This window comes from Plectropomus leopardus, chromosome 14 (assembly GCF_008729295.1).
Source record: "Plectropomus leopardus isolate mb chromosome 14, YSFRI_Pleo_2.0, whole genome shotgun sequence".
Classification (NCBI taxonomy): Eukaryota; Metazoa; Chordata; class Actinopteri; order Perciformes; family Serranidae; genus Plectropomus; species Plectropomus leopardus.
Genome location: NC_056476.1, coordinates 29,745,459 through 30,033,816, shown reverse-complemented (window position 1 = coordinate 30,033,816; position 288,358 = coordinate 29,745,459). Strand labels below are relative to the sequence as shown.

At 39.3% G+C, this 288,358-nt stretch overlaps 4 protein-coding genes across 4 annotated transcripts in view; all 4 read right to left on the bottom strand.

The window, feature by feature from the left end:
* The window catches only part of dicer1 (dicer 1, ribonuclease type III), a 48,533-nt gene extending 30,439 nt beyond the window's left edge, over window positions 1-18,094 (bottom strand). Inside the window, exons 1-11 of the mRNA XM_042500226.1 lie at window positions 17,968-18,094; window positions 10,927-10,974; window positions 9,971-10,081; window positions 9,242-9,442; window positions 7,413-7,575; window positions 7,120-7,250; window positions 5,296-5,430; window positions 2,658-2,818; window positions 2,295-2,463; window positions 525-997; window positions 81-213 (exon numbers count right to left, since the gene is read on the bottom strand). Of these exons, the coding sequence (XP_042356160.1) occupies window positions 81-213; window positions 525-997; window positions 2,295-2,463; window positions 2,658-2,818; window positions 5,296-5,430; window positions 7,120-7,250; window positions 7,413-7,575; window positions 9,242-9,355 (1,479 nt within the window). The 5' untranslated portion in view covers window positions 9,356-9,442; window positions 9,971-10,081; window positions 10,927-10,974; window positions 17,968-18,094. The remainder of the gene's footprint in view (window positions 1-80; window positions 214-524; window positions 998-2,294; window positions 2,464-2,657; window positions 2,819-5,295; window positions 5,431-7,119; window positions 7,251-7,412; window positions 7,576-9,241; window positions 9,443-9,970; window positions 10,082-10,926; window positions 10,975-17,967) is intronic.
* Window positions 18,095-24,325: 6,231 nt separating this feature from the next.
* clmna (calmin a) lies at window positions 24,326-87,363 on the bottom strand. Its single transcript, XM_042500842.1, has 15 exons — window positions 86,940-87,363; window positions 86,209-86,517; window positions 79,526-79,627; window positions 42,832-42,893; window positions 37,301-37,396; window positions 36,459-36,542; window positions 35,556-35,648; window positions 33,819-34,015; window positions 33,374-33,567; window positions 33,021-33,103; window positions 30,713-32,908; window positions 28,318-28,496; window positions 26,416-26,506; window positions 26,242-26,303; window positions 24,326-25,127 (listed from the first exon to the last, which is right to left on the bottom strand). The coding sequence occupies exons 1-15, from the start codon at window positions 87,361-87,363 to the stop codon at window positions 25,004-25,006; spliced, it is 4,296 nt and encodes a 1,431-aa protein (XP_042356776.1). The 3' UTR covers window positions 24,326-25,003.
* A 24,692-nt stretch (window positions 87,364-112,055) lies between these two features.
* Window positions 112,056-186,446, bottom strand: syne3 (spectrin repeat containing, nuclear envelope family member 3). The gene is made up of 18 exons (XM_042500605.1): window positions 186,293-186,446; window positions 181,346-181,503; window positions 179,812-179,984; window positions 178,266-178,575; window positions 176,968-177,123; window positions 174,346-174,705; window positions 168,074-168,210; window positions 163,941-164,115; window positions 159,750-159,932; window positions 157,597-157,740; window positions 155,693-155,827; window positions 151,451-151,612; window positions 131,681-131,853; window positions 129,340-129,964; window positions 124,986-125,129; window positions 120,942-121,127; window positions 119,718-119,768; window positions 112,056-113,032 (listed from the first exon to the last, which is right to left on the bottom strand). The coding sequence occupies exons 2-18, from the start codon at window positions 181,487-181,489 to the stop codon at window positions 112,850-112,852; spliced, it is 3,441 nt and encodes a 1,146-aa protein (XP_042356539.1). The 5' UTR covers window positions 181,490-181,503; window positions 186,293-186,446; the 3' UTR covers window positions 112,056-112,849.
* Window positions 186,447-194,508: 8,062 nt separating this feature from the next.
* On the bottom strand, window positions 194,509-262,872 carry gabrr2a (gamma-aminobutyric acid type A receptor subunit rho2a). Its single transcript, XM_042500606.1, has 9 exons — window positions 262,751-262,872; window positions 259,038-259,144; window positions 231,089-231,156; window positions 222,623-222,846; window positions 215,648-215,730; window positions 210,361-210,501; window positions 206,599-206,751; window positions 203,184-203,392; window positions 194,509-194,844 (listed from the first exon to the last, which is right to left on the bottom strand). The coding sequence occupies exons 1-9, from the start codon at window positions 262,870-262,872 to the stop codon at window positions 194,509-194,511; spliced, it is 1,443 nt and encodes a 480-aa protein (XP_042356540.1).
* Between the last annotated feature and the right edge of the window lie 25,486 nt (window positions 262,873-288,358).

The following is a 288,358-nucleotide window of genomic DNA, read 5'->3' as shown; positions in this document are numbered from 1 at the left end:
GCGATACAACTGAACTGAACTAAACTAAACTAAACCTGTGTCTCCGTCGGTTCACTGTCCAACACGATGTGTGCGTATACCTCCTCTTGTTTCCTGAACTCCACCTCCATCTGCTTGTTGCGCGGCTGGTTCTTGCCGATGCTGTGGCCCGTGATGAAGTTGCTGCTGATGTAAGCGAGCTCTGGGTCCTGCTTCCCTGCCTCTTTGATCAGACTGAGGAAGAAACACACAAAGTGTGATGTAATAACACATCAGTAACATTTGAGAGGTTCTTTAGCTGCAGTAGCACAAAGCCAGAAAGACCTTCATCATTCTCTTAACAATAAGCAAATAATTGTATAAAGCTTCACAAGGAACCTTTGAGTTCTGTTATTTACGTTTTAGGCAAAAAGGGACAATGGTTTCTTCACATTCATGGTCACCAACAATTAAGTAAAACAAAAACTGATGTAAAGTACAGCTAATGTTTCTGCGTAGAGTCAGTAGAGCCCTCAGAGCACAGTGCAAACAGACAACAGGCCTACCGATTGAGGACGACAGCTGTGTAGCGCCTCTCCACAAAGATGATCCCACACAGGATGTTGGTAAACGGTGAGGGGAAGTTGGCTTCAGGCCTCTCTTTGGCCTCAACCTCCTCGTCCTCATCTTCGTCCTCAGAGTCACTCCAGGACACGTAGTTGTCTTGGTTGCGGTTGTTGTACCACTCCACACTTTCAAACTGCTGCCGCTCGAAGGGCTTATATTCGTGCAGGATCTCGAGTAGCCGTAAGACCTTGGGGGTGACGAACTTGAGGTCCAGCGAGGCGGGAGAGAAGTGCTCCTCACACAGGGCATGCACTTTGCGCAGGATGGTGTCGGTGAAGAGCAGAAACTTGCGGCTGAGCTCCTCCTGCTCATGTTTGATGTACTTCTGGAGCTCCCGCACCATGATACCTGCTGCTTTATCTGCACACCAGGGCCCCAGCACTTGCAGCACAGCCAGGCAGTCACTCAGGACCTGCAGAGGACACACACACTGTCAGCAGCAGTTTCATTTGATCTCTCCTCACTTACAGTCACAGGTCGCTTTCCAGCAACATCAACTACACATTAACGAAAGGAAAACAGGTCTTAATTTAGCCCCTGTCCCAAATTTCCTCTAAACAGTCTATGCTCCAGGGGCAGTAGTTTCTGATAGCCCAGGAACCATCATAGCATCACTGACAGGTCAAACACAAGCATTGTGGCTGCTAAAACTTCAAAAACGTCAAAAAAAGTAAGATAAAGTGAAGAAGTCTGCAAACAAAAGCTTTTGAGCAAACTCTGACAATTATATCATGTTTCACCACATGCATACACCCAGCAAAACACCCATTTTCACAATCTACTCAATGACTTGTTGCCAGTTTATGCTTAAATCCCCTCCACATATCAGTCGTTCAGTGCTGTGTAGAGAGGAGGAGAGCGGGCATGCACAGTGAGAATGGGCCAGAGCAACACGCTCGTGTGGTAGAAACAGTAGGGTCATTTAATTCCTTTCTAACCATTTTACTCTTGCACCACAACAGCCGTCCTCCCAGACATTCTACTGGATCAATAGTTATCTTCCTGTACTGCTTTACTAAACACCATTTGGCAATCTTCCTTATTATCTCTGTTTCCAAAATTATTGAAAACATCACCGTCACAAAATACAGTCATTCCCAAAACTGTGATCACTCTGTGTTGTTGTATCATCATGCTGTTGATGATGCATGCATAAAGAGAGCATTCAGATCCTGATTCTGTGTGCAGACTGGTGCTTTCACACAGACAGCTGAGTCTGAACTCCAAAGAGGAACACCTGTTCAATTGGTGTGCTGTAAAATTTACACCCATAATGCCTTCTTTCTTTTCCAGCTGCATACACGCAAACACCTTAACACATATACATGAATGACCTTCATAACCACCCAAAGCAAAATATCCGGTTTGCATATTAATGACAATGATTAATGATCACGTCTTAGTATGTTTGCTGTTGTTTTTGTTTGTTCTTCCTGTTTTTTCTTGTCTTGTCTGGCCTTGTCTAAATTTCTGTCTCAACCTACCCCCATGTATGTGTTGCCTATCAATACCCTGTTTTTGTTATTGTTTTTTTTAGTACTGCCCTTTTGCACTCACTAATAAAAAAAAGAACACCCACAGGAAGGAAATTTGTGTTTGTACGTCATTATACACACACATATGGATACACATCTGATTTTGAAATATTATAATAATTATAATGAAAGAAAACCAAAAATTAAAACACATTGACTGCTTGCATCTCAGACCTGTTTGGAGATGAACGTGGGATCGCGGTCCTCTCTGGCAACAGATATGTTGCAGTCATTCAGGAAGTGGAGCGCTTCATCCAGCTCCACCTGCAGACAGGAAGAGAGGCCGCTCTTATCCACGTAGGGGCCGCAGTCCAGCACCACCTCTCTGGGCTGAGAGGCGTATCTGAAATATAAGAGATAGATATACATTAATCAGGTGGTTTACAAAGCTGATTTTCCTTCTCTGTTTGAACAGTCTGGATTCAGTGAAATCACTTGTTGCTATGTTAAGCTGTAACAATCAAAACTGGACACATTCAGCCACAGATGCAGATGTTGAGTCCTGGTATAGATCATACATATATTTGCCCGTAGTACCTGTCCAGGACCACAAGGTCGGTGGCAGTTTCAGCGTTGCTCTTCAGGATTCTCTCCAGATTCTGGATCTTCTGCTCCAGTTCTGACGGGTCACACTTCCCATTCAGGATAGAGGCTGTGAGGCCCAGAATACGAGGACTGCAGGAGCAGCCCTCAAACAGCTGCACAGAGAGAGAGAGAGCAGAGAGACAGAGACAGAGACAGAGACAGAGACAGAGACAGAGAGACAGAGAGAGAGAGAGTGGAGACTTTGAAAATCTGTATAGTACTATAACACTGGATTCGGCCCACAGTAATCTCCTATCCTATCCTATTGGACATTTCCCTGACATCTAGAGCAAAGGAATTATAACAGCGATCTTTAAAAATGGAAACAAGTTTGACCCAAACAATTACCGAGGCATATGTGTGAGCAGCAACCTGGGGAAGTTATTCTGCTGCATCTTCAACAGCCAACTGCAAGACTTCTTCAGAGATCATAATGTCCTGAGCAAGACTCTGATTGGATTTACACCACAACAAAGAACTACAGACCATATCTATACCCTTCACACCCTTGTTAGTAAACATGTCCACCAAAACAAGAAGAAAATCTTCTGTTGTTTTGTTGATTTCAAAAAAGCATTTGATTCAGTTTGGCATAATGGTCTCTTCCTGGAATTAAATGAAAAAGGTGTAGGGGGGAAATCTATGATATAATCAAAACAATGTATACAAATAATAAATGTGCTGTGCAAATCAGTAATATGGAAATAGATTTCTTTCCCCAAAGTAGAAGGGTGAAACAGGGCTGCAGTCTCAGCCTGACCCTGTTTAATAATTATATTGATGATCTGGCAAAATCACCAGAACAATCAGATATCCCCGGCCTCACCCTTTCTGACTCACAGATTAAATGCCTGCTCTTTGCAGATGATCTCATATTGCTGGCTCCATCTAAAGAGGCCTTACACAGCAACTGGATCATCTGTAAACTTCTGTCAGACCTGAGCCCTGATAGTTCATCTGGAGAAGACTAGGGTTATGGTCTTCCAGAAACGACCCAGATGTCAGGGAAACCAAAACAGGTTTTTGCCTAGCTCAACTGACATCGAACACACACACAACTACACATATTTAGACATTACCTCTACAGGACATTTCAATCTGGCCCTGAATGATCTCAGAGACAAGGGGAGAAGGGCCTTCTATGCTATAAAAAAGTCCTCAAACATGAATATACCCATCAGAATTTGGCTCAAAATATTACAATCCATAATCCAACCAATAATACTGTATGATAGTGAGGTATGGGGTCCTCTTGTAAATCAAGACTTTGAAAAATGGGACAAACACCAAATCTAAACCCTACACACTGAGCATCCTCAAAGTCCACTGGAACACGCCCAAAAATGGCTGCAGGGCTGAATTAGGACAATTTCCCCTTTTAATTAAGATTCACAAAAGAGCCATCAAATTCTACGAACACATAAAAGCAAGCAACCCCAACTCCTATCACTACAAAACTCTTCACTGCCAAGAGGAAAACATAGAGAAGAGTCACTGCATTGTGCAGTGCTCGACTGTCAACTTAACGCTTCCCTTTGCTCCTGTCCTGAAGGCTTGTGGCTCAGCCACACAACAACAGAACCAAAAACACTCTTAGTCATTAATCTTGTGACATTAAACAGAAGATTTCTACCATGACAAATAAGACTGGGAGGTATGTTAAGAGTTGATGATCTGGCCCAACAAAATTATTGCTGAAGAAAAAGATTACATTAACTACTGGACATCCATCACAAATACTCAAAACAAACTTTATTGCTGTTTGGCTCTAAACAGACAATACACGGTGGCCGGCTGTCTGAGCAGCGTGCCTGATCAGAAACTGAGAAAGACATTGACTGTGTACAGACTCAGTGGTCCCAGCTTGGCTATAGAGAGTCACAGACACAGACAGACATGGCTGCCTCGTGAAGACAGGCTGTGTCAGCTCTGTCCACAGAGAGAGGTGGAGACAGAGACACATTTCCTGCTACACTGTAGCACATATGATGATATTAGAACAAAGTTCTTCACACAAATGAAATGTAAATGCCAAGATTTTGATGCTCTCACTGAGCAGACAAAAATACAGTATCTACTGATGGAGAACAGTGTCTGTGTCATAGAAGCAGCGAGGTATGTGGGTACATGTCACAGCCTACAGGACAACCTGAACAACAACCTGACATGACGTTTAGACGTCATTTCTCCTGCATGTCTCACTTTTTGTTTTTTTTGTGCGTTTCATCTATATACAGTAGACATACGACACACACACACACACACACACACGCGCGCACACACACGCACACACGAAACAAAATGTTCTAGCTCTTTTTATTTATGCATCTATTTTTTTATCCAATGGACTGCTGTTGATTTGAATATCATTATTGATTTTTTTGTATTAATTTATATCATCATTTAATTGTATCTGAGGCTTTGGTAATATTGTTTTACAAACATTCATGCCAATAAAGCAGACTGAATTCAAAAAAAAAATTGAGAGAGAGAGAGAGAGAAAAAAGTCATACACTATTCTCTTAGAGAACTGTCAGTCAAACTAAGAAACGTAAATTCACTACACAAAAAATTGCAACCAAGATCTCACCTTCATTATCTCACAGTAAGGGTGGTCTGTGATGGCCAGGTGACAATCATCAAAAACCACCAAGTTGATTTTAGACAACGGTAAGATTTTATTCCTCAGGACGTGCAGGAATATGTGGCAAGTCATGACCAGCACCTGTCGAGAAGAGAGCAGAGAATGACAGGAGGGAGGAGGATATCACTGTCAACAGTGACCACAGCACGAGACAGTCAATGAGATGGCATTGATGATGAAGGTGCAAATAACTGCTAAGTTTGAGTCAACCATGTGACTCATGAGTCCGCAGTGATACATTGTCAGCTGGCGCACGTCGGAATTCATTTGATGAGTCAATATCTAAAGGACGACACAGGATAATAATGCAATGCTTTATAAATCTAGTGTTGTCTCCAATTTACATACAACATAATTGTAATGTAGATAAGCACATGGGTAGCGGAAAATGTGTTTGCGGTCTAACCCAAACACACTGCATTGTGCAGTTCTTGACTGTCAACTTAACACTTCCCTTTGCTCCTGTCCTGAAGGCTTGTGGCTCAGCCACACAACAAACCAGAACCAAAAACACTCTTAGTCATTAATCTTGTGACATTAAACAGAAGATTTCTACCATGACAAATAAGACTGGGAGGTATGTTAAGAGTTTAGCAGGCCACTTGGATGAAACACTCAGTGGAGGCTGCTTGAGTATGGTGCTCTCTACTGTGCTGTAACTGGGTGGAGGCCATTAGTATCTTATTGCTCCTTATAACTATGCTGCTTGTATTAAATAACCACCTGGGGCTACTATTAAACCTGACCTACCTAACTCTTAGAGACAGTCACAACATTTAAGCATAAAACTACAACCCGATTCCCAAAAAGCTGGGATGCCGGGTGAAACATAAATAAAAACAGAATGCAATGATCTGAAAATCCTCTTTGATTCAATTAAATACTGTATGGAGACAAGATAATAGGATGGCTGTGGCTCAGAGGTAGAGCGGGTAGTCTTGTTAACGCAAGATTGGTGGTTCGATCCTGATGGCTGTTCCAGTTTGTGAATGTGTATGAATGGGTAAAACTGAGCAGCAGGTGACACCTTGTACAGTAGCCTTGGCCACCAGTGTGTGTATGTGTGTGTGAATGAGTAAATGTGACTCATGATGTGAAAGCACTTTGAGTGGTCATATATAACAAGAAAAGCATTATACATGTGCAGGTCCATTTACCATTACCATATTTGATGTTCAATCTGATAACTTTTGTTAGTTTTGTACAAATACATACATTCTGAATTTGGTACCTGCAACATATTCCAAAGTAGTTGGGGCAGGGACAAGATATGACTGGAAAAACCATGGAATGCTCAAAAAACACCAGTTTGGAACATTCCACAAGTAAGCACATTCATTGGTAACAGGTAATAGTTTCATGACTAGGTGTAAAAAGGGGCATCCTAGAGTGACCTGCCTGCCATTAAAAATGTGTGTAACATCATAAAGGGCAAATTACAACGACAAAGACCCAGGACTGTTGGGCAACTGAAGTCATACATAAAAAAAAAATGGGAAAGAATTTTACTTCCTGAGTGTTGTTAAAAGAAAAGGTGATATCAAACAGGGGTTAACATGCTGCTGTCTCAACTTTTCTGAAATGTGTTTCAGGCATCAAATTTCTCTGAACTGTACTTGTAGTCTACTGTATTAAATTCAATGCATGTCTAAAAGGATTTGCCAATCATTGCTTTCTTTTTTATTTAATTTTTTTGGAACTGGGGTTGTAGTAATAAGTTAATGTTAACTTATTGAGAACCAATATTGTTGATGAGAATGATGCTCTCACCTGATTCTCGATTATCTCTTGACTCCACTGTTGGTCAGTCCATGCTGAGGTCTCCTCCAAATCTGTGTACTCTCCCACTTGGAGGTCAGAGTGAGTCCTGACTGCAGCTGCTTGCTGAACCACAGACAAAGCTAGAGAACGTACACCAGACCAACAGTAAAACATTTGGACAAAGTCAATACAAATAAAAATCACAGTTTCAATGAACAATGACTGGGGTGAATGAACATGTTTTCAATGTATTTTAGAGGACACAAAAGTGACACACGAAAGCCCACAGAAACAACACGTACCTGTGTTCACCAGAAAAACAGTCCTCTTCGCATTTTCTTGGTAACTTCCACGGATTTGGTGGGAGAGCTCTTTTGTTAGAAGTACTGCAATAAAGGTCTTCCCTGAGCCAGTATTCAAGCAGACAATAGTATTATGTTCAAGAGCTGCTTCAAGAAGTTCTACCTGTGGAGGGGAGCACAGGTTCACAGTCAGCTGATGAAGGAAAGGGTCAAGTGAAATACATAACTGATCCATGAAAACAAAACAACAGCAATGAATAGCCCTGAATTTGTTGCTTTTCTCTGTAATACTGACACTTTAGCTTGAGCATGCAGGGTTTTCCCTGCTTATCAAACTCCAAGGCAGGCCGCCTGTGTATTATTACAATTCCAGATGTCAAAAGGACCAGACATCCAAACTCTACCTTTTAAAATACTTGACATTTCATTTCAGAAAGCAAACATATTTAGACTATGACGGTTATGCAGTATGGTAAGTTTAATACTGTCAATGTCTCTCAAAGTGTAACACATTCTTAATAAACCAGCCAGTCAGATGAGACACTTCAGGAGGAAAGTGAGGGTCAGTGTAAGACCAGGGTACCCCCAGGGTTGTCAAGGTTAAATTTAAGACTTTTAATACCACCTTAAACTAAATTTAATGCCAACTTAAGATTAGTAGCCCTAGAAATAATTCTTTACCAAATGACTGAATTTAATAAAACATGTTATCAATACTCACATGCACATGTGATTTATGTAGCTTTGTGAGGCATGTGTCTGCACTCTAATAACATTAAATGAAAAAGATATTAATTTGTTGCATTAAGAGTCCCAAAACTTCTAAACAAACTCACATAAATGGCTTTTGGTTGTTCATTCTTACTTGAACGGAAGCACAGTGAGTAGGTAAAAACTCTGGAAAACTGAATGAAAAAGCTGAGTATTTTTAAGATGTAAAAATCACAACTATTCTCAGTGGCTTCACAAAGCGTCTTTGTTTAAAACATACAAATGTCACAGCCGGTGTTGAGCATCCACATATCAAGTGGGCCTAAAAAGAAAATTGAGATTGAGTGTGAAATCCATTTCTGAGAAGAGCTTTAATGATTTCCTTTAACTTACTGAAACTATCGACAAATTTGGATTTAGTCTTCTTGCACGATATACATGATATTTATGATAGGAAAATGGCGACTAGCATTAATAAACTTTTCACAACACACAGCGCATCCCCTGGACAATAAAACACCAGCTAGTCATCATCGAGATGAATGAACACATTATTGATCCATGGCACAATCATTATCAAAGTGAAGTATTATCAGAAACATGGTGCGTTCCCTGGACATTAAAACACCGTGATCACTGACATGACTGAAAACAGCATCTGCTGTCACAGTGGACACTGCAGAGGACAACAGGGATGTCTGTAGTAATGTCCTACATATACATGAATACAGGTACATTTTATGGATCTAAAGATAAAAGGTTATTGTCTTGTACTGTCGGGAACTCTGTGCTCAGCCACCAATGCCGTCGCCTCAGCCTACAGATGAGAGAGCCAGGGTGACGGCTGGCGGACAGGTGTCAGATGTGTGCGGAGCATCAAAGTGAAAACACTGACCATCACGGACTGTCTGTTGTAACATCCAAAACACAGCAGGAAGCCTTACGACCAACATTAATGTGAGAGGACAAGCTTAAAAAAAATGAAATTAAAAATGATGTTGACCATTTTAAGACTTTTTAAGGCCTTAAATTTGGGAATTCTGCATTCAAGGCTTTTGAGACTTTTAAGACCTCACAGAAACCCTGAAGATTCAAACCGGATATGGCAGCCACTTTACCTGATATTTCCTAGGTGTGTAGATGTTATCATGGATAGCCTCCTGCTGCCACGGCAGACCAAAGAAAGGCCCCATGGGTGAAGTGGCAGGGGTGACAAGCTGTAGGCCTGCCATGCTTCAAAGAGGTGGAGGTGAGGGGGCTGGGCTCCTCCAGTCGTCCTCTTTATCTCATATCATCATCCTCTTCTTTTTACAAGTTTACTGGCAGGGGGACATGGGACAACGTACACTGGGTCAATGTAATGTAGACTGCAGATACAACACTGGACACTTTGTCTCAAACTTTATTAAAGAAGCTTAAAACCACATCAGTAAAGCCGGGGTGGAGAAGATAAACCACAGCCACATGAATCACATCAACCCCTGACAAGAAGTTTCAGGCACAGATAGCTAGAGACAGTGACTGGAACAATGTTTTTTAACCAGTGAACTAGTCTGGTGCTGACTATCTTAAACAGGTTTAAGGGCTAGCTACTTTGATCTTTGAACTTTCTTCATCCACTTCCCAAGCTCATAAACTGCTTTTATTTTCTAACTGGGAAAAATGTGATTTTTTTCTGTTCACACTACTCTACAAAAACCAGATCTGTGTCACATAAAGCAAACAAAAAAAATATATATATATATATTTTTTTTTAATCAGTTTTGGACCATATTTTCTTGTACTGTGAATACAGAACACACTGAAATAATGCTGACAAAAACAAAAGCCTTAAATAATATACTTACAGGTAATAAGTGAGACTTTCTGAATATGCAGACAACACTTAATCTGGGCTTCATGATAAAATATCTCTGAATCAACTCCTGATGCTCCCCCACATGCACTTGGAAACAGACCTGAGGAAACATAAAACAGAGAATACAGCACATAAACATACATTTCAAACATGGCACAGGGGTATGCAAGTCTTTATAATAGTATATGTAATGACCCAGAGGTTAGCAAGAAATCTGTGAAAAGAACACAAAAAATTACCTCAATATTTGAAGACCACTCACCCCCCCATGCCCACCCCCACACCCACACACACACACACACACACACCAAAAAAGCAAGAAATGACCTGGGAAAAAAGCTTAAAACTTGTAATAATTCTGTAAGAATTTTCAATATATAATTATGAATGTAGTTCACTGGACATTTTCCCTATCTTTTTTTAAGAATAGTCTCCTACATCCACTAATCTCTTTTTTGCATCTTTCTTGTTAACTGTCGATAATACTGTCTTCTTTGGTGCTCGTGGTTTCAGTAAAATTTACCGAATGACTGAATTGTAGAGAATCTTACTAAGCTAATGATGTGTGTAGCATGTCCGCATTGACAAAAGTTAAAACATACATATTTGTGTGTGTGATCTAAGCAGCTAACTAATATTATCTCCGGCAGGTAGCCAACAACCTGGTTTAAAACATCCAAAGAACTTCTATAAAAATGAACTACATGGTAACCAGACCGGGTCTCTAACTGAGACAGGTCTTTATTTGTCAAAAAGTTTTGCCACAGGCCTTTAATTGGGGCTAGTCTTTTATTCTACGTTTTGCAGTACTCCAGAATCTCTTCCACAATGAATATAAAATGTAGAGGAAGCATGAAAGTAATCTTGGCTTCCAAAGACACTGCCTCAGTTACTCAAGTGCTGATACCGTGATAGTATGACACACACACAGGTTAAGCATCTCACCTCTGTACAGACAGGAAGTGGCAGGGATTGTGAGCGGGTCCTCCAGCTCTGCAAAACAAAGCAGAGAGCAGAATAAGAAAGGTATGGTGCTGCTGGGTGCCACATGCTGATGAAGGGAACGCTGAGCAGAGGGAACAAGGATCCATCACCAGACTAATGACAAGCTTTTTAACACTTTTTTGACACAGTCCAAATTCGCCCCCACAGCACACGCCTCGACTGTGAGTAGTGCAAAGCCCCACAGCTGGAACCAATCCCAGCAGTCAGCTCGGTGCAGAAAAACACAACAGTCTTTAAAATAATGCAGCAGCTCAAATTTACTGCTAATTAAAAACATCCTGCTCATCTGAGGAGCTTCAGTCAAGCAGCTAATCTAAACTGGTGATTTGTTGGTCTGAGCCAAGAACCAAGAAAAACAGCTGTGAAGTCAGTTCTCTGACACAGACATGCATGGAACCAGAAGCACAACTGAATCAGTACACCAGAACAATCCGTATGTTTCCATGCAGTTTAGTCGAGCTACGGTTAGCGCTCGATAAGGCCTTTAATTGGAGTACTGTCCTTGTCCCAGTATACAAGTACCATGGGAGAATCCATTTATTGATGAAGTATGTCCAACTTCACCACAGCAGGTAGAGATATGCCCCCTTTCAGCTAGTTGCTATAAACCTATATTATTTATAGTCTGTGCCATAGACCAAATCCCAATCAAAACGGTCAATTAACAATAACTTTGAGGTAGAAAACTACCATGTCACATACATATAATCAAACGGCGCTGAGCAAACTCTGCCATAATTGATTATTGTAAGCCACATAAAAATGTTTTTAAAAAAACAATATTAGTTTAAGTGTATCCTACACTATATTTAAAATATTTTCATTAGGGCTGGGGCAACGCGTTGACCTAATCGATTACGTGAATATGTCGATTTACGTCGTGTCGCACCGTTTCACACAGCGCGAGTAATGAGAGCGTGAGCAGCGTTGAGTGTGTTGTTTTTTGTTTCGGCGCTCATGTTATCAAGTCAGAGCGTGCACACTGCTCGCCCGAGTATTTTGATGCAGAAAGAAACCTAGTTATAATTATTTCTGTTAGAGAACATTATAGTGTTATTCAATTTGCACTAATTTTACTATAAGAAAAATAATAGTTACATCAATAAAGAAAATAATCCATAGATTAAACAATTAATAGAAAAAATAATTGTTAGATTAATCAATAAAAAATAATCGTTAGGTGTAGCCCTAATTTTCACTGCTTTACCTTGCTGTAAGACAGCCTTTACAAACAGGGATTTGGAGCTGTTACATCAAAAAACCCCAGTCTCCACTGAGAAATGTGGTCATTTTACTCCACTGAACAGCGGAGCTGGTGCTCTACCACTGCCTCCATCGGCTGTTGTGGAAGGTTATGAGACACAGACCGGGTCCCACATCCCACATGATGTGCGACTGTGATTTATATATCAGAGGAAGAGGGGGGCTGGAATGTGACTTTTTTTTTATTTAAAATAAATATAAGACTACCTTTTCAAGTTGTATGCCCCTCACCTGAGCCAAAATTAAAAACAAAAGTCCCTCACCTGTGCTTACATTTTTTAACCCTTTTGCAGCACCCCTTACCCCATCATAAGTAACAAACAGTCCCTATCCCTAACCACAGAGGGAGGCCGGCGTAGCAACTAGGAGCATGCACAGAACGCCGAGTCCAGTTAAAGTCAGACTGAGGTGATGGAATACTTTTACTTCCAATCGCATTATCTGGGCGTGTTGGTCCCATTTTGAGAAATTCAAAAAGGATTAAGACCTACAGGTAAGACTTATTATGCCGCCATCGACTGTCAACAACTTTTACATTACTGTCACAATGAAAACATACCTGTATCACCAGTACTATTATCATGATTAGTCACTAAAGAGCACCGATAAACAAACGTCAGTCAGTTGTGTTTCAGTTGTCAAAAATAACAGAAGTGATAAAACTAATATCTACTTTTTTGTTTGTTTATTTGTTTTTTAAAGGCCAAAGCAAGAAAGCAGAAAATAGCAGACAGTCTGAAAAAATGGACCTTCAGCTGCTTGAACAGCAACTACAATTCAGTCAGTGAACTCCAAGGTTGGAAATTAGCACCAGCCACCCGCCAAATGCTGGTAAAATATGGAATTGGCTGCTAAATTTGCTTTACCCACAAGACACAAAGACAACAGCAATCTATAAAGTAGCTACTGAAATAGAATAAAGTTACATACACAACTGTTCAAATAACATTTAATAAAGCATGGTTAAAGGAAGTTAAACAAGGTATTGCTATAATTAAATAAAGCAATGGTGCTTTTATTTTGAAAGACCTGGTTCGTCTTTGCCAGAAGTGTCGATGTTTTTGCTGTGGGCTTGAAGTTTCAGGTCAACAGATGGATGTTAGCATTTGCAGACAGTTAAACAGATACCACAGCAGCTTTAATCATTACAATTCATTCACAGCAAGCTGGAAACAAACTGAAAGCTCTACAGTTCATATATAACTAATATTTGCAAGACGCACTGGTGCTCTTTGGTCACAAAATGTGACTGAATAGTCATAATCGGAACTCTGCAAAAACAAACACACACTCATCTGCTCACACAACCACCACTACCACTCATTAAGTCAGACTGTTACCACAAGGCTGTTAGACATGATGGTTTATTCTTTGTAAGCTGGAAACAAACTAACAGCTCTTCAGTCCATATATTAATAGTATTTGCAAATTGCAGAACTGCTCCATGATCGCAAAATGTGACTACATAATCACGGTCTGCAAAAGCTCTGCAAAAGCTCTGCAAAAGCTCTGCAAAAGCCCTGCTTCATGTGTGTTTGTCTTCTGTGAGAGAGAGAGCGAGCGACAGAGAGAGAGAAAGAGAGGGAGAAAGAGAGAAACAGACAGATAGAGAGAAAAGCCTTAGCAGAACCAGGGAACCAACACCAGTGACTTATAAAAACGATGTGCCAAAAGCACAGTAGCAGACTGATGATGTCAGAGGGCTGTGATTGGTTGACTGCAATGTTGGTACAGAATCACAATGTGGGAAGTTGGTCCAGGAACATGTCCTCATTGGCTAAACTAAATTATGCCTTTTGCCTACTCTCCTACCAGCAAATAGCCTCCTAGATGCAGTGTAAGCAGAGGGACTGCACGATGCTTAATCTACCTAATTGGTCTGATTTGTAAATAGAGAGAGCTGAGCACGGAGGTGAGCAAGGAGGTGGGCAAATTATGAGCAAATCAAATATGGAAAACACTGCAGGGACAGCTAAATGTGGCACTTTAAATGTACTTCAAAAATTACTTTTTATTTTTTCTATTGTACATGTACAGTTTTTAGTAAGAAAGCAGACTTTATTTTATATGAGCCCCTTTCACACAGAGTGCTTCACAGGAATAAAACTGTCAAGAAAAGTCAGGTAATTTCATAAAAAATATTAGTTAAGTGAACAATTGTCATTGCATATATGATACCACTGAAATAAAAGTCAGACAGACTGACATGAGATGTGCGTTGTTTTTGAAACTATGCCTCCTGGACTCCAGTCTCTACAAGTGTATACTTCAACTTTGTTCTGTGGTCTAGTATTAAAAAAAACACAACAAACTGTGATATCATAACACTATACTTGTAAAATCCCAATACCTAAATATGCCAGTACATTTAATGCACCCAAGAACCATTACAATATCAAATTGGGATATAAGCATTTTGTGTTAGCACTACTCAGGCCACATTAAGATGAGAACAGCCCTACTAAAAACAGAAAAGTCTTTCCTTTGTGTTTAAAAAACAAACTGTGTGATAACATTGTGAAAACGATCAGCAAAAACAGCAAAAACTGCTGCAGTATGCGTGCCAGTCCAGTGGTTAGCGGTGTAACTTTGTAAGGACACACCAAAGAAGAACGCCGCGCACATGTCTGAAGCGTGGCCACAACGTCACTGTTCCCAAAGGATCCGCACATTGCCAGTTTACATGGCGACTGAAGGGATTGTGTTTTCAAAAGATTTTTAAAAGATTACACTAACACTAACCCTGACCCAGCTTCAAACGTTTGCATTTTCAGGCACCCAAAACACAGTTGTCGTGTAAACAAAAGGCCTAATCGCAACAAAAGTTTAACATTTCATGCAAGAACTGTTGCCATGTAAACAGCCCCTAAGTATATTACCAATAGCACTTTATATAATTCTGTGGAACCTGACTGAATTTATTGTTGCCTTGAACTAACTGGTGAGTTTTAAATGAATATGCTGCCACCAGAATTTTGGGTCACCTGATTTTTTTTTAAATTGCTGCCACCAAAAGTGTTCCAGAAAAAATAAATCCAGTGAAAAAAAGATACCATCAACTCTGTCTGGACCAATCATGCAACAGCAAGAACTGATATATAATCAGTGGAGACAGTGTCCCCCTGCACAGACAGCAGGCAGCATGGACAGGTGTCATCACAGTTTGATGTGCAGGATCACATCGAGATACAACGGTGTCCCACTTCCAAGTGCTAATGTTCGAGAAAAGCCACCATTTTAACCCACTCGCCCTACTTAGCCACATCCAGACTACTGTACTGTGATTAATGCTACTGTTAAAGAATCCTGCTGCCTATCTTTATTTCAATAAAACAACTAGAGGAAGACATGGAAAGTGGACAGGATGTCATTTCTGAGGTTTGGCTCTTACATTCTGTTTTCCATACATGCTACATATTTTTGTAGGCGAAGCATTTTGCTGGAATTTTATCTTGAAACAAAAAAATAAAATAAAATTGAAAACTACCCTCCCCATACCATAAAAAATGATCTGAGTTGGATGCCAATTATATCACTGTTCTTATTATTGGTATGTTGCTGCTGTTCTACTGACATACGACACACAAATACAGTATAAGTGTCTGACGTTCTGCTGCTTCATCTGTGCCCACGGTTAGGTCTATGCTCCAGGAGGTGTGATGCATAAACAAATGGTATATATATTTCAATAATGCTCATAATGAACTGTCCAGCTCCAAAAACAAAAAATCTATTTAAGACAGCAGAGCTTTTAATTGTGTTGGGGCTGCCTAAAATAAATAAATGTGTGGGAAACCCTGCATGCTGTTGCAAACTGGCAATGCACGGATCCTGTGAGAACGGTGAAGTCACAACTGCACTTTGGGCATGCGCAATACAATTCAGACAAATAGCCATGCACAAGTATAGGGACAACAATAACAACAATGGCAAACAACAGAGTTGTGTTTGTGTTGTTGACTCTCCTGTTGGTTCTTGTTTGTGCGTTCGCCTTCGTCTAATTGTTTGTTTATACTCAACTCTCTGTAGAAGAACGCCTTTATGCGCAGGCCCTCTCTTTTATGATGTGTCATTACATTACGTTACGAAGTTACACCGCCAACTACTGGCCTGGCATTCATACTACAGCGTTTTTGTTTTTGCGGATCCATGTACACAAGGATCATTCTCACAATGTTATCATATGAACATGGATTTTTTTTTTAAACGCAAAGGAAAGACTTTTACATTTTTAGTAGGGCTGTTGTTGTCTAAACATGGCCTTAAAAAATGCACAATCACCACATTTTGCTCCTAAAATGACTATGAAACAGAATTGCATCAGAACTGATCAGTTAGCCTATGTGTAAAATGCATTCACGTCTTCATGTGTTAAGATATTTACCCTGACATCATGCATAGTCTGTGTACATGTTATGCTAGGTCCCAATTAGTATGCCAGTGCAAAAAAATAAAAAGACTTAAGTCTGTTTTAAAATCTGACATTGACATATCAAATTGCAAGAACATTTATAACAAAATGTTGATCTGAAAGGGGTTGATCCTCATGTCACTTTTGAGTAACTGAAACTTGTAAACCTGTGAGCTCATATTGACATGACAACACACCTGCCATCGTCCCACAGCTTTGAACCAGGCTGGCTGCAGTTGCCAGACAGAGGACAGGGTCTCTGACAACGAGCAAGACATACATGCAGGACACAATGTCCACAGCATTAGCCAGAATAATTCACTTGTATAGCCCCATACCCAGTGGCTGTCATTAACGCAACTGACAGGGGCCAGTGTGACCATTTCTACAGTCCTCTGAACTCAACACACAGTATCACACATTCGTGTTTCCACCACATAAACAGCTTCCTCTCTTAAACTGTAGGCATGAACAAATCTGTGTCAAAAAATACATTTAGCTGAACACTTAGATATTAAGCTAAAGTTAATATTAGAGAGCAATGTGAGTAACATTAGTTAGTTAGCAAGTAAACAGCTGAATTTATGTCGAGCAATTGGCGTTAAACATAACTAGCTGAGTCAATACACATGACCATAATGTTAAACGAATTTAATAAATATTTGGTGACTGCTTGTTTTTATCTGCACATTTAAGAGCAACAAAGCCTCAGGAGGTCCTTGGCCTCATTACTGGTGGTCAAATATGAACCGCTAGCTTCCATTAACAAACAACTGGGCGCTAACGTTACCGTACGACACATTAGCTTGTTTATGTTAGATTATACTAGATTATAAAAAGACTATGCACAGATAAAAAAAACAAAGAATGTCTCAGACAGCCTATTAGCCGAGTAAAACGCGTTGCCGACTGGGCAAAGACCCACATAACCGCAATGGAAACCTTATGGCAGCGTTCAACAGGGTAACCGAACCTAGCATGGCTAGCTAATGTTAAATCAAACGGCTCGCGCCTGTCTAGAACCACTTATTAACTGCACTATTTTAATGGCCGAAGACATGCAGTTATGTCTGGATGTGTTTGCATGGTGTGACTTACAGATCTAACGTGAAACATGACTTCATCCAAAATGTGCAGCGTGTAAACGCAACACAGCGTCTGTACAGTGACTGCAGCCACCATGCACCATCACCATGTCAGCCAGCCTGCCTGCTAGCTAGGTAGCTAACGGCTAGCGAGGCCAACACATGCAGCAGAGTAACGTTATTACGCAAAGATGAATCATATAATTCAGTACATAATCTCACCTGATGTATGTTTTTCAATTGATAGTCTTGGCTAAAACCCCTTGAAACAATTCGTAGGATATCCTCACTGCCATTCACTCTTGCTGTCCCGATTTGGTGGCTACTTGTTCACGGTGGGACCACTTCCTTTCACCCGGGCCTCTGCTGTGCGTAAACATCAACGTAAACTGCGTAACCGCCCGACGCAATCTGGCACGCCGTGGAACTAAAGTGAACGTGAATCCCTGCCCTTCGTAATGTGTTGAGAGTCTGGACTGTCGCTGGCCTCATATCAGGGGCTATACAATAAACCGTTGACTTACTTCTGAAGGCTGTAATGTTATTTTATATTATTTGAAAGCAGCAAAAGCACAATTTAGCAGCTCTTCTAAATGATAATGCAAATCTCTTTTTTCATTGCACAAAAGCATCAGTTACAGAAGATTAATGAGCAACCTGATTTTAGGTAAATAACAAACACTGAAATTAAATATATCAGTAACAGATAAAAAAAGAGAATAAAAATTAAACACGTCACTCGATTATTATTATTATTACTGAATTACAAACATCAAAGCATATTACCTGAAAATAAATAAATAAAACTTTATAAAAAAATTACCCTTCCAAAAAAAGGCATATATGTGTGTGTGTGTGTGTGTGTGTGTGTGTGTGTATAAATATACAACATTTATGCATTCATATTTTTGCCTTTTTTCTGCTGGAGGGGTTATTTTCTTTGTTTTTTCTAAACTTTTCTTTATCTATATGCTTTGATATTAGTGATGCAGTAATAATAATAATTGAGTAATGTGTTTATATGTATGACAGTATGTGTGTGTGTGTGTGTATGTGTGTGTGTGTGTGTGTGCGTGTTTGTGTGTGTGTAGGGTTGTTAAAGTTATTCCTCACCTCCATCCCCAGAATTTTTAATTCTACATTTTAAGGAATTTTATTTGAATCAGATATTGAGGAAGATCTTTTGTGATTGTCAACAAGTTACAACTTTGAACATATCTTTCATTTACACTTACAGATAAAAAGAGAACAGAGGGTTTCCCCCCAACCTAACAGGGTCAGGACATACCTACAGCGAAGCAGCACACGCTCGGCCCTCTTGAAGTTGTTGACTGTGTTCCATGATGTCCTCTAGGTGGCGGCATTACTACAAAAAGGCATTTCTGTTGAGTTACTGGGCCTAACAAGTTCCTTACAAATGAAAAATGTATTTCATCCTTTCCACAGCCTGCAGAAGAGACAGAACTAAAACACGACCATAAACTTGATTTAAGGCCATATTTAAGATAAAACTATGACAGATATCATATTGTATTTTCCTAACTAATGGCATTGAAGTGCTTATAGCCTATACACAGATCAAATCTGGAATTTTTTTTTTGAGCTATAAATTACATATCTTTTTATTAAAACAAATATAAGAACAAAATAATACACACATACTTGTGCAAACTACTAGGACCATTTAAAGGTCCAGTGTGTAAGATTTAGTGGCAGCTAGAGGTTAAGGAACAGAACTGCAACTTCTATCATGTGCCAAGCATGTGGAAGTATGGTGGCCAACACAAAATGCAAAAATGTGAAGATTTATAATAAATCCATGGCTCAGTGGGGCATGAAGCAGAGAAAACTCTTTTTCAATGGTGTAAGATAGCTGTCAAAAAGATGTAGCCATAATTAATCATTCTTATTTGTAATTTTAACAATTTCTATCTCAAAAAAGTTGTTTTACACAAAATTCTGCTGTAATGTACATGAATCTGTGAAATTGGGTTTGAGTTTGGATTGTTTTTATGAGTAGGAGTGTAAAATCTGAGTGCAAAGTCTTATGAATACAACTCACATTTCTACTACTACGAAGTCTTCACTGTGAGCACGAATCCAAGTTTATGGGTATGAATCCAAAAGTGCTGAAACTGAGGTCACAGTCAGGTCTCAGGGAGAGTAATCGATCTGCGATTCCTCCAACTGAGCATGCGCATTCCCCAGAGGCAAACATAGAGGGCAACAGCGTACCAAGTCCTGAGAAACATCACAAGTAATGTCAGTCATAATGTGCATTGCATAGCCATTATTTATTTCATAAAATCAAACCATTATGTATAATATACATTTCTTGGAGTCACAAACTTATTGCTTTAACTTGCAAGCTATTGCAAGACATTTACATGCCGACGATGCTATCTTAGTGCTATTGTTACTGGGATTAGAAGTTGGCCAGTGCTTAATTATTTTAGTTAGTTAGCACTGAACTGCATGATAGGAAACATATAACATTACCCAAAACATAATGCACTGTCCCTATATGTTCATCACCACAGAATTAACAATCATGCCACGTTTGGGATGATTTGGAGTGACTTTTTTGTGCTCTTTCAGACGCCTTTCACAACTGTTTAAACCTATAAACCTTTGAGTAAATTTGTGCGATTTCATTCAAAAACATGGAGGAAAAGTCAACGAGCAACAAGAAATGTTCAACAAATTGCAAGAAATGAGTGTATATAGAAAATTATTTTCAAAAAGCTAGGGAAAACTATATTATGAGATTTTTATTATATATTGAAAATTATGTTACAGAATTCTTATAATTTTTTAAGCACCTTTGGGACATTTCTTTGTTTTGTTTTTACTCCCCATTGACTTTTCCTCCATGTTTTTGAATGAAATCGCACAAATTTACTCAAAGGTTTATAGGTTTAAACAGTTGTGAAAGGCATCTGAAAGAGCACAAAAAAGTCACTCCAAATCATCCCAAACGTGGCATGATTGTTAATTCTGAATTTTTTGTACTTTTTTCTTGCAAATTGTTTGGATCACTTCTCCTTGTGTTGCTCGTTGCTTTCTTCCCATGGAAAGACATCAATTTCAAAGGGTTAAAAAGCGTTTGTTAGCTTGCTTGTTTGTTTTTTGTGAAGTGGAAAAGGTGCTACAGTCATTTGTGCCATAGCTTATGTAAAATATTGATTAAACTTTAAATAAAAAACAAACTTTTACAACATGGTCAATATGTAGGCTCGCATTTTATGTATTTCATTACTTTTCAATCTTATTTTTAACTCTAACTTTACATCTTGGAAGTCAAAACAAAACACAAACAACAAGAGACAAAGGGTTTTATTGCACTTGACTGGTGCTGCTGAAACAATTACAACAAATGAGGTTCCAATACAAAAGCTAATATTCTTTTACTAGGTCAGGCCTTTCAGTGTCTTGGTGGTTGGGGGTGGCTGGGATGGTACTGTGGCCATGGTTACTGGACACGCACACACACACACACACACACACACACACACACACACACACACACACACACACAAAGTCTACTGTATCCTTGTAACGACCTTAAACTGTCTTTCCTTAAGTCCTATCCCAGGGCCTTCCATGTGTTTTAGGACTGTGGCCGAAGGGTGACGTCACCCAGCAGCACCAGACTCAGGCTGTCTGAAGAGCAGGGGTTAATAAAATATATTAAGGGTGTCAGTATGAAATAGATCCAAACCTTTGAGGGACCTCTGAGGGCCTTCCATGTGTTTTAGGACTGTGGCCAACGGGTGATGTCACCCAGCAGCACCAGACTCAGGCTGTCTGAAGAGCAGGGGTTAATAAAATATATTAAGGGTGTCAGTGTGAAATAGATCCAAACCTTTATGTTTTCTTGCACACTGAGTCACTTAAACCTAACTCTTATTGTTATTTGAATTTGAAAGGAGGTTCAATTCCAAACATAAAGTTACATATTGCTCTAATCCAGACCTAATTCTTATCTAAATAATATTATACATTATATGTAATAGTTACCTAATGAATGTTAATGCTAATCTTAACTCTAAATTAGGTCATAAAATAAATGGTTGTCTTCATTCTTTCTCTGGGATCACAAGATGATTGTCATCATCATGAAACAATTATGCTTTGATCTCGAGGGTGAACAGGGTGTAACATATTTCATTATCTCCAGCTTGGTTTGGTCACCATCCAAACAATATATGAATCTGCTTTAATTTCAGCATTAATTTAGCTTAGATTCTAATTCACCATTCACCACTATCAAACACTGCAGGTAACAACCTAAACCTGAATGAGCCCTTGTGTAAGTAATGACAGGCTGTAAAACTAAGCTGTGTTTCCATACTGAATACTAACTGTGTAGACTTTTCAGATCAGTCAATATGCAGACTAAAAAAGTATGTTTCCACATGGACCTGAGTCACATGACTTGGACTCTAGCCAGACTTTTTGATGACTTTAGACTTTTTTAACAAAAAATAAAACAAAAAAAGACTTGCAACTTGGTCTTTTTCACGAACAACTCGTGACTTTACTTGGACTTAAGTGTTTTTACTTGAAAATACTTGATCCGGTTGCATCATGTTCATGTTCAAAATATCAACTCTGTCAGTTAATTACACCAGTTCTTCCTCCTAAATACATCTCATCAAGTACTGTGCTTACACACACAATTTTAAGGTAGTGGTATTTCAAAGACTGATGGACATCTGGCGCTGCACAGATTGCATAATTTCCAGATGGTACAAAAGTAGGTGGACTTTTTTTCATAGTGCTGGTAAAACAGAGTACCAGGACCATTAGCATACAGACTACACTGCATGCAGTTAGTAAACAGTATGAAATTAGGACTCAGCTCTAGTTCTCACAAGGATAAAAGTACAAAAACACATCCACACACACACACACACACACACACACACACACACACACACACACACACACACAGACATGACTCTGATGCAGTGTGCCATAGATAGGGCTGACCCACTTTGTACTGAGCTGGAGTGAATGGGTTTTTTGCTGCCCTTCAGTGAGGGGACGGAGGAGCTGTATTAATATCCAGAGTAAACAGAGACTTGGTCGGCTGGTGAGGAAGAATGATCTAACGAAGGATGCTGACTTTGTCATAGTGCTTCATTACAGACATTGTTCCAAAATAACATTTAGAAAGATATTTCATTGTAAAGCATTCTCTTTCCATGGACAAGCTCAAGCAGTCACATAAAACATATCTTTGTCATAAAACCTTTTAAAAATCCATTATGAGCCATAAAATATTACAAATACATAATCTGCCTCAACTATTATACAATATAGAGCTGGGGTGAGTACAAGAGTTAGACTGGACTCTCTGCGGGTTAAAAACATTTCCATACTGGTGAGTTGTGTCCTTTCTGTATGAGCACTTCCACCACTATCTTTGGCAGTTTGTAGTACCTTCCCAAAGTGCAACAGATCAGAATTCTACTTCATAAAATAGTACAGGTACATATGCTCAAAAAGCACATCTGTATCATATATATTCTCATATTCACTTGTCCTGCTTCAGATCAGCTATCTCCAGTTTTATGATCAGCCTAAAGTACCTTTACTTTATCATCTTCATCTGGGTTAAATGGCTATTCAGATAAATCCATAATATATATCTCTATCTACAAATCAGAATGCTGTACAGTCTTATTGTCCTACAGTGTCACTCAGCTCGGTCGGCTTTGCACAGCAATAAACCACTAGCTTCTATATTGTCGTGTCTTTAAACAGGAGCAAAACTCCAACACAATGTTAGGACCACAGGTAGTAGATTTTCAGAATAAAATTGCAATATTTTGAAAAACAATGTTGTGTCACACAAATAAAGCCATTCCTTTATGATTAAATGGTCAATAATTGTTAAAAAAAAAAAAAAAAAAGTCACAACTTTACAAGAAAAAAATGTCTTAATATTAAGAGCTAAAGTATTATTTTAATAAGAAAAAATCAAATTATTAGAAAAGGTCTCGATTTAACAAGGAGTAATGAGTTATTTCTTATACAGGGCTCCTGCAGCTTAAGGCAAATAATTTAAGACTTTTTTATGCCAATTGGAATGAACTTTAAGACCAATTTTACTATAAAAAAAACAAAACAAAAATACCAAAAAAAAACCCATGATCCATCATCATTGATTTAGGGACATTTTTGCGCAAATGTGTATTGTGACATAAAAAATAGTGAATAGCCCATGTTTTCTTTTCTTCTATTGGCTGTCCTGATTTGTGTGATAATAATGCGATGGGCATTTGGTAGATTATTTTAAAAAAAAAAAGTCACTATTTATTTTGAGATTTTATAATGAAATGTTAGAAAAACTATTAATAAAATTCTATTTATCATGCCTTGAGCACTTAAAAGACTTCAAGGTCACACTTTTAGAATAAGGAATTCAATGTGTTAATTATGAACTTTCTGTAGAAATGCCAATTTCTCTTCATAGCACTGACTTGACACTGTCTCTTGAAATAGAATGACTTATTCGCAAAATAATTTTTTCTTCATAAAACCAAACGTAATTTGTAATATTTTTTCCCCCTTTAACGTGACTTTTTTTTCTTTGAATTTATAATTTAACTTATTAAATATGATTACTTCATTCTTGTACTATTTTATTCTTGATACATTATGACTTGTAAAATTACATCTTTGTGTTGTAATACATTGCCCTTGTTCATTATTTTTCTAAGAATGAATACTTCATTGTCCCAACACATTTTTCCTCTCAAAATATTCACTTTTTCACTTTATATTTTTAGGCTACTGTAATATTATCATTTTTCTATTTGTAAAATAACAATTTGACTCTCTCAGTGTTGTTTAACTCAAAACATTGCAGTGTTTTTCCTTAAAATCTCAGACATGATTTTCCCCAGCGGAGGCCCTAACACATTGTCATACAGATTACTTCAAGCCACATCAAAAGCTAAAAAGCAGAAACCTAAAAAGCTGTAATAGTTTGAAACACAACATGTTTTAAATGCCTTCACTGGTTTGGGAGTACAGTCAGTGTGATGAGAGGAGGAGGAGGAGAAGGAGAAGAGGGAGGAGGAGGAGGTGGAGTGGCAGTTGAGCTGTACGTGTGTGTTTGTGTGCATGTTTTTTTTGGTGATGGTGCAATAAAGTTTACATATTTGATAAAATTCTGTAACTATGTGCGTGTGTGTGTATGTGTGTGTGTGTGTGTGTGTGTGTGTGTGCTTGTGTGTGTGTGTGTTCAGTGGTTGATGTTGAGCAGCAGGCTGGGCAGTGTCTTCAGGTCCATCTGTGGCAGCAGCCAGAAACAGTAGAGCAGCAGCCACAGCAGCAACAGCAGATAGAGCTCTGAGTTCTCATTCCACCTATGAACACACACACACACACACACACACACACACAGAAAGAAAGGGGAGAGGTCCGAAAAAGGTCATGAAAGGAAAAAAAAAGTAAATATAATGTTTGCAAGTGTAGCAACCTGTTTTTACAATCCCTCCAGGTTGTTACGATCACAGCAATTAACGTATATTCAACCACTCGCTGTGAGTTCTACATAACCTTGCAATTTCGTCCAATCACCACAGCTTTTCCATGAATTTGATGATCATGGTTTCCCATGAATTTCACCAATCATAGCAGTCCCTCCACATCACCAAATTTCCTTCCTTGTTTCTGGTTAAAGATGCAGACAAGTGCAACACAAACATCTCACATTCACCAAAATGACTGCTAAAGACCATGCAAGATCATTTCCTGATGTTCTGCACAAAAGCAGGGATAAACTGTTTTGTACTGCTGTGCGTTGGTAGCACTTTATAAACATTAACAGTGGCAAAACATTGCATTAACAGTCATTTACAGTCCCTGTTATATGGCGGCTGATCTCATCCTCTGCTCAGAGGGTGAGGAGCTCCTAAATCTTTGTGTCGTTTGTGGACATTATCTGTCGCTGTTCTTCCTATTTGGTTTTAAATCTCCCAGCACACATAAAGGCCCTGGCACACCAACCCAAAGCTCAGCTGACGGTCATTTTATCAACTGTTATAGAGATAAATTATTCTGTAGAGCTGCTGTTTATATTAGACAGTATTTGAATTTGGGTTGATTGCTGTGTGTTGTAATGTTTTTAGTCAAACTGTGAGTATGAACGTAACTTTATGTTACATTACCTTACGTTACGTTACCTTACATTATGTTACGTTACCTTACCTTACATTACATTACCTTGCGTTACGTGTATTTATGTAATGTATATAATGAATTATTATAAATGACTATAATGGAGACCCCAGGAAGAGAAGCTACTGTTTAAAACAGAAGCTAATGGGGATCTTGGAAAAAAAAAAAAAAAAATGACTTGAGTTTGATATGAGTCATAAATTTCATACTTCATTGACTAACACTAATAAATGACTCTTCACTTAAAAGTCGTGAAAGCCTGGTTTAGTACACGTAGCTAAAGAGGAGCAGAGATCTTACCAGAAATCAGAGTCTGTGTTGTCAGCCTGTCTGGTGGCTGCAGTCCCAGCTGTCTGATTGTCCTGTGAGTGGTACAGAAACACAAGCTTCAGCGTCAGTGTGGAGCATCAGAGAGAACATGCAGCCAAGCAAAGCAATCAGTCCACAGAGGAGGAAATGGAGCATCAAACCAACCGTGGACTGAGTGAAGCGAGCTCCCTTTCTGTGGCGGAGAACTGGAGGGATCTGGCTTTCATCGTGTCCGCCGGAACTTTTACTGTCACACCTGAAAACACACAGTCTATTAGTTGAGGTCTTGACAGGAGAGAGCAGGAACAGGAAATGAACGGTGAAAGCCATTCTCAATACTCTGACTGTGGACCTTTAACAAATAATAAGAATATAAAATCGACACTGAAAAGCTACTTTGCCATTTTTGTGGCCACAGAACTTTACAACAAGCTGAAATTCACAACAAGCTGAAATTCACAACAAGCTGAAATTCTCAAGTGTCTGACATATTGTGGCTTTATAAAGTTCATATGGCGAACATGTTAGCAAGCTAATGTCTGTTAAACCCTTTGAAACCTGGAGTGACATCCTTGTGCTGCTTTTAGTTGCCTTTCACAAGTATTTAAACCTTTAAACCAAGAGCATTTTGATTCGATTTCTTTCAAAAACATGGGAAAAAAGGCAATGAGCAACTGGTAGAAAATGTTCCACAAATTGCAAGAATTTAGTAGATTTAGAAAATTATTTTTTTTAAAATGCTAGGGAAAAACTATATTTAAAATTATCATAATTACATATTTTATATTATGTTACATATTTACTATATTTTTAAAGCATTTATTACAGTTAATTTACTTGTTGTTTTTTTAAACTCAAATGAATTTTCCAGTAATTTTCTAGTACTTTTTAATTATTTTCTGTTAATTTTAGGGTTCCAACATTCACTCATTTGGCAGGAAATTTTCCATGAATTGCAAGGCGTAAGCAAATTTATTTATTTATTTTTTTAAACTTTAAAAAAAGAAAATATCTAGGAAAAAAAGACAAAAATTTATAATTACATTTATATTTGCCATAATTACATATTTAAAATGATGTTATACTATAAGCTACTTATACTTTTGAGCATTTTCCATGTTATTTCTTTGTTGTTGTTGTTTTTTTTAATTATCTTTCTTTACTTTTTTTCCTAATTCTCAAATAACTTATGTACTTTTTCCTTATTTCTTACTGATTTGGGGTAGTTTCTTCTTTCATTGTTCATTTCCTTCTTTCAATGTTTTTCAAGATATTTTTTTCCATTTTCAAAGGGTTAAGCATCCAGGAGACAGACCAGCATTAGCTTTTATTTGTGGTTGTGTGTCTGGATCGAACATCCACCCTTATGGTAGGAAATGTTCCACGAATTGCAAGAATTTAGCAAATTTAGAAAAAAATAATCTAGGAAAAATATCTTGGGGAAAAAAGAAAAAAGCTAGGGAAAAACTATAATGAATAATAATATAATACATTTTTAAGGCAATTTCATTGTTTTTGTTTTTTCAATACTAATTCTCAAGTAGTTTTTTTGTACTTTTTACTTATTTCTTCTTCTGGCTTTTGAAAAATATCAAGATATTTTTTCTCTGGTTTCAAAAGGTTAAAGCAAACTGACCAACATTCACATTTGTTTGTAGTAGTGTATCTGGCACCAACATTCACTCACTTTTAGCTCTGTTTTGGTCTCCTCCGACTCCTGAGAAAACTAGGGTTTGATTTATGACAGTCTGAAGGATTATAATTTTAATTAAACTGCTAAACATCAACAGAATCAGGTTCTCTTGTACGAATTAACTGGACCACATTAATGTGTGTGACCCTGATCCCCTCTCTTCATACTGCAGTCTCTCCACCCTCATAAGGCCTGTCTCCATTCCCATCAGCAGCCTCCATACATAACTGTGCTGAGTACATTTAAGGAGATATCTGAGCAAAGTGAGGGAGCGCAGGTCAGAGCAGTCCCATCCATTGCCATAACACTGCTTTCCCCCAGGGTCCACTGTGTTTCTCATGTACCCGGGAGCTGCCTAAGAATAGAAAGCCTACCTCACAGGCTCTGTGTTTTCCCTGGCAGAGCCTGAACTCTGCTGCTCAGCCTGATTGAGATCTCTGCCGTCTGCAGGAGCATCAGCACCCCTGAGTCCTCCTGTCTTCTCTCCGGGCAGCAAACAGTGTTCCTGGGATTCAGAGGCTTTGTCAGCCTCCACGTTGGTCATGGGGATCACCTTATAAGAGTGAGAAAGACATTTCAACAACTGCTGTCCGAACAGCCTCAACAGTCAGTTTGTTTACATGATGTTAGAAAAAAAAGTCAAAGTATTGGGTTAGTCTGATTAAAATTGGACTTTTAAAATACATCTAAACATGTTAATCAAACTGATATTGGACTAAATTGAATTTCTTCAAATTAGACTAACACACACAAATAATACCAGAAAGAAAGAAAAAAATCCTTATTTAGGATAATTTTTGCAATTCAAATGTCATAAATCATTCATTCATGTATTATCTGTAACCATAACCCAGAATTCTCTTGCTGTGTGCACATCTGAGCCACCCACATGTCATAGCACCAGTTGAAATGTATACAAGTCTATCACAGTGTGACATTTTTATTGACTGAACATTTATTTGTTGAAACGTATGGACTTTTAATCTAAAAAAAAAATGTGCACACAAAAAACACCAGACACAAACGGCCCAAACAGGAGTTAAGATCATTTTCCTGTTTCTGTGAATTGTCATGTTAACTTGCTGCTACTTATAACTGCTAATTGCAGTTTTCAAGCAGCATTCACTGTTGGTTTAACTTTGTATGTTCGGTTTTTACTATAAATCATTAATAAATACAGAGAACATGAGCATGAGTATGTATCACAGTGACAGCCTAAAGCAGCATCAGAGGAACAGAATGATGTGATTGCTGCTGATAAATGTCAGCTCATCTGGTCATTAGGTGAAATATTGTGCAAGTGTGAAATGTCACATCGCTTCATGTTCCTGTTAGGGCAGTTGGAACATTACACACACACACACACACACACACACACAGGTCACTTACTTTACACTGACAGAAAAAAACACAGCAAAGCTACCCAGAAAACTAAGACTTGTCTTGATTTAACTTTGATGTACTCAATGAACTTATTTATCAAGTACGAGTAAAACTACAAAACATTCACCTGTTTTAGATTTTAAAATGTGAAAATTTACAGCTTTTATCTTTTTTATGTTAATGTTCACTGAATCTTTTTAGGCCACCAACTGAAAATAGATAATCATAATAAGTACAGTTTTTTTCCAAAGGAGTTACCACTAAACCTAAAGATGTTTACGTGCAAATGGTGCCAGCGTATAGTTTACCATATTTATCTACTAAGTTTAGTGCATTCTTGAGCAAACATGCTAAACATAAATAAAGCTGAGTATGGACCCCTAACAGTTAAGATTTAAAAAAATTAGGGTGAGATGGAATTTAATTGTTTTTCCACGTATCTGGTCATAAACCAAAGTATTAGACCAATGGATTTTTCAACCTGATAAACTGGTGAAAATTCTCAGTCATCCAGTTTATGGTAATTCTAAGTGCTAAATTGTAGGCAGCTGGACTTGCCTGCGTTTCTTGAAGATGTTTCACCTCTCATCCAAGAGGTTTCTTCAGTTCCAACAGACTGGTTAGGATTGTTTGTTCATCAGTGTCTGTTCATTTTCAAGAAACTCAGGCAAGTCCAGCTGCCTACGATATAGCACTTAGAATTATGACCTGATGATGGCGCTAGATGAAAAGTCAGGGGATCACTAAAGTTAGAAGAATTCCTCTTGTGGGTAACATAAATATATGGACCAAATCTTATGGCAATCAGTCCAAAAGTTGTCGAGAGATTCACTCACAACCAATATTTTAAAATAACTAACTAAGACAGCCGCACTTTGTGCATGTGCATTACGTTTCAGACAAGTGTGCAAGTAGGAGGACAAAAATAACAACAATGGTGGACTATAGAGCTGTGTTTGTGCTGCTGACTCTACTGAAATTATTAACACTGTCGGCTCTCATGCGTGCATTCGCCATCGTCTTTTTGTTTGTTCATACTCACTCCTCTCTAGAAGAACGCCTTTATGCGCATGTGTGTCATTACAAAGTCACACCACCAACTACTAGCCTGGCATGCATACTATAGCGTTTTGGTGATTTTTGCGGAGCTGTGTACACGAGGATTGTTTTCACAATGAACGCAGGTTTAAAAAATAAAATTTTAAAAAACACAAAGAAAAAAATCTCTGTCTTTAGTGGGGCTGTTCTCATCTAAATGGGGCCTAAGACTCACCTATAAATGGCCCAAAACGACACTGAAATTAAACTGAAAAACCAAGAATTGTTAAAAAGCCCAATTATATTTGAAACTGAAATGGTCTGATTGTCGTGAGGTACTGGACTCACATTCACCTTGTCACTGGAATCCACTCCGTTCCTGCAGTCTTCATCCAGCAGGATGAGTGATTGGTCAGACTGAATCTCTGAAACTGGTGCCGGCTGGAGAGCAGATACACTCAAAACTGAAGGCCAACTCTGCATTTCAGTGTCAGGTGGCTCTGTGAACATGGGCTCCTCTTTGTCAGGGTAGAACAGATCCATGGGTTCGATAGGGTCACCAACTAGATCCTCTGTGGCAGGATTTTGATCAAAGTCTGTATAAAACAAGTCCATGTCTCTTGACAGGCTACATGAAATTCCTGTTGTACCATTTAGTTTCGAGTTGACTGGATCTGATGTTTTATCCTGTGTGGTCGCTGTTTCATTGTCAGAAAAGATGTCAACCAGTTTGTCCTGGTGTCCATCTGGTTGACCAGTTGAATCTGGACCCTGTTCAGTATTCACAGGCTGAGATTTAGCATCTGTAGAAGAAGTCTGAGAAATCAAGTCTTCAGTGCTACCTGTTTGAAAGTCATGATCAGGGGACTGACATTCCTGTTTGGCTTCGCTTATTTCCATGTTATCTCTTGTGCCTGCATTGGATGATGCACTGATGTCATCCAAATGTCCACTTTCTGTGTCCCTTTTTTGTTTGGAAGCTTTTAGTTCAACATGTTCTGATACCAGGGAGGAAGGAATCTCAACAGAGGCTTTGTCAGCGTTGTCACTGGAGTCACAACTCAAGTCATGTAAGTTTTGCGGGCTGTTGACATCTGAGTCAGTTCTCTCTGCCTGATGTACCTCATCATCCTCAGCATGGTCTTGTCTTTCTGGGTCACACATCTCCTCCTCGTCCTGCTTCTCTGGCTCACCGGAAATAGAGATCAAAGGAATATTTATACTCGTGTTTTGGTCCAGACTTGTTTTTGGAGCTCCATCTTGGTTTGTTGGATGTGTGTGTGCTAAAGTATCTGAGCTAAAGCTTTCTTGAGGATCTAGGCCGACTCTTCGCGCTCCCTCACTTGCTCCATCTTTTTTTTCTACAATTCCTGTGTCCTTTTTCTTTGAGATCTCTGAATCCTCTCTTGACTCTGCTTTGGTCTCCTCTGACAAAGAATCTTTTTTCTGACATTCAGTTTCCATTTTTAACTCCTCAGATTTATTTCTCCCTTTCTGACTTTCAGTTTGGCCATTTATTTTTCCTTCGTGATCTGCTGCACCCCCTGCAAAGTCCACAGCTTTCTTTGAACTTTCCGGTTCTCCAGTTTGCTTGAGTTGGGACTGGTTAGATTTATTGCTTTCAAGGTGGTTTTCAACACCTGAGTTGGTCTGTATTTCTGCCTCATGCAGTTCAAAAGAAGGCTCTTTGCTCTGAATCATATCCATCTGTTTAGAGTTTACTTCTTTTGTATTCTCCGCTTTGCTATTATCAGGGACCTTTCCTTGATCTATGTCCTGGTTGAACATCTCAAGGTTTGCCTCTTTCTCCCTCTCTACTTCTGCTTGCTTTTTCTCAGCATGCCCTTGGACTCTCTCCTGGGTGCTCTCCAGTGAGCTCAGTGAGTAAATCCCTTCATCAATATACGACTCCGAAAGGGACTGCTCATCGATGGCTTTATCCTCTGTGGATGGGACAAATCCTTCATCAAGAGGAGTGACCTCCACAGGGGTGGCACGATACACATCCCAAGCCGTTCCGCTGTCACATAAAGAACTGTCACTTCGGCTTTCACAAAACTTCTCTGGCGTCATCCCAAATTCACTGTCCACCCAGGAGTCCGGTGAGCTGATTGCAGAGTCACCAATTATGGACTCAGTGTTTACGGACTCTGGCGCAGATGAGCCTGTGGGCAAGTGAGAGTAGGACAGTACTGGGGAGTTGGAGGTTGAGCTGGTTAACACCTCACTGGCAGAGTCCTTAGGCTCTTCAGCCACACTGCTGGAGATGTCTTCCATGTCGGGGGAATCTGCTAAGACGTCTTCACTGGACCACGAGCGTTTTGCTGCTGGCCTGACTCGGTGTGTCACTGTGCTCCTGTCCTCTGAAATGGAGGAAATTAAGATTTTGGGTGGGGGATGAGCACAGGCCCTCTGGTACATGTAGGACCTCTCCTTCACCCTGCTTCGATGAGCGCCATTTCTTATGTGGTTGGAGTCACTGTCATGGAAGTTCAGTCGGCCCATGGAGACACTCCTTTCAATCAGCTGGCTGGGCTCCTCAGGCTGAGACAGAGAGACAAAGAAGTTGGCAGAAGTTTATCTGTGATCACGTTCAGAACGTATTGTTTTGCCAAAAGTTTACGTCAAACATGTCATCTGAAGAAATCATTCTCACCTCCTCTATGCCGGGGAAGTGCTCCAGGAACTGTGCCACATACGTCATGATGGATTGCTCATCTGGTGCATTGATGGTCACATCTGGGCATGGGGCAGAAAAAGAACACGTACCTCAGTGGCATTTTTTCTTTCAGTGTTGGCAATTTTACATGTCTAAATAAAACCATGTGTCATTTTTCTGTAAAATGCACATCTGGTTTTGCCTTTTTATAGTTTTGAGCAGATGTAGCCAACGTGCAAGTGCCAAAAACTGCAATTCCTTGAATTACCACTTTACATTTTTACAGCAGAAATAAACCTGTTTACAACCTGGTACAAAAAAATATGTAAAAATAGATATTTTCTTGTTACCTTCAGGTTCCAATAGGCGTGGGATACCCAGGCTGTAGTGGGCTATCCTAAAACCATCCTCCAAATTCTCCTTGGCCGTCCTCAGTAGTGCCTTCCTCATGTCCACCAGGCTGGGGTCAATGGACTTGATGACAGCCAGGAAGGCCAGACCACTTGTCCAGCTCTTCCCAAAGTCCTGCACTGCCACGCCATACCTATGACAAGACAAATTCAGTGATCATGGCCGGTCCATAAAACCACCAAACAAACTCTAAGACGCAGACACGCTAGTGGAGAAGGAAGCATGAAAGTTATGCTTGTCCCCTCTTACTGTTTTGGTGAAGCTGAGCTTGCAGTCCATCGTTATGTACCATACATTCACCGGAAAACACTGTAATACTATGAAATTGTTATATTTTTTCAAATTTTGAAGATCTAAACATTTTTATTGAAAGACCAAACTCACTTGCGTGTTCGCTTCTGTACCCACTGCAGCAGTTTCTTTATGGCCTTGCTGTGTTCTCGCATGGCCGTCGATGCCGACTTTCTCTCGTCTAAGGGTGGGTTGCTGTAGGACGTGTCAGAGTCAGAGCTGGTGGGGATGGACGAAAGGCTGGATGTGGATGGGAACTGGCTCCTGATGTTCCCAGTGAGCTCCTTAATCTAAAAGGAGACAAAGAGTTGGATTCTTTTTCCCTTTAGTCAACTGCTTTTTCCATCAGTTCAACTCCTGGGTATCAAATGCATCAATGTCTCTCCTGCAGATTATTTATCCAAGTGTATAATGCTGACTATGTCTTATACACAATACCCACAAAAAGACTGACTTTGAACAGAAACTATTGCAGGTATGAAGTCGAATCTGTTCTGGCTTAAGATTCTGTGAAAAGACGTCAAACAGGTAAAAGGCTCAGTCAATAAAAGGATTTACTACAGCGTGGTTATGGCCATGACACACAATGTTATCAGTTCAACAGATGACTAACATTAATGCAGAATCAAAGCCCTTTAAGCACTCAGAGGATCTTTTCAGTGCTGAACAAGTTTTTTGACCCTAGAACAGGATCAGTTTACTTGTCATGGTTATCCTACTCAGCCTATGAAAACAGTCATGTAACGTCTTGTGTGGCTTTGAAAGAGCTTTATAAAGTCTGAGAAAGTAACTCTTAATGCAGACTTGAAGACTGAAGACTACAATCCCTGGTGACAAAGGTGTATCTCAAACTGGTTGACCAAAATGGGTTTTTTGTGCATGCCATCATGCAAGATCTTCATATTTTTATACATCAACTGGTTGAGACAGGCATTTCCACACTTACTGGAAGCAAACAGTTATTCCATGATTGAGGGGCACAAGACCATAATTTGTTTCCCTACTGGGATGTTTAACATTAGCACTTTTTTTTGGTATTTTTTTGGCATTTTAGCCTTTATTAGATAGTACAGATCAACAGTGTGAGGGAGGGAGAGAGAGTGGAGATGACATGCAGCAAAGGGCCTTGAGTGGGAGTTGAACCTGAGGCTGCTGTGGCAAGGACACTGCCTTTATTCATGGGGCGCCTGCTTTATCCACTCAGCCACTGACGCCCCAACATTAGTACTTTTTAACGAACTTCCAATCAATGAACAATGCAATCAATTTGAAGCCAACAGAGTAAAGTTAGACTCAGAGAACTGGTGAATGGTTGGGGGTAAGGCATAGGTTATGAGCTATTAGTTCTGATTCATTTCAACTGGGATGATTTCATTTTATAAGGACACTCTGGTTCCTCTGAGCTGTTAAATGACTGAACCTCTTTGAGGCCATTAAAGAAGATCAGAGTATCTTACACATTAATACCATTCATCCCAGCTCAGACCTGGCAGTGCAGACGGCTTAATACAGTCGAATGCCTCCACAATGAGAGGACAGTCTGTGTGAACTGCATAGATAATTGTTTCCTCATGGTGTCTGTCCAACGCATTGAACCGCAGTGAGTATTACATAAACTACCCAGTGAGCTGCACTTTGATGGGCTTTTGTGAATGGAAAGTCCAAATGCTGTAAAGTAGACACTTTATTCTAACTCTTGACCTAATTTTGAGTGAAAGTAGAGGCAAAGGAAAGGTGGGGAAATGGAAACTTAAAGTACAGATGAGAGAGGATAAAGACATTAAATGAGAGGATATATTTTTTTAAAAATGGCAGAGAAAATGAGATTACCTGGAAGAAGAGGATTATGTTCCAAATGAGTCCCAAAATGATGGAGGAGTTTCCATCGGCCACATCAGCTGCATCGATACTGACCAGCTTTACCTGGGAACACATGGATGTATGAGCTAACAGTAAGCTTGGGCGGTATCACGGTATTACAGTATACTAGGGTATTTAAAAATTTCAAAGGTATTTTTTTCAATATCGTCTGAAGTATAGGTGCTTCTCTTTTCATAAACACATTGTATTTAGTCCACAGCATGCACCACCAGAGCCCAGTCTCTGGCCTCTACTGGTGGAACAGGCTAAAGGAGCTGAAAGACACAGTTGTATCTAGAGGTGGAGGCAGAAGTTACAGGACTGTGAACAGTCGGCACCCAACAACAGCAGAGACTGTGTATTTTACATCTAACTTGGTAAATTAAGGATTTATTTCGACCAAACCGAATCTGGTGTCTGTTGGAAAAGTGGACTTATCAACTGGATAACTAGCAAGAGTAACCAAGATGGTTTGAGGTTTATTTTGTTTTTGTTATTTGAAGAAAATATGTTTTATGATGAATTAACAAAGCAACTAAGCCTCGTCAGTCTTCTGTGACCGAGAGAAGTTGAAGTCAAAAGGTGCACAGTCGTATTTCTCAATTTAATAAAGAAAATAGCGTGAGAATATTACTTTTCTTAACATTTTGTGTTGTGCATTGATGAGTCCAAAGGCTGAAAGTCAGTAGCGCACCCACCGTCAGGGGTGGAGTGGGGGTTGTTAGCGCCACACACTTATACTGGCACATACCATTTACCCTGGTGAAATTTTATGAAGGCATCAAGGTATGAAACACGATATACTGCCCCAGCCTAGCTAAAAATACAGCCCATCAAGCTGCAGTCATTCATGCTACCTGCTGTGGCACTCACATTTCTCTCCTCCAGGAAAGACAGGACCTTGGCAATGTTGTTGAGTCTGAAAATTCGATGGGAGGACTTCTTGAACCCATGAAGCTGGAGGATCATTCAGAACAATAAAAGTATTATATTTTCCAATCAACACAACCCCTCTTAATACCAGTAATGCTGAATGAAGAAGCTGGTAATATGAGTAGGCCAACGATCAGCCAAACCATTATAACCAATGGTGAGTTTAATAACGATGAGCATCTTGTTACAATACAGTGTTCTGCTGGGAAAACTTTGGTTGTGGCATTCATGTTAATGCCATTTGATACTTCCCCGCCAAAACACTGTTGATCCCAATACAAAAGAGAATTCTTTGGATGCACTGATACCTCACCTCGCAATCCACAGGACTCAAATAAGCCCTGTGGAGCCCTGGTGCGAGACACCACAGGACACCCCACAGACATCCTGTGCTCATGCAATGACAGTTCAGAGCCGAGTCCGATCCAAGGAGGCCTCACCATCATCACAGCATGTCCCACATATACTCAATCATATTGGGATCTGGAGAATTTGAGGCCAGGTCGACACCTTGAGCTATTTATCACATTCCTTGCTCACAGTCCAGTCCTGAGCAGTTTTTGTGGTGTGACATAGTGCATTGTCCTTCTGTACTTGGATTGTAATGATGTTTGGGCGGGTGGTACGTCTCATGTGTCCTCCACATGAATACCATGACCAAAGGTGTCCCAGCCTAACATTGCATCTTAATAAGATGACCAATGTAATTCACTTTATCTCTCAGTGGTTTTGATGTTTTGGCTGATTGGTGGACAAATGATCTGGCACTAAAAAAGTTTCACCAGTTTGCAGCCGGAGAGCTCCTCCAGCAGGGCCATGAGGATGTGTCCATCCTGTATGTCCCGGAAAAGGTCATGGACCTCGATGGGTGGGTCGCACTGAAAATGGAGGGAAAGAAAGATGGAAGAGAGAGAAGGGAGAGAAGAGAGGTGAGAATTAGAGCTGCAACACTTGGTAAATTTACAAGTGCAAATGTATCTGTCTAAGAACACAGTGGGCACAATTAGTTCTAAATTCCAACATTGTGCAGCCGTTCCTTTTAAACACGTTCTTCAGCTCACCACAAACACCACTTGTCTGTTTCAAATCACTGCCACTGAAAAATCACTGTGGCACACTTTTAGTAACAATAAGAGCATACACAGAGATGTTTATACTGGGAAATTTGTAGAGCTGTACCGATTAGATGGTTATAAAGCTTCACTCATGATGCTGACATTGGGATTCTGAATCAACATTTAAATGCTACAACGTTGTTCTTTTTTAAATGTCTGTTCATTCTGTATTTCTGTGCAGTTGCAGATGAAGATTGAAAGATAAAAACAAAAAAATAAACTGCACAAGTATTGTTAGTATTATACTCTTTGAAGAATTAGATTGCAATGGTGGCTCTGTAGGATTGTCACTAGGGTTGCTTGATAATATCAACAGCATCAGCAGATATTGTCTTTAAAATTAAATATTGGAATCAGCCAACAAACTAATTTTTTTATTGACAAATTGAACATGTACAAAACATCAACCCTAAGTTATAGTATTTTTCTTATTTTGCAAAATGACTGAATATTACATACATTGAAAAGCATCATACTTAATGTCTCCATCTGCTGGTCGGCCATCATGATAAAGGTATGAATAATATGATGTTAATTACACTGCAAAAGAGACTTGATGATCACTACAATTAGCTTGGGAAAAAAAATGACATATTAATATCTGTATTGTTATCAGCCAAATGAGTGTTTACATATCGGCGTATCGGATATCTGCAATAATAAAAAAAACAATGCCGTGTAGCCCTTATTGTTATTACTTTTGTGATCTAAATGTTTCCAAGAACTGCAGTGTGTTCTAAAGTCAAACATTTTGAGAAAATATTCTGCTGAAAAGCTTTCTGCGAAAAACCTCAGCAAGAAACTATTAAAGAAAATATTTAAAGACATTCGGTGCAGCCCTAGAAATTTCAGCATAGTCAGATACACTACCAGCTGACACAAGAGAAAACTATGCAGATTTATCTTCAATCTAAAATCCGTCAGTAACCCACAGCATGCACAGCCCGAGCCAACATTTAGCCCTGTTATCACAACAAGCGATTACTAACTCAGGCATTTGTCAACTTGTCTATATACGGTGGATGGGTGAACGGTGGCGGGGGGGTGAAGTGACTGGAACTTTCCAATATGACAGAAGACAAATGTATGATTGTTTATTATTGGGTCAGAGATTTGATGTGGGGCCAAACAGTGAGTAAGAGAAGAGAGGCTCATTGTGTGAGAGAAAACAAAAGATATGATCAGACGCTCAGACTCTGCTCACCCGGACTCACCCCTGCTCAGCGACTGAAAACAGAGACAGGCATCAAACTACAGCGTCTGCAGTGTAAACACAGTGATGTAAAGACCATGTGCAAATGGACAGGTGAACTGGCAGGCAGTGACACCATTACTGTGATTTCATAATGACTTTGCAGTCAGTTGATAGTTATGGTTTGTCTGACATTAATCCTACTGACTGATACTACACTTTTCTGTAAACTTGACATATATTGCACATCTGCTGGTGCAGGATCAAGGACGACATAGAAGAAACTGCAGTCAGAGCCTGGATCAACATCACTTTTGCTGTGCTGCATTCAGAAGCCTTTCACAATCAGTGAAACCTGTTGGGTGGTCAGGGTATGAAAGTATAATTCGTTTAAAGACGGGATTGAACTGCATGAAAAACGAGAAAACTGAAGTTCAGAGCCATTTTTCCATGAGCCAGTGTTTGGTCAGAAACTAAAATAGAGAAAACTAATTTCAAAATAATGGTCGAATTTTGTTTATGTCCATTTCTTTTTGTGATTTGGACAATAGTGAAGAAATGAATCAGGGCGCTCACGTGACGAGGAAGTAAAAGTAACCATGTCACAATAAAAGCCCAGGGAAATAAACTAGATAGATAGATAGATAGATAGATAGATACGCTGGGGCCTAATGAATTAATTACATTTTAATTTTTATAACCATGCAATACCTGGTAACTCGGGCTGGAAAGCACTTTGAGAGCTGATTTTTTTCAGAGTAACTCACGCTTGTCAGTGAGAAGACTCACTGCAGTGAGCGCTACTCGTGTTGACGGCAGCATTTTGGTCATTATTCCCCATTATTCACTGTAAGGGTTTCTATCAAAGTACATTGTAAAACTATGTTATTAAAGGTTCTATGTAATAATAATAATAATAACAATAATAATAATAATAATAAATAATAATAATAATAATAATAATAATAATAATAATAATAATAATAATAATAATAATAATAACAACAATTCAATTTTGTATTAGGTTGATGAAGTTACAATTTTTTTACCATTTCATTTCCTTGTTTTGTTTTTCTCTCTTTCTTTTCTTTTCCTTATTTTAAAAAAAAATCTCTGTGATTTTCAGGTTTTTTTTTTTTATGAAAAAATGAAATATATTTTTTGTTGTTTTATTTCTATATTTAAAATTATGTTAAAGAAAAATAATCATAGGTCATTTTCTTGTCTCTTTTTGTTTTATACATTTCTTTCTTTCTTTCCTTCTTTATACATATCTTTGTTTGTTTGTTTGTTTCTTGCTTTTACTTATTTTCAGGTTTTTTATTTTTACCTTTTTACTGATTTCTTGGTTAATTTTGGGGCAATTTTGTTGAGTTGCAGCTTTCTTAAATGACTTTTTAAAAATCTTTTCTGATCTCATTTTAAATATTAATTATTTTAATTTATTTCAATTGTGTAGTTGTGCACTTTTTGTTTTTGTGTAATGCATTTTCCTCATCATGATTTAAAATGTGAGCTTGCTCTCAATGATCCATCGAGACTAAATTAAGATTGACTGACTGAAAGATTACAGTTGCTCATTGCCTTCTTCTGATATTTTTAAAAGAAATCAAAACAATTTGCTCAGGTTTTAAAGGGTTAAAGGCATTTTTGGGGAGTTTTTCCTGATCTGAATCGTGGGTGAAAGTACAGAAGGTGTCATATGCTGAGTGGATTGTGAAACCCCTTGAGGTGAACAGGCTTTATAAATGAAATTGACCTGACTCGAGGGAGTATGATTTATGACGCAAATAGCAGCAAGCCAGCACCGAGGTTTTTATAGCATCATAACTGCCGCCATGAGTCGTGTGTCGCAGCCATGGCTGCTGCAGCTGATAACTGCACTGATAAGAGGATCAAATCGGCAGCTGAACTACAACAACTGATTTTCCATCATTTTCACCTCACACTGTATCTTCGCCTTACGTCCCCTGTTTGAAACCCAGATTTAGAATTTAGGTTTGGAATGTTTTGGTGACTTTGCAGACAGCTGCTTTTTACATCATATGAATCTAATGTTATGTCATTTTAAAATGAAAACTATAGCACTGAATGCAACATGTCCCGTAGCATCTATCATGATAAAGCAACAACAATAAAAACAAAACAACAGTAGGTCACATCTGCTACACGACAGCAGGTTACATCAGCGCACTGCTCTGTAGAGGAAAGCACAGGCTTTATCAACATGTTTAATGTCACTGAGCCTTTTTACAATATTCCTCCATCAGACCATGTCAGCCAGACTGTAACTCATGCTTTCAACAAACATTTAAAAATGATGAAACCAAGGTAACTTCTCTGCCATTTCAGCTTTTGTTTGTATTTATTTATTACTAGATTACAAGAGCTTTTTTTGTTTTATACATTTCTAAGAAGATGGGCCACTCAGGTATAGCCACGACATTGTTCAAAGGCATATTATGATATTAGTTTTGATTAATCAAACCATGTTATGTTATACCCTGACCAATATTGAAATTTTGAGCAGATAATATTGATATTTAAGAGTTTAAATAACTCATTTCATTGTCCGTAACCGCTTGTCCTCACAAGGGTCGCCGGGGGGCTGGAGCCAATCTCAGCTGTAATTGTGCAGAAGGCGGGGTACACCCTGGACAGGTCGCCAGACTATCGCAGACAGACAACCGTTCACGCTCACAGTCACACCTAAGGGCAATTTAGAGTCACCAATCAACCTGACCTGTATGTCAAATAACTTCAAAATAGTATCTTGGCAAACATTAATTTGTTTATATAAACACATACCACAAACTAAGATTTTGAGGACTCCTCCTTCTCTGTCTTCTTAAAGAATTGTGACCAAGACATGTACTTAGCAAAACCTTTTTTTTTGTGTAAAAATCTATTTGTTGGTACTGTAATAAATAAAATAAAATGAAAAATAGAATTTTAAAAGGGACAGAACAGTCTTAGCGTAAATAAAGTATTATTTCATCAAAAGGCTGTCTTCATCTATCTCTGAATTTATCTGTCACAGTGGTATATTTATGCATTTAGCTTACTGTCCCCTTTGGGCCTCCACAGAAGCCTAGTTTTTAGTCCCTTTATCGAATTTATAAAATAATATTTAGCTACATTTTAAAATTAAAAATGTAGTTTTTTAGTTTTGACAAAACTATATCTTATATATACATAACATCAGCCTGGACTCACTGACCATTCAACCCCCTTCAAAATTTTTTTATTGGATTTAAATATTTATTTTTTTTATTTTTATTTTTTTTAAATCTATGTATTGTGTTGCGTAAACTGCTCTAGTAGTTAAATTTTACACCTGGATTAATAAAGTACTGTCTTCATCTATCTCTGAATTTATCTGTCACAGTGGTATATTTATGCATTTAGCTTACTGTCCCCTTTGGGCCTCCACAGAAGCCTAGTTTTTAGTCCCTTTCATTGACGGGCCTGTCACTGGTTACCTTGGGGGATTTCTTCTGTATTTGGCCCAAAGCTGTGACCAGCAGCGCAGAGGAGGGGCCCCTCATCCACCCAGCTATTGTTCACATGCAGCAGCTCACTGTGTGGCAGTTTGAGGAGGAAAGCGACCACCTTGGGCTAGCTAGACCTGTAACATTGCCACTGTTCTCTCAGATTAACACTTAACAGCCTGATGATAGTTTAATGCTGCACACAGGCAGCTCCACACATACACATGTATAATTCATAGAGTGAGCTGGAGAGACTGCAGCAGTTGTTTATGTATAGCATGTGGCTGCGCCGCAGTGTAAAACACTTACAGAAAGCGTGGCGGGACAATCTTTACTTTATGATGTAGTCTGTGGTAAAGATGGAGCTACCATGGGAATTTGGTCAGAGTTGCCATAAAAGAGACTGTCTTGTTCCACCCAGGTGTTAAAAAAGGTGTAATAACAGAGCATGGAGACCATGATTACAGTCTCCCCTCTTTGTGTATTCTCTGCATTTCATAAAGCTTTCAACAAACCTTTTCTAAATGCAGGTTCATCCATCGGGTGAAGGTCCTCTTCTGAACCAGTTCTCTCTCAACTGCAACACAAGAAGAGAAAAAGATTTCAGTCATCAGGAAACTCAAGCCGGCGTGGCCACAGAGCTCATCAGAGATGCAAGCAAGCATGAATCACCCCTCGCCAAAGGCGTATCACCATGGCAAAGACACAACATGGGACACACACACAAACACACACACACAGAATTGTAACACTGTTATCTTTCCATCTCTGACACTCACACATTAAACACTGTGACACAAAACTCCAGTTTCAGACTACTGTCAGTAGGCGGGTTTGCATTAACCCTCAAACTGCACAAATTGAAATTGCGAATATAAAATACACCCAATGGAAATGCATTTCCAGAAAACTCCTATTTATTGCGTAAGTACATTGCATGAGGAGGTATTTCAGGTGATTCATGAAAGCCATATTTTGCAAAACTGCAATGGAAACACGTTTCTTGGCTTTTCTAGGTCATATGATGCTATGGCTATGCGCTTGTCAGTAGGAACTGGCTCCCTCAGGATGCAGCAGGAGCTACAAGAGCTGTTATTGCATCACATAAATCTTCAAAAGTCGAGCGGATCATCTGGAAGTTTTGAATCCACAATTCCTCTGTGAAATTGTGGACTATCACCTCCCAGAAATCCCTCATACGTGGCCACTCCCATATGTATAAGGGGCTCGCCTTTCCATTATGGCTCCATAACACACCTAAGTGGCCTTGGATTGGAAAAAATTACGGCTAATGTGGTGGCTGCAATAGAAATAAAGCTGCTAATGATACTCAACTTAAGGCATGGGGGCCAAAATTCGGTGCCGGGTGCCCCCCAAATCATTTTCTGATTCACAATAAAAATAAAGTGATTCACACTGTAAATATGATTTACTACATCTATCCACTCCTGAATTGTGGGGGGTTCAGGAAGGAACCAACGCCTTATGAGGGCTTTTTTGCAGGCAGAGGTTAGGATACCAAACATATATTTATCAGAGCGCTTTGCCTGAAAATCACCATGTCCTAAGAAAAGTATGGAAAACTGCAAGCACAAGTTAATTTTGAGTATGTTTTTTAATGCTTTGTGAAATTCTATCCAGAAAGCTCTAATCACTGGACACTCCCAGAAAACATGCCAATGATTGGCTTTCTGAAACCCACACTGTCTCCAACATCTAGTGTCCCCTCCAGTAAAATGTGCCTTCTGCTTCGGAGTGACAAAAAACGTACAGAACAATTCCACCCAAACTCACGCCACACATGTGAGTAACTGCATGGAATTTACACACATACAGCCAGTCCTCATTTGATATTGAAAAGTTACCTTCTTTTTCCCACTTTTCTTTTATGCATTGTGTAGAGTGAGGTTTCATTATCATAAGGCCTTTATAAAGTTTAGAGATAGCATCTTTATTTGTGACATTTTTATAAGCATCACAAAATACTCTCAATATTGGATCATCAAAGTCTGTCTTATTTTTAATGTTTTCTATCGTTCTATCTATCTATCTTTTTCTGTTAGGGACTATAATGTTTTTATTCCCTTCGGGATCCAAGCCGTAAATCTATGATCCATTTTATTAGGCATGAACCCAGGATCGTAAGCACACCATTGAAGTATTTGTAATTTTTGATCAAGTTTATATTCTCCTTTTATCATATTACAGATTTGTAATTGGGCTTTCATCCACAGGTTTTTCAAATTATCAATATATCTTCCCAGACTTTGGTGAGCCAATACAGCATGGACAAGAGGATCATTCATTATAGATAGTTCAATGTCTTTCTGGGCCGTTCCTCCTTCCTCCTTTGAGAGTTCTACAGTTTTAAGTTTCACCCGGGTTTGTTTTACCCTGCAAGCTAAATCTAGAAATTATTTTATTCAATTCATTAAATTCTTTTGACGGAACATCTACACAAAGTGCTTGAAATAGAAAGAGATATTGTGGAAGGACTTTCATTTTTAAAGAGTGAATTCTATGGCTAAGACCGAGGAAGGAAATGGAGTTCCATCTTTATATGTCATCTTTCATTTTTTTAAGAGAGGGGCATAATTTATCTTTTTTTTTGGTAACTGTATTCCCAAATATTTCTAGAGGTCTTATCCCAATTAAGACCGATTTCTCTCTAAGGTGTTTTGAGGGTGTATAATTAAAAGCCAAGATTTGTGTTTTTTGTACATTTAGTTTGTATCCTGTACATCTACTAAATTTTTCTGAAAGGTTTATTAATTCAGGGAATGACTTAACAGGGTTTTTTAAGAAGATCAAAATATCATCGGCGTATAGGGCCACCTTGTGGTCATCTCCATTTATGCCGATACCTTCGATGCTCCCTGTCTGCCTTATCCATTGTGCGAGGGGCTCTATATAGAGAGCAAACAGCAATGGTGAAATCGGACATCCCTGTTTCGTCCTGCGCTCTAAAATGACAGTATCTGAGAGGTATCCATTTATTTTTATCAGTTGGTTTGCTATATATCGTAATAATGCCTCTTACAAAGTTTTTGCGCATGCCAAATCTTTCAAGAACTTTATATTAAAAAAGGCCAGCTCACTGAATCAAAAGCTTTCTCAGCGTCTAGGCTGACTAAGGTGGCTTTGAAATCATTCCACTAAATGTGGTTTAGTATATGTAATGATAGTCTGATGTTATCATGTGTTTATCTTTTTGGGACAAACCCCGTCTGATCATTATGTATAAGCTGGGGGAGAATCTTTTCCAATCTTTTAGCTAGGATAGCAGTGTATAATTTGTAGTCAACATTCAGCACTGAAATTGGCCTGTGCGATCTGCATTCTAATTTGTCTTTTCCCTCTTTAGGGATAACTGAGATCACTGCCTCACTCCATGATGGGAGCATTTTAGCATCCTTTAAGGTTGTATTGCAAGCCTGAAGTAGGGTTGGTATTAACTCAAATTGAAAAACCTTATACCACTCAGTAGAAAAGCCGTCTGGGCCAGGTGATTTATTCACTTTCAATCTGGAGATGGCACTTTTTAGCTCTGCCTCAGTTATCGCTGCTCATTAATTTGTTGCTCACCCTCTAAGTGGAGTTGCGTATACAAAAGCTTGTAGTACTTTTTAAATATTCTTTGTATTTCATCTTTTTTTACACTTTGTAGTTTTAGATTCTGGGTCACTTATTTTGTATATTGTGTTTTCCTCCTTTTGTTTTGGTAGCTTTCTGGCTAAAAGTCTTATAGATTTTGAGCCTAATTCGTAGTATTTCTGCTTTGTAAATATCATCTTTTTTTCAGTTTCCTGCGAGTAAAACATATTTATTTTATTCCTAATTTTCTTTATTTTTGTCAGTAGATCTGGTTTTTGTTCCCTTTTATACAGTGACTCAAGATCGTTTAATTCTTTATTAAGGTCTGTTAGTCTTGATTGTTTTTCTTTCTTTTGATGGGTGCAGTACGATATAATTTTCCCCCTGACAACCGCTTTCAAGGTATCCCATAATATGGCTGTATCAACCTCCTTCTTATCATTCTCTTCTAAATATGTTTTAATTTCCCTTCTCAGTTGAGTCAAATTCTGGGTTGCTGAGAATACTTGTATTTAGTCTCCACAATGTTTTACCCAGGTTGTCATTAATATATACAGTGCAAGAGAGAGGCGCATGGTCAGATAAATCAATATTTCCAATATCATAGCTCTGAATTTAAAAGCGATCCCTCTTTAACACAAAAAAATAATCTATTCTTGAATAAGTGTCATGGGGACATGAGTAAAAAGTATAATCCCAACCTGATGGGTAAGAGTCTCTCCAGAGATCTAATATGCCCAGTTCTGTAATTACAACATTAATTTTTCTATGCAGTGATGTAGCAGTTAAATTTTTTGATGAGTCTAGTTTTGGGTTAAGACGAACGTTCCACTCTCCCTCACATATGACAGTTCCTGTGGCCGCTATCATGAAATGAAACATTTTTCTATAAAAAACAAAATCACTTCCAGGAGGGGCATAAATGTTGCATAATGTTATCACAATACCGTCCATGTTTTCTTTATATATCTCCCGTCCTTGTCCGTTATCTCTGACAATTGTTCAAAAGATACCTTTTGTGATATTAATATTGCTACGCCTCTCCTACAGCCTGGTTTATAGGATGAGTAATATACCCTTGAAAATCCCGTTCTGTGTTCTGATGGGAGTGAGGTGTGTCTCTTGTAGGAATACAATCTGAGCATTTTCCCTTTTCATCTTTGACAGTATTTGACTTTGCTTAACTGGGTTTGAAATTCTTTTCACATTGAATGAAATGACTTTAAGTACCTGCCTATTGATTGACACAAATCAAATCTCCTATATATCTGTAGTGGCATCAAACTTGTACATTAAGAATATCTCTACTAGAGAACAAACATAGAACAAAGTCAGACAAAGAAAAGTTAACTTGTACAGCAAGTTATTATTTTTTTTTTTTACAAATTGAAAATTTAAATTAAAAATGATTAGACAAAAATAGCTCGCTGAGGTTTACAAAGTAAAAATTTCTACCATGCTGACACTTTCTTTGCACCTTTTAATCAAATAATTTTATGGGCGTTCATTAAAATAAAACGTCGAAACAGATAATCAGCAAAATGCCATATATCGGCTCCAATAATCGACCAGATTGATAATCTACTGACCGCTATTATGAATAGCTAATGTTAGAGGGAAGGCTATGTGGCATTACCTCAGGTAGTCTTAAGACAACTGTCTGTTTTAAGAATCTTACTCTTCATCTATGTGCATACTCACATGGTTATAGGTTTAGTTCTTGTTCTTGGTGTGGACAGCTGTTTTGTGTCTGTGCACGACAGCATAAAATAACTAAATGATGCCCTCACCAGTGAGTGTGACAGGGTAAAGGGAAGTTAGCATGGCAGTTTTTTACCAACTCACTTTAGTTAATATACTATACAAGTAGTACATATTTTTCTTGAGTAATTATTGTTACACGTTGAAATAAGATGCTATTTCTTTCTGGATAGGGCGGAGGATTGCAGCATGTTTACTGTTGACTTCCTTGGAGAACTCCATTCATTTCTGTTGAGTCCTGAAGGAGCTTTACTCCGCTCAGTCCACAGTGACTCTGCAGCACAAGAGAACAGAAAGCAGACGTATATGGGGGGAATGGCAACTAGAAAGGGCGGGAGGAACTGTGAAGAGGTTACCATGGTAGCAACGTCAGCTGTTATTCATCTTTATGTCCAGTGTGGCTCACTGGAGGCACTGGGGCCAACTCTGCATTATCTACACACCATGGGTGAGGAGAGCTTTGGCTGCTCTGATGGTATTGATTGTTTGTTTGGAATCATGTTTGCTTCACTGAGGCCTGATGGGTAAAACAGGACACACAGATACAGGAGAGGAAGATATTTCTCCTAACCATGGGGGGGGGGGGGGGGGGGTCAAGGTTGCAGAGTATATTGTCCTCTTGCTTGTGGAGCGGTGGCATGTGGAAGGCGCAGCCTCTGATTTGTTACTGTGTCCCGTTAATGGCGCAGCAGTGTGTCTCGTGCAGTGCTTCCTCACAGGGGAACACCCTGAGTACAGAGAATTTCCCCCACTGTTGTCAGACAATGCTGGAGTTGGGTTGGTATTCAAGAGGCGTAGCTGAGTCTTTAACGCATGAATGTTTGTCGAAGCAGACACAGGGAGGAGGAGGAGGAGGAGAGAGAGGACAGAGGAGAGAGAGGATGACAGAAACAGGAGAGATGAGGGAGACAGAATGAGAGACACAGCCTGGAGGAAGATGAGCAAGATGAGAGATGAAATGGACAGCACGTTCATGGACATTACTGAAATAATCATCGCTACAAACTAAAACACTATAAACTAAAGGGAAAAAAATTACCAGTTGTTGACGTTAGGTATTCACTAGGTGTGGACCGATATCAGTTATGAGCACTCAATGAGACCGATAACTGATGTTTGGAGTCAATATGCATTTACAATTAAAAAGAAAATCTTTCTGTCAATATTTAGAATTTGGAATATAACACTTCAACAAAAAACATTTTTATTGCCTTTAGCATTGTGGAAACAAAACTGAAACTTTCAACAAATACAGCAAGTTCCCTGAAACTTCTTTATAAAGTCAAGTGAAAATTCAAATAAATAAAAATGGCTTCCTGTAGTTTTACAAAGTAAGAGTTCCTCCCATGCTGACACATTCTTTGCACATTTACATTAATTCATTTTATTGGTGATAATTAAAATAAAATGCAGATACAGACAATGGGTAAAATGCCAAATATCGCCTCCAATAATCGGCCAGGTCAATAATCTGTCAACCCCTAGTATTCACTAATGCAGGCTTCAACAGATCACAGAATGATAAAACCACATAATTACACTGAATTATTTCAATTATAAACACTTATCGTGTAAACCATGCCAAATGAACAAGCTTTCAAGAAACATATTGACTCAACTTTGACTAATAGCAACAAGTTCTCTGCAACTCAAAGCACCACTGTTGCCAGTTTTTTATTAGGCTGAGGAGTGTGATCCCCCTATAATTGGAACACACCCTCCGGTCCCCCTTCTTAAAAAGAGGGACCAACACCCTGGTCTGCCAGTCCAGAGGCACTGCCCCCGATGTCCACGCAATGCTGCAGAGATGTGTCAACCAGAACAGCCCCACAACATCCAAGGCCTTAAGGAACCCTGGCTGGATCTCGTCCACCCCCAGGGCCCTGCCACCGAGGAGTTTTTTGACCACCTCGGCAACCTCAGCCCCAGAGATGGGAGAGTCCACACCCGAGTCCCCAGGCCCTGCTTCCTCACTGGAAGGCATGTCAGTGGGATTGAGTCTTGGGTCTTTGAAGCATTCCTTCTACCGATCCACAACGGCCTGAGTCAAGGTCAGCAACATCCCCACCATACACAAGTGTTGACAGAGCACTGCTTCCCCCTCCTGAGATGCTGGATGGTGGTCCAGAACCTCTTCGAAGCCGTCCATCCGAAGTCGTTCTCCATGGCCTCACTGAACTCCTCCTCCTCCTATGCCCAGGTTTTTGCCTCAGCAATCACTGTAGCTGCACTCTGCTTGGCCTGCTGGTACCTGTCTGCTGCCTCTGGAGTCCCACAGGCCAAGAAGGCCCAGAAGGACTCCTTCTTCAGCTTGACGGCACCCCTCACCACCAGTGTCCACCAACAGGTTCGGATGTTGCCGCCATGACAGGCAGTGACCACCTTACGGCCACAGCACCAATCGGCCGCTTCAACAACGGAGGCACAGAACATGGCCCATTTGGACTCAATGTCCCCAGCCTCCCTCGGGACATGGTTGAAGCTCTCCAGGAGGTGGGAGTTGAAGCTCCCTCTGACGGGAGACTCTGACAGATGTCTGTCTGCCCAGCAGATCCTCACAATGTATTTGGGTCTGCCGGGTCTGACCGGCATCCTCCCCACCATCGGAGCCAACTCAACACCAGGTGGTTACTCAAGTGCGCATATGGACACCCTTATGCTTGAACATGGTGTTTGTTATGGACAATCTGTGGCGAGCACAGAAGTCCAATAACAAAACACCACTCGGGTTCAGATCGGGGGGTTATTGGTTATGAATAAAATCTCACAAAAAGATGCATGGGAACCTGGGATGTTCTTGTACTTTTTACTAATTTTTTGATATTTTTTAAATCATTTCTCCTTTTGTTGCTTATTGCCTTCTTCCCATGTTTTTGAAAGAAATCAAGCCAATTCGCTCAAGTTTCAAAGACTAATGAACAGTTAGTGAAAGAGTCTCTATCCTCTTTAGGGATAGGTATCATGGGAAAGGTTTCAATGCTAGTGCTGATAGGATCCTACTGCGGGCTGCATTCTGGGATGGGGAGTGGTCATGTTCTTTTCTAAGTGAAAAAATGCCAGAGCCAGTAACAAAGTGTGGTAGAAACTGAGGTACAACTGGCTTGAACAGGAAACCCTGTATGAGACCAGATCCAACAGTGCAGTGACTCGTAAAATGACTACTTTCTTGGCCACTTGCATGAAATAAATCAGCAGATCTTACAATATGGCAACTCATAAGGACACACTGTGAGTGAGTCCGGATACGGTGACCTAATCTTTCACAAAAGCCTCAAACACATACACCACTGACGACGGAGTGCACTCAGTGGTCCCTCCTCAACAGAAACCAGAACTCCGCTTTGGATCCTAAACCTGGAAAAATGACATCAGCTGACGACATCGCTTTAACTGCACATACTAGGCCACTCTTAAAGTTATTGACAGTTTTACCTCTGAGTCTGACTACGTTTCCCCACAGTCAATAATTACATAATATCTCACAAAATGTTTTTTGTTCATGTTATATGGAAAATGGCAGCGTTGCAATACAGTGCCTATATGTGCTGCAGTGAATCTGTGATCACCACTTCTTAAGCTGGACATACAGTGGAAGAACAAAACTAACTCTGTATTATGTAGGCAAAGTGAAAGTCAAACATTCATTTTCTTCATTTTCCTTCCTCCTACTTTTGCTTGATTTTACAGTTTTATACATTTGCCAACTCTAATGAATGTCCAACAAAAGAATAAAAATCAGAGTGTGATTGCACAAAAAACTTAAGATTTCATTAAAGTCTGAATTAGGGTTTCCTTAAAATAAAATCAATTGCCCGATATCCGATATGCTGATATAAAACAACTCATTTGGCTACCATAATCACAATAATCGATAATCAATATATCGTGATAATGTTGAAATGTGCTGGAATGCTGGAAATGTGAGCCACAGAATGAGTAGCGCTTAAGTAAGCCCCCAGGAAGTGCGCCACGCTTTGATGTAAAATTTACATAGTGGCCGAAAGTGGAATTACACCGTCATGTGATGCACACTAGCCCAGAAAGACTTCTCCCCATTTGCTTAACATTGGGAAAGAGATGTCGTAAAATCACTGGATAATTTTTTTTTTGAGACATATTGACTTTTCAGAAAACATTTTTAAATAACCATTATTTAAAACATTAAGTCCTAAAGATGTAAAAATGCGCCATGGGACTCCACCGCGTGCACAAGTCCATGACACAACACAGGCCTGGTGCTGGCCCTAGTAATGGATATTTTAGAATCATAATTCATCATGTTTACCATCTTACAACACATCCATACACTGTTGGCTGTAAAAGATCTGTGCCAGAGGTGAGGGCAAGAGATATCCTGCTTGTGGGAGACAGTGCTATCAGTGCTGTAAACAATGACAGGATCATCACATGCAGCTATCCAAGTGCTGAGGTCAGTGACATAACTGGACTTCTCTCCCAGAAGCTGTCAAACCACCCTGGAATCAAACAGGTCATCGTGCATGTGGGAGCCGCTGACACCAGGAGAGGATAATCTGTTTTAAAAAAAGATTTCTTAGAACTTTTTAACAGACTTGACAAGCTGAAAGTTCAGTCATTCATCAGTGGGCCTCTCCAAACGACTGACAGAGGGATCACAATTTTCTTTTCTTATATATATATAGACATATTGACTTTTCAGAAAACCTTTTTAAATCACCATTATTTAAAACATTAAGTCCTAAAGATGTAAAAATGCGCATATGTATGCACTTATAATTTCTATGCATATATATAACATATATATAAGTATATTTACTCAAAGTTGAGCTGTGTAGTAATACACAGGGCAATGTTACAAGGCACCACCATTTATTATATTTTTGTGGGCACAACACATTATGATTCTGTAAATTTCATTTTTCCAGTCGTGATTACAATATGATTCCCTGATAAGTTGTATGTATATTTGTGTGTGTGTGTGTGTGTGTGTGTGTGTGCGTGTGTGTGTATACCATACCAGATACCATGCCATTATATGATTATCACGTGAATATTAAAACCAACAGCACAGCTGTCCTTATACCGCTGATTAGCTCCTGTTGCTAATAAGCTAAGCTACTATGAGAAGAATCCTCGTGGACGAGCACTGTTCGCTTAGAGCAGTCGGGTCATCTGTGTGAGCGAGCCAGTGAGTCAGAGTCAGTGCTCGGGTACAGTCGGTCGCACTCGGCCACGCTCGGCTGTTGTTAATCATGCATGCTCTACGGGCCAGTAGATCCGGGTATTTTACACTTTTCTAAACCCGGAAAAAGAGCTTTCTCTGCTTCATGCCAAGCCCCCAGAAAGTGCAGCATGCGTTGATGCAAAATTTACATAGTGGCCGAAAGTGGAATAACAGCATTTGAGTCGGTCATGTGATGCACACTGGCCCAGAAAGACTTTCCCCCATTTGCTAACATGAGGAAAGAGACGTCTGTAAATCAGTAAATAATTCTCTCATCAAAAACCTTATGGGATTTTTGAGTGGGATTTTCGAATATTGCCAAAAAGAAGCTCTGGGACGAATACAAGTTTATGATACTTACACGTTAGTTCAGCATGATATCCCTATCCCTGTCTGGATGTAAATTTGTACATTACTTACCTGTACATTAAATTTTTTAGGCCGCCATTCAAACTAGCGAGGCACAAATCCGGAGGTCGGTCGCTCCGCCGGCAGGAGTTAACCACTTGGCCGTACTCAGCCGTGCTCGGCAGCACTCGGCTGCACTCAGCCGCCCTCGGCTGCGTTTGGCCGCGCTCAGCTGCCGTTAATCTCTAAAATGCTGCTCACACTACCACTTTTCAAGGCACTATACGTGAATGTATCGCATTAACAACCTAATAATATACAATCATTTATGACAAAATGACTTTTAATACTTAAAGTACATTTTGCTTTTACATCTTGTACTGAAGTAGTTTGAATACAAATAACCTACATGTAATGACATATTTTTAGATTGTTGTACTTGTTCTTTTACTCTCAAGAGTACTCCCTTCAGCACAGAGGATCAACAGCGTTCTCCTGAAAAACATTGATGTTTGATGACCATGGTGGAGAGAGATAACATCAAACAGTGTGTCTACACAGGAGGCCTCACACTACCCGAGGCATATTTCTGTGCTGTTTTACACTGTTCTCAGCATAATTACAGTGATTATGTGTTAGGCTCTGAGAGCTGCCAAAACCAGGGTGACCTACACTCAACACTGTGCCTGTAGGCATCCTTTGTAGACCTAGATGAAGCACTAGCTGCTCTGATAACTTGCTGCTCACGCGACACCTCCTGTGCTGCCACAGTTTAATATCCGAAATCTTCCATATATGTTTAAACAGATGTACTAAAAATAATAATGTATAAAAAACAGTGTTGCTGCTAATCACTGGTATATCCCAGGCTGTAATAAAAAAATAAATAGTCTACTTAGCATGTAGTATATTGAAAAAAAAGTCTTTTTTGTTTTGTTTGGGTTTTTTTTTCATCCAAAAACATGAATCAAGAAACAATCAAGAATAAAAAAAAAACGATTGTCTATCACATAGTGACAGAAAATCATCTTTGGTTCCAACATAGTGGCATCCTGACAAAACCTGGGATTTAAAGGGTTAAAGTTCTGAAAATCTATGAAAATTTGATATTTATGATTAAAATTGATGGTTAAAAAAAAAACAAAAAAACCTCAACGATTGAAAACAAAAAAAAAGTGTAATATTTTTTAAAGCCTGATTTTGAAAAGCGCATTTTATGCACAGAGTGGTACGAGTGTGTGTAATATTAAAGCAGATCCTAAGGGTTACATTTATCTGGGTTATGTTGCCCATTATGATGGTTGTAATAAGCTCTACAGTGTGGTTTGGCTCTCAGCCAATGACTGGATGTTCAAACACAACAGATTAACTCCACTAATGATATTGTGAGTGAGAGGTGAGCCTGCTAGAAGTCAGTGTTTCCCTGCTGTGCACCATTTGTTTAAAAAAAAACAACAAATGGTTATGAGGCTCTAACAAAAGTTCAGTCAGGAGGACTATACATTTGCATGTTTAGGTCTGTCATTTATTTCTCATGCCACCTGCCAGATGATCACAGGCAACCAATGACACAGCAACACACCTTCTGTGTTAGCCTGTCTAACTGCCTCTGGTTGTCAAAATTGTTCTCTTTCTGCCTGTTGTTCTTCAATGCTGCAGTTAATTACTGCCTAGTCATCACATTCTTAAATTCCTCTGTGAAATCGTGGACTATCACCACCCAGAAATCTCTCATATGTGACCACTCCCAAGTATACAGGGCTCGCCTTTCCATTGTGGCTCCATAACACACCTACGTGGCCTTGGATTGTAAATAACAGCTAGTGTGGTGGCTGCAATAGAAATAAAGCTGCTAATGTTTTGAACATCCATCACCATGCTTCTTGGAATGTTATAACCAGAGGAGAAGTCGCAGAACATCAGTGGAAAAGTAGTCACCTCGCAATTGTGTTTTATTGACATTTACAAAACATTGTTGAATTTTTGCACAAATCTGTAACAGAAACCTTCTTTAATTTGGCATTCAGACATATTGGGTTTGATGTGGGAAGTTGACTGAAGCGTCTGAATCAATTTATTATTTGATTACAGGTTACAAACATTAAAAAGCTGATGGATTCCTCCCAACTCTAGGCTCTAACTGGTCTTTTCTCTTGCCATGCAAATACAGGCTCAGCTGAGTATACTGAATTCACCAGTACAAGTTTAGCATGACAACTCTTTTATTACATTTCTGGGTGGAGGGGAGGACACAAAGGCACCGAGCAAATATAATTAAGTGGCAATTAGCTCTGGAGGCAATAAATGAACACACATCTGTAAAAGGGAAAAACTAGACGGGCAATGAGTGAGTCTTTTGTGTGGTTTTGTGGCGTCAGAGTCAGTGTCTGCCTAATGAATCCAGACCAAAGTGCACGAGTTAATTTGTCTTGTTTGACCTCAGAGGATTAATGGATATCAAAGACTCACTGTATGCATTTTATTCTCCAGTATACTTCTGTAGCTCAGGGTTGACTGAGGCTATATAGTATATATGGGTTAGGCTTGATTTAACTCTTTGAAACTGGGATCAATATCAGTTTTGTTGTGCTGTTGCCTTTTACAAGCTAACTGACCCTTTAAAATCAGAACAAATTGGTTTGATTTCTTTCAAAAACGTGGAAGAAAGTGATGACCAACTGCAAAAGAAATGTCCCACAAATTGCAAGAAACTACAAAAAGGTGATACCAAAATTAACTAAAACTTGGTTTTAAAAAGAGGGGAGGATTATTAAATCATTAAGAATGTGATTAAATAATATAATAAAATATATAAAATAAAAATGTTTATTTAAAATTATTCAATAATATAATAAAATATATAAAATAAAAAATGTTTTCAGCACTTTTTCTAGTGCATCTTAATTTTTTACCTCTTTTTTTCTACTTACTTTCAGGTGATTCCCTTGGAACTTTTTTAGTAATTTTTTTAATTTGTTACTTTATTTGTTTTGGGGGGGTATGCCTAGTTAAGTTGCCCCTTGCCTTCTCCCCATGTTTTTGAAATAACTTAATACTTAGGACAAGATCACGTCCACCGTGACAGCCTGAAATCCACAAAATTCTTTTAAGATTCTTTTCCCCTGCTTTCAGTCCAGTGTCTGAATGAAATTACATAAGGAAGCGGAGGACAGTTTTCTTGTGCCACAGTGTCTCACTGAGAGTGACCTAGCTCAGGGCTCTGTCTACCCGGGTGCCAATTAGAGCCACAGAGGCGACTTCTTCCACTCAGAGAAGGGAAAAAAAACACTAAAAAGGAACGCCTGCAGATGTTCTGGAACCACCTACGCAAAACCCCAGCTCACTTTGAACACAGACTGCAGAGATGAAAGACAGCGAGTGATAGATGTCCCCTGATTGTTTGGTATGGGAGGCCCTTTGTGCCACTGCCACATCGTCATCAGACGGGGAGCACGACTGTGAGTGTGTGTCTGGATGTAGCCAGAGGTAACAGTTAGAGTATGAAAAATACAGGAAAGTTCTTTTATTGAAATATTCATGGAGCTGTGACAGGGGCATCCCTTCACTGCGCTGCCTCATCATCCAGAGGTATTACATAACGGCAGAGTTCACTGACAGGCTCTTTCTCCTCTCGTCTTTGGAGAGAAATCATCAGCTTACTCGTTTGTCATCACTGTTCACAATGCAAACAATGCACAGGCTGTGCTGAGGCTTTTTGAGTCTTTTTGAAATCATTAGAACTGTCAATTTCTTTTTTGTTGGTTTTTTTTTTTGGCTTTTGCCTTTTTATTTAGACAGAGAGAGAGAGAGAGGGGATAACATGCAGAAAAGAGCCACAGGTCAAACCAGTGGCTTCTGCTGCCAGGACATAACCTCTCCACATGCCTAAGACAAGCCATCAGGAAGTGCGCCAGGTGTTGATGCAAAATTTACATAGTGGCCGAAAGTGGATTACACCATTCAGGTGAGTCACGTGATAACCTCTGGCCCAGAAGGACTTTTACCCATGGACATACATCGGGAAAGAGACATCTGTAAATCAGTTAATAATTTTTTGTGAGCATCAAAACCCCCGTGAAACATCTTCTATCCATGTCTAGATGTAAACCATCCAGTTCGATATCATTTGGAAAGTCTAAAAGAGCCGGAACATTGAATTTTTTAGACCGCCATTCAAGCTAGCCAAGGCGCTGGAAGTCGGTCGCTCCGCCGGCAGAAGTTACCAGCTTGGGCACACTTGCCAGCTCGGCCGCATTCGGCTGCCATTAATCTCTACATGCTCTTATGGGCCAGTAGATCCGGGTATTTTATACATTTCTAAACCCGGAAAAAAAGCTTTTTCTGATTCATGCACAACTGAGCAGCTCTCATAGGAATGAACGAGGCACCGCCCCCACGGCTGTATCCAGATTTCACTATAATACATCCATGGTCTAACAGGGGAGCTATTGGGCGCCCCAGAAATTCAATAGTTGATCAGATTGATCAATTTTAATCCCATATTTTCAATTCCATTGTTTTGTATTATAAAATAGTTATGAAGTCCATATTGACAAATTGAAGCAAATATCACCAGATTGTCTTGATTAGAATACAAATGACAAAAACTACATGGAAGAGCAATAGGTTGGCTTTTCTGTAAAGGGGAGACTCATGAGAACCCGCAGAACTCATTTTCATTCAGATATCTTGACGTCAGAGGTCGAGAGACCCCTGTGAAATGGCCATGCCATGTTTCCATCGCCAAAATTTAGCCTAATGTGGAACACTAGCATAACATGAACCCCTGGATTTCTTAGGTATTTTAGTTTTAAATGATACCTGCATCATCACTCAAGCTTTCAAGTCCGGGTAAAGTGAATTCAGAGATTTGTTTCAAAATACATCATAAATGTTGGAAACTGATTGTTGAAAACACGTTACAAAGACCCTTTACTAGGTAGTGCTGAATTGTGGAGTGAGACAGTTGACTGTTTAAAGATTTTTTGACAATGTAGCAGTATAAAAATGAGAAACATAACTGGCATAGTCCCGCGATTGGGCGTGCCCGCCCTAGTGGACACACCCCTAGCGTTTCAGATCAGAGAATACTGTGCATTTTTTCATGATTCTGAGACCTTCTTTTACATACTTGGCAATTTTTTCATTCAAATTTGGTCAGGTGTTCAACAATACATATTTCTGTGATGTGACAAACGCAGAACACATTTTAATTACCACTTCACCCTGATTTTAAAACTCAGCCTGGTGCAGCCTCTTTAAAACAGGAACGTCAGCTGACATTTAATGCAATAATAATAATTTTAAAAAAAAACAGTTAAGAACTTAATTGCATCATGCTTTACAGAATAACTGAGCACTGAGGAGACAAAAAGACTCTGGATGGTTAATCAATCATCAAAACTTCCAAACAAAACCAACTTGGGCAAAGGTGTGTGGTCACTGATGCTGGCACATGACTAAAATCACATTCACCTGTTAAAGAGGTTAATAGAACCATAAAGAAACAATTTTACTGGAAAATGTCTACAACTGATTGGATGGAATGGAAACTGAAAGATAAGCTCTACCTATCACCATCTGTGCAGCTGAGGCTACTCACCACGCTTATCTGTAGGAAAGGGTTAATAAGTCATGGGGTGAGAGGAGAAAACCAAATAAAAAGTTAAGGTTAAAACGCAGAATGGGGAAGAATTGGAAATTTCACAGAACATTTACTTCACATACACAAGGCGTGTGAGTTGTCCTGATTCGAGTATTCCAAAGAGTCTCAGTAATGGTGTGTGCTCGCCACACAAAATCCAACAGGTTCTAAATGAACCAGCAGTTTATCCAGGTTATCTAAACTACCTCACTGCTTCAGATAACATAACACAACTAACATACATTTCTGCACCTGTCTTCCTGAGCAATGTTACCACTTTTCCAGATTTCAGCTTTTAACTTGGTGGGTAGTGTTTTTTTCTTAATAAATGGAAATTAGGGTTGTTACATCTAAACGTTTAAACGCTAACATTAAGAAAATCCTTAAACTTTAAGAAAAATTGCCAAGCATTTAAACGTTAATTTTTTTTTAAAAAAAAAGTTTTTTACATCATAATGTGCAAAAAACGAACAAACTTACACAAGCTGACCACAGCAGTGACGCAGCTTCTGTGGACAAAAAAAATAAAGCAGAAGACAGGGGAGCAAGAAGATGTTCTGCAAGTGCTCCTAGTCGCTGCACCAGCCTCTTCGGTGGTTTGGGATAGGGACTGTTTGTCATTTATGAGGGGGAAGGGGTGCTGCAAAAGTGGCTCAGGCATTTGTTTTAAAAACATTGAGCATTGAGGAGGGACTTGTGTTTTTAATTTTGGCTTAGGGTGAGGGACATACAGCATCAAAATGTAGCATTTTATATTTATTTTAAATAAAAAGTCACACCAATGCCACCTCCTCCTCCTTCATTCCCACAACACTAAGCTAAGTGATGTCCTGCTTTGGACGGGGTCGCAGCAAAACATATTTAAGCCACTTAAAAAATTTTTTAAAAATCACTATCAGTTAAAGTGCTGTATATATTTGAATATTGTCTCCTCTTTAGCTTCAACAGCAGGTGATGGAGGCAGCGGCTGAGCAGCAGCTGCACTCTTCAGTGGACTAAAATGTAAAAATGTTTTTCTCACATTTAGTGATAGGCTAGTGTTTTTGATAAAACATCTTCAAATCACTAAGACATACAGTATATGGCATTACAAGTGAGCAGTACAATCTATACAGACATTTCTTGCTCAACAGCTCCCTTGCTTCATAAAGAAAAGTGATAGATTTTATATTTATTCATTTTCAATCAGATTTACGTGGATGCATAATGAGACTAGGGGTCAACAGATTATCAGCCCCGCCAACTTTGCTAAAGGCATTTAAACAAAGTTTTGTGTTGGAGTTTGTTATATTCCAAATTCTAAATTTGGCAAAAAAAGGATGATTAGTAACTTGGTAAGAAATGCATATTGGTTCCAAATATGAATTATAGGTCTCATTAAGCACTATTATTGGCATTAGTATCGGCCCTGAAAAACCAATATCAGATGACCTCTAAATGAGACACTCACCTTTTGATATCAGATGTTTTTTTTTCTATTTCAAGTGAAGTTTCCAGTGGATTTAAAAAAAATTACAAATATGTTTGTGCATGATGTCAACTACAGGTCTTCAAAAACTCATGGATGTCTCACTAAAACTGGACTTCCTGGATCTTATATGTCATCATCTACATGTATTGTGCCTTAAATGACTTGCGAACATCAACGCCGCCCCTTGTGTTTCATGACTTGGGGTTAAATTGAGTCAGAATGTGTCTTGGAAGAAGTGTGTGGAGGGTTGATGGAGCTGGAAACGGCCCAGATATGAGGTAAAGAGAGAATTTTGCACAGAAAAGAACATACATATAGTCATCAAAGTCCTCCTGAATCTTTATAACTGCAAAACAGAAATGTGGTATTTCTTTGTAATCTAGTCAGCATGTTTGTTTAACCACTAGTCAATGACCTGAGCCAAGTGCCTGTCCTCATGTCATTGCCCCTGGACCACACACTGTCTGCACTGAAACTCAGTCAGCCTTGTTTTTCTCCAAAGCACCGACGCTCTATTATCAGTACACGCTGCTCAGGCCTTGAAAAGGACAATAAATACCTAAATTTAACTCTTACAAAGTAATTGCTTTTCTGCACGCAGAAACACTGCCGCTTTATTGTTTAGGAGAGCAGCAGCTACAAGAAGCAGACTAAATATCAGATAAAAGCTTCTGTTAGGACAGAGTATGCTCTCAGAGTGGCTTTGATAATTACTTCAGAATAATGTAATGCTTTATGGTGTTCCATTAGTGTGGGTGGACTGAAACCATCACCACATGCAATTTAACACTTTAGTTTAACCTTACATAACATTTATGGACGTCTCCATTGACACATCAGAGACTAGTTTACATATTAGATAATACTGCTTCAGGGAGACCACTTATATCACTGTTTCTCAAATGGGGGTACGCGTACCCCTGGGGGTACCGGGAGGTACTCCAGTGGAAACGTGAGATTTTCAAAAAATAGCAGTTATACATAACTCCTAAAAAATAATATTACAAAAAGTTCAGTAAAATATATATCTAAGTTCATAAACTGAATTTTACACTCAATACTCAATTTCAAAATCCTTAAACAAACATCCTGCCCAAATCAGGATAGTGTGACCCAACCTGTCAAATACCTGTCAATCAATTACTTGCCGCCATCAAGGCACAAACAATGGAGTCAGGGTTAAAGTGTAGCAGCAATGCTGCTGAAAACACGGAGACAAGTGACAAAGAAGTCGATATCAGAACCAACGCAATACCATAAATGTGCAGAAGATTATGTTTTAATGAGAATTATGTCCACAAGTTGCAACCCCAAATTTGAAAGTGTTTTTCAGTTACAATGTTGTTTAATAAATCAGACACTGATGACACAGCGCACCTATTTTTTTTTCTACTAAAAATGTTTTGCGCTTGTCAGGGGGTACTTGAAAAATTATTTTAAAGGGGGTACACACCAGAAAAAAGTTTGAGAACCACTGACTTATATGTTAACAGTCAGAGTGCATTTACATAAAATATTGTGCAGAGATGAGTGACACACAGACACCTGAAAATGTGGATGTCTGTTTCCAAATTGTGGCTCATGAGAGGTAAAAACAACAGCATACGACCCCGAAAAAGACGATTTAAGGGTTAATGCAAAAATGTATACAAATCATGAGATTGTGCAACAAAGTAACTGTTTCCACACTGGTTTTTATTAGGGGTGATAACAATTTATCATTGATTGATTAGTCGGTCATTAAAAATTTAATCGAACATGTCAAAACAAAAATATATGAAATATGTTGCTGTGAGCTTTGATTGGGGATAAAATGCGCTTGGTATTGTCTAAACTAGGCAACGTTTTTATGTTGTTTTTTCAAATAACAATATGTTAATCAATCATTAATTTTACTGAGTAATCAATTAAGGAAAGTGCTGACAATTTGCATCCCTAGTTTCTACCAGGCAACAACAGCCATAGCTGAAAGCTAAAGCCTGCAGTTTCATGGCCGACTAATGGCTTCAAATAACCCAGACTGACTCCTCTCAACTTCTTTCTCAAAACAATATGAAACTATATGACTATATTAACTATATGAAAAACATGCACCCACATTCACATGACAACAGCGTTTTTGGGAGGGCACTAGGAAGTAGTTCAGGCTCTGATGCAAATTTTACATAGTGGCCACAAGTGGAATTACACCGTCAGGGTCGATCATGTGATGCACAATGGCCCAGAAAACTTTTCCCCAATGACATACATCAGGAAAGAGATGTCTGTAAATAAGTAAAAAGAAATTTTATGAGGATCATAAAACTGCTCATTACACTATCTAGATTTAAGTCATCCAGTTCGATAACATTTGGAAAAGTCTGACAGAGCCGCAAGATAACATTTTTTAGGCCGCCATACAAGCCAGCAAAGTGCTAAATGGGAAGTCAGGTGCTCTGCCGGCAGAAGTTATCCGCTCAGACACACCCAGCTCCCGGAAGTCTCTAGTGCGTATGCCTCATGAGCCACTTGATCTGAGTATTTTATACCCCAAAAAAAGCTTTTTCTGCTTCATGCGCCAATGAGCAGCTCTCATGGGGGTGAACAAGGCCCCGCCTCCATCGCTGTATCCAGACTTTCTTTAATACATCCATGGTTTTGGGGGGCCTTAAAATGCAAACTTCTGAAACCGAGTTCCAGAGTTTAATCTTTTGAAAATGCAATGGTGACGTCACAGCTTCACACTTGCAGGTGTTGTTCTTCTATGGTGTGTCATTACGAAGTTACACCACCAACTACTGGCCTGGCATGCATACTACAGAGTTTTGGGGGATCCATGTACACGAGGATCATTCTAACAATGTTATCATGTGAGAGCTGATTTTTTAAAACACAAAGGAAAGATTTTTCTGTTTTTAGTAGGGCTGTTCTCGTCTAAACGTGGCCTAAGGTGAAGGCTGCTCATTTGTTTCTCTTCAGCTGCACCCAGGCTCACCCTCCTTCCCAAAATATGGATTTCTGGTACCCACGGATGATGTAACTGACTCTACATTCCCACAGCCTCTGATTAGGCAAAGAAAATAAAGTGTGGTCGTATCCTCAGATGATGGATATGATGGTGTGTGTTTACAGTGGAATACAAAGATCTTCTGAGCTCCTTCTACTTGACTGCAGACACGGCACACTTAACAGACAACACAAAGCCATAATAGCTGTTTGATCCCTCACATTAAATCACAGAGACCGCCTCTGAGAAACCTCCTGTCTCAACTGTTTTCCTGACTGAACCAAGAGCTCAGCACAACACACGCCGGCTGATGTCATTGTGCATCAAACAGCCATCCACATTCCAGCAGATTACACAGAGCAGCAGCTCATCAAAGGAAGTTTATAGGTACGATTGAACTGATAAGCTCACAGAACACCTGAGGGTGGGCAGCAACAGTTTGAGGGCCAGAAACGAAAAGCAACCGGTCCAAAAACCATGGGTGGGGCTGTTGATTTGCGTGGAAAAATAAATGTGTTTTCAGCCAGTGCTCAAAGGTAAACTGAGCATTATCTGTGCACTTTTAACTTCCTTTGAATGACAGAAAAACATAAGCAATGATAGCATAAAAGCCTTTCTGACCGCAAGGGAAAACAAACATGAGGGAAGAGAGAGAGAGTTACAGCAGCTCAGGTTGAATCGCCGGAAAATTGAAAAGCAATCCCTGGTGGGTGGGTGTTTTTCTGCACTGCTGATACCTGCTCAGTCAACGCCCCCAAGGGCCGCGGGTCAACCAAGAGCATGGCCTCTTAGAAACAGTGCGTGGTAAAGCACATGGCTCCCTGTCATCACTGCTGTTAACCCTGTGGAGGCAGCTCCAGTGTAGAGTTACTGTGCCACCTCTTTGACCAAGCAGTGGAACCACCTGCAGCTCATAAAAACCAGCCTTCCAGACCAATCATAGACTGGAGACAAAGAGCGAGCTAACCCCGGCTTACATCACCACCGCTTGAGGTTTATCTCACAATATAACCACTGACCTTTTAAAAAAGAGAGTGGGTATTTTTAGAGGGGGGGGGGGGGGGGCGCTGTATAAAAGGAGCACTAATGAGTGTGTGTGTGTGTTGTGGGGGGGGGGGGGGGGGGTGGGGGGGCGCTTTATAAAAGGAGCACTTCTTTGACTTGTTTCAGAGCACTTCTAAAGGATTTACAGGTAACTGCTTGGTGAGGATAGTGGGAGTAAGTCCGCAGGAATTTACGACACAATGCACTCGAACAGAAAAAAGATACTCTATTAAAATAGCTGAAATATTTGCTCCCATTAAATCCTAATGGTAAAGGTGTGTATACTTGAAAGGATGTTCAGAGATGTCACAACTTGTTTGTATTAAGACTTAAGATTTCATTTCTAGAGCTGAGCGATATGGTTTTAAAATAATATCATGAATATCTTAAGGCTATATATTGCGATACTTATTCACTGTGAGCAAACAACAAACTAACAGCTCACCAGTTCATATATTACTAATATTTGCAAGTCGCACCGGTGCTCCGTGGTTGCAAAATGTGACTATATATTCGCGATTGGACCCAATGTTCAAGATAAAGTCCTCTTATATATTGCAAGTGAAACAAGCCACAAAACCTCAAGTTTATTCAATATACCACCCACCCCTTGCAACCTCTAAACCTATTATTTTTTATAATCATCTGTAATAATCAATATATCATTTAGTTTTTGAAATTTTTAGAAGCATTTTAAAAACTACAATCAATGCCTTGCAATTGTGTGCCTCCCCAGACCAGTCAGGTTGCAGTTACAGTTGACATCAATGTCTGTCCAGACTCGTTTGTAGTCATGGCAGCAGACAATGCTACAGTTTCTGTAAAGTAGCTACATATTCTAAAATGTGGAAACAAATTTTCAGTTGCCAAAAACATTATTTGTGAGGTCTTAGTGACCTTGATGTTAGACCACCAAATTCTAATCAGTTCATCATTGAGTCCAGGTGGATGTTTGTGCCAAATCTGAGGAAATTGACTCTAGGCGTTCTCAAGAGATTTATGAAAATAAGACAGACACAAGGTCACAGTGGTGTTGACTTTTGACCACCAAAATCAAATACATTTATTGTTTTGTCAAAGTGGACATTTGTGCCAAATTTGAAGAACTTCTCGCAATGCTTTCTTAAGAATACCATGTTCACAACAACTGGATGGACGGCTATGGCTCCTGCCAATGCAGATGCATAAAAAAGGCATTCAAAATTGCTAACAGTCTATGATTAGTCATGACAGTCAAAATCCCTGGGAAACAGGACTAGATTTTGGTATTGGAAGCTTTCTGGTTTCTGTTTGTAGTCTAATGTTGACCATTTATGTTTGAGCAGGCTTTGATTGCATGCAGGTGGAACATTTTGGCTGAAATGTAATATCAGAATCAATCAGCGATTGTCTAAAGATGACATACTTTATATTCACATTTTTTTGTTTGTTTTTTTAAAACATATCTTCACTCATATGCAGATAAGTACATATACTGTCTTTGAGTCATGACAAATGATCAATATGAATATGGCATTTCCCTTAGTATTGGCAGACAAAATCTGAGGGACTCAGATTGGGACTGGGGCCAAAAACATATCTATCAACGATGTAGACATTATCTGTGAAATGTGTAAAGGTCGATATTTTTCAATAAGAACCGCAATAATAACCTTTTACCTCATCTAGTGTTCCCCTTTAATTGCTTTAAGGGTTGTTAAAATAATCTTATTCCAGTCTGTCTGACCTTTTAATAGCAGTCTGTGAGTTTAGTACCTACTTACATCAGGTAACAGTAAGATTAACATCATGAGGGTTTCTGTCAGCTGTAGTCTGTGATTTTGAGAGAGAGAGAACTTTATTTATCCCAAAAGGGCAATTCTGTTTTGGATCTTCTCCAGCTCCATTCAGCCCTTACTGATGTTGAGAGATCATTTAAGGTGGATGCGTGTATCTGATATACAGCGTCCTACTTAGCTGCCCTCTAAATTCAGTGACTTACAGTGACAAATACACTGCGTAACCGAGATGAAAGCACATAAAAGCTCGCAGATGTTTGTCATAGTTATGAAAATGGACGGATCATTGCTTTACTTTATTTCAGAGGCAGCATACCTGTTCAATACTGAACTCAGAGAGTTCAGAGCATTTATTGTCCCTCAGAGGAAATTTGATCTGCAGTTGGTGGTACAAACAATTTAAAAATACAATAAAAAGGCACATAGAACATTACAGACAACAAACTTGATGAAAAGCGGTCCCAATCAACTGTAAAATTCTAAGTAAAAGTGTCAATAAAAGTCATCTAAAAGTGTCAATAAAAGGAGTAAGCTTGGTCAACCAATGAAAATTGTAATTAAAATTTAGAAATGTCAATAAAAGGAGTGATCTAAGGAGGACTCCTGACAACACAGAGACGATTAAACAGGACAGAGTATGCCACCACTGCTAGTCTCCACATGTGCAGCACCATATACCTCTAACTCTGTCTGCCTTTTGTCTACACAATTCTTTTCACTTATTCATAAAAGATTCTGCTCAGAAATGTGTCAGTGACATCAAAATAAAGCGTTCAGCCACTGTGGGAAAGAGGCAAACCAGGAAGTGAAGACCTGTTGTAAGATCACATTGTTTGGAAGTCAAGAAAATACCTTAGAAAAGTATACCTTCAACGGAATCTGTGTAGCACCATCAGTGTCTTATTGTTAGGTGACACTGATCTCTTATCACCTCCTCCTCAGAAACCAGGTGCTTATTCATCATCTGCCTGTTCACCATGTGACCTGTCAGCCCACACATCAACACACCTACGCAGAGCACTGAGACAGACTTTATACCTCACTCTCCAGTTTCACTTCATCACTCGCAGTGAGAGAATGCATGTTATGTAATCTGAACATGTTGTCTCAACTTTTAACACAATATACAACACAATAATACAATAAAACACAATTGCAGATTGTTGAATGTGGTTTTGCTGCTGTTGCAGCTATCACTTTCTGTTCATTTAACCCTTAAAATCCCTTGATATTAATATATTAGTACAGCTGTGCTCTGATTAGCTTCACAGGTATAGTCAGAAGCCTGTATAGTATTGAAAAGACTGAAGTTTTGGCCTGATGATGGCACTAGATGCAAAGTTGGATCACTGAAGTAATTACTTATCCTCCCGAGATAATGAATGTTTGTAGCAAATGCTATGGCCACCCAGTAGTTGCCGAGACACTCAACCAGAAAGATCCTCCTCAAAGTGGAGTTAAGAGGAAAAGTCAGGGGATCACCAACGTATTTAAGCTGGATTTGTTGGCAAACCATTCAATAGTTGTTAAGATATTTCACTCTGCACCAAAGTGATGGACCAACAGGGTGACGGGGGGAAAATGGAACATGACAAAAAGCTTAAGGCATAACATTGACCTCCAAATTGCCCAGATTCCAATCTGACTGAGAATTGAGATGCACAGTGGGGTCTCTTTGGATCGGACTTTGCTCTGACCTGTCGAGACAATGACACAGGACCTCTGGGAATGTCCTTTGGTGTCTGGCACCAGGGTGATCCATGAGCCCCCTGGGTTGCGATATGGTGTACCAGAACATCTCACAGATGCTTCATCATCGGATTGGGATCTTGGGAATTTGGAAGCCAGCTTGATGACTTGAGCTCTTTTTCATGTTCCTCAGGTTATTCCACGATATGGTATATTGTCCTGATAGTGGCACTACTGCAATCAGGGAGAACGCTTGGCATGAGGGGGTGTACTTGGTCTGCAACAATATTTCTGTGGCTGGTACATGTCATTAAGCATCCACATGAATGCCAGAACGCAAGGTTCTCCAGCTGAACATTGCATTGTAAAAAGATAATCAATGTCAATCACTTCACCTGTCAGTGGTTTCAATGTTGTGGCTAATAGGTGTATTTTGATTATTGGGAGTAGAGGCTGAAAGAGATTCTGACAGACTTCCATCTCTGTACTATAAAACATCACCACAGAGGAGCTGGAGCTACTTTGTCTAAGCAAATGAATATTACATGCAAAGTCTGGAACAAAAAAAAAGCCTGCTGCAGTACTTTGCATAAAGTCCTTTGGATTCTACTGTGGGGATAACATGCTAGTACAGCTCTGTAGCAACAGATCCTTTAATAACACCTGTTAACAACTGAACTCACACTGAACATACTTTCTCTTTAACTGGTGGTTAGTCTGTTGCACCATCCAGAAACACTATTCAAGGTATTTGACATCCGAGTTTTATTGTAATTTTTCTTCTGTTATGACTTATGGTCGACTAACAGGATTTCCAAATGACTTCTTTCTGAGTCAGGTGCACATGAAGTGAAACAAGTACCTTGTACCTTGTACATCTGAATTGATTTCTATTAAATCATCTGCATGTTGATACTGCGATTTGACTAAACCTTTATCTTCTGACAGGGTAATCCTACATGTGCCTTTTAAATGAGCATGAATGACCATGGTGCATTATGCAGTTAGGGATTATTTTATGTACATTTAGTTAACTTTGTTGGTTTGATGCAAGTCATCCAAAAGGCAGGTTTCCATTACAGATTTGTGCAAAACTTGAGCAATATTTTTGAAATGTCTATAAAATACAATAAGATGACTGCATTGACTGATATTATGCAACTTTGGACTGACACCCCCATTACTGTGCCAGTTAGGATCTTCATTAATCATTAGGGCTATTTTGTGAATACGGACTAGCGTTGCAGAATGCGCATCAGCATCTTACACAGTGCTGTCTTTAAAAGCTATCTAGGAACATGGAAATTGCTATTTCATTTGCAGCACTCTGCAGTTTTCAGTCACGGAATGTGTGGAACATGTGCTGCCTCATCACAAATTCTGCTGTTTCTCAGTGAATCAGCCTGAGGGTTTGTGCAGAGGAAGCCCATTTCAGTCCCTCTGGGGGAATTCTCAGGAATTGGTTGAATTTGTGTTAATTGTTGCCATTGCATCATCCCAACAATTCAAACAGTCCCAGTGAATTCTGCCACCTTGTAAGTTTGTCTAATCGCAGAAACCTTTCTACAAATTTGACCAATCATCAGAATTTCCACTGAGTTTAACCAATCATAACAGCTGCCTGCATAATACCATCAAAATCACATCCTTGTTTCTGGTTGTGAAGATGCAGACATGTGCAAGTTAAACCTCTCACATTTATCAACAAGACATTTCCCTGATGTTCTGCACAAAAGCAGGGGTAAAGTGTTTTGCACCATGTGCAAAACGGGGGGGGGGGGGGGGGGACAAAATCACTTTTCTGTTGCAAGATGCACCCAGAGAATATCTGAATCTTTTGGACTACAGACCAGATAGCTGACCATGACAGTCACTGTTGCATCCTCGCTACTGCACATGCTGCAAGAATCAAGGCAAGTTAGATTAAATATGCAGGTTAGTGGTAATGTTACTATAGCATAAATCCAGCCCCATCTCATTCCAAAATTGTAAAACACCACTGCTTTGACAGTGCTTTTGTCTATAAAAGCTTAGCCACGGGAAGGCCTGAAAGAGGACATCCAAAAAGAATAAGGGGAGGAACTAAAAAATGGGGACCTTTGTTATCACCACCTTCACAAACCTCCAGGAAACTCAAAGCACAGTTTGTGAAGGCTGAGGCTCTGTGCCATGCAGCCTGCTGGATGTAGGGGGACTGGGCGCATGTTCAGGAACGCCACATTGAGTTCAATGTGAGCAGAGGAGGCTGTGTGTCACTGCTGTTTGCAGACAACCTCGCTCAGACAGTGGAGAGTCAACAGAGCTCAGTGGGAGAAGCCTGTATGTTGGCTTGTCTGAACTCTGCTTGACACCCAGCAGTTTGCTGTTCAGCATGCTGCTTTATAGGGAATCCTTCACACAGAATAGATACAGATATGAGGTGTATATTGCACATGGCTGGACATGTACACACTGACAGATGGTGGCTGCACAGACCTTCACACGGTCTCAACAAGTACGCACACACACACACACACACACACACACACACACACACACACACACACACACACACACACACAGAAAAGAGGGCATCAGTTTTGCAAGTTATAGAGAGATATGCAGGTATATTTGTGTCCAGCACTTATGTAACTAATAGAAAACACAAAAAGATATTAATTGAGTACAAGATGGAATTTTTTTCAAAAACAAAAACATTTCTTTGGGATAAAAATATCTTTATTAAAAATAACATGCTAAGAACTGAGACACAGATAGAACAACAGATACAAAACTTACTGTTATAAGTAAGCCTTTTTAAAAAAATATTATTTGATGGTTTTACATTTTTAACTTGTTATTGCTGCATATTATAGTGGTCCAGTTTTAGTTTTGCCATGTACTTTGCACTTTTACCAGTTTTAAATTCGAGTTTCTTTTATTGGCTTTCTTTTTATATGACATTATTTCTTTTATTAGCATCTTATATGCCTATACATGTGATTCTTGTTTTATCTTACTTTTTATCTGCTTAAATGGGGTTAATTATCTTCTCCACATTCGGAAAAAAGGCCTAATTTGGAATATTCCAACAGAATATGCTGTTTCCATGATGTCACATTAAGAATATTGTCATATTTGGAGTAAAAGCGGAATATTAGTGTCAATGAGCGAGACAGCACGCAGAGATGGTGTCCAGAAAAAACCCTGAATATGGATTTTCAATGATGCACATTATGTTCACTGGAAGCCTTTGAAACTACAGGTCAAGTACAGGACAGTACATCCTGAGCCACGCTGTTATCAAAAACAAACATTCTGGCAACGTCTTTATCAACCTTTTCCGACCTATCAAGTCCTGTTAACTTTCATTTTTGTTCTGTTCTACTTTGGTCAGTTCCTCTTTTATCAAATGTACCTTTATCAGGATACTTGATTTATTTGACATCTCTTCTGATGTAGTTTAATATTTCCAATAAATTTACAGTGGCACACAAGCGAGTAGGTGCTTCCATCAAGGTTTTAAATTTTGAAGTTTGCAAGCCAAAATAACTACATATTCTCATCCAAACTTGTCACATGGTGCCACTCTATCAGTGACCTTCTGCTTCTACATATGATGTTTAAGGTATCCTTCAGCATCAGCTGTTTACGCTGCAGGATGCCATTACCATGATGTCAACAAATGCACATGGTGTGATGACACTGGATGGTCCTTATGTTTACACAACAGTACAGGGTAACAAACACAGATTGTCAGGATGGTTAGGATTAGGCAAAACAAGCACATGGTAAGGCGTAGGAAAAAAACAAAGTCACACCCACATGGAAAGTGAGCTCTGGAGTCCTGCACAAAAGTCAGGTGTTAGTGGGACTCATCCACCTCCCCATCTGCTTGCCCTGTAAGTGCACGCGTCCTTATATCGCGTCATTACCTACAGCATTATGACTCTGCCCTTCAGCATTTCATGCGCATTTAATCAGTCCCATCCAGCCGTGGTCTCAAGTGACACCACCTGTGCTTGTTGTATGTGGATGCACCCGGTGCCGTCCAGCTGTCAGCTGTCCTAATAGCAACACCACTGGTTCTCTCAAAGTGCGCTCTCATCTGATGCCATATAGCCGCACTCCGGTTGGACATGGAAGTGAGCTTTTGGCGTCATCCTCGTATGCCGAAAGCGCTGACAGAGTGGACGTTTTTAGACGAGTTCAGAGTGAGAGCGGGCTGGATAACCTTGATGACATTGTCATACAGTCATCTTAAAAAAAATGCACATTTTCTGACCGATTAATCACACTCCAGTTTTATACCATGATATAACTGCTGTAGAAACTGGCAGAACACAGCAGTACCACCTCACAGCAGTTACGGTAACTGTTCTCAGAGCGAGAAACCCGGATCCCGATCAGGTGGGAGGCTGTGTGTGTGTGTGTGTGTGTGTGTGTGTGTGTGTGTGTGTGTGTGTGTGTGTGTGTGAGCGTGTGCGTGTGCATGTGTGGGAAGTGTGATGTGGGAATGTTGAGCTCAGGGGCTCAGGCACTGTAACTGCAGAGGGAACTGCTCTCCCCCTCTCCTCATCTCATGGTGTTATGTAACAGCCTCCAGGCCATTGTTTTAAAGCACTCCCCGCTATTCCACTTTTCATGCAGAGGATCACAGCCACTCATCAGATGGCTCGGACTAGTCTGTGAGCGCTTGCAGAGAATACGGACAAAAGCAATATGCATTCTTCTCGAGTGGTTGGAAAACGTCCAGGTTCACAGGAAAAGCTCAAATTAGTGGCAATACGGAATGCGCAGCACTGAAGCTCATGCAAGTACACACAGTCCTGCAGAGACAGCACAGGCTGTGGAGATGCTGTAGGAAGTTTATCACATTCTTTTGGACAAACACTAGCTCCTGCTGCCTCTGTCCAATCTTAAGACCTTTCCACACCAAGAGTGACGCGAATTAACAGCACAACATTGTAAAAAGAATCAAAATGGACTCTACATCCAGTGATTATGACCTGGTATCAATTTTACTTGATAAAATAAGAGGAAAAAAAAAGAAAGAAATGGGAACATCACATTCTGGAAAAGAGAGGAGAATTTGGTAAGTTCAGGCCCACCAGACGCTTTTTTTCATGCAATTAAATCGCAGGTCATAACATTTTTTTAACCTATAGCAGGTCAAAGCAAGCTTTCACACCAGCAACATATTTTCTACAAGCAAAATTGCGGCTTTTATTTTTCCATACCAAGATCGATTTTCCAAAAGTTTCGTTTCTGATGAGTACACATCCAACCAATCAAAATGCTTCCACTGATGTAACATTGAACAGTCTTATGTTAAAACTTCCAACTATGCTGATGATAGGGCTGCTTGATTACGGCAAAAATAATAATCATGATTATTTTGATTGATATTGAAATCACGATTATTCAACAATTATTTCAACATGATTACTCATTGGCCTCTGACAAACAGCCTCAACTGTTGACGCATTACACAGCCACGTTTCACGTCATACCCTCTGCTCCTGCCGCTAGCCTCACTGTCACTTTCACCCATGGATGTACCGGCACACACGCTTGCTCTCCCCGCTTGTGCTTATTGTCGCCCGCACTCTCTCTCTTGCTGTGCACACTGTCTAAAACCAAAGTGAGACAGAAATTTCAAAACAACCAGAGAGGCTATGGCAACCAAAGCTGAAACTTCTGTTTGGACCCATGAAAAAGGGTGCACTTGATTTACAAAATAAAAGACAAAACAGGAGCAGCATTTTTAGTCATCATGCTGCACAAAACCGTTTCATCTCAGTTATCTTGTTTTGAAAATAGAGGGAAGTCTAAATCGTAATCGAAATTTAAATTCTATTAATTGCACAGCCCTAGTAAACAATATAGCATAATATGAAATGAAAGACTTTTTGTATATTTTGTCATATCACACAGCCCTGTTAGGAAGTTTATCACATTTTTAGGGAATATACTTGCTCGTACTGCCTCTTAATCCAATGTAAAAATAAGACACTTACATTTCCACTGACTGCAAAGTGCCACACAACTCCCAAAATATTCAATTCTGTCCTGTTGTACAGATATGGCAGCGGTTATATCTGACCTATCAAACTCATTATTGAATCACTGCAAGAGCACAATGCACAAATGACTTTAGGGCCTAAATCCCTCTACATTCCACCTTACTGCAACCTAAATCTACCTACGGGTACGAATAAAGGAACCTCACCTGACCTGACCACCTAATCTGGATTTGAAGAGAAAAACAACCAACCAACCTCTGACATTTTTACTTAATTCTTCCACAAACATATGACATGAAATATAATAATATCATTTGTTATTAGTAACACACTCTGGTGCATTTTTTCTCTGTTGTCTCAGACTTCAAAACCTAGATTGTGTTGCGGAGTTGTGTGTTTCCAGGGCAACAGTTGCTCACCAGGTGCATTAAGATCCACAGCTGACTGTAACACACTTCTGTGTGTTGCTGATGGCACACTGGGGCAGACCACTTTATCCATCTTCTATCATGTTTCACACCCATTAGGGGGGAGAGAACTTTTATCACCTGCCTGTACAGCCAGTCACAGTGCTAAGAGGCATCACACTGATCCTCCTTTGTAAGATTTGGATATTTAGAGTGAGATTATGTGACTTTTGAAGAAGAAAAAGCACTTTTACTTATTATACCAATACATTCTTGCTCAGTTCAGGACACTCAGGGGGTTTGCTGTTACAGCCTTGCAGGAGCTTATGTAGTCTGATTTTATGTTGGCAAACTTTAGATAGAGATTAACACACATTGCTTAGTTACTTTTCTGATTGTATGATTCTTCTTGTGCCTCTCTGACACTATGTCTTAGCCTTTAATATTATTCTGTTGTGACCATACCCAGCTAGCATGGTGATGATGAGAGGTGATAAATCATAGAATGTTCTTTTTGTAAAACATTCCCACAATGTTACATAAGAACAAAAGAAGAACGTTTTCAAAGCATTATTCAGAACACGTTATCGCGGCCTGAGTTTATAGAACCTTTTTTAAAAGAAAATGTAAAACATTTTTTACTTTTTTTAAATGTTTAGTGAGAATGTTATTCTAACTTTAGTGAGAACATTCTGAGAACCAAAAGAAAACTTGCCTCTAAAAACATTACTGTAACACTGCATTGTACCATTCTCAGAACTTTTTTTTAGAACCAAACATTGCTAGCTGGATAATGGCTGAAGTTAGGGTTGGGACTGACCATTAAGCAAACCTGAAAAATACCAGACGGGGTGCAAGGCAACTACTAGCAACGTTGTAAAAATAATGAAGCAAAAAAAAGAAACCACCTGCTGGCTGCAGCCCACTTGATGTTTGAACAGCCCACATGATAAGGGGTTACACAGTCCCAAAAATGTCATCAGCCTACATATAGTGGCAGGTGCAGTGGTACCAGCCAATGTCATGTCTCCACACCACTTCAAGAAGATGCATCCATGTAATGTCAGAGGTCAAGTAGAAATATGCAAATGATAAAGAGAGAAAGAGCATTGTCTGAATGTAAAATCCAAATTCAACGGATAATAAAGGATCAAAAAATGAAAAGTTGGAGTGGAAAAGGTCTGAGAGAAAACTAACCATGAGGCTGAGATGCACGATAATATAGGCATATCATCCGTATCGGCTGATATCGCCTTTAAAATGAACTATTGAAATCAGCCAACATTCTGACAATATCAGCACATCGTTGGTATCGCCCAATATTGGCTTAAATTGCATCACCCACATGCTTTTTTCTATTTTTGCACAATAAAGAAACATCACACAAAGTACATTGTAATTGATTGTATTTTAATGTCTCCATCTGCTGGTGGGCCATCACAATAAGTGCAGAATATGATGTTAATTCCACTACAGGAGACACTTGATGATCAAGATTAGGTGAGAAAAAAAATGAATACATCAATATTGGTACCTGTAACTGCCAATTACGTTGTTATATATCAGCATATTAGATATTGACAAAAATGTCCAAAATCTTGCAGCCCTATTAAATAACAACATTACAGATGCCAGTGCCATGCAAAATTCTGCTGGCTTCATGCTAACATCAATAGTCCACCAGCACCAACTGAAGAAAAGACGTGGAGTAATGTTATAGTGGATGGTGGAGCAATGGGCTCTGTCCAGAGAGCTGAATTTTGTTCCCAGAATGAACCCTGGCTGCAGATCAGATTTTTTTTTTCAGTCTCTGGAATTTTTTTTCTCAATTTTGATAAACTTTAGCTCTGAAACTAAAGAACACCTCCATCGTGCAAAATTATTTACCATTATAAATGCAAAAAATACATCCACAGAACAAAGTCTGACATGCTAAATACAGGGCGCAAACTCTTAATTTCAATAGATGATTTATGCCTTGAAAAATGATAAGCCATATCACCTTAGTAAGGCTGATATGTGTGTCTTATCTATGCTTGTCTTATCAGGCTCAATGAGTAGCAGCTTGTTTTTAATACTCCACCTCTGCATGCTGTTACACTATTCCTATTGGCATTCTGTGCCAACAATATGAAATCGTGTTTTGACCATTTGGGAGCTATATTGTTGTTGCTTGTTTCAGGCTTTGTGGTAAAGTGGGTTACAGCTGAACAAAGCCTCCTTTCTCACCAGTCTCATTAAATCAATTACTTCCACTTTAAAGAGCAGTTGCTGTTGCTCCTCTAATCTCTGAAACGCCCTGTTCTGCAAACTTACAGTACACTCCAGTTCAAACAGCAGTGCCAGGCGCAGATCTCACACTTGTTGCTCATTGTTTAAATGTCTGCCTGTAATTTGTATTTCAGTGTGGTCTGCAAATTGCACAACAATACTTCAACAAGTTTTTCTTATTTGGCCACAGTCTTTGGACGTTACCTAAGGTGCATCTACAGCAATGTATTCCTAAATAAACCAATGAATCATTAAACTTTCAAATACTGTGATGTAACTTGCTTTTCTGGTAACATTTTGTTTTGGATATTGTTTTGTTTTTTGCTCTTACTTGTATGAATAACTGGCTAAAGACAATGTGACATCATGCCAGAATAGGGGTCAACAGATTATCAGCCTGGCCAATTTTTGGGGCCAATATTTGGCTTTTTGCCGAGTATCTGTTGCGGTATTTTATTAAAAATGCAGAATTCAAATTTATTTAAAATATATAATATAATTTTAAAGTTTAATTGAAATTTAATTTTTAAATCTTTAAATTAAATTTTAAAAAATTTAAGATTTATATTTATTTAAAATTAATTTTATTACCAATAAAATTAATCAATTAAAAAGTGCAAAGAGAGTGTCAGCATGGGAGGAACTTTTACTTTGTAAACCTCAGGGAGCTATTTATATTTATTTATAACTTTATTTAAATTGCCACTTGACTTAATTCAAAAAAAGTAACAAAAAACAAAGTTTTGTGTTGGAGTTTGTTATATTCTAAATTCTAAATACTGACAGAAAGATTTTCGATTTTATTATGAATGCACGTCGGTTCAAAATATCGGTTATCGGTCCCATTAACGACTAATGATCTGTATCTGTATCGGTCCTGAAAAACCAATATCAGTCAACTCCTATTCCAGAATATCGAGCATCTACAGTGGAATTTCATGTCTGAAAATGTTTCACTGATGTCATCAGCAGCCAACATCAGGTTCTGGTGTTAGTCCATCAAAATCAAGCAGCAACTTTTTCTTCTTCTTTTAACTTGCACCTACAGTCATCCAGGAATAAATCCAACAGAGAAGAAGAGGCAGAGAGAACGATCTCTGCACCCACCAAAGCAGAAAATAAACCACAATATGATGCAGCTACAGAGCAGGGAGGGATGCTGCTGAGGAGGCCATCACAAATCACCACCAACTAGCTGGTCGGCTCACAGTTTCATGTTCACACTAGAAAGCAAACGCACAAGTCAGCCAGCGGACTCAACTGGGACAACTGGGAGAACATCCTAACTCTACACAGAAGGGAGTTTGCCCAAGGTCCGAACCTTGCCCCAACCCTGGTTCGAACCCTTGCTGTGAGATGACAGTGCTAACCACTACACCACTGTGCCGCCCTCTCGTGTAATATTGCTTAAATGAAACTGAAATTGTCGGCTTCGTGCAGCTCTCTCAGTTCTGATGTTGGAAAGCTGTTGGGTGATATGGTTTCTGGAGCTATTACAGCATCCAATAAACAGCTCTAATCAATACGTTACATTTATTTGCTTTTTTCTTTTTTGGTCAAAGAGATTTAAGGCAACAGTACTTAAGTCGCTGATTGACCAAAATGGTTTGCCAAACAAATGTAATGTGAGGATATTAATGCTTTCATTGTGCTGCTGATTTGACAGTTGTCTTCATGCACATAAAACCCATAAAAACAAACAATAACGACAAATTCCATCTGTCAAATGTAAGACTAAAACCAATAAATGTGACATGCCTCTTAAAGCCCACACAGACACACCACTGATGTGCAATGCATGTAATCTATCTGACTGTCCACAGTGTCAGGAACCATCCCTGTGCAATAACCCTGCAACACACAGCAGCCTGCCCATCTTACCAGTGGATTACATATTCTTACACTTTAAATACACAGTGCAAAACATATAGGCTAGACATCTGTCCCACATAATCCATCAAACTGTATACAGTCATATCCATCTATCGCACAAAGTAAGCAACCTGTTTGAATTATCATTATACATTGATTCCAGCAGCCTTTGCACTCTGCAGCTACACAGCAGTCAGTGTTTATGGCAGTCATATGTTTATGTTCACTTTGTTCAGCTTTGTTTTCCTTGTTTTCAGATGTATGTGTGTTCTGTGCATGCACACGGAGAGCAATAAAGTCCTATGCTTTGTATGTGAAAGCATACTTGGCCAGTAATGCTGATTCTGGATGTTTGGATGCAACAGATTTTTTCATATATATATATATATATATATATATATATATATATATATATATATATATATATAGAGAGAGAGAGAGAGAGAGAGAGAGAGAGAGAGAGAGAGAGAGAGATTATTATTATTATTATTATAATTAGAAATTTTCAGTTGTGTCATAAATAAATTTGCATATACTTGTTTGTTTGTTTGTTTTGAATTTTGCTGTTGTTTGTTTTGTTTTTAGTTTGTTCTGTTTTTAATACCAATTCAGGTTATTTTCCTGTGATTTTCCTTTTTTTTTTTATTAATTTCTTACACATTTTGGATGAATTCATGTTAAGCAGCTCTTTTGGGGAATTATTCCTGTCAAGCTGAAGGAGAAATCAAACCAATTTGTCCAGCTTCCAAAGGGTTAAACAGCACAGGGACAGAGTGTCTAACAGACACCAAAAACACAGTGTCCATGTGCACCTGATGAATGAAACAGCTCCACACAGCCCTGGGGCCAGTTACACTGTAGTGTGTGAGCTGCTGTGCAGCCGCTGCAGTTACAGACGGCTCTCTGAGTACACAGCGTCACCTCTCACAGCCCCCAACACAAGTTTGGGACCCTGCGGACCGCAGCGCGTGCTGAAAAAGCACCCAAACACTAACCAAAGTTCCCCAAAGCGGAAAGCAAACGGTCCCCAGCAGCAGACCGCTCCACGCAGAGTGCACTGACTGAGGTTGTGCATGCGTGGCCAGGCCACGGAGCAGCAAACAGCAGCAGGATCTACAGCAGCAGGATGCTCCTACCTTGCAGGTTCTGCACTCGGATGTCGCTGATTTGTCCGATAAATTCCTCCCGCTCGAACCAGTCTTCCCACTCGTGTCCTGCATTTGTTGAAGCGGAGAGAGCTGCAGGGATCCGGGCAGGAACACTCAGAGCTCCCCCGGCAAGAGGAGGAGGAGGAGAGGAGGAGGAGGAGGAGGAGGAGGAGGAGAAGCTGCTCCTGCTGCTGCAGCGGGCAGGCGGCGGGCTATTGTCCGACCGGCCGACACACAGCCATATGAGCCGGGGACACGGCGGAGGGCTTGAGGGGGCACACCGGAGGGATCACTGTGTCTGGCTGCTGTTTCTGCGGCTTTCTGTCCGTCACATCGCAGCGGCGGAGCGGAGCGATGGAGCCGCGCGAGAAAAGCCCGAGCGTGTGTGCGCAGAGCAGGGCAGGAAGGAGCCGCAGCACCTGGTTGGTATTTCCGAGGTGGGATGGAGCTGATCCAGGACCCCCCCCACCCCTCTCTCTCTCTCTCTCTCTCTCTCTCTCTCTCTCTCTCTCTCTCTCTCTCTCTCTCTCACACACACACACACACACACACACACACACACACACATACGCTTGTGATCAACAGCGCAGGAAGAAGTAGGACTCCTACATGTATTTAAACCCAGTTTTTATTGCATTTGCTTTATATTTAACCCATTATAGAGACATCCTTCAAATACTGTCATCATCATGCCCTCATGTAGAGAATTTTATTTGAACTCACCAGCATTAGTACTGACTGTTTCAGCACGAAAACACCCCACACAACTTTTTTTGGAAGCCTAATTTAAAGGAAAAATAAATGTTGAGATTGGATGCACGATATCGACACATCATCAGTATCAGTATCAGTATCAGTAGCTAATTTTGACTTAAATTAATAAAAAATATATAGACGCCATTTACGATAATAAAAATATTGCAAATAAAAATATCAAAATCTACTAACATGATGATTTCTGCTGACATTACAAACCAATAAATATGTATTTTTTTTATTGACAAAGTGTACATGGACAAAACATCAACCCTTATTTGATACATTTTTTTTTTTTGCACAGTGAATGAATGTTACATAGAGTAAATGCATTGTATTTCATGTCTCCATCTGCTGGTGGGACATCAGGATAAGAGTATGCATAATATGATGTTAATGTCACTGTAGAAGAGACTCTATGATCACTAAAATAAGTTGATAAGTGGATATATCGATATCACTATTGGTTATTGACCAAATCAATTGTTATACTGTATCGGATATTGGCAAAAAATCCGATATTGTGCATCCCTATTTGAAATAAATACCAGCATCAATGTTTATTGATATTATTAATCATTTAATGATGATTTAGTAAAACTTTATAATACATTTTTTAAAGTGCTTCATGCTTAGAAGATGACAGCCGCATTTGAATTTTTTAAATAATAAATCCATGTCAAAGAATAAAGTGATGTTTCAACACACATTACATTGTTCCATTACAATTTCTGAAGAACAGTATGTTGAGAACCTCCTGAAATGAATATTCTGTGAACATAATAAATACGATTCACAATAAGCCATTTGTATTATTAGAAAATTATATCAAAGCAGCTTTTTCCTTTTTGAAACGTATTTCCCAGTTTCATTTTCCTGTTATATTTTGGATTTAGAACCATTCCAAAGGAAAGATGTTTTTGAAAAAAATCTGAGAAACTTTTAAAAGATTCATGATTTTTTGACATGTATAAGTAATATGACTTCTTGTGTTTTCTTTAAAGACTGTTCAAACACAAAGCATGTATTTTATCAATGTGACTTAGAGACTGAAACATGCTTCCTCCTTTTCTCACAGTCCTCCATGCTTGTAATAACAAAGGGGCGTGGCTCTATATAACATTGTGAAATCGAACCTCCTGTATGTGGATCCGCGAAAACAACCAAAAATACTGTAGCATGCATGCCAGGCCAGTAGTTGGTGGTGTAACTTTGGATCTGCATATTGCCAGTTAACACCGCAACAGATGCTGTGGTGGTTTCAAATGATTACACTTGGAGCCCGGTTTCAAAGTTTTCAGGCCCCCAAAACGCTGATGTACACGACAACTAAAGTTTAATGTTTCATGTAAAAACCGTTGCTGTGTAAACAGCGACTTCACTACACACCTGTAGAGTTTTGTTGTGAAGTTATCGCGTTGAAAAAATCTGTCCACAGACAAACAGACGTATAAATACCTGGCAAAATACTCCAAACTGCCTGTAGGGTAGTATCCACTACAATATGTGTCATCAAGATAGTGTTTTGCAATGATGAAAACACACGCACGCACACACACACACACACACACACACACACACATGCACGCACACATGAATGCATACACACACAAATTAAGTGATGCTGGCAATGACAGTTAGTCTTCACAGTGTGTGAGAGACTGACATTAAATCACTGTAACTGCTTTGTGTGATGTTAATAAGAGTTAGAATGATCAGCGCGTGTCTTGATCAACTAATGAGAATCTACAGCTTCATTCACTCCAGCAAAAACTGAACTCTCCTGAATGCAGTCAGAACTATATTTGACTTCAGAGTGTCAGAAACTGTGCTGAGGTGTGACATATGGACAGAATTTCTTCATCTGTACATGAAATAGGCTCCAAATCTACAGATAATGCCAGTGTTTTCTTGCTGGAGAGACACAGACATGTGTTAGAAACATGACTGAAACATGTTAAATGTCCTGGGGTGTGAGGCAATATGTCATCAGGCACACTGGACCAACTGACTCCTGTTTCAACAATAGATGGAAAAAGACACTTGATCCTTATCATCATCATTACAAATCACTAAAAGACAACAAATGAACTTGTGAACATGTAAACTGCCATTATAAATATACCAGATAATAAGCGGAGATAAATGTGACTAAAATAATTCTAATTACTAAATGTGAACATGTAACTTTAGTATGTGGGGGACCCTGCTGATAAACAGGTGGTTTCACTGTATACATGGAGAGGTTATATACAGCCTGATTAACCCATTCAGAACCCAATTCTGTTGTAAAACACAAAAAAATATTATAATGATGGATCTGTTCCCTAAATGCACTAATAAATCATTAGCTGTATATATATATATATATATATATATATATATATATATATATATATATATATATATATATATATATATATATGGGTGCTTCATTATGTCTAAGCCTTTTCAATTAAAACATACCATGACGAAACATTCTGTAAAACAGGAGATCCACTTTAATTTTCCTGTAAGAGTTTAAAACATAAGAAATTTAATCTTGGTTGGTTTCATAATGTCTCACTGAACACTTGAAGAGAATGACTTTTATTAAAACTGTGGGGGGAATTCCATTCTTCCATTCTTTTTTTCACTCTGAAATATTCTCTTTCTCAAAACACACACACACACACACACACACACACACACACACACACACACACACACACACACACACAGAGTATCCACATGCATGCAGCAGGAGAGCTGTTAGAGTGAGGGAGCTGGTCATGGTCAGCTGGCCCCGAGCAGTTCTGAACTTGGTCAAGGGACCTGTAGGCACAGAATATAAACTGATGGGCTTTTTCGGGGTCAAAAAATATACATGTATATTGGACATTTAAAAAAAATAAAAAATAAAAACCTTTGACAGTAAATCCTAATGTTTTTTGTGTGTGTTATATAAGACATAGCATAATTATGTTCTGTGTTTTACTGGCATAACAAGTCCTCCTAAACACATGTAAGTTGGATAATGTAAAAACAAGTCATTATATTGTGCAGAGCAGAGGTTTGGTGTATCTCCTCCTTTAATTTGTGCATAAACAGCAGCTAAACGAGGCTTCAAAGTGAAGAACTGCGATGCGTCTTTTCCTGTGCTGCGGTCATCTGAAGCTGTGTCTGCTCTCTGTACACTGTCACTACACGGGAAATGAGGATCATATTAGTGAAGCCTGTTTATACACTTCCAGACACACAGACATGTTCCATGTTTACAGTGAAGCTACAAGGCAAAGAGGTGCCGACAGACAGACAGACAGTGGATTAATGAAGTCTTCATTGGTGTCTTTTTTTGCTTTCAGCAGGATTTGTGGAATAATCTGGTATGGAAATTCAAAGCCAAACTACCATGGTGTTTCTCAGAGGTAGACTATCTCAGTTGTGTTGTATTTCCATTATATGCTCATTTGAAGACATTTATTAAAAAGTTGAAATAACTTGTCCTCTCAGGCAAATTGTTATTTGTGATAATGGGCTGTATAAATAAGACTGACTTGACTAAGCAGATCACATTTTGGTATTCAGCATTTGGTCAAATACATCACCTTGGAATGTGAGAAATTAGAACAGGCGTTTTTATTGTTTTCTGACATTTTTGTAGACTAACTGAGTAATAGATTTTCTTTTAAAGTGGTAGATTAAGTGATTGTTGCAGACCTAATTGGATGGTAAATGGACCTGCACTTGTAAAGCATATTTCTAGTCATTTTTGATCACTCAAAGTGCGTGCACACTACGAGTCAAGTCAAATTCACCCATTCACACACACATTCACACACTGGTGACCACAAGGTGCCACCTGCTTTTCAGTTTATTAACCATTCACACACACTCACACAGCAATGGAACAGCCACCAGGAGCAATTTTGGGGTTCAGTATCTTGCCCAAGGATACTTTGACATGTTGACTGGAGGATTCAGGGATCAAACCACCAAACTTCTGATTAGAGGACTACCTATATACCACAGCTGCATCTTCAGAGATGATGCTATAGGCAGATTTTTCTACTTTGAACAGAGCCAGGCTAGCTGTTTCCTTCTGCTTCTAGTCTTTATGCTAAGCTAAGCTGACCATGTCCTGACTCCAGTTGTGTTTTTAACACACAGACATGAGATTGATATCCTTCTCATCGCACTCAGAGAGGAAGTGGATAAACATATTTCCCAACACCCCTGTAATATTCAAATGGAAATGACCTAAACCATGTCTGGGACTATTTAAAAAAGGCTCTAGAAAGTGAGTTGGAACCCATAATAATAGGAGACCTTAAGAACTGTATGTTAGATATTCAAATTAAAAATCATTTATTTGTGCGGAACTTTTTATGGACTAGCCCACACTCTGTTTAACCCACATGTAGATCATACACAAACTGGGATTTCTATTAATAAATAGAGATGAGAGAGATGGTGATTTTCAGAGAAGAGCACATTTGCATGCTGGCCCACATTAGTGTTACAGTTAGATGTTATTTTTTCCTCCTCTCCGATGCTGTCTTTTAAACAGCAGAGTCAGTACACTCCTGCCCACACTATGTAAAGCACTGGCTGATTTCATGGAACTATTTAAAGAGCAAAGTGATCATCTTCCTACTGACAAAAAAAATGTTTTTGAGGCAAAAGCAACTGAAGTGAATCAACCTTACAGTTTATCCTAATCTTTGGTGAGCTAAAATCAGTAACGGGCCAGCCTATCATCAGGAGTAATCTGTTTAAAAGCCATCTGGCACACTTTACCGCACCCAGCTGTTCAACAAATAATCAAATCACAGTGCAATACTTCCCCCACAACAATGTATTTGTTACAATTTATCATCTTACAATCAGCAGCACACAGCATGACTCATCCAGTCCCAGCGCTAAAAATAGCTCTGCATGATGTTCCACTGCCGTCGTCTCTGATGCGGATTTATGAGACTCAATCTCATGTGTAATCACATACTTGTGTTGGGTTCGTTGACCCTGTTGGTGTGTGCAGCTTCTATCTGTAAGTGCATCAGCCTTGTAATTGCTAATGAAGAATGCAGAGAATGCCTCAGATGAGAGGGGCCTTCAGTGTTATTACATGTGTCAGAAGGCTCAGGAAGCCATTATGTACAATAACATGAAGAATGATAGCTGCAAGTTGCTAAAAAAAGAGCAGAAGCCAGGAAGTTTGCAACCAGGAGGTTTTCATGTAGGTTGTCCTGTTTCTTACAATGAAAAAAATAGCCATTAAAGCAGTGTTCTCATTATTTTAGTGTGCAAACCTCTGTAGTTTTAGAACAACAATCCTACACTAGAAACTCTGTGATGTTGTACTTATGCTAAAATGCAACCACCAGCATGAGAACATGCTATAATTTGACAACATTAACATGCTAATGTTTCAGCCTGTTCTCACTCCGAACTCGTCAAATTTGACGGCTCTGTCAGTGCATTTGGTGTACGAGCGCGATGCCAAAAGTCACCTTCCGTGTCCAACACGAATGCAGCTGGACAGGGTCAAATGAGAACGCGCTTGGACAGAACGAGTGGCGTTGTAATTATACACCAGCGGATGGCACTGTGTGCGTCCACATGCAACCTGTATCACAGCATCACTTGAAAACGCATTTGGACAGAACTGTCAATGTCTGGTAATTACGCTGCTGGTAACCATGTAATCTAAGGAGCGCGAGTACGCTTATAGGGCGGGTGGGTGTGGAGATGGCTGGTTCCCACAAACAACTGACTTTAGTATGGGAGTCTGGAGTTCGCTTTCTGTGTAGATGTTAGTTTCTTTTTTCTACACTTGTAACGGGTGGTTGTAGGACCCAGATGCAGTACACCAACACGCTCGTTCAGTTGGTAATAACTTTTATTTAAACCAACACAGTCAATGCTCAGCTCACAGGCAAAGAGTTCGTTCTTCGGGCAGGAAGCCCTAGCAAAGTCTCTGGGTATCACACGAAGCGAAGAAACGAAGCTTGTACCCACAGTGGCTGGCGAGGAGGAAACCCCGTAGCTCCACAAGCCGTCTCCACGTGCTGGAACGCCGACTGGAATCGAGCAGAGGGATGGTCTGGGACAGGCAGGGGTTCGGTAACCAGGAAGTCCGTCCGCGGATGTAACAGCACCGACAGGGATCAGGCAGAAGGAGCGTCTTAGCCGAGCGAAGGAGTCTTTACCAGGAGAGCCGTCAGATTTCCGGAACGCCGAAACTGAACACGTGGTCGAGGACAAAGAGCAGGTAGGTTCACGGGGAGTCAGGCGAGGAGAGCAGGTCAGGAACAGGCAGAGTCAGCAACGGGAGATCTGATAGAGAAACGCTGGAAAGACATGCATAGTGCAGAGGAACAATCTGGCAATGAGTGAGTGAACTGGAGTGTCTTAAATACTGCACTGATTGGAGATGAGCTGCAGCTGAGGGGAGAGCAGGCTGCAGCAGTGGGGGTGGTTAACAGGTAGAGCAGAGCAGAAGGAGGGTGAGTGGAAAAGTACTGGCAGCAGGTAAGGAGGAGAAACAGCAGGTCCATGACAGAACCCCCCCCTCAAGGGGCGGCCCATGACGTCCCAACACAGGGCCACCGAAACCGGGTGGGCGGAGGGGGCCAGGAGGAGGGTCAGAATTCCTCCGACATGCCGGAACCCGCGTCGTCATCACCAGAGGGAGGACCATCCACCAGCCGCGACGTCGAAGCCCCCAAGCAGGAACCCAGCCCGGACGTCCCAGGAACAGGAGAAGGAGGGGCCGGGACAGAGGCGGAGGAACACCGTCTCCGGACCGCACAGGAGGGCTGATCGGGATTCAGGCGGTGGAACTCCTTCACCAACTGGTCATCCAAGATCTGCCGCGCAGGAACCCAGGACCGCTCCTCTGGGCCGTAACCCTCCCAGTCCACCAGATACTGCAGACCCCTACCCCGTCGACGGGAGCGAAGCAAGCGACGCACCGTGTAAGCCGGAGCCCCATCGATGAGACGGGGCGGTGGTCGAGAGGCGGGCTGCAGAGGACACTCCCTGGCCGGCTTGACCTTGGAGACGTGGAACGTGGGATGGATGCGCATGGAGCGGGGCAATTTGAGGCGGACCGCCACGGGTTGACGACCTGTTCCACCGGAAACGGACCAACAAACTTAGGAGCCAGCTTGCGGGATTCCACCCTCAGGGGAAGGTCCTTGGTGGACAGCCAAACCTTTTGTCCGACCGGTACGGAGGAGCCTGGGAGCGGCGACGGTTGGCCGAGGAGGCGTAGCGAGCAGTGGTCCGCAGGAGTGCAGACCGAGCTCGGGACCAGGTGCGCTTACAGCGGCGGATGATATTCTCCACTGACGGGTAAGCAGTCTCTTTTTCTTGGTCAGGAAACAGGGGAGGCTGGAAGCTGTACGCACACTGGAATGGCGAGAGCCCGGTGGCAGAACTGACCAGGGTGTTGTGGGCGTATTCCACCCACAAAAGCTGTGATGACCAGGAGGCGGGCTGATTGGAAGCCATACATCGCAGCGCCGTCTCCATCTCCTGGTTTAGCCACTCCGACTGACCGTTCGACTGTGGGTGGTATCCAGAAGACAGACTGGTGGATGCCCCCAAGAGCCGACAGAATTCCTTCCAGAACGCCGAGTAAACTGAGGGCCCCGGTCAGAAACCACATCTGTAGGGAAGCCGTGTAGTCGGAAGACATGCAGGAGCATTAATTCAGCAGTTTCTTTGGCAGAGGGAAGCTTTGGTAATGGCACAAAGTGCGCCATCTTGCTGAACCGGTCTACCACTGTCAGGATGGCAGTGTTTCCTTCTGACAGTGGCAGACCGGTAACAAAGTCCAGAGAGATGTGAGACCAGGGACGATGAGGTACAGGGAGTGGGTGCAGGAATCCGGCAGGGGCTTGGCGGGAGGTCTTGCTCTGACTACAGACTGGGCAGGCATTGACAAAGTTCCTTGTGTCTTCATCTAGGGTGGCCCACCAAAACCGCCTTTGCAGGACCTCCTTGGTGCGGGAAACCCCAGGATGACAGGTCAGACGGGAAGCATGGGCCCACTGCAGGACCTCGGACCTGAAGTCTTGGGGGACGAACAGACGACCCTGAGGGCATGAACTGGGGCCCGGCTGGTCCTCCAACGCCGATTTAATCCTCTCCTCAATCTCCCAGGTAAGAGCTGCTAGGAGTGAGAGGAGGGAAGAATGTTGTCAGGCTGAGATGAGTCCCCCTCCTCCTCCAGGAACTGTCTGGACAGCGCGTCGGGCTTAACGTTACGGGAGCCAGGGCGGTAGGAGAGGGTAAACAAGAAACGGGTGAAGAACAGAACCCAACGAGCCGGCGAGAATTCAGTCTTTTAGCCGTTCTGATATACTCCAGGTTCTTATGATCTGTCCATACCAGAAAGGGAACAGTGGTGCCCTCCAGCCAATGACGCCACTCCTCCAATGCCAACTTGACCGCTAATAGCTCGCGGTTGCCGATGTCATAGTTCCTCTCAGCAGGGGAAAGGCGCCGGGAGAAAAAGGCGCAGGGATGCAGCTTGTCGTCTTCTGCCGAGCGCTGAGAGAGGACGGCCCCTACCCCCACATCCGAAGCGTCCACCTCCACCACAAACTGCCTCTCGGGGTCGGGAATGAGGAGAATGGGCGCCGAAGTGAAGCGTCTCTTTAAGTCTAGGAAGGCGTCATTAGCAGCTGGGGACCACCGGAATGGCACCTTGGATGAGGTGAGGGCAGAGAGGGGAGCCGCCACCGTGCTGTAGCCACGAATGAACCTGCGGTAGAAATTGGCGAACCCCAGGAATCGCTGCAGCTGCTTGCGGGAGTCGGGAATGGGCCAGGAGGAAACCGCGGAGACCTGGCAGGGTCCATCTCCATGCGGTTGTGTCCGATGATGTAGCCAAGGAAGGAAACAGAACTGGCGTGGAATTCACACTTCTCAGCCTTTACGAACAGGGAATTCCTTAGTAGAAGCTGCAGGACCGTCTGGACATGGTGGATGTGCTCCTCTTTGGAACGAGAGAAGATCAGGATGTCATCTAGGTAGACAAAGACGTATTTATTCAACAGGTCCCTGAGAACGTCATTGACCAGAGCCTGGAAAACAGCTGGGGCGTTAGTGAGTCCGAACGGCATCACCAAATATTCGTAGTGACCCGTGGGAGTATTGAAAGCCGTCTTCCATTCGTCTCCCTCTCGGATTCGTACCAGATGGTAGGCGTTGCGTAGATCCAGCTTGGTGAAGATTGTGGCATCTTGCAACAGTTCAAAAGCCGAGGAGATGAGAGGAAGAGGGTAGCGATTTTTAACGGTGATCTCGTTCAGGCCCCGATAGTCGATGCAGGGTCGGAGAGAACCATCTTTCTTCCCCACGAAGAAGAAGCCAGCCCCTGCAGGAGACGAAGAGGGCCGGATAATTCCAGCGGCCAACGAGTCTTTAATATAGGTCACCATGGCCTCTCTTTCTGGTGCGGACAGGGAGTAGAGACGGCCCTTGGGAGGAACCGAGCCAGGCAAGAGGTCGATGGCGCAGTCATAAGCTCGGTGCGGAGGGAGAGAAGTGGCCCTGGCTTTGTTGAACACCTCGCTGTAGTCAACATACTCAGCAGGCACCATGGACAGGTCTGGAACAGAGCCGGAATTGGTGGATGGCGTGGGAGAAGCTGGTCGTTGTAGACAGACCTGTTGACAAGATGGCGCCCAAGACTGGATCGAACCCGTGGACCAGTCAATATGCGGGTTGTGACGACGAAGCCAAGGGTACCCGAGGATCAGCGGCAATCTTGGAGAGTTCAGAACGTGAAACTGGATGGTCTCACGATGACTCCCTGCCAGTAGCATGGGAACCGGAGCCGTCTGATGAGTCACCGTTCCCAGGAGATGACCGTCTAAGGCGCTGGCCGGCAGGGAACGAGGAAGAGGGACCAGCTTCATTCCCAGCTGACGAGCTAGCTCTTTGTCGATCAGGTTGACATCGGCCCCAGAATCGATGAACGTGGCGAGAGTGTGTGAACCTTCCTTGAGCTGTAGCTGGACATGGAATAGTGGGCGGGGGCTGGAAACAGAGTTCTGAAATCGGCTCAGCAGTATGCCCCCCCTCTACTGTTGAGCCCGCCCTTTTACTGGACACTGGGAAACAAAGTGGCCGGCCTGTCCACAGTAGAGGCACAGGTTTCCCCCGTCGTCGTCTCTCCCGTTCTTCGGTGGTTAGCCGAGTGTGTCCCACCTGCATGGGTTCTGCTCCTCCCATCACAGGATCAGAAGGAGGACTGACAAGTACAGGAGAACCATGCAGGACGTTCTGGCCCCGACGAGCACCTCCCTCCCGGATCTGCTCTCTTCTCCTTGCCTGGATGCGTCGGTCTAATCGTGTGTGGTGAGTTCGATTAAACCGTCTAGAGATGGAGGGAGATCGAATGAGATCAGTTCATCTTTGATATATGGGGCTAAACCACTGAGGAAGGCGTCACACTGGGCTGCCGAGTTCCAGTCGCTTTGTCGAGCCTTCGTCCTGAATTCAATGGCAAAATCAGCCACCGTCCGGTTGCCCTGTCGCTGGCTCAAAAGTCCTCCGGTGGCGTCAGGACCCACAGGAACCGGCCCAAAAACCTTGCGGAGCTCCTCAGCGAAGGCAGAAAAAGACACACAAGCCGGCGTGCCTTTCTCCCACTCCGCAGTTCCCCATAGGCGTGCTCGACCAGTGAGATGGTTGATGGTGAAGGCGACCTTAGCTGCCTCTGTGGAGAATGTGAGTGGTTGCAGTGCGAACAGGATTGAACAGTTAGTCAGGAAGGGATTGCAACCCTCTGGATCTCCGGCGTATCGCTCCGGCGTCCCAACCCGGGGCTCGTGAGCGATGCTTGGGGGTGGTGCAGGAGCGGGAGCAGACTGGACCGGACTTGGAGCAGGAGCGGTGTGCTGAGTCAGCGAGGAAGCCATTTGCTGCACTTGGTTAGCCAGTAGCATTAGCGCCTGTTCCAACGCCGAAGCGGACTGACGAGCCTCCGCTGCGTTGGAGGTTAGTTGAGCCTCATGTTGCTGCAACATTCCCTCAACACGGGCTAAGCGGGACTGGAGAGCGCTGGGATCTGCTGGGTCCATATTTGGCCAGATTGTATTGTAACGGGTGGTTGTAGGACCCAGATGCAGTACACCAACACGCTCGTTCAGTTGGTAATAACTTTTATTTAAACCAACACAGTCAATGCTCAGCTTACAGGCAAAGAGTTCGTTCTTCGGGCAGGAAGCCCTAGCAAAGTCTCTGGGTATCACACGAAGCGAAGAAACGAAGCTTGTACCCACAGTGGCTGGCGAGGAGGAAACCCCGTAGCTCCACGAGCCGTCTCCACGTGCTGGAATGCCGATTGGAATCGAGCAGAGGGATGGTCTGGGACAGGCAGGGGGTTCGGTAACCAGGAAGTCCGTCCGCGGATGTAACAGCACCGACAGGGATCAGGCAGAAGGAGCGTCTTAGCCGAGCGAAGGAGTCTTTACCAGGAGAGCCGTCAGATTTCCGGAACGCCGAAACTGAACACGTGGTCGAGGACAAAGAGCAGGTAGGTTCACGGGGAGTCAGGCGAGGAGAGCAGGTCAGGAACAGGCAGAGTCGGCAACGGGAGATCTGATAGAGAAACGCTGGAAAGACATGCATAGTGCAGAGAAACAATCTGGCAATGAGTGAGTGAACTGGAGTGTCTTAAATACTGCACTGATTGGAGATGAGCTGCAGCTGAGGGGAGAGCAGGCTGCAGCAGTGGGGGTGGTTAACAGGTAGAGCAGAGCAGAGGGAGGGTGAGCGGAAAAGTACTGTAAATTGCTTTTCTGCTCTTTGCAAATAACGTAGTTCAGTTGACTTCATCAGAGCAATACCCTCAAGCATTGCTGCAGTTTTTCTATGTGAAGTACTCGGGATAAGAGTCAGCACTTTAAAGTCTGAGTCCATGGTTCTCTGCTGGAAACTCTAGGTTGAGAGTTAGCTGCTTAACCAAGTGAAGGAGTTCAAGTATCTCAAGGTCTTATCCAAAGGTTAGGAGCACAAGACGGACTGGTGGATTAGTGCGCCATCAGCAGTAGTGCAGCCATTGTTCCGAACCTTTGGGGTGAAGAGGGAGCTAAACCAAAAGGCTAAGCTTTTGATTTACCAGTCAGTGTATGTTCCAACCCTTATCTATGGTCATTAACTCTTGGTAAAGAATGGAGAAATCATATAGGGGATATAACTGGCTGAAATGAGCTTCCTCCATCTGGTGGCTGGGCTCACCTTTAGTGATAGGGTGAAGGGTTCAGACATCCAGAGGCAGCTCTGAGTAGAGGCGCTGCTGCTTCACATCAAAAGAAGCTGGTTCTGATCAGAACGCCTCCTGAGCACCTTCCTTTAGAGGTTATCTGGTCATGTCCAACTGGTAGGAGACCCCAGAGCAGACCCACAACATGCTGGAGTGATTACATCAATTATCTGTTCTGGGAAGTACTCAGAATCCCAAGAGGAACTGAAAATGTTGCTAGGTAGCATATGTACACCAGCAGATGGCCGAATGGCACTGTGCACATCCACATGCAATGCGTATAGGCGACATCATTTGACTCAACTCATCAAATGCGTCAGCTCTATCGATGCATTCAGTGTAAAAGCCTGACGCCAAAAGCCACCTTCTGTGTCCAACCTGGATGTGGCTAGACAGGGTCAAATGTTGCTAGTGAGCAATATGTTGCTTTAGCTGCAAGCTGCAAAACAGCAGGAGCCAGGAAATTTGCAGCGGGAAGTTTTTAGCATAGATTGTTATGTTTCGTACAATGAAAACCTTTGTGAGCTGTTGAGGCTGTGTTCTCATTATTTTAGCGTGTAAATCTCTGTAGTTTTACAACAGCACGATGCTATGGGTATGGCCAAGGACAGGAAGGCTCTACATGTAACGGGTGTATGGAGGACCCAGATGCAGTACAGTACACTTCACTGGCAGTGGTAATAACTTTTATTAAAACCAACACGAATGGAAAACAGGATACAGACTGAGAGTTCGTTCTTCAAGCTGTGAGCCCTAGTAATGTCTCTGGGAATCACACGAAGCGAAGACACGAAGCTTGTACCCACTGTGGCTGGTGACGAGGAAACCCCGTAGCTCCGTGAGACGACAACACGTGTGTGAGCGTTGTCGGGGATCGAGCGGAGAGGTGGTCGAGGGCAGGCAGGGGTTCGGTTACCGGGAAGTCCGTCCACGGAAACAACAGTACCAGCAGGGATCAGGCAGGAGAATCGTCGAAGCAGAGCAGAGAGGTCTTTACCAGGGAATCCGTCAGATTTCCGGAATGCCGAAACTGAGCACGTGGTCGGGGACAGAAGGCAGGTAGGTTCACGAGGAGTCAGGCGAGGGAGAGCAGGTCGGGGACAGGCAGAGTCAGCAACGGATGATCTGTTTGGAGAGTGCTGGAAAGACATGCATGCTGCAGAGGACGATCTGGCAATGTGTGTGTGGGCTGGAGTGTCTTAAATACCGGGTTGATTGCTGATGAGCTGCAGCTGTGGGGAGAGCAGGCTGCAGCAGTGGGCGGGGCTTGCAGGTAGAGCAGGTCAGAGGAAGGTGAGTGGAATTTTACTGGCAGTGAGGGGGAGGAGATGCAGGAACCATGACACTACAGGGGCCTCATGTACAAAGACTTGCGTGGATTTCCTACTGAAACAAGGCGTACGCTCAAATCCAGAAAACGTCGTACGCACAAAAAAATCCTGATGCATGAATCTGGGCGCACGCATGAATCCAAGCACATTCCCTTTGTACATCTCAATCAGCGTGGAATTGAGCGTACATGTTGGAGTACCCGACCACTCCCTGTCCACGCCCCCATTTAAATACGCAAATCATATTTAAATAAGCCCTGCACCTGAGATTCCCCTCTCTGCACGATCAGAAAATAAGAAAAAAGATGAGTAAGACGGGATTTTAAGCTTCCATTCATTAAGTTTATACACTTACACGGATCACACACTATTGTTGCAAATTAGTACAGAAGTGCGCCGGGGAGAAGGTGAGGCTGATAAGTCTTTACGCACACTTTACGCACGGGGTTATTAACATGAGTACGTTGCGCACAGTGACAAACAGGGGCTTGTTAGAAAGATCTGAAACTGTAGTTTAACCAGCAAAACACAGCAAGTCACTAACGCTAACCGCTGACTAGTAATGATGCGGTGAAGACGGGATATGATTTGGGGGCGCACATGCTCAATGCGCATCACAGGGACTAATATTAGGACAATTACACGACAAATTTATTTACCAAGAAGCCACCCATCGCGCACAGTGCCAGCTTGTAGTCTGTTCCCAACCATGCTGTTACTCAGAATGCGTGAATCGTGCATTGAACCAGGCCACCTCGCCACAATGTTGGTTAAGTGCATTTGCGCATCACATATGATCTGTACATTGATGGAATGAATGTGTTTCCTGTTCACGTATACAAATTCATCATGTGACGGCGCTTTTATAGCAATGTGTGTGCAGTCGATAGCTCCGATTACATTAGGAAAACCGGCTCTCGCTGCAAATTGCGCTTTAATGTTGACCTGTTCAGCTGCATGGTATGGGAATTTGATATATCTGGCTGACATGCGGATAATTCCGTCCCATACGGCTGGCATGGCTCGGCTGAGGGTCGACTGGCACAGTCCCGATCGGTCGGCCAGCTCCCTCTGGAATGCCCCGGTTGCCAGGAACCCAGTGTGGTCAGCACCTGTATGGGCACAGGCAGCGCATGGCTCCTGGCTGTGTTGCGCTCCAAGGCCGGCCGCAGCTCTGCGCACAGTTCCACGAGGATTGCCCTCGGGAACCTAAAGCGGCTGATGAGCCAGTCGTCATCGTGTGCCAGTACATCGCCTCTGTCTCGAAACACACGCTCTCTTCTAATTGCACCATTTGCAATGTCCTCTAATGCTGCTAAAGCTGCCATTGTTTTCAGCGGTACTTTTTGCACCACTTTGCGCACGCTTTTATATCCACTCATGTAATTGGAGACACGTATGTTTGTGTGTGTGTGTGTTAATTGTTCACTGGTGTTAATTGTTCATGTGTCTCTGATGTGCACATCATTAAGTCATCATTCAGAGGACGGATTGGTTACACGTGTTTATTTTATGTTTCCCAGGATCACCTCTGAGTGTCGCCAAAGTATCAACGGCTGTAGAAACGTGTGTACGCCAGCTATGAAGTTGGCGTGAGGCACCGCACATTTCCAAGGTCATTTCACTCTTGATACATCTGAACTTTGCCGTGAGAAAGAGCGTACGCCACGTTTTTGTGCGTACGCACCCTTTGTACATGAGGCCCCTGGTGATTAAAACTGCCCAGAACATCACTGGTTCCCATCTACAGAGCATCAGTGACCTCCGTGAAGTGAGGTGTCTGCACAGAGCCCAAAGGACACTGAAGGAAAGCAGCCACTCCAGCCACAGTCTGTTCACCCTGCTGTCATCTGGAAAAAGATACAAAAGTATCCACTGCAGAACCACCAGACTACGGAGCAGCTTCTTTCCTCAGGCTGTGAGACTCCTCAACTACTCCTTCGACACCAATAGATGTAGATGTAGATGTAGATAAAAGATTTGATTTAATAATAATACTACCTTGTACCCTGGATGTCTGGACTACCTTGCTTAGCTTGCTGCCACCATGACCTGGACCAGAGAATGGATGCCAGGAGAGATGATTTACTATTTCATCTTTAAAACTGATGATATCCTGAAATGAAACATTGTTGGGAAGGCTTTACAGCATAGCAACAGAATTTGAATTCTCCGCCATCCTCTTTCCGTTTGGCTGTGACATGCAAATAAACATTTTGAAGTTGTAAACGTAGGAAGCAATCCTGCCACCTAATAGTCCACTTGCCCGCAAAGTCAGCCCAGAAATGTAGAGTACCCCAACGTTTTCTGTCATAAATGTATAGTATGGGTCCCCAACATTAAAAAGAATTGCCAGATGCTAACTTGCATATGATGGGCAATTTGCATAATTTGTCTAATTTGCATTGATGTACACAAATATATTGTCAGCTCGACAGTGACTGTCTAAAAAAAATAATGTTTCTGTTCATGTTTGTAAATATTCTATGATTTCTACCTCATGTGAAGCTATTTCAATTATTTCATAAACATAAAGTAGAGTAACTTACCTGTTTAATCCAGTTAACTCAGTGTCCTCTAAAATGTCTACATTTTTTAAAACATACAGACTCCTGGTTAAAAAAAATCAATTTATTTCAGATATTTCAGTCTGGATCAATAGTGTAATAGTGATTAATAGTGTTAAGGTTATGGGCCTAATTTACATTTGCATCAGTGCCTTATGCCATTGTATCAAGCACATGCAGTATTTGAATTCACACCATTGAGTGATATGTAGACCATAATACTAATTCCAGAATCAAAGTTTTAAAGCCACAGCATTATGAAAAACCTTAAATAATGAGCATGTATTATTTACAGTAACTGACTCACTTATGAGTCACAATTCTGAATGAACTTATCAACTCATCACATTCTTCCAGACACAGTGAATGGTTTAACATTTCTGCAGCTTTGTTGGGAACATCATGTCATTTACTGCAGAACATTTGGCTGTGACAGAGCTGGCAGTGAAGACATAAACAGGAAGTGAGCCATGACTCAAGAAATATTACTAACATTCCATCTATCTATCTATCCATCTATCTATCTATCTATCTATGTATTTATCTATCCATGTATCTATCTATCTATGAACAGGCAAACTAGAGAGAGTTGCTGTTTCCTCCTCAGCTGTCTGTGAGTCATGTAACAGTTTGTAGGCGTTGCAGCCTTTCTACGGGTGTCAGTCATCACAGTGTCCTGAGGGGACGTCTCCATCAGACCCTGAGACGAGAATAGACTTCAAAGTTGAGAAAAAGGCTAACAGGACAGAGCCAGTACCTCAAGGGCATGGAGCCAATCAGGAGCAAGATGGCACACGGTAAAGTCTGCTATTTATAATATTTCTGGATCTAAGTCTAGGCATACAGTACATGTGGAATTGTGGGTATTGTCACAACATATTCTGGTTTAGAAGCACCTGGAACTCAGTATTTCACCTATCTTTGATACACTTAAGGCTGCACTCATTAACAGTCTTCATAATAACAATTAAGGACATCCCGATCCAATCTCAAACATCAGTATAAAGCGATACTATTGTTGGTTTTATGTCAACTGTCATATGTTCATGCAGATCAACTCTCCTCCCCTCAGCTGTCTCTGTCTGATAAGCTCCATGTGAGTGAAAGAGCAAAATACCACACACCATAAACAAAAACACAGAATAAGAATGCTCATTTACATTATGCATTAAAGTTACGAAGACTCATTTCATTTCAGGTCAGTCCAAGCCTCATGTTTTACCTTTGATCATAGCGCACACTGTTTCTCTGCCCCGCTCAAAGGAGAGAGGAAGAGAAGAGAACGGTGCAGACTTTACTACAACCACACTCTTCTACAGTCATTGTAGAAGACGATGACAACCCCCTGTCAGAAACATGAGGCTGCATTACATTTCAGAAACATTTAGTCAAAACATGTACACACAACTAATTGTTCCCAAATTAATTCATTACAAATATTTTAGAGACAAAACAAAGGGATTACTGTAAAACAGATATTGTTGATGCTAACTGCAAAATATGTATTAACTGCATGTGGGCTGATGTCTTAGAGCCAATAAGACAAAATCATAAACCAACACCTAAAGCCAAAAAAAAAACAAAAACAAGTTAATCCAGTCACAAACACTTCCTCATCCACCTCTCTCTCTCTCTCTCTCTTACACACACACACACACACACACACACACACACACATATTGACACCTTGTCAGAACCACAAATTTCTCCCCTTGATATCACAAGCACAGTGCCCAACTTCCTGTCCATCTGTTGTGTGGCTGCCTGGATACAGAAGGCTGATGGCAGCCACACACACACACACACACACACACACACACACACACACACACACACACATTACAGTCACCCCTAGTTTCTCCCATGCACTGACACTACGTGCAGTTAGAGGAAGGGCAAGTCAACACTTGACTGCACAAACACACAGCTGATTCAGTGTGTGTCATCATGCAGCTAACCACAGTGAAATCTCTGTCAGCATTACAATCTGCTCAGTGTGTGTGTCCACATCTGAATCTGAAACATGACCACTGTTGAAGATCAGCCTTGAAATGAACTTTAACAATCATATAAAAATAATAAAGTGTGTTTTTATTTATTAACAGCTAGCAGGACCAGTAAAAGATAAGATATGATGATTCTTGTTGTCCTCTTTTCATATAGCCTCTGTTTAATTTTGCATGCTGTAGATGACAGGCACAGGCTGCTCATTTTACTGTCAAATCAGCATTAGGTTGCTGCTGCTGTCCTCACACTGTGTCCTGCATTCACCTTTGACATACAGTCTTACATCATGTGTTGCACGGGCTACGTTATAAAGTGATGCTGCAAGGCAGCGTATCACACTGCTGCAAAAGGTGCCTCTTTGTGTAGGTGTCTAATGCCAAAATCACTGACCAAAGGGTGGTACTTCATCATCTAATTTGACTAAAGTTAACGCTTTGAAACCTGAAATGACAGCAATTTTCTTGTGCTGTTTTTTAGATGCCTTTCACATGCATTTAGACCTTTTAAAACTTGAGCAAACTGGTTCGATTTCTTTTGAGAACATGGCTAAAAAGGCAATGAGCAACTCTGCGAAAAATGTCACGCAAATTTAAAGAAATTAGGGAAAAAAGAGAGAGAGAGAAAGAGTGAGAGATAGAGAGAGAGAGGGAGAGACCGAGGGAGAGAGAGAGAGAGATATTAGAATAATAAAAAAAAAAAAAAAATAGGTAACAATGTCCAGAAAACTATATTAATATAATCCAATCTGATACTAAGGAGTCACTAGAGCAGCAGCATAAAATAATCCCTCACTGGTCTCCCACTGATACATATGTTTGCTGGAACACTTGACCAGGACACTGGAACCAGCACTGAGAGTTAAACCACACACCTAACTTTTTGTTAAAAAGTGTGAATAGTAAAGATGTGAGTCACTGTTGCATTATACAAAGACTGGTGGAGCATGCTGGGATGTGGGATGCTGTGGAGTGTGTGGGTGATGATTGATGGGCAATGTGTGTGTCTGAGTGAAGACACACACACACACACGTACAAAATGGCTAAGAGAATATTATCAGATGATGCATCATAAATGACAGACCTGCACTAAAAAAGATACAACTCTGTAATTGAAGAGAGATTACTTCAGGCTGAATGATAAATCACACGCAGCCGCTGAATCTGACAAGCAGGGATGGGAGGGTTACTTTTAAACATATTCAACTACATACTACTCAATACATGCCCTAAAATCTATTTTTTATGTATTTTGTCAGAATACGTAAACTAAGTAATGTATTCAAGATACTTTTGGAATACTTAAAAACCATCTTGCTGTGCCCATTTGTCTGGGCCTCATATTTCCATGTGAAAAACACTCAGGAGTGTCCTGTCTGTGCATTGGTTCTGACAATGTCGTGTTGCACCTGCACTGCAAGCACTTTTTGTAAACCTGAGCAGCAGGCAGGTAAGTCACTGGCATCTGCAGGACCAACACGCTCTCATCCCAACCTGTCACATGGTGCTGCTCTTTTAGTGATCTTCTGCATCTACTTATAAGGTTTCAGGTATCCTTCTGCGTCAGCTGTTTACGGTCCAGCATGTCGTGATGTCAACAAATGCACATGGTGGGATGATGCTGTATGGTCGTTATGTTTACACAACTTGATCACATGGCAACTAACGCAGACTGTCATGATGGTTACAATGAGGCACCAAGAGGCACATGGTGAGATGTGGAAAAACCTCACATCCACACTAGAATTGAACACTGTACTCCTGCATGAAAGTCAGTTGTTTCTGAGACTTGTCCACCTCCTAACGCAACTGCTCTACAAGCACACTTGCACTCCTGTTATTACATCATCACCTGCAGCGTTTCAAACTGATGCCATCCTTTTGCATTTTATGCGCACAGGAACAGTTCTGTCCAAAATTGTCCTCAAGTGATGCTGCTCAGTCCAGCAGCGTAAAATAATAATGCACCTGCTTCTCTATAGCCCCGTTCTCAGCTGACGCCATCTAGCCATGTTCCACGTGAACATGGAAGGTGGCTTCATGTGTTACACTCGATGCTGGAAGCACCGACAAAGTATTTGACAATTTTGCAGTGTGAATGGGTCGGCAGAACGCACACACTCCAGACAGTGCAGTTTTGAGCTGTGGTACCATGAAGAAGCAGGCAGGAGATGGCCGGCAGAGGAACCAACACCATGTAAGCAGACCAGAGGGGCAAAATACCCAGTGTGGAGCAAGCAGAAGTAAGGTTGGGCCATGCTAGAAGCCAAGGAGCCACCAGTGATGGTGAGTAATCTCCATGATGCACACTCAAAAACAGTGTATTCTGCCACTTGGCAAATCACTCCACAGCACAGGTTAGCACAGGCAGATGAACAGGCAAACACATAGTGTCAAGTCATCTGGGAAAAACTTGAAGCAAAGTGAGTCAGAGACAGGCAGGGTTGGCATCGAGGAATCAGTCTGAGAGTAAATGCCGAAAAGTCTTGCATGGAAATGGTAAACAACAATCTGGCAAACAGTGACTGTGAGGCTGGGGTATATGATATATACTGGCTGAGTCTAATCAGGAACAGGTGAACTGAGTTGCCTTGCTGAGGTGGGCGTGACTAATGCTGAGGAGCTGGAAACCAGGGTGAAATTACTGGAATGGGTGCTGGGTGGCTGGGCAGGCAGCAGTGAGCATGTGACCACTAATGTAGAACTGTGACAACCGGTTAATTTATCATATTGAGATACAGCCATATTTGTTGTAATTATAGTATAAATTAGTAATTTGATCTATTTTGAAAAGGTTTTCTCTTTTTACTGACATAAGCCGTAAACAACAAAAACAACTGGTTCCAGTGAGGAACTAATCTGGCCATTTGTAGTGCATAAACTTTAAAGGCTTTGATGATAAGCCCATAAACTGAGCATCTCAGTGGTCTGGTTATAGCTTTCAGAGTTAAATTAAAAATATTTATATAAATTATTTTTTCTCTAAATTCTTCTAAAAGTCTGCAGGTTGAGGAGGTCTGGAACGTTCTGTGGGAGAGAGGCTGCTCTGGTATTTTTGCTCAGTGGATTTGGCAGAGTGTGAGCTCCAGATTGCAGCACAGCTCGGTGTGCCCGGCCGGGAGGGAGAGGTGAGAGCAGCGTGGGAGGCAGGCGACACACACTCAGTTAGAACACACACAGGCATGGAGATCTGATGATGACAACCTAATAATGTCTCTGGAGAAAGTGAAGTGTGGTGACGGGAGATAGTAACATGGTACATAAAAGAACACGGGAAGTGTCTATGTACCTCTGTGTCCACCTTTACAGTATTTTTGGATGTTAATTACGAGGCTAATATTAGTCCACATTTTTCTCATTTTTAGCTAATACCATAAAAAGACCAAAACTGAAAATGTGTCAGTCCATCTTTCAGTATTTTCTACACCACATGCATTGTTTTCCTCTCTTTCCTGTTGAAGCCAGGGTCATATAAGATATTCATGGGCGAATTCACAAAAGGATTACACAGCTCTAAACCTGCACAAATAAGATGAAAACAATCAGTGTAATTCTCAAAGCACCCATAAAGGGTGAAATGCACCCCCAAAGCCTCTTTTCCACTGCATAAAGAATTTGCTAAAGAGCTAACATCTGGCTTTTAAATGCAATTAGAAAGTGTACAATCACCATTTGCGCCAAAAAAAGTCAAATGACTCTGCGGTGGTCATGGGTATTTATCGCCTCCGGCTCTGATCAGCATTGATGGAAACACAACACCTGGGTGAATGTGTTGATTTCAGCTCCTTAACTGGCAAGATGCAATGATGCACTGATGCTAATTACCCTCCATCTCCACCTAAGCAGTGCTAAAATTTTGTCCACATTAGTCTGCACCAAGTTTGAAAGGAAGATTAAATTAGTAAGAAATATATAAAGAGAAGAAACCACCACAAGGTTAACAGTCCTCTGCCCATGCAGATATATTCTCTGGTCCATCTGTGAGGTTTGCCAGACACACCAAAACAATCAAAGAAAGGTGTACTCATCTGCTACAGAGCCGTGCACACAGCTCTGCTCTACTGGCAATCGGAAAGTAGTCTATAGCCTATTTTTAGCCGTGTTTATAAAATCTGCATACAAACACTTATTTTGGTAGGAAAAGAGTATAACTGTGCTGCCAAGCCAATAGTGGCTTGATGCTAAGTGCAGGTCATGGTCACAGAAAAACGGCCATATTGGTCAGCTGTGCACGTGGCTTATCATGAACCATACTTTTGTTTATTGTAAGTGCTTCTAGTGTTAATTACGGGAACAGAGGAGGAAGTGAGCTGATGTAGTATAAAAAGCAACAAAGCCTGTTTTAAGTTGTATAAAGATGGCATGTGGGAGGGATGGTGGATGCGTCAAACAAGCACAGGACTTTTCCCAGGACACAAGTGATTGTGGCCCAAAGTCAACACTGACTTCTTCTAATAACCTAGCATAGTATGTTAGAATGTGTAGCATATTATGCAAGTGACATATATGTCATCTGTCACATGACATAAGTTATGTTAATAACAAATTAAATATTTAGACTTACTAAATCTTTTTTGCCACACTTTATAGTATGGTAGTTTGGGTATTGGAACACACAACTAGTGTCATATTTTCTGAAACTGTCACTATATTCTGATAAGGACAGATGGTTGTAAAAAAAACAAAACATGTCCCTCCTCCTCTTTCTTCCGCCTCCAAAGGCATTTGCTAAGATTTCGAATGCAGTTGTCAGTCATGTCAATCGCTCAGTTAACTGCAGTAAAACCGTCAGACTAGGCAGAGCTGATCAAATATGAGTCAAAATTCTGTTGATGTTATGTTTCGCTTGGAATGAGGACCCAAATGCGGAGGAGCAGGCAGGTGGTAAGAACAAAGAGTAAGCTTTAATGTTGGGAAAAATCTTCAAAAAATGAAAATAGGCAGGCAACAAACTCAAAGTACAAAAGAAACAAGAATCATTACTAAACTGAAAACCAGGAACAAATCCAAAACAGAACACGAGAGACTGAGCAGGAACATGATGAACACTGGACGAAACACAGATAAACTGAGGGAGGGAAACAGGGATTGGCTGATCCGAAGGTGTGGCAGGTTGGGAGGAGCAACAAGACGAAAACAGAGCAGGTGTGCAGGGAAGACTCTGGGATCAGGGAAGGACTAATGAGACTGATAGAAGACAGGTGTGATAGAAGACAGGTGTGACAGAAAACAGGCAGGCAGGATGGTCCAGGAAGCCGAGAAGTACAAGGCTGAGGACGACGTCCAGCATTTGACAAGGTGTCTGCTAAGAACGGTCTGGAGTCATGTGCTTTCAACATAAAGTCGACTGTGGAGGATGAAAAGCTCGCTGGCAAGATCAATCAGTGAGGACAAGCACAAGGAAACTACCACAGAGGATTAGGGCCACGTCTAAGAAAAAAAAAAAGTTTTCAAGAGTAGTAATATGAAATTGACGTTGTAATTTCAACAAAAAAAGTGGTAATATGAGATGAAACTTGTAAATTTATGAGAAAAAAAAGTAAAAAAGTAATAATACAAGATTAAGCTCATACATTTACGAAAGAAAAAATATTGTAATATAATGAGATTAAACTCATAAAATTACAAGAAAAAAGTCAGATTATTATGAAATTAAACTCGTAAAATGAGGAGGAAAAAAATCCTAAGATTATTTAACTTGTAAATTTACCAGCAAAAAAAAATTAAGATTATTAAACGTAGAAATTTATGATAAAAAAGATGAGATTGAACTCAGAATTTTATGAGAAATAAAGTCACATATTAAGCCTGGAGAGTTGAGTAATATGGCATAAAAGCGATTAAGTATAAATAATTGACCAAAAGTGATGAATAATTGGTTAGTGTATGGGACTTTTAAGCTGAAGGTTAGAATTCAGGTCTGCCTGCATGTTGTGATGTTCTGAGTACTCTATTTTTAGACTTTGTTGAATTATTATTTTAGTAGTTGGGGTAAATACAGCTGCTGAATAGACACTGTGTACATAAACTTTTGCAGAACAGATAAACAGGCATTTCATTTTTACTTTTTGCCAGGACACCCGGGTTGGACCTTTATACATCCGTGAGAGGACGTCCAGCTGATGGCCACGAGGCCGAACAGCTAGGACCCAACATGTGGTCACTGAATGTGACTCACACTGTACAGCCGTCAACACTGTTCATCAGACAGTCATTTGATCTCGCTGCAACAGACCACACACAACAAACATGAGGGTCAACCATAGTAATAGTCTACTTTATAATTCATGATACAATATCAGTCAATTTTAGCTTTGGTGAAATGTTTCGGTCGTCTCTGTAATCACAGACACCCTGTGTTTCTTTGATTTGAACCAAACTCTTATTTACGTTTCTATAATTTGTTGCTTTTCAAACCGATTTACATGACTCTTAACTTGTGACTTTATTTTAAATTTTTTAATGAAAATACAAGTTTAATCTCATAATTTTACAACTTTTTTCTCAGAAATTTACAAGTTTAATCTCGTAATATTGTGATTTTTTTCTAGTAAATTTATTCTCATTATATTATGACTTTATTGTCATAAATTTCATAATGAGCCTTTCTCATAATATTTTGACTCTTTTCCCGAAATTATTATTCTTGTAATATTATGACTTTATTCTAAACCTCTACGATTTTTATTCTTTAACATGGACCTCATCCACCGTCGCCGGAAACAGAAAAAGATGGATGGAACGATGGATGGATGGATGGATGGATGGATGGACGGTTTAGCCTAGCACGACAAAGACAGGAAGTAGATGGAAACTGTTAGCCCTCTATACAATATGAGAAATGAGTCCAAAGGTGTCTCATCCTCTGATTTTGTATGAAAGTGATTGAAAACAGGAGCCCCACTTGCTCAGTTGTCAAATGATCATATTCTTCAGTCCCTCTAAGATTTCACCGCCTTTTTTTTTAATGATCTTTGTGGCCTAAAATGCCAGATTTTGTGGCAGCTTTTCTAAAAATTAGGTTGCAAGCTGCAATATTTACGTTTTTTTAAAAAAAATTTTAATCATCACAAGACTTTGTATTTTTTTTGTTACAATTACGTAAGATGCACATTATGATGTGATTCATTTTCAGAGCCAATACTGATGTAAAATAAAACAAATATTTCAAAAAAGTCTTAGCTGGTCCAAAGTTTTCTTTGTCAGTCAGGAAGATTTAGAAACAGCGAGGTGACGAGGATGAAATGGGCCAAACTGACTGTAAAGACGGCGATGACTGAGAGAACAGGCTATATTACAGATGAGGCAGACACAGATAGGAGAGAGACCACCATGTGCTTCACAGAGTCCGGGATCCAAACCACTCAAAACAAACACAGATTCCAGCACAGAATACTCAAATTGCGTTTCTTTATTTCGGAAGAATAAAAAAAAAAGGTTAAATACAAGCTCTGTTTATAATATGACACTTTCCTTCTGTTTCAAAACATTAATAAAATAGAATTTTACAAAAAAAAGCTCTCAGCTGTCACTCATTACCTGTATATTTTCATCATGAATAGCTTGATCTGAGCGCAGACGCCTGGACATTTTTGCATAACTCAAACTATTCTTCTTCTGTATGTAAAGGACCAGTTGTGCTCAGGAGATTCAAGTCATTTCATATGTTGCATAAGGTACAATGGACACTAAGTGAGCCACACGTTGCATAGGCGTCTAAGCAATACATGCATAATAAGAGACAGAGACGAGCAGTGCAATAAGCAGCAGTACCATGGAGGCGAGTTATTGATCCAGCATACAATGCAGCATTAACACATGACAGGACTACACCTTACACTGAACCTGGTTATATAAGCCTTATACAGTACATTGGCTGAGTCTTTATAAAGCTACACTGTGAATAAATAGAGGTGGTTATGGCACTGAGTACAGCTCATCAACTGGATATCATACGGACAGCTTTAAGGCCATGATAACTATATGTCTTCAATGATATGTCACGCTGCATTTAGCATATATACACGAGTCATCAGCAAAATAAGTCATGTTCTCATACACACCAGTAAGGTTGTTAAAGTGTGTGTGATATTAACTCAATATTTCCCATAAATGTGATCTGTTTTTTAATCTCATGTAAAATGATTTGATTAGAATCCTAAAACCCCAACCTGTGAGAAACCTAATGTCATTTTGTTTTCTATTCACCTCCACCATAACTAGGGAATCCTAAGACACCAGTGTGAACAGTGTGAGCCAGAACTTTCAGTGTTCCCCAACCATTCATTTATTTATGGTTCCCACCAACTAAAATATCTGCTTGCACAAACTGATTTCAGATTTTTTGGAGCTCGACCGTACTCTGGGCACAGATGGAGCAGCAGAACTTAAGTTGCAGTGAAAGTGAAACTTAACCATTCAATCTGGTGAGTCTAAAGCCCAGTTCAGACCAATGAGGAGACAAAACCGTTTAAGACCATTGCAGAGAAAAGTTGCAGCGGTGTAATTAGCTGTTGGCAGCTCAACTCAGGCCAGCTGATGGTTTTAGAACTTAAGGCACATCACCTGTTTCAACAGCCAACCAGCTCATAACAAAGTCTGCGCACACACATACAAAGTGAGTGATTAATTGGCATTGGTTATTAAAATTATTGTGGTGTCTTAACTATGATTACAATCCGTCCGAAGCTCAGGTCGCTTTGTAGATTTTTTTACCGTTTCATCAAAAGCCTACAGCAAATGCAGCTGTAGCAGGCATCTCACTAGGTGGGTTTCCATTCACCCTCAAATAGCAAATTGAAATTGCGAATATAAAATACGTCTAATGGAAACACATCAATTTAGGAAAAAACTCCCATTTATCCCAACATTTTTCTATGCTATAGTTTTGGTTTTTTTTTTGTTGCTATAGACATGACACATTGTCTCATCTAGTTGCATTGATGTGAACTGGCAGGTTTTTAGAATGTTGCAGCATTGCAAGTAGCAGTGATTTTTTACTTGTCTCATTGCTTCGGTCTGAACTGGGCTTAAAAGTTTGCTTTTACTCGTAGTAGCTGCTCCCCTTATCCATTGATCTGATCAGCTCAGATCAGATCGATATATATCAATTTTCCATCTTGTGAATAAAATTCACAAACTGCTGCTGAGGAAAAAAAGACCTCATGGAGAGCTCTGCCTATGCTTAATTCATGGACCCACAAAATCCTCAGAATTTAGAGAGGGTACACAGAATGATGTAAAAGGACACAAATGCATTTAAAATAAAGAAAAAAGGAGATTGTGAAGGAAACACTTACTTAGCTTGAGAGTTTTTAACAGACAATCACGTAGTATTATTTTTGACCATGGTGTAAATAAAGTGACATGACTTCGTGGCTGTTTGAAGGTTTCCATTTCTTTTTGGGAGCTTTGATTTTATGTCTAAACTGGGACGGTTATGAGTTAGTGATCTTAAAATTAAATGTTTATATCATAATACCTGCTTTTTCATTCCCAAACAACAGCTGACTTAAACATCATAACACAAACATGTTGGAGCACTTGTCAAGTTGTGGCAAACAAAGACATGAGCTGTATGAGATGAAAAGACAACTTGATTTGGTCACTGTTGCCATGGCAACACAAGTCAATAACACACACAAACCCATCCAAAAAAGGGAAAGTAGCTGTGTGTGAGGGTGTGTGGAGGTGTGTGGGTGTATTTTTAGGAGTGTGTGGTGTGAGGAGAGAGAGAATGCAGGATAAGAAAAAAAAGGTTGCAAGTTATTTTAGGTTTGCACAAAAAAGGTGGACTGCCAGATTCGTAGCACTGGCACCGAGAGTATGCTGTGGGCCAACAGACTGTCAGGGGCCACGGCAGACGGCCTTCTAATTGTTTTCACTGTGAAAAAAACTGATCACTGTGTTCAAGCCAAAATAGCACCTTCAGAAAAGAAAAGTAGAGAAAGAGCTCTCATGAGACGCCCTTACAGTTAAAAAATAAAAGAAAAATGAACAAATTAAAACTTCTTTAAACCTGCTGACACATGAAGAGAACCACAGCAGGCCTTCTTCCTCCTGCATCAGCTGTAGCAGATAAGCTGTCACATCATCAGTGCTAACAGAATAAAAATAAAAGCATAAAAATAAAAAACTTCAAGAACACAAAAGAACTCTGAGTATGTACAGTCAAATACTCTACAGACAGAATCAAACTAAAAGAAGCATTTTTGGTTCTTCGAAGTACATTATGAAAATATGACAAATATTAAAACCGTCCTCCTCAAATATATATCAGAGCACTGCAGTGTTAAGGAAATGTATCAGGTTATATGAGTTAGGAAGAGAGTGTGAGGGAAGAGAGCTACATGAGCAGAATGCTCTAACCCTAACCCTACAACCCTGAATACAGGCAGACAGCCCTTCACTCAAAAACCGTCGCTACATTTCATCAGTCATCATCTTTTCACCATCCATTCTTCATGTGCACCTCTTTGACTTATTTCTTACTGAAACATAAAGCACATCTGTGTGCCCAAACTGTGAGCAATACAACCAACCACTCTTCAACAACTCTGCAGCAACCAACAGCTTCCAACTAGGTGTCCTGTCTGGGATCAGGACATTTTGTTGCATTTTAATTATTTTAAAATCAAAGCTATGAAAAATGTCTTTCTGTCTGACTGTGCATTTGTCTGTGTACATTTATTTGGAATATATGCTGCCTTCCTACAGCCTGAATCCACAACCGAGTGCCGAGGTGAAACCAACCAACAATTTCCAGGTTCTGTTCCTGAAGTAAGACAAAATATATGTGTATATACACTATATATATTGACAAAGTACTTTTACATGATGTTAGAAAAAGTCAAATTATTGTGTAAGTCTGGCTAAAACGGGACTTTTGAAATACATGTAAACATGACAGTGCGACTGAAATCAGACTAAGTTGACTTTCTCAAAGTCGGACTAACACACCTAGATAATGCTGTCGGCAGTCGATTTAATCTTTCATGTACACGCCTCAACAGACAACAAACTGGCCGAGGTGTTCTGCACATGCTTTGTAGTCCCAGTGGTGGGTTTTGATCTGGAAGTCGACCAGCATACAATTGTAGAGGAAAGACGGGAAAACAAAAAAGAAGAAGGGAAGAAAACAAAACAGACATAGAGCATGTAAGTAATGTACAACGCCTAAAATTATCCATGTTTTCACCATTCAACATGTGTTTCCCACTTGCTAATTTGTCTGGTTTATTTTGTAATAGATCAACCAGAAGAAGGTCCAATAGCAACTAGCTGAAAGGGGGCATATCTCCACCTGCTGTCGAGGAGTCGCACATACTTCCATCAATAAATGGATTCTCCCTCAGTGCTTATATACTAGAACAAGGACAGAAGTCTAATTAACTGGCCTAATGGAGCTATAACCATCGCTCCACCAAACTGCATGGAAACGTACTTACTGTTACTCCTATAACTACATTTCCAGCTTCATGAACATAACCATGCTCAAAAGCATATCCTATAGTTCATTCAATAATATATATATATATATATATTATATATATATATATATATATATATATAGACAGAGACAATAATCATCTAATATTTCAGCTTGTAGCTGCATTTTAAAGAACGCTAAGCCCATGTCACAGTCAAATGGAGATATATGACAATGGGAAAACTTCATAGTTTTAAAGACAGCATTAGAGAGCTCACTTTTAAAGAATCAGGCAGATTTTGAAGGTATGAAACATGTGGTGCCAAGCTGGAAAAACTGATACTGATATTTCAAAAACTCTAAAACATGTAAATCCTGCTACATGTTTCACTGTTGAGATGTTACTAGAAGAACAAAACAGCAGCTGTCCTGGAGGCGGAGTCAGAACTTGGTCTTAGGCCCTACAAAAAATCAGTTCATATGATAACATTTTGAGAACCATCCTCATGTGTGTGAATCCACAAAAACGTCCAAAAATGCTGTTGTATGCATGTCAGGCCAGTAGTTGGCGGTGTAACTTTCTAATGACACATAGTAGATCACCACGCGCCTGCATGAAGTGCTGTTGTGATGCCACCGTTCTCACAGGATTCGCACATTGCCAGGTTACATGGTGACAGAAGGGGTGCCGTTTTCAAAAAGTTTCACTCTTGAACCAGATTTCAAAAGTTTGCCTTTTTAGGCCCCCAAAACGCTGTTGTTCTGTGAACGAAAGGTCAAACAAAAATTTCAACTTCAAGAACTGTTGCCGTGTAAATGACCCCTTGGTGTAAAGCACTGTATCCAACACTGGAGCCCACAGTCCATATTCAGAATGGGGTCCTTGTAGCACAGGCAGCACTTTACAACACCAGGGCTGATAACTGGTTATTAGCTATGTTGAATAAAAAGTCTTGCCAGGTCACTACTGAGTCAGAACAGGAGGATTATTGTTAGCCGAGTTGCTCTCAGTATGAAGATACAGTTACAGTCCTGCTTGATTTTAATATACTAGGAACACACAATATTTTAACCTCAAAATATTTAAAAGATAAAAGATAAACCATTTAAAATACAAAGATGCACTTTGCAGTTCTCTGCAAGCTAATTATTTGACATTGCTACATATTATTTGCACATGAAGCATTGCTTTACCTCAGCGAGTCTATGGTGGGTTTCTGAGCTGAGCCGCGGGAGGTGTCAGATACAACTTGTTGCTTTGAGGAGAGCTCCGCAGTGTCAGTTTCATTTCTGCTGCTCTTCTTTGGTTTGGTTTTGTTACATGGTTTGTATGGACCAGCTGACTTTGGCTTCTGTACAGTATGTTTTAATTTATATGAAAAATAGACAACTAATAAGTGCTAAAATAGGCCAGTTGATATTAAGCAGGTTTCATTTTGTGTCTTGTCTAGTTTTATTTGTATGAAAATTCTGATTATGTTTCTTCCCTATTAAGGTAAGCTGTTGTATCGCAGAAGCATTTTATGTTTTTAGTGTGATTTGTTGGAGTGTTTTACACTGTAAAATCTGACATGTTGACATTACTTAAAAAATCTAGGAAACTGACTGCCTTTTAAATTGTGAGTAAATATAACTAATAATCTTTATTTATGTTTACTTTATATCTAATTGTTAAGTTTACTAAAATTTAGTTATATATACTTAATATTGTGAAGTTGTTGCAAGTCAACATGTTTAATTAAATCACTCTTTCTAAGTTTTAGTAACTTCAGTAAACCAAGTTTACTGTGCTATATATCTGTATTCTGCTGGGTGCAAACTAGTCAATCATATTTGTATTTTCTTAAATATGTATACAAAACAGAACTCATTCATCTCCTAACTTCACCATTGGCAAAATCCTCTTCATCATCATCACGTTAAGTCAGACTAACTTGTTTTACTAAAGCTTCTAACACCTAAAAAGACCAAGCTCATGTCACTTGTCATAACAGCTTCATGAAATTAAGTAAATGCAGCTAAATTTTAACTAAACGTCACACTAAGATATAAAGTAAACATAAATTAATAGTTATATTTACTTAGATTTTGCAAGTAAATTGATTTCAAAGTTTATTTTACAAAAGATCAACTTGTCAGATTTTACAGTGTAATGAGGACGTTTCAATTATATTATGGTGTCAAAATAGTTTCTTGTTAAAACTGAATAGTTAGGTATGTAGTAATTACAAGAAAAAATAAGAGAATATTAGAATATTTTCTGTTATAATGATACACTGCAATGTTTTTTTTTTCTTTTTTGGCATGGTTATTAGTAATCTAAATTACTCATAGTGAGTTATATTGGTAAGTATTAAAGCAAATATAAAGTTCAGATGAACATACATTCATCATCTATTCTACAGGATAAAAGCTGACTACCATATGTAAGCTGTAAGGCATGATGCCGAAAGATGACAAAATATGACTTTGGTAAACAGATGTTAAAGCTTCTACAGTCTTCTTATTGTGCTCTGAAATTCTTAAAATGATTATTGGACTTGTAGAACTATTGGACTTATGCTATTCCTCATGATAGTAGTTAGCAGGTCATCATTTTTAAACTGTAAAGAATCATGGGATGTGAGGTTGAGAATGTGTCGAAGCATCGGGGTAATGTGGGATTGGTTGTTTACAGGTGTGTGTGCGTGCTACTTTCGCTGTTGGTTCCTTCACAGACTGTGGTCCATAGTGGAGATGAGAGAAATGTGACATGATTCACTGGTGTTAGGAAGCCATAAGAGAGATGAGTCATTTTAAAATGAGGAGAAGATTTGTTGCTCTAAAGGAAACTTGTGGTCCTGTATGTGGTCTGATACAGTCCTGATGGTCTACATTTCCTACATAAGCCATGGCCTGTTATATCATTAGAAGTTGCTGTATATAGTGAGGTCAGACATTACTCTGTCCCAGGAGGTTTTCCTATGTGGGTGGGGGTCCGTCGTATCGGAGCATGATGTTGAAGGAGCGGGCAAAGTTGTTGGACAGCGAGCAGCTGTTTCCTTCGTCCATGAGGGGCAGCAGGAAGGCCAGGAGCAGCAGAGCGAGGAGTAGGAGCCACAGAGGGAGAGCCAGCCGGCACACACGCTGACACAGGCTGGGCTTCTGCAACAGCAGCAGCAACACAGAGACACATTAACACATGTGATATCGGGCTTTATAAATAAAACTGACTTGACTATTGTTGAATTTTACAACAAGCCCTGGTGTTTGCTATGATCAGAGCAGGAAGAGTTTTCTTGAGAGAGGAGACCAGTGTCCCCTTCTTGCTTAAAAAATGTCTAAATGAAATGGTTTCTTGTCTATACCTTGAAGAAATTCAGTATACTTCGTCCAATGCCCACGCTGAGTTTCTTTAGACCAGGGGACCAATAATTTAACATATAAGCAAGGAGAGAAGTCAACCTGTGTACTAACTGTGATGGACTGTATTGTACTGTACTGGATTATATTGCACAGGACTTAGATAAGCCACAATAAGAGTTTTCTAGAGTTCATCTTGGGTCTTTCCAGACTTCTCTTAGTCTTGGTTTCACAGATTGTGTTTCTGACCCAGCCAATGTACAGGTCGACATGTGTATGTGCTTTTTTCTGTGAGCTGGCAGTTTGTGTTATTTTATGCTACTCTGTTTTATTTGTTGTTTTTAATATTGTAGAAAAGGTAATTTTTCATGAACAAATGTAAATCTAAAATGTCTGTACTCTTCACACTGTTAGACAGACTGTGATGGATTTGTTTAATTATGAAGCAACTTTGTATTTATGTAATCACAACATTACTTCCAGGCAGGCTCCTATAGTCCACTAATAAAAGAGATGGATGCTAAATGATGGAACAGAGAGTGTGCTTGGATGACAGGAATTCTAAATCAGAGCATCTGATGCAAAAACACGAGCATGAACATGAGAGGAAATGACACCAGATGCTCAACACTGTCTCTGGCAGCATCAAGTCCTTTCTGATTGACTTTGTCATTTACTAACTCAATCAAACTTCATTTAGTTTAATTACTGTTGTAATTTGATGCATTAGATTTAGCTTCTGGCACATTCCACTCATCACTTTCTTCATGCACAGATTGCACTGAGTTATCTTTAGTGAGGGAAATTTAAAGACTTTTAAGGATGTATTTTTATCAAATGGCGCATATTAGTTTAGAATTTGAAATGCAACCCCAATTCAAACAAAAGTTATGACACTGGGTAGAACATAAAACAAACAAAAAAATCCTGAATGCAGTGATTTGCAAATCCCCCCCCCCCCCCCTTTTCTTAACCTATATTCAGTTGAATACAGTCTAAACACAATTCACAATTTAATGTTCAATCTGCTAAACTTGTTTTTTTTGTAAATGTACACTTATTCTGAATGAAGCTGTATATCAAACAAGAATGGGGAAGGATTTCACTTTCAAACCTTCAATAATTAGTGTTCCCAAATGCATACTCAGTGTTATTTAAAGAACAAGTGACCTAACACAGTAGAAATTCAAATTCAGAATGTGTGTATATATTATAAAAATAAAATAAAACAACACAATTTTTTTTTTTTTTCTGGTTTGAACATTATGTATCTTGTCTCTGTACTGTATTCAACTGAATATAGGTCAAAAAGGACTAAGATTCAAAAAGGATATTTCTCTTTCTCTGAATCTTATAAATTAAACTACAAAATACTACATACATACTACAAAACGCTAGAAACTATAATTTCTTGCCTTCTTTTATGATCTTAAGACTGCACTTTTTCTTTGATGCTTGCCTTAAAGACCACACAGTCATATATGCCATACGTTTTTTTTTTTTTTAGATTTCTGCTGTAAAGTCTTCACAATGTTTGCAGTGCTTTTCTTTGTCAAAATATATGAAATTTAGGATGAATGAAATCAATAATGTGATTTGTGATTGCTCATTAGGCCTGAAACACTGGAGAAACATCTAAAAACTGTAAGTATAGGAAATGTTAGGAATGCTGAGCTGAAAGCAGGAGCCGTTCACCCACACAGTCAGAAACATGCTGTACCACAGCAAAGTGATTCAGCTCAGGCTTCTGCGTTCTCTCTTTCTCCCAGACTTGTTATTCTGTGAATCATGTTTGCCGCCTACGTTTATCTTTCACCTCCTGAACACTGCGTCACACAGCCTCACTGAAACAGCTTCATGCTAAACTAAAGTGTTGCCTGCAAAGACACAATTCACTGAGGCCGAGCGTCAAACACTGATACACGGAGAAATCTTTAAGGAGTTTTGGTTCAAGATTATTATGTGAATATTATTTGTTAAAACTCATGTAGTACTAATAAAAGAGTAACTACTGCCATCATATACCAGTGAGGGAAAATTAGGATTCTGCATTATGATTGTACCACGTTAGACGTAAACTGTGCATTATGACTTCTTGCTATTGTTAAGTATGGATAATTTAAGGACTTATGTTTTGCTAAATTTACTAAATTCTCTGGACTGCATCTGTATTTAACATTTTCCATATTTATTTTACATTTTTTTTAGACATTAGGGTGAATATTCGATCCTGATTGGCTGAAGGGGGACCATTAGTTCCTGGTGATGGACACCTCCTCTGTAGTTCTGGTGAAACTGTTTATTCACTTTTCTAAATTAATGTGCTGTCTAGTATCTGCCTGTATCTGAAATGAGTCACCATAGCAACAGGGAGACAGTCAAAGCTTCTGTTTACAATTCATTTCAAACACTGAGTGTAGTCCTTCAGTGCCTCGTCCTCTGAACACAGAATGGAGAGTGTAACCATTGATGTATGAAGATAACTGGATAAAGCGTTAGAGCTGGGGCCAAGTGGCGCAAGGAGACAAAAAAGTTCAACCTCTGTGTGTATATTTTAGGGCTGTCCCAAATACCATTTTCTGGGCTTCGGAGTTTGGCATTGATCAACAGTGAATAATCAGAGCTTTGTGTGCCTCAGAGAGAGACACCGTGCGCCATGGAGCATCAGTCTCAGATTAGGGAGAAACACTGTGCGCTTAAAGGCTTCACCGTCAGGTAAGGGAGAGGCTGGAATCACAACCATAGTTTGTAAAGTCAAAAATTCCAACAGTTACTCATTACAATAAACTTTGTCCGGTGTTATCAAGTAGTTATATTTCATTGTGTGTCTGAAATGATAAGTGTCCTCACTATGGAAGATGTTAAAATCCACCTGCTCTGTGCTGCAGGACAGGATCCACTTGGGCTGAACTGTGGGAGCCGCACATATTTGTGTTATGGTACTGCTCACACTGACACTGAAATGGTAAAAAAACATATTCATAACTGTTGAGAGGGGCCGAGCGGACCAACTTAAACTCCCAAGGTGTTGGGTTCAATGACCTTTCTATGCATGCAAACATATTGACTGTTTCCGTAAAAAATAAACAGGAGTTTTACTTCCAAAAATAGCTCCTCCCACTTCACCAGTGCATTTATGAGTACCTTAAAAGATCTCTTTCCAACAAACTGACCAGTATCACCAGTAAAAGTAACACCCCGATAAAGCTTTATAAAGCGCATTTTTCCCTGACAGTTTAATAAAGCTGTGCACGTGTCTGTAATATTACTGTAAAATGTCTTTCATTAAGCTTACTGGAGCTTGGAGACAACTAGTCACTACTATGTCAAACAGTTTTTAGTGATTACATGAATCAGTTGATGGAACTCTTTAAAATCAGACTATTTGGAGCCTTGGAGACTTTTATAGAGCTTGTGCCCCACAGCTGGAGGACAATGGTAGCTACAGAAAACAAGATTGAACTCAAATGAAATCCAAAGTTAACAATGTGGTCAAACACACAGATGGACATGCAGATGTGTTGGAGTGTGTGGGTAAATATTAATGATTGATGGAAGAGGAAGTGAAACTAGCTTCATATGACAAACACTCACAGAACAAAGGTCTGTTTGTGTGTCTCTGAGAATCAGCACTACCTCAACTCACTGTGAATGAGTGAACACACATGGCAGAGGGGTGTCTAACCCGAATTTCAGACTGTGATCATTAACAATGCAGAATATAAGGTTTCATCTAGGGGTATACCTATGGATTCTTTTTTTCTCAACTAATCTCAAAATTATCATTTTTTCCATTAGTGGAATTTTTATAATACATTTATAGCTTATTTTAAGATTTTTCTTAAATTACTTGTTTAATATACCTATTAATGTACCCAAAAATAAATATCAAAAATTTGTTTCATTATTATCTAGATAATTTTATTAAATTATTTCCTCATAAAAACAATGATAATAATGGTATATTTTAAAATGTATCTAATTTCCACATCTGCTCTGTTATGTTATTAATAATATTAATATAATTGAATTAAAAGAGACCCTCTTTTGAGATGCCTGTTCAGAAAAATATTGGACCTCAAACTCAAAAGCATTGCTGTGACACATGCATTAATTGAGACGGTGTATATCAGAGCAGCCCAGGTTTGCTGCTGGTTATTTGGGCGCCTTATGCCTGATGGCTTTGTTGTTAGACTCACACAAAGCAGCAGAAAAGTCACAAAACTCGGCATATATGTACCACTACACGTGAACTACTGTATACTGTCCTATACTTTATACAACAGTTAGTTCCAACCAAGCAATTTGATTGGTTGAAGGCACTCCATGAGTTCTGATATACAGTACAACATCACTGGGACTTTTAACTCTTCATGTATCACTCTGCTTTACTATAAACCGTTAATTAGGCTCACAGTCAGAAGTTATCTAAGGGTACCGTAGATTGAATCAATGTTTGAAGAGCAAGGAAATCCCGTCTGACCGCTATCATACCTCAGCAAAATCCTGCCTGATGCAAAAGCCCTCGACCTGCAGCCCAGGAGGCGGGCAGCTGTGATGGATGGGTTCTGATAAGTCGCCGTTTACTGGGAGTAAACCAGTAAACCAGCTGTTACAGATGTTACATAGATGTGCAGTGAGACAGAGATACACTCGTCTGACACCAGCCACAGCCTGAGACACACACACACACACACACACACACACACACACACACACATACACACACACACAAACTGTCTGATACTGGACTGAAGGTGATAGAGATCAGGGCAGTGAGTGGACACACGCTGGAGCGACGTACAGTCTGATCAAACTCATCTGAATCACTGGAGGTTGTGCGGTTGGACTGTATTTCATCACAGCTGTGATTAAATAAGTCATTAGCAGAGATCAGTGTTCTGATCTGAGAGTAACTCAGAATGAGAATGCTGACAAACATATTCAAGGAAAAGACAAGTAAACACTTGTGAAAACAGGAAATGGGGCTGGCGACTTCGCCCTCTTAGAGACATGAAGCCAGCAGAAGCAGAGCAGACAGAATTCAGAATGCTGAGCTGACATGCACACAAAGACGAATGTCATTCTAAAATGAGGCAACATTTAAAAGACTCTGAATTATAAAGACCTTAAACTCTGAGTTTTTTCAGCATATCAACTCATTTGGTTAAGTTAGAAGTAGCTGCTGAATTGTGGGTGTGTTTGCTTCATGGCACTAAGAAAAGAAAAAAAAGATGCCGTGACTCAACAAAGCATTGAGTCAATAAAGCAGTCAGCCCTCCTCTGCTGAAGATAAAGGCTGATGAAGGCGAGCAGCAGCTGAGCGCTCAGTCTGAGGAGAGCGTGTGAAAACACACAGGAATGTTTGAGCTGAGGGTCTAAGGGGTCAACAGGGGGCTGCTTTAAGCTGCTCAGCAGTTAATGAATGCAGGGTCGGGGGTTGGTTTGATATGCTTGACTTGACGTCAGTCCTGGGTGCTCAGGTGTTTGGCTCTCTACAGCCCAAACCTCTTAGAAATTGAAATACGTAAAATGAATGTTGGAGAAAACTTGTAGAAGACAGAGCCAAAAGTTTGATTTTTTCCCCTTATTAATCTCTATGACACAGATGGAAGACATGTTAAGTATGGAGATGCTGTGAGCTAAAGAAGTGGGAGTCTGGGGTGAACAGTGAAAGCAGCACAGCTTAAAGACGAAGGAAGGAGCGCCATCTGCAGACTGTCATACTCAGGTACTCCTCAAATGTGTTAAATTTCTTATTGTCCAACAAAACAATCAGTTTCTATAGAATATTCATTGTTCACCTGATCAAACAAGCAACAGGGCGACTCTGCTCTCTGGCTGATGAAACAGTTTATCAGTTTATTAATTTGAAAAGCAGCTGACAGACACTTAAGATTATCATGAAATGATTTCATTATTAAGCCTGAGCCCTTGCACTGTGCGTTGGGGTGTAGCCTGTCTTAGATTCCAGGAGTTTAACAATGTTCAGTAGAGAACACCTTGTTCATACAGGTGTATCTGTGCCTTGTGCACAGCGAGCCAGAGAATAATAAACTCAGACTTTTTTAAGGGAAACTGCACACAAATATGGGTTAAAGCAGAAATTTTGACTAAATAAAAATATCTTGGCGAAGTTTGGAAACTATTTCATCTTTATCTTTTCAATAAACTTTGAGTTTTGACTGGGACATGTTGAGATCACAGCCAAACTGTTAAGCTGTGATGTTAAATACCTTTGCATCCTATATCAGCTGGGCATGTGGCTTCTCATTCATTTTAAGTTTATCTAACTACTTAATAGTCCTACCTGTGAAGTTTGCAGATATGCAACACCTAAATTTGTCTGTGAAAAACTATTTTATTCCTAAATTACTGTTAATAGAACAACAAAGGATATAATTTGGGTGGTGGAGCATCATACCACAATTGTGCGTTCCAGTTATGCTGAGTCATCTTTTCAAAGTCCTAAATAATTTGGAGTTACCTTTTGCACCTTTGCTGCGATGGCTGGCTCCTCTTGTTTGGTTTGGACTCTCTGCAGACATAAAACACAGCTGAATCAATTCACAGTGTTCAGCAACAGTTACACACGCGACACCTTGTGCATTTAATCACAATACTACATTCAAACCACACTGGAGCTCTGTCTTAATGACTACTGACTCCTGCAGGAGCACAGTGCTGAACTGACAGCTGACATGCTGCACAGGCCAGTGTGCTCACAAAACAAAACAAAACAAAACAAACAAACAAACAAACAAACAAACAAACAAACAAAAATTAACATGAGATTGTGATTACAATTGATTTCATTTAACACCACATCTGAGTCAGAATCAGAAATCAGTTCAATCAGCATCCAAGTTGCATTAAGTCTGCTGAGCAGCACAGCAGGACTCGAAATAAAGTTACACTGCCACCATGTGTTGAGAGGACACCAGTGCACTTAAAGGAGTGAAGGCACATGAGGTCATGCAGGAGCTTGCTATACAACAGCAAACACTGACAGCTTCCAAAATTAAGAACCAAAAAATCTGTTTTCCAGATTTTTTTTTTTTTTTCCTGTTTCAGTGTTCCTGCACACGGAGACCTGTTTATTATCACCCACAGCAGAGCTCTTTTAACCCTTACGGATTCTTTGGCGCATTTTCACCCTTTTCATTCCTCACTTTTTTAAATTATTTTGACTGCGTTCATGACTATGGCATAAACGCAAAAATGGTCAAATGCACACATTTATAGAAATCCAGTAAATCACACTTTTTTAAATGACAATAACAGATTCAACACATTAGCACAGTGGTGGCCCCATTAGTTTGTAACCAGCAGAGCCTGAAACAGGGAACAAACTGTGAGACCACCACGCAGAGTCACTGATCCAGGTGCTGAGCAGTCATGCAGCTTTGGTATCAGATCATAGCTTTACTGCTGGACTAAAGAAGTTGATGCATATTTTTCTCTTTTTAATAACTTTGCCTTACTGTGCATGTTTTTTGGATGAAGACAGACAATGTGAGTTTTTGACTAAGTCTTAGGAAAGTGTTGTGAACTTCATGAGTTTTGTGGTAACTACAATATAATGGTAAGCCTGAGATTATTCTACCCATTAAGGTTTGTTGCATTCATACATAAAAGCCTTGAAGTAAAAGTTTTGTGAATTGAAATGCAGGCAGTTTTTTCTCCTCTGTGATCAATGCTCTCCTCTCACCTTGGCACTGGCTCTGGCTCTGATGTCTCCCACATCCTTCAATTTGGACTTGTAAAGCATCCAGCGGTAGCGAAGTTCTTCCAGACCCACATCTTCTGTTGGTCCAGAACCAGCCTCACCGCTCTGACTCTCCTGCAGCAACAGCTGGAACTGCTCCTGACCCCAGGTCAGCCCTGCCCTCAGAGCCTGCAGCAGCACAGAGGAGTGAGCAGACTGTCTCAGTACAATAAGACAGAGACTTTCAGCTGGATGGAAAGTCACCCACAGGTCAGAATAATGATGTTTAATATAAAATTACACAGTGCATATGTGGAACATTGCAGAACATACCAGGATAACTCTTTTCTTCAACATAAAATAATAGAAACATGCAGCTGTGATTCTAGATAGCTAGCAATTTTACATTCTGAGAATTGTACAATGCAACCAATGTATTGTACAATTCTCAGAATGTAAAATTGCTAAGAACAATGTAATGTTTAAGTAACACTTTCAGCTGCAAGTTTTTTTTAATCCTAGAAAATAAAATTAAAAATGTTTTTGTTGTTAATATATCACATTACATTATATTTTCATTAAAAAATGTTGTCCTCAACATGTTCTGAATGTTGCTTTAAAAATGTTATACCTTTGTTCTTCTGAAACATTGTGGGAATGTTTTATAAAAGAACATTCTATGATCTGCCACCTCTAAACATCCCCACAATATTCTCAGAAAGTTGCAGTTAAAACGTTATGTCATTAGAAGGTGGAAGAAGGTAGATTTAGATTTGAAAAAAACAAACATCCTTAAAATATTCTTTGAACTTTAGATTGAAATGTTTTCTTTAAAACATTATTGCAACTTGCAGGTAATGTTAGCCAATTTGTGGGAATGCTCCCTGCTGGCTGACAACATACAGGCTGCTTTAGCTCCAAATCATCAGGCCATCTGTCCTTTGGAATGAACAGCGCAGACCTTGTGTGACAGTCACAACAGTGCTGTTGTGTTCTGCTCAGCTGCACCACGGGGGGAATATCACTGCTATACATGCTTCCAAGGCCACTACAGAACCAGGCGGCCATCTCCTATAATGAAGCAGTCTGTACTACACAACACAGTCTGACGCATATTCCAGGATGCAATTTGTTTTTCTATTCTGGGGGAAGGCATAACATACCTCACTCTCCCCAGGGCTCTCCTAAACCACCTCCTGCACCCTCCCTCTCCCCTCTTCCTCTGTGTTTCCACTATCATTTGCAGTGTCCGCCACATGAAAGCTACGTTTGCACTGCAGGGCCCAAGTGGCCCAAGCCTCTCCCAGATGGGATTGTTTGATGACAGTGTGAACAGTTCAAATCACATGGAATCAGAGCTTTTCAAATCAGATTTGGGCCACTGCCGCATGTGGTTCTAAATCAGATCCATATCTGATTTTTTTAAAATGCAAACTCAGTCTGAACAACAATGCGACCCATATCAGAATTCAATGCAACTTTAATGTCACTCTAGATCGACGTCCGTCTATAAGATGAGGAAAACTCCGTCCGTCCTCATCACTTTTCTCCTCGATGTATTGCCGAATCAACGTGGAACTGCACATGGCCATTAAGAATCGCCATCAGTGGAGACTGACGAAGCCCTTTGTCTCATTCACGCACTGCCTGGGCATGTTTTGTAAAAAAATACTTCATAGAAAACACTGACTTGCTTCTTCTTCTCACCATGAAGTCACAGCATAATAACTTAAAAATGAAACTGTAAAAGGTCACCATGGCCATGCAGCGTGGAGACGATAGCCACTCTCTGCCGCATGTTACACACATCTCTCCCACTGCTAGGAGGCAGAAAAAAAACTGCCAACCAAGATGTCTTGCAGCTCTTCTTTCTCTTTCTCTCATTTTCCATTCCTCTCTCGCGTGCTCTCTCTCTCCGCTCCGGTTCTCCACATGCTTCCTTATTCCATCACTCTTCTCTTTCTCTCTCTTTCCCCTTTTCTTGTTCCAGTCCATTAAAACTCCTGCCAAAGAGCCATTTAAGCACCAGACCGTTCACAACACTTTTTCTCAACTCCACTTCACCCAAAATAACTTCAATCAGTTGGAAAAAGTTTTCTTTCTGTGTCTCTTTTGTTGTTTGGGACCTGTTGGCAGTTGGACTGGATGTGTCTATCCATGGCAACTAACACCTCCTTATATGGTGCTCACTGGCTGTTCACAGGCGGGGATGTTTTCTAAGTGCTGACTAGCGGGAGCACGATGTCAGTTTGCAACTGACTGACATTCAGGAATGCCCAAATCCAAATTTCCTGCAGCGTTCATGAATCCAGTGCAGGTTTTCACACCAATGTGCTTTATGTGCACATCTTCTCTCAGATGTACAAACATTCCATGAATGAGACCCAGTGTGCTGAGTGCTAAACTGGCAACAACACGCAAAAACTGCACTAGAATGCTTTTCACAATTGTTCACAAACAAAGCCAAAAAAAGTAACCACTCTTCTTCCATAGTAACAGCAACCTGTGATCCATCTGACGGTGTATGACGGTTACAAACACAAGCATTTTATTTTTCATTTTAAAACTTAGTGCATTCTTAAAGGGACAGTTCACACCTGAATCAGAAAAACAGATTTTTCCTCTGACCTGTGAAGTCGTGCTATTTTTCACCGCGCAAAAGGAAACGTGCATGTACTCATGGATGAGAGGCTTGTCCTCGTGACAGAGATTTAAACATTTTTGAAATCCTCCTCATCTAAGTTGTAACATAAGCTGTAAGCTTCTCTCTTTCTCTGTCATTTATGTCATTAATGTAATTGAATTGTTTTTTACGACATCTATTGCTCGTCTGTCCGTCCTGGAAGAGGGATCCCTCCTCAGTCGCTCTTCCTGGGGTTTCTACGATTTTTTCCACCGTTTCAGGTTTTTTTGGGGGGCGTTTTTCCTTAGGCGATGTGAGGGTCTAAGGACAGAGGGATGTCGCCTGCTGTAAAGCCCTCTGAGGCAAACTGTGATAAGTCATTAAGGGTATTATAAATAAAATTGACTTGACTATTGACTTGATACAGTTGGTGGGTGTAGTTTGGCAGAGACAAAATAGTTTCTACATGAAACTGCTCACAACAAGGTCTTTGGATTATCTTGACTAACCAGGTCATGATTTCTGGAACATTGCTGTTGAGTTTTTCAAATGTATTTTTTGGTGCTTTGAACAGCACAAGCTGAGTGGCATCTAGTTCCATTATACTGGAGAGAAGACAAACATCTCTACAGCCGATATCTCCAATACTTGGCACTCGGCAACAGTTCACCCGAAACTGTGTTAAAGGGACAGTTTCGGGTGAACTGTCCCTTTAACTTCATCTTCCATCATCTGTTTTGGGCCTGTCCAAAAGTAAATCGTTTTTGGCTTAAGATTTATATATTATTAGTGACTATATTTGGGACAGCAGTCACATTTAAGAGGGATCAGCTTCTTTTTGGCCTTTTACTCTCAACATCTACAAATACAACAAAATACTTATTAGGAATATTGAGTTAAGCTGCTAGAAAAGTAGTTACAAAGTAATGGCTTCAGCCAGATGCTCCATGTGTAGAGCTGGTATGATATCATTTATGAAATCTTTGTGATGACAAGAATGACCTTTTCAAAGAGGCTGCAGGTGACTAAATTTGAAGAAATTTGGATGAAGTGTAAAATGTTTATTTTCCTAAAATGTCCTTCTTTTGTTAAAATATGTTTATTCAACTCTGTATTCCTATTTCTATTCATTTACCTTAAATGCTGAACACCCCACGTTCTATGTCTGATATTTGTGTTCTTTGTTGTTTCTTCAGTGTAAAAAAAAAACAAACAAAAATGGTAAAATGGTTCACTCTGTAAAATAATGAATTAACGCCGATTACATAACTGTTGCTGAAAACTGAAATCAAATTAAAAAAAGTCAAACAAAACAAACTTCTTCCTCAAAGAATGAGAGTTAGTCTGTGTCTGTGTCTGTTACAGCTACAGACTGAGATGTTTAAAAAGAAAAAGTGAATGTTTTCAGGTGAACTGGACCTCACCTTGAGTGTGTCCTGTCGGATCTTGAGTTGTTTGGTGCTGAATGTTGCTCCGTTGGTGCTGAGGATCCCTGAGAGGAGTTCATTCTCTTTGGACAGCCAGGCCTCAAACTCCTTCCTCCTGGATCTGGACTGTCCTGAGCCTCCCTGTAACATAATGAACAACTCTCAAAAAGTCCTGTACACGCTGACACTATCAACAGGAAAGCAGTCATTTTGTGTCCTTTTTTGAGTTTGGGCTGGGGATGCTTGGCTGATCTCTGGACTGTTATAAAATCCATCAGTGAGAGAGGTCGGCCGCTGCAGTCACCCGTCACTACATTTCTTCTTTTTCCTTTGATATGATTTCATTTCAAGAACAATTCTCCTGGCAGACGAGTGCAACACTAGAGCAGAGGTGATTACAGTTATTCAGAGCTTTCCGATAGTGTCGAACTAAAACTGCAAAGATGACGAACAAACATCTAAAAACTGAACAGCTCCATCCATCGCTGCCCCGCACTAACTTTATTCTGTTTCTTTCCGACTCATTCTGCCCTCATTAGTGCTGATGAAACAGCAAGCTGTGGGTCACTACTGATCTTTTTTCACTTTCACTTTTTTCAACGACTGAGTAATATGTTGCCTCGTAAGACCCATTGAATACACCCAGCAGCCTACAAAACACAAATTTGGTATTGCCTGTTTATTATTTGCCTAAAGCCCCAGAAATCAAGCACCTTTTAAAACCTGAGCAAATTGGTTTGATTTCTTTAAAAAAAAAAAACATGAAAAAGAAGAAATGAGCAACAAAAGACAGTAATGACCCAAAAATAGTAAAACATCAGTAAAAAGTGCAAGTGTTTCTAAATCTACTAATTTCATGCAGTTCGTAATTTCTTACCAAATTGTTTGTTGCTTTTCATATCATGTTTTGGAAAGAAATTGCACTTGCTGTCTGAGTGTATAAGGTGTTTTGAGTTGGACAGGCACTGACCCAGTGAGGACTCATTTTAAGCCTGATTTGGTGGCTGCTGATTAATTTTAGAAGTGAACCACTGAACTGACTGTCATTTGATAATCTGGCCAGGTTGTGATGCCTCGTTGCCTTAATGATCACTTATTTCACACGCTGAAATAGTCTGTAGTCCTAAGCCAGACAGGGTCCTCACGAGTACCAGAAATGAAAAGTTAATGCTACTTAAGACTTTCAAAAGATCATTTTCAACCCTGTTTTTGATTTTTGGACAAACCACCTTTTTTCGTTGATTTAATCCTTGCAGGTGGATCTAAAGTTACGTGAGTACTACAGTATATATGTGTCCCTGTGCATTGGTAGGTTTTTATGTAAGAATATCATTATTGGAGTGAGCCAGGTTAACTCTTTAAAACCAGAGCAAATTGGTTCAATTTCTTTCAAAAACAAAAATTATCAAAAAAAACCCTGTGAAAAAGTTACAACAAAATTACCTGAAAATAAGCTAGAAAAAAAGAAGTCTAAAACAAAAACAACAAGACAATGACCCTTTAAAGGTGTGGAAAATACAAAAATATAAAGGTGTTTATTTTATATATGCTTCTTTTTCTGTGACATAATTAAATATAGTTTTCTGTACAATTTCCACAATTTTGGGATTTCCTAATAATCCTCCCCTCCTTTTAAAGCTAATTTTTAAGCAATGTCCTTATAATGTTTAAACTTTCTTTTATCTCCCCATGTTTTTGAAAGAAATCAGACAATTTGCTCTGGTTTTAAAGGGTCAAATAGCTTGTGAAAGGAGTCTGAACGCAGCACAAGAAAACTGAAATCGATCCAGTTTTCAAAGGGTTGATGCACATTTTGCCAACAGGTTAGTGCAAGTACAAAGGAAAAAAGTCAGTTTTAGGTTCAGAAATAACTTCGACATGCAAACAGAAGAGCTTCACTCATTTTGACAAAAAGTACTTAAAAGATGAGCAAATGAAATAAAATCAAATGTTTAAGACCTTATAAATTCAATGTATATGTAAAACTATTTAATGACTGTAAATCCTAATAATTACCAGGTTGAATCTGAGACATTTTAACCCTTTGAAACATGAGCTTATTGGCTTGATTTATTTATTTATTTTTTCAAAAACAGAAAGAAATCAATGAGCAATTTGACAAGAAATTACCCCAAATTTAGCAAGAAACTAGTAAGGAGTTACAAGAGAAATACCAGAAATTCGCAAAAAAAGTAAAAGAAAGCCAAAAAGGAATAAAATAAAACTAATAATAATAATAATAAAATTATATATATTTTTCCCGTAACCTAATTTTAAATATATAATCATAGTAGTTATTTTTATTGATATATTACTTTAGTTATTTGATAGTTTTCTAATAATTACCTTTCTCTCCTTTTTTCATATCTAGTTTTTCTTGTCTCCTTTAACTATTTTTTTCCCAGTTGACGGGACAGTTCATGCCAAGTTGGTGACTGCCTCTTTTCCCTTCAAACTATGGTTTAAATGCTTGTGAAAAGTGACTGAACGCAGCACAAGAATAGTGATGCTGGCCCAAGTTTCAAAGGGTTAATACATTAAGGACCTGTAGACAGCCTGTAGCAGTGCGCCGTGATGAAAATCAAAGTCAACTTAGCTGCACTGCAGACAGACCTTATTGTCTATTCCCAGCCATCTTTCTTCACCTCTATTCACCTATTTTTTTTTCTTCTGGTAGAAGTGCACCGAGTAAAGATACCTTTCTATTTTTCTGCAGAGAGCCGATCTGTGATTCAGCTTTTACAGGCAGCCTGGATCTTTTATACATTATTTACTTTTTTACCCTGATAGTCAATTTTACGTGACTGGATGTTGTAGATTTCCACCATCTGACGGGAGAAAAATATTACCTGATAAATTATCAGTACAAACAATGAAGCCCTTTACTGAAAAACTCTGACTTGAAAAGAGAAGTTGATCAGACCCAGAGAGGATTGCTTTGACGTCTCATTAAATACTTTCAGCAGCTGGAATCAGTTCACTGGATCACTTTGGGATGAATTCAGTTATTCAGTTTTGGATAAATTCAGTAATTCAGTTATGGTAAAGGGTTTTGCAGCAGCCTGTAGCAGTCGTGGTGATATAAATATCCCCCTCTTTATTAAAGCCACAGTTGAGATTTTCAGAATTGGGGATGTACGAGGTATTTGTCCATAGTCATTATATTATATACAGTAGATGTCAACATGCCCTCAATTTGGAGAGGCAGGCGGGAGTCCAACACTAAAGCAACAAAACCTATTTTAACCATATAAAAAATACCGCCTCAAGTGTACACTATATTAATAACACTGTACTGCTTTACTTTAAAGTCAGAGAGAGATTTCAGATGGAAAACCTAACACCATTATGTCGCTATATCTCTTATAAAAGCCAGACTCCAGTGACAAAAACAGCCTTGCTAAGCACAGCAGCTGCTGGTCTACCACTGCCTCCATGAATTATTTTGTCTGTGTTATTGTGCAACTTAATTGACTTAAAGGGTTAGTGTGGATAAAGTCACACGATAACACAAACTACCTAACCGATGGAGGCAGTGGTAGACCAGCAGCTCCTGTGTTCAGCGAGCCAAAATGATGTTTTAGTTCATGGAGTCTGGCGGCTTTGATGAGAGCACAGATCAGGGATAATCAACTTGCTAAGCTTGGGGGCCACTTTTGCAGAGTGTCAGGAGGCCAAGGTCCAGTCACAGCAGCCCCATACATGTTGTTAGGATTTTAGGGAATTTTTGAGATTTTAGGACGTGTCTAGGATTGTAGGATATTAGGGGACCTCTGTTGCAGGGTGTGGGGGATCCTCCACTGATACTTTTTTTGATAAATAACCGCTATGTTGATGCTGTTTTAAGCACTCTGACACCTTATGTATACTAAAAGTACAAAAACAATTCCCAGTGTGAAAGCACCCCCAAAAATTGTGTATTTCCAAAGTTTCTAGCTCTATGAATTAAAGGCCTTTAATAATTTTCAAACCATCCTGATTGCCTGCACCTAGATCTTTTATACCACTGTTTTTAGGTTATAAGTTCCTTCTTTTTTCTGAAGTATTCCCTTCCATGAGCACCGATGGTTTGCCTGTCTTTTTTTTATAACTACATATTTATAATTATGTCAAAAAAAACATTTCTTAGCACTTTAAGGTCTTTTTTTTTGGTTTCTGTTTTTCAGTTTTCTTTTTTGGTGTGCCTGTTTGCAGGTCATTTTCTTGCAACTTTTTACTTATTTCTTGACAGTTTTTTGGGGCCTTTTCTTGCTAAACTGTCATTGCATTCTTCCCAAGAAGAATTTGCCATTTTGCTGGGGTTTCCAAAGGTTAACCAAGGGGTAGAAATATAAACAATGCTCATCCATACCGTTGTGTGTTGCATTGGTGTCGTAGATGGCTGCTTGGCTGCGTCTCTTCTGACCAGCATGAACGCTCCTCCTCCTCTCGGACTCAGGCCCTCTCCTGCCTCCACGCCACCTTCAGCAGAGCTCATGCAGACATTTGTGGTTACAGCTGCCCCCCCTCTGTCTCCCCCTGCTGACGTCTCACTGTCAGGGCTCCCATCAGCCGCAAAGTCTTTGGAGCCTTTCTGTCTTGCTCTGCTCCAGATGCTCCAAGCAGAGGAATCTACTGTGTCTCCTTTAAAGGAGCGTCCACTGTCCTCGCTTGTCCTCGGATGTTTATTGTCATCTTCAGCGAAGCTGAGGTGACCTTCTGCGTGGCCCTGGATCCACCCACCCTGCCTCTTCATCAGCTCCTCTGCTGCATCTCCCTCCAGGCTTCCTGCTCCTCCAGGCCTGGAGCTGGCTGCGGCTCCAAACAGCTCAGCTGCTTTGTCTTGTTGTCGTCCCTTCTGGCTCCTGGAGCCTGCCCTGACCCGAACTTCTCCCTCCCCCACACTCAGCTCTGCTGTTAGTGATGTGCTGTCTGCAGATGGGCCTCCAACAATCCATAAATCAGACTGTGTCTGCTGCGTGGAGCTGTTCAGCAGCCTAAGAGACAAACAAACAGAGAGATGAAGAGATTCCACAACTCACCAGCTCATCAGCTGAGCGTCTAATGCATCACAACCACAGAGGAGACTGTGGAACAACAGAAAAGCAATGCAGTTCTTTTCTGAAATAAAACTCTGAGCTGCAAGAAACTTGAGTCCAGAGAAGCTCACATTGTTTGTTTATATGCTTGCATTTACATTCTGAACTACAAGCAAGCACAACACCGGCGCTCACATTATCAGTGTGATGGCTTTGTAGCTCAGACACATCCATTTCTATTTATTTTGCCCAAATTAATTAGGAGAAATTTTCTGTGACTGCTCGGGTTCTGCCTGCTTGTGGATTCTTGCCACAACTTTGCACCTAAATTGTTTCAGATTTTTGAGTTGTGCACTCTGCTGTTTTTAATCATGTTCTGTACCACAGTCAGCTCTTCAGTCACTGAGCTTAAGGCCATGTTTGGAGAACGGCCCTGCTATAAACAGAAAAGTCTCTCCTTTGTGTATTTAAAAAAATCTGTGTTCACATGATAACATTGTGAGAATGATCCTTGTGAGCACGGAACCGCAAAAAAACCCAAAACGCTGTAGTATGAATGCCAGGCCAGTAGTTGGTGGTGTAACTTTGTAATAACACACCTAAAGGGACACCACTCGCCTGTGCATAAAGGAGGTGAGTATAAATAAACAAAAAGACAATGTCAAACGCATGCACAGGAACCGACAGCGTTATGCAACTCAGTAGCCTATTTGTCCGAAATGTAACGCATGAACTGCGGCCATGATGTCACCATTCTCTCAGGATCCACGCTTTGCCAGTTAACATGGCGACAGAAGGGGTGGAGTTTTAAAAAATGACACTTTGGAACCCGGTTTTAAAGTTTGCATTTTACAGGCCACTATAACGTTGCTGTTGTAGGAACGAAAGGCCAAACCACAACAAAACTGTCATATAATAAACTTGAATACACAACAGTTATAACATTTAATAAAATATGGTTAAAAAAGGTAAATAATGTAACTTTATAATGAAATTTTAAAAAGTATTATTGTAATTAAATAAATCAGAGCAGTATCCACGGTGCTTTTATTATGAAGGACCATGCTGTCAGACAGGAAGTGTAGATGTTTTTGCTGTGGTATTGCAGACAGCTAGTAGACAGTTAAACAGATACTGCGGCACATTTAACTGTGAGGATTCATTCACTGTGAGCAGGCGACAAACTAACAGCTCTCCAGTTCATATAATAATGGGATTTTCAAATCACAGTAGTGAACCATGGTAGCAAAATAAGACTAACTAGGCACACAGTCTGGGGCTCTGCAAAAGCCCTGCTTTGTGTGTGTTTGTGTGAGAAACAGAGAGCCGTATCAGCGAATGAGAGAGCCGCAATGCCAGTTGCTTCAAAAAACAATGTGACGATTTATACTCAATGTTCAAAAGCCGCGATACATCAAGTTTATTCGATAAATCGCTGGCCCTATGTGTAACATGCAAAGGGCGCATAGAGAAGGGGCATAGTAGCGGCTCTGTAGCATGATCTCTGTAAAAAGAGCTCCTGACTGCTGCTGCTGAGCTGCTTCCACTCTGCAGTGCTTGTAGAGGAGTCAGTGTGACCAGTGAGTCATTTCGGATAATCCTTTTTACTGCTGCCTCACACAAGGCACACCAAATTAGAAAAAGCAACACTTATTTCCCCATGTGTTAAGGTACCTGTGCAGATTGAGACTCGTGTTGTAGAGAGCCATCCAGGACTCTCGTAGGCGCTTCATGTCTCGCAGAATGTGAACCTGTCCCTCCTCTGAAGTTCTCTCCAAAACCCCCTGACCCTGGACCTCCATCTGCTGCAGCTGGAGCTCCTTCTCTGGAAACTCTCCCAGCGCTCTCTGTGGACAACAACACAACATTTTCATCAACACGGTGGTCAGAGAGGGGAGATCAAGAGCTGTGGAGGCTTTGCAGTCACACTGCTTTCATCACGCAGCCATCCTGACGTTAGTGAACTTTATTTAAACACCCCCACAGTGTCACAACCCTGCAAAATGTGGTCACCAAACTTTCCAGATGTGTCAGTGAGATCAAACTGAAGGTTGGGTGCTTTGGGCAAGGTGGCAAGAAGTACTTCAAGGGGTTACATCACAAACTTTACAGGGTAACTTCAGTTTTTTTTCAACCTGGACCTTATGTTCCTTTTTCATTTTTTACATGAATGACTAATGCAGACAACAGTTTCTGAAACTGGTCCAGTATTGAGTGAGTCACTTAACAGGTTTCAATGTTACCACTTGGGGCAAATTGTGTATTGTCAATTTATGTTCACTAAAAGTGCTTGTTTTTGCAACTGACAGGCTCAAATGGTTATTTTAAGTTTCTGGAAACATAATGGAAGGGATCCCTGAAGAGATAGACCTCTTGTTAAAGAGTAAATTCCTTTTTGATTAATCAGAAACAGTTGCAGAAATGCTGCTGCCAAACTTACAAGAATCCATTTAAATAAACAGTAATTTTAGCCTGTATAGAGGCAGCATATTTCCATATTTCCAATTCATGTAAATGGTGAAAAATAGGGGTTTATTTCAGCTAATCAGAGTTGGTGATTGTTGGAAGAGTGGCAAAACAAACCAAGATGGTTTTTGTGAGTTTTGTTTTGTTTCTGTCGACTTTGAATTAATTGTGTTTTTTACAATGATCAAATTACTATTTAAATGGAGTCTGGTGGGTTAGGCATAATCAAATTTGGGTCTGTTTCTGATTAAACAAAAGGATCTTACTCTTTAAGAAAAAGGTCCATTTCTGAAGGGAGCCAGGTTTTCATTGCAGATTTGCATAAAACTTAAGCAGTATTTTTGAAATGTCAATAAAACACAGTTGCGAGATGACTGTATTTCCATTGAATGATGGTCTGTGACTTCTCCTCTGGCGATAACATTCTAGTAGCCATGGTGATGGATGTTCAAAACATTAGCAGCTTTATTTCTATTGCAGCCACCACATTCGCCGTCATCATTTACAATCCAAGGCCACATAGGCGTGTTATGGAGCCATAATGGAAAGGTGAGCCCCTTATACATGGGAGCAGCCACATATGAGGGATTTCTGGGAGGTGATAGTTCAAAATTTCACAGAGGAATTGTGGATTCAAAACTTTCAAATGATCCGCTCAACTTTTAAAGTTATGTGATGCAATACCAGCTCTTGTAGCTCCTGCTGCATCATGAGGGAGCCAGTTCCTACTGACTAGCACATACAGTAGCCATAGAAAAGACCTAGAAAAGCCAAAAAAAGTTTCTTTTGCAGTTTTGCAAAATATGGCTTTTTGAATCACCATAAATACCGATAAATGGGAGTTTTTTCAAAATTGACGTGTTTCCATTAGGTGTATTTTATATTAGGAATTTCAATTTGTGCAATTTGAGGGTTAATGAAAACCCACCCTCTGTGAGTAGTAGGTTTAGATGAACTGCTGTAAACTGCTTCCCTCCGTTTATTCCCCTTTATTAGGTGTATTTTACGTTTGTCATTTAAATTTGTGCAATTTCAGGCCTAACAGAAATCTACCCATCAACAAAAACAAACACTTCTGTGGACGTAAATTGACGATGCAAAGAGCGCCCTGACTGTCAGCTGCAGCAGTCTTTGCCAATATTGGACCAAATTTTAAAAAAATGTTGTTCCCATTAGTCCCTTAGACACAAAAAAATATCAGAAAAAAGGGTCCAAGTTGAAAATACTGAAGTTACCCTTTAAGTAACATGCTCTCATTAAACTTGACATTCATGTTTGATAAAGCTGTGATCATTTGGACCAGAGGAACAGAAAAGCCAAAAAAAGTTTCTTTTGCAGTTTTGCAAAATATGGCTTTTTGAATCACCATAAATACCGATAAATGGGAGTTTTTTCAAAATTGACGTGTTTCCATTAGGTGTATTTTATATTAGGAATTTCAATTTGTGCAATTTGAGGGTTAATGAAAACCCACCCTCTGTGAGTAGTAGGTTTAGATGAACTGCTGTAAACTGCTTCCCTCCGTTTATTCCCCTTTATTAGGTGTATTTTACGTTTGTCATTTAAATTTGTGCAATTTCAGGCCTAACAGAAATCTACCCATCAACAAAAACAAACACTTCTGTGGACGTAAATTGACGATGCAAAGAGCGCCCTGACTGTCAGCTGCAGCAGTCTTTGCCAATATTGGACCAAATTTTAAAAAAATGTTGTTCCCATTAGTCCCTTAGACACAAAAAAATATCAGAAAAAAGGGTCCAAGTTGAAAATACTGAAGTTACCCTTTAAGTAACATGCTCTCATTAAACTTGACATTCATGTTTGATAAAGCTGTGATCATTTGGACCAGAGGAACAGTCACGGGTCTCAGGATGTTGAGTCTAGCTTTGCATCACTCACCCTCTCACTGCTGGAGTGAGTTTCTTTCAAACTTCAGCACATTATTTCCTGTCTGTGGTGAGGCACACATATTCCTTGCTACGAGCTGTTTAACGGGAGCAAACACACTGAACCAATGGTGTTATTTGGCTGGAATGGATTTCTCCTCTCTGTACACTCTTGGTGTCTGTTTGAGGCTGATAAGATGGCCAGTGGTTTATGTCTAAAGAGGAACTCTCTGGAAACATTTTTTCTGCACATTGCTGCATATGTCTAACATCCACCGTATATTTAAGTATATAAGTATTACAGCCACATTTAACAATGCTGTGAGTTACTGAAATGCAGAGGTGAAGCATCTCAGCACGAGACTGGCAGGTAGGTTAGTGTAATGATGAACACTAATTATAGAGTCTCTTGGTATTTCCGTTTAAATTTCATCACTTGAGGTCACTGTGAGCTGCCATCAGATCTGTCACAGAGCTGGCTGACAGACTAATACATGTCAATGATATGATATCAGAAGTGCAGAAAAGTGATGCGTTTATCCATTATGAACCCCACACCTGCAGGTCTTGACTGTCACATTAAAAGGTTTTGTAAAAATATTTCAAAGAGTGCTCACAAAAAGCTAGGCTGTCTCTGCAGTAGTAAGATGCAAATATTTTTGACGTTGGCAGTACATGACCAGAGGGAAAAGACTGTGGCATTGGCTTTTTGCTCATGAGGTAGAGACAATTATCATAATGCATCAGACCAATAAATGCTCCCAGTCGTGGGTGATGAAATGCACCTCATCTGTTCTCGACTTTCGAAGAGTTATGTGATGCAATAACAGCTCTTGTAGCTCCTGCTGCATCATGAGGGAGCCAGTTCCTACTGACAAGCACATAGCCATAGCATCATGTGACCTAGAAAAGCCAAAAAAGTGTTTCCATTGCAGTTTTTGCCAAATATGATTTTTTAAATTGCCTAAAATATAACCTCATGGGAGCATAAAAAGGTTTTTTTGCAATAAATGGGAGTTTTTTCAAAATTGACATGTTTCCATTAGTCGTATTTTATATTCACACTTTTAATTTGAGCAAACTGAGATTAATGGAAACCCGCCTACTGTTTGTATATCTGGCAAATAACATAGCACTTCAAAGATCACTTTTTTACAGAGCCGTTGGGATGAACTGCCATTTATTTCAAACACCATTTCTCCTGTTTCTGTTTAGTTTAGTGGGTTAGAACTGTCTTTTTGTTTGCTTTTTTTTTGTAGGTTGGGCAGCAGTCTGGGGAAAGATAGGTGAGTTTCTGTTTGCTATTTTGGCCTTGGTTCACCCTGAAGTCAACCCTTGACTGGGGCCTAACATGTGATCTGTTGGGTGAAGCACGACATGTTAACTTGGGCGAATCACCTGAACATTTCATTTTTCAAATTTAAACAATTCGTATGGTGTGGGCGAATTGTATTAATTGGCTTCAAATGTAAAACCACTGAATGGCCCTTTAAGTTTAAAAAGGACATAAAGGCTTATATCCTCTCTCACTCAAGTCTAGAAAAATGTATTTATTTACGAGTTTTCTAGAGACTCGATTACTTTAAATCCCCCCTATCTGGCATAAACCATAAATCACTCTTCGGCCTTCAACTAGTTCAGAACTCACCAGCGACATCACATCACCCCAATCTTTGCTTCCCTCCATTGGCTCCGTTTTCATTTATTTGAAGATTTTACTGATCACTTTTAAAGCTAATCTGGGTCTGGTCCCAAGCTCCAGAACAGAACTGTTGACCCATATGAGCCAGTTCTCAGCCTCAGGTCCTCAGGTGGGGCCCTTCTGGCTGTTCCAAAGTCGAGGGTTTAATCTAAAGGTGACCATGCCTTTGCCGTCAGGACCCCTGGGCTTTGGAAAAACCTGCCTGAGGAGATAAGACTGCAGAATCAATGACTTCTTTTAAATCACTTTTTAAAACCAATTTTATAGACATGCTTTTAATGTGATGTTGCCTTTTTATTTCTTTCATTTCCTTTTGTTTATTTCTATTTACTTTACCTATCTTATTCATGTTTTATTTATTTTATTTGTGCTTTTATTGCTTTTGGCCAATTTGTTTGTATTATTTTATTGACATTATGCATCCAGCATCTTACATTATTTTACTCGTTTTAATTTTATCCAAACTCTACCCCAGTTTGGTCTCACTTATGTTCAATAGGACTGTTTGGCTGTTTTTCTGTTGCTGTACTGCCTTGTTTATTTCTCATTTCTGCTTTTGTTTTGTTGGTCAAAGCATTTCGTCAACTCTGTTTTTAAAGGTGCTGTATATATAAACTAGTAGTTATAATAATAATAATAATAATAATAATTCCGTTTTTTATGGACTGACAGAATCTTGGCTAACGTTATTATTTGGCTAAAACAATCCTGTTATTTCTCATCCAGTCAGTTCCTCAAACTTTGATTGATTTATTGATCTTAAATAAAGTTATCTTGAGTAACAGTGTGTATAACTTTAACAGACAAGGGCAACGTGAGAGAATCAAAACCATGATGAGCACTCGTGTGATTGGCTGAGTGTTGATAAGGAGGATGGAGGGATGGCTCTGCCAGATGGGCTGTAGCGCTGGATAGCCAATCATCATATGTTTGGGTTTTGGATCCAGGAGCTGGTGGATGAAGAGTTCCCACTCTGAAAAAGTGATTTACCTCAGATGAAAAGGACTATCGGCCTCATTCACAAACAGTGCATTTGCACAAAACTCTGCTTAAACTAAGCATACAAACATTTTCGTTGAAATCTGGGATTCAACAATATTTTCTTTGCAGAATTTGTTTGTATTATGTGAACAGATTTAGAACTGTCTCAGATCATGCATGGCATGTTTAGTTTTGTTGTACTGCTTAATCAACTGCAGTCATTATTTTAAAAAAAGACTTTAATAAAAAACAATATTTGAAACTAATGTTCTAATTTCCTAATACATGAACGCAGCCTTTCATCCTCGTCACAATAAAAATATTCCACTATAAGAGCAGAGTGTCCCGCTCCAGTTTACAGTGGACTATACGAGAATGTCTACACTGACATAAAGCAGTTTAAGTTTCAGTGGTTTATACTAAATCTGCCTGCTGGCTAATGATGGCTGCTCCTTTATACTGTATGTGCATAGAAACACCTTCACAGTTTTCGCCATGATACACCTCTGGGCAAACACAGTTCCTTACACAGAAAGCTGGGGGCGTGGGACAGCAGGAACAGCAACGACAGCAGGGACAAGCCTGCCAGGTTAGAATGATTCTGATAAACCAGCATGGGCACAGCGCACGTGTCATGAATCTGCCAGAAATTTTGTGGGTGCTTTTATTTTGTCAGAACATTGTAGTGCACATATTAGTAAATGCGGCCATATATCAGCATGAGATCCACAACTCACCACCCCCACCGCCCCAATCACAGCAGGGGCCCAGGACTCAGCCCCACCATCCACCCCAGCCACCCCCTCCCCCCTCACCTCCGCAGCAGCTCTGTCCATCCTGGACAGAGATGTTAATAAGATCTTCAGGAGACAGAACCCCCGCAAAGCAGCTGGACCAGACTCTTTCTCCCCCTCCACCCTGAAGCACTGCGCCGATCAGCTGTCTCCAGTGTTTACAGACATGTTTAATACCTCACTGGAGTCATGCCACGTGCCATCCTGCTTCAAGGCCTCCACCACTATCCCTGTCCCCAAAAAACCAAGGACCAGAGGACTCAATGACCACAGAGCTGTCGCCCTGACCTCTGTGGTGATGAAGTCCTTTGAGCGCCTGGTACTGTCACACCTGATACACATCACGGACCCTCTCCTGGACCCCTTGCAGTTCGCCTATAGAGCCAACAGGTCTGTAGACGACGCTATCAACCTGACCCTCCACTTCATCCTCGAACATCGGGACTCAGCAGAAATCTAGGCCAGGATCCTGTTTGTGGATTTCAGCTCTGCTTTTAATACAATAATTACGGCTCTGCTACAGGACAAGCTCTCCAAGCTGAACATGCCTGACTCCACCTGCAGTTGGATCACAGACTGACAGGAAGCAGCAGGTGAAGCTGGGGAAGCATGTTTCTGACAGCAGAACCATCAGCACCGGCTCCCCTCGAGGCTGTGTTCTTTCTCCTCTACTCTTCTCCCTGTACACAAACAGCTGCACCTCAAGTCATCAGTCTGTCAAGGTCCTCAAGTTCGTGGACGACACCACCCTCATTGGACTAATCTCTGGTGGGGATGAGTCCGCCTACAGGTGGGAGGTTAACCATCTGGTGACCTGGTGCAGTGAGAACAACTTAGAGCTCCATGCTCTGAAGACAGTGGAGATGGTAGTGGATTTCACAAGGATCGCTGCCGCCCCCCACCCCCATCACCCTCTGTGACTCCCCAGTTTCCACTCTGGATTTCTTTACATGCACACTGTAGGTCAACTTTATTATTTAAACTTAAGGTATCTGCACTGTAACTATGCTTCTGAAAAATTGTACAATTCCTCCATTGCACCTTTTGTACATAGTTTTTTCTGTCCTTTATATTTTATCTTGTCATTTTATACATTTAAATTGCTTCTATATTTTTTTATCTTATGTTCTATTTTATTTAAATTCACTATTTTATTCTTCCTTTATGTTAATTGTTTTGCACCAAAACACCAAGTCACATTCCTTGTATATGTAAATGTACTTGGCAAAAAAACTAAATTCTGACTCTGAGTCTGATTCTGATTCTGAGATGAAGGGCAGGTGGAGACGGTGATGTTTAAACTCAAACAATTACGCAGCCTTCATGTGCCCCTCGGAAATATCGCATTTACGAGTTACGAGCGCATAAACCGCCCTCCAATGTTGTAATGAGTGGAAAATTGAGAAATTTCAATGATACCCGAGTTGCCGAGTTGTGACATTTGTGTGACTTTTCAGGGCAGCAGAAATGGTGGAAAGCATGGAAACAGTGTCAACAACTGACAAACTGAAAAAATGATATATTTTGTTACTTTGTTCCTAGTAGTTATCATTTACTTTTAGTAGTGTCACATTTTAGTATCTGCATCTATTAGCTGCAGCAAGCAAGCAAACTTTGAACTCTAAAGCATGCCATGGGAGTATACTATAACATTGATAGTAATGTTATTTTATAACACGAGGTGCTGACTTGATGTCATAGATTCATAAACATGGCGGGCAAAAGTAAATGTTATGTTGTATGTTGTTGTATATAAAAATATAATTCATAAAATACATATAAAAATGAATATAAAAATGAATATATATATATATATATATATATATATATATATATATATATATATATATATATATATATACATAAACTGGACACGGCTATCAACCTCATGTTTCAACACTTTCAACATTAAAATGCAGCCCATCTTTTCTGTAGCTTCCATGGTGCTACCACTTTACGACCTCAGAGCACATGAACACAACAAAATGGGACGAAGAATTTCCCAACACCGAGACTACAACCTCCACACATCATGTGGAGTGTCCTTTTATGAATGTGTACAATGTAACAGGTTCTTTCCCAATTTCCATTGTGAAACTAAACTTTAACTAAAAGTAACTGATGTCTTCTAAAAATTGCTGATAGTGAGCGCAGAAGTGCAAAAACACACACACACACACACACACACACACACACACACACAGACACACACAGACACACACACACACACACACACACACACACACACATACATGCGAACATGAATAATAGGGGACTATCTAAGTGTACTATCCAAGAGGGAACCTTTATTAGCAGTCATTTTAAAAATACAAAACTAGAATTGAAAATTTACTTTTGAGGTCTTCTTTCACAATATTACTGCAAATGTGATTTTTACAATTTTTTAAAGAAATTGCCAAGAGGGGACCTGAAGCCTTGAGCGACGTCTGCCTATCAAAGGGGGGACATCCATATACTGCAGTCAAACTGGTTTATCCTGGTTCTCTCACCTATAGAGTGCTTCTTTTTCACTAAAACTTCATTTGTATCTTTAAAAATGGGTATGTAAACTTTATTGCTTGCAATATATCAACATTTTTTGTGATAATAAATATTACAGAAATAATACTTGCCAAAGCAAAGTATATCTTTTAAAGAAGGCTCCCATAATCCTGTGAATTCAGTTTTATCTTACTATTTACTGTTAATAACTTTATTGTTGTCTTTGTTTTATATATGTATATATATATATATGTATATATATATGTATATTTAGACCAGACCAATTGTAACTACCAATGTATCACCAAAAATTCAGAAAAATAAATCTATAAACGAGTAACATTATACATAAAATGATCAGCAATATAATTACTTATTTTAATAATAAATAATATATTTATTTTAATTAGTTAATCACTATAAAATGATTTAACACAAGTCTGTGACTAATCCTTAAAAGCTGTTTGCTTCCAAAAGAAAGAAATCAAACTGTGACATGACAGATGAGCTCAGGTCCAGAGAAGTCAGTGGCGTTTCTGGATTTTGTTGAATCTGGCTTTCACTTAGCATAGTAGAGTCTTAAATTGCATTTATAGATGCAGTGATGAACTGTGTTCACTGTCAGTGGTTTTCAGTGTCCCCAAGCTCATTTTGTGATATCATGTTGGTATTTAATGCAGTGCAGCTTTATGGGTCAAAGGTCATGGCCATTCATTTTTGGTTTTTAGCCTTGTCCCTTTTATGCAGAGATTTCTCAAGGTTCTCTAAATCTTTTCATGCTATTATGGCAGATAGTTAATGGATTTGAACAGCAAATATCTTGTTTTGTAATGTATTCCTTTGTGTTCACAATAGTTTTTCAGTGATGGATGAAACACCTGTGTTTGTTAGTGTATTTTAGCATTATCTAATCTAGACCCCATTCAAAGATGTTTGTTTTTTTAATGACTACAGTCTGTAACACATACTACACACACTGGCATGCAGCATTGTCACAGTGCACAGAGAGTGTGCGTGAAGTGAAAGGCACATAATAAATGTTACGATAAGTTCACAATGACACTCAGCTTTACAGGACTTTACATTCCAGTATTGTAAACTGAAACTTTTCTTTAGCACTTAAAGTTTAACTGGTATGTTAGTGTTTTTGATGGGCATTGAAATGGTGATGAGCCACCAACAACTCATCTCAAAACCATCACAACAGGATACACATCTATGAATGGGCCTTCATAAGTCGACTTCTGTTTGTACTCTTTGAACTTTGCACTCTAAAAAGAAAAAAAAAATGTCCACACTCCATTTCCTTTTGTAAGAAAACTAAAAAAGGAGTTTTAAATTAAAATTATGTAACATCAAACTTTGACTTGACCTTTAAAATTGTTCAATTTCCAAAATACTTACCTGACCAGTTTTCACAAGTAGTGAATGTCAATCAAGTTTTCAATATACTTGTGTTCTCAGTCTGTACTTAAAGAAATGCAACTTGTTTGTTGGTGCACATTACAGAAGAAGGTCCACCCTTGAGTAGGATATAATGACATGAGTCCACTGTTGGCTGGTACATAATGTCACAAGTTCCTTCTTAGATAGCACGGAGTGACGTTCACACTCAACCATGTAAAGCACATACAAACATATTTAATAATACTTGTGAAAAAAAATCTCATCTGAATAATGTTACATTTCTTCTTCAAATATGATTTGTTAGTATGTTTGTGTAACAGAATATAAAGGCTCAACTTTAGTGGCTGGCTTAACCTTTTTATGGCTTGATACTGTATTAATGGGAAATTATGCCCATTTCTAAAATACATACATATTATTTCTATGATCTAAGGCAGTCTAAAAACATTAGTAAACATGGGCAACTCGCTCCCATATCCAAAAACTGGAGTGCTTGTGATGTCATGTGATATAAAGTGTAGAGTTGCTCCATTGATATGAAATTGTGAAAGATTTTCTAGATGACACTGAGAACAGCCAGAACAATGTTATAAGTATATGGGAACATTTTCTGTTACAGAACTGACAACACCAATATAATAAAGTTCATTTGGGTTTAAGGGATAACAAACATTCTGTTGGTCCCCAAAATTAGGCTCTCGATGAGCAGAAGGAGCAGCTCCAGACTTTATACTTCATGACATTACAAGTCTGAGACTTCTTTCTCTAGTGTCTAGATCAGAGATATCACACATACTGGCTGATCCCTTGGCCATGGAAAAAACATACTGGAATTCCTACTTTAGATGTTCACCTTTACAATGAAGGGTTTCCCAGAAAGGACCAAAACGATATAAAGGTCAGCAACAGTATTTGCTGATTAATCATAAAAATAGATTTATTATCAGACTTTTACTGGAAATTCCCATTAAGAGTTATTACAAGCACAGGATCTCTTTTACAATGTATGTGCGTGCTTTCAATTTATATGCATAAGAATGCATTTTCTTTGTTGATCAACATTACAGAAAAAAGGGCCACACATATAGAATAAAGCGACGGTGGTCCCAAGTTGGCTGGTACATAATGACACAAGTTCCCTTTTGGATAGGACAGAGTGATATTCACACTCCATCATAGATTAATGAAAAAGAAATAGAAAGGTGCATTTTGTAAAGAGAAAAATATCTAATACAAAAATGTATCTATTCAGTAAAGCTTCTCATTGTTTAGTAAATTGGCACCAGAAATGTTGCCATTGTAGCTTTGTAAAATAAAGGCTATAATGTGAACACAATTATAACTTGTCTTAATATTCACTGTGACGTGACAGATGAGCTCAGGTCCGGGGAAGTTGGCAGTGTTTCTGGATTTTGCTGATATCTGGCTTTCACTTTGCATAGTTAAGTCTTAATTTGCATTTATAGATACAGTGATAAACTGTGTCCACTGTCAGTGGTTTTTAGTGTCCCCGAGCTCATTTTGTGATATCCTTCAGTCATGTTGGTATTTAATGCAGTGCAGCTTTATGGGTCAAAGGTCATGGCCATTCATTTTTGGTTTTTAGCCTTGTCTCTTTTATGTATTTCTCAAGGCTCCTTTTCATGCTATTATGATAGGTAATGGATTTGAACACCAAATCTTGTTTTGTAATGTGTTCCATTGTGTTCAAAATGAATAGTTTTTTAGTGATGGATGAAACACCTGTGTTTGTAAGTGTATTTTAGCATTATCTAATCTAGACCCCATTCAAAGATGTTTGTTTTTTAATGACTACAGTCTATAACATATACTACACACACTGGCATGCAGCATTGTCACAGTGCACAAAGAGTGTGCATGAAGTGAAAGGCACATAATAAATAATATAATAATACGATAAGTTCACAATGACACTCAGCTTTACAGGACTTTAAATTCCAGTATTGTGAACTAAAACCTTTCTTTAGCACTTAAAGTTTAACTGGTATGTTAGTGTTTTTGATGGGCATTGAAATGGTGATGAGCCACCAACACCTCATCTCAAAACCATCACAGCAGGATACACATCTATGAATGGGCCTTCACTAGTTATCTTCTGTTGACCCCATTCAAAGAGGTTTGTGCAACCCAGAACTAAGTTTTTATTATATCTATTTTTTGGTTGTTTTTGATAACTATAGTTGGTAACACATAGAGTTGTAAATTAGTTGGCAAATACAGGGCTGGTATACAGCATTGTCACTGCGGCACAGAGAGTGTGCATGAAGCATGTGAGATTGCTAAAATAAGTTTACATTGACACTCAGCTTTACAGGTCTTTACATTCCAGTGTTGTCAACTGAAACAACTCTTTAGCACTTAAAGTTTAACTAATGTTAATGTGTTTCTGATGGCCATTGCGTTAAAAATTCAGACAAACAGAGCCACTGAGAGCCAAGATGCCCTACTGCTTTAGAGGGCCACTTAATAAATAATTACCTTTCAATTATTTCAGTGATATTACATACATGTGGTTATTATGTCACTTCCCAGCAGATGTTTCTTCATGTGAAAAACATGTTTAACTCCTTTTTTTGAATAGCTTGTAGTCAATTGTGCAATTGACGACAAATGTGGAATTCTGCTTGTATTTCTACTCTTTACAGTTTAACATTATCTTACCCAACATCCACTTGTTTAACACAGGAAAGAGGAAAAAGCCATGTTTCAGTCAGATACAACATCTAGGATATGAGAAGTAAGCAACCCTGAAGCCCCAATGTGTAATGTCCTCACGACCATAACGACCATCGTCAGCTAGAAGAAACCATCCCCCGCACTGCAGGGAATCAAGGCCTGACAGATTTTCACAGGCTGACTTGCAGAGAATCAAACCCCTCACCCACTGCAGGTCACTCACACTTCTCAGTGGCAGCAGTCTCCACTGTTCAACACTCAAAGTTAGGATCTGAGAATCATATGGGTGCTGGTCACTCCACCTCTTCAGTGTAGAAGAAATTACATATTTTTGTCCACTTCATCAACTGAAGGCCAAGTAAATATAAAAATATATCTATAAAACTGTGTGTGAATGTAATAAAGACAGATTGCTTTCTAAAGAATGCACAAAGCCATTGAATCAAATGTACATAGATCATACAGAGATGAATAACATTTTTTTTCACACATATGAATACTCAGCCTCTTTTAAGGATGCATCTTACTCCATAAATGTGGTAATTTTACGTGTCGGTATCATCTTTCTGAAGCTGGCAATACTGTATTATAGGCATCATTAATAATTTGTTAACTGACTGTTAATTATACTTTTGTCAATACTCCTTGATAACCAATGAAGAAATGATAACTAATTAACTTTACCCATTATAAGTAATGTTATAGATTGTTATTTTATTAGTCAAATACCAAGACTTATACAGTCTTGTATAAATACATAAACTAAGTATTAATGGTTTCCAACTAATTTGTAAACCTTTGTAAAAACAAAAAAAGTAAATTATACAATATAAATATCTCTTGGATAGATAGACCAAATATTTATAACACTTTGTTAACTATTAATAGTTGGTTTGAAAACTGTTTATAAACATTGTTTGGATGGTTTCTATAAAGTTGCAACTGCTAATGGTAATAAACTGTTAAACTGTTAACAAATACCATGTAGCAGATCTTGAAATACTATTTGGAAGACCATTATAAAGTTGCAGTTGCTATTTAAATCTTTTGAGTCACTTAATAAATAATGTCTTTCTAAGCACTTTGTAAGGTATACATACATGTTTGCCCTTCATTAAATTTTTAATAGGTTACAAAAGTTGCAAAACAACAATAACCCACTACATTTATCTTTGGGTCAAAGTTGCATGTCAACATTGACTTTCTGTTCATATATGTGTTTAAAATGATAATCACACAATCAGGACACAAACATGTACTCTTTATGTAGCTCACCTATAAAACATTTAAAAGGGCCAAATTAGTTTTACTCCATACAATCAATAACCATTGACAACATTTTAACTATCTAAATAATGTTTGTAGATGCTTTACAGAGTATCTAATTCTGTAGTATTGTTTTACCTCTTTAGTTAAAACAGAACCTTTTATTATAATTAGAATAATGAAATGTAAACTTGAGGCAATAACCTGTGCAACATCAAAATGGTATGTCATGAAATAACAGATGTAATCATTAGGTAACTGAATATGTTCAACTACTTAAATATCCATAATAGTACAAGTTTTGAAAAAAAAAAAAAAACAGTATTTAAAATGGGAATTAAAGTGGAGAATTGTATGCCTACTCCGTACAATTTCAGGGTGTTCTTCCCAATAATCCAGGGATGTTGTACTAACCAAGATAAGCAGTGTGTGCTACTTGTTAAACCCAGGATGGGGGAATAAGCCACGTTTCAGTCAGTCTAAATCAGATACAGCATCTTGGATATGAGAAGTTAGCAACCCCTTAGCTCAATGTGTCATGTGCTAACGACCATCGTCAGCTAGAAGAAACCATCCCCCGCACTGCAGGGAATCAAGGCCTGACAGATTTTCACAGACTGACTTGCACAGAGTCAAACCCCTCACTCACTGCAGGTCACTCACTTCTCAGTGGCAGCAGTCTCCACTGTTCAACATTCAAAGTTAGGATCTGAGAATCATATGGGTGCTGGTCACTCCACCTCTTCAGTGTAGAGGAAATTACATATTTTTGTCAGCTTCATCAACTGAAGGCTCATAAATCTAACAATATATCTATAACACCATGTGATTGCTTACTTAATAATGCAGAGCACCACTGAATCAAATGTTTAACATCTTAGAGAGATGAACAACAATTTTTTCACAAACAAATGAACATTTAACCTCCTTTAGGGATGCATTTCGCTCCATAAATGTGCTGATAATTTTACATGTCAGTGTCATCTTTCCTAAGCTGGCTGTTAACAGACTGTTAATTTCACTTTTGTCAATACTACTTGATAACTAATAAATAAATTGCAACTACTGATGGTACGCTGATACACTGATACACTGCTGATGGTATATTGTTAAACTGTTAAAAAATACCATGTAGTGGATCTTGACATATTATTTGGGAGGCCATTTTAAAGTTGCATTTGCTGTTTTAAATCTTACAGTCACTTAAAAAATGCTTTGTTTCTCAGCGCTGTGTTAAGCATGCATACATGTTTGCCCCCATTAAATGTTTTATAGGTTAGAAAACTATTTATTTTCATATATAAGTTCAAACTGATTTATGACCAAACCTTTTAAATTTATATCACTGCAGCTCAAATGAAAAGGGTTCAGGAGGTGAAAAATGGACTACATAAATTCAACATTACAGATCAATAACAAAACCTATGTTACAAAACTACAATAATCCACCATGTTTTTTCTTTGGCTCAATGTTGCATTCTGACATTTTATTTCTGTTTCCTGAATATGTTTAACATGATGATCAGACGATCACTCTTACTCTTTAGTTTTGTTTTACTCCTATAGTTGAAACCAAACCTTTTATTATGATTAGAACAATTAAATGTTAACTTGGCACAATAAACTATGTAACATCACAATGGTTTGCCATGAAATTCATGTAATTATTAGGTGATTAAATATGTTCAAATATTTAACTATCCAGTAAAAAAAGTACTACTTTTGTATCAGTATTCAAGCTAGTGGGAATTTGAGTGGAGAATTATATGCCAATCTGTAAACTTTTAGGATGTTCTTCCCAATAATCCAGAGATGTTGTACCAGCTAAAATAAGCACTGTGTGCCACTTGCTTAACCCAGGACAGGGGACAGACCCATGTCTCAGGCAGTCAGAGTTGGATGTAACATTCTAGCTAATATAAATTAGCATCTCTGAAGCTTAATGTGGAATGGCCTATTGACCATCGTCAACAACAAAGAAACCAACCCCCACACTGCAGAGAATCAAGGCCTGGCACAGAGCTGCACACGCTGACCCCTCACCCTCTCCAAGTCACTCATTTCTCAGAGGCAACCTTAAAGGCACATGGGTGCTGGACACTCCACTCAGTCAATGTGGAGGATTGTTTAATGCTTACATCATAAACTAAAAACCCTTTAAGGAATTTGAAATTCTTCATATAAACCAAAACTGTGTTGAATAATAATAAGTCCCTCTGGTCACTGCAGCATGCACACAGAGAGATGGCAAATCATTTAATCCAATACAAAATGAGTAGTCAGCCTCTGTTAAAGACACAATCCATAAATGTGCTGGTAATTTTGCATGCCAGTACACCCATTTAAAAACTCTCAGTTCCCTCTCCTACAACAGAAGACTTTAAAGGTCGTACACAGCAGACAATCCAATCCAAATCTCTCAGCGTTATTTTTTTATTTTACTTGAAAGTGAATCCTATTTTGATCCTAGTTCTGCTGCAGTTTTTGTATTGTTGGCTGTTTTATATTTCTTTAGTTGTTTTAGTAGTTGTAGTTGTTTTGGTTTTCTTGAGATCTAGTAATGTGTATATACAATTTTGTCTGTCTAATGCAGATTTAAGATTAATTTAAAACATTGGAGAAAATATAAAACAAAACAAAACAAAACAAAACAAGAAGTGTCATTTTGTACAGGCCAAGAGGGGACAAAGTGTGGACTGACTTTCCTTTTTTAGAATTTAAAGTTAAAGTACAGCCAAAAGTACAGCCAAAAACCTATAGAATTTGAAATAGTTCATCTCAGCAGTTGAACAGAGGGTTTCAGAGGTTAATCATTCCTCTAACTGACTTATCCCTGTAACTGAGACAAACTGATTGCTCACAAAACCTCCCATATTATAAATACCATTAAAGATTGCTCTAGTCATTTATATCATGATGGGTTGTCAATGTGTTTTCAACACAAGGTAAAAAGGAGCACACTCTTAAACAGCAACTCAAAAACTTATTCAGGTGCACGATTCAAAAAGCAATGTACGAAAAAACTAAAATGATATTTCTATCTCCAATTTCCTAAAAAAATAAATAATTTTATTATTACATTTTTGTAAGATTATTTTTTTGAACAATAATGCATCTAACTTCTTTTTTTCCTATTCTTTGTCATTTATTCATGTTGAAATGGGAATGTCACTCTATACTATATATCTAAGATGGAACTTGTGTCATTATATACCAGCCAACAGTGGACTCATGTCACTTTATACAACTCAAGTGTGGACCTCTTTTCTGTAATGTGGAGCGACAAATAAAATGGATTCCTATAGATGGGCACACATACATTGGATTTCAACCATAACAATAAATGCCAAATTCAGCTGATTCCTGTGAATTCTGGGAGACCCTGCAATTTTGTCAAATCACTGCAACTATACAGAATTCTTAACTATTTAAACCGGTTAAAATCTGATTTTCACTGTATGTCTGCCCACAACTAATCCACTCAGTTCCTCAGTTGCCCTCTAAGTATTTCTGAGTGGCTCTGATGTTTTACAAAGAAGACTTTGGACCAGCAAAGCTATTTTTAAATTATTTGCTTCATTTTATGCAAATATTGGCTCTGAAAAGGCATCATTCAATGATGATGAAACTTTATTCCTTTTTTAAAAAAAAAAATAACATTTTTGTTTTAATATTCTTTTCCCAATAGAAAAAAAAACTTTAAATCCTCAAAAAAAAACCTAAAACTTGCATGGCATTTTTTTTGCTTGTAAAAACTGTTAAATGGAAGTTTTGAGTATGTCCATCCATATTCTCAAGTGATGCTAGCCACGCAAGATGTATGCAGATGTGCCTCGTGCTGTCTGGCTGTCTACTGACGTATAATAACAATGCCGCTGGCTCTGTCCGGCTATGTTCTCATCTCACATCATCCTGCCATGATCCAGATTGATGCAGGTATGCCAAAAGCACTGACAGAGGGAATGTATTTGAAAAGTTAACAATGAGAATGGACTGGGGTAGCTCCCTTTTTAAACACAGTGTCAAGCTATAAAATGGTAAAGACATCCACAACGGCTGAGCCTTTATATTCAGTTACAAAAATACATACTTACAGATCCTTTTAGAAGCAAAAAAAAATTACATGATTTAGTTTAGATATATTTACAAGTAACTTGTGTCATTATGTACCAGCCAACTGTGGACCCCTGTTGCTTTATACTACACAAGTGTGGACCTCTTTTGCCTGTAGAGTAGATCAGCAAATAAAATGCATTCCTGTGATTATAGAGAAAAAAAACATATGTACATTGTAAGATTGACAGAAATCTAGTGCTTCTAGTGCATCTAAAAACTCAAAGGGAGTTTTGGAGGATTGAGCTAATCTCAAGGTTAAGTTAAATTCTGATAATAAACTAATTTAAGCAATTCATTAAAATTAGTAAAGATCTTGCTGGTATTTTTCTCTCCACATTTTCTTCCTACCCTTATTATTATTATTATTATTATTATTATTATTGTTATTGTTATTTCTCCTTTCTTTAGATTTAAAAATATTTCCTTGCCCTCTGGGGAAGCCGTATTGTAAAACAGTGTCAAGCTAGATGGTTAAGCCATCCACTAAAACTGAGCCTTTATAGTTTGTTATAAAATATTAGTTATAATTATAATAATCACAGTCATTGTAATCATAGTTGAGGAATAATTTTTGAATTATTTAGGTAAGATTCTTTTTGTGTAAGTCTTATCTATCTCATTTTATTTATTCTTTACATGGTGGAGTGTGAACGTCACTCCATGCTATCCAAGAGGGAACTAATTGTCATTATGTACCAGCCAACAGTGGACTCATGTTGCATTATCCTATGTTTGGACATGTTTTCTATAATGTTTTTTCTAATAACCCACAAACAAATTACATTTCTATGCGTACAGACTGAGAGTGTATATTGAAGTATATTGAAAAAAAACTGATTGACATTCAGTGCTCGTGAAAACTGGTCAGGTCAGTATCGTCAGGGACTGAACAACTTTAAAGGTCTAGTCAAGGTCTGATGTTACATCATTTTACATAATTAAACCTAAAAAAAAGAAAAAATCTTACTGCTGATCATTTTATGTAAAGGTTTATTCTGCTTGGATTATAGTTTTCTTGCTTTTTTTAAGGCTCTAAAATACTGATTTCTCTCCTGCCTTCTGGGTAGCCCTTTATTTTAATACAGTATAGAGCTTAAAACTTCTGAAATCACCTAAAGCCAAGCCTTGAATTTTAATGCAAAGACTAATAACAAATCACTTTTCAGGAGACTGGTGTCTTTATTAACCCTATCATGCTATTTGTATCATATTTGATACATTACATTCTGTGGCCTTCATGTCACCCACATTAACATTACTAAAGCCTGTTTAACGGCCCATCTGCAGTCTGAAAGGCTGCTGGGGAGAGGAGTGTTAAAAGCGACGTGTGTGAATGGGTCGTTCAAATACCAGCTCCAACCAGGAGGGAGAGCTCTGAATATGGATATAAACACTCACACACACTTTGGTCCCCTCTTGGCAAAATCTGAAAAATTTCACCAGAGGCCATAACACATGATTTTATGATGATTTAGAGCATGTCCAAGTGGGGACTTAAAAAATGTCCCCTGTTAGTTTTGCCGTTCCCTGTTGGTGACTGTGTAACGATGAGTATGTTCCCTGTTATATATATGCGCGAGTGCACACACACACACGCACACACACACACACACACACACACACACACCTCGGCTTCTTGCCGGCGGCCCTGGATGCTCCACTCTCCTGAGGGCCCATGGAAGGACTCCAGCTTCTGCCTCATGATCATCAGCCACTTCTCTATGTTTAGCAGGCTGTCATGGAAGCTCTCATGGTCTGCGATGCTCTCCTCGCTCTCACGCACCTTCACCTGCAGACAACAAAAAACATTTAGAAATCCATGCAGTGCACTGACAATATCTGCAACAGCCGTCATAATGCAAACTTCACTCTCCGACACAGTAACAGATGCTGTACTAGCAGTTCTGTGGAGTCCTCGGCCACTCTTGACAAAAACTAAACATTTTCAGTGTGATTAGGTTCCAGTGATGAGCAGTTGGTGCCATGTTGTTTTGTATGGAGCCAGAGCCTTTTGCTGGCAGTATGCTCTAGATTAAATCAGATTTGGTGAGTTCTCACAGGCAAAGTGGAGGCTTTGTTTACGGCAGTGTGCACAGACCGGCCAGACGGGCACGCTGAAATTTCCACACGGGCTTCTGTAATCCCCCTCCAACACACTGCCGTCTGCAGCAGGTCAACAGTGGGATGTAGCCACATGTTTTCAATTTAGTGATGAAAGTTGGGTGCATTTTAGTTTTTTAGTTGCCAGTGTGATTCAAGAGACTGTCTATGGTGGCTGTCAGTAAATGACTGGAGGGTTGCAGTGAGTATATAAGTGGTATTATTATCTCTGACGTGATGAAGAGCCTGTGAGCTCCAGATCAGCTGACATTAACCATTAATATGTTTGACTAAATTAAGTCTTTTTTTGTTACTTCTCTCTATGCTGTGCATGAGAACACACCAAAGCTAATTGTTGTGCAAGTTTGGAGTGAAAATTTGAATTTTCAGCACATTAAAATGTAAACCAGAGCAGGTTACTGTTAACTACATGTATACTATTACACTCAGGGAGACGTGAGGATGATAACAGAGCACCAATAACTATGGATAAAATCTAATGGATCGGTATTAGGCCAGATTAACGCATTTTTTTTATTGATTGGGATCCCGTATTTTGAGCATGTGCCCTTAGTTTACATTTGTCGTCACAAAGATGATATAAATGGAGAGCACAATTTGCAGCAAATATTCAGGTTTTACTGTAATGCTGCTACTCCATATTTAGAAACTTTTTTTGATGTTCAACTGAAGCTGCTACACCGCTTTTTGTGGAATTAAAATTTTTGTTGTTCATTTTTTGTTTACTTTGTGAGCTTTTACACTACTGTGAAGCAGAACTGTGATTATATTACTCATTTATAGTGTTCTGTACTTTTATTATAATGATACTACACAGATTTGAGAGTAATTTTGAAAGATGCAATTTAGTTTGTTTACTTTAATTGATTAAAAAAAAACAAATGCTGGACTTGGCGAAATTGTGATAAGAGCCATATAAATGTATTTTTAGTTTGTTTACTTTATTATTTTTGTAAAAAAAAAAAAAAAAACCAAAACCTTACAGAACTGTTTGGATGCAGCCATTTTTTATTGTATTGCATTGCAGAGCTATTGAAGTGTCAATATACACACTATACATTGTTGTTAACTTTTAAGTGTGAAGTGTGCATTGTGCGGCTGCATTATCCAGGTAAATACAAGTATCTGACTGGGACTCAGTATCAACAGATAATCAATACTACACGACTCTGATAGGGTTCAGGGGCAAAAAACGTGATCAGGACATCCAGTAATTGCTACATTGCAGCATTAGGTTAGTGCTTTTGTGTTTTCTCTTCTTTTGAATGAATGAATCTGTCCTTATGGATCAAAAGATTGTCCTTATTATCAAATCTTTTCGCTTTAATTAAAACCTTGGGAAACAAATTAGCCAGATGATTGCAAAGGAAATACCCATATATTGACAAAGAATATCATGATAGTATTTCACTGTGCATATCAAAGTCCTATTTCAGTGACATGTGTTCATGTGTGATGATGGCTTACATTTATACTGCAGGCTCCTCACAGTAACTGTGAAGCTGTGAGAGAAAAATGGCTCAGTCCTTTAAGAGCAACTCATCAGTGTGTGTTTCCAGGTGTTAGTAAGTTCTACTGCGTATGTGAGACAAGTTGTAAAAAAGGGAGCTGTGTGCAGTCTGATAAATGTCCTCAAGTCATGACACTTGGGTCGGTGTCGGTTAAAGACTACAAGTTTGAAAAGTAAAAAAATCTGGAGGTGTGGAGTTAGAGAGAAGTGATCTTAAAGAAATCTGTCACCCACTGCTCATTTGCTGCAGGCTACAGGCTCCTGGATACATTGGCTGTTACTACTGTAACCCAACTGGCAGAGGTTGAGTTGCATTGTGGGTTACATAAGCACCAGACTTTGACGACAAGGAAGAATGTGCACGATAATAAAAGGATATCTATGCACCAATTTAGATCCTTTATAAATGACCATCCATTGTAAGTCCAAAAATGTTAAATTAGTGGGGTGGGCTACTAGTATTTTATTTATTTATTTATCTTTTTTTTGTTTTGTTTTTTGGCCACAACATTAAAATATTATTTTGTAGGAATGTAACGATGCACCGCGAGGTAGTTAAGAATCAAAATAAAATATGAGATTCAAATCGGTGAAATGAAAAATGAACCCTGATACTTTTTTTTTGAACAGCAGAGGGCGTAACCTGCTTTTGACTTCGCTTGCTCGATGTGCCACATCACTATGTGTTCAACGTCCTACGTCATGTCTGAGACTACAGCCAGCTCGCCAACGTAATAAGACGAAGCAAAGGCTCGAAAAGTGGGGCGGCATGTGAGACTCCTCAGGTCAGAAATATTATATTTTTCAGTCATACTTATTTCTGTAGTCTCATTTTGTATTTTAGAAAAAATCGTGAGAAAATCGTATGGTGAACCCAGTATCGTGAATCGCATCAAATCATGAGTTGAATGACTCGTTACATCCCTATTATTGCATCATAAAGTGACCAGCGTCTGCTGGAGGCAAGATGAGAGTGCTGAAAGTGAATCAAAACGGTAAAGTTTCAGGCTGTAAAATCAAAACAATGAGCTAAAGACATTTCAAGCTCAGAAGAGCTGAAAGGAACTGCACAGTTGTTAATAATTTATGTGTCGCTACATCACAGTGCATTTAGCCACCACTTAGCCCTACTACACCCACTCATTTAAACTATTGTTAAAGGAAAACTTCACCTTCCAAATGACCATTTGTATATCAGTTATTCTCCCTGTGTTATGTTGAATTTGTGAGGAAAACTTTGTTTTTCTCGCATGCCTTCATAGTGAACGAAGAATCCAAATACAGAGAAGAATTATTGATGTATTGACGTCATAGAGGTCTGCGTTTAAAAACAGCAAAACCATAACATACATAATCTACAAACTCACAAACACGTTGTGCAGTATAATCCAAGTCTGAATATGAGTCATATGCTCAGTACTTCCCAAACAGACAGCCGTTTTTCCACAGGGGACTCAACACAAAGTGAAACTTCTGTCTGCTCTCTTCAAAGACAGATTCTATTTACAAAAACAGCATTGTAACACAGCTGAACATGGGAGCTGCTGGTCTACAGCTGCCTCGATCATCGATTTTGTGTGCCAATCCAAATTAATCCTTTAAAACACCAAAGAATCATCTGAGGAACTGCAGATAGTCTGAAGAGGTTGCATTAAGTTTTACAGTAGGCGGGTTTCCATTACAGATTTCCGGAACACTTAAGCGCTATTTCAAAATGTCAATAAAACACAGTTGCGAGATGACTGCATTTTCACTGAGTGATGTTCTGCAACTTCTCCTCTGGTGATAACATGCCAAGAAGCATGCTGATGGATGTTCAAAACATTAGCAGCTTTATTTCTATTGCAGTCACCGCACGATTTCTGGGAGGTGATAGTCCACGATTTCACAGAGGAATTGTGGATTCAAAATTTCAAGAGGATCTGCTCAACTTTTGAAGATTCAAAAACAGCTCTTGTAGCTCCTGCTGCATCATGAGGGAGCCAGTTCCTACTGACAAGCACATAGCCATAGCATCATGTGACCCCTATGACTTCTATTCATTAAGATTTTTTTCAGTTTTTGGATTCTTTGTTGACTGTGGAGGCATGCAAGAAATAGACGTCATTGATATAAAAATGTCATATAAAATGTGATATATGTAGGTATGTAATATAAAAACATGGACTGGTGCAGCTTTGACTGTGGGCTCAGTGATTCTGATAACTGTATGCATTCTACAGCACTCTCCAGTCTTACCCTGGTTGCCTTGTGCAGATGTTTCCAGTCAGTGTAAAGCCTCTCAAACTGAGTCCTGTTGCTCTGACTGGACGAAACCAGAGTCTCCATCGCTGTGATGTGGGCTTCACAGTCCTCAAGGTCCTTCTGGATCACCTGAGGACACACAGGACACACAGTGGGACAGTGTGTCATGGGAAATGATACAACAATACAACAATGTGGGTTTGGTGCAAACTCAGTTCAGGTACCATCTTTCATCATTTTAAAAAGTATATCTCATCTATAGATACTTTATTATACAGTGTTCGGTATGACATTGTAGCAGCATCTTTTATAATAAATAAATCGATCACTTTGTCAGCACTAAGAGCAGACACAAGTTTGAAGGCTCCACAGTCTGATTCTTATTCTCAGCTGTAATGAAGTGAAACCAATGACTGCCTGAAGGTAGCAGAACACATCACATCACCACAGCGAGCTCTCACAAATGATGGATGTGTACAGTGGACTGGATATGTAGCAAATCAGAAACACTGCATCATAATTGTTGTTTGTTATTACACATTAACCCTTTGAACCCTAAACACATTGATTTGATTTATTTCAAAAACATTGGAAGAAGGCAATAAGCAATTTAGGAAGAAATGACCCAAACTCTACAAAATACTAACAATCTGTTTAAGTATGTACTCCTGAACTGGAGAACAGACCGAGCTCCAGCTCAACCACAGTGACATAAAGTCATACTTATTATATATTTCTTTGGATTATTTGACATGCAGCCTGCTTTTGAGAGACAAAGTTTTCCTTAGAGCATTGGAGCCTTTTATGCGCTTTATTGGATTGAATATTTCCACTATTCTTACAGCAGGGTTTATGAAGCAGGGGATTAACAGGTTTTGTCACCTTTTTTTCCTTCCTTTGTCTTTTTGTGTTAGTGTGTAGTGCCTGAGTCTCTTTCATTTATAGTATCTGTGAGCCCAGTTGTTTTTTCTGTGTTTTTTGATGAATGGTTCATGTATTGTTTTGCCCTAAAAAATAAAAAGAATATTAAAAATATTGTAAAAAAAACAAGAAATAACTCAAAATTAAAATAAGTTGACCCCCCAAAAAAAGAACATGAAAATTAGCAAAACAAAGTAAAAAACAGAAATGAAAAACTTTTTTTTTAATTGCTTAAAAATAATAATTGTAATATAATTCTAAATATAAAATTACGATCATTATAAATATAGCTTTCTGAAAATTTTTCCCCAACCTTTTCGAAAAAAAATCCTAAATCTACTAATTTCTTGCAACGTGCTAAGTATTTTTTTTGCCAAGTTGCATACTATTTTCTTTTTTTTAAGTAGTTACAATCTATTTTTTTAAAATCAAATCCAATTAAATATATAACTTTTCCAAACTGTATATATACATACCATTTAACTTAAATTATTTTGTTGTGCGTTTTTCATTATTTTTTTAATACTCATTAACATATTACATGAAAAATTACAGTGCAACACGACAAAGGATACAGTTACATTAAAAGGGAATTAAAAAAACAAAACAAAACCAAAAAAAGAGAGAACATTAAGCTTGTATAATATAGGTTATTTTGGCCAAGTTGCAAACTGCCTTTCCCCCAGTGTTTTCAGGATAAAGCAAAACAATGTGATCAGACTTCAAAGGGTTAAATACCTGTGAAAGGTGTCTGAATGCAGGTTTTAAAGGGTTAAACACTCGCGTTATTTACTGAATCTGATTAAGTCGACACTTGAGGATCTGCTTTGTGGTTATCTGCTGTGACAGAGACGTGAACATGTCACTCGATCCAAATTCATCGCTTTAATCTGCCCGAGGCTCTGATCTGCCCGTGTTCCAGCACGCGTGCTGGCTCACTTCGGCTTGGCGCCAGTCTAGTCTGGGATTAAACTCACCCTGAACTGGTCTGACTGGCTTTTCTTGGCCAGGATGTCGGGCTGGAGGCCGTCGGCTGCCACCAGCTGGTCCCGCAGAGTGGCCAGCTTGGAGCGAATCAACTCATAGGCGTCACCGAAGTCCTTGGTTCTTGAGATTAAGCCCTGAGAGAGGGAACAAGGAATCATCAGGTGTGTTGGTACACAGACACTCAGGTCTGGACTGAATGGTGAAACCGGAGTTTGTCCTCTTTGTTTTCATCTCCTCCATGATAAAGTGCGGCCTGCATATGGCGCTGAGGGCTTCTGGATTGTGGATAATGTGGCAACTTTATCTTACAAGGACAATAACACCCAGGATGGAATTACTGAGCCTGCGTGCGGGCGTGTGTGTGTTTTACCTCCCTACAATGAAGATGACAAAGGCAAATGGAATGTGTGAAAAACTAGAAGAGGTGTGGTGTTTTCAATCCTACCTGCCATTATTCACTTTAGGAGAAATAATGATTCCACATTGTGGGGTGAGAACTTAACAAACGGATTCTAAAATAACTAATAATCTCTGAGGTTTAATGAACTATTTCTAGTGAAAATCAGTTTTGAGACGGTTACTCTGATTAGGCAAACACATGAGTCTGTTAAATTGCTGTTGATAAACGCAACATTTCTTTGAATTGAATCTGGAATTACGCCACATTTACGTTACCCAACTAACGTTGTCACTATGGAAACGACTTCTCAACGAACAGCACCCACCTCTCACTCAAGGTGGGCATGCCCTTAAATATGCGTAACTTTAAGCCTTGATAACGCAAATTGGTGTGTTTATAAAAATTCACCCTTTAATTAACCCTTAGGGCCCTCTTTAATATTACACACACTCATATTGCTCTGCGCACAAAGAGTGCTTTTCAAATTCTAGCTTTAGAATTAAAATACATTATGATTTTCTACTTTCATCGAGTTGATTTTTTTAACCAACATCAGTCCTAATCATAAATAAAAAATATTTATTAATTTTCAGAATTTGACTTTGAATGCCAGGGTTTTGTCATAATCCCACTGTTTTTAAGAAAAAAACAAAAATATACACCAAAAAAATTATTTTCAATTTACTACATGCTACATGTTTTTGATTATCACAGCCTAGGGTGTGTCATTAATTTGCAGCAACACTGATTTTTATAAATTATTATTTTTTGTGCAGTGTTAAATACTCACACTCATTCCGCTCTGTGCACAAAATGCACTTTTCAAAATCAGGCTGCAAAAATATTATACATTGATATGACTTTCTTCTTTCACTGAGTTGAATTTTTTTAATCAACATCAGTCCTAATCCTAAAAATCATTATTAATCCCTTAAATGCCAGGTTTCTGTCATAATGCCACTATGCTTTTTGATTTAAAAAAAAATTCTATTTCAATATACTTCATGCAGCAACATTGAACATTGATTGCAATGATTGTGACAATGCACCTAGTGGAAATAGCTAATTTTTTCATATGCCAAATATAGAAAAAAAATGAGGTCATCAGGTGGAAAATGGTAAAAATTATAAATTTCAAGGCAAAGCCCCAGAATGACACCCATAAATAAATAAATGCATTTTTATGCTTTGATGGCTGTGGGATTAAAAATGTCAGTTTGAATGAGTACTGAGGAGCATTTTTTGCACTTGACAGCCTGAATGGAACAATTTAGTCTCCACAGTGTATTTTAGACTTATTGTAGGAGCTGAGCTGGAAATTCACAGATTAAACAAAGACACACAATCTGCCCAAAAAGTTATGCCATATGCATGAACAAAACCAAAATGATCAGAAAATGAAGAATGACAAGTGTGTAAAATGTGCCAAACAGTCCCTAAGGGTTAAGCTTATTCAAATGTGAACAGGTGACTTTATGAAACTTCACCATGTACAGTTGTCATGAATTTTTAAATAAGCTTTGGAGACAAAGCCTTTTTTTGTACCAGGCTGTAAACATGTATATGCAAACTTGAGCATTTAAACATGGGGGTCTATGCTGACTGACACAGCTTGATATTTACTCAACTAGATATCCACTGCATAAACAATTCAAACATTATATGATATGAAAAACAGCTCTTTTACATTGTTCTCTTTTACATTGTAAAGGCAGATGACTGACAGTAGTGTGGTGTAAGCACCTGTAGCCGGCTCTTCCTCTGCAGCAGCTGAGTGTGCAGCAGCTCTCTGTTCCTGATGGCAGCGCTCAGCTCGCCCTGCAGGCTGTCGGCCCTGTCGGCACCGAACACAGAGTCCAGCAGGTCCCCCTTCATCTGCAGCAGACTGAGACGCTCCTGCAGCTGCACGCTGTCCCTCAGCAGACGCTGCAGGAAAGGGCAGAAATGAAGACTATGTGAAGTTTGTTGTTTTCAAACTTTTATTCGACGCTGCTGCCCAGGGAGTGCACACATATAAAAATTTACTTTCAATTCATAATTAACTCCAGTTACTCTCACATGATTTAGGTTCAACTTCAGAGAATCTCTCAGTACAGAACTTCATACGTAGTGTGTGCTGTCACAGTGATGCAACTCTTACACGAGCTTCGACTCTGAAATGTATTTTAGACTTGAAATTGGAGAGTTACAAATCTTTCTGATGTTGTTTTTAGAAGCAGGGTTCAATCACATCTTAACCCAATAAATATCAGGACTTTGAGGCAACATACAGTACTTTCTCTAAAATGACCAACGATACTCATCAGTTCTTTCTTATTACTGTATAATAGTTTTATCTTTATTATATTAAAAAACAATTAATTCTAAACATGATGAGAACTTCATATGTATATATAACGTAGGGACTGTTTCTTATTTATTAGAGTGGAGAGGGTGCAAAGACGGGGAGGCATGTCAAATCACTGTCAAGCACTGGGGGAGGGACTTTTTTTTTTTAATTCTGGAGGTTATTCCGTAGGTTATTTTTACGTCACTACAGATTTGTTTGGAAGGCATTTTCTTCTTGAAAAAACATTTCCCCCTTTTTTTTCCTTAAAAAGGTTTTGACCAAATTTAGAGGAAAAAAAAATTGCTTTTCCCCCCTTATTTTTTTAATATATAAAAAAATGTTTTTGTTGATTATTAAACACAAAAATTTTGGAGTTCTTTTCCTTTTAAACATTTTAGTGACTTTTAAAGAAAACTTTAAAAATCCCCAAAACTTACACAAATCACAACCAGAAACATTAAAAACAGATGTTGTCATAAAGGTTTGTGAAACAAAATTACATTACTTTTCCAAAAATTTCAGGGTATATTTCGTTTTCCAAAACTTTTCCAGGCCTGGATACTGATATTTGCAAAATCGATGACGATGAGGTGGAACAGTAGCGTGAGACAGAAAACTGAGGCTGACCAGGTATGGACTCTCTCCACTGTGTCTCTAACGTGACAAACACTGAGCTGAAAAACAACTGAAACAACTTTGTCAGGGGGAAATATATTTAGTATATTTGTGATAATGACTCATGTTAAAGTTCTCCCACATTAGACACATTATCAGATGCTTTAGCTTTGTCTGTCTGTGTGTCTGCTAGAAAGCTCTCAAAGTTTCATAAAATATGTATCTGAGAGAAATATAAAGATTGGGGCAACCACACTGGCATTCAGTATTCTGTGTAATTTAGAGAGTTCACAGTGAGTGGAGAGAGGGTGGGTTTGTAATTTAGATCACAGATTCGAGACTTCAGCTCTATTATGTGCACTAGAAACTTTTCCAATGAACTCTTTTGTATTTTATTCAGGCTGCTATGGAAGCTGTCAGTCAGTCTGTGGTGAGGACAAAACACCAGATGTGTAAATGATGCATGAATGTGCATTGTATTAGTATCAGCTGAGACAGCTGTGGGGGAAATTCTGAGGTGGTTAAATACAAGTTGAGAGATAGGTAACACTGCTTCTTGGTTGTTGTGTTCTTATTTTTGTAGGCTGCACAGCGTTCTGCAGAATGTAAATCAAAGACACATTTGTAAAATTAATTTTAAATTATTTATGAGTGAGGAATTCCATCATTTTTATTTACATACATTTAAGCATCATCTCCCCGTTACTGGTCTTTTAATGTGAAGCACTTTGTAAAGTCTGTTTCAACACGAGCACTCTGAATGAATTATTGATCACCCTTCTAACGATCAATAATGATGATTGAGATTTTACCACAGTGGTGGTTTGCAGAAACATGATGAAATTATGGTACAGATGCTTCAAATATTCACAGCCGTGTGAAATGACAGCAGCTCTGTTGGAGAACCTCGCTGAGGAGAAACAGATGGTGAAATTGTTGTCTTTTTTCATATGCAAACACATGTTAAAGGTTGTTTCTACACCCATTTCTGGGCCGCTGTGGGAGTGAAAATGAGGCTTGCGCTCGATCACCCAGCTCCACAGTGATCGAGATATACAGCATAATCAGATGTACATGCTGCGTTATGAATCTGATTTTTTTTTATAACTGTATGCAAATGTCTTATGCATAGACATTGTTTTAGTTATAATTCTACAGTTTCATGCATCCAGCCCTGTAGTTTTAGCAGGACTTAAAGGCTGAATTACTGATAAACTCAGCTCTTAATTATGAACCAAAGCCATGGCTGTGGTGATTTTCTCCTATCAATCACAGAGGGATGTTATATATTCCAGCAGCTCCCCATTAAAAAGTGAGTGAAACAAAGTGAGCACCTCTGATATTACTGTACAATAAGCCTCTTTCTTGTTATCTTCTTATTACACACTAGCTCTAACTGTACAGTAGTTTTAGATTTTTCCCTCACCGGTCTGTAATGATGCTGGATGACATCAGCAAAACTGTCCGTTGAATGAGTCACTTGCCCATCTAAATGACTTGTAATTATTTATCTCATATAGCCCATGTGTTCATGTAACAGATTTATATTTCAACCAAAGTCCACTTCTTCCCCTTTTGTTAATGGTCCCCCCATATATATGTGTTTCTGTATAAATTCTTATTTTTGGGAGCTTTTATTTTGACAGCGATATTTTATTTTGTCAACCCTGACTTCTCAGCAGCGTGCCACTTCTTGTGTATTCAAGGTATTCCCTTCAGTCAGCTCCCCACTCCTGGGGAGGCAGAAGCAAATGTTTTCTGTCCCTCTGTGTCCCTCTATCTGTCCCTTCCTCTCTCTCTCTTTTTCTCCTGCTGGTTCTCCACATGTTCCCTTGTCCCATCACCTCTCTCCCCCCCCTCTTTCTCTGTCGTTTCCTCTTGGTTCAGTTAAAAAAAACTCTCACTAGAGTGGCAATTAAGCATGAGACAGTTCACAACAGTTTTACTGAGAAAGGGTCAGATCAGGCCATATCAGGTTTGGGCAAAGAATTAGAGCTCTAGTCTGAACACAAAACAGAGAGGACCTGAAAGGAGACGATGGATCTTTTTTTTCTTGGTCCAACCATTTGAACTAACCAGTGTTCAAGTTCATGAAAATCTTTCCCCACAAATGTGAGAAAACTATCAATTTGTTTCTTAAACCTGCAATTATTTAATTCTTTGCCTGCCTGGGGCAGAGGAATCAAGTTCTGAACACAACGTTGACATATTGTCACCATTTGAAGGTATAATATGCAGGAGTTGTCAGTGACTGTTTTTTAATACGTTCACTAGTGAAAATGAAAGTAAAAGCCAGCCTCAGATTTGTTCTCATTTGGGAATGAGCTTTGTACGTTTGGTGTTTTGCCTCGTTTTATTTCCCTTTTTTTCCTGCCGCTGTGTCTGCAGTTTCCTCTTGGATGCTTGTTACATTTCAATAAAGACTTGCTACATTTTAATGTAGACCACAACTGAGCGCTCTTGTTGGAACAAAATCAGAAAATCCAGGCAGAGTCTTTTCAGGTATATACACTGCCACACACCTCTAGTGGGTTATAAGTGATGACTGAGAGGAATAACTGCTGTATGAGTGTCTCTGTATGGATATCTATACAATGTATTTTAGAAAACTCCTGCAACAGTTGCTTATTTCCACATTCAGCAGTTACTGAATAGAATGATCATTTATTAGGAGCCATATTTGTGTCCGCTTGATTAATGTAAGTCCAATTTCTTTCTCTCTGTTAGCTCTGTGTTTGGTTTTCTTTAGCTCCTCAATGCTCCACTCACTGAGAGTGAACCAAAACACTAAGGTTGCAGTCAGACAGATAAACAATAAGCTGAAAGTCATTATAAATCTCTATAAAGCTGAGGGGAGCTGCAGATTCAGCTGATTATTTTCTGTAGGTTCATCATCGCTAGCCACACCTCTCACATTACACACTGTCATTTGATACATTGTTGTTATAAAACTATCATTTATAGCTGCTTTAAGCAAATATGTGTTTTACCTCTATGTTCTGCACCAACATGGCAATGTGGGAGAAGTCAGTGACCTCAGCAGAAGCCTCCAGAACCTGAGAGACCATGTGACTCCACTGTGCGTAGACCAGCAGCGGGTCCTGCAGGATGTTTCTCAGGCCGGACTCTGACTCCGAACACAGCCTAGTCGCTCTGCACTTCACACTGCAACAAGAGCACACACACATTTACAACAGACAACTTTAACAAGAGAATTTCCAAACTGACCTGCAAGCCTGTCATTCTGATTGGTGCATGTAGTATATTACTTATTATAGTAAGGTTATGTAAAAATAATATTTCCCAAGAAAAAGAAAAGTAAAACACAGCACGGTGAGAGTTGTGCATAAATATTTTTCACAGTTGCATTTATTACATAAAAGTTTAAGAATGTGAACATGTTTCCTCACAGGTTTCATTAGGTTCTCTTTAAATCATGTCACACAAAGAAAATAAATAGTTTTGGTTGAGCATCAAACCTTTTTAAATCAAAAATATTAAAAGTCTAAAACAGTTACACTCAACACACGACCCGTGGGCCAAATCTGGCCCCTGATAGGGTGCCAGATTGGTGGACCCCCAGTCATTTTCTAATTCACAATAAAAATGAAGTGATTGACACTGGGAATTGTTTTTGTACTTTCAGTATACATAAGGAGCCAGAGTGCATAAAACAGCATCAACAGAGAGCTAGTTGATCAAAAATAGTGACAGAAGAGGATCCCCCACACATATTGACAGAGGTCCTAGTTAAGCCCCTAATGTCCTAAAATCCTAGAAACATCCTGAAATCCTAAAAATGGCCGAAAATCCTACATATGTTCTAAAATTCCACAAATATCCTAAAATTCTAGAAATGTGCTAAAATCCCAGAAAAATCCTAAAATCTTAGGAATGTCTGAAAATCTGAACAATGTACTAAAATCACAGATATGTCCTAAAATCCTAAAAATTTCCAAAAATTTTTGAAAGGCCCTCAAACCTGAGAAATGTCTTAAAATCCTAGAAATGTCATAAAATATTAACAATTTCTTAAAATCCTTCAATGTCCTAAAATCCTAGAAATGTCATAAAATATTAACAATTTCTTAAAATCTTAGAAAGTCCTAAAATTGCACAAATGTCCTGAAAAAACGGGAAATGTCCAAAAATCCTAGAAATGTCATGAAATCCCAGTTATGTCCTAATTTCTAGAAATTTGCTTAAGTCCTAGAAACGTCCTAAGATCCTCTTGTCATTTTGCAAAAGTCGCCCCAGAGCAAAGAGAGTTGAGTATCCCTGCGCTAAAATAACGCTTAATGCAGACAGTATGCAGCTGCATCGTGCTCTGCGTCGTTGCTCTGGTCTCAGTCATGACTGAGTCATGGCTCTGTCGTGTTTTTAACACCCACATTCACAATATAGTTTAGAGTTGTGTTGCTGACATTTATTGTCCTAAAAGCTGTGCTGCGTGTTTACAGCTCATTAAGATGGTAACAGATGCTTTATGGTTGAGGTTGAATATGACAACTTTTTGTTGTTTCTCACTTCTCTGCTATCCCTAATTTAAATGTAAAAAGTTGCCAATCTATAGCACAGCTGATGTCACTATATATGTGTTTATTTGCCTGACAATGTCCTAAACTAAAAATCATTTTGTTGGGAGCTTGGTAACAAGTGGACTATTGGGGAATTTAGTATTTATGAGCCACCCTCCATTGTCATGACAGCAGAGACAGAAAAAAAAACATCTAAATGAAGGCAACTTCAGCCTTAATACATCTGCATTAAAACAGTGATGGTGATCACAGAGAGCAGGGGGAGACAAAGCCGAGTGTCCGTCCCTCACTTTTCTCTTTTTCTCATTACCTCCAACCTCAAAAACTAAACAAAACAAATAAAAGTTTCACCTCCGAACTCAGCCTTCATTTTGATCTCAACTACACAGCTGTAAAGTTTGTAAATATGCTTGGGCGATATCACAGTATAATGGTATAACGGGTATTTAGAAAGCTGAATGGCATTTTTTTCAATACCGTTATAAATACAGGTACTCCTCTTCCTATTAAACTCACTGTATGTAGTGTACAACACGCACCACCACTCAGTCAGTGGTGCCACAAACAGGCAGCTGAGCTGAAAGACATAGCAACACCTGGTGGTGGAGGGAGAAGTTACAGGACCGTAAATAGCTGGCAGCCAGCAGGCAGAGATACTATGGGGAATTACAGTATGTTTTTTAACATCTACGCCAGGTGTTGCTATTGTGTAGACAAAAATTGTCCACAGCAGACAAACGGACAGACATCTGGAAGAGTCCTCAAAACGACTTCTGTGGTAGTTTTCACTATAATAGGTGTCTCCAGGACCACATTTTGCCATGATGACACAGACTCAGAGGGTGAAAACAAGAGCATAGGGTTTTTAAGTGTTTGAAATAAAGTATATTCAAAACTTGACAGAGCATCGTTGCTGTGTGCTCCAGCGGCACTAATTACCTGCTCTTGCCTGACAAGGAGTCACTGCACAAACCCGCCATTTATAACATCCCTTTAAGAGGGACTCTTAAACCCAGCCTGCTCTTTTTTGTTCTGAAAAAGTCATCATGCACCCCCATTCTGTAGGCTTCACTCTACATCACCAGTGAACAATGAAATACAGTGAGTGCCGCTGGACAGAGCGACCTCGCCCACATGGAGAGCACTGTCTGCGGTGGAAATGCTAAACAGATCTAGGGTCTAGGTACCTGTCGGTATGTGTTACTTTTAGTTCCAAAGGTGCTACACCAAATGCTCAGGATTCTGTTACTGCATTGCCTATTTCTCGACTCAAATGTTTTCAAAAACATATTTTAGTGTACTGTTAAGCTATGAAATGAGACAGTATGCTTTAATTGTGTTAATATCAATATAAACAATCCAGGTTTAAAAACTGTTATCCCAATGTTTTACAGGTAAGCAATTATGTGTGTTTTTGTGAGAAACAGTGAAAGTAAAGTTAACTTTGTTTATAAGAAAACTAGAAAAAGTAAAGCAATTTATTTATGTTGTTTGTTTCTGCTATTTCAGATTAATTCATGCTTGGTCCCAATTTCCTCCTGACAAAGGGAGCATTTTTCATGGGCACCATTAAGGTCTGTCAGAGTGTGAGTGCAGTTTGTTATAGAGATGCAAATATTAAAGTCCCCTCCAGTAAAAATGTGTTCTGGTTATTGTTCTTTGCTGTGCTGTTTGAGCTTCACTCAGCAGAATGATGTTTTTCACATTCATCTGCCAAGGGGAAACTATTCTTTGTGCTCATCTTGAATCTTGAACAATGCACATCTGCAGGATTTATGACATCACAACTAGTTTGGAAGCCAATTATGGTCCAATATGTTTCCTTACAATGCTATTAATACTGAAGGTGTTAAAAATGTCTGCTGTGAATATTTAAAAAAACCTCATAAAGAATTAGTTCTTTTCACTAGTAGAAAAATGGTCTTTACATAAAACTAGGCTGTCTCTGCAGCAGACACAGATACTTTTGAAATTGGTGTCCATGTACAGAGGCTGTGTCCTTGCCACAGCGGCTGCATGTTCAATTCCAGCCTCGGCCTTTTGCTGCAAGTTAAAGGCATTGCTAGCTCAATGCTGACTTAGCATTGGCATAAGTAACAAGATGTAGCCTTCCCATTTCCATTTCCATTTCCATTTCCATTACCCTAACCTTAACCGCCTCATAATACTTCATAACTAGCTAATTGCTAACTTAGCATCTCTCTGGACTTCTGCTTCTGAGCCAAGGAGCTTGCGGACTGATGTGTAGCTTTTGTGGGTGAGTAATGTAGCTGGAGGGAGAGTCACGTAACTGCTTCAGCTGCAAAGAGAGTTAGAGAGGGCGGGTCTCTCTCTCAACCCACTTCTATACTCCTTGTGTCCTAATGCGGAAGTAAAATCTGTAGTTCCAGCATCAGCCCCAGAGCCATTTAAAGTATGCTAGGCGGGGAGATCTAAGCACTGGTAAAATGAAGGGAAGTTTACCACAATTCATTTACACATATGACCCCCATTGTTATGACACAAAGCTGGTTCAAAATTGGCGAAGTATCTCTGGTTTAATCCCTGGTGTTGAGTCTCTGGGTTTTTAGCTTACAGTCACATACCTCTGATGTTCTTTGACAACAGCCAGGACATCGTCAGAAAGGTGGCGTGAGTCCTCTGAAAACCTGAAGAGCTCCTTCAGCTGAGCCTTGAGAAGTTCCACTTGGGACTCCTCTCCTGCCAGAGTATTCCTCACACCCTGAAAGACACAAAATATGGAAAATAAGTAAAGTGAGCTCAAGTCACAGCAGCAGCAGAACAAAGGGTGGGATGTCCGACAGTTAAGTCAGACACTCGCTAAGCTGTTGTCTGCACTGTTTAATGCCATTTTCATTTGACATTATTTAGACCATAAATAGTCCAAAAGTAAGCCTCTTAGTGTAAATTCAGATTTGTGGGGCTTTAAGAGGAGACAGTCACAATCACATAGCCATGATGCAATTTTTAAAAAATAATTTACCAACATTTCTATACAACATTCTTCAGGTTAAGAAATTCCTGACACATACACAATTTCTTAAAAACACTAGGGGTACAAATTCAGCACATGCATCCACTTGGACTGAACAATTAATTAATAGATTTTGGAGGTCATGGATCAAAGGTCCTCTTCTCTCCCATTCTCGTGAACATAATATCTTCAAAATGCCTTGAGGACTTTCTCCAAATTTGGCACAAACGTCTACTTGGACTCAGCAATGAACTGCTTAGATTTTGATGGTCGTCATTCAAAGGTCAAGGTAACTGTGACCTCCAGTGCCTCATTCTTGAGATTCCATACGTGGGATCTCAAGAACACCTTGAGGGAGTTTTTTCAAATTTAGCACAAATGCTCACTTGGACTCCACGATGAATCATTTACCTTGTGAATTAGCTGGATCTGCAACATCACAAGAGAATGAAGAAATCATGCACGAACTCAGCCCTGATTTGCTACAAAGCCTGCCCGGAATAGCCCCTGTGCTGAAAATATCATTGCCAAATCTCTATTTGTGGACATTTTGACTGTCACATAACACATGAGGTAATATCGCCCATCCCTAAAGGAGGTTTGCTAACACTGTATGAATGCACCATGATGCCACATGGCTGCAGTAGTTTAGTTGTTCAGTAGTTTTCAGCAGAAATCAATTCCAAACACTGTGTTGGAGGTTGGAGAGCAGTGGCAGCCTTTCATTCTAATTTTCAATGCAATTCAACACTATAGCTACAGAGTTCTACGTCCTGTTGTTTACAGCTCAAACTTTCTAAATAAAAATAAAAATGAATGTAGTGCAAACAAAAAATAATGCACAAAGTGTGTACCAATCAATATTCCTTTAAAGCATCGGAATGTTGTAATAATTGAAATCTTCAAAAAAAAAGCTTCTAAAGTGTGTTTTGGGGTTTTGTTACACTCAGTACATTTACATGCACAGTTAAGTAGAGCGACAGTTAATGTTCAGTTAGACTATTTAAATGGACAACTGTCCTTGTCCCAGTTTAAAAGCACTGTGGGAGAAGTGATGTATTGATGGAAGCATGTGCCATTATGCCTTGGTGGGTGGAGGTATGCCCCCTTTCAGCTAGTTGCTGTTGGACCTTCTTTCAGATGACTTATTACGTCACATACCAAACACGTTAGCAAGTGGCGAGCATGTTATACTGTATGTCAAACAGTGAAACAAAAGTGCGTGGTTCTTGCTGTACCACTTGCCATGTTGATACCTTTGCCTCATTTTGTTTTCTTTCCTTCTAGCTCTTTTGTTTTCTCGGTTTTCCTCTACTAATTTATGATGCTCAACTTCCAGGTCAAAGTCCAGTCCGAGGACTGCGGCGCATACACAGAAAACCTAGGCCAGCTCAGGTCTGATCGAGGCACATACATTAGTAAATAAACCCCCAACTGCATACCTAGGTGTGCTATTCCAACTTTAAGAAGTTCAACCTAGTGCCATTTCAACCAGAGAAATATGTTATGTATTTTAAAAGTTGGGATACCACAATAATTTGACTTTTTTTAAACATCATGTAAATGTACTGTATATCTCTATGTTCTTTGAGCTATCTGGAGGCTTGGGAACACCTCTAACTCCTCTTTTCAGCTTTAAGCAGCTCATCCATGTTTGCTGTATTTGTATTTTGAGCCATGAGACTCTTCTCGTTGTGCATATTTTGACTAGTTATAGCAAGAACAGCACGGGTGCAACTAATGAAAGCAATGATGGCTCTGTCCTATTTAAATGTGCCAGTCATCAGCATATACAATGTAAGTGGCTCATGTAAATAGACTGCAGCCGTTACTAATGTCACAACACAGGTGCACATAATTGCCAATGAGTAAGTGTGCTTCAGGTGTGTCACAGAGAAAGCACCATATGTTATTGTTGGTCCAGATGCTAATTGGCTTGACTAAATAAAACACACCCATAATTACTTTTATCAGCTGCAGCTGTGATTACCCTGCTATGACACATCTGTGAAAAGAGACCATTGAAAATCCCTCACACCAAACTTCATTTACAAATCTTAAGATTGGCACAGCTTCATTTATGCACTACATTTACATTTACTTTTACAGAAATCAGAGAAATCTGAAAATGCTTCACATATACACATTTATAAATGTATTTTATGTTCATATTGAAAAAAGTAAAAGCAAAAATTGCAATGTCAAATTGACATTGATTTTAAGACCTTTAAGTCAGAACTCAGTTGAACCTTTGGCACTGATTACAGTCTCCAGTATTCCTGGCTATGATGCAACAAACGTTGCACAGCAAGATTTGGGGATTTTCTGACACTCTTTCCTACAGATCCTCTCAAGCTCTGTCAGGTTCTATGGGGACCGTCAGAGAACAGCCAGGTCTGATATATGGCATAGCTAATTTAAAGCAGGGGTCTTCAACATTTTTCAGCCCAAGGACCCCTTAGCTAAAAGAGATGGAGCAAGGACCCCAAACTACATTATAGTATAAGTATAAAACTGTGTCATATATTAAGCTGGACCAGCAATAAAGTGGCCTAAAGTGCCATGTAACATAACCTTTAATAGTGCATACAATACTAAGCTATTTGAAGAATAATTATTGGCAACTTTATATATTCATACATCATGTCTAAGGTGAACGGTGTGTCAGAGTCTCTTGCTTGAAAAGTTACAATAAGATCCACTGTGGCTCTCAAGAATGTCTGTACACTTGAAATAATACTTACATTCAGTTGGCCATTATGTTTCAATAGTACGGAACTATTAACTGCTCACTCGCTCACCTTCCTTTATGGACATGTGCTACACAAACAGGTCATTTTATCTTTGCCAATAAATAATAATAATAATAATCATGTCAATGTTGTTTTTTAAAAGTAACATATATATATATATATATATATATATATATACATATATAATTAAATTACCAAACAATGACTTGTGTCCCCCTTCCTGCAGTAACAAGGCTGTTTCAGTAGTAGAAAAGAGAAACACAAATGCCTTTGATATTGGTGCTACATGACCGGAGAAAACAGGGAAAAAGGACTGTGGCATTCACATTCACTCAAGAGGTAGAAACCATACAGTTGCACAGACATATTACAGTTTAACAGTGAGCTAAAACATGTTTCTGAAAACATTTGAAGAAAAATATAATGCAGTAACAGAATCCAGATTATATTTGATCAGCACTGCTCAGTTTAATTTTTTTGATCTCTCTAAATCAATCTTGATTTATATTCAAGAAGCGCTGCAGAGAGAGAAAGAGAGTAGAGAGAAAGAGAGAGAGCGAGCGATAGAGAAAGAGAGAGAGAGAGGGGCGGGTGTGTCTCTCGATCTGCTTCTATACTCATGCCAGGGGTTGCTGCATGGGTGGCAAGCGATATGAGAAAGCATAATCACAGCCTGTAGTTTGAGCAACAGCCTGAAAACTGGGGGGAGGGGGTATAAAGGGGAATAAACAGAGGGAAGTTTACAACAGTTTATCTACACCTACTACTCACAGAGGGCAGATTTTCATTACCCCTAAAATTGCACAAATTGAAATTCCTCATATAAAATACACCTAATAGAAACATGTCAATTTTGAAAAAACTCCCATTTATCGCAAAAAATGTTTTTACTCTCACATGAGGTGGTATTTCTGGCGATTTAAAAAGCCATATTTTGCAAAACTGAAATGGAAACACTTTTTTGGCTTTTCTAGGTCACATGATGCTATGGCTATGTGCTTGTCAGTAGGAACTGGCTCCCTCATGATGCAGCAGGAGCTACAAGAGCTGGTATTGCATCACACAGTTGAGTGCATTAACTGGAAGTTTTGAATCCACAATTCCTCTGAAATCGTGGACTATCACCTCCCAGAAATCCCTCATACGTGGCCGCTCCCATGTATAAGGGGCTCGCCTTTCCATTATGGCTCAATAACACGCCTACGTGGTCTTGGATTGGAAATAATGACGGCTAGTGAGGTGGCTGCAATAGAAATAAAGCTGCTAATGTTTTGAACATCCATCGCCATGCTTCTTGGAATGTTATCACCAGAGGAGAAGTTGCAGAACATCACTCAATCATAACATCTCTCAATTCTGTGTTATCAAATTTTTTGGAAATATTGCTTAAGTTCTGGACAAATCTGTAATGGAAATCCGTCTACTGTTTTGATAAAAAAAAAAAAGCTGATTAGATTGACAAAGTATACCGTTAAAATATTCATACAGCTTTTTAAAACAGAAGTTACTCTTACTTTTTAAAGACGCCAAAAAGTTTAAAGCGCTTTTTTCCAGCGACATGTGCTCTCATGAATTATGAAACACATTTATTTAATACTAAGCACAGGATGTTATTTTCTTTAAGGTTAGAGCCATTACTGAAGTACATTCTATTGTTTGGCATTTCTTTCCATTATCTGTCGATGCAAATTCTCCATGGTAAAATATTTCAGCTACAGCGGCGTATTTGCAATTTCGATAAACTGGAGTTGTTTACAATCCATTTCGCATCTTCAGCTCAAAGTAAAAACAGGCTGTGTCACAGCGAGGTGACAGCCTGTCAAGATTGCAGCAGATGACAGACGGATGAGTCCACCAGATCATTTAGCATTCCAGTCACACCCAACACAAGCAGCTCCACAGGTCCACAGGAGCACAACTCCTCCTCCAAGATTCTCTGTGAACTGTGAGCCTGTCTCCTGCTGATTCTGTCACTCAGCTGTCACATACAGGTATATAAAAACACATCAAAGTTAATTCTACAGAGGCAAACACTTGTCACATTTTATTCCCACTTTTCCACTGCACAGTGCTGCTTATCACTCCAGCTGTGAGTGGCCTGACAAAGAGTGGAGTGAGCTGCGCACATGTCGCAGTGTGAGAGAAATAATAATCTGATTGTGACTCCACCACACATCTCTGAGGCATTCAGTGGATCCACTCAAGTGATAACACAGCTTCACTGGCAGGGCTGCAGAGCTGTGCCTCCACAGTGAGATAGATGTAAAATATACTGCGATGGAGAAAAGAATCCAGGCAAGAGTCATCATGTCACGGCATGTGAGATTCAATCACCTCCAGAGGGACGAGAGGAGGAATGATGTTTATGTTCAGGGGAGGAAAGGTATCGAATGAAGGCATCAGAATGACAAAGATAACAAAGAAAACAAAAAATAGGAATGAATGCATGCAAGCCCAGAGAGGAATGGGCAATAGCAAGACAGAGAGGAGAATTGGGGAGGACAGATGGAGCGCAATTATTTTGGCATGCCGGTAAGAAGTGGAGATACAAAGATTTAAACCTGGAAATATGTTCAGAGCTACTTTGTACTGAGTAGCAAAAACTGTTTAGTACTGAATTTGGCAACTGAAAATTTGTGGTGAGTTGCCTTTATTTAAAACTGATGACTAAAATGCATAGTATGGACACAGTAGGAGACCGACAGAAATAATGTCACCCACTTCAAGTTATTGTAACCACTCTGCATTACTGTAATGAGACAAAGCAAGCTTTAAAGTGGGAAACTTTGCACTTCGTAAATCATGGCCATTTAAAGGGTAAAATACTGCACATGTCAAAGTATGTCGAAGTATCCTTGGGCAAGACACTGATCCCCAAATTGCTCCCAATGCTGCACCATCAGAGTGTGAGTGTGTGTGAATGGTTGCTGAGTAGCAGGTGGCATTATGTATGGTGGCCTCTGCCACCAGTGTGTGAATGTGTGTGTGAATGGGTGAATGTGACAGTGTAGAGTGAAAAGTGCTTTGAGACCCTTCAAGGCCATCAACACAAATAAAACAATACATTTCCTGAATCTAGACCACATTTCCATTTACTTTACAATACTGCTGATATGTTGTGACAACCTACCGTGTATTTCCTCCACTGGCCCACCATCTGCTCTTCGGTCCGGTCAGTGCGGTCCCTGGCCTCCAGGCCCTCCTCTAGTTCCTGGTCCAGCCCCTGTAGCAGCACCCTGAGGTGACTGATGTCTTCTCCCAGCCGCTGGCACCGTGCCAAGTACTGACTATGGGAGTCCAGGCTGGAGCGCAGACCTTCCCCAGCCTCACACAGGCCCTGCCGCAGCCTCTGCCAGCCTAGCCGCAGCTCCTCTGCCTCCTCTACCACCACCTCCGCCCCGGCAGGAGAGGTGTTCCCCTTCACCGCCTCCGCCGCTCCCTCAATATGCTGCAGCGTTTTCTCCTCACCGGCCACGCTATCGTCCAGAGCCTGACACAGGGCCAAGAGAAGAGATATTACATTATGACGACCTGGAGATTACAACTTGCTTTCAAGTCAGAAGTATTTCTCTATAAGATGAAATATTTGTGACCACTGAAATTTTTACAGTAGCTCACCTCTTATTTATTTATTTATGCTCAGTGCATTCAACTTGTTTTTTTCTGTAGTACTACTGCCTCAGTCATGTCATACTCTCCACTCTGCTGCTCTCATCTTCCATGTTCAAACACAGGCACTACTTCTTTACTAATTAATTCAAATTTCATCAACTCTCATGGTTACCATAAATGAAATTTAGCATCCTGCAAATGTTTCAGATTAAAGGTCTGCCACAAACTGGAAGGGTTATTCTACTACTGGGATTTTCCAGAGCTCACTAAACACTATAAAATAGAACTACAACATTTTTAAAAGATTTTAGACTAGGCATTGTAATATTGTTTTTTACTAAGCAAATGAAATGTAATGCTTTAGTATTAACTGTTTAATTTAAGCTTTCTTTACTGTGTAAACACTGACAACAAATAATTTTTTTTTTTCCTTCGGTATAAAAAATGTAAATGTAATAATAAATAATTACCATTCTCTTAATAAACAATTAAATAATGTGTTATTTATATGCAATTTAAATTAAATTTCATTTCATTTCATTAAATTTAAGATATTTTTTGACATTTCGTCAGTATGTTTTTAAGTTGTCAGTTTATTAATGGTTTTAACCGTGGATAATTTTGCCGGTGGCAAACTCATGACTCCATAACTGTTGGTAATGTTATACTCAAATGAAGACACAAATCATCTGAGCTATACACTGAGAATATGCAGTGGGATTAGTCAGATTTGGATTATAGTTGGAATATTGCAGTGTTGTATACATTTTCTGCATTTGTTCTGTTGTGACTACTAATGCCAGACCACACTTGCAGTGCTGCAAAGTTGAGACCTAAAACCCTGAAATGACTCAGCTTTTTTTGCACTTCTTGATCCGTCTCAAAGTCGCTCGGTTGTCTGAGTTTTCTTTTTGGCTAGATACTTGAAATAAGGTCTGTGCTTTATGCTGCATTCCATTTAGCTAAGTAGCTGGAGCTGAGAATGACATCACACCAGCAAACCAGTTCCAGTTGAAATTTACGACTGGGAAACTCAAAAAATTCTGACCTCCCAGTGCAAACGGAATGCACCATAACACAACACACCACCCACAACCTTAAGAGATTTACTAGGGCTGTCAAATGATTGATTTTTTAATCATGAATAATAGTAGAATTTCAATTGTTCATCGCCAATAATCCCTTCTTTAAATGACATGTTTACATTTCATATTGACAAGGTGAAGCAATTCTTACTAGATTGTTTTGATTAGGAATCAAATGAAAAGCAAAAAAACTGCATGGGACGAGCATAAAGTGGGCGTGTCTGTAAAGTGGAGACAGTGTGAAATGGCCATGCTGTTTTACCAACACCAAAATTTAGCCTTATTTTGGAGCGTTATCCTGCTAGCATGTCATAATTATTATCACTTGATTTCTTGGGTCTCCTGGTTTCATTTGACACCAGTATCATCACTCAGCCCAGTACAGCCTATTGAAGACAGGAAGTACCGACCCTAATCACAATGTGGTTAACAAGTTAACGTTGACAGCCCTAATTTTTACGTTATGTTCTAAAACATAAAATATTTGGATTCTTTTATGTGTCTTGAAAAAGGCAGTTGCTAACAAGTGGCTAAATGACAGAGAACGTCTTCAAGCTGAATAGGTGTTGACAGTCCAGTCGATGTAGTGTTGTTACAGTCATGTGACCATGGTGTAGTTGGCTTTTTTTTTTATAGCCTAGCATTAGTTTTTTACTTCTTGCAGTTATATTCAAGCTTCAAAAATCCTACAAATGGTGTTCATTTGTGAAGATTATCTTGCTGAAAGCATGCAGGTATAAACTTTTGTTTGAGAGCATATTTTCTGTAATGATCCAAAATCCAACAGAAAAATCCCACAGGCTTTTTGATGAGGAAACTAAGTTGTATTAACCTCCAGGCCAGACTAAAAAACATCATTTCTTTATCACCCTATATTGGATTCATCTATTCCTGCTCTGTTGATGTCAAGCTGAGGATAATTGCATTTACTTTTCATTTGGCTGGTAGTTGTAGAGTACATGTTAACAGCAAAGAATATTAATTCTAACTCCAAATAGAATATTCTCCCTTTCCCGCTGCCAAAAATAACCAGCAGCTTCCTAATTCAGTCTCACTTGTAAGGCTTTGAGCTTGTTCTCGGCTGTATCCTCCCTCTCCATCAGATCAGTTAGCTCCTTGGTTTTTGACAGCAGCCAGGCCTGGAACCTCTGAACGCAGCCTTGGTACGTCTGGTGCTCCTCAGCAATCTTCTGAAGCAGCGTCAGACGCTCCTAGCGCAGCAGGAGAAATCTTAGCATTGCACTTTTAAAAATGAAACAAGATCTTTGATCACACACTTCATATTTAGGTATCTGAGTGAGAAGCATGAATGTGAATTTGTATTCTCCTGTGAGAGTGAAGATCTGTTGTCTGTTACTTTGCCTGACTATTGAGAGCACGCTGAAATTTCAGAGAGAGACAACCAAACAGAGCCAGTTCACAGATGGGAGGTGCTTCCAGGAAATATAATCCTATAAAACACAACATTATATAAATCAGCATTTTCCCTTTTCGGATTCAAAAACACAGCTTTGCCAGCAGGCTGGAGTGTTCATGTGAATGCGTGATGACGGTACAGACTGATGTGTCGGCTAAAATCTGACTGACATTTTAAGAGCTGTCTGAAAAGGGAAGAAGAAGAGCTGTGTCATTGTGCGGCTCACGCACCAGAAAAGCAGCCGGTTTGTATTTGTTAATGTTGACTAATCCAACTATATCTCTCCTCTGAATGTAAATCCTCCCCTCTCAGCAAACACTAAACTGTTGTCTCTGCAGTGTCTGGATTTGATTAGAGATGCGCAGAATAAATATCTGCACGCTTTTCATTAACCTCAGATGTCGTGTACAGTTGTTTGGCTCTGAAACTGGCTCAAAGAAAGAGTGAAATTCACCTTAAACATGATTTAAAGTCTTTAATTCTTGCTCTTAATATTAATTAAGGCCAAGCTGATTTGTGGGCATATGAGGGTATAGGTGCCTGCATGTGCACGTATGTGCGTGTGGTGGTTGGGATGTAAAGAAAGAAAGAAAGAGTATAACAAGATGAAAGTCTCCATTTCAAACTGCTGGCCTCATGACTGCCACTGTTTCTCAACCTCTGTGCTTCCTGTCACAGAGGAGCGGTTCCTTCTTCAGACAAAGCAATTGTTTTTGTTTTACTCCAGAGGATTAACATGCTCTCTCTGCATGCTTCACTTTTATTGTCTCTCCGCTTGTATTGGTTTAGTTTACTCATTTACTTCTATTCTCTTCTCATGTGCTCTAAAGTATTATTCCTCTCACATTCTATCAGCTGTTCTGTGTGAAAGTTCACAGAAACCGCATGTATGATCAGCTTGGCTTGCTGCCTAGCTGCTGCTGTAGATCAGCTCACCTCAGCTCTGTCTCTGACTACATTGTAGGCCTCCTGCAGCCTCTCCTGGGCCTGCGGCTCCACGCTGGGGTCCTGGGTTCTGTTGTGCAGCGCGGCAGCCTCGTCCAGCAGCCTCTCCAGCAGCGCTGCCTGACCATGGATGTCGCTCACTACCACCCGCTGCTGGTCCACCTGCCAGAGCTTCTCCTTCACCCCCAGCTGCAGCTCCACCCCGACGTCCAGGCTGCGCTGCTGCTTCGTCAGCCACAGCTCAAACTCCTCGTAAGCCTTCAGGTACTCGCCCCAGTGGAGCCACACCCACTCTATGCGACTGGGGGTGAGGTGAAACACATGAAGAAGAGTTAAGTCTGGTACATGGTCCACGCAAGTATGTAAACACAAATGACAGCACCTGTCCTAGCTGGTACAAACACCTGGACCTGGAGGATCTACTCAGCATGCGCTCTTACGCGCTGCTGCAGGGTACAAACATCAGTGCTCAAGGGGCCGATGTAAGGCCAATCAGAGCATTTCAATGCTGTAATGTGGTAAACATTGTTACCAGTTGTAATCGCAGATAAGCAGCACCACTAGCTAGTTCACTCAGGTCACAGGATTCATGTCGTAGGACTCAATTTCACTACTCATCATGGGACCAGGACAGGACAGGGAAAAAGTTCATGGGAGCAGACGGAACAAGAATCACAATAAGAACATTGAGCTAACTCAAATTATGCCAGGTAGTTGTATGCCTCCATGCACCAGTTAGTTACACGGCTGTAAATTGCACTTACAGATTACATTCATGTCTATGAAAACATGGAAGCTACTGAAGGCCAAATAAACCAAATCTGACATCTCTGTGCAGCTCAGCTCAGGTTCAGGAAATAACCTCAAAGAATGATCTGGATAATATTTGGGGAAGCCCAGTCAAGCACTGTAGCCTCGCACAGCTTTTTAAGGCATTGAAACTGTTAATACTCATTCAGCTTTTCAGCATATTTAACAGTTCAGGTGTGGGACAGCTTTTGAAAATACAGCATTAACGGCTCCACTGTAAAAGCAGCCAAAGCTGCCCTCAGGGCCAAAGAGGAGATCACACACCCACTAATCAGCGTGAGCGCGCACACACACACACACACACACACACACACACACACACAGAATGATCTGGATAATATTTGGGGAAGCCCAGTCAAGCACTGTAGCCTCGCACAGCTTTTTAAGGCATTGAAACTGTTAATACTCATTCAGCTTTTCAGCATATTTAACAGTTCAGGTGTGGGACAGCTTTTGAAAATACAGCATTAACGGCTCCACTGTAAAAGCAGCCAAAGCTGCCCTCAGGGCCAAAGAGGAGATCACACACCCACTAATCAGCGTGAGCGCGCACACACACACACACACACACACACACACACACACACACACACACACACACACACACACACACACACACACACACACACACACACACACACACACACACACACACACACACACACACACACACACACACACACACACACACACTGAACACCTGCAGTGTGCAGGAGGCAGAGCACACCTGTGACAGTGGATGATGTAGGTGCAGGTCTCCTCCCACAGGCTCTTCAGGTCTTTGAGCTTAGTGTGGGTCTGGTTCCTCAGCTCCTCATCTCCGCTCTGCAAAAGGCTCTCAGCTGCCACCAGCGCCATGTCCATCTTCACACGGCCCTCATGCTCCGACTGATGGATTTTCTGCACATTCAGGTGAGCATATTATAGGCAATATAAACATGTTAACATAGTGTACTAAATAATAAGCTTTTGAAACCTGAGCAAACTGGTTTAGTTTATTTAAAAAAACATGGGAGGAAGGATCAAAGAAAAAAATTACCTAAAAATTAGCAAGAAAACTGTAAAAAAGTACAAGAAAATTTCCTGAAAATTAATACTGAAACAAAGTCACACAAAAACAAAAAACAAAAACAAAAAAACAAGCAAACAAAATGTAAAAGGTGTTTAAAAATGTTAATAATTTTGTAACATAATTTTAAATATGTAATTATGGTTTTAATAAATATTGTTTTTTTTCTTAGCTTTCTTTTTCCCTAGACATTTTTCCTTTTTCTTTTCAAAAAAAATTTCTAAATCCATTAATTTCTCACAATTTCTGAAACAATAATAACCAAGTTGCTCATTGCATTTTAACAAGTTTTTGGGAAAAAATGCTCCAATTAGCTTAGGGTTCAAAGGTGTAAATACCTGTGAAAGGCATCTGAAAGCAACACAAGAAAAGAGATGTGGATCCAGGTTTCAAAGGGTTAAATATTAAAAATGTTAGCTGCAAGAATCTGGCTGAGAGGATTTATAGCAGCCTTTACACGCAACATGTAGGCTATCACCATCGGTGCCGATACCTTTCAAAATCAAGACCACATTTCCCATGAATCCCTGCAGTTTCTGTCAAACTTCCTGCCTTGCATCTTTGACAGAAGAGAACATGTTGGGGGTCATTTCAGTCTAAATTAATCAATAAATTGTTGTTTTCATAGGTGTTTTTTTTTGTTTGTATGAGTATATGATTATTGTTTTGTTGTTATGGGTCTTGTTTTGATGTTAAAGGTCTTTCTTAAGGGTCTTAGTCCTGTTTTATGGGTTGTTTGTCTTAATTGGATGATTTTCATGTGAAGAAAATCTGAATAAAATCTTATAAAACCGAAAATGTAAACAGGTGAGTTATTTTAAAAAAACACCCCCTGTAAAGATGTCATGAATGTTGAGCCACAGAGATCAAAACCATTTTTTTAACCAGGCTGTAAACATGTTTATTTCTGCTGTAAAGTTGGACATTTAAGGAACTGCAGTTTTTGGCACTTTGGCATTGGCTTTATTTTTCAGAGGCTGCTGCTGAGGACATAAAAAAAAAAAAAATTTAACCATCAAGGGCCACATGTCAAGAGAGACTGGTGACAAATAAAGAATAAAGGGTCCTCACATACTGACCTCTGCTCAGAGCAGAAACTGCAGCTGTCTGCATGGTGCAGTCTAAAGACAGGGCACCAAAGTAGCAGCAGCTGTTGGAAGTGAAGGGTCAAACAGTAAGGGAGCTATCTCACCTCTGTCTCCCTGAGCCGGCCCTCCAGAGCGTCACGGGGCCCCTGGGTGTTGTCATTGGCCTTTAGTCTCTCCTGGATGGCCTGCATCCAGGAGAGGGCAGCCTCCAGGCTCTCCATGAACTCCTGCTGCTCCTGCTGCGTCATGACCAGTCCCAGGCCTGAAAGGCAGAACAGAAGTGAGACTCTGTAGGTGTTTTTGGTTCAAACAGTTGTGGGGGTTCCCTGAGAGGAACTGCCCAATGGGAAGCTCCCGCGAAAACCACATACCTGTTTGCATTTTCACCACTAGTAGAAATACTGAAGGGACGTGAGCTGGCTAGCCAATGGTACGGCAATGTCACTTTCACCTTGATGCTTCATTACTGTGTTATATTACACTTTTCCTCTCGCACAGTCTGTATGATCAGTAAAGCCTGACTTCACTGTTGCTCCAAGTCTTTGTGTTATCATCTATTTCTGCATCATGAGCTGTTCTTACAGGTCTTAGAAGATGGTGGTTACTGGTAGGGCTGGGCGATTAATCGATTTTATCGATTAATTCAAATTTGTGGTTCATTTTTTTTTTTTAAATGCAAAGTTCAATTTTCTCCCCCTCCGCTCCCTTTGGGCTTCTGTAGTCATAGTAGCATATCGCTAAAAAATATAATATAAATGAATTCATGTTTTGTGAAATTAGTGCAGCCAAACACATCGCACTCCCCTGAAACTTCACAGTACACTTTTAAAGGCAAGTGTGCAGCTTGCACTTACACCAAAGGGAAATTCAGTTCACTTTACTAACAGAAGGGAACTTTAGTTTGCCTTTAAACTTCATTGCTAAAATAAAAGCAAAACTTCTTTGCTGGTTTTGCAATGGCTCATGTGTTTGACTAATCACCCAATATTTGTATCACTCAAGTTTTCACCCTGGAAAGATACCTGCAGGAGCTAAAACAGTCCCTAAAATGACATTCTAACAACAACAATATCTACTTGTTATGGTGACACAGTAAAAAGGAGGGTTCTTAGAACTACCAAAAAGTTCCTTCAATCCAAAAACATCTCATGTCACCATATACCAAATTTTAAGGGGAAACTACACCAATTTTATTTTGAAGAAAAAACATTTTCAGGGGTTGTTGTTTTTTTAAACAGAAAAACTGTTAACCTCCCAGACTGGGAATTTGAAGTTGAGCAGGGTCTAACAAAATATGTATATTGGTTGCATCATGGGAACTGTAGGATTTAGTGTTTATTGGCACTTGTCTCATACCAGAAACTAAAAGTCAGGATGTCTGGAGTAGAGGTCGACAAATTATCGGCCTGGTTGATTACTGGGGCTGATATTTGGCATTTTGCTGATTATCTGTACCTGCATTTTATTTTAATTATCTCCGATAAAATAAATTAATTAAAAAGTGCAAACAAAGTATCAGCATGAGAGGAACTTTTACTTTTAATGGTTATCTGTCCCATTAACTACTAATAATCAATATCGTTATTGGCCCTAAAAAAACAATATTGGTCGAGCCCTAGTCTGGAGGCTTTGATTTTGGCACTTAATATATACAGTTTTGGCAGTAAATATATACATATATGAAGGCAGTTTCCTCACTGCAGCGGCCGTGGATTCGATTCCAGCTCGTGGTCCTTTGCTGCATGTCACCCCCTCTCTTTCCCCCTTTCACGCTATCACTCTGTCCTGTCTAATAAAGGCAAAAATGCCAAAAAATAATCTCTTAAAAAAAATGTATCTCTTGTTAGTTTCTCCAACTCTCCAGAGGCTGAATTTTAAGTTCATATTAAGTTTTGAGTTAAGTTTAAGTAGCTCTTTAAATGACCTCAACAAATAAGAGTCATACTAGCGATAAGGTACACCGCAGAACAGGTTTGTGTGATGAATCCCAGCAGACACACTTTTTGTGACAGGTCATGCAAATCTACTGGAAACCACCAACGGCAGGTAAAGTGTTGAATCAACACCTCACTGGGACACTATGAACAAAAATGGGGCTTTTTTTCCTATTTAAGTCCAACTCCTATATGATATGTCATACTTTTAGATGGCATTTGAGTAATCCGACCGCTGTGTTTTTCAGTGCATTTTCAAGAACAAGATACTGGCACTATTCCAGGAATGCAGTCAGAAGTATGAGGCTGGTAAGGCATTGTTCAGTGTGCCCTCAGGAGAAACTGCTGGAAGGGAAACCTTTAAGAGAACACATCTGGCAGAGGTAGTCAACCGTCTGCAGTAAAATGTATGGGAGGGAGGGAGGAGTCCTGGCACTGAAGGAGCACAAAGAAGCACCACATCATTTCTTAGAGGGGAAATAAAAATGAAGGCGGCATGGGCCAGTTCCCCGCATGACTCATTTCTCCCCACCACAACATTCCTTCGCCCAAATATCCGCTTGTTTTGCTTCAAACTAATGCAACTTGGTGAGATTTTAGAGCTCCCCGTGCTCTCTGAAAAACAACAAAACATTTTAAGCATTTCTATGTATATATCAAACCAAATTTTCCCATGCTAATGATTATGAAGAGTTTTTTTTTTTTACTTTAACCAAATTTCTTCTTTAAAAGTTTTCACTTTTTGGTAAATTACTGAGAAAACCCCCAAAATTCTGTTTAAAGTGTAACTCTTAGAGCTGTATATAGATCTCTGCTATATTTCTGGGAGGAAAATATGATGCCAAGTAAAATAGTTTAGAAATGATGACCTTCAAACCCCACCCAACCTCACGCCCATGGCATAATCAGGTAAAATGCGACAGCAAATAAGGTAAAATAGGACAGTAATGTCTCTTTGTTTTTTAAGTGTTTTTTGTTCACAGCTCTGCTGCAGATCAGTATAGGAAAAAAGTCTTCCCATGAAATTTTTTTGGATCGATGTTTTAGTGCTGCTAAGGAGGAAATGGACAGTAATTAGTGACGGCACATCATTGCATCTTGCCAGTTAAGTTTGCACAGGTGTTATGCCAGAGGCCATAAATTGGGTCATTTTACCCAGGTCTGAATGCTGATTATACACTCTCTCGTTGCATTAAAAGGCAAGATGTTACCAGGTGTTAGCAAGTTTTGCATGCAGTAGGTGTAAGGCTTAGCATTACCAGACACTTAATAAACACACAGTTACCTTAGCCATGATTTTATGGCATCTTGGTAACAAGCTGGTAAGCTAAACAAGCTGGTTTGACTTTGGAAAAATGTGGCATTTAAGCTTAATTTTTTGTCCCATTTTACCTGAATGCATTGAGTACTCTCTCAAAACCATTACTGCTTACAATTTTAGCTGCAAAACTGTTGTCATCAAAAAGAGATCACAACATGCTGCATGGCTTACCTTGCAAGTTCTGGGACCAGTGATTTTTGACCCTTTGTCCTGGTCACACAAGTTTTATCAAACCAATCAAAATGACAGTTCCATGTAAATCACATTCAACAACTCAAATTTTAATATTTAAAGATGAAGTATGTGAAACACTCTTTGTCCAAGTTAACCTGATGTCCTACATTACCTGACTTCATCCCCAAAAGATTTTATCTGGCAACTAAAAGTATTAAAAAGCAAACTATCAATTATTTTCTCCTTTGCAGTTCACAGTTCAAATTGTTGTATTGAATATTATCATCATATTTAGTCCATTTAGGGGACAATGCACATCAATTAACATGAAATTTTAAAAACAGTCTGTAATCTAAATGTGCAGGGGTTATATAAGCAGCTAAGGTGCAGCTGTTAGTAATCAGCACCAATTCAGAATTTGCTCTTCTATGTTACTAAAGCACTTCATTGCTCTTTCTTTTTAGTTTGAACAAATTCACAGTTGCATGTCAAAAAAATATATAAATCATTGTATAGAAAAATGAAAAAACAACTCATAGTATACCATGTCATCAAAATATAAAAAAAGCCACAGCACAGTGTGTCATAGAAATGCAAAAAATAACAAAATAAATCATAAATCAAAAAACATCATAGAATACTATGTCATAAAAATGCAAAAAAAAAGGGTCAGTGTATTATGGCATAAAAATGTCCCAAAAGAACAGTATATGTCAAAATGCATTTTAGTATAGTATGTCATAATAATGCAAAAAAAGGTCATAGTATAGTATGTCATCAAAATACAATAAAGTCACAGTATAGTAATACATAGAAATACAACATAACAAGAAAAAAATTGCAAAGTATGTCAAAGCCATTATTATTACATGTCATCAAAATAAAAAAACGTAAATGTAAATATGTAAAAAAAAAAAAAACGCATGATAGCAAAGTATGTCATAGAAATTAAAAAAAATAGTCAGTTAATTATCATAAAATGCAACAAAAAAGTCATAGTATAGCGTGTCTTTTTTTTTTTCTAAAAAGTGATGGCACAGTTGTGTACCTTTGAGTACAGTTAAGTATTTTTGGTTTAAACTGAGTCAAACGGCGCCAGTCCTCCAGTGTGTTGAGGACGGTGAAGCCCCTCCTCCCTCAGTTTGACAGCTCGTGCGGTGAACTCGCATTAACACTAACTTTAATCCAGTAGCTCGCACGTTCCACTGACGGCGGTAATATTCACTTTTCGCATTTTTTTTTTTTGCTAACTGCGGTTACCGTGCTCGTTTGTGACTCAAGGAAGCTTGTGTAGCTATATTTACAGTCGCGTTAATGCACATAACTTCAGTGTGGTATTTACGACCTCAGCTAAGCTAATTTAGAGGTGCAGGTTTGACGTACGGACCGCAGTGGTTTCTGCTAATATGCCCGGCCACTAAACACAACATCACGTATGAGTGAGACGTAACGTTAGACTCCCGCGGCTCATTAGAGTCCAGTAATCTACTGTAGAAGTGGGGAAAGCACGAGAGATTACAGAGAGTCGTTACAGCTAAAAAGAAGAAGGCCTGTTATCATGAAGCTAACTTTAGCTGAGCAGCAGTGCACTTTAACGCCATTCGGAGAATAAAAACACTCACAGCTTTGTGCTCATCAGGTGATTGGGCCGTTGCTCTGCTGCTGTCCCGCTGTGTTGGTGTACAGTGAAGTTGGAGCAGCAGACCGGAAGTGGAGCCGAGGCCACAGGGGGCGGGGTCGACACAGCCTGCTGCATGCTGCATTCACTGACTCCTCGTAAATTCTACGACCACACGACATTACAACAAAAATGCAACTTACTAAACACAACTTTCAGTGTACAGGGAAATTGCAACTCACACAGAAACAGACTAAAGAACATACAATGCGTTTCAAATATAAGAAATACAAAAAAACTAAATAATATCACTTCAGTAATGCATTTTCCTGCTTTCTGAAAGAATGAAACAAAGTTGCTGATGGAACACTGCAGATATAGCATGACAAAAGGTGATCTTATACAATTATAGTTTAAACTGAATGTAATAAAATAATAATAAAAACATGATATCACCATTATACACTTACACGCAAATTCCAGGCTACACTACAGTGTTGTATTTTCCAAATGGCTTTCACATGTTTAACCACAATAGCCTTAATATGTTTTTGCTTTCAAATATTCATTTCAATAGATTCTATTGACAGCAACCCGACCCCGGATAAGCAGAAGAAAATGGATGGATGGATGGATGAAAGCATTCAAATGTTTATGTCGTGTGTGTGTGTGTGTGTGTGTGTGTGTGTGTGTGTGTGTGTTGTTTTTTTCTCCCAAAATTTGGTTCGGGTTAGATATTGTGTTTGATTCCACATAAAACAGTGAACCTGGTATGTTACCAACTATTATTTATTTGCTTATTTATATGCTCAGGAATAAATAATATTTGCGCTATATTAAACATCTTTATTTAAAAGGGAGAGTTCTGCTGAAAACCATATGATGCCTTTAAGGTTTTCAGAGCAACCAGCTATCCGAAATTGCAAATCTTTGTGCTTAATGATTTAGCTCTCTGCTGAAAAGGGGAAAGCAGCCTTCAGACATATAAGTATAGGAAAATAAGCATTGGAGCTTCAACTCCAAATGTGAGAGGGCTTTTTGTTGTTCAACCAACCAGGATTTCATGTAGCTAGCACATTTATTTATCAAAAGCATGCATAGCAGCTGTTTTCCGTCACTTGAAATGACATTTTACCATAATTCAGTGTTTCTGACCAGTTCCTGTCTTGGTGTGCGTCAGTGTTTCCAGCAGTACATGAACTCATCAGCAGACCAGATTGAACCAGCAGAGAGAACAGTTGAGGACAGCAGCTGACTCAGAGCATCACATGTCACTGATTCAAACTGCAGGCCGCCATTCTCAACTTTGATCCTATTGGTAGAAAGAACAGCAACAGTTTCCTCACAGTTTCTACTCAAACTTTCAGAACTTCCCCCGGGTTTGAAATACAGACACACAGTGAACACTTCATGGAGGGATTTTTTTTTTTTCAGATTTATTTATTTACTTGAAGTCCTAAACTAGAAAAAAAAAACAAGATATTTTTTGCTTTGCATATTTTATATCCTTGGGGCTACAACAACAAAAATCAAGGGTTTTTATTTATTTATTTATTTTGTTTTGTTTTGTTTTGTTTTGTTTTTTCAACAGACTCCATATTTTGTTTTCTGTTTTTATTTTTTTTATTATAGGCCTATACTAAACGGCTGGGGTGGCAATTCATGGTAATTGTAAAACAGAAAGAAAAAAATCACAATTACAGATCATTTACTGTTAAAATGCTGAAAAATGTTATGCCAACATATATATGAATTTGTGAACATGGAATCAGTATTATCACTAGTACTACTTTCATTTCCATACATGTATTTTAGATATTTACCATTACACTATTTTGAAAACATCTGAGAAATTGTGAAAAAAAATCATACTGATGTTATTTCTTTCATTAATTGTATGATGGCATTACATTAAATAGTATCTGGTATTAACAACAATGAATCTTTTTTTCAATTTGATAAATGCTGCTAGCATGCCATGAAAGGAATCCTTCTCACAAATCTTTGGCAACATAAAATACAGCATTAACAACCAGTTGCAGTCTGGTTCAGTTGCACTATATGTAAATATCTAATATTTAACTCTACTATAGGTGTAGTTCATTTATCCAAATTACAACACAGTATACTATTTTCACTCAGCCCTGGTGGCACCTAACCATGCACATAGCTCTGTTTTTTTGAGAGTTTTAGTTGAAATATAAAATCTATGAATCATCTGGAGTAAGTTGGTTAATATCTGCTGGTAATATGGGTGAACTGACGCTTTAAGACAAGTGAATTATTCTAACTTGTGTTCCTAAACTGCAAAGAAGAAGATTGAAGTGTATTGTTAAACAGCTGTCCTCCTTCTCTTTCCAGTCACATCTGGCTCCCTCTTTTCAATCTATGGAAATCACAAACCGTCCCAACAGAAAACTTATTCAAATTGCAGCTGGCAGGAAGCCAAACTAAAGTTTGTTTCAGGTCAAGATGGACCTGAATAGAAATGTCCGCTGCTTTCTGTCAGTGTTAGGCTGGCTTTAGTTTTTAGATTTGATTTATTAGAAAAAATCCTGTCATGATCTGCTGCCATGCAGCCCCTCCCCCTCCTTCTCCTTTATGTGTCTCTCCCTGTCTGTTACCCTTCTGTGCCTTTACCTGTGTGTGTGTGAGTGTGGGCATGGTTTGTTCTTCCCGTAGGCTGGGCCAGGTGCAGGCAATCTCCTGATAAGCAGGTGGAGTATTTAAGTTGTTGCTTCAGACCTATTTGTCACCAAATTATTACTCCTGCCAAGTGGTAGATGTTTCTCACGGCCTCTAAGTATTACCTGTTGTCGCAGGGCTTTTTCAGAGTTTTTGCCTGTGTGGCTCATTTCCTTGTGTCTTTTACCTTTTGTCTCAGAGTCGCTGCTTCCCCCACTCAGCGCAGTCACCTTTGTATATAAATCGCACTATTGTTTCACCTCAATCCTCATCTCCTGTTCTGTGTTTAAAAGTGATTCAAATATATTTTTAATCTGGCTTTTTAATTTGTAGTAAAATTACTTTGAAGTTAATATCTATAATATCTATATCTAGAACTATATATATATATAGATATAGATATAGATATAGATATTCTTTCTTCTTTCTCATTGCCCTCTTCCTCTCTCCAGTACCACCATCCTAAAATGTTAAATCAGAGCTGCGTTTTGTAGCTGAAACAGAGAAACAAACCTTAACAGATTCAGCCTCATGACCGTCTACACCTCAGTCAGCAACACACTCTCCATCATCATCTGTGAATAAAAACAAAATAAATAAATCCTAACAGAAAGTGTGAGGCTCCTGATAACTGGATCTGCTGAAATATTCATTTTGGGACTGAATCTCGGCATGTAAAGCAGCTGTGGTGACTGCTGCTGCTGCTGCGTCTGACTTATGAGACAGAAAGTGAGCAGCTTCTCTTTTTTGCATTCCGCTCGCCCACAAGCACTTTTATTTCCAAGGCGTGTGTGTTCAGGTGATACATATTCATGAGCACCTGTTTGTGTCTTTCTGCAGCTCCACATTCAGGGCTGTGAGACGCTGTCAGGAGCTCTGCTGTGCCATAATGTAAAATGACATCACACTGTGGCAGCTCCGCTCTTAGAGCTGGATGCTTCGGCCTCGCTGGCTCTTAAAGTGGTCACTTCTTCATGTACTGCATCTCTTTTTCTCCTGCCAAGTAAAACATGTTTCCTTACATTCTTTATGCAAACTGCAGGCTTCTCATATCTCTATAATTTGTCTGTCTTCACTATATGAGCTCTATTTTCAACAGCGCTGATTGATGAGTGCAGTTGATTTACCATTTAACAGCTATAAATTCTTATTTAATAATTGAGATTTTTACATGGAAAAAAGCTGAGCCAGAGGGTAAAGCTTTTGAATTCCTGGTCCATCTACGTCCTAACCCTCACCTATCGTCATTAACTCTGGGTAGTGACTGAAAGAATGACATCGAAGATACAACCGGCTGAAATGAGTTTCCTCTGCAGGGTGTCTGGGCTCAGTCTTAGAGAGTGGGTGAGGAGCTCAGAGTAGAGCTCCTTCACGTCTAAAGAGGCCAGTTGAGGTGGTTAGGACATCTGATCAGGTTGCCTCTCATTAAAGGTGTTCCAGGCATGTCCAATTGGTAGGAGGCCTACCCAGAAGACACTGGAGAGATTACACATCTCATCTAGCCTAGGAGCACCCTCCGATCCCCCAGGAGGAGAGTGTTGCTGGGGAGAGGGATGTCTGGGGTACAGCTCAGCCTGCTGCCCCTGTGACCCTGCCCCGGATAAGCAGATGAAAAATGGATGGATGCTTAAAAGGGTTAAAATGTATGTTCTGATTTCATGTTTTTTTTTAAAACTAGATTTGTTTTTTTCTTGGTCATTTGTTCTGTGAAGTCTTGTGTTTTGCACCTCTGGGCCACCGTATAAAGACCCAAAGCCCTGCACCCATTTGATGCACTGTCTTTGTTCCACTAGACAATGTATTTTCTTATGGACAATTTTTATTTTCAGTCTTTCAAAAAGCTGAAATTATTACAGGGCTACAGAGGTGGTCAGAAAGACTAGTTCTCTATGGAACATTGTCACTGCTGAATGCACACACAAGTTAGAATTCACAAATGACAAAAAACATAGTTAGGTGGTCTGAGGAACTGTGTTCATTACCATTTTCTTAGGTGGTCTTTAATAAACATAATAGATAAGTCATACACAAACACTCTCATACTTTTTTTTTTTTACCAACATGGAACCACTTCTGTCACAGTTTTTGCACCTAAATTTAAACCATTCAGATTATTTTGAACAAAACTTAATTGGTTCAGAACCTTAAAAGTTGGTTCTTAATTGGAACAAAAACTAGCAGGTTTTCCTTTTAAACGGTGATGACACCAGTGGTTGAGTCATTCTACAGGTTGGAAAGAGAGGATGAGAAGGCAACAATGGAGAAGTTAAGTGAGAAATCTTCAAAGAGCGTGCAGTGGTCTCATTAGTAGCTGGTTCATGCTTGTTTTTGGTGTAAAAACTAATATCTGTTTTAACAGAACAAAAATTTGCAGGTTATCTATGTAATCTACAATTTTGATACTATTGTTTACCTATGTTTTGCATTGTACAATGCTTTACGTTGATGACACATCCTTGATAATAGTGGTTCCATGCAACACTGGTGGAAACGCAGGCTGGTTTGCACTAAGGTTCCAAGAATCGGAACGGATCTGTTTCAAGAACCAAAGCTAGTTTGTTAAAAAAAAAAGGATATCACTGCAATTCGGAGTCATATTGTTTTGGTCACTGTTAATTCTTTTTATTAGGTTTAATGAGTCAAAATGGATTTTTTAAAAAATAACACCAGCTAAAAAACAGATTATGCTGGTTGCTGGTTTTAGTTGATCCAATTCTTGCTAGTGTTTTTGGTTTAACTGGATGGGCCACCAGCTGGACATGCCGCCTATCAAGCTGTACACATTTATCTTTATGCATATCCCATGAGAGTAGACTGAACTGATTTATGCCCTTTGCTTTGCACACTTCTCTCTCACCACACTGTTATTTTCCATACCCAAGGACACTGATTTGGTTTTAATTTTACAGGAACCTCACTGTATAAACCAGCTAGAGTGACCATCACAAGCTGGTATGAGCAGCTAAACCATCAAAACTTATGCAAAAACATACCTTACGCTGGTCAAACAAGTTGGTCAACCACCTTAACCATCTTAAGCTGTTTTTTTTCAGCAGGGAGGTGAAGTACAAGCCAGTTCAAGGAGAATATTTTTACACTATGCGAAGAGCAATTAACATAGCACCATAGTCATTTCCAAAGAAATTAAGAGAAACTGCGTGTTCTGCTTGTTAAGAGTGACATGGATAAGAAAGCTGATTCTAGTTTCCCAAATCTGCGGTTTATTTTCTTTCAAAGCCAAGAGAAATCAACCCCCTTGACATTATATCAAATGAATGGCTGCATTCACCAGTAAGGTACTGGTTAATTCTGAAGTCATTTTTTTAAGCTAGCTTTGTTTGTTTTGTTTGCCAACAAGGATAGATGACTACAGTGACCTTTGGAGAAAATGTCCCACTGGCTAACTGATCTTTTAACCGTTATTGTACAAGTATCACCACAGTCATTAAGTAGCCTACTTGGTACATATGTCCATCACATGCTAAGGCAATTAGCAATAAATAAGATTTTCCATGAAGTCATCCAGTGTTGTGCTGTGCAGTTGCTACAAAAGTTAACCAAGAGGCCAGTTTATCAAAAAGTCATTGTAGTCTTAACACATCAGAATAGCATAAAAATAACAAAACCCATACAAAATTGGTGAAAAATCAATGCTCCTCACATAACGGTTCATATGATATCTTATGAATAGTTATGCACATGGGTGGGATATTGAATTAGTGCCCCTACTACTTTGGTTTAGGAAAATAATCATGGTTGAGTGTTGTCACTTGTGTTTTCACAAAGGACAGAACTAGCAGTCTTATGGGTCAAAGTCCTACCACCCTGACCTGCCCTACATGGACTCTGTCACTAGATGACTGGACGTCCTCCTTTTAAGTGACAGAGGACTGGTCAGATGACTACAGCCTGTTGGCTCACAATTTTGTGAGTAACATATGAATTACAGTGCATTACTTTTCATAAGTATAAGTATGAACAGTGTATGAGACTAGCCTGGAAAAGTACATGATTTAAATGTTCAGTGCTACGGAAATTTGGCCATGACTCCCAGTATCTTTTTAGGCCTGTTATCTCAAGGTTATTACTTAAATATCAAATTACTTCTTCTGCAACAGTTTAATAGCACCTGACTGGAGACTTGCCTGTCAAGCCTGGCGGAAATGACTCATTGGTTAAATCCACTCTGACTGACCATGAACTACCGTCAGATTCATTGATTAAAGTTATCCCTAGCAGTGCTAGCAGTGGAGCTCTGGGGAAGGTTCAGGGGTGATTCTCTTACTGACTGAAATATTCTGGTAAATATTAAATAGACTGATAAGCAATTCTCTACAGACATTAAGTACCCCTAGAGAATGAAACAGCCTTTGGTAATCATCTGACTTAATCTGCCTCTAGCACCACCATGGGGTTGACGTTTTTGGTTTTGAGTGAAATACCTTACTATGAACTTCAGATTGAACTGTAAAAACAGCGATCCTGAGTTTTCATCGAGTGCAATCATCATCAAGTTTATTTTTCCAGTACTTTAGCTAATAACCAAACACCAGCAAAACTCATAGCATTCCCTTCAGCCTCAGCTGTAATTGCAAATTTTTGCATGGTAAACATAACAAGCTAAAGATCTTCAGAATGTTAATATGAGCATGTCAGCTAATTGGTATTTAGCTAAAAGCACCAATAAATTAAGTCTCAACAGCCTGTTCTCATTCCAAACTGGTAAAATAGCGCCGCTTTGTCAGTGCTTTGGGCGTGAGTTGTGCCAAAAGGCACCTTTTACGTGCCCATGAGATGAGAATGTGACCAGACAGGAACTGGTTGCATTGTTATTTTACCATACACGATGGCTGGATGGCACCTGCTGAGTCCACATGATACGTATAAAGGTGGCATCATTTATTTTGAGTTAACAGGCTTAAAAATTATGGTCAAAATTTGTTATTTTACATACTGAAAATCAAGTCTTTAATAATTAAGTCATGACTGATAGATAATGGGCCTAAAAAACTCAAAATCATGGTGATTTTCAGCTTAACAATCATCGCCAATAAATGTAAATACAAAGACCCATTAACTGAGTAGCTCACAGCATGAACGCACACAAAGCGTACATTATCCCTATCTGTCAATGGCATGAGTCAAATACAAAAGTGTACTTTGTCTCCCACCAAAGCTGGTATCATCTCAGAAAAAGCATTAATGAAGACAAAGAGTTTTCAACAGCAGTTGACACTTAATGACGCTGAAAAGAGAATTAGCATCAGTAGTTTAAAAACACCATTCAAAAGATTATTTTCTTTGTTTATAGTTTAGAGCGTCAATGAACATTCAGATTGCTGCATGAGGAAAAAAAATCAAAAAAGAAGTGCTTGATCATTCCCAAAGTCTCAATGCAGAATTTTTGCATAACTTGCACTTTGTAGGACCAGACATACAGTGTAACAGCACTCATAGAATTGGTGTCCCATTCTGATGCAGCATTTGTACTGTCTGTGTGTTCACCTGGCCTCAGTCCAGACTCAGGAGTGTCTTTCAGCAGTAGACGGACCAGTAGATCAGGTTGAAGAAAATGTACGAACCAGGGAAAATCATCCGGGAGTATTTGTCAATGGCGTGTGTGTTCTGGATGATGTTGAGGGCCCGCAGGCTCTTCTTTTTCTTGGTGGTCGTGGACTCGCTGCTCACTGACAGATGGACCACCATGTGTTCAGGTTTCTCTGGAACCTCGTGCAGCTCTTCCTGCTCCTCCTCTGGCACCATCGGCTCCTCAGTGTAGCCAGCCAGGCTATTGGTGTCAGCCTCGCTGTAGGTACCATCCAGCATGGTCATGGTTCGGGTCTGGGAGATCCCGCAAGTGCAGGGCAGTGACTGGTGGGGAAGAAATACAATGTAATCAGTAATGGAATTCTAATGGATTACATCACAGTTTTGTGACATTATCAAATAACCAAAGTCTGACGTAATAAAATGAGTGATGAAAACTCATCTGTGTCCTTAGTGGATGGCTGACTTTGGTAATCCATGGTCATTTCTGTCATGCAAATTGTGGACTTTATTTACAGCAGTGATTATTAGTTTGCTTTTTACTCCAACACTTTGGTCCAAAGCAAGAAGTCTTAACAACTACAACAATGATGTAACCCCCATAAATGTAACAAATACTGTTTGAGTGTTAATTAGATTTTTCGTAATGCATTAGACACTGTTTTCATGTTATTAATGTTGTAGTTCCTAAAACCATCCACTAGGTAACTCCAAGCTCCTGTAGAATGAGAGAGTCTGCTAGCCTCTCTGAAAGTAAAGAAACAGGTTGGGAGAGACGGAAAGGAAGGTGAAAGGGAAGAGGGCAAACAGAGTTTACCGTGCAAGCAGTTAACATAAGAAAATTATCTTTAAAACTAAGTTTCTGTCCTTAATAATTGATGTCAGAGTTATCGAGAAGGAGTGTTAAAGTTTCTGAGTTTACTACTGGACCATGGAGGACCAACTTTTTATGTTTTGTGTCTTTCTCTCCCGTGAGTGCATGTTTTACTGTTCACTGCTAGCTTAAAGCAACATAACCTCATGCTAATTTCATGACCATGAACAAAAAAAACAATCGGAGAAATGTGTTTTCTTTGATAAAAAAGAATTCATTATTGTGTGTTTGTGATGTTGAAAGTTGAAACTTGATATATTTTGCTTAGTGTTGTGTTTGTCATATTTACAAGTAATTATTCATGTTCATGTTCTAAGAAATTTTTGAACCATAGAGAAACACTACAGTAAAAACATGCAAGAAGAGTATGATTCTAAAACTAATTTGCATACCTTAAAATAAATCGTGGACATTAACTTGAGTTATGTTACAAGGTATGCAGGTTGTTTTCTTTATGGTCGATTTCTTAGGGAGGATTTCCAGCGGCGGGCGGTACAGTTAACCAGCACAGTGGCTGTACAAAAGGTCCAGGATCAATTCCAGGGATCTGCACCTTATTCACCACGTGGATTACAGATAAGATATAACGGAAAATAAAGATAGGGGCCCCACACTAACTAACTAAACAAAAAAAAAGGATTGTTGACTTGAACTTAACTCTTGACTTGACTAAACTGAACTGAACTGAAATCACTTTAAAGGATTATATCAGCATGCTATTTGGTTTGAATATCTGTTGTCCCCAGAGGATAATCTGATGTAAGACTAGTGACCTGGCTTTCGTAAGGTTAACATTTCAACTGGACTAATGCTTTAGTCCAACCAACACTTGGCCCAGAGCAAGAACTTTTAACAGGCAACAAGGCTACGATATTTGTTTAGAATATTCATTGTCCCCAGAGGATAATCTGATGTAATAGTATTGACTTGGCTACCATAAGGTTAACATTTAAACTTGACCAATGCTTTAGTCCCTCCAACGTTCTCGTACGGAGCAAAATTTCTCAACAACAAATACGGCAACAATACCATATTTGGTAGAAATAAACATTGTCCTCAGAGACTAATCTCACGTAACTGGCTTTTATTAGGCCAACATTTCATCTCGACTAAAACTTTAGTCCCTCCAACACTCTTGTCCAGAGCAAGAATTATCAATAACTACAGGCAACAATATATTTGGTATAATTATTCATTATTCCAAGAGGATAATCGAATGCAACATTGGTGACCTGACTCTCATGCTGTAAATATTTTAACATGACTAACACTTCAGTTTCTTCAACACTCTGGTCTAGAGCAAAGATTCTCAACAATAACTACAGGCAACAATAACTAAATATTTGGCAGAAATATACATTGTTTCCAGAGGGTAATCAGTAAAATTAATAATAAACACAGACAAGCTGTTTCAAGAGTATTTAAATTTAACAAGTCTTTTTGTTCCCTAAAGTACAGACATCAAAGACTGGATCAGTGATTGTGGGAACAGCATTTGACTCAACAGCCTGGGCTCAGGGATATAAACCTCAACATCTATACTGACATCCCCAAATAACCCCAATAATTCACCACTGTGTTTCTGTGAGAGAGAAATTTGACAAACATTAGAAGTTAAGCAACATTTTGTTTTCTTTTTTTTAAAAAAAAAAATAAGGCTGGTATATGTAAAGTAAATTTACTATCTTAAATCCCAGTATTACCCAAAAATGAAGGGAAAAATACGTTCAGGCACCAAGAGTACAATAATGGCAGTCATCCCCATTCCTTTGTCATATTTACCTTATAATTAAAAATGAAACAAAGACATAAAGAGAGTCATATTTATTTCCCTAATGCATTTATTGGAATATGAATTATGTATTAGTTTTCAGGCCATTTGTCCATTTGAAAAATTCTCCAAACTGCATGGGTTGCTTAATGTACAGTATCCTCTCTACGGATACCTGCACTCCCTGCTGGATGCTGAGGAATTATATGGTTACCATGGAGACTTGACATCTCATAAAATATATTTTTTATTCAAGGTCTAAAAGTGTTGGACTGGTACAAAGGCTTGAATTACAACACTAAGTAAAATGAATGACCATATATACTATGTACTCTGTGTTACCTTTTGTTTTGGTTTCCATTTAATTTTATATCCTAAAACTGAACTTTTTCTACATTGACACTGGAAGTTAAGGATGCCGAGAGAGACTGACTGTATACAGAAGTCAAACTACCTGCTATGCAACATTAATGGTTTTTATAGTAATGATTAGGATTATTTATATGTAACATTTAAACCCATGTTAGAATGTACCATTTTATCACGTAACCCCTTAAAATAAAGTAGTGTGTACTTGGAGTGACAAAAAAATAAAAATCAATTGTTTGATCTATTACAATGATCTTCAGAGAGCAGAAGTGAGAGAGAGGAAGAAAATATTTCACTGAGTATTTTAAAAGCCTGGAGACTTAAAAGCATCTTGCATTTCAAGAGAAAAAAAAGACAAAAATTGAGAAAAACTAGAACAAAAATGTCTTCAATAATCTTGGACTCTGCAGGACATTCTGAACTAAAGGTTGACGAAAGCATACATTACTGATATTGTTTCAAAGCGGCACAGGGCAAAAACATTTCTCATACTGAACATTGCGTTCAAACTGTTTTAGATGTAACCTGTCACAGATTAACAGGCCTGATTATCCAATGGTGTGGTGTGAGTGATTTTATCCTCCCTGATTTTCTTTGAAGAAATCCTAAATATTAAACATGTTCAATAATCACGATCAGAAATCCCATTGTGAGTGTGTGTGTGTGTGGGGTGGGGCACCGAGAACAGCTGAGCACGCACTCTGTGCATTGTCATGTGGAACAGAACGACAACCAATCAGGAAGCAAGCTGACTGAGAACAGAAGCACAACAAACATAAGACATGGCTACGGTGTTAACAGGAAGCATAAAGTGAGACGGATTTCACAAATGGAGGACTGACTTGTTGATTTGTGGCAACAACTCGAGTGTTTGTACATGTCGTGTAAAACATAACACAATCCAGCTGATAAAGAGAGGAGTGGGACAGAAATTACTAGCCACATTTAGCTTGTCGTCCGCCATGTCTGTTTTCTCTGAAGTCGTGTTTGACTGTGCATTATTTTGAGTTTTGAGAGTGGAGACTCTTGGACTCTTGGACTTGGTTCTTGGATAGAATCTGTTAGTGTGTTATGTGCTGTGCTGATCATCTTTTTGCACACCAAACATTATAAGAACAAAACTGTTAAATCTGTATTTATTTGTCGTTGTGTGTGTGTGTGCTCTCACATTTTCTAACTCAGTTAAGATTTTAATGATCTTTAAGTGTGTGCCAGGCTTTGATCCACAAATGCATGCTACCTCTCTTTCTCTTGCCTATATACACATGCTTTCAATTTTTCTTTTTTCAGTGTCATAAAACACCAGTAATAATAATCTAATACTGTCATACCCTCAAACTTCAACTTCTTCAATAGATCACAAAGGTAAATTTACTGTATAATAAAGTCATATCAACAGACCAGAATGAATTTGGCTCTCTGTTTGGTTATTCTGATTCAGTGACAATTGAATACCTACCCATACCTTTTGACAGCGCCCGTCAAAATAAAAATGAAAAACTATATCATTAACAAAATAGTTAAAACCAAAATAAAAGTTTGTTACTGATGTATAAGCCTGCACAGTAGTGTTTCAGTGGAGGGGAAACAACTACTTTGCAAAGATGCATCATCAGGAAATACACACTTTCACAATTTGATAAAACATTTTTTTTTTTTTTTTATCCACATTTTACACACAGTTTAACAGAGATGATAATCTGCCTGGAAACACACCTGTTACCCATAATTTGCTGTAATATCTTCCCATTTGTTTGCATTTCTGCCAACTTGGAACAAACGGTGAAAACAGTAATTGGCAAACAGTCACTCAAACTGCAGCAGGGCAGCAGGCAATTAGCCCCACTTGGCTTCAATTTGTACCATTCACTTTACTTGCCAAAGGTTTTGGGCACGTGTGTTGTTGCTTTCCCCACACTCTGGGCTTTTGAAATTGTAAGCATACCACTCAGGATGTTTAATGACATTCATTCAGAATTATATTAACTTCTTGTTCACTATTTGTCACTGAACCACACTTCTTTATGTTGCCAGCAGGTAGGGATTTGCCCCACTTGTTCCATAAAACAGAATATCTCCCTCTTTCTCTTTAAGAGGCTTTGAACCCCAACTTCATATATCCATTATGCAATTTTATTGCTTCTTTTTGCATAAAATGCTCAACACTCATGGACTTTAATAGATTTGGGACAGCAGGCTGTAACAGGCTAAATTTTCCTCTTGTAACAGCCTGTTTCACGTGTTGGAGTCATTAGGCTCATTCGACATGAGCAAGATCTGTGCAGAATCGATCACTGCTGATAGCCAGCACCACACAATGCATGCTGGTTAGATTTGTGTCCGACTTCATCCTGACTTGCTCTGATGTTTTTATGCCACATTCCATTGTTCAAAGAATGATCTCCCACTCAAAAAAGTGCAATGAAAACGGCCATTCAAATCGAGATTCCAAATCAGATACTTGGGCAAGATCCATGTAGACTAAGTCGACACCACAGCAATATTCCTTATGTGCACATAGGGAAGCAGAATGATCTGTTTGACATTTTTTACTTTTATGTAGTTTTTGTGTTATGAAATGTGCTACATCAACTTTATAATGGCAAATCCATTTCGAATTAGTTGATTTGTGTTTGATAGAAGTCTTTGCAAGCATGTAGTAGCCTACTAGCCTACTCCTCCTGTCTCTGTTAGCTACCATGCAGCCCACTGCAAGAAAAATCAGCATACAGTGTTTCTCTTCACTGATGGTGCTGTCATAGCTCATGTAGGTTCTCAATACATTCTTCTGATGTTCAGCCAAGCAAACATGAGTTTCCTGCAAGCAGCCACAGGAAATAAAGACAATTCAATGTTGCTTTCCAACTTCAACTCAGTGTATTCAGTCTTCTTTAAAACTAGTTCACTGTCCTCAGGAACTAAAGACTCAGCTTTTCTCTGTCTGTCTCAGTCACTGTCCTCTCCTCCTCTACATACACTGACTCCCTTCAGCTCCCTCACAGGGCAAACAGTCAGTGTCTTGGCTGCCTGCTGGCATATTGTGGTTCTTGTAGTCTTTAACTGGATGCCATGATGGTTTGTAGTCCTTGCTGCAGCCACAGGGAGAGAATGCATCTTCCCTCAATGACTCTACCTCTCGTGACAACAACATTACATTTATATTATTTTTGTTATATTTGTTTATTCTGTTAACAGAACACATGTTGTGGCTGATGGTGATGTTTAGTGTCAGAGAGACTAAATACAGTCATTATGAACTATGTAGTTTATTATATATTCTAATTACCTATTTTAAGTAGGACTATTGAACAACACAAATACTTGTGATAAGTGGGATGTGAGAAATCTTAAAATAACATACAGACGTGAAGCCCTGACTTTAGGCTGTCTGACTGATCAGCACTGAAAGCTGTTTGACTATCTGGCTGAGGCAAAGTATTTTTAAATTTTTTTTATATTTGGAAGATCCCAGTCTTGGACATGTCAATGATTCGCAGCAACACTGATTGTGACAGTGCACCTAATGAAAATAATTTAGGCTGTATTTTCTCCATATGCCATATATGGTTAAATTGATATTATCAGCTGGAAAATAGTCAAAATGACAAATTCCAAGGTAAAACCCAGAATGAGACCAGATATAATACAATGCTTTGATGGCTGTGGGATCAGTTGGAATGAGTTTCAATGGTTTTTTTTGTATTTAATATGAATGTAACAAGGTTGTCTCCACAGTATATTTTAGATTATTATTATTGTAGGAGCTGAGCTGAAAATCCACAGACTAAACAAAAACACAATCAAAATGATCTAAAAATGAAAAATAATAAGCGTGTAAAATGCACCAGAGGGTTAAAACAAGTGGAGACTGCGAACAAACTGATATATGAGTCTGATAACAGTTTAATAAATCACATCTAACAGGATGTGAGTGTTTGTGTGGCTTCCTGTACAGGTTGAAGGCTGCTGGAAGCTGTTGGGAAACTGTCAAGTTTGATTGCAGCTGATTGTCATCACCTCCTGCTGCAGCCTCCTGCTGCAGCTGCCTGCTCTCACCTGCTTTCAAGGTGAGGCACAGTTAATCTCGAATGAGTGTATTAGCTTGATAAAAAAGTGTGTAAATACCTTTATAATTTCTAAGGCCCCAATAGAGCCAAAAATGTACTGGAAAACACAGCTGAGTGATGGTGTAAACTGTATGAAGAGAGGCAGTCTGTTTAAACTGACCGCTGATGTCTACCACCCACGCTGCCTGTCCCAGTCTGCCACAGCCCTGTCCTGGGACTTTATCAGTCACATTTAGAAAGCACCAGAGAGAAACCTGTCCAGCCAAATATAACTCCACAATGCAACCTTGTACAACTATTTTTGCTGACTCAGGCTGTAAGAGCCACTTAAGGATGCAGTTGGTAACTTTTATAAGAAAAAAACTTTGTGTCTCATTTGCTGAAACTGTCACCAAATCCACTCATGGAGAATGAATTGACTGTTTTCTTCATTGCCCACTTGTGATGTTAAGTCCTCTTCATCTGAGACCCACTAAAGTCGAATGGATGATCCTTGCACAATGACTGGTCCACAGTGGTACGGTCGAGTTCATTTCCTACTGACAGAGATTTTGATAGAGATAGAGATCCTCTGGCAGTGGCCTTTTAAAAGTCCCAAAATAAGAACCAAAATTCACGCTGAAGCATCTGTTTTATAACTATGGTCCATATTTTTGGAACAGCCTGCCTGCAGACCTGAGGGCAGCAGAGGGGGCTGGTATATAAAACCCAAGACCTTCCTTTTTAGTTTGGCTTTTAATTTAACTATCTATTTATTTATTTTTTAACTATTTTTTTTTTACACATTTTAACCTGCTGTACTAGATGGTATATTATTCAATTATTTTTAACAGTTTGTTTCTATTATTATTTATGCGGTTATCCTTTCATTTACCTTTTATCTACAATTTTTAGTATTTTATTTATTTATGTACTTACTTACTTATCATTAATATTATATTTATCTATTCTTATCTTTTTATTTATAGGTTTTATTGTATAAAGCATTTGTATGAAAAGTGCTATATATAAAACATTTGATTTCAGTTTATCTTTGCCTGATAACGTACACTTGTTTACTCAGGTTAAGTAAAAATTTTATCACATTTTCTGGCATTATTATTACATTTTCAGGAAATTATGACATTACTGGGTGGTACAAGTCTAAATATAAAAATAGTTAAGTTGATGTGTAGGCTACCGTTTGGGGGAGGTTGTTAAAAGTCTATTTAGAGAGTTCCTTTTTTTCATTCAAAAGCAGGCCCAGTTATTCTACTTCAGCAGGCCAACTTTTTCAAATAGAACTGCTGAACATGTTTCATGGATGAGACCTTGAACATTACCAGTTAAATATAAATTCTTATTGTTTCTGCTCTTTGTTTCATCACTGCTCTTGTTTTTGTGCATGTCTCCAGACAGCCTGACAGAAGTGAAATTGCAAAGTCAGCGAGTGTGGCTGCAGCTTCTGGTGTCTGCATCCTCTGAGCAGCTAAAGGGAATGGCTGGCACATCAGCACAGAGAGGTTTGCCTCATTGTATTAATATTACATGCCAGCTGGGAGGTTTTTCTCACAGCACTAACCAGCAGAAAGCAGAAACAGACCTGAGATCGTGCCCGCTCTCTCATCTTGCGCTCGCGGCGGTCCTGGACGGTGGACAGGTAATTGACTGCGGCGTACTCCAACACAGACAAGAAGACAAAGACGAAGCTGACCCATAGGTAAATGTCCACTGCCTTGATGTAGGACACACGGGGCATGGACGCGTTGACTCCAGTGATGATGGTGGACATGGTCAGCACTGTGGTGATGCCTGGACACAAGATACACAACGATCTGGTTAAACTACAGCAAAGACGCTGAAAATGTGTTTGACTCTGAATTTGACTAATCTGATTTTCACAGTGTGGACATGTTGTAGTGGGCTGCTCTTGATAAGGATGGTGAACTAGTGTTAGAGGGTGAAAGCATGGATGTATAAAGAGAACTGGATAAAGCACTGACCACAGGGCCCAATTTGTTTCTATGACAGTTGCTTTGTAGCACATTAAGCCAAAATGGTTCAACTGCAGTGTATAAAATCCTGGATGATCTTGGGATTATCAGTGCTACTCTCATACTGTGCAGCCCAAAGAGCAAGTGTACTAGAGACTTACACTGCTGCTGAGTGCAGCCAAGCACCAAACGTCCCACCCCATTATCATTTGGAACTCATAAAATAGCACTATTTGTCAGTGCTTTTAGTGTAAGTGCATGACGCCAAAAGGCACCTTTCATGTGTGCATGAAATGCTGCTGGACGGCATCAAGTGAAAACACAAAATCGTGCAAGGTGCTATTATACGCCTATCTCATCCACATGATTCGCACATGGGTGGCATCACTTGAGAATGCAGCTGGACGTAACCTGTGGCGTCTGCATGCGTGACAGGACAGCATCAGGTTAAAACGCTGCCAGTAGCAGCAAAATATGAAAAATGCGAGAGTGCCTTTATGGTGGGCTGGAGGGGCAGTGGATTGGTCCAACAAACCCCAGACTTCCACGCAGTAGTGTGGACGTCCCGACGTTGGTTGCCATTTAGCGTTCTGCTAACTTCAGTGGGGATAGAATGATTTCAACATGCAGCTCTTCTAGACTTTCTAAAAGTTATTGCACTAAATTGATTACATCCTGATTGTGAAATGAGTCATTTAGCAGAGACTGTGACATTCAGAATAATGTATCCACTGATTTAAAGATACCAACAAGTCCTTTTGGGCCACAGTGAGTTACATAAAGTGTAATTAAACTGTTTGGCCACTGCGAAAATTGGCTTCAAAGCCCAACACAGCTCCTGGGGTGAAAGCAGTAACATGACCACTTTAGCCTGATTTATAGTAGAGCGCTCAACACTTTTGATAATTGTCAGACAAGACATGTTTTCAACAGAAAAAAAGGTTTTGCTTTTTGTTTAATTTTAATATGTTGCAGACTTTATGTTTTGCTGGTGGTGTGATTGGTAGTGTTGTTAATGCATGGAGATTGTAGTTTTCAGTCCACACCAACTTGCATTCGGTGTCTCTGTCCACAGAAGCAGCCGTTTGTCAGCAGCAGCTCCTGCAGAGCTGAGAGGTCAGCAACTGGCCAAACTGCCTTCTTAAGGCTGACTGAGAGCCAACATCTTACTGAATCAAAATGTTTTTTGTGTAAGCGCCATGGGAAGACAACCACAGTGTTTGTATACGGATTCATTGATTTAATTTCCCAGCCCACTGTAGTGAGTGAGGAAAATCTGCTGCTCAGACAGACTGGGAGCTGCTAAATAAATAAATAAATTCTATGATAAGTTATATTTTGTATTTTATATTTTGTTTGAATTTAAACAGCTCTCTGTGTAGATTACACCTCACTGAGCACAAAAGAAATAGGTCCAAACTGTAAAAAAAACCCCACAGGGGGTCTCTGGTTACCATAGCGACAACTTCAAACCCTTTGCTGTAGCATACATTGAAAACATTGCACTACTCTCTAATTTCTGTCGAGTGACACTCATCAAAAGTTCGGAGTGCCCTACCATAAAACAGGCTTAATATGATATGATGCAATGTGGTCCAACAGCCTTGCAATAAATATTATCCTGTGAAGCTTTTTGAAGATTTGCAGGTGAGAAGGTGTCAGAACTGGAATAAGTACCAAGAACTTTTTCTCAAGTAAAAGTAGTCATAATACAGTCTGGTACAAGTCAAAGTCCTGCATTCAAAAGTGTACTAATGGGCAATTTCAGAATAATGCATGTAATATTATTGGATGCATTGTGTAAGCATCACTTACATAGAGGGAATCATGGTAACAACAAAAAAGTCAACAAAATCAAGGTTTAAAAAATATTAACCATTGATATTATTTTTTACTTTAATTGAGTTCATGTTTCAACCAGCATCAGTAAATAAATAAAAATCCAAAAGTCTTTTTTTTTTTTTTAATTTTTTTTTTTTTTTTAGAATTTTAACCCTTTAAATGTTAAATTAAATAATTTTGTGAGATATTTCTTTCCAAGTTGGAGGTTGATTTTGACTTTATTCCCAATGTGTTTGAAAGAAATCAAATCAATTTGTGCAGGGCTCAGGGTCACATTGCTTGTGAGAGGCATCTGAATGCAGCACAAGAAAACTGATGGTGATGCAGGTATCAAAGGGTTGAGGAAACATTACTCAGACAAGAGTAAATAATGTATTCATTGGGGACTATTTTCAGCAGTGTATTGATCCACATTTGGTGCTCTAGTGGGTATTTGGGGCAGCAAGACAGTGTGTGTGGGATTGGGTCAAAACAAACTACAGCAGTGTTTGTGTGAATGTTGATGAGATAACATGTCCCACTCATTTATTTTTTATGATTGTAGAGATCTGTGATGCTGAGGAAAAAGATATATATCTATATACACACACACACACACACACACACACACACACGTTAATATATATATATATATATATATATATATATATATATCTATGTCTTGCGGTACGCACTTTCCGTAAGTCATTACTGGTAAAATTAATAAATGATTAATTGTTATTCAGTATTGTTTAAAATAAGCAAAGTTTTTTGTGTTGTTTTTTTTCTTTTCAAATTAGTTTTATCTCAACCAAAATATACACATATATATATATATTTATATATATAGGAAAAACAAGACATTTGTAAAAAAAAAAAAAAAAACACAACCTGTAAAAATATCCCATACTAACAGCAGAATTTAATAAGAGCAATGTGATGAGCTGTGAAAGGATCTCAGTGAGGGGGAAACAGGCTCCTGTTTGACAAGTACAGCAACAGCCCCAATACAGAAAATAATTCAAAAGAAAAGTGAGAGTGGTAGTGCGTGGGAGGTTTGTGTGTTCACGCGTGCATGTGTGTGTTCCCAATTTGTGGAGCCATGTCACAGCCAGCTTTCATCATTTCACAGACAGATTTTCCTCAGGCACGCACAATCACTTCAAAGGACACAAAGTTTTTTTTTGTTTTTTTTTACTTTACCCAGGGATACTCTGGCCGGCACAGCTCGGCGGTCGATCCAGAACGACACCCATGAAAGCATCACCATGAGCGTGGCGGGAAAGTATGTCTGGAGTAGGAAGAAGAAGATGTGGCGCCTCAATGTGAAGTTGATGTAGAGACGATTGTACCAGCCTGCAAACACAGCGAGAGACATGCTCAGAGGAGGAGGTGGATAACTTGAAAGTTCAACAGTGGAGAAAATGGTTACACAAAACATGTCAGAATTTACATGAGTTTTCATCTCATACATGTAAGAAATGTGGTTATTACGTTATAGAGAGTATGTAAAAATGACTATTTTAGCATAATGTAATGATAAAAGTATTCAATGCAGCATAAAAACACTAACTTTGACCTCTTATAGACTAGTTTTCAGAAAAAAAATTGATTTTTGTCTGACTTAATCCATTTGCAATTTTTCTTTTTAGTTTGAGGTTAGCCATATTGTAGTGTGGTGGCAGGTTGTTGTGGTGTCGTATAGTGGTTAGCACTATCACCTCACAAGGGTTACAGGTTTGAACCCAGGGGCCAGATGGGACCCCTCTGTGTGGAGTTTGTGTGTTTTTCTGTGTATGCCTAGGTTTTCTCTGGCTGTTCTTCAGTTCATAGACATGCAGGTTAATTGATGGCACTAAATTGCAATTGTTTGTGAATGGCTGCCTATCTCTATCAGTATGTTTACATGATGTTAGCTGAATTACTGTGTTAGTGTGACTAAAACTGGACTTTTGAAATACATGTAAACATGTAATTCTGACTGAAATCAGACTAACTAAAGCATGGAGTCCATTTGAAATTCACAGCACTGAAAAAGTTTTCTATTTAATCACTGTTTCCACATGCAACCGATTTGCTGCTTGCTAACTTTTTTGGTATGTGACCATATCATGAAGATTTTGTATTATGTTTAAAAGTGAATCGAATCCCTTGAGTGTTCATATCTTTGCTTTAGTTGACAGTACAGTTAATATATCAGAATAAAATAACAGTTTTTTACCTATCAGATGATGAAGGTGAAGATGGTGATACATGTGGGTACAATTCTGAAGTGTTGTCTTCACACAGTAATGGGTGTCTCTTATGACAGACTGTGCATTTCATGTCTTTGCCCCAAACTTCAGATTAGTTTATCACAATATGATCATATACCTCATTTTTCACTTTGATTCTACTTAAGCCACTTCTCAATTTTTTTTTAAAGAATTATAAGTTGCTTTAATGTGATGTTGTCTTTTTATTAATTTTTACCTTTTCAATTTATGTTTTATTTTTTATTTATTTATTTATTTAATTTCCTTTTATTTGTAGTTTTCTTGCTTGGATTGCTTCCGTTGTTGTGCTCTAGTTTCTTTTCTTTGTGTATTTTATATTGACATTTTACATCTTGCATTATTTGTCTTGTTTTAATGCCATGCTAACTCTCAACCAGCTTTCACTTGCTTGTGTTCAATTGTACTGTTTGACTTTCTGTTGTTGAACTGTCGTCTTTGTATCCCATTTCTGCTTTGCTTCATTTGTCAAAGCACATTGTGAACTCTGTTTTTAAAGGTTCTTCGTAAATAAAGCTACTATTATTTTTATTGCTTTAAATAACGTTTAAAAAAAAACTTTTAGAGACTTACTTCACTTCCCTTTGCATTTCCCAACTGACATTAATTGTCTTTCGGTTTCTATGTTTTCATTTTATTTTGTTGCTATCCTGCCTCTTTTAGATATCCTACTAAATTTTTTTATTGTGTAACACTTTGCAACTTTTGTTTTAATTATTATTATTATTTTTTACTTTGCATCTCATCACTTATTGCAAGCATCAGTTTCCTTTAAATCTGTGGTAAAAACAATCTTTAATACATTATATTACATCAGCTGCATTTCAGTCACTGATATTGACGTTAAAGTGAATGTGCTTTTATGTACTTTCAACTTTATCAAATGATTTGATAGACGTTTATTAATGAGAGCCATGTGTTTACATGAGACTGTATTCAGCTTTTCTTGACATAATTTAATTCTTGCTACATATATTAATTTAATTATTGGACCATGGCAAATAATAATGATGTTGCAATTAAAAACAAAACTGTAGTCTAAAGGTCAGTGAGCAGCCCAGAAACTGGCTGATGATTTGACTTTCATAAAGTAATATTTACTAAACCTACAGCCCCCTCATTATCAGGAGTGCACTTTTTTTTTCCTTTTTAGCTTGGTATTTACTGAGATGCAAACTGTCAAGGACTCATTTCATCTGATTTGCATAAAATGCTGCAAAGTAAGATCTGATGCCAGCTGAAACATTTTGTCCGGAAACAAAGTGTTTTTGCGGCTGAATGTGGATCACTGGTTGATAGGATGAAACAGCAAGTGTGTATTCATCCTGTGAGAGGAAGGTTAAATATGAGGGCATATTAGTTAAATAGCCTGATGTTGACATCATCCTGGAATTATGAATAGTCAATATGATAGATTTGTGGCAGTTTTAATCCTTTTACACTCATTTGACAATATTATTGATGTAAAAAAAAAACAACCAAAAACTGTTTATAGGCCTCCTTAATTAGTATTTGATGAGCTTCTGCAATGGACTGGACCTGTCGGAGCCATTAAAGGTCAGGACCTGTTCAGCACAAGAGAAAATGTAATATCATGTACAAATACAGACCTGTATTTTTGAAATATGGTTTAGGCTACAATTCCTACCATCCGCCCATCCCATCCTCCCCCTAAGTGCACTTTATCGCTCTATAACAACCTCACCTAATTTCCTACTTTACGCCCATTTTATATTGTTATGTTTAATTTTTTCTCCTTTGACTCAAACTCAATTTGACTGTTTAAATGCTTACAGAGGGGCCTTGAATCATTTGCAAATAACCTCCTTAGAGCCTTGCCAGCACTGGAGCTAAAAATACAATATTAGTCCTGAAGGTAGATGAAAAGGCAGAGGGGTCAAAAAAGCCTGTATTGTTATTTAGTGACTGTAGGCTGATACTTGTAGGCAGAAATGACTGCAGACATGATTCATTTGGACAAAGTAATTGTTATTCATGTCATGATATTGTCTGCAAGAACAATGTCTAACGAGCGTAATTATAGATTTAATGCAAACCCATCTGAGCTCCTGTTGCCATTGTTAATCCTTTGCGCGTGTGTGTGTCATACATATACTTGCTACATTTTGAGGACCGAAACATTTTTACCAATAGAGTGGGTACATTTTTGAATAGTGAGGACATTTTGGCTGGTCCACAGTTCCTAAAAGGCCTGTTTGAGGGTAAAGAGGGTAAATTTTTTTGTTAGGGTTTAGAATTATGTTTAGGTAAAGTTTGGGGTTAGACAATTATTTGTTAGGTTTAAGTTTGGAATTAAGGGGCCAGGGAATGCATATTATAATATTATTATGATATTTTTTATCACAAAAAAGTTTTCCACATTCATAACATTCAATTTTAACTATCCATTTTCAAAGAAATAACGCTATGTGGAAGAGAAACCCTAATTATCTTGTTATCTTATCTTATCTTACCCTAATTATCTTAAACCCTTATAATCTTTCACAGACAGACATCGCTCAAGGATGCAATAAGCACATTTGCAGTAATATCATGAAAGAAGACCTTAAAAGTCATTTTTTTTTCAAAATGACAACAAACAGAAGACTCTCTCTCTCTCTCTCTCTCTGTGTGTGTGTGTGTGTGTGTGTGTGTGTGTGTGCGCGCGTATGTGTGTGTGTAGGCAGTGTACCTGTGCTGCTGTAGAAGGCCAAGCGAGATGTGGTGTGGAACTTCTGGATGAGGAACTGCGATAAAGAGATACGATCATCGGTGCTGAGAGACTCATCGCCGCTCTTCCAGTACAGCATCAGGTCTTCATCTGTGTAGGCATCTGCAAAACATCACACACTCCTGTCAAACTGAATCCCAGACTCAGTCATTTCCAACTGATGAAAAAAACAACCCTGTACTTCAAGTGAAAGGTGTAAAAAGAACTCAGCAAACCTCAGTTGTACTCACTTGAATTTATAAGTTTACCACGACACAAATCTGATATCAGAGAAGATCTTGATACAGCTCATATACATGGACACAGATATGCCAAAAACATCACATTCACTGAGTTAATAGAGTATGTCTCACATTATAAAGAGTTACTTATATCACTCCACCATGGAGGAATCAAAACAATGTTGTGTAAGCCTTCTTAAAATAACAAATTATCACAATTCACAGATCATACATTGCATGATAGCTAATATATTTTTCATGAAAACAACAAACATTTAGTCTAAATAAATGGTTTATAACTAGCCTAATTACCATCAATTTTCATGAAGTTGGCATTAAAAAAGTAAAAAAAAAACAAAAAAAACAATCATGCCCCAGGTTATCAGAAGTATGTATCTTTTCTTTTCAACTTGTTTATGTTTTCTGAAATGATTTATTCATGTGGGAATGTGAATATACAGTAGGGTGATGGGAGCTGATTACTCTTTTTTCAGTAAGAAAAAAGGAACGGCTTTTGATGGCTACCAACCAAGCAGCAGCCTGAGGCAGGAGTAGTCATCCAGCTCCAGTGTTCAAAAAATGATTGATGCAGCTGTGAGTCTACATCTGCGTTAGAACTCTGGGAGGTTGTAGTCATATGCTGCTTTGTGCTAAATGCACACGAACATGCTGATGATAAAAAAAAAAGGGGTGGCAGTAGCTTCGTCCATAAGAACTTGGTTTTGGAACGGAGGGTGGACTACTCAAGTCCAGCCAAGCCAAGTACAGAGTGTGGACTGGTGGCTGCACTGCTGAGGTATGCCAAACCCCAAAGCCAAGTTCAGACCAGGACAAGACAAAACTGTTTTAAAAGCCTGAAAAGCTGGAAATCAGTACTAAAGGAGGGTGAGTTTTTGCTTAAGACATGACACAGCACCTCGCTTAATCTCATTGGTGTGAACTGGCAGGTTTTTAAGAATGTTGCAGACCAGCAAGAGTTGCTTCAACTTGCTGGTTGTGAATCCTTGGTCTGACCTAGGCTTAAGGGGCCATGTTTACCAAAAGGTTTTCTTTCCAGCTGAAAATGCCTGGCGCTTGTCAGGAAATGCCCAGCTGGAAGCGTTTTAGAGCACTGTGGAAGCGCCATGTTTTTTTCAGCTGAGATGCTTTAGTTGTGTCTGGTTGCTATGATACATAATATCTGTGGAAGTAAACATTTGGGCAAAATGGAAGAGTACTTGCTTTGGATGAGGGTAAGGCTGAAGCATGCAGGGAGAGAGGACGAACCTGCCGGTCTGTGTGGGTTCATGAGAAGAAACACAGTATAAAATATAAGCTTTATATATAAACAGACCGGCAGACATCGTTGTTGTTGCTCAGTACTTGTATCAACATGTTCGCATCCCAACTTGTCCCATGGTGCCATTTATGTAGAAAAAAAAAACACATCCAGTGGCTCTCACCTCACTGGTGATGAAAACCATTGAGAAACCAGTTAAGCACAAGATATTCAAACAGGTGGAGGACCAGCTGGACCCACTTCAGTTTGCCTATAGGGCAGCCAGAGGTGTTAAAGATGCAACCTTAACACTGTTAAATCTTTTAGTTCAACATTTAGCTCATGTTCATTGACTTCTCGTCAGCTTTTAATACTATTCAGCCTTACCTACTTGCTGAGAAACTCCTTTCTCATTTTAAATTTGAACTTGTTGGCTGGACAGTTGATTTCTTGTCAAACAGGTCACAGTGTGTTCGGGTCAATGGCACCTTATCCTTGAAATGATTGTCTTCCACAGGTTCCTTGCAGGGCTGTGTTCTGTCTCCGTTGTTTTTTATTTTGTATACTAATGACTGTAGGAGCTCTTACCAAAACAGGTATTTAGTAAAATTTTCTGATGATACAGTAATTGTAAGCCTTTTAACTAACGATGAGTGTGAGCATGGTCATGTGGTCAATGACTTTAGCACGTGGTGCAAAGATTTCTACCTACAGATTGATGTGTCTATGACCAAAAATATGATTATTGATTTTTTGTAGGTCACCACCCAGTGTTAGTCATACTGTTATCAATAATATGGATGTTGAGATTGTTCCTCAATATAAATACTTGGGAACCATTATTGATAACTCACTAAGTTTTGAATCCAATACTGATGCTGTGTGTATAAAGGTCCAACAGCGACTCTATTTCCTAAGAAAGATGAACACGTTCAAAGTGTGCAATGTCTTGATGACTCTGTTCTATTGGTGTTTTATTGAAAGTGTTCTGTAATATTGTACTGTTGCATGGTTTGGGTGTCTTACTTTGTCTAGTAAAAACAGGCTGGCAAAGCTGGTCAAAGTGGCAGGCAAGGTGATTGGGGTGCAGCAGAGTCAGCTGCAGGATATCTGTCCTGACCATCCTCTCTTTGTTGAGTTTGATCTCCTTCCTTCTGGTCATCGTTACAGAATGCCTCCAACCAAAACGAAACATGCCAGAGCTTCTTTTATTCCTGTTGCCATTGAAAAGCTTAATTTGCTCATCTAATCTGGTAGTCTGTGTACTTTATGTGGGGTAGATAGATTTCTAGATTACGTCCTGGCTTTGTAGCCTGACTTTTACGTATTTATTCTTCTGTGAGCTATCTTAGCCTGAGTATTCATTATCATTTATTTTACCAACTGCATTGCACTTTATTTGACTTGATGCACTTTATATGCAGTGTCTGAAATGTTCCAGTCTCTGGTTCTGTTGAAGTGGTTGAAGTATCCTGTGTTTCACTTGAATTGTGGATTTTCTACATGTTTGTGTATCTGATGTTGTTTCGTGTACTTGTTGTGTCTTGATGGTTGCTGCTGATCTAATTTCCCTTGGGTTATGAAGTTGAACTTGAACATCCTCACGAGGAGCAAACTCCAGACTCCTGCACAAAAGTTTGCTGTTTGTGGGACCCGTCCACCTTCACGCTCGACCCCCTTATATGACAACGTTACCAACAGCTGATTTTGTCTTCATGGCTATGCTGTTTGTTTCTCCTTCATTGTGATTGAACGTAAGTAGAACATTTTTCAACTCTGTGCACTCAGAAAAAACAACCAAAAAAAGTCCAACTGGCAGCATGTGGTGCCAAATCCATGCCAGGCATTTGTAGCACAGTGTAAACCTGCAAAACCTGTTAAAATTAATTTAAAGAACGATGTTAGCCTCAGGACGCCAAAAAAACCCCACTTTGGTAGACATGGCTCCTAAGGCTCAGACAGAGGATGTTCTGCAGGTTCCACAGTACTAGGCGCACCATACATGCCAGAACCAAACCTTTATCAAAAAGGTATTTCTTTGTTAAGGTAAAAAAAAAAAATAAAACATTCATGGTTCAAATAAAAGGTTTGTCAGAGAGGGCCTTCTTTCAGGGAAATGTGCAGCCTCAACACTGTCTCTCAGCAACAACAGTCCCTGCAGCAACAGTTCTGCACTACTTAGTTCTGCTACCATGAATCCAAAGTCCATGAAGGGAGCTGAATAAAGTGTCATTTACTAATCCACTTTTACACTTAGTCAGCATAAACATGTGTGTATGGATGTAAAGCTTCACACAATGTGCAAAGTCAACTAGCTTGCATGTAGTGTTGCTGTGATAGCTCACTATGTGCAGGTGATGCTGTTTTTTGTGGAACTTAATTCTGCCACATGCTTTGATTACATGACGGCCTTCTTTGCTCCATGATCCTGCATGTGTGTGCTTTGCTGCTGTATTGTGTGTATGCATCTTTACTTGGTAGACGTACCCTGAAGATACACAGTACATGGCTACCAACTCTCACACGCTGACTGTGAAACTCAGGCAATTGACTTTTTTCACAATCTCATAGCTCATGTCCATTAATATCACACAGAGAATAACATTTATTAGTATTTACATTATAGTGTGGTAACCTTCCCTCTGGTGTTCACAGCTGCAGTGCACTTTTTTGTTTATTTTAGCTTTTGTTGTTTTGTTCTTCTCTTTGTTGCCTTCTGTTCTGCTCTGCTTTTGTTCAGTGTGCTCTTTTTATTAGCATTTTCTATAGATTTATTCTGAAACTCACACTCAATATTTATCAGGAGCATTTATGAGCAGTCTCTGCCTGGTGTGTGTCTGCTGGATGTGGCCCTCTAAACTACACACACTACATTGTGGTCATTCAGTGCACCTGCCTATGTGCATGTTCAGGTGTTGCGGCATGAGTGTGCTGGCATCCTGGTTCCCTTTTCAAAATGTTTTTTTAAAGTTGACAGTGTCTCTGTGCTCATTTTCCAATTTTCAAATTTCAAAATTTGAATAGGCGAAGTATACCTCTGAAGAGACAAGTGCTAAACTCAACCCTCTCAGGCCACATTTAGACAAGAACAGCCCTAAAACCAGAAAAGTCGTTCCTTTGTGTTAAAAAAAAAATCTGTGTTCATATGATAACATTATGAGAACAATCCTCGTGTATACAAATTCACAGAACCATTTGAAAACCAGTAGTTGGAAGCGTAACTTTGTAATGACACACCATAAGATCACCACAGGCCTGCGTAAAGTGCGGCTGTAATGTCAGCATTCTCACAGGATCCATGTATTGCCAGTTTACACTGTGACATAAGGGGTGGCGACTTCAAAAGATTACACTCTGGGACCTGGTTTCAAAAGTTTGCATTTTCAGGCCCCCAAAATGTCGTTGTCATGTGAATGAAAGGCCAAACTGCAACAAAACTTTAACACTTCATGCAAGAACCCTTGCCATGTAAACAGCCCCTCAGTCAGAGGGTGAAAACAGGTGTTCCAGCATAAAAAGTATGAGGAAAATAAAGTCTTTTTGATCTTTAAAACATGTAAACATATTCCATAGAAAGCCAAAATACAAGTAAGAACCTGAAAGTAAGTCCTTTTTAAATTCATTATATGTGATGAATCTAGCTGTGTTTTCTTATCCTGAACTAAAGTAAAACCAGAACTGAACTCTAATATGTTAACTCATCTTTTGGACTGGCCAGGGATATGACTACTTTACAATATTTAGAAGCAAAAATAAAACATTTACTCACAACTCTCCAACTCCAGTGAGCAGGTCTGAGAATCCAGAGGGAAGCGGCTGAAGTCCATGTTGCAGGCGGCTGTCACCGTCACTCTGTTCAACAACCCAAACGACAACAGACACACAAGGTGAGAACAGTCATGGTGATGCATGCATTTATTCAGGTCACTTTGGATTATCTGAATTCAACCGCATGCTGACTGGAAAAGATCTCCACAGTAACAAAGTGAATACCAACATTATCTTTTATGCACCGTTCCTTATTTTCTGTGGTCTGAATCAAAATGAGATTTACTTTGTGCTTGTTTTGTATGTTGTTCATGTACTGGTAGGTAATAAATTACAAGAATATCAGGCTGGATAGAAATGGCATGGAGATGCATTCTGTGGTTCCCCTAAAACCAGCCTGCTCTGATTCCAAAGTCATCTAATATGAGTGCTTTTGCTCAGCTGATTGTTGATTTTAGAAAGAAGGAGGCAAAACACACCTGTTTACATCAGTGAAACTGAGGTGGAACAGGTGAACAGTGATAGGTTCCTTGGAATTACTATCACTGAAAACCTATCTTGGTCATCTCACATGACCACCCAGGTTAAAAAAAAGCACAGAAAAGGCTCTACTTCCTGCAGAAACTTAAGAATTCCAGAGCAAGATCCTGGTTAACTTCTACAGAGGAGCAATAAAAGCATACTGACTGGAAACATCACAAACTGGCATTGTTCGTGCACGGCCCAAAAAGAGAAATTCAAAATAAGACATGCACATGCCGTAGTGGGTGCTGGATCCAAGATGAACAAATGTAAAGAGATAGCGATCCGAACACCAGGAAGCTCACTTTAAAGGATTTTTATTCTGCAAACACAATACTGGCTCGAACACCTATGTTGGCAGAAAAAAAAACCCTTTAAAGTGAGCTTCCTGGTGTTCGGATCTCTATCTCTTTACACGTGCACAGCCCAGGACAGCAAGGCTCTACAAAGGATGATTAAAACTGCCCAGAACATCACTGGTTCCTATCTACAGAACAACACTACCTTTTTAAACTACGTTTAAAACAATGACAAATAAATCCACCTTGTACTTTGATTTGCCGCTGGATGGTGTCCATATGAAGGCCAGAATACACAATCATTTACAACCACTTTATACACAAATTTGTTCCTTTCAGGTTTCATGAAGGAGTCCTTTAGTGTGCAAAGGCCTTCAGATTCTACTTGTATAATAAATACACATTTTGATATTCATATTGCTTTGAGGTGTAGGTAGGCAGATATTAGGTTACTACAAGTGCAATTCAAAGTGAATATAAGCCATAGGTGGCATGTAGATATCCAGATATATTCATAATTTTCAACACCTTTTTCTGTATAAAATATGACTATCCTTTTCATATCATACTTATGTAAACAAATGTCTGTGTTTTGTCCATCCTCAGGTAGTGGTATTTGAAAAACTGAAGGCCTTTAGAGGATTATCAAAATTCTGCCCCAGCAGCACATTAAGATATTACTGAGGATAATGGAGCAGATAGTGGCTCCAAAAAATATCCCCCTGATTTTTTTAAATTCACATTATGTTTAAATAAATCTTGTTACTCTGCTGGCTTTCTGACAGTGTCATCATCTCCCCCTAAAACCCATTTCTTTTTCAGAGTTCTTTTTCCCAAATCCTCCTGCTCTGTTCTCCAATCTGCTGTCTGAAATGAAAACTGAATGTGAGAAACTTTCATATGTGGACAGCAATCTGGTTACATCTTAATCCATCTATCACAGTGCTGTCATGTGATGCGTTCTGGTCACATTTTGACTGACACACTGGTTGCCTGTTAGCAAGTGAGCCTGTATGTTGGTACGTTCTGTCAGACTGACTCATGAAGTTGAGAAAAAAAAAATGTCTCAACGGAGGTGAGCAAACCCACAAAGAAAACTTCAAACATTGCCAGAAGAAGACTCCCTGGTTCTCCTTATTATATCCCGCTGCTGCATTACGCAAATATAAAAGTAATGTGAGCAAAACAGATGAGTTCACACACACTGATTTCTCTGGTGGCAGAGGAAACAGAGGCAGAACACAGCCTCCAGCTATGACTGTATATTGACGTGTTAACTGCTGTAATGAAGTCTGCAGGGCTTCAGTAAAAATCAGCACACTTCATTTGCATTGTATATAGTGTGTTTAGCTTTAATTGAAAAGATGAATAACTAAATGTGAGGCTGGAAAGATTAAGATGATTGAAACCTGGGCTGGATTAAGGCGCTCCAGTATCATAGATGATGGTGATGATAAACTGATGCTGCCTGGTGTGGAAGATTTTGTCATGTAATAAGAAAGGGCCTCATGCAGAAACATTCTTTTAAATTTCTTTTAGATTTTTTTTCTTATTTTTCTAACTTCTGCAGTAATGAAACTGATGTAGGCCTAATGTAAAATACACTTAAAGTCAGTAATTTTAGGGAAATGCATTGGAACATTGAAAGTAAAAGTACACATGCAAAAAGGTTTAGAATAAATTTAAAAAATCCAAATAATTAAAATAATTAAAAGAAAAAGCCTCATATACAGTTTACTGTATAAAGGCAGCTGGAGCCATGAAATGTTTTTATGCATGAAAAATAACTTGTATAACGAAAGGATTAGTTGCCAATTAATTTTCTAATTAATCGACCAATTTTTCAGCTGCACTTGTGTATTTTCATATTTTTTGTTTTTTAATTTGTAAAGTTGTTCTAATAGTAGTGAAGTAAAAAGTGCAATATTTCCCCCTGAGGTGTAGTGGAGTAGAAGTGGAAAGTGGCATGAGATTTAAAACTGAAGTTATGTAAACGTTTCTCAGTTTTGTACCTAAGTGCAGTACTTGAGTTTAAATTTAATATTCCAGTCACTATAATTATTCTAAAACATAATATGAATTTGATAAAATGATATTCATGCATTTTTAAAATGTTCCTCAAATATAAAACTTATTAAGACAACAATTTGCAGCCTGTGAAAGCAAGATGTTTTTCTCTTATCTTGGTCAGGGGGCTCTCGACCACTTGTCATGTCAAGTCATGGATACATGGAAAAAAAGAAAACATTATTTTTATATAGTTTCTTGCATTAGGATAATATTACAGCAGGAGTGCAATGCCAAACTTGAGGCGCTCTTTTATGCTAACAATTGAAGAAACTGACTGCATAATGAGTCATTTATTTCAGTGAGCCAACAGAAAATTATCACCATTTCTACAGCAGCTCTCCGGAGCTTTTCAGCCTCTTTGACGTCATTGTTTTGATTTTCAGAACTTTACCAATTTAGTTCAGTCTCACTGCTCCCATTAACCTCGTTTCAAGCCACAGCAGGAAGCTGTTTTCAGTTAAAAAGCAAAGATAAAGCCAGAGTGCTCTACCTGCTCAGCAGCAAACAGCACATAGATGGGCTGGGGAACATTCAGCAGCTAAAGAGACACACTGTCAAATCTGACAAGTTTATCTTACTTAAAATATTTTTGGAAACTTGCCTTGAAAAAGGACATTAAATATAATAATTAATTTTAATTTATATTTACTTTATAGCTAAATGTTAAGTTGACTCTAATTTGCTAACCACTAATTTGGTTGTATTACATCATTTTGTGAAGTTGTTTCAACTTAAAAATGACAAGTGAAATTACCTTCTTTCAAAGTGTGAGCAACTTCTGTAAACCAACTTTATCTGACTTAATTCAATTATGACAAAGAGGATTTTGCCGATGACGAAGTTCGAGGATCTGCGAGTTCTGTTTTCTTAACATGTTAAGGTATATATAAAAATATGATTGACTAGTTTACAAAAGTTGGCTTTTTGAAATGGCTAAAAATGAGAAAGACTGATTTAATTAAGTACATATAACTTAATTTTAAGTAACACTTAGATATAAAATACACATAAATTAAGACTAATAGTTATATTTACTTACAATTCCAAGGCAAACCTGGATTTTTTCAAGTAAAATAACCTCTTCAGATTTTACAGTGCAGATAAAGAGAACAGCTAAAGGGAGAGCTTACACAAACATGTATTTAAATAAAAGAGAATGTTGTGTAGCAACTGTGTCAAAATGCCATGACTAAATAATACTGTTTGTTTACCAATTGGATAGGAATAGGAGGAGGATGATGCTCAACAATGCACCGATCATTAGGCTCTAAGCCTGTTCCACTAGCTCGCCATCATCATCTTGAACCCGGTCCCGGTCCAGTTTGTGCTTCACACACTCATTCGTCACGGGTATAAGCGCGGTAGGGAACTCCTGTAGCTTGTGGCGTGTGCAGCCTCCCCACTACCCAGACTGAACTACCGCGGCATACTAATCGGACGCGGTTGGTCGCGCCGACCCTCGTGACCGTATAACGTCACCCACACACTCAATAACAATTGGTCAGCTGGCTCAGGTGACCACCCCGCGAGATAGATAGACGGAAGTATCGCGAGAGATAACAAGATTTGTCACCTGTGTTACACCTGCTCTGTTTGTGTTGGATATGTATGTAGGTAACTGTAGGCTAATATATTAGCCACAAAATAATTGTTTGGACTAGTTAAACAAGTGTGGTATTGTTCTCCTCAAAAAGGAAAAAAAAAAAAAATATATATATATATATATATAATATATACGTTTGTACCAAATTTTTTCTGTCAAGGTCATATGAAATATAATGGATGCAAGGACACAGTGACCTTGACCTTTTACCACCAAATTCAAATCTGTTTGTTCTTGAGTCTAAGTGGACGTTTGTGCCAAATTTAAATAAAAAAGTCCATCAAGGTGTTCCTGAGATATTGCATTCACAAGAATGACACAGATGAGGTTACAATGACCTTGACCTTTGACCGATGACCACCAAAATTCAATTAGTTTATCTTTGAGTCAAAATGGACGTTTGTGCCAAATTTTAAGAAATTCCTTGAGAGCGTTGTTGAGATATTGAATTCACAGGAATTGTTCAGACAGATGGACAACCTGAAAAAAAAAAAGCCCCGTTGGTGCGGGAACATAAAAATATGTCTAATAGACAATGTTACATTAAAATAAAACAGGCAATCATAGCAAACACATAAAAATGTCTCTAAATGTGCACCTTTACCATCTGCAACAAGAAATAAAAAGACAATGTCTGTGAGTGACTCACTTAGCTGTGCTTTAACATATCTCTGGAGACCAGACTTGCCCCGGACCACCTGACCTGAATCCACTCTCCTCTAGCGATACAAACAATGTCACGGTGAGATGCTAAATTACCGGGTGTTTGTTCATAAGGTCTTTGCCTTTGATCTGTGCCAGCATGAACACAGGGCTGTTGCTCTGCATTGAACATGATTTTGTGTTAACTGATTTCTAATGAAAACCATTTTAAATGACAAGAAATTACAAGTATGAAGTGATTTTCTCAGAATATTATTAATGCCTCTGAAGTAGCTCTTACACAGATACATATACAACTTTTCCAATTAAGCTCAGGCTAATGAATTCTGTTAAGGTTAGCAGCTCTTTCAGTCAGAGTGACCCACCTCATTATTCAACAGAAGATAAGGCTTCAAAATGCGGACTTGGACTTTTCATTCAAACCATCAGTAGATTCTTGAACCCTGCTTGAGTTATGTAATCCATTGTCTGCATTATTATAATCAAAGGAGCATTGTTGTGAGGTAAAGCAGTGCAGACCTGACGCATCAATCTGCACATTCCATTATCATGCAATAATGTCACCGTGACCGTTTTATAACACTCAGAAATAAATGGAGGCCAATGGCTGCCTGGAGTTGTAGAAACAATAAATCAAAAATGATTTGGACTGTGAAATATCTATAGAGCATAGATAATTTGTGTGACTAAATATTTTCAACACAAAGGTCCAAAAGCTTTATGATCATTATACAACAAATAGACCAAGCAATTTGATTAACTTTTGGACTTTACCTTGCTCTTGAGTTAAAAATGTTTGTCATCCCCCATCAGCTGTGTCGTGACACGGAGCTACTAGCTTAAATATACAGGTGAAGTTTGCGGATGTAGTAATTATATCTGTACACGGAAAAAACCTTTTTCAGCAGATATTTTAGTTGTAACAAGACTGAGCAAGCTGAGCATTTCTGTGTTTATATCTGGTATATTTATTTAGTTTGGAAAACCCCACCATCCATCAAAAGTATAAGTGCATGTTGGCCAGCAGACTCGACAGGGACTAGAAAACATGTCTGCAGGTTGTTACTACTAAGGATCGGTGTACTTGCTGGAGTAGTGAACTAGGTTTCATTACATGAAGGATTCTACTGATGTGACTGATAGTCAGACTCTGTGTCTTTCCATGGAAACGGGGATCACACTCCCAAAAGTGTTTTCATTTTGAGAGCTAATTGCTCCAAAACATAAATACATTTTGATTACACATTTGTATTGTTGGTAATAGTTGTATAATTGCAATATTACACGAGAGGGTTTACTTTAACTTCATTTGAACACACGCTTGCGGACCTGTGCTAACTGCATCACTGTCATGCTCAAATGCTCAAATTTTAAATAGCAAAGCTATGCCAGTGGACCTACACATCAGAAAAAACTCTAGGTATCCTCATGTGTCAATTTTAGATGTTCAGGGACAGCATGTCAATTTACGCTTCTTACATGAATTGTGTCTTTTCAAAATAGACTTCCGTTTTCACACGAAATGTACACTTTCTGCTCATTATATGCATACAGTCTTTTTTTTTAAAAAAAAAATGACTGTAGGTAAAACACCCAGTTTTTTACATTCATTTCCTTGGGTTTAGGCAACAAAAGCTCATAATTATACTCAGACAAAAAAACATGGTTCGGCTTAAAATCAATTCTATATTGTCTTATTTTGTCCTGTCCTGAGAGATTGCTGCCTACAATGAATCCAAATATGAAATGTAATCGCTGCTTGTAGAAATTTCCTATTTTCCTATCGTGTCATTAAGGGAGATGCTGAAATGTTACAGACCTTAAGCTGTAGAGGACATGTCCATCAGGAAAGACACGCAGCATGATGTTATCAGTAGTGGTGTCGTGGATGAAGGACCTCTTAGAGTGAACAAAGAAGACATCAGGCACCCAGATCTTCTTCACCAGACGACCATCAAACGTCATGCTTTTGTTGGTGCTGCTGGTGAAGGACAGGCGCTCATCCTTCCAGTAGTGCCTCAGGTACAGAGTCATGGTGAAGTCCTGGTGGAATCAAAGGAAGCGAGGATGATGTTTATCAGACTAAACCCATGACACATGAACTTTTAGTTAGTAGACTTGGTATAATTTTATCCAAACCAGTCACTGGCCGGACAGAACATGTGGTGTCTGCAAAATACGCCGCTGGACGGCATCAGGTTGAAATACTGCCAGTAACAATGTAATGTAAGGAGTACAAAGGTCCTATATGGGGGGCAGATTAAACAAACCTGGGATTTTTATGAAGGAGTCCAGTATTTGCTTCCTTTCTGAATGTGGTGTTTTTTCTCCACCTTACAATGTGCTCCATTTGTGTAAACCTAACCATCTGTGTCAGCTTGAGCTTTTATTGATTACATGGAACGTCAATAGCAGACGCCGAGGGATACCTAGAGTGTAAAATTTCGATGTGGAAACAAAGTGGCAATATGTGATGACTTGAAATGAGAACGTCTTGGAGCAACACATCCTGAGTGTGGCTGTGCTGTATGTGTGTAAGAGCTCAGTTCTGGCAGAATTTGAATGCACGTTACTTTACAGTGCATCGGTTTGTGCTAAGGCATTTTTTAATTGTCAGGTTTTAGTGAAATCAATCCATTAAGAAGTGCTGAGCACACAACTCGAAAAATGAGACTCGGATTATACAGCACAAGAGTATAATCTGTGGGAGATTGTTGTTGGCAGATGTGTTGATATAGTTTTGCTGTTGTTAAATGTGATGCCCTATTACTTCAGTTCATGAAGAATGTTCTTTTTTTATTTTTGATTATCAGTTCATCATGGAGGCATACAAGAAAAAAACAAAGCTTTCTTCATGAATTCAAAATAACATGCAATGAGTTATTCATATACAAATGGTCATTTTGCTAGTGAAGCATTCCTTTTAAACCCAATGAAATTTGTAAAAAGTTCCAACACTGTGTCCTTGAATTGATCTCTCTGTTTTACCACAGAACGTGCTCTAACTGCTGATTTACTGGCACTTTAAAGTGAGAGTATAAGCACAGCAGCCACTGAGGCCCGAGATGGTAGTTATGGGAAAATGGCATATTGGATTTTCCTTCATTTTCCAAACTGTGTGTTTGTGATTTTTTTTATTTTCCCCGCAGGGAACAATGAAGTCATGTCTTAAAGACGTCATCAGTAGGTACCTGGACTGACAGGAAGTGGAATGGGACCACATGCAGGAAAAAAAACAAATATGTCCCCAGGTATGCTGGCCTAGTTCTTATTTTACTTTTGTGATAAAACCTCTGAAATGTTTATCTGTGACCTGCTGAAATGTAGAAGCAAAAAATCAGTGTCAAGAATCAATCTCTCTCTTTATTAAGCCATCATTAGCCACCATAAACTACTGTTCATAACAGACCAAATAAAATGTAGCAGTAAAACTCCTGAGCGGACTGAACTGAGCAAGAGCGAAACTTTATAGCTTATGAATTCAACGTTCAAATGAGTCATTTCTTCTTTCAACTGATTCACAGTCCAGCTGTGTAATGTAAAAGAAAATGATCCTGATCTGATCCTGTCAGTTCACTGATTAAAAACTGTAAAGCCTGCACCATGAAATAAAGGCCAGGAAATTATTTCTTTAAATGAAGTGTCTAAAGGCCCTTATGACAAAATACAAACACACACACACACACACACACACACACACACACACACACACACACACATATATATATATATATATATATATATATATATATATATATATATATATATAATTGCATATGTGAAAAAAAGTCTCTCTTTTTTAATTATAGAAACAGATATATACATTCTTAGTTGCAATTGGAACGCTAACTCTTTTTTGTCAGTTTTTCCCAAAATAGACACCTAGCGCAGACTGAATCAGAGTGTAGTGTTCATTATTCTGTCCGGGTTTCCTGAATTCTATTCACCTTCTGTTGTAACTCAGACCTCTTGACTAGTCCAGCCCACATGCCATTGTTTTAGGCTAGCCTTGATGTAAAAGCTCGATCTGAATGTTGATGAGAAAATTCTACACCCTTTCTGTGAACTCCTGTCTCCACTGCACACTGAATAAAAGCTCATCTCAACCAGCCACAGAACTGGACTGAGAGATTTTGTTGTTGTTGCTTTGATAGTAAAAAAGGACTAATTTCTTTGTTTTTTTTCTTTGCTTCCTCCTTATTCCCTCCTTAGTAGTGATTTGTTTCCATAATTTTAAGCAAATTTAGGATCATTTTGCTATAATGCACCTGTTAACCCATTAGAACCAGGTTCAACATCAGTTTTGTTGACAGCTTTCGAACAAGCATTTAAACCTCTGGGTCGTGAGTAAATCGGTTTGGTTTCTTTTGGAGACATGCTCATTGCCTTCCTGTCATGTTTTGAATAAGTGTGTTGGTAAAAAAATGTGTTTTTTGTGGCACTATCCCTGCTGGAAATTTAGCTGCATGGTTGCTGACAAACACATTTGGGGGCTGAAAAGCTGCTAGAAACACAGTGATGACTCTAAAAACAGAAAAATTGTTGAGTCATTTATTGGTCTTTAACAGTAGCCTGCAGCTTGGCAGGCATCTCGCCTGCATGACACCTGATCCGTCATCCCCTCCACCTTCAGGTGACAGCTCATATACTACGTCACTTTAGAAATGCTGATAACGCACACATGAAATGTATAAATGCAATATATTTATGGTTTGGTCGACTGAGCTGGTCAAGACCAGATGAATGTCCAAAAACACGCCATGAACCAAAAAGCATATGTGTGAAGAAGGAAGCTGAGAAACAAAATGCAACTGGTTAATGAGTTTAACAGAAAGGTTGATTAACAGTAACTGTGCTCACACTGTGGGAGCAGCACTGACAGCAGCTGAACAACCAGGGAAATCTGGCTGCGGTGGAGACCATCAAAAAGCCCATCAGTTGGGGAAAAAGTGGTCACTCTTTAATTGCTTTTGGTCCTCAGTTGTCAACATTTAATTAGATTTCCTCACTTTCCTGTTTCCCTTCCGACTGACTTCATGTTGTGAGCAGTTATTCTGCCTGACAACTTTCCAAGGGACAGAACTATATTCCGGCTATTTCAAATGGAGTCACTTTGAGTGCATGGAGTCACTTAGAGGTAGAAAATGGAATTAAATTAAATTGCTTCATAATTGTATCAACAGATTATTTTACCCTTCACTGCACTGGAAGACGCTGTATGGGACTGTATAAATAACTGTATGCATACAATGATGAAGCATGATTGTTTAAGATGCTGTAATAAGAATGCAGTGAGCACCCAAGTGCAGTAAAAGTTAGGTGAAACATTTCTGGAGTTTTATTTTCTAGAAAACAAAAACCGCTACAACCAACAAGGCTTCTGACTAAATCACTTGTGACCATTAACCCTTTGAAAACTGGATTGGTTTTCTTGTGCTGCGTTCAGACACCTTTCACAAGCTATTTGACCCTCTGAAACAAAAACATAGGGGGAAAAAAATCAATGACCAAGTTGGCAAGAAACTGCAAAAATGAGTAAAAGGTGACAAGATAATTACCCCCCCCCCCCCAAAAAAGTTTAAAACAGGGAATGATATTTAGAAAATTACCCCAAAAAAAGACCAGAAAACTATATTATTGTAATAATTTTATATAATTTATAAAATAGATATACGCTTTTTTTTTTTTTAAATTTACAGCACATTTTAAGGCAATTTCCTATTCCTATTTATTCATTTTAACTTTTTTGGCTTGTTTTCAGGTAACTTCTTTGTAACTTTTCTTTTTTTCCTTTCTTCTCTCCATGTCTTGTTAAGTTGCTTGATGCCTTCTCCCCATGTTTTTGAGAGAAATCAAATCAACAGGAAAAGTAAAAATCATTAAGCTAAATGTATTGTCTACTTGTCTATGTGTGTAAATCCAAGACTCAGCAAACAGAAAGGACTATTTGGCAGTGGCACTGTTTGGCCTTGGAGTCCAAGGCCCCAGAAGTTTTAGAAATCGCCCCAAATCTAAATATGCAGGCTAATTCTTTTAAACATTAAGAATAGGCCTAATAATTATTCTGTGTGTGTGTGTGTGTGTGTGTGTGTGTATTGAAAAAAAAAAGTTTGTAAGGTGAATAAGATGCCAGAGTGCAAAGCATCAAAATACAGCTTGTTTATCAAAAAAGATTTCCTGCACGGCACTACAAAGGTCTGGACTAAGCCCCCAATGTCCTCACATCCTCAAAATGCCCCTGCTATATGTGCTTTATATTTTTGGAAAGAGGTGCAGGCAGTGATTAAAGAAGCAGGTTATTGGCTGGGGGTTCCCCTGGCAGGAGCCTTCCTGCTGTGAGAGGGGCTGAAACAGCACCGTGGACAGCTCCCTGGCTGCTCCCAGCAGCAGGATCAGCACCTCGAAGAGCGCCACAGTGTGAAGTCCTGACAGCTGCTTTCTACTGACTTGTAATTTTCACTTATACCTAAGAATTGAAGCTAAACTGGGAAGGACTTTCCTAAAACAATAACAAAAAAAAAACAAAAAACAAAACCAAAAACATAAATATTTCATCTCAGTCATCACCTATGAGCCACACTACGCTTGTGTTGATTTTTTTTATCTGCAGACTCTTTGCTCTCTGCCTTGATTTTATTATTTTCTTCTTTTTTTCTGTTTTTGGGACGTTCCTGGGCAAAGCTCGCTGGCGAGGTTGGGCCCAGAATAATTTTGGGTCTGCAGGAGCTTGCTAGCTAGCTAGCAGCGTAGCTCATTTGGTAATTACCACTTGTAATACCGTCCTGACCTCCTGTGGAATATTATCTATATCTATATACTATCATCATTATCTTTAGCATTGTTGACTATGTTACATTTGTTAGCCGTGTTAGCACTGTTAGCAGTGTCAGCGCAGGTAGTGGTGTTAACAAATGAAATGAAGCCACCAGGCGACCTAAGGGGTGGGGATGTTCATGAAGCAACGCGCTCTGTCACAGGAAAGGTGTTATCAGCTGATCACTGAATGGGACTCTTTTTAAAAGTGTTGTTTCACTCGGGGGCGGAGCCTTACGTCCTGCGTCACACAGAGTGTTGTCTGCCTGATACATGTTCTCGTAAGCGTGCATTGAAAGTGGTTCTATTAAAGTCTATGACTAAGAGTCATTTTGTCACCTGTCGGCTAAACTTGGAAAACCGCAACCCAAGAAGTTGTTTTTTAACCTATTATTTGCCTTAACCCCAAGATTAAACCCACAGGAGACCTCATGCCTAACTATAACTTCAAACAGAGATGATTTTGAATTTTTTTGTGATCATCAGTCCACACTTTTTTAGAGAATCCCATCAGTGAACAAGCATCATTGCTAGCATGGTAGCATTAGCTTCCACCTGGGGACGGCTGTGGCTCAGAGGTAGCGTGGGTCGTCCTCTAATCAGAAGTTCAGCGGTTCGATCCCCAGCTCCTCTGGACAACATGTCAAAGTATCCTTGGGCAAGATACTGAACCCCAAATTGCTCCTGATGCTGCGTCATCGGAGTGTGAGTGTGTGTGAATGATTACTGAGTAGCAGGTGGCACAATATGGTAGCCTCGGCCACCAGTGTGTGAATGTGTGTGGGAATGGGTGAATGTGACATGTAGTGTTAAAGTGCTTTGAGTGGTCAATAAGACTAGAAAAGCGCTATACAAGTATAGTCCATTTACCATTACCACCCGAGCTGGTGTGCTGTGTAGTGTGTGGCTGAGGAACCAATGAGACCACATGTTGAAACTGGCCAACTGTCTGTCAGCAAAGACAACAGAAAATGAAATAAACGTCAAGACATTTACATCCCAGTAAAATTTCACCTTCTCTAAATGGATAGCACTTTATTATAAAGTCAGTGTCACTGAGTCAATTGAGCGCTGCCTGCACTAAAAGACCTCTTGTATTTCACTTTTTTTTTTTTTTTTTTTCCCTTAGAAGTCAACCAGTTACCTATTTACTGGGCCTATCAAAAGCAAACATAACCAGATAGTGACATTTCTAGTTGGGACTTTAGAAAAAAGTAATGTAAATAATGTGTCAGACCATAAGCAGCACCCATCCAAGAGGGTAATTACTTACTTCAAACAAGAAGGGGGCCATTCTAATGAATCAAGCCTTCATTAGTGTATTGTAATCTGCAGTCTAATTATGCGCAAATGCACACACACGCATGTACACACTCATAATTTATCTTTTTTTATTTTGTATTGCCAACTCCATTGTATATGCTTGTATCACAGTATTGTAATTTATTGTATAACTCGTAACGTATTGTATAACCTTCAGTGAGGTATTTCTATAAGCCCATATGAGCCTCTAACCTCTCCATCTCCTGTTTTCCTGTGTTCTTTTTGACCTGATCTCTGATATTGTTTTTAATGGTGCAAAATAATTAAATGTAAAAAATGTAAAAATATTGTTAACAAACAAGAACCTGTAACCAGGGTTTTACTTTGGCCCTGTCTGCCTGCTCTCATAAATTCTGTCCAGCCTATTAGCATTCTGAACCTACAGGAAGAATCAGTGATGTTTAATTCCAGCCTCAACTTGAATTACACAGCAGCAAGGTCATGCAATCCTGCACCTACATTTTAGCAATATTGCCAGAATCCATTCAGTTTTGCACTGACACAAATCCATTGCTAAACCATAAATTATTTATGCCTTCCCCACTGTGATTTTTAACAGGCAGAAATCAGAAGCTCCACATTGTATCAAATACACCAACAAGAAACAAGGAACAGGAATTTACTGCTGCACTTTTAATGACTTTACAGTCTATTATACAGCTGATTTTCAGATGTGACTCTTTGCTCTTAAAGCACTTCATGGCCCCAGATAACTTCCTCTCTCTCCTTATCAAGCTGCTCGCAGAGATGCTCAGACCTGCTGGCTGTTCCCATGGTGAGCTTTAACATCCTGTCTACACAGCAGGCGTGGTGAAAGTGGCACATTACCAGAGCGGCAGCAGCCTCTCTGTCTCAGTTCAGGCACAGTACTGAGCGGAGGTCACCTGAGTTTGGCAGCAGTTAAACACACAGTGCCTGTAATTATCACACATGATCTGATGACAATAGACTGGAGGCACAAAAAAAAAGCTTCCGTAAAGTTATGATTTTATTGTACAGTTTATATTACTGATTATTTACGCACATAAGACTAATATCTTAGATCCTCAAGTGGGGGCCCTCTGGCTGTTCCAAAGTCAATAAGGCTGCAGAATCACTGACTTATTTAAAATGACTTCTTAAATCCCATTTTTATAGACTTGCTTTTATGTTATGTTCTCCTTTTATTCATCTTTTAGTTTATCTTTTAATTTTATCTTTTAATGTATCTTTTCATTTTGTCTTAATCATGTTTATTGTTATCATTATTTTTAATGTTCTGTGTTTACTGCCTTTATTTTGTTTTTTTCTGACACGTTTTTGCCTCTAATCTGCTGTTTTATTCTGCCTTAACTCTTGTGGCTTTTGTCTTGTGGCACCATGACTTCTATTGTTTAGTCCCCTCTGGGCCTTCTTGGCTCTGCCTTGCTTTGTTTGCAAAGCACCTTGTAAACTGTATTTTTAAAGATGCTATAAAAAGTTATTATTATTATTTGTGAATGTGAGTATGTGAACTTCATGATTGTGTACTGTGCTGCACAGGAATTTAACATATGTTATATATGTGTGTGTGTGTGTGTGTGTGTTTGTATGAACAGATTTTTTTAAATGACAACTTCTGTTGCATGAATTGCTTTGATATTTTAATCTTCTTTTGAGCGACACAAGAAGAAATATTTTTAATTATGTAGCTGTGATTATTTTAAACAGATTTTTTTTATGTTTTAGATTTTTCCGTTTATTTACCTTTACATTTTCCCCTAGCTTTAAAAAAAAATAATTTTCTAAAGCTAATTATTTCTTGCTGGGTTTTTTTTCTACTCATTTCTTTCCAAGTTGCCTTTTTCCCCATGTCTTTGAAAGATATTGCATCAATTTGTGCATGATGCAAAGGTTTACTTGTGAAAGGCATTTGAAAACACCACAAGAAAAGTGATGCTGCCCATAGTTTCTAAGCGTTAAAGCATGTTGTAAATGACCAGCACTGTAAATTTTATTATCATAATAACATTTTCCAAATAAAATCATTTGAATTTTCTACACATTGTTATAACACTTTTATTTTGAAACAATTTTTATATTTCTCCGATAGGTCTCATACTGTGGCATGCATCATCTTTAATATTGTGTGACATTATATGCAGGTGTGGATGAAGGCAGGTTTTCTTACCATATCAACCTCAGAGATGCTGTCCAAACTTTCCACCTGAACGTCCACTCCAACAGGGATAGCAGGCCCTGCCAAACAAAAACAGATCATCAGCTAAAAGATGCCAAAATACACTCATTCATAAGAGAACTATCAGGTTTTTACCAGCTGGCTGCCGTCCTCAGCTCAGGTCAAAATTTAATGTTTTAAACACACAGTTTCTTCTTTTATCAATAAATTGAAACCAAAAAATCCCAAGGCACAGTGTTTTGCAAAAGTTAAAAAGCTTTTAATAAACAGGCCTGACGCCTATGTATTTCAACTTCTATCTTCATCTGGACATATAAACCAAGTACAAGTACATGTACACCAAGTCTGATGTCAGGTGGCTCCAGATAATTGTCAGAGGTGCAATCAATACAGTGAGTGTGCACACACTCAGGTCAACTCCAACAAAAAGCACCAGTGTGTTAAAGACCAGCAAGTTCATCACACCATCAACAACATCAGATGCAAGTCACATAGTTACCCATGATAGCAGCCTCAGGAGGTGTAGGGTGGAAACACTGCAAGGTTCATTGAAGGTCTCCACTGCCAGGCTATTGAATAAGCTACTCGATATGGATGACAATATATTAATTAAAACATATTAAAATGGTATATACAACAGAATGGTGTGTGGGTAGCAGACATGCATGATTTGCACTGTAGAAGTGGATTTGAGCAATTATTCTTCAGATTAGAAAAAGACAAGAATTGGATAGATGAGATTTGGAGTGAACCAAAGCTACATGCCTACTGTGAAATTAAATATGAATATTCCACTAAAAATTTTGTCCTGAATAATTTTCTGAAGAAAAGAAGATCACTTTGTGCTCAGATTAGAGCAGGTATACGGTTGCTTCATACTGAAATGGGTAGGTATGGAGGGCTAGAAGAAGAAAGTCGAATTTTGTGACCTTAAAGAGGCCCTTATATGCTCATTTTCGGGAACATATTTGTATGTTGGGGATCTGCTAGAATACGTTTACATGTTTTAATGTTACAAAAAAACCCAAAAAAAAACACATCATGTGTCTCATACTGCCCTCTGCTGCAACACCTCTGTCTGACACAATCTGTCTGCTCTTATGTCCCGCCTCCAGAGACACCAAGTCTGCTGTGATTGGTTGGCTGTCTCTCTCTTTGAACACTTTATACTGTTTGTTACATTGTGATATCACATTGTTAGTTCTTTCAGGCTATTTAGGAGCAGAGAGAACTCCCTTTGGCTTGGACTTGGGCTTTATTACTAAGCAGACCTTTTACTAGCACAAAAATACAACACAAAACAATAAAGACAAAAGAAAAACCCAAAAAGTGTAATAAGACCCTTTTAAAGTAATAGAAAACGAGTATCACTTTGTTCTGTTCTTCAAATACTGAGAAATACTCAAATATTGATGACTCACAACAACTGACCTGGCCGTTTGGATGGTGATGGATGTTGAAAACATTAACAGCTTTATTTCTATTGCAGCCACCGCAGTAGCCGTCATCATGTCCAATCCAAGGCCACGTAAGCGTGTTATGCAAGTGATAATGGAAAGGCGGGCTCCTTATACGTGGGACGGCCACATGTAAGCTATTTCTGGGAGGTGATAGTCCACAATTTCACAGAGGAATTGTAGATTCAAAACTCTTTGAAGAATTATGTTATTCAATAACAGCTCTTGTAGCACCTGATGCGTCATGAGGGAGCCAGTTCCTATAAGCACATAGTCATAGCATCATGTGACCTAGAAAAGCCCTAAAAGTGTTTCCACTGCAGTTTTGCAAAATATGGCTTTTTTGAATTGTCTGAAATACCACAATGTAAGCATAAATACTTTTTTGCGATAAATAGTTTTTTGAACTTGATGTGTTTCCAGGTGTATTTTATTTTTGCAATTATTTGCACAATTTGGGGGTTAATGGAAACCCGCCAACAGAGTCAGTGTTACTGAACTCGAAAATCTCCGTGTGAGTTTTGGGGACCTAAACACAATAAATAGGATTTACATTTTTCAAAAAGCTTTGGTGACACCAATTTTAGTTCCATTTTGAGAAGTCACAGTGACATTTGGCCCACTTTCTCAGTGTGATTGTGTGGAATCCAGGAACTGGCAGCTGTTTCTCACAAAACATTATCCAAGTTCACAGGAAGTGGAACAAGTGACCCAAAAATGGATCTGAATTCTTTTTATGGGTTATTTGAATGGAAGAGGAGGAAATTCATGCAACACCTGTTGCACTGACTTTTTCTTAAAACTAACAGTTTTCAGCATTTTTAAAGAAATGTTTGTTTTTGTGCCTCAAGTGCTGCTGGGATATATGCTTATGTTTATACATGTTTGGTCACGTTCAGGTTTTCTCCTGAATTGTTCAATAAACCAGCTCATGCCTTTACAGTAGGTGATCTGTACCTATAGGAGGCGCCAGTGTTCTATTCAATGCACCTCACTCTGCGCTACTGTAACTGATTCTTTATAATGTCCCATATCTCTTTACAGTCTCTGCCATGACCTTTGACCTCTGCATAAGGATAACGACATTACATACGACGCTCTCACACATCAGCGGTCAGAGTGCACACACTGTATAGGTCGAGCTAAAGTGGAGGGAAGATTTAGAGACGATTTGAACCACTTTGCATCACTTATCTATACAGTCTGTAATCCAAAGAGATTAGCAGAGACGCTAAATGCTAGATTACAGTCATCAGAGCTCTCCAGATGAAGGGCTGTGGACGGATCTCTGTGTTTGGGATTATTCTTCACTTAATGGGACAATGCCATCAAGTGTTGCACTTCTTGTCACATTATGCGCAACTGGTCTGATCAACCAGTGCTCAACTAGTTCAGTATGAAGTCACTCATTCAGGCAGCTCAGAGCAGGACTCAGGAGGTGAAACATCACCACGCTCAACCTTATTTCACTGCTCCGTTGCAACTAGCTAAATCCGTAAAGTCCTCCTAAAGGTAAACTGGTTGGCGCTTAAAAGATTTCCACACACTAACATCTATGCAGTGTTTCACTTCACTCTGAGCACTCTGAACCAGACAATAACTGATTTTGTTCTTTGGTTATATGTTGTCTGTGTTTTTGTATTTATGTGTAGTTATGTAAGACAAGTGACGTCCTGGCACTCAAAACAAATCTCAGATTTTTTTTCTAATCTAACTAACTCATTCAAAGTTGTTTTTTGAATGAGTAAGCTTGCATCTAAAATTTATATCGGAGGAGGATTTCTTGGTTAAAGTGAGGAAACTGGTTAGGTTGTGATGGTTTGTGATGACTGCATTTAGGCTTTAAATATCCTGAAAGTAGTGTTGATTTTTGAATATTATTTTGATGAACAAAACCTGTAAGTATCGTATAGTAATGTGTGTTTGCCACAGAGCTTTTTTAAGCAATAATCCAAAATTCAATAGAAATATCCCATTGGCTTTTGGACGAGGGAACCAGGAAGGAGCTAAGTTTCATGTTGGCCTACAGAAAAACATCGTCCCTGCGGCATTGCATTTGTCTTTGGATCAGGCAGAAGGTCGGGCAATTTTAGGACCAGGACCAGGTAGAGCTATTAGGTCAAAGATTCAGACACCACATTCTCATCCCAACTCGTCACATGCTGCTCTGTCTACTTATGACATTTTAGGTGTGCTTCTGCTTTACATTCTGGGCTGCCATTACGGCGATGGCGGTTAGGCTTAGGCAAAAGAGGCACATGGTAAGGTGTAGAGAAAAAAAACACACACACATAACCACACAGGAAGTGAACTCTGGTCTCCTGCAGATAGGTCAGTTGTTTGTGGGACCCATCCACCTCCCCTCTACATGGTAACAGCAGCGTTTCATGCGCACATGACCAGCTCCATCTGGCTGCGCTCAAGGGACGCCCTCCAGCCATGTTCCAGTCGGATGTGGAAGGTGGCTTTTGGTGTCATGCTCGTCCACTGAAAGCACTGACAGAGCGGCAGTTTTTGATGAGTTCGCAGTGAGAACGGGGTGATTCAGATGGCTTAGAAAGCAACAAATCATCTCAAATTGGTCACTGACTGGTGGAAGGTATATGGTGCTCGTATATGTATAGCAGGGCTAATTAGGGAAAGTGGAAACAGGTTCACAGATGAATGAGAGTCAGGTGACTGGGAGTGATGGGAAGGTCTGAGGACATCTGATGGACAGGAAAAGAATGTCAGGTCTGGGGAGTTAAATGGGAGGACATAGCCTGAGGGAAGTTAGCAGGGGCTGAGGACAGAGACAGAGAATCAGACAGAGAGACAGGCCAGGCGACACAAACAACTAGACAGTCCTCATGACAATTTCTTCATGCCAAGATTGAACAGAATCTAAATCCTGTCCAAACATCCCTGCCACCACAGATACACACTGACATCCTTTATGTATCTTTAATAAAAACTACAGGAGACAATGATAATTATTACAGGAAGAGGAGTTTATGAACACAGAGCCAAAGGCTTTCAGGCATACTTTAGATTAACTGTGCAACATAAAAAAATAGATAAATATTAATTTACAGAAATATTCACAAATGAGATTGAGATGAAAGAGCGGTGCAAAAATAACTATCTGGGATGTCTATATTTATGACAAAGACCAGAAGTTGAGCAACGCTGAGTTAATTTGAATTCTGAAATATGAAGGCATTTGCCAATAAGAGAATCAACCTCCTCAGGGGCACTGGGACGTGTCTGGCTTTGGGCAACACAATGGCCAGAAATGGCCCTGAGCCAAGTTCACTACAGAAGCAGAGGAGGCAGATAACACCACCGGCCAAATACCAGACTGAGGTTGCTTTTATTAGCAGCTGGTCGTGTTTTACAAATTTCAGTCTGCACAGAGTTAAAGTTTGTTTAAATGTAATTATACAACATGTAGTTACGACCAAGCAACCCGATTGGTCCACAAAACATTTAGAATGTGCTAAAATCTGCATGACAGCACACCTTCATCATCACTGAAAATATTTCTCTTAATCACTGCTCTTGAGGAAATTATATGATTATCACACCATTTCAAGCAGGGGACAAGGGACATGTCAAAACAGTATTAATGTTTATCAATTTCACTATATTGAAGAGGAAAACTAAAGCCAAGACAATACAGCTGATCAAATGAAAAGTAACATCCAACTCATTGATTGTATAAACTATAAACTAACAAAGACGACAATAAGCAGCATAAACCAGCATATTCTCTACAGACACATTACACACTGACAAAAAGTGACATAAAACAGCAAACTTCACTGCAAACTAAAAACTACTCAGCTGAATATTTTGTTAGTGAATTTTGGATATTAATTTTTTCACTATCTTGACTTTTGGACTTTTGGAAATGTTTGTCATCCTCCATCAGCTGTGCTATGACACAGAGCTACCAACTCAAAAATACAGGTAAAGTTCGCAGATGTAATAGCTAAATGTCTATATGGAAAGTGATTTTTTTCAGCAGATATGTTAGTCATAACAAGACTGAGAAAACGAGTCTGCAGATCATTACTAAGGTTCCACCTGATTGTTGGACTAGTAAACGAGGTTTCATTACATTTAGGATTCTACTGATGTGACTGGTTGTTTTCCAGTTATTAGTCAGGCTCCATATATCTCCATGGAAACTGAGGTAACAGTCACAATAAGCTTCTTTATTTTGAGAGCTAATTGCCCCAAAACATGTATACATTTTGATTACACATTTTTATTTTGGTGACTGCTTAAAGGGCTGCTTTCTTTTGCCAGTCCACCCCTGGCTTTTTATCTGTCTGTAGAAAGACGGTTGTTTTGTGAAAAACACAGCCTGCACACTGAGGGAGGCATTAGCACAAACCGCTGAGTTTGTTTCTTCTCTGCATAACAAACAAATAATAATACAGGAAATGAGAACTTCAAAGAGCGCTTTTTGTTCTGAGTACCTACCACTTTAACATTAGTTGGGTATAAATGAAAAAACAAAACAAAACAAATAAAAAACAGTGCATTCTGTGGATTATCCAGAGTTACAGAAACACAGTTCCTGGAGAAAAAAAAAAGAAAAAAAAAGCTATGTTATGTTGGTGTGGTGGCAGAAACTTCAGAGAATGATGATAAATAAATAAATATCTGAGTGTAATACAAGCTTTTTGTATCACGAGACACTTTTATCCTATTGCTCATCATTCTTTGTATTTGCATTTTTCCCCACTTTTGCACTGCAACTGTTGCTCAGCCGTTTCCCTTGATTGTATCTCATTTCACCAGATCTCATGGATTGCTTACAATCTCTTTGGAACTCTGCTGGATCCTGTGAGTGCTGTGACATAATGTGGATCCAGTCAGGCGCTCAGACTGTTATCAAACAAATATCCAAAAAACAGAACAGCAGAGACAGCACCAGCAGCAAACGAGTGTGAGGTTGTGCTGCACCACTGACACCTCACTGCAACACACACAACTCAAATCTTTGAAGTGCTAGTTTTCGAGTGGGTGATGACGGTTATGTTGACTCTGAAGGTGCCTTTAGATGACTATTATAATATATTTCAACAGCACCTGGCTCTGTCCCCTGTCCATTTTTGGAAGTATTGAGACAACACTGATTGCCTCTCATCTTCCATAGCAGTGAAAAGAGCAATCTTCCTTTTATTAATACATGTTTGGTGACCTCTCCAGACCCAATAAACCAAAACCATAAACATGATATAACTTAGTCAAATTAAAGAAATACTTCACCTGCAAAATGATCATTTGTATAACAATTATTACTCATGTTTTCATCTTTATTTTTAAGTCAAACAAAACTACCAGTTGTTGGTTCCAGTTTCTAACATAATTTGATGTCTCATATGCCTCTAGCAGTCATTTGTAATTATCTACATACATAATTGAGAGTCTTCATTCCCCATAAAATGAATGAATTATAATTTCACATTATTTCATACAATAAGAATATATTCATGAATATCACATGCATATGTAAATGTTTAAATGTCTGTCTGCCAGTCTGTCATCATGTATGCACACTATGCACTAAAAGCTGCTCTATGTGACAGTATGTAATGCACAAACCTGGAACTGCAACATTTAGTTTTGAGACTGTCAACATTTAATCTCTTCATGATTTGATTGTGTTGCCAATAGGTTGATCAAGTTGTTTGTTTTATGTTAATAAAATATAAAACATATTTAATTTACATGGAAATAACAAATAGTATATGACACAGTTGTAATGTTAGTAGATCCAGTTCTGTAAGACTCTCATGCCAACAAGTTCTCATTCCAAGTCACTGCACATTGCCACTTTCAGTGGACCTTTGCGTCTACATATTAAACACTAAAGATCTTTCTGTGTCTAATGTTGATGTTGCAGGATGCTGCTGCTGTGATGTCAACACAAAGCACATGGTGGGATTACGCTACATTTAGGCACAGAAGGACATGGTAACAGATGCCAGGATATCAACAAAAGCACACATTCATGAATGATAAGAATTAGGCGAAGGAGGCATATGGTAAGGTTTAGAAAAAAAAAACCCATCACCTTCAGACAGGAAGCAAACACCCAACATGTTCTCATCCCAACTTGTCACATGATGCTACTCTGTCAGTGACCTTCCACATCTACTTATTATATTTTAAGTATCCTGTATCAGCTGTTTATGCTCCAGGATGCCATTACTGTGATGTCAACAAATGCACATGGTGGGATGAGGCAGCATGATCCTTATGTTTACACAACACGGTGGACTGTCATGATGGTTAGGTTTAGGCAAAAGAGGCACCTGGTAAGAAAAAAACACACACATCAACACGAGAAGCGAACTCTGGCCTCCTAGTGAGTATAAAGTAGACCTGCAGATGGTGGTAAACGATAAGAATGTAAGAATAATTATTCTTTTAATACCTGAAACTTTTCTTCTTCCTTCTATTTTTCCCGAAGACAATCACTATGAAGGACAGGTTGTGTTTCACTGGCTATAAACAGTATGATGTTTTTCCGGAGACAAAGGAAGTAAAACTGCCAGATTTTTGTGACTTCTGTGTTATTGATTAGAGGTTTGAATGTTTACGACTTGCTGACATTACTAACTGATGCCCATTTTCCTTCTTTTATTGGCTGTTCTCAGAAACACAGTGTGTGTATTTTTGTCTCCTCCTCTTCTGTGATTTTCAGTTTTTAATGCAGCTAATCAAACAAGCCTGCTATCAAAGCTGTTTTGTTGTTCTTCTACATATCTATAAAATGTTTGCTCAAGGCTCATTAATGCTAACAGCCTGCCACTTAGCCTTGCTTTATTAGACCCAGCACAGTCATGGCAACAGCAAAACAGCCAACACCGACTGCTCACTGAATGTATGCCAGCAATATTTAACACACTCTTAATGCACCAATTAATAACTGCTATGGACAAATAAAATATCAGCAGTTTATTTTAATATATCATAATGGAGATTATAGGCCTTTTCCCCTTGTGAACACAAACATTACTGGTATTTATAATGAATAGCAGCTGAGGACAGTCATAGCTCAGGTTTAATTGTTTAGTTATTAAAATAACTGTCAGATAATTTCAGATTAATAACAGATTATAGTCTTGTGTTGGTCAGGCTACAATCACTTTCATTTACAGCTAGAATTTGAGTTGTTCCAGCTGCACACTGCAATAGACAATCAATATACTGATATTACCCGAGCACAGCAGCATAGAGAGAGCACTTCTTTTGGATTATGTAACACATTACGTGTTCTTCAGCCCAATTCCATGCAAAACACAAGTCATGCAAGTATTTCTGGTGTTATAAGCATACGGTTTGCTGGCCGTGGTCAGTAGCTGCTGTATGTTTTGTATGCTGACTTGAGGTAAGTGGACTACCATTTAAGCAGGTTGCCTAAAAGTTGCCACCTTGGCAAACAACATGCACTTGTGTAAAGTTGATAAACTTCAATAACAGTTTCCAGCCTTTTCAACATTTTAGGAAGTGAATGTGCCATATCTTTTAATTTGCCATCAATGTCACACTGTCCGCACACTGTACAACACTGACAACAGAACACTACAAAAACTTCTCAACATACATCACAACATGTGTTCAGCTATGCTGTTTTCAGTGTTAGTTACAGGTGGCTTAAAGCTGAATTTATTTATTATCTTATTTATTTTGCCACTTGCATGCAGAAAACGGTGGCAAAACTGCTGGCCAATAAAGTTGTTAACCCAAAAGTGTTAACAGACTGTTAGCAAATATTATTTTAATAAAAACTAACTTTTTTTTTTAGAACCGCCACTATATCCCGACATTAGTACATGAGGCAGATGAGCGTTGGAAAACAAAAAACAAACAAATAAACAAACGAAAAACATTTCTCTGCCTCCTCATAGTGTTGCCAATGGCATTTGCAAGAATCATGAAAACAACCAATCACAGCAGATGAGTCTCTAAACACAGCTGTCAATCACTGATCTGCAGTCAAACTGTCAAACCTGGCAGCACTGATCAAATATGAATTAAGATTTTGTTAATGCATTGCCAATTTCTCACCCCAAATGTTTTTAAAAAATATATTTCAGTGTACTGTTAAGCTGTAAAAAGAGAAAGGTTGCTCCAGCTTGGTTTTAGCTCGGCTGTTTTCAACAAGGCGGCTAGGTCCCAAACTTTCTTCACCAGCAGTGATTAACAGCTGCTTACTCTGAAAAGTCCTGTTTTTGTAAAAAGTCTCGTGACGAGCTAGATTTTCCAAAGGCTGAAAACACAGCCAAGCAGATGTGCAGAAGTCTAGTGTTCTCTCAGATCACCTGAATGACAGTGATGCTCTAAAGTTATTTTGGGACCAATGGTGCAAAAATGATATAGCCAAACAATTCAGATGTCTGAGAGCATTTGCTGTGAGTTTGCAAGATGTACATGAATTGTAGTATTTGTCAGTCTGGGTGTGTGTGAGTGTTATTCTTATAGATTTGCACATTCTAATGTTGGCTCATGATAGAATTTTACTCATCACTGTGTCAAAAAAAAAAAAATCATTTAAGTTTTCAAAAACTTAAATTTGTAAGAAATCATGTCAAACTAAATTAACAGACACAAAATCAAGAAAGCAGAAATCCTTACACCCTGTTTGTCTACGTACAGCAATACATTATGACTCATACTAAATAATAAGGTTAACCCTTTGAAACCTGAGCAAATCTTGATTTCTTCTTCAACTTCACAAGAGAATACAGAGCAAAAAAATAGCCTAAAACTTAAAAAAACAAACAAACAATAATAATAATTAAAAAAAAAAATCAGGGAAATCAAATCAAGGAAATGATCTGAAAAAAAGTGCTAAAAAGGAAAAAAAGAAATAATTTTAATGACACAATCATAATAATTATAAGTTTAAAATAAAGTTTAATGGATATTTTCTCATTTTGAAAAGAAAAAATTGTAATATATTCTCTTTGAAAAAAGAAAGCAACTAACTCATTTTCATGTCATTTTCTTGTTACATTTTCCTAATTTATCGTAATTCGCAGGGAATCTCTTGCCAAGTTGCTCATTGCCTGTTTCCCAATTACTTGAAAGAAATCAAACCACTGCTCAGATTTAAAGGGTGTAGACGCTTGTGAGAGGTGCCTATATGCCACACAAAAAAACTGATGTTAATCCATGTTCAAAGCGTTAAAATATTACCATGACAAATCATCATAATGCACAAGAAAAATATGAGATTAAAATGTATTTATTTTCCTTCACTAGCAGATGCACTTTTACAGCCAGTTTTGGGCTTCTCTTTCTTTCTGCTTCTGCTCTTCAGTTGGGGCAAAGTGTCATTTGCGGGGTAACAGCTGCCTGATGGCGTAACAGATTGGTGCCCGTGCTAATCTAAGCTGTAAGCAGGAGAAACCGCTGCCAGCTTAATCTGCTCATCTCTGCTGGAGTGGGGCCTGCCACGCAGCGAGGCAGCGTCAGGCTATGCTAACACTGTAGGCGAGCTGAAATACACTGGGCGAAACTAGCGAACCAGAGCTGGACTCCAGTCACCTCAAATTAAGCCGATATCTCCAGATGGTATCTGGGTGAACTGACCTAACCACCAATGAGCACCGCTTAAAGCTTTATCTACCAAAAGTGGAAACAAAAACTGTGTGGTGACGTTCCTCTGAGCTCATGTTCCCTTGCAGATGACACACAGGGATGGCATGTCACTTTGGTGCTTGGGGAAAAAGCAAATGACACATTTCGGCTGTTCATGACATTTAATGAGCGGAATGTCTTCTCGTGCCAATAGAAAAATCATTGCACACATTTAAACACGACAGTATTTAATTTGGCTTTACGTAATAAAGCAGCAGAGCCTAAATTAATAGATTATTACAGTTCCCTTTGATGTAGCGAGCCTGATACAATCTTCTAATTGAATCTCCACACTTCTGAAACTATAGCAGCAGCAGCAGTCACAGCGCTGATGTTTGGCGGATGTCATGCCATGTTATTTTAACACTTGTGGGGGATGATATTCAATCTCCTCATTTAGGAGTTTTTAAGAGCCTCTAAACTGAATATCAAATTGTTATGGCTTTCTGTGCATTTCACTGATGCATCAATGGCCTTTGAACCTTTTCATCAAGACTAAAAGATTAGAAACTGCTCAGTGGCAAAGCTCCCAGAGCAAGGCTGCAGCAAGGGAGTCGCTGAAAAAGACCCGCAGCCCTGCTCAGTTTCTGTGGATGAATAAAAGGGGAAAAAAGTACTTAACTTTCCTGTCCTAGTTTCACCTTCTTTATAAAGCCAGTATTCCTCAAGGTCCACTTTGCTGCCAGCTTTTTTATCACGATAGACCCACTGTTCTTTTGACTTCAATCATATACTAATATGCAGCCTGGTTGTCAGGAGAATAGGCTGCAATTGTTTATGCATACCACGGATATGTTACACATTTCCTATGTATCATATCAGCATTTGCAAGGCCTGGTCCACACATACACGGATATTTTTAGAAACGTATATTTTCCTCCTGTGGTTACAAAAAAAATCCCCGTCCACACCAAAACACAAACACAGGTGCTCAAGCGATGTCAAACGATGTTAAGCACACGCCAAAGCAACAGGTGGTAATATAACCTCTAACCTCTAATGTAAGGCAACGCCGGCCAATCAAAAGCCTAAAGTCATTAACGGAAAACTCACAACAAAAACAACAACAATAGCACACTGCAAGAGAGAATCATGTGTGGACTGACACAGAGGTGAAGTTACACACACCCGGCCTGTGTGAGCAGCACTGGTCAGCTGCGTGTTAGCCACGGCACATCTGGGTGGCTCGCTGATTTCTTGGCATGCCACACGCGGTTGGCGGCTGAAACAGACACTTAAAAATGATGTTTTACACTTTTCTTTATTTCTAAACCACCTTTTAACAGTTTTGGTGTCTATATCTGTCATAGAGAAGTGGAAAAACAAATACATCTGTTATACTTAAACTTCCCTGCTTCCATTTCAAATTAAAGTCCTCTCACAACATCACTGTCAACAGAATCCCATCAGTTGTTGGTATTTTAATGTGACACATTAACAGGACTGTGTTGTTGACAATGCAGGAGCTGCACGACTTCATAAATGAGTGGAATATGTGCTCAAAGATATGGAAATACAGAACTCATAGCAGCAGGCAGCAGAAGCATCACAGCCACCATGCTGTTGGTGTGAACACCACAAGCGTGCAACACACTGCAGGTCGGTGATGTCGCCATCACAGGCTGTTTAGGCGTGCAGCGTGTTGCTGGTGGAGATAATGATGCACACTCTGACGTCAAAAACAAAAGCGGCAAACCAAAAAAACTTTGTCCTTTGTTTAAATTATACATCATATAGGGTTCTACACTGTAACCATCATTTGTAAGACAATAAGGTCATAATTTTGGCTTGTACCATATATCAACAGACCATTTTCCTTAATACATGTGAAACATCTTGCTCCATACCTCCTGAATATCACAGAGTTCTGGAAAATTTAGATTTAGATAAAGATTTAACTCTTACTCCCAGGGATGACAATCTGAAATACCCCAATTACAGTAAATGTATTTTTAGTGAGTCTCTGATCAAACATCTTCACAAGTCTATCCCAAAGCTGAAGTATTGGACATTTACATTTTGAATGAGGGTTTTTCCAGTTCTCAAACAAAAATTTCAGTGTCACTTCAGCTCTCTGATCACTTTGTTGCAGAAACTCGTACAAAACTTCCCTCTCTATGGTAAACTTCTAAACTTCTAAACAGTTACAAATATATATTAGCTTTAAATGTTCTTGGCTATGTGACAAATTAAGTCTAATCATCTTGTTTTGGCTGATTCCACAACTCTCGCCTGTTTTCCTACTAAATGCTCCGCTATGTTCACCACTGGAAGCTAATTCTGTCTGCTGTTTGATGCTGGGCAGGTAGTTTACTGCACAGTAGCTTTAGCAGGGCTTTCTGCCAAAACTAAGTGCTTAATTTGATTTTTTTTTCCTTGGGGAAATTAATTATTTTCAGTCTATTTTTCTTCCTTTGCAGAAACACACACATACAGATCAATGTAGAAAGATGTCAGAATGATAAGACTGCTGCAGCACATTGCCTCAGGCAATTTTGGGTTTGGTGGGTAGTGTCCGACTACCAGTCCGCACTCTGTAAAACACTGCTAAAAAGCTTAATAGAGACAGCAGAACTGAAGAGTCGATAATTCCCTCTGGGTTTCCGTGTGACTCCTTTCACATCACAGGGCCTATTTTCATGGCACGCAACAACCAACACTCTGACAGTTTGGTATTTGTTTGACCTTGAAATTTGCTTTGTCTCTCTGTGATGTTTTGGTGCTCCGTGCAGAGTGCATGGTGCACAGGTAAGAGGGAAGGCTCAAACATTTTGGCTCACAATGTATCTGTTTCTGGAGCACTTAGGTAATTGTATAAACCAGAGTAAATTAAATACCTGTGAGAGATGTGCAGCAACCGTGGAAAAGTATGTAGAGGTCCAATATTATACTTATTTTCATGTTCATACTTAGATTTGGGTTTTCTACCAGAACATGTTTGCATACTTTAATGCTCAAAAGACATAATGTTTCCTCATACTGTCTGCATGAATATAACTTGCTGTTGGACATGCTCCATTTTAGAGCCTGTCTGAAATGTGGCTTGAAATAGTAAGAATGCACATATTACCGAGCAGTAAAAATGGTCAGTTTAGTGGTAAATGTGCGGTGTAAGTCACAGTTACAGTTAAACAATACTGCTGCTTCTCAAGGCTAAGTGGAGCTCCTTTTTTGCCTCCCAACTGCTGGTTAAAGGAAAGGGAGTCAACCTGAAGTTACTATGGCCCTGGAGGGAAACAACTCTCCCCTGCACTCGCTATCTACAGTCAGGGAGCTGAAGCAGGAGTAGTTACCATTAGTATCTACTCACACCTTACATTTGATTTGCTTTATCCATATTACATAATATGGATAGAGGATAACCACGTCCAAATCAACCCAGCTATGACTGTATTTCTTTGCCCCTTCTTGATACAGCAGGCTATATAGTGGATGTAGCACCTAACTGTGTTAATAAAGCAAAACATGTAGCTGACTTTTCACAAAATGTGACCTTTAAAAATGTAAACTATTTTAATGAAGTACACTCCAGACAGTAGGTGTATTTATATCAGTATAAAACAAACTGCAAAATGTTTAATGAAGTGAAAGAAATAGTTTGAAAACTTTTGGGGGGTTCACATTGAGAATATTTTCACCACTTTACCTTTCTATTAGACAGCCTGTTTAAATGGGAAAGCTGTTAACGGTTTTAGTACCCCACCAATGCTCTCTTCAAAACCACCAGACTCCATTGAGAAAATTTTAGCTGTTTAATGTAATTTTAGCTGAACTGAATACAGGAGCTGTATACCACAGTCTTGTTCAATAACACAAACTAACTGCAGCAGTAAACAAGCAGCTCCTGTTTTCATCAGTGTTAAATGACTGTTTTTCTCAATGGAGTCTGGCTGTGAAGAGAGCAATCTAACGGCATTAGTACTCTGTTCGAAGTTGCTGTCAAGGAAAAGTGGTAAAAATACCCTAGATATTGCATATATTTGAACTTATTTTTATTTTATTATGAATATAGTTATTCATTGCTGACTTCACAGGAGTAAATTGCTTAGCCTGCTTCTCCAAATTGGGGTGTGCTCGCAGTCATCTACTGAATGTAATACACTGTCTCTGAATAACACATACAATGCAACTTTGTATCACAAAAGATCCAAACTGTCCCTTAGAAGCGGGAACATTGGTCTGAATATGGTTGATTCTTTCAGTATCTGTTGCTGCTTTATGCTGTAACAATACACAGACAGTATAAATGTATCTGAATGCAGCAGGATATGTATGTTGATAAATAAGCGTCTGATTTGAGAGGTGCCACTGCCTCAGCGGTGCTATCACCCGGGACCGTTCCCTGTGTTTCCATCCATTTAATCACATTCAAATGACACCAGGCCTCTACACATATCAAACTGCTGCGCTCTTACTTGGTATTCCTTTTTTTATGCATGAGATGCTGGATTACAAGTTATCATCATTCATCTGTGCCTTCTTCTCATCTTTAGGGTTTTTTTTTCTTGAAATGCATCAGGGTACAAACGCTGCTCTCATATCTGTCACAGTGAGTGAGGTAAGATACAGCGGAAATATTGCTGAAATAATGTGATGATATTAACATTGTACAAATGAACCCTTTGATTCCTGAGCAAAATAGCTTGATTTTTTTTTCAAAAACATGGAAAAAGGGTGATGAACAACTTAATAAAACAACTGCCCCTCCAAAAGCAAGGAATTGGTAAAAAAAAAAAGTTCAAAGAAAAAGATCAGAAAATAAGCCAAAAAAGGATAAAAACAAACAAACAAAAAACAATTGGAAAATTATCTCAAGGCAGTGCATAAAAGTACATAATTTACATTATTTAGAAAATTATAAATGGTAGCTGTGTTTGAAAATATACCCTATCATGGAAATAAAGCACTATATAGTGTGCTCGACATTTTGTAGTAGTGTGATAGTGCACTAGAAAATACCCACAATGCATAGCATACATTTTAATCCTGTATCCATGTATTCCCAGAGAAGAAGAAGAAGACATTCAGAAAATTTCAGCGTAGTGTCTGAAATCTCATTTAGTTACTCTCTATATAGTTCACTATTCAATGCACACTATATAGAGAAGATTGAGTGAGTGAGTGAGTGAGTGAGTGAGTGAGTGAGTGCCAAGTTGCTCATTGTTTTTTTTCCAGTGTTTTTGAAAGAAATCATACCAATTTTCCTAGGTTTCAGAGGTTTAGATGCTAGCGATAGGCACCTGAATGCAACACTCACAACACTTAATCTAGGTGTTAGGGGTTAACTGTAAAACACATACCATCTGCTTCTATTTTTATTTGCGGCGTAGTGTTCATGTTGCACTGTTCTGTGACTTCCTGATCCTGATCTACACTCTCTCCTAGCCTGAGACCTCCCACTTTGCATATGTTGTTGCAATTGAATGATTATAATATAGCTGCCATAACTATTAATGTGAAGTAATGTGATGTTACATCTCTTATTCACTAGGTGGTTGAAAACCGTTTTGGGGTTTCATACACTCTGTGTCATTGATTTTTATATATTTTTTTTTCTCAGCCAATGACAAAACCCAACTCACTGAATCCAGCAGTGTGCCTTTAAGGTCTGGGTGGATGATGTATAAAAGTAATGGGCAGCAAAAAATAACCCCACCTGGCTCCCTGACCTCTGGTAAATCCACGACACTGCTAAGCCACCACATTCTCTGAAAAGCACACAGTGGCTTTGGTATACAGTTAACAGATCATAACATGACTCGCTCTGAGCCCATACATCAAATGATCCGGCCGATAGGCTTTCCTTTCCCTTCAGTGTGGATTAACAACAAGCTTAATGTGTTATTTTACTGAGGATTAAGAGCAATAATACACCCCACACGTTAGCCACACTCGCCCCCCTCTGTCCACTGACAGACAGCTGACTCTGATCCACATCTGTTTGAATGTGTACAACCATGCACAATATATAACAGTCCTGCCAATGCATACACTGTGTATTACTGAATGTGACATCATGGGGTATCCCAGCTTCAGCCTGCATTCCAAACACGTGGGGTGACATTTGAAAGCCATGGGTGTTTCCCAGGCATGACGAATGAAAAAAAATGCTATTGGGCGCATTATGGGAAATGTTGGATCGAGTGTTTTGGAGGCTAAACCCATACTAGGGACTAAACGTCAAAATCAGTCTGAGAGAGGCTATGATATTTTGACATTTTTAAATAAAAGATATAAGAATCGTAGGAGTTTTATAACTAAGGAATTGCACTACTAAATTGCTTGAGAGAACCTTTAAAGTCAGGTAGTTTGGATTTTTTAAAGTTGAGTTTGTCACAAACTGGCTCAGTGAATGTGACAAGGAGGGAGTCCGCAAAGTAGATTTAGTAAAAACAATTATAATTTATTAATGGAAGACATGCAAACAAGAACAAACCACGCTAAACAAACCAAAACCAACAATGTGGGCTGGATGTCTGCTGAGGAAGGCAGAGGATGAGTGAATGTGACTATTTTCACTAGTTATATATACCGAAAATCCCACACAAATAGGTTTGCAAACTCAACAAAGTGGGGATAAAAAAATCTCAGTCACACACAAGAGTCAATACAAGATTGGTCAAACATAATATCAATGCCAAATTTAATCTTATCTAACGGATTTGATCTTTAGCGAGCCCACATTTGTCACAAACTGGCTCAGTGAATGTGACAAGGAGGGAGTCCACACAAGAGATTTAGCAAAAACATTCATGATTTATTAAAACCAAGACACACAAAAATTAATCAACTAAACCAAAACCAACAATGCAGAGTGGATGTCTGCTGGAGGAAGGGAGAGAGCAGCTTTTATAACGGTGAAGGCCCAGGAGACCAAAATCAAGCTAACAAGCCTCCCATGTCAGCCAGGTGCCTGATGAGACCAGCCATGTCAGCCTTTCAGACAGTGGAAGGGGTGTTACAGGTTGTATGAGGTATACTTATACATAGTCAGTGTACACATACGGTGTGTGGTTTAGCATGCTCTCTGTTTGGAGAAGCAGCAGGAGTACTGACATGGAAGCTAAGCAGTGTACTGCTATATTGTATGGAGGTCAGCAACAAAATGTATTTAATGTGTCGTTATCGGCTTCTGTTCCCCTTCTACTGCTGCTCCTCTATACTCTCGCCAAAACCACCAGACCCCATTAACAAGAACAGTAATTTAACCTCGCCGAACAGAGGAGCTGCTGGTCTAAAATGGCAGTGACCAGTTAGGTAGTTTTGTTAGGGTTGTCTGTGTGGACAGCTTAATAGAGATGTGATTAAAGTTTATCCATAAAGAATTTTTATTTTTATTTTTTTCAAATTGTGTTAATTGCAGGAAATCCCAGACATCTGAACTATCCTTTTAATAGACCTTTTCCACTGCAGACATCTGGGCTTGTTATAGTAGAAAAAACTCAGGTGTATATAATATAACACTAAGGATGGCTCTTGTTGCTTTGGACCCCAGGAAGACTAGCTTGTTGCTTAGGCGTCAGCTAATGGGAATCCTTATAATACACAAAAAATGATCCATGGACGAGCTCCAATGAGCCACTACACATGTTACCAGGAACCTGAAATTAAGTCCCTCAAATGGAATTCAGCAATTACCCCCATTAATTACACCTGTCAAGTCAAATTGTCCTCCGTGAAAGAAGGCCTGTTGAGATTCTATCTATATTTTGGGTTGTACTCAAATGAAAGAAAAAGGGAATATCGAGTAGGGTTGAAGCCTTTAATCTAAGCCTCAGGCCTGAAGCAGCTCCTGGGGATGGAGATATTCATCATCCATGATCTAACAGAGCAAAAGCACTGACCACATAGTCATGACATGTGAGATTCATGGTAATGGTTTGCATAAATAGTAAATGAATAAAATAAATAAACCTAATATTTCCATGGTGCCAGAACAATAACGCCTCTACTGGATGACTTTCTTACCTTTTCTTTAGCATCATGATTCACATTTTCCATTCATGGTGAAACAGAGGTGGTTAGGAGGCATTGTTTGAACCATCAAGGTCTTCTTCAGACAACCCTTTCCATCTTGCATTATCTAATCTACTGACAACTTCTTTTTCAGTTCTGGCACCTGAGCCCAACTGGGACTCACTGTGCCCCTTTCATGCTTCACATTTTCCACTTGGCACCAGGAACTCTAGCAATCTATTAGGCTGATTGCCATAAAAATTTCAAGGCACGGCTGTGCTGCCACGGGGATAAACTCTTAAAGCATGCAAAGATTCCAAATGAGAGGGGTGATAAAATGTACATCTTCTGCAAAGATGCAGTAGACTGACTGGTAGTGACTGTTAGTTGGGTTAACTACAACCTCAGAGCAATCAACATTACAGGAAAGCTGGGGTTTGTTTTTAACTAAAGTTTTATATTTGTCACTGAAAACAAAACAAGTCACCAAACAGGTTGTAATATCTGCTGTGTTCTATCCAAAACACAGCACTTTCAGTTTATTTTGCCTTTTTGTCTTTATTAAAAGTACAGACAAAGAGTGACAGGAAAGGGGGGAGAAGAGAGAGGGGATGACAGGCAATGAGAGACTTTAGGTTGGAATCAAACCTTGGCTGCTGGGGGGAGGACAAAGCCTCAGTACATGGGCTGCATGCTCCACCAGGTGCGCAACTGGGATGCCCAGCAACCCTACTGTTGATAAACCACACGTCCCAGTGTTGGAGGATTACTTTTAAAAATGTATTCCAATACAGACTACTGAACATATGCCCGAAAATGTTTTTGTGACGTATTCTGTTGCATTACTCAAACTAACCTGTTGAAAAATCCAGTTTGACTAGCTTCATATGGTTAGGATGGTTGAGCAGCTTGTTTGATCAGCTTAAGATATGCTTTTGCATATTTGTTGATGGTTTAGATGATCATAACAGCTTGTGATGGGCACTCTAGCTGGTTTATCCATTAAAGTTCCTGTTTATTAAAACCAAATCAATATCCTAGAGTATGAAGAGATAACAGCGGCATGAGGGGGAAGTATGAAAAGCAAAGGGTATAAATTGGCTAAGTCTATGGGCTGGTTACACCAGCATGTCCGGCTGGTGGCCCACACAGTTAATCCATCAAAGACCAGTAAGAACTGGTTCAGGACCACCTAAGACCATCTTTAACCAGATTAAACCAACTACTAGCATAAGCTGGTTTTTAAGCCCATTCTCACTCCGATGTTGTCACATGGTACCGTTTGGGCAGTGACGTCCTCGTCAACCTATATCTTGTTAGGTATCCCTGCCACGTCAAGCTTTGATGTGCCGAGTTCGAAATGAGAACGAGTTACGTAACTATGTGATATAAAGAAGTTCGAGTGTGCCTATAGGGCGGAGGGAGGTGGATGGGCCATACAAACAACTGACTTTCTTGTGGGAGTCTCGAGTTCAGGTCCCATTTGGATGCATGTGTGTGTGTGCGTTTGTGTCCAGAGTTTGCATCCTGTGTTCATGGTGAGAATGTGTTGAGTTTTGAGCTTTTTTTTGCTAAGCTCATTTATATATATAGTGTCTTATATTTTCATGTACACAACAGTGTTCTGCCATTGTTAGGTAGCAGATGCACTGCACACACTTAAACCACATAGGCTAACTATCAGTTGTGCAACTGAATGTAGACATAACCACAAACTTGCTATATTTCTGTTTGTACTTTTGAAACAGAAAACACATGTTTTATACTATGACATTTACTGGAAACAACATGGAAGTTGCATCACTCGTGGCTGGTTAAACCATTCCAATAGAAAACAATGAAATTAAACTGGCACTGGGACGTGACACATTCAGGTAGGGCACGTGTCAGAGCTAATTCAACAAAGGAAAAAATAATCTCTTCAAGCATTTTTAAAGACAGTCAGTGCATTCAGAATACCACCAATTTAAACTGTAACAGAATACACTGGTCATATTTTTTAATTTAAATCAGTATTGTTGTAACTGTTTCTTGTATTACATTATTCCCCAACACTCATGGCCTGTAAGCAATCAGATGGTGCTGTGGGTGGGCCCTTTTGCCAATTTCTTTAAGTTCTTTGGCTTTGAAATACCCCCCCCCCCCCATTTTTATAACGAAATACTATGACACAATACATGGGATAAAACGACCAATTAATGCGCACAACACTCATTGTCATTCACGATCCAAGCCAGCACTATGAAGCAGCCATGCCGGGCTACAATCGGGTTGATATCATATGGTCTGTACCTGGCATTAGTCTGGAGTGGTAAAAATAAAATATTAAAGGCGCACAGTAATAATATTCTCCAAGCCCAAAGTGCAATCAGTTTCAGTTTGACCTCCAAATGAAGTGATATGCTCAATCTTGGTAAAGTGTTGGCTTATTCAAAATCTGTCTAATACTCTGAATGCTTGATATTTGTCTGCAATTGGACTTCTTTTAGCCCTGATCAAAGGTCTCATTAATATCAGCAAGTACAATGTTATCATGATTGAAAAAAAAGGATGCCTGCAGCTACAAAACTAAAACCCAAGTTGTGAAAATCCTTAGTAATGCAAGTTAATATACTTCCCAACATCAAGCCTCTGATTTGGTCAACAACAGGATGCTGTTTGGGCTCTGAGGCTGTTATCAACTTGCGTATATGGAAGAAGGGGTGGGGTGTGTTAAGGGGCATTTTCAATTTTCAGCCTCTTTCATTCAAATGCGGCTAAGCCTGTAGCTTACTGATCTGATTTGGTGGAAAAACCATGTTAAAGTATTATTCAATATAAAAAAAGCTACGGGTTTTAACACATCTGGAGGGTGCAGCCCTTTCTAGGGAAACAGGACAGAGTATGAGACTCTTTATACTAATGCGACTGCAGCCTTGTATCCTCTGCTGGGACTTTATGCCTGTGCTGGGGCTATTTTTAGTCCCATTTCCACTGTGACCTCTTGCTACACGCTCTGCCTTTCTCTGAAGCAGCAATCTCTCTAACAGGGGACGAGTGATCTCACTTAATGAAGGTTACATCCTCTGCTCTCAACAAGGTACAACTTCAAAAGGAAGAGGAGTCAGAAGATTTATTCCTCTCTGGCTCTGTTTCAGAGTAGAGCAGAGGTGTGGGTGTATCTTTGCATCCAAATATCTAAATGAAAGCTTGGTCAAGTTTGGAGTTTTGAGCAGTCTTAGGAGATTCATTTGATTGCTCACAAAAGATACAAGAGGCACACACTTCTGAGCTTATCAACAAAGACCTCGCCTTCAGCTACTATCTGAAGTGTTTCTGTGATAAAGTACCGCTATCTTTAGATTTAACTCACGCCTTAAAAAGATATCAAGAGGTGCAGCTTCAACGCGAGAGTGTGAAACATCTTGTGAACTGCTGTCTTTAGATGGCACACAGAGCGACGCCAGTTGTGTTTCATAACTTGGGGAACAACTTCTTAATGCTTCAGCATATCCCACTGAAATTCATCTTAAAAACCCAGGAGAAACATTGATGCTGTCAGCTTGGGAAAAAAAGCTTTACATTTAGTTTTTCTGGGGCTGCAGCAGAACAAAAACAACATGTCTGTTAATTTCATTTTGAACAGGTGCAGGGTAAAGATGCTTTGTGGTTTGAGATGGTGATTTAAATTGGCATAACTTCAAAGAGCCCTACACATCAGGCTCTGGCAGCCCAGTCACCAGAATGCCGAATGCTGGCATTGTACATTTCTGCAAACCATGGATACAATTGTATGTTTCTTATGTATATCTGTATTTCTAGAGGAATGTGATTTATGAACTGTCATGTGGAGGTGGAGGGGAGGGTGGATGATGTGACACCTCAGAGATGCCTGCCAAGCTGCAGACCACTGTTCAAGTTGGTGCAAGTCATCCTGTGCACAAATTACTGTTGCTGTATGTTGCTTCTGTAATATATTGTTTTTGCTTTTATATGTTTTTCTAATGTTTTTACACTTGCTGCAAAACATTTTTCTTTTCCTAATCATAACCAAATGTTTTTTGTGCCTCAGCCTAACCACATTTTAAGGTTTTGCAGAAATGTAAATGCCAACATTTATTCTGGTGATTAAGTTTGGTCCTGAAGACAAAGGACCAATCAATTATTAGACGTAAGGTCAGACAGAAGTGCTAACATGCAAGGTAAGCCAGGTCACACACACACGCACGCACACACACACACAAACACACAGGTCAACCAAATACTAGTTTTGCCCCCATTTCTGTCTTCATACAGGATGCTACTAGTTCCACACATAAACACAGGGATAAATGAGAACTTAACTATTTCTTTTTGAAGTATTTTGCCTGTATTTGACAGTTGACAATAAAAATTGTCAAGTCTAAGAAAAATATCAGCCTGGGCTACAAAAGATAAAATAGGGGTTAAAAACTGGATATGGAGTTTGAAAGAGGGCGGTATTCACATTGATATGCATTGTGGGAAATGTAGGATCTAGCACTTTTGGAGCTTGGCGCACAAGTGGGACTAAATGTCAGGATAACTTGGCTGCTGCTGCACAGAATTGCCCTTCTATACTTTGATCTATCTCTTGTGAGTCCCCCAACTGTGGTGCATTGTTTAAGGTCATGTGTAGGATTTAGATGGATATCTTGGCAGAAATGAAAAATATAGAATCAGAAAATTTAATTTAATAGTCATAACTATGTTTTCATTAACATATAGTCACCTGAAACTAACAGCCTAAATAAATGGGCCACTGCCACAGCAGGCCCGCAGCAGAGTGCATTTGAGCTTATTAACATTCATGCTCACAGTTAACAACTGAATTTACTATAAAATGTAGAAATATATCTAAATATTATTTAACATAATAAAAATACATATATTTATATAAATATATATAAAAACCTATCGTACACACGATACACGATTTAAACTCATACACACCATATCTTATACACATACATACAACCATGCATATATTTAAAATGCCATTAAAATGACAATATACAACAGTACAACATTATACAAAATGAGAACCCCTGAAACATCAGCTGTCTATGTTTTGTTTTATTCAGTTCTGTATTGTACAATCTGTTTGTTGCTGTTGTCAGCCTGTTAGTTCTGCTCTGAATGTGTGTTAGGTTGACGACAGAAGCTGTGCTTGCCCTCACAGGCATTGCACTACTCAACATTCTTTTACACAGCTGCATTTTCTTTTTCTCTACCTGTGGCAGCACAGCAACCTTGTGTGTGTTTGTACATTTCACATTGAAATCAGTCATTCCGGTCAATGCATCCTGTAGTTAAAACGATCTAGTTAATAAGGTTAGTACCAGTTAATAATAGTCAATGCTTCCAAACGAGTAAAAACAACTGCATTATCACTTGATCAAACTCCATGGACACACAGTGAAGCTCGCAGCAACCACACGCTGTAAAGACAAAGTCTTTGTAGCCACCGTAACACGATGCCCAAACTGATGTGTTGCCGTCACCTTAGAATGCACCTAGAATGATTAGAATGTTTATATCTTATATCCTTTTCCAAATAGTCTGTAATGTTGCTCTACAATAGCCCAGAATGGACAACTCTAACAGTGGCTCTCGATAGAGCCATTTGCATTTTTGTGTTTTCACTTATTTATGTTTTTGACGTCGGCCACATTAGTTCTTACATGCATGGCACACAGATGTTTAGCCGATGCAATCAGCAACCTCACATTTAGATGCCACTAAATCTTTAATACTAAATCTTTAAATCACAGAAGTGTCCCTTTAAGTCTCAGCTTCTCAGAAGAGTATTATTTATTGTATTTTAAATATATATTATATATTGTGAAAGATTATAGGGTCTATTAAAACCTGACCAATATTGGTTTTAGGCCAGTACTGATATGAGAGAGCTCTAAAAATCTACAATGCGAATACAAAATACATTGACAGTATATTGACTGATGATATTTTTAAACAAACATAGCATTAACAAACATTTTCTATCAGTATCAATGTAATTTAGTTCTCTAAAAGCTGTGACTCAGATATTTACTGAGGGAGGGAGACATTTAACACAAAAATGCCAGGGCTGTCTGGTGTGTACAATATGTAATTTAATATAATAATAATATAACAATAATATGACCGTTCTTGTTACTTATCGGCCAAAATATATTTCCGCAATAAATGAATATTGACTGATGAAAGACCAATATAGTATGTCTGTCTAGTTCTAGAGTCTTAAGCAGAGCACACAAAAGTTAAGTTGGGTACATGGTAAGGAAATGTCCACTGCTGGGAAAAACATGGACAATTCTTGACTGAGCAATGAAATATAAATCGGTTTCAAATGTATTTGTTAAAGATATAGTCAGTGTTTTCACTGTATGAAAAGAAAGAGAAATCTTTGAAAATATCAAAGAATGTCTTGAGCTTGTATTATAATGGGAAAAAAAGCATTGCTGTGTCATCAGAGCCCAACTGTTTCAGGATGAGATATCTGATCAAAATCTCATCATGTCCTGCTGCTTAGAACTCATATTTAGGATGGAGCTGCAGGTTTTTAGCACAAACGGTAAAAAAGTACAGGAGCTGATGAATGATGGAGTCTGAAGAGATTTAGAAAATCTGAAAAGTCTAATATTGTTCTTTGACTTCAACATCAACTACCTGGCTGTTGCGAGAGCTTTTAACCACATCACTTGTGGACAGTGGCGGCTTGTCAATAGGGGGCGCTAGGGCGCCGCCCCCATCAAAATTACAGGAAAAAGTATAGACACACAGTACACATAAATCATGCAATAAAAAGTAATTATCACATCTGTGCACTCAGAAAATGTGTCTGACTTTTAATTTTTCAAGCCTTCTTCCCATCCCATATTGGGTTTATTCAGAGTTGTTTTTTGTGCAGGCTGAAATACATATGTTTCAAAGGCGAGGGACGCCGGCCAAATGAGTGTGTATGTATGTCGTTAAACTTTTCTTCCATGTGACTTCACGGTGGTCTCTAATTTGTTACTCAAAGATTCTCCTCCGGACGCAGCTCTCTGCGCCCGGAGGAGAATCAGCGCGTGAGAATCAGCGCGTTGTCTGTCATTGTTCATCCAACCTGATTGATTGATGATACCTGTCAATCAAAGTCACACCCCTGGCAGCGTAGACGCGCGAGCGCATCTGTCACAAACACAGTCAACAGACGGACCCGCGCATACGGATGCAAACGGACAAGTCACAACAAGAGAGGAGACAATGGCGGCAGCAAAACAAAATTCGGTTGTTTCTTTACAAAATAATAATTTCACGAGGCGTTCACTGGAGGAAAAGAAGCGGATTAAGGAGCTTGGACCGGACCAACCGGATTTAAAAATCCAGCAGCAGGCAAGTGACCGTGGGCGGAGTTACACCCGGCTTCTCCCGCCTGTGTTATGCTAAACACAGTTGGCTAACTGGATGTGAAGTTAGCAATGCTCTTTATTGCTTTCCCTGCTTGCTTTTTTTAAGTGTTGGCACTGAACCTCTGTGGACAACAACGGGGGTCAGAGACCTGAAACATCTCTCTGAAAAATGCAAACGGCATGAAAGTAACCGTAGCCATCTTGACAACAGCATGAAGCTACAGTTTTCTGGCAGAATTAGCATGCTCTCCATGGAAAAGAGACTCGTTTGTGAAATGACAGATTTCAATCAGAAAGTCATTGAAAAATTTGCTGGCCTGAAGGAGAGGAGAGCAAAATTTATGTTCAAGTAGAGTTTATAGTTGTGTTGTAATCCCCACTCCCCAGTGCGCCCCCCCAAAATTTTTTATCACCAGCCGCCACTGCTTGTGGAACTCATCAGTGAATGGAGTATACAGGTCATCAGTTAAGAAAATGAGATGTGGTTAAAAGCTCAGGAGGAAAAATTATAAGTGGACCATGAGTTTGTGTTCATGTGATCACAAACACTTGTATATATACACAACAAGAAAGTGATCAACCTGGTATTACAAAAATAAGTGAATTAAATATGACCTCATAATACCATATTACCTGGTGCCTTTTTATTAAAAGTATGTGGCAGTGCCTTGCAAACAATACTAATAGAAAGCCTATTAGGATCTTTAGTTTTGGTGGACCCACAAATCCTCTGGTTCAACAGCATCACACAATGTGCAGTGGTTCATGTTTAGACCCCATAGGTAGTATAAAAAGTGAGAAAAATCTATTTACGGAGGAGGTTGGGATGGTGAATGGCCAAAAAAAACAACTGGACTTTCACCCAGGAGACTGCTGTTTGTGTCCTAACAGTGTCCTGAAAGTAAATGGTAAATTGACTGTGCTTGTATTGCCCCTTTCTAGTTTTTTTGACCATTCAAACCTTTACAGGACATGTCACATTCACCCATTCACACACTCATACATACAGTGGTGCCCGAGGACACCGTACAAGGTGCCACCTACTAGGTAGTAACCATTCATACGCATGCATACTCTGACGCAGCATCGGGAGCAATTTGGGGTTCAGTATCTAGCCAAAGGATACTTCAACATGTTGCCCGGAGGAGCCGCTGACCTTCCGATTAGAGGACGACCCACTCTACCTCTGAGCCACAGCTGCCTCATACTGACTTCTTTTCAGATTACATACTTGCGTCCTTCACTTGGTTATGTCATGTTATGTGACTTATTTAAATCACTTAATGTACTTATGTCCTGTACATAAGTTAGTTCTTTGAAATGAAAACACAATCTTTTTTCAACCCAAAGAAGTAGTTTTGGTGCCTAAACCTGACCCTGTCACACCATGTAATGTTGTGTTAAAAGGTTGTGGTCCTTTCATATATTTCAGTGAGATTAGGCCAAAAATTATACATAAACAAGGGCAGGAGAACATTTCACACCTACCTCCGAATGCTGGCCTCATGGTGAAGTCATGATCATCCACTTTGAGCAGATGCTCTGTCTTTGTTTTGCGAGACTTCGTAACATCTGGAGGCTTCTTTGGCAAGGAGCTAGAGGAAGATGACATTCGCTGTTAGAGGGTACGCAACAGGTACACTGGGGTTAGGTTTTGAAGAGAAAAAAAGCAACACACCACTCCTGGAGAATACTGATTCAATCTCCTGTGACAACTGAGACCAAGATAATTTATTTATGACCTCTTTTTTTCTCATCTTTGAGACATCTGCAATCCAAACTTCTAAAAGTCCACACGCAAAATGTCTGCAGGTGAAAGCTCAAACAGAAACTACTCATTGCATCATGGCAAGGGAAATGCAAATGAATCATAGAAATGTTGAGATCAAACCCTGTGATCAAGCAAAGCACTTACTCTGACTGCGGACATGTCATTCCTGAAATTGTGCCCTTGGTTGAATTGAAAGTCGAGCTGTGATAATTGTCAGAGTGTGTCTAACAGTGATGCTTGTGGAGCTGTTTGGACCACATGCTATGTTAAATCACCTCTGAGGACAAATGAGCTTGACATGGTGTGGCTTTGACAAAGCGGTGACAGACAGCTACGTTTTCTCTACCAGCGAACAGAGATAAATGCAGCGCCCTCTCTGCCTTCGTGTCCATTTCAGGTTTATATATGCAACACAGTTTGTGCACCTGACTCTGAAATTCCTAATTTTTCTGGATAAACTTTTAAACTTAATCTCTGAAATAGTGGAAATAACATATCTTTCGGGTTCCTCCAGTCAGAAGTCAAAGTGAGTCACTGCCGCTTGCTTTGCTTGAGCACAAAGTGTCCGAGGGTTTTAGTCTCGCACACATTCTGGATTGAAGCTTGACATTGATTTGAAACAGATATCAGTTTAATCAGTGGTTACTTGTGCTAAAGCTGTTGTTATACTCTGTAAGAATTTTTGTGAATTGCTTTCACAATGCCTCTAATACTCTAACACTGTGAAGTAACCCATGAGCCAAGTCAAGTTCAAGAAGTAACTGTTATGTTGAAATATAAGTCCTGCAAAGTATGCTGTTTGAAGCTGCCCTCCAGAACAACACCTCTATACATTTTCTGTCAGAAGGACAACATTGTTTGTACAAACTATAATAATTATGACTTATGACCATTTTATGATCTGATTGCAATAGTTTGGTTAGATTCAACTGTGGGATGCGAAGGCAAACAGCTGTCTCTCATGGAAAGTCCAAAGCTGTCTCCAAGCCATGATGTTTATATAAAACAATTTTTTGGAAGAAACATATTCAACACGCCCCCACTCACCCCCCCATTGCTGGAGTGAGGTTAAAACATCTGAGACATGGGCATTGCCATCTTGTGAGGGTGATATTATTGAGAGCCGGAGCCTGCGCAGTAGCGATATCCGCGGTTGGGGAGTTCCCACAGAAAAACCCATCTGACCAATCAAAGCAGCTCCATTGAATGAGAGTGCATGGATTGGCCTTTTATTGCAATTTAATAACTCATTAAAACTGTACTTATCATGTATCACCTTTTGAGTTTATAGTTTGGCCTATGAATACTCACTAACATGGAGGAGCGGGCTTTATGACCTTTACTGCATTCAGACACCAGGGGGCGCTCCAGATTGAAAAGTTACACTTTTGGAGAGCTGTCATATCGTCTATCTTTATATCTGTCTTTGATTCCAACTATTTCGATTCATTTAACATATTGAGAAAACTGTTTTAATTAAAGTAGGCCTATCTGTAAAATTGTACAAATGCTGATACTGAACTCATCCATAAACTAGAGACTGTCTTGTAATAATGCCTACTGATCTAATGTACACACCTATAAGTTTTGTGACTGCAATTTTGCTGCATTTGCTGAAAGAATAATACAGATTGTAAAGACAATCTCTCTTATTCCAAAATGCTCCTAATACTACAACGAGTCTTCCAAACTAAGCATAAAAATGTCTTTCGGCAAATGGCAACACCAGGTGCTGAAAAATTAAAGTTAAACCAAGTTAAACCAATAAAGTAGTTAGTAGCCATTAAGAGGCTGCCTCCATAAGCAAGTCAATCCCCATGTCAAAATTCTTAACTTCACAGCAGAAATAAAAATGTTTACAGCCAGGCACAGAAATGATTTTGGTCTGTATAGCTAGTTCCCCTGTTCACGACAAATGCACAGAGTATGATTTTTTTTTATAACTCACCCATTTATACTTTATTAAGGCATGAGGTTGCCTTTGATTAAAACAGCTTCCTCTGTGAATGACAGGCTGTCTGCAGATGGTGTCCTCCAGTTTTCAGTCATATCCACCCCTCGCTCCTCCACCCCTCCGCTCCCTCAGGTCCAAATATGGTCAATTGTGGCTCCAAAGAACCAAAGATTGCGATGGCTGAAATGTTTTTGCATTTGAATGCTTTTACACTACTTTTTATTTTCCGATGATGCCACTATGCTTCACACTGCATGAATGAATGAATGAGTGAATGAATGGGTGCCCCCAAATGCTGTTACAACATATGGCAATATGATTCATATTCAAAGAAAAACTCTATAGGATAAGATTTTAAGGGAAGGAAGAACCAAAGCTTACTGGTGGTAGAGGCACAGTGCTCTCCAACGCTAAACAGAGTCCTTAGTTGACTCCTCCCTTGTCTTCACCCTTCAAGGTTTAGAGGCTCTATGCCAGTGTCAATGTCATAATTTACACAGCCACAAGAGGTCTTTGTCTGCTAAACATGAGAGCTGGTTGTTTTATGCATTTGCATAAATGACAGATCGTATGTGTCCAGCTGTATGTCAAAGTGTCCTTCTGAACCCCAAAGTTCTCCTTGTGAGCTGGTTAGTGTCTTGAAGGCAGCATAACCACCATTTGATAGAACTGCAGTCCAACCATCTAAAATCATCAAACCATTGTTCGTTCAGGGAAAACTGACTGAGCATTGAGCGCTTTTACAGCAATGCCCTGAGTCACATTCAGTGGGCAAAATGCAGTCACTGGTATTTAATTTGCCTCATTTTGCCAATTCATTTTGTTTTAATGATTGTCATGATTTTCTCTGATCTTCAATGCATTTCTTGACAATCTTGTTTCTAAGCGTTACCATATGCAAACTGTTGCATGCCTTTCAACAAGATGTTCTGAACAAAGCGAGAGAGCTCCACTGCTGACACACCTAATTTATGCAGTGCACAAAGTTCAGACTTGAACGGTCGCTTTGTACCAAACCAGTAAAGAAAACATTCTTTTACAACTGAAATAATACTGCTCAGAGAAATTCAATTAGGTATCAGCAAACTGACCCCGTGCTTTTCACATTTTGATAAAACATACCTTTCACCAAACATACTAATAGATTTTGAACACTGTGCAGGTGATTTCTCATTAAGAACCTTCTGCTGACTTGTTTCTTTTTGTAAGTGGTCATTTTATGATTATTTGTTATAGAGGAAAATGTAAAACATTCTAAATGATATGGCAAGACATCCTTGAGCTCCATTTCACTCAAGCTTCTTAAAGTCATCATTGTATAGAACCCAGTTTAACAATTTCTACATAAATTAGTCGTTATATGCAAATATACAAAGTGACACATTTTGTGATAATGACAATTAAGTTGGATCACTTTTTTATGCTGCACAGCTCTCCACATCAACACGTGTTTATTTTGTATTTATTCTGACTTACGTTCCATGCTTTTGGGTCTCCACGGTGCCAGTCCATCTTCGCACCCGGTGGCCGTGCTTACGGCATTCACCGGTAATAACCAGACATAAAAGTAAAATCAGAGGTTTGGTCAAATAAGGCATCTTGATGGCGCAAATCCACAGGTGAGTCGCTTGAAATCTCCTTTCAGTCGGTTCATTCCAGCAGGGCTCAGCCGGCAGCGCATGGTTCTCAGCGGAGGATGGACGCGTCCTCGGCCATGGCATCAGCGTCTGCCGCGCGAGCCTGCAGGAGAGGAAAGTGGTTATGTGCGATGCTGTACACGGTCTGCACTTATCCTCACGAGAGAGTGAGAGGGGGAGAGAGAGAGAGAGTCGGAGAGAGAGAGCGGCAGAGAGGGGGCTGAACATCTGTAGCCTACATGCTCCGAGGGGAAATCTCCCTCTCTCTCCCTCTCTCTCTCTCTCTCTCTCTCTCTCACACACACACACACACACACACAGAGGGATTATTTGCAGCCTGGCATGACACAACAAGAGAGGCAGATTATTCCTCCCTCTTGTAAATAAAAACCTCATCATAGGAATCACGTTTCACTCAGCTCAGGGACATGGCAGAGCAGTTTAAAAGCAACCCCCGTTTTAACGGCCGGAACAAGCATTTTCTATGGCCCTGAGCAAAATCATCAACCATTTCTGAATCGGTGTTTTGACTTGTTCCCACAACATGTGATGATGGCTGCTGTTTGGTTTGATTCTCTTCTTCTCAGTAACAGTGTCCTTGAAGGGTAAATATACGAATTGCAAAGCATCTCCACAACTGTCAATGCATTAATGTCTGTGGGTGCATGTTTGACATTGCTAAGCATTAAATACATCAATGAAGTCAATGTGTATCACATTAAAAGCAGTCAATGTAGTACTATTAACCACATTTTACCAATTTTGTAGAATTTACACTCCAATGAAAAAATAATCTATGTATTTATTAACAGTCATTTACTTCATAGTATTTCCTCTGTGAAAAGATGGTCTTTTCATAAAACTAGGCTGTCTATGTGCTAGAAATACACTAATTACGCCTTATGACATCAGTGGCGCATGTAGATGCAGCAGTCAGTAGCTCCTAAAAATCTTGCTAGTTTTTTTTGTTATATTTTGCTATATTTTTCTATTTATACAACTCCAGGGCCCCTTCTGCTGAAACACAGCTTTTATATGATAGAGAAGCACTTATCAACATTGGGATAAGTTGTGTGAAGTTTGGACTAAATGCAACAGACCGCAAGAGGATCCCCACCAATGGCATATATCGAGTGGCCAATGAGACCAGAGGGGAGAAATGAAACTAAAAGCACTGGACATAGAGAGAAAGGAGAGCTGGCATCAGGGTAGGCTGACCCGTCTTGGTGACACCTAGGTTGACACATTAGTTGTGATGCATTAACTGTCCATACATTGTGTTTTTTTGTGTTAATTACTGGCCAACACTCCAGTCCTTGAGAGGCTGTACCAGGTTGAGTTTTAAAGCTTAATATGATACTGGTATCAAATGAAACTAGAAGACCTAATCAGTCCAAGGGTACAAACCATGCTTTGGTCAATCAGAAAAAAAGTATTACCTTACCTTAGACCATTCTGAGGCGTGCGATTAAAAGGTGAGATCTGTAACTCAGTCCAGTTTTATTAAAATGTGTTGACAGTTACAAAAAGTAAAGTATAGTAAAGTAAAAACAAACAGATGTTTCATATCATTGGAAATCTGATATGCAGTCCATTTCTTCTTTCTTAATGACTTAATACTTTGAGAATAAGTAAAACAAAACAGAGTAAAACCAACCTTGTTTTGAGAAGGTTTGTTAAATGTATGCTGTATTAAGTAGAGATTGTTAAGAGTGGGCAGGTTGTTGCTGCACACTTGAGGTTTCTACCCAAACTTACAATTTTGGCTCAAAAATAATAATAAAAATTAGTTTGTCTTACCTTTGGAAACTATGACAGTGAAATGTTTTTCAACATCTTTTATGCGTCCATTAAAAGTTTTCTTGATCGGAAATAATGAAATCCACCCAGTTTCACAGAAATGTGTTGACATTTAAACATAGTAAAAGCAAAGGCAGTTAAAGTCACATGACAAATCCCATACACAAAACATTTCTGTTTTCTCTATGATATGATGTGTTGAGAATAAGTAAAGGAAACAGACTAAAATGAGAGTTATTCTCCATGGGTATGTTAAACATAAGTAGGGCTGAGAAGAGATTGTCAAGTGTGGGCATATTGTTGCAGCACACTTGAGGCGTTCTCAATATAATCATAAAAAGACTATGTTACCTTTGAAGACTGTGATAGTGAATTTGTTTCAGAATCTTTTATCCATTTATAAAAAATGATTCATTTCAAAATGTGAAACTCCTTCCACTTTCACCGAAATGTGTTGAAATTAAAACACAGTAAAAGCAAATCCAGTTAAAGTGGCTTCACATCACTCAAAATTTCATACGCAGCACATTTGTGTTTTGATGAAATGATGTGTTGAGAATAAGTAAAGAAAACAGATTAAAACCAGCCTTATTCGAAAAGGCTGTGTTACACATGAGTTGCATTGAGTAGAGACTGTCAAGTATTGTTACAGCACACTTAAGGTGTATACCAGAGCTAAAATTCTGGCTCAATATAATAATAAAAAGATTGTCTTGATTTTGGAAACTATGATAGTGAAATGTTTTTCAGAATCTTTTGTCCATTTGCAAAAATTCTTGGTTGAAATTAAATCACTATTTGCAGATTCACCAAAATGTGTATACAATTAAAACAGTACAGGCAACGGCAGTTAAAGAGACTTGATGTTTTACAATTTTGGCTCAATTATATATATCTACTTTGGGCGGATTCTCTTCCTTTAAGCTCGGGTCCTTTACTAGAGGCCTGGGAGCTTGAGGGTTCTGTGCAGTATCTTAGCTGTTCCTAGGACTGCACATTTCTGGACTGCGATCTCAGATGTTGCTCCTGGTATCTGTTGGAGTCAAGTCAAGTCAATTTTATTTGTAGAGCCCATTATCACAAAACATGGTTTGCATCAGAGGGCTTTACAGTGTAATTATAAACTTTATCGAAGAGGAAGGTCTTAAGTCTACCCTTAAAAGTGGAAACGGTGTCTGCCTCCCTAACCGAAACTTGAAGATGGACCACTTCTGCCCCGACTGCTCTGACAACCACTGGTACCACCGCTGCCTTCACCTTCCACACCTTCTCTAGCTCCTCGTTCAGCCCATGGTATTTCTTGATAGGGACATCAGACAGTAGTGAGAGATGGGCTACCACACTATTGGTTTTGTTTGGTCAAGGGATTTGATGACAATTTTTAAAATATAGATTAACACCAGTCTTTCTTTTTTAAAAATTCAATGGATATTTCATCTGTGGAAAAAATTTATTTCTCTAAACTTTTCTCTATGCTCTTCAAAAGGTCAGCAATAAAGACGGTTAAAGTTGAGATCATTCAGCACATCGGAGAGCTATAAAAATGAATACATTGCACATTGCCCAATTGCTCTAAACCCAGTGATTAAAAAAGGTCAAAGTCAGAGCAAAGTGATTCTACTGCTGATCATGTGTACACAGCTTCAGGTAGTTTTCATCTGCCTGCATCTGCCTGAAGTTTTCATCTCTGTTTTGACCAGCCCACAGGGGACAAAAGACAGACAGTACAAGATCGCCAAACTTGGCAATAACAAACTGAAATGTATTATTAAAGTAGGTTATAATCATAGCCTGAGACACGTTCTTTAACCCCATGGGAGCTACCGGGTATGACACGTGCAATGTAACTGAAGTGTTGGAGGGTTGCAGCAAAATGTACTAGAAGTAAAAGGTACAAGGTACGTTCAGGTGCTCTTTGGGTGAGCTCTTTTTAGCCTCCTTAGCTGCGCTGGCCTGGAAGAACTTTTGGGTACGCTCAACGCAGTGATGGCTGATATGTGAGTGTTTGCATGTAGATGACACAATGACACCTCAGCTCTTAACAGCAAAAGACCTTCAACACACACACACACACACACACGCACACACACACACACACACACACACATACACACACGCATACACACACACACACACACTTAAACAAATAAGGATGAGAATGGTGACAGAAGTTCCAGAACACTGAGAATTCCGAGACCTTACTTTCTTCCATCCATCGATTCTACCAGCTCAGTACAGACTTGGCATCCACACTGAACACAGCACGGAGATTATCTGCACTAACATATGAACATTTTTCCACGAGAGGAAAGCAAACCACTTTTACTGAGTAAACCTGATTTACAGAAAGCTCAGAGCAACCCAGCTCATCTGAAAACGTCTGAAAACAGACTGGTAAGTGAATGCACTTCACCAAAGATTAAGCACTAAATTGGTTCAGAGTTTAGAAATTAATTTGCACAATTCAATAAACATATTTAAAGGGTGATAGTGAAGTTTTTTAGTGAAACAGCACCAGTGAGTGAGTTTTAGTGTGAGGTAGAGGATCGGTAGTATCTATTCAGATTTACACAGAAACAAGATGAAAAGTCAACAACCAAAAAAATAGCAAAAAACAGATACGTTTTGTTGGTGTAAGGCATATTTTATATGAAAGAACAAGAGTTGAGCGACATATTTTATGGCATAGTGATTTAAATATCTTCAGTTAATTCACACATTAAGAGAAAAGCATTTCCCTCCTAAAATCCAACTGTTTTTATTGTTTAAACTTATGGCTGTTTTTTGTGGTAAAGAGAGAGGCTTGTAATTGAGGTTTTTCAGATAATACCCTGTTTCAAATTTTATAGCAAGTGAATTCAATGCACTTATTGAGAATGCATGCAAGCAATTTAAAATGTATGCAGCCACAAAAACATGTGATATGTATGTTTTCATGTATCCAAATATCACATCTGCTTATGAGTAAATTGCTTACATGCAAGAATTGTGTCAGACTACTCAGTCTCATGTATCCATTATGTGAATGTATCACATATGACATATGGTATAATTGAGAATTAGGGATAGCACATCTACTAGCACAACAAAAATTTTAAAAAGTAGAAATTGAAAGACTGGAAAGAAGCACAGGGATGCAAACATCAATAATTCAAAAGTTTCTATCAGCAAAATTGTGAGAGTCATGAACAGAACTATGACAAATCATCATGGCTTTGTTTGCAGCGTTAACACGTTATAAAAACTAATCTTATAACTGTCAGTCACAAAAGGGATAAATAAGAACATGTATTGTTCTGTAAAGCAATATGAAGAACTAATGTTTGATTCCTAAATTCCTGAAAGGTGATTTATTTTTTTTGTTGTGGGAACAACTTAGTTTTTGTGTGTGCACAAGATAATATCTTGTTCCACGTGATGTCAGTTACAGTGATATCCACACTTTTTACAAAATTTGTGTTGAAATTCTCAATACAAGACGTAAAAAGCATGTATAGCTCTACTTGTTGTGTTTCCAAACACTCTTTCGCAAAGCTTACATTTCCCCAATGTTTATGTTTCTTCACTAGATTTCTGACTCAAGTAACATGGACAAAGAAGCAGAGAACATGGATGAAATCCCCAGCTCTCCTGCATTCTCCATGATCTCGGAGTTCTCTGAGACTGACAACATCCCTATCTCAGAGGACATTGATGAGAATCTTGATTATACTGATGAGCTGTTGCAATTGTATGATCTTCTGGAGGACGAAGAGGACACCTTCCCCGGGCTCCAATCGGCCATCAGCGAGGACAGCAGGTGTCCCTCTCCTGACTCTGCGATCTCAGAGGCGATCACACCATTTGAACTGAATATTGATGAGGTGATCGCAAACGTCTGCCAAAGCTACTTGTATCCAGAGAACCTGGAGACAGAGGCAGATGATTTTGAGAAAGAAGAGGAAGTCCAGACCGTTGCAAGACCTGCCTCCTACACCAACCTCCAGGTGGATTATGAGGATGTCAAGACGTCGGAGTCCACCGAGGCTGCCTGGACACCAGAGCCCACCGAGGCTGTCCAGACATCAGAGCCCACCGAGGCTGATTTTATTGATGAGCTGATGCAAGGTTATGATCTTTTGGAGGATGAAGAAGACGCCTATCCTGCGCTCCATCCGGCCTCTTCTGACTCAGAGATCTCAGAGGCGATCACACCATTTAAACTGAATATTGATGAGGTGATGGCAAACGTCTGCCAAAGCTACTTGTATCCAGAGAACCTGGAGACAGAGGCAGATGATTTTGAGAAAGAAGAGGAAGTCCAGACCGTTGCAAGACCTGCCTCCTACACCAACCTCCAGGTGGATTATGAGGATGTCAAGACGTCGGAGTCCACCGAGGCTGCCTGGACACCAGAGCCCACCGAGGCTGTCCAGACATCAGAGCCCACCCCGAGGCTGCCTGGACACCAGAACCCACCGAGGATGTCCAGACACCAGAGCCCTCCGAGGCTGCCAGGACACCAGAGCCCACTGAGGCTGTCCAAACACTAGAGCCCACTGAGGCTGCCGGGACACCAGAGCCCACCGAGGCTGTCGTGACACCAGAGCCCACCAAGGCTGTCCAGACACCAGAGCCCACCGAGGCTGTCCAGACACCAGAGCCTATTAAGGCTGCCGGGACCCACAGAGGTTGTCGGGAGAGCCCACTGAGGATGTCGGGAGACACCAGAGCCCACCGAGGCTGTGTCGGACACCAGAGCCCACCAAGGCTGTCCAGACACCAGAGCCTATCAAGGCTGTCCAGACACCAGAGCCTATCAAGGCTGCCGGGACACCAGAGCTCACCGAGGCTGTCCAGACACCAGAGCCTATCAAGGCTGCCAGGGACACCAGAGCCCACTGAGGATGTCGGGACACCAGAGCCCACTAAGGCTCTCCAGACACCAGAGCCCACCAAGGCTGTCAGGACACCAGAGCCCACTGAGGCTGTCCTGACACAGAGCCCCGTGTCTTGAACCCACTGCTGCAGTGGAAAAGGTGTTTCAGTGGACAGTGGAGGAACAGGATTCACCCAGCTCCACTTGTACATTTGGATGCTGTCAAGTCAGCCAGCACTGACGAGGATCAGACACCAGAAGACACCAGGGATGTTTCATCTCCATCTTCTACTGGCTTGAGTCCACCAGATCATCAGGTTGCTGAGGTCACACTTCAGTCTGACTCTGAGCGTCTCAGTAATACCAAACGTTGACGCTGATAAGACCAAGACCAAGAGGAGCAACCGCTTCTCCCGCTTCTTCAGAAATATCTTCTCAAAGGTATGGAAGCATTAACAGGAAAACTCTAATCAGTGAGACTATTTTAAAAGTACACAAGAATAGATGAGACCACATCTGACCAGATAAGATGTCAGATGTTACAGACCGACAGAGACACTATGGAAGACTCCCGATGATCTGTCTCAGCTGGACTTGTTTGTTCTTGTGGATGTTTTCATCCAAGAGGCTTCATCACTTTGAACTTCTTTCCTGTGAGTTGTGAGGTGATGAAGTTTTTCAAGGCCAAACAAGTCCAGTTGTTTTTGACATGAAAACATCTTCCGGTTATGTTTTTGTCGAACTGTAGATATATTTATTTGTACCGCTGTACTGACATGTTATGTTTGTTTCTATTACTTCCTTAAAAAGAATGAGGAGAAGATGGAGAAGAAGAAGGTGCCTTCAGCATGGGATGTGACCAAACAGCCTCCTTTTTGGATGCGGCTGGTGAGCTGCGGCTCATACAACTCTACATTTGAAGACTAAAGATCTGATCCGCCCCCCCTTTTTTATTTCCTCTCTCTTTAAATTTAAAGAGAGAAAAAATAATAAATTTAAAGACATTACATGCATCAAAATTCAATTTATTTTTCAGTGTTTTATTATTCAACGACTTACATGATAACCTATGTGACAGCCCAGGCTCAGTGAATTTGAGAAAGAGGGAGATTCCATGACTAATGCAGTTTAAACAACATTTTACTTGAAACTTACTCAAATATGATGTGGTGGTGTTGTTCATGCAAAACAAATAAGGAAACCAAACCAAAAGGGTAGATGGTGACAGAGAGAAAGACAGAATGAGGAGCCAGCCTAAAAACAGTCCAGGAGGAAATGATCAAGTCCGTGGCTCCGCCCATCTCTACCTGCAGCCAATCTGTAAAGAGAAACACAAGAGATGGCAGGAGGAGCACTGACAGGGTCAGGGGCCATCACATTCAGGAGTTTAAAGAAACCATAACACATGTTGTGCTCATCAGTCAAGGGCCACACAGGGGAGCACCAAACAGACAGAAGTAGTCAAAATAGAGCTGAGTCATGTGTTTTATGAGCTTATTTACTGAGTGAATCCACTCTAAATATTAAGTGCAGCTCTCAGCAGGCATTAGTCGGCCAACATTGCACATTCAGGCAAAATCTTCAAACTTTTGCCCTCTGACAAAACACATCCATACAGTATGTGACTGTGACCAAACTTCTATTGACATTTTCACTGTGGTGTAAAAGGTGGCTAGAGGGATTTAGCTAGTTACCTTTATTTTGAGAGTCACAGCAGCAGCAGTAGCAGAGTCAGTGAAATTCAGTGGGCATGCCGAGCAGTTTGTCAAGCCAGTGTTTACTTTACTTTTATAACTATAGTGCAGTAGTGTGGTAATGCATTACATGAGTTAACACTGAGTATTTTCCAGGTGTTTTTAGATAAATTTTGTTCAAATTTTTTCAATAACTTTCTTTTTCATAACTTACTATTATGTTGCCTCAAGGCAACTCACCCCCAAAAAGTATCCCCCAAAAATGTTTTCTTTAAAATTTCTTTATGTGGTCTATTTTATGACCAAAAAAAAAACCCACTACTACAACATTTTTCCCCAATTGGCATCATAATACGTACCATAGAGGGTTAAGCAAGCTTTGCGTTTTGCGGAATTATACTGACAGTATAACACACAGGGTAACAGTGCACGCATACGATGTGTCCCTTATCTCACATCTTTTTCTTTATTTTTTGATATATTTGGATTTAAGGAATTCATAGAACAAAAAAAAAAAGATTTAGTTTGTTGGATATGGCTTTTCATTAGTGAGAGGAGGATTGAGAAGATTGAGACTGATTGAAAAGTTACACATAGTCTGGCTTCAAGGGGAATAGCCTGGAAAAGTATGATATGATAATATGTGAAGCACAGGAAAGCTGCTTCAACAAAGCAATAAAAGCTTGAAATGAACCACAAATGATAAAAACACTATGAAGGGATATCTTGCCTTGGAACAAAATGTTGGATAGATAAACAGTCCAACAAACACTGACATTTAGGTAAACTTTTAATATCTTCTTGTATTTATGACGTTGTCACAAAAGCAGGTTAAAGTGCCAGTGCAGAAATTTGATGATTCATATTGTTTCAATGAAAATAAATGCCAAAGGTTCAGTTATAATCAGCTTTTCTAGGCAAATATTTCAGCTTTCATTTAGAGTATCTTGTTCATCAACAAAGTCAAACCCAAAATATCTGGTGGACTCTCCATCACCCTGGACTATTTCAAGCCGTTTAAATTTGGTTCTTCGTTTGATGTTAAAAAAGAAAAAAAGGGATACCAGTAAGCTGTAGTCTGAATACAACACCCCACCCTAAACCACACACACACACACACACACACACACACACACACACACGGATCCCCTAGTGTCCAGTTTGTGGTAGTTTAGAGTTGAATGTTGTATCTGCTGTCTGCATGGGAGGTCACCTTTAAGATGGCAATTTAACAGCTTTGCACCAGAGAGCATGTGCCCGGACACACACACACACACGCACACACACACACACACACACACACACACACACACACACACACATTAAACATCTAATATAGACATATATACACACACACACACACACACACACACACACACACACACACACATCCTGGAGCCCCCCGATCACAGATAGAGGACCTAGAAAGATGATAGAAAGATAGAAAGAGACAGCAATGGATTGTTCTCAACTCTCACTGTGGTCAGCATCTCTGTGTGTGTGTGTGAGAAAGAGAGAGTGAGAAGAGAGAATTAGAGCTGTCACTAGTTCGATAACAATGTTAAGGTGAGGAAGTGTGCTTATTACACACACACACACACACACACACACACACACACATAAACACAGCATCTCACGGGACCCAAGACAATCCCCCAAACATCTATTTCTTGATACACATTTATGTTAAAAACCTGTGGCAGCGCTTGCCATAGGCGACAGAGGGGACGCCATTCCAAGGGGGCACCAAAATTGAGCTGAACTGAGGGAAAAATAAGTACAAGTGAGTCATCACAGTCTGTACAATGCACAAAGCGCAAGTCAAATGGATGACAAAGGATTTTTTTTGGCCATTTAAGTATACCCACTTATTAGGCAAAAAGCCATTGGATTATTGTATAGCCTACATACTTCCTCTACATACTTCCTCCTCAGTAACCCACCAACCTGCCTCTCATACAACACTCACCTCATCAACTAAATGAAAAATGAAAATGAAAAAACAACAAATATGTGTTGAAATCAGCAGGAGATCCAGTGCAACAACTTGATCTGGGATGTTGGGGGTTAACCATGTCTCTGTGAAGAGAGCAGTCTCTGATCTCCCACTGCTGAGTAAGTCTGAATCACATCTCATCAATTTAACTGTCCTGCGAGTGGACATTAGCTGGAAGAAGGCCTGGTAGAGGAACAGCTCTCAGTCCAATTCGGGTCAGCCTTGCCCTGATGCCGACTCTCCTTCCTCTCTTTGTCTGGTGCTTTCAGTTTCGTTTGTTGTCCCCTCTGGTCTGACTGGCTGCTCGGCATATGCCGTTGGTGCAGATCCTCTCCTGGTCTGCTGCATTCAGTCCAAAACCCACACAACTTTCCCCAATGTTGATAAGTGCTTCTCTATTGCAGAAAAGTCGTGCTTCAGCAAAAGGGGCCACGGAGTCGAAAAAATATAGCAAAAAAGTAGCAAGATTGTGATGAGCTACTGGCTGCTGCATCTATTGTTGTCGGTGGAGAGATTGTTATGGTTAACATTGTGATGCATTTCAGATCTATTCAGTAAAAATGAACATTAGGTGAACATAATGAACAATGTCATGATGTGTTCAATGTAATCTTGTAGAACACAGCTTTTGGCAAGAAACTTTAATAAATAAAGATTTTTTTTGCTTATTTTTAATTAGATATGTTTTCTGTTTGAAAGTTATTTAAAGTTTGATTCATATGTGTGTATCACTGAATTTGTGCTCATATGATAGTATTTTGAAGGGCTTAATTACATCAAGACAGTGGCTATTTTTCATAGTGTAGATTTCTGTGTTTCCCTGGCACAAAATAAAAATAGAAACAAAAAACAACAAAACAACATTAGAAAAACTTTGGCACGGGCTATCAGCCAAATTGTTACTTTAATATTAGTATCAGTATTGGCCCAGAAGTTTAAAATGGGCTCATACCCAGTTCAATTAGAAAGTATTTGTTACTTTTTATTGTTATTTTTCATTATCATCTATTGTTTATTCTTTTGAGTTAGTTAGTTTATAATTCTTTTTGGCATTTTTTTAATTTATTGACTTTGTATTAATTATGGATTTATTCAATTATTATGAAACACATAAAATGTGTTACAATAGCAAATTTGCACATATATTTTGTAGATAGCTAGATTAGACTGTTTAAATTTTAATTTTCATCCATATGTAAGTGGTACCTTCAGTGAAATATTCTAAATGATTGTGATTGTGAGTTTAGTTTCAGTCTAAAATCATTTGATGTAGTAGAAATGAACTTATTTTATTTTCACAAATATAGAGTACACATTCAGTCACTCACCCACTTCCCATATTGCCAATACAACACAAACCCACACAGAACAAATGGAGGCACAGCAAACTCCACCTGCAGAGCTAGATCCAGATCACTTCCAAACACTGATGACTCACCTAACAATCACTGACTCAACATCCAATTCAATTCATCACCCACTCAGCCAGCTCCCACTGAGCAGCCTCGAGAAATGCAGCTTATCCTGATTTCCCTGCCAATCGCCTCATCAGTCAGCCACTGCATGATCTGGCTTGTCACCACTGCTGCCATGGGATGGAAAAACATTATGTAAAACTTTTGGTCTTACAAGTCCATAATAAAATAGGATGAAGCCTTCTGGTTAAATTAGCTACAAGGCTTCCCAGTGCCTTCTGCAGCTATTCTCATGCTGTTAATAGGTTTTGTCATGGGTTACTGTGGATCTGAACAAAAGCTCCAGAGAGAGAACTGCACGTTTCTCTTCACTCTAACATTCATATTGATATATGATTCACAGGAAATAGGACATACAATAGTCTTTGACATGCAGAATGCTATCATCTAACCTTTGATCCTGACCAAACCTAGATTTGATGGTACTCAATACCCTCTGGTCTCAAAATGACCTCAACATCACCATTTCTATCGCAGGCCTTGCATCAAGTCCTCTATTCCTCTATGTATCTGTTTCATAAGACAGAGTCTACGAATACATGAATATAATGTATACAGAAAAGATAGAATTAAAAAAGGAGATGGAGTAGCAATATACGTTAAATCGGGTCATCTCTGATGATGAAAAAAACAGATTCATGCTCTTATTTCAAACGGACTCAGCTGATGTAATGCGCTTTTTACTGGAAAATACACTGAGACTTTAGCTCATTCAAAACTCTGCATTTCGGTTATTAACCAGAACCGAGATGAGAGAGCACATTAGTTCAGCTGCTCTGAACTGGCTTCCTGTTTCATTTAGAATTGACCTTGAGGTCCTCCTCCTTGAATACTAAGCCCTAGTTAACTAAACATATCTGTTTATTTATGTATTCATAAGTTAAGTTTAAATAAGGAAACACATGCAGAATTATTAGCTAATGAATAATGGTGGGGGGGGGGGGGGTAGATTAGTTCACACTTCCTCACACTCCTTTTCGAACATGTAATTAGAATTGGCTGTTTTCTTCTCCACTATTCGTTGGTTGGTTGGTTTGTGTGAGGTCTTAAGCATGTTTGAAATAAAGATTTCAATGAATCAAACTAGTTGCCCTCATAAGCACTGCAAAATCTGCTGCTGGTATATAGAAGGGTTCCTAGCATCAGCTGGAAAAAAAATCTTTGAAAAGAATGTTTAAAAGTATCTCTTCACTTAGCCTTTACCTAGCTATGACTTTCCTGACAGACCTGAAACTCTTTGTTTCTGCTGTTCACACAGCTGCAGTTGCTCAGGGATTTTACTTGATTTTATGATTTACAGTTTACAATTTTGTCATTTTATGATTTATGATTTTGCTGATGTTGAGGTATGATGCCTTCTATGTACGCCGTTTTTTTTGTTTTCAAATATCCTTTCAGACTGAATTGCCTTATTGTCCTCACTACTCATATATATGTACATATAATTCCCTGATAGTAAGCACTTTGTTCTGTATTTCTTGAATGAAAGGTGCTTTATTAATAAAGTTTCTTCTTATTATTTTTATTATTAGGCAGGAGTGATGCACAGATGTTTTTCATCCCTTTGAAATTCACTTGTGGCCTATATTAGTTTTTTCGTTGCAGGCATGAACTAGCCCGGTAAGACCATCCTGATGACGTGAACTTGACATTCTGTTTCTCTCTCTGTATCAAACAGGAATTGCTGCTGCCTCCTCTAACACTTGTCCAGAAATTAAAATTCAGTCCGGGCGAATAGTTGACAAAATAAGCAGCCAATCAGGGATTGCGTTGGTGTTGATGACATAAAAAGAGGGCTTGCAGAACAGTAGTGATAGCTCCTAAAGCAACAAGACCTAACCATGGATGTATTAAGAGAGTGCTAACTCTAACTTTAGTAGAGTGAACAAAGCAATATGTGACGTTACTGCAGAAATAGAGTTAACAACAACATTTTAACAAGCACAAGAGTATGCCCTTGCCAGATTTCTTGAAGGAAAACACTTTTTTTGCAATTCTTTATGATGAAGATGTTCCCTTGTACAAATCCAGTGTTCACTGTCGTTTCACTACTAATTGATCTAATGAAGGACAGACAGAAGACGCACCAAAGCTGGGGATCACAGCCACGCTGATTGCTGTTCACAATGCTTTGGACATACAACAAGGATGTCGCCAGCTGGTATTCGGCAGTCCAGAGGCATGGCTGCTGAATGAGAATGGCAAAACATGCTGGCAATGCCAGCTTTACTCTCCGTGTAGAAATTCCACAATTATAATTCTTTTTAACTTAAATTTGAATTGGCTAATCAGTGGGTCTGATTACTGAAAGAGGGGAGTAATGATCTTAATCTTACACAATTAATTACTGACCCTGCTAGGCCTAATTAAAAAGATCCTTCAAAATCAACTTTGTCTAATGGCAATCATAGAATTAGTGCCTGTGGGGTGTTCTATCTTGCTGTATGTCTTTATGGTTTATATATATATATATATATATATATATATATATATATATATATGCGTCCCTGCTTTTTGCAGATGATGTGGTTCTGTTGGCTCCGTCACACATCCAGCATGCACTGGGGCGGTTTGCAGCAGAGTGTTAAGCGGTCGGGATGAGAGTCAGCATCTCCAATCACCAACCACATCTCTGGGGCCATGGTTCTCTGCCAGAAAACGGTGGACTGTTCCCTCTGGCTAGGGAGTGAGTTGCTGCCCCAAGTGAAGGAGTTCAAGTAACTTGGGGTCTTGTTCACGACTGTGGGTAGAATGTAGCATGAGATGGACAGACGGTTTGGTGCGGCATCCACAGTGAGGCGGGAGTTGCATTGGACTGTTGCGGTAAAGAAGGAGCTGAGCCGGAAGGTGAAGCTCTTTAATTTACCAGTCTATCTATGTTCCAACCCTCACCTATGGTCATGAGCTCTGGGAATTGAATGAGATTGCGGATACAAGTAGCCGAGATGAGCTTCCTTCGGAGGATGGCTGGGCCTTAGAGATAGGATGAGGAGCTCAGACATCCAGGAGGAGCTTGAAGTAGAGAGCGCTGCTCCTTTGCATCGAAAGAGGGCATCTGATCAGGATCCAGGAACGTCCTACTGGCAGACCCAGGCAGACCCAGAACACACTGGGGGGAATACATATCTCATCTGGCCTGGGAACTCTCAATATATGTTACATATTTACTGGACATGGACACACATGGACAGACGTGGACACACACAGACAGACTGGAGTCTCTTTGTTCCAATGAAGGACGTTCATGAGTTCTCACGCCAGCGTCAGTGTTGAGTTAGTATTATCCCCGGTGAACTGAACTGTGCGACTGCAGGACATGGAGGACCAGAGTGTCTCAGTCACATGTGGAGGGACACTCAGCTGTTCAAAAACCTTTGCCCTCGTAGTGTCTCCACAGTAACTAAAATAAACACTAAGGAGTTTCAGTTCAACAAAAAAAAAAAAAATGTTTTTATTGATTAAGAGGGAAAAGTGAGGTGGGTCCCCCAGGAGGAACTAGAAAGAATAATTTAAGCAGTTTTCTCCTGAGTTCTGGACTGTGGTGATGTTATATATGGACATGCTACTGCTTACTGTCTTTTAGACCTTGGATGTGGTCTATCACTCTGCCCTCAGACACATCATTATTGATAATTTTGATACTCACTGTTTCCTGTACAATAATGTTGATTGGCCCTCTCCTGCAGAGGGACGTAATAAATATTGGCATGAATTTATTTTCAAAGCCCTTATTGGTAAAGGTACCACCATACATCTCAACAATGTTAGACTGGCCCCTATGCAGTGAAATGTTTGACTCATGCTTAGGTCCCCTGCGTTTGTTCTGACCTTAAAAGTCTACCGTTTCCCTTACTGTTCCTTATTCTTGAAATGACCTTCCACATACTTTAAAGATTGATACACTCTCAACCCAGGCACATTTCAAAACCATGATCAGAAACCACTGAATATCAATATGTACCTGTTTAATGCGATTGTCTTTGTTTTAATCCTTGTTTTTATGTTTGTTTGTTTTTATTTTCTCTGTTTTTATATTTGTTTTTATTGTGTGTTTTCTGTGATGCACTTGATTGGTGTAAACAACAGCATGTTCCAATTCCTGCCAATATCCAGCAACTTGTGCACAGCTACTGAAGAGAAGTGGGCCAGCACTCCACAGTCCACAATCAGCAAGCTAATCAGCTCTATGTGAGGGACATGTGTCACACTGCATGAGGCAAAGGGTGGTCATACTAGATACTGACAACTCTTTGAGATAACATACTTTTTACCCAGAAGTTACAGTACTGTTTTAATGGTGAAAAATTATTTGTTAATACTAACCAGATTTATTATAAACTAATGATAAGAACAATGTTTTGGTTGCCAGGTTTTGCCTGATCCTCCTCTTGTTTGCATTTAAGCTCATTATGCTGAAGCCTCAAATGACCATTTTGATAATTTATTTGTCCTCTGACTTTCTGGAAAAACACAGCAAAGCCTTTTGACCAACAATGTGTCTTAACAACTTGAGTATAGCTTGAACTGAATAACAGCAATTTAAAAACTTGTGACTCTTTAAAATGACTTTAGTAATGACTTGACCTTTGAATTAAGCACCAGCCAGATGCACCTTTTACAGGGGGGAAACCCAAATGTTGTTCTCATTAAGGTTTAAAACTGATGTGGGAAGCATGAGTAATTTTTTAATAACCATTAAATGGTAAATGGACCTGCACTAGAACTTTTCTCTTCATTCGACCACTCAAAGCACTTTCACAGTACAAGTTACTTTTGTAACACTGACTCAAATGCACTTACAAAGTATTGGAACAGCCATCGGGAGCAAGTTGGGGTTCAGTGCCTTGCCCCAACTGCCAACCTTCTGACTAGTAGATAACCTACTCTAGCCCCTGAACCACAGCTGCCCATTATGAAAGCCAGCAGGAGAAATCAGTCAGTGCACTTATAGGGAGGGCAGGTGGGGAGGTGGATGGGCCCCACAAAACAAATGACTTTCGCGCAGGAGTCCAGACTTCACTTCCCATGTGGACATTTGTGGTTTTTTCTCTACACACATTACAATGTGCTTCTTTGGCCAAAATCTAACTGACTGTGACATTGTTGCCTAATCCCAACCATTGTGGCAGTTCACGCTGTTGTGTAAACGTAAGGACTGTGCTGCTTCATCCCACCATGCGCTTTTGTTGACATCACCATAACAGCATTTCTGAGTGCAATCAGCTGACGCAGTGGGATGCCTAAAACATCATAAATAGATGTGTAAGGTCACTGACACCATGTGACACATTGGCATGAAAACATGTTGTTTTTTTTTTTTTTTTTTTACAATCATAGTTATAATTATGATTATAATTAGAAGCTCACTATAGTTTAGATTTATATGAGTGAGAAAATGTATGGGAAAATATATCCTAATAAAAAATACATTCTTTTGCCAAGTGAAAAAGACAGATTTAAATTGGGTGTTTCAGCTCTTCTGTCAGGTTTGGAAAAAATTGGAAGCATTTGTTATGAATAAGAATAAAGATAAAAAAAAAAGATTTCCACAATCAGCTGACAATTGGCAAGACTTGACCACTTTTTTTAAAATTCCTCCTGTCTCCAAGTGTGTGTGTACACCTTGTCTTGACAGTGCATGATTTTAGGGTTGGCTTTTGGTGCAGTGGGACTGGACGAGGTAATGAGCACTTTGAGCCTTTTCAAGTTGCCCACCATCAGTGTGTGATTGGGGTGTAGTATGCCTCCCCTTTGCTTAGTAGCAAGTGTTCCCTCAGGGAGAATGCTGCCAGCTCACTCATTTTCCTTTTCAAGTGCATTCAACACTATCCACAGCAGTCCACACTCATCCAGTCCTGACAGCTTTTATGATGACAAACTGGACTTGTAATTACCTATGTGGCAGATCACTGTATGTGCTGCAAAAATGGCACTCCATTGAGTATGAGTCTGTAACAATGGTAATTATATACAGAATCACAACTGACTGTTTTCTATGTTGTTGGACTCCTGTTTGATAGCAGCTCATGAACTAAGCACTTAATAATCCTTTATTTAGGGGAACAATTATATAGAGTATTTTATATAAATAAATAAGTATTTATATAAATAAATGAATAAATAAAGGTATATAACACTTAACAGTGGTACTGTGGTGGCTGATGCTTTAGCCCCTCATGTTTTATAAATAGCCCCGGATCTAAAAATGTAGACTATATATTTGTTTCAAAAATAGGAATAGGCCTTTTATATATATAAAAAAAAGTCCTTGATCTTATATGTCATTCCGTTGTTACTTGTGCTTAAATATATGTATTTTGTTACATTCCACCACTGTCAGCTTAAATTAATACGTTTAACTATTTTTCCAGCTTTAGTCAATAAAGTTTTAATGACAGTAGTTGTTAGTGTGTTTTATAACGGCATCAAATTCAAAATGATCAAATATTTGGAAAAATAACATAAAGTTTATCAGTTTGAACATTAGATATCTTTATAGTGTATTCAATTGAAAATACGTTGAAAAGGATTTGCAAACTATTGTTTTTATTTACGTTTTACACATTGGAATCAGGGTTTGTAGTCTAACAGCGAAACAGTAGAGAGGGAGAATGGTGTGAGTGTGGTCTTGTTTATGGTGTGTCATATGTCCAAAAAAAAGCCGTAAGATGGAGGCAGAGGCTGTTTCTTTTTTTTTTCTTTTTTTAAAATTTAATTAATTCATTTTTTTAGCTATATTCATGCAGAATAGCATATCTAGCATAGCTACATACCATAGACTGTATATAAAGATGAAAGTGAAAAATGTACTGTAGTGGTATGGATTTTCTGTGTTTTTGTTTTTGGGGTTTTTTTGTATATTTTGGATTTCTACTTTGTTTCTGTGTGTGCTCTCAGAGGCTGGATGTGGCTTACTGCTGCTGGAGCTCCGTGAGTGCACACCTTGTGCTCATTCCACAATTCCACATTTCATTGTTTTCGCTCGTCCTATTGTTGACTCATCTTCAGTGTTGCAGTGTTATGTGTGTGTGTGTGTGTGTGTGTGTGTGTGTGTGTCTGTGTGCGTGAGCGCGTGTATGTGCGTTTTATATTTTGTCATATTGTCCATGGACCTCCCTATGAGCTGAGTCCTTAGTTTTGAATTGAAACGTTGAAATGAATTAAACACCAAATAATCAAAGCATATATTAAATTTATATTGTGGTGGTAAATCTGACCCTACTTTTACCTTTGATTAGACTGTGTAGCAGCATTGTAGTGCTATAAAGAAGAATCTACAAAGTTAGTCTTGACCTCCTCTGACCACATTATATCCAGAATAAACTTCTGTTTGACTGCCTCTATACACGTGTAAGTAAGTTCTGTATTAACATAGAGTACACTCTTATACAACACACACCCTCCAACCTGAATTGTTTAAACCTAAATGTATAAAGGTTCCTTTCCACTGCAGATGTGCTATGAATAGATGTATCAACAAACAACATTAAAGTTATATAACATAATGGCACAAGCATGCTACATGAGCAGCTGCTACTTATGCTTACATTCTGCCCTCAAACACTTACGTGGATTGACTCGCTGTCATCTGCGTTTTACCATACACATTAAGCGTGATCAAGCCAGAATTCCTTCAATGCTTTTAGGCTCATAATGTAAAATGACCATGTGTAGATCGCACCACTAAGAACTTCGAGCCAACGTGTACTTTAACATTATAGAGAAAAATTATCAAACGGGAACAGATTATACACTTTATACATTAAGAGCTAAATAAATAAATAAAAAGCATGAAAGTACATGTCAGAGTTGGAGCTACAAAGTGCCTTTTTTGGATGTAGTTGAGAGTTTTGACACAGCACTACTATGTGCAAACTGCAGAAATACAATAGATGTCTGACAAATGCCAGAGTACGATGATTGTGTGATGAGGGAGAATTATTCTTAAGTGTTCTCTTTGATCATCAAGCTGTCTGGCTTCTGCAGAAAAGACAACACGGTGACTTAATCAGACTTCAAGTATATTGTGGGATTCCACACCATTCCCAGATCCATCACTTTAGCCTTTAATTAATGATTTCATTTACACTGTATGTTAATACAAGCTGCCTAATCCACGTAGAGCCAGAGGGAGAGCCGTGTCCATATTTTTCTGCAATTAATCAAGAATGCTCTTAGTGGAGTCACCACAGAATTATAATCCACGTCTGGCCTTAGCTGATGCTGATTAAAAAAACAGTCTGCTTTTTTTTTTTTTTTTTTTTAACGTGTGTGTCCCTTCTTTATCATTCTATGTCCCCCCTCTAAATTTGAGCATTTGGTGGGTACTTGAATGTAGTGCCGGTGGTGCCTTTTTTAAGTTCTTTTATTCCTCAGCAATAGTTCCAGGACTTGAGTTGTGGGATAGTTAACTGATCTACTGTGAGGAGCGGCAGCTGTAGAGGGTAGTGAAAGCAAACGTTTAGACCCTGCATAAAAAATGGATTTCACTTTAACTGCGCCTAGCATTCTGTTGCTTCATCTGTGCCCAGAATAAGCTCTACCCCCCAAGAGTGTGGTGCAATGCATAATTGATCGGTATATAAATTGCAGTTGTGTCCAGTCCCAAAAATAAAAAAATCAGTTCATGAAAAAAAAAGAATTAAAAAAAAAAAAAAAATGTGTGGGAAACACTGAGAGATTCAGCTAAAGTTCTGTCTTTTAATAAATTCTGTTTGTGATTTTCATGGACAGAGCATCCAAGAAACTGAGCAATTTCACTAGCTTGCAATAGTTATTTCTAGCCCATTCTCATACTGAAGCTGTCAAATACCACCACTTTGACAGTTCTTTTCGCCTAAGATTGGGACGGCAAAAGCCACCATTTGGACTCAAATGATATGCATGGCAGGGAAGTGTGATCCTAACTATTCCTTTTTACCTAATCCTAACCATCTGCGCCACCATGTGCGTTTTTTGACGTTTTTGGCATTGGTTGCCATGTGCTTCTGCTGCCTAAATGTAACCACACGCAGTGTAATCCCACCATGTGCTTGTGTTGGCATGACAGTTGTGGCATCCCAAAACATAAAGAGCAGATGCAGAAGGATACAGAGAGTGTCATACGTAGATGCAGAAGGATACAGAGAGTGTAATATGTTGATGCAGAAGTCCATGGCAAAGCGGCAATATGTTACGACTTAGGATAAAAATGTGTTGGTAATTCATTGTCTTCTTCATGAGAGTTAAGGTTACACATAAGACCATAGGCAGTGATGCAGGTATTGTAACTAACTTTTATTATGGAGAGGAGGCAGATGCCAAAGACAAATTTCGACCTAAAAGTTGATTTATACAACAGACACCTGTGGTCACTAGTTTTGGGGAGTGACCAAAAAGGTGAGATAACAGATTCAAGTGGCCAAATCTGGGTGTTTTGGCTCGTTTTTGGGCTCCATCACCTTAAAAGGAGACAGTCAAGGTGGTTTTGGCACCCCTATGTAGGCATTCTGGGCACACTCAACATTGAAGGAAACCCTAAGCGAGGGATTACTGGGAATGTCTCTGGATGCTGCCAGGATGAGCTTACTGTAAAGGAAGACATTCTAGGATTAGCCTTATTCCACAGAGCTGGATAAATCCATAGATGGAATATTGTGAGGTACTCATGACTGAATGGTCTGTGATCATTAAAATTAAACATGTCACACATCTGGGGCTAGAGACTAATCTAATGCATCTATCCTGGACAGGTCAATCACAGGGCTGGCACAGATATGCAGACAATCATTCACACTCACATTCACTCCATACATAACATGACATGCTATTCAGAATTGCCAATTTATTTCACTGGCATGTCTGGACTGCGGGAGAAAACTGAGCACCTGGAGGACACGTTGGGACGTATAAAGGATGTGCCCACATGACATGCTATAAACATTTGCGCACTCTTCATTTAAAAAAATGCGCATTTCATTTAATCACTGTACAAGTCTTTATGACATATATTGGACAGATTTTTTATACATATACTTAGATACTTGCATTTTGTTCTATTCTGACTGTTGACCACAACACCAAGGCAAACTTCCTGTATATAAAAAATCCACACAACAATAAACCTGTTTCTGGTGTTGGACATGGCTCTTCATTCCATAATTATCTATTTTCCTTTAGCCTGTAGGATTTTCATAAAATTAATAGTTCTAACTTTATATTAAGAGTTCTGACTATTTTTAGGTAAAGTCAGTTGCTAAAATAGCTTGGTAAATGGGCTGCAGTTCACCATAATGCTGATGAAGATTCTCAGTCATCCAGGTCATGGTAATTTTAGGTGCTATATTGTAGGCAACTGGACTTGCTTGGTACAGTTTTTGCAGAATAGTTGCGAGTTGCAGGCTATAAAGTCTGTGTGGGTGTGACTCTTTAAGGATTCATTTTTTTCTGCAAACGTTGCCACTAATACATTCTAATCCAAAGTTGTCACATAATGCTGCTTTACTGTGGACTTCTGCATCTACATATTACACTCTAGGTATCGTTCTGCATCTGCTCTTTACATTGGGCATGCCGCTACTCTGATGTCAACACAAGAACATGGTGGGCTGACGCTGCACGTGGCTATGTTTAGGCAACAAACACACATAGCAACCTTGGAATGTTAACAAACGCACATGCTGACACAAATGGTTAGGATTAGGAAAAGAGGCTAATTGTTAGGTGTTGAAAACAAAAAATATTCAATTCAGCGCAGAGGCAGACATTAGTCTCCCACAAGAAAGTCTAAGGTCCACTCCCACCCAACATCTATCATCAAACGTCCAGCCATTCCCTGGTATATAATAACACCACAAAAGGTTCTGTCCAGCCACGTTCTCACCAGAGGCTGTGTTTCATGTGAAATCTTATGTCAAAAGCACTGTCAAAACAACAGTATTTTACAAATTTGAAATGAGAATGGGCTGTATACTAAATGTTCATTTAATATACAATTGGTAGTACAAGTAGTTTGGGACCACCCAACGTAGCTGCTTTTTGTAAAAAAAGAAGTTTTAATGTAATGGATAAGAAAGTGTGGCCAAAAAATAGTTAATGGAGTTTAAAACCGCAAATAATCAAAGCAGTGATATTGTATCACCTGTAAAATTTGTGTAGTGGCTGTAATTCTGACCCTACTTCTACCTTTGATAACACAGTAATAATTTAGTGCTATAAAGAGGAAAAGTTAGTGTTAAGACCCTCCCACTGTCCTGGAGGCTGACATGGCCGGTCTCGTCCTGCAGCTGACTGACATGGGAGGGTCGTTTGCTTGATTACGCTTAACTGGGCCTTCCTTGCCCATAAAGGTTGGCCCAGGTGTTGACTCATGTATAATCCACAGCAGATGTGCTGTAAATAGACGTAATAAACAGCATTAAAGTTATATAACATCATAGCACTCTTCTGTCAGATTTTTAGGCCGACACAAATAGTGACTTTTGGAGTCAGGATCTTACGCTGAAAGCACTGACAATGCAGCAGTATTTGATGAGTTTAGAATCACAATGGGCTGTGCCCCCGAAACCTAGTTCATAAAACTGTCGCATAAATTATGCAATACTTTCATCACTGGGCCATAGGCTCCATCCCCATTGTGTTAACTAATTTGTAATGTAATTTTATTTATTTAGACAGGTACAGTGCAGAATAAAATATTAACCTTATATAAAACAAGGAGAGATAAATTGTGGACAGAGTGATTAAACAGAGTTACTTAATGGAAATGTTTGAGATTATTTCTTTAACAAAAACTTAACCATAGTAGATTAGACATAACTACCAATTTCTCCGAACCTGGACTTTGATGTTGTTGCCATGCACATGTATTGCGGTAAATACATCATCCTATACCAACATTCCATCTGAGACAGATGAGAAAAAGAGGTAAATGAAAGAAAGGTAGGGGAAAAGTAGGACTACACATTGCCAATATCTACAGGCAAATATTGCTTGTTTCACTACAAAGACCTTCAAAGACCTTCTATCTGACAACAGACTTTGAAGAAAGTTTTTTCAAAAGTTGCTTATGGTGTGTAAGTTTTTAGGCTATAGGGACAACCTTTACAAAAATACACAAGAAAGCTAGAATATAGTTACCTGGAATGTGGAAATATGGGCAAGGGACTGATTCATATGCATTTAATCTGGTCTCATATTTCCATTCCTCTGGCACTTATTGTTTTTTTCAAATACCCTGACTCATATGACAGCTACACACCACAAATAGAATTGAAATCAAGGAGGAGAAGTTGAGGTGTACCAGGAAACACCTGATAAAATGCTCATTAATGGACTTTTGTATTTTGAAGTCACAGTAATACAGGCTGTGTGCACTGTATAGAACAGAGAGAAGCACAGAAGACAAAAGACAAATGGGATCAAGTAAATAAAATATGCAGTAATATCACCAAGGGATGAGACAATATTTAGTTGCCATAGTGATTTACCGTGCAGTATTTCACAAGCCGCAATGAGCAAGAAATTACTGTCCTAAGGCTGTCTCCACTGAGAGTCAAATTCTTTTCATTATGCTCCATTTTCAGTAAAAAGAGTCACTTAACTGAAAAAACAAAGCCGATTCAGTATGCAAATGATATCCCACATGTTCCCAAACTGCAGTCGACTGCAACTTCACTTGGATGGAGTTTCCAAGAGAGTTAATTAGTTTAATTTTATCTTTGCGGTAATGGAGCTACTTATCTCCTGTTGTGTAAAAGAAATCATATTATTAATTATGAAACAGAAACAAACCCCTAAAGTCTTAGAGACTGACACTTCTTAAGCTGATGTTGCCTTTGAGCTCATAGGTCTTAGAATTTAGATTAAATTAAGAAACCCCAATGACATATAAAGAAGTAAAGCATAACAAAAACTGGCGTTAGGTGTTTTCTTGTTCTATAAGGTTCAATGGAAACTGGCAAAAAAAGAAACTTCAAATTATAAGCTGAATTCCAGCTCAGCATGGCCTCAACCCAAGGAGTGTTATAGTCTAATTTCATTTTACATATAATACTGTTTTATGTCTCTTACCACCTTTTGGAGTTACTAAATTACACCAAAAGACACTCACTCACATTTTTTTGCAAGGCTCTGCTTTTTTATGAGTTTGGAATAAGAATGGGTGGCAACCCAACCCCGGATAAACTGAAGGAAATGGATGGATGGATGGAATGAGAATGGGCTGGGTGTTATTATTTGCTGGTACCTGCTGCATCTCCATGACATGAGGCGGGATAGCAACAAGTTGAAGTGCTGCTGGTAACAACTAAATATAAGGAGCCTGATGGTGCAGAAGGGGTGGTGGGTGGTCCAACAAACCTCGGACCTTCGTGTGGGAGTCCAGTGTTTGCTTCCCATCAGAATTTGATGATGTTTTTACAACTTACCATGTGCCTCCTCTCCCTAATCTTAACCATCTATGCCAGCATGTGCTTTTGTTAATGTCCCAGCATTGGTTACCATGTGCTATTGTTGCCTAAACATAACCATGTGAAACATGATCCCACCATGTGCTTCTGTTGACACTGATAAGAACGGATGCAGAAGGATACCTTTAGCATAATATGTAGATGCAGATGTTTACCACAAAGCGGCAATATGTGAT

What these genes read in the sequence shown, in the direction of transcription:
- syne3 (XM_042500605.1), bottom strand. Translation starts at nt 181,489, where the DNA reads ATGACGCAGCAGGAGCAGCAGGAGTTCATGGAGAGCCTGGAGGCTGCC. An exon ending in ATCTGCACAAGGCAACCAGG is followed by an intron (nt 151,613 to 155,692) that starts GTAAGACTGGAG and finishes TGTTGTCTGCAG; the next exon opens with GTGAAGGTGCGTGAGAGCGA. An exon ending in TCCGACAGGACACACTCAAG is followed by an intron (nt 121,128 to 124,985) that starts GTGAGGTCCAGT and finishes GTGCTGCTGCAG; the next exon opens with GCTCTGAGGGCAGGGCTGAC.
- clmna (XM_042500842.1), bottom strand. Translation starts at nt 87,363, where the DNA reads ATGCGCATCCATCCCACGTTCCACGTCTCCAAGGTCAAGCCGGCCAGG. An exon ending in CTTTCCTGGAGGAGAGAAAT is followed by an intron (nt 35,649 to 36,458) that starts GTGAGTGCCACA and finishes ATGTGTTCCCAG; the next exon opens with GTAAAGCTGGTCAGTATCGA. An exon ending in ATTCCAGTGACAAGGTGAAT is followed by an intron (nt 28,497 to 30,712) that starts GTGAGTCCAGTA and finishes CACTCTTATAAG; the next exon opens with GTGATCCCCATGACCAACGT.
- gabrr2a (XM_042500606.1), bottom strand. Translation starts at nt 262,872, where the DNA reads ATGCCTTATTTGACCAAACCTCTGATTTTACTTTTATGTCTGGTTATT. An exon ending in CATGAGGCCAGCATTCGGAG is followed by an intron (nt 231,157 to 259,037) that starts GTAGGTGTGAAA and finishes TTTGTTTGGCAG; the next exon opens with GGCCTGCTATCCCTGTTGGA. An exon ending in GCCGGCCAGAGTATCCCTGG is followed by an intron (nt 203,393 to 206,598) that starts GTAAAGTAAAAA and finishes TCTTGTGTCCAG; the next exon opens with GCATCACCACAGTGCTGACC.